This window comes from Cuculus canorus, chromosome 2 (assembly GCF_017976375.1).
Source record: "Cuculus canorus isolate bCucCan1 chromosome 2, bCucCan1.pri, whole genome shotgun sequence".
Lineage (NCBI taxonomy): Eukaryota > Metazoa > Chordata > Aves > Cuculiformes > Cuculidae > Cuculus > Cuculus canorus.
In genome coordinates, this window is record NC_071402.1 from 815,980 (window position 1) to 1,027,221 (window position 211,242).

The 211,242-nt window shown below is 56.6% G+C and overlaps 4 protein-coding genes across 9 annotated transcripts; all 4 read left to right on the forward strand.

The window, feature by feature from the left end:
* Window positions 1-1,658: 1,658 nt before the first annotated feature.
* Window positions 1,659-17,510, forward strand: LOC128851137 (protein HGH1 homolog). 5 transcript variants are annotated; one of them, XM_054057743.1, is made up of 8 exons: window positions 1,659-1,976; window positions 2,037-2,609; window positions 2,688-3,058; window positions 4,619-4,719; window positions 10,933-11,031; window positions 11,106-11,197; window positions 12,699-12,821; window positions 17,217-17,510. In XM_054057743.1, the coding sequence occupies exons 1-8, from the start codon at window positions 1,689-1,691 to the stop codon at window positions 17,472-17,474; spliced, it is 1,905 nt and encodes a 634-aa protein (XP_053913718.1). In that variant the 5' UTR covers window positions 1,659-1,688; the 3' UTR covers window positions 17,475-17,510. The 5 variants fall into 5 exon arrangements, with proteins under 5 accessions (XP_053913718.1, XP_053913719.1, XP_053913717.1 ...); XM_054057744.1 differs by having other exon boundaries at window positions 2,727-3,058; XM_054057742.1 differs by having other exon boundaries at window positions 2,037-3,058.
* Window positions 17,511-26,540: 9,030 nt separating this feature from the next.
* On the forward strand, window positions 26,541-45,551 carry LOC128851480 (uncharacterized PE-PGRS family protein PE_PGRS54-like). Its single transcript, XM_054060604.1, has 6 exons — window positions 26,541-28,321; window positions 31,224-31,324; window positions 37,948-38,046; window positions 38,121-38,212; window positions 39,641-39,763; window positions 45,250-45,551. The coding sequence occupies exons 1-6, from the start codon at window positions 26,541-26,543 to the stop codon at window positions 45,487-45,489; spliced, it is 2,436 nt and encodes an 811-aa protein (XP_053916579.1). The 3' UTR covers window positions 45,490-45,551.
* Window positions 45,552-46,350: 799 nt separating this feature from the next.
* Window positions 46,351-47,843, forward strand: LOC128851481 (uncharacterized). The gene is made up of 2 exons (XM_054060608.1): window positions 46,351-47,520; window positions 47,568-47,843. Exons 1-2 carry the CDS (start codon window positions 46,660-46,662, stop codon window positions 47,841-47,843), a joined length of 1,137 nt encoding a protein of 378 aa, XP_053916583.1. The 5' UTR covers window positions 46,351-46,659.
* A 910-nt stretch (window positions 47,844-48,753) lies between these two features.
* MROH1 (maestro heat like repeat family member 1) lies at window positions 48,754-208,867 on the forward strand. Of its 2 annotated transcripts, XM_054057729.1 has the most exons (43): window positions 48,754-48,861; window positions 51,734-52,095; window positions 62,089-62,234; window positions 63,952-64,083; window positions 64,409-64,571; window positions 65,063-65,161; window positions 71,273-71,424; window positions 71,891-72,031; window positions 75,061-75,153; window positions 77,142-77,220; window positions 80,135-80,248; window positions 84,460-84,533; window positions 90,426-90,545; window positions 92,051-92,158; window positions 92,971-93,115; window positions 93,214-93,254; window positions 94,020-94,161; window positions 106,974-107,026; window positions 109,003-109,110; window positions 112,385-112,504; window positions 121,375-121,497; window positions 124,185-124,331; window positions 127,032-127,058; window positions 131,022-131,144; window positions 133,250-133,329; window positions 134,656-134,791; window positions 150,447-150,542; window positions 151,742-151,846; window positions 152,016-152,151; window positions 161,048-161,160; window positions 161,966-162,118; window positions 169,145-169,299; window positions 170,908-171,073; window positions 172,623-172,819; window positions 182,020-182,157; window positions 183,483-183,597; window positions 190,095-190,241; window positions 190,793-190,981; window positions 192,953-193,099; window positions 193,181-193,315; window positions 195,398-195,500; window positions 196,992-197,057; window positions 208,261-208,867. In XM_054057729.1, exons 2-43 carry the CDS (start codon window positions 52,074-52,076, stop codon window positions 208,344-208,346), a joined length of 4,935 nt encoding a protein of 1,644 aa, XP_053913704.1. In that variant the 5' UTR covers window positions 48,754-48,861; window positions 51,734-52,073; the 3' UTR covers window positions 208,347-208,867. The 2 variants fall into 2 exon arrangements, with proteins under 2 accessions (XP_053913704.1, XP_053913705.1); XM_054057730.1 differs by lacking the exon at window positions 127,032-127,058.
* Window positions 208,868-211,242: the final 2,375 nt, after the last annotated feature.

Genomic DNA, 211,242 nt, shown 5'->3' on the forward strand with positions numbered 1-211,242 from the left:
ATGGGTTGGAAGGGTCTACAGAGGGATCTGAGCATGGATCCATGGGCTGGAAGGATCTACAGAGGGATCTGAGCATGGATCCATGGATGGAAGGGTCTACAGAGGGATCTGAGCATGGATCCATGGGCTGGAAGGGTCTACAGAGGGATCTGAGCATGGATCCATGGATGGAAGGGTCTCCAGAGGGATCTGAGCATGGATCCATGGGTTGGAAGGGTCTACAGAGGGATCTGAGCATGGATCCATGGGCTGGAAGGGTCTCCAGAGGGATCTGAGCATGGATCCATGGGCTGGAAGGATCTACAGAGGGATCTGAGCATGGATCCAAGGGCTGGAAGGCTCTGCAGAGGGATCTGAGCATGGATCCATGGGCTGGAAGGGTCTACAGAGGGATCTGAGCATGGATCCATGGGATGGAAGGGTCTCCAGAGGGATCTGAGCATGGATCCATGGGCTGGAAGGGTCTCCAGAGGGATCTGAGCATGGATCCATGGGCTGGAAGGGTCTCCAGAGGGATCTGAGCATGGATCCATGGGCTGGAAGGGTCTCCAGAGGGATCTGAGCATGGATCCATGGGCTGGAAGGGTCTCCAGAGGGATCTGAGCATGGATCCATGGGCTGGAAGGGTCTACAGAGGGATCTGAGCATGGATCCATGGGCTGGAAGGGTCTACAGAGGGATCTGAGCATGGATCCATGGGCTGGAAGGGTCTCCAGAGGGATCTGAGCATGGATCCATGGGCTGGAAGGATCTACAGAGGGATCTGAGCATGGATCCATGGGTTGGAAGGGTCTACAGAGGGATCTGAGCATGGATCCATGGGCTGGAAGGGTCTCCAGAGGGATCTGAGCATGGATCCATGGATGGAAGGGTCTACAGGGGGATCTGAGCATGGATCCATGGATGGAAGGGTCTACGGAGGGATCTGAGCATGGATCCATGGGCTGGAAGGGTCTCCAGAGGGATCTGAGCATGGATCCATGGATGGAGGGCAGGAAGGCTCTGCAGAGAGCCCCATCCAACCTGGCCTTGACCCCCTCCAGGGATGGAACAGCCACCACTTCTCTGGCCAACCTCTTCCAGGGCCTTCCCACCCTCCCAGGAGAACATTTCTCCCCAAGATCTCATCTCCATCTCCGTTCTTGGAGCTCAAACCCGTTCCCCTCATCGTCTCCGTGCACTCCCTGGTCAAGAGCATCTCCTCAGCTTTCCTGGAGCCCCTTTCCATCCTGGAAGCTGCTCGAAGGTCTCCTCAGAGCCTTCTCTTCTCCAGTCTGTCTTCATAGCAGAAGTTCTTCAGCTCTTGGATCATCTCCACGACCTCCTCCTCCCCAAAGCCCTTTCCACGGGGAGCTCCCTCCTCTCTACTACTCGCACTAGGACCCAGCGGCGCCGCAGCTCCCGACTCGCACTAGGACCCAGCGGCGCCGCAGCTCCTGACTCGCACTAGGACCCAGCGGCGCCGCAGCCCCCGACTCGCATTAGGACCCAGCGGCGCCGCAGCCGCAAGGCGGAGTGACCAAGCAACGAGGGGGGCGTGGCTTGACGGCCACGCCTCATTCATAGGCTCCTTCCTCGCTCGTCCCGCCCACTTCCGTCTCTGATTGGCTCTTCCGCTCTTTAGCCCCGCCCACTCGCGGCGATGATTGGTTCCCGGGTCCGCCCGTTCTCACGCGGCGGCTGCGAACATGGAGGAAGCGGCTGTGGCGGAGCTGGCGGAGCTGTTGGCGGTCCCGGCGGCGCGGGAGGCCGCGGCGGAGGTTGCCCTGGCGCTGTCGGGGAGCGCCGAGGGGCGGAAGCTGCTGCTGGAGGGGCCGCCCGGGGTTCTCGAGGCGTTGTTGGAGCTGGGGACGACACCCTGGCCACCTGCTGCCTGCTGTGCGGCGGGCGGCCACGTCAACCCCAGCGCGGGGAGGCAGGGCAGAGGCGGCCAGGTCAACCCAAGCACGGGCGGCCAGGGTGTGCTGGGAGGCCAGGTCAACCCAAGCACGGGCGGGCAGGGTGTGCTGGGAGGCCAGGGTGTGGTGGGAGGCCAGGTCAACCCAAGCACGGGCGGCCAGGGTATGCTGGGAGGCCAGGTCAACCCAAGCACGGGAGGCCAGGGTGTGGTGGGAGGCCAGGTCAACCCAAGCACGGGCGGCCAGGGTATGCTGGGAGGCCAGGTCAACCCAAGCACGGGCGGGCAGGGTGTGCTGGGAGGCCAGGGTGTGGTGGGAGGCCAGGTCAACCCAAGCACGGGCGGCCAGGGTATGCTGGGAGGCCAGGTCAACCCAAGCACGGGCGGGCAGGGTTTGGGGGGCCAGGTCAACCCAAGCACGGGCAGTCAGGGCGCAGGCGGTCAGATTAAACCCATTGCTGGTGGGTCGGGCTGTCAGGTCAACCCTAATACGGGGGGCAAGGGCGCGGGCGGTCAGGTCAACCCCAGCACGGGAAGCCACGGCGCGGGCCGTCAGGTCAACCCAAGCACGTGTAGTCATGGCGCGGGCTGTCAGGTCAACCCAAGCACGTGTAGTCATGGCGCGGGCTGTCAGGTCAACCCAAGTACGTGTAGTCATGGCGCGGGCTGTCAGGTCAACCCAAGCACGTGTAGTCATGGCGCGGGCTGCCAGGTCAACCCAAGCACGTGTAGTCATGGCGCGGGCTGTCAGGTCAACCCAAGCACGTGCAGTCATGGCGCGGGCTGTCAGGTCAACCCATGCACGTGTAGTCATGGCGCGGGCTGCCAGGTCAACCCCACGGTAGGCGGCCAGGTCAACCCTGCTTTGAGCTGCCTGGTCAACCTCTCCTCCGAGCCAGCCGCCCGTGAACGGCTGCTGGCGGCTCTGCCCGCCCTGCTACGGCTCCTACCGGCCGGCCCGGCTTGCGGGGTATTGGCCAACCTGTGCCGGGACCGCGAAGCGGCTCAGCGGGTGCTACAGGGGCTGGAAGAGAACGGATCCGGGTTGGAGTCGCTCCTCGGGGCGTTGAGGGAGCCTCGACCGCCTCCGGAACTCGGCTCCCTCCTTTGTAACCTCAGTCAAATCCCCGAGGGGCGCCGAGGGATCCTCGACCGCTCCCGGTACGGCGATTATGGGGGGGGAAGGGGGAGGTGGTCACGTGGTAAAGGGGGCGACTATGGGGGGGAGGTGGTCACGTGGTAAAGGGGGTGACTATGGGGGGGTGGTCACGTGGTAAAGGGGCGACTATGGGGGAGGTGGTCACGTGGTAAATGGGGGCGACTATGGGGGGAGGTGGTCACGTGGCAAAGGGGGCGACTATGGGGGGAGGTGGTCACGTGGTAAAAGGGGCGACTATGGGGGGAGGTGGTCACGTGGTAAAAGGGGCGACTATGGGGGGAGGTGGTCACGTGGTAAAGGGGGCGACTATGGGGGGAGGGAGGTGGTCACGTGGTAAAGGGGGCGACTATGGGGGGGAGGTGGTCACGTGGTAAAGGGGGCGAGTATGGGGGGGGGGGAGGTGGTCTAATGGCAAAGGGGGCGACTATGGGGGGGGGGAGGTGGTCCCGTGGCAAAGGGGGCGACTATGGGGGGGGGAGGTGGTCCCTATGGCAAAGGGGGCGACTATGGGGGGGGGGAGGTGGCCACATGGCAAAGGGGGCGACTATGGGGGGGGGAGGTGGTCCCGTGGCAAAGGGGGCGACTATGGGGGGGGGGGGAGGTGGTCCCGTGGCAAAGGGGGCGACTATGGGGGGGGGAGGTGGTCCCGTGGCAAAGGGGGCGACTATGGGGGGGGGAGGTGGTCACGTGGCAAAGGGGGCGACTATGGGGGGGGGGAGGTGGTCCCGTGGCAAAGGGGGCGACTATGGGGGGGGGGGAGGTGGTCCCGTGGCAGAGGGGGCGACTATGGGGGGGGGGGAGGTGGTCCTATGGCAAAGGGGGCGACTATGGGGGGGGGGAGGTGGTCCCGTGGCAAAGGGGGCGACTATGGGGGGGGGAGGTGGTCACGTGGCAAGGGGGGCGACTATGGGGGGGGGAGGTGGTCACGTGGCAAAGGGGGCGACTATGGGGGGGGGGAGGTGGTCACGTGGCAAAGGGGGCGATTATGGGGGGGGGAGGTGGTCACGTGGTAAAGGGGGCGATTATGGGGGGGGGGGAGGTGGTCCAATGGCAAAGGGGGTGACTATGGGGGGGGGTCCGGAAAACTGGGGGGGCTCTTTCCAGTCTGGTTTTGGGGTGATACTGGGATGGGGTTGGAGTGATACTGGGGGGACTCCTTCCAGTCTGGTTTTGGGGGTGATACTGGGGTGGGGTTGGGGTGATACTGGGATGGGGTTGGGGTGATACTGGGGGGGCTCCTTCCAGTCTGGTTTTGGGGGTGATACTGGGATGGGGGTTGGGGTGGTACTGGGATGGGGGTGGGGTGATACTGGGGGGGCTCCTTCCAGTCTGGTTTGGGGGTGATACTGGGATGGGGGGGTGGGGTGATACTGGGGGGGCTCCTTCCAGTCTGGTTTTGGGGTGATACTGGGATGGGGCTGGGGTGATACTGGGATGGGGTTGGGGTGATACTGGGGGGGGCGGTCCTTCCAGTCTGGTTTGGGGGTGATACTGGGATGGGGTTGGGGTGATACTGGGATGGGGTTGGGGTGATACTGGGGGGGTCCCCCCGTTTTCCGCAGGCGGTCGGTGCAGCGGTTACTCCCCCACACGCAGTTCCCGGCGGTGTTGGAGCTGCGTCGCGGCCTCATCGGAGCCCTCCGGAATTGCTGCTTCCAATACGGTGAGAGAACCTTCCGGAACCTCCGGAGCCGCTCCGACCGGTGGGAGAGATGGGGGATACTGGGATGGGAAAGGTGGGAGAGATGGGGGATACTGGGATGGGACTGGTGGGAGCGATGGGGGATACTGGGATGGGAAAGGTGGGAGAGATGGGGGATACTGGGATGGGACTGGTGGGAGCGATGGGGGATACTGGGAGGGGAAAGGTGGGAGCGATGGGGGATACTGGGATGGGACTGGTGGGAGCGATGGGGGATACTGGGATGGGACCGGTGGGAGAGATGGGGGATACTGGGATGGGAAAGGTGGGAGAGATGGGGGATACTGGGATGGGACTGGTGGGAGCGATGGGGGATACTGGGATGGGAAAGGTGGGAGCGATGGGGGATACTGGGATGGGAAAGGTGGGAGAGATGGGGGATACTGGGATGGGACTGGTGGGAGCGATGGGGGATACTGGGATGGGAAAGGTGGGAGCGATGGGGGATACTGGGATGGGAAAGGTGGGAGCGATGGGGGATACTGGGATGGGAAAGGTGGGAGAGATGGGGGATACTGGGATGGGACCGGTGGGAGCGATGGGGGATACTGGGATGGGAAAGGTGGGAGCGATGGGGGATACTGGGATGGGAAAGGTGGGAGCGATGGGGGATACTGGGATGGGACCGGTGGGAGAGATGGGGGATACTGGGATGGGAAAGGTGGGAGAGATGGGGGATACTGGGATGGGAAAGGTGGGAGAGATGGGGGATACTGGGATGGGACCGGTGGGAGCGATGGGGGATACTGGGATGGGAAAGGTGGGAGAGATGGGGGATACTGGGATGGGAAAGGTGGGAGAGATGGGGGATACTGGGATGGGACTGGTGGGAGCGATGGGGGATACTGGGATGGGACTGGTGGGAGAGATGGGGGATACTGGGATGGGAAAGGTGGGAGAGATGGGGGATACTGGGATGGGACTGGTGGGAGAGATGGGGGATACTGGGATGGGAAAGGTGGGAGCGATGGGGGATACTGGGATGGGAAAGGTGGGAGCGATGGGGGATACTGGGATGGGAAAGGTGGGAGAGATGGGGGATACTGGGATGGGACTGGTGGGAGCGATGGGGGATACTGGGATGGGAAAGGTGGGAGCGATGGGGGATACTGGGATGGGAAAGGTGGGAGAGATGGGGGATACTGGGATGGGACCGGTGGGAGCGATGGGGGATACTGGGATGGGAAAGGTGGGAGCGATGGGGGATACTGGGATGGGAAAGGTGGGAGAGATGGGGGATACTGGGATGGGACTGGTGGGAGAGATGGGGGATACTGGGATGGGACTGGTGGGAGAGATGGGGGATACTGGGATGGGACTGGTGGGAGAGATGGGGGATACTGGGATGGGAAAGGTGGGAGAGATGGGGGATACTGGGATGGGACTGGTGGGAGCGATGGGGGATACTGGGATGGGAAAGGTGGGAGCGATGGGGGATACTGGGATGGGAAAGGTGGGAGAGATGGGGGATACTGGGATGGGACCGGTGGGAGCGATGGGGGATACTGGGATGGGAAAGGTGGGAGCGATGGGGGATACTGGGATGGGAAAGGTGGGAGAGATGGGGGATACTGGGATGGGACTGGTGGGAGAGATGGGGGATACTGGGATGGGACTGGTGGGAGAGATGGGGGATACTGGGATGGGAAAGGTGGGAGAGATGGGGGATACTGGGATGGGACTGGTGGGAGCGATGGGGGATACTGGGATGGGAAAGGTGGGAGAGATGGGGGATACTGGGATGGGAAAGGTGGGAGCGATGGGGGATACTGGGATGGGACTGGTGGGAGAGATGGGGGATACTGGGATGGGAAAGGTGGGTGGGATGGGGGATACTGGGATGGGAAAGGTGGGAGCGATGGGGGATACTGGGATGGGAAAGGTGGGAGCGATGGGGGATACTGGGATGGGACTGGTGGGAGCGATGGGGGATACTGGGATGGGAAAGGTGGGAGCGATGGGGGATACTGGGATGGGAAAGGTGGGAGCGATGGGGGATACTGGGATGGGAAAGGTGGGAGCCCCTTCTTCATGGGCTTTGAGATCTTCTCCGTGGGCTTTTGGGTCTTCTTCTTCATGGGCTTTTGGGTCTTCTTCTCTGTGGCCCTTTTGGATCTTCTTCATGGCCTTTTGGGTCTTCTCGGTGGCCTTTTGGGTCTTCTTCTCGGTGGCCTTTTGGGTCTTCTTTGTGGGCTTTTGGAATCTTCTTTGTGGGCTTTTGGTTCTTCTTCTCCATGAGCTTTTGTATCTTCTCTGTGGCCTTTTGGATCTTCTCCGTGGGCTTTTGGGTCTTCTTCTCCGTGGGCTTTTGGATCTTCTCCGTGGGCTTTTGGGTCTTCTTCTCCGTGGGCTTTTGGGATCTTCTCCGTGGGCTTTTGGGTCTTTCTCTGTGGGCTTTTGGGATCTTCTCTGTGGGCTTTTGGGTCTTCTTTGTGGGCTTTTGGGTCTTCTTCTTTGTGGGTTTTGGGTCTTCTCCGTGGGCTTTTGTGTCTTCTCCGTCGGCTTTTGTGTCTTCTCCGTGGGCTTTTGGGTCTTCTCCGTGGGCTTTTGGTTCTTCTCTGTGGGCTTTTGGGTCTTCTTCTCGGTGGCCTTTTGGGTCTTCTTCTCTGTGGCCTTTTGGGTCTTCTTCTCGGTGGCCTTTTGGGTCTTCTTCATGGGCTTTTGGATCTTCTTCATGGCCTTTTGGATCTTCTCTGTGGGCTTTTGGATCTTCTCTGTGGGCTTTTGGATCTTCTCTGTGGGCTTTTGGGTCATCTCCATGGGCATTTGGATCTTCTTCATGGGCTTTGGGATCTTCTCCGTGGGCTTTTGGGTCATCTCCGTGGGCTTTTGGATCTTCTCTGTGGGCTTTTGGATCTTCTTCATGGGCTTTTGGATCTTCTCTGTGGGCTTTTGGATCTCCTCCGTGGGCTTTTGGATCTCCTCCATGGGCTTTTGGATCTCCTCCATGGGCTTTTGGATCTTCTCTGTGGGCTTTTGGTTCTTCTTCTCCGTGGGCTTTTGGGTCTTCTTCTCCATGAGCTTTGGGATCTTCTCCATGGGCTTTTGGGATCTTCTCCGTGGGCTTTTGGGTCTTCTTTGTGGGCTTTGGGTCTTCTCTGTGGGCTTTTGGGTCTTCTTCTCTGTGGCCTTTTTGTTGTTCTTCTCCGTGGCCTTTTGGGTCTTCTCCGTGGCCTTTCGGGTCTTCTTCATGGGCTTTTGGATCTTCTCCGTGGGCTTTTGGGTCATCTCCATGGGCTTTTGGGTCTTCTCAGCGGGCTTTTGGGTCTTCTTCTCTGTGGCCTTTTGGTTCTTCTCCGTGGGCTTCTGGGTCTTCTTCTCCATGAGCTTTGGGATCTTCTCCATGGGCTTTTGGGATCTTCTCCGTGGGCTTTTGGGTCTTCTTTGTGGGCTTTGGGTCTTCTCTGTGGGCTTTTGGGTCTTCTTCTCTGTGGCCTTTTTGTTGTTCTTCTCCGTGGCCTTTTGGGTCTTCTTCTCGGTGGCCTTTTGGGTCTTCTTCATGGGCTTTTGGATCTTCTTCATGGCCTTTTGGATCTTCTCTGTGGGCTTTTGGATCTTCTCTGTGGGCTTTTGGATCTTCTCTGTGGGCTTTTGGGTCATCTCCATGGGCATTTGGATCTTCTTCATGGGCTTTGGGATCTTCTCCGTGGGCTTTTGGGTCATCTCCGTGGGCTTTTGGATCTTCTCTGTGGGCTTTTGGATCTTCTTCATGGGCTTTTGGATCTTCTCTGTGGGCTTTTGGATCTCCTCCGTGGGCTTTTGGATCTCCTCCATGGGCTTTTGGATCTCCTCCATGGGCTTTTGGATCTTCTCTGTGGGCTTTTGGTTCTTCTTCTCCGTGGGCTTTTGGGTCTTCTTCTCCATGAGCTTTGGGATCTTCTCCATGGGCTTTTGGGATCTTCTCCGTGGGCTTTTGGGTCTTCTTTGTGGGCTTTGGGTCTTCTCTGTGGGCTTTTGGGTCTTCTTCTCTGTGGCCTTTTTGTTGTTCTTCTCCGTGGCCTTTTGGGTCTTCTCCGTGGCCTTTCGGGTCTTCTTCATGGGCTTTTGGATCTTCTCCGTGGGCTTTTGGGTCATCTCCATGGGCTTTTGGGTCTTCTCAGCGGGCTTTTGGGTCTTCTTCTCTGTGGCCTTTTGGTTCTTCTCCGTGGGCTTCTGGGTCTTCTTCTCCATGGGCTTTTGGATCTCCTCCGTGGGCTTTTGGATCTCCTCCGTGGGCTTTTGGATCTCCTCCGTGGGCTTTTGGATCTTCTCTGTGGGCTTTCAGGTCTTCTTCTCCATGAGGTTTTGGACCTTCTCTGTGGGCTTTTGGACCTTCTCTGTGGGCTTTTGGACCTTCCCTGTGGGCCTTTGGATCTTCTCTGTGGGCTTTTGGATCTTCTCTGTGGGCTTTGGGATCTTCTCTGTGGGCTTTGGGATCTTCTCTGTGGGCTTTGGGAACTTCTCTGTGGGCTTTTGGATCTTTGTGGGCTTTTGGATCTTCTTTGTGGGCTTTTGGGTCTTCTTCTCCATGGGCTTTTGGATCTTCTCCGTGGGCTTTTGGGTCTTCTCAATGGGCTTTGGGTCTTTTCCATGGGCTTTTGGGTCATCTCCGTGAGCTTTGGGATCTTCTCTGTGGCCTTTTGGGTCTTCTTTGTGGGCTTTTGGAATCTTCTTTGTGGGCTTTTGGGTCTTCTCGGTGGGCTTTTGGTTTTTCTCCGTGGGCTTTTGGTTCTTCTTCTCGGTGGGCTTTTGGATCTTCTTCTCTGTGGCCTTTTGGTTCTTCTTCTCTGTGGCCTTTTGGTTCTTCTTCTCTGTGGGCTTTTGGGATCTTCTCCATGGGCTTTTTGGGTCTTCTTCTTCATAAGGTTTTGGATCTTCTCTGTGGGCTTTTGGATCTTCTCTGTGGGCTTCTGGGTCTTCTTCTCTGTGGCCTTTTGGTTCTTCTTCTCCATGGGCTTTTGGTTCTTCTTCTCCATGGGCTTTTGGTTCTTCTTCTCAATGGGCTTTTGGGATCTTCTCCATGGGCTTTTGGTTCTTCTTCTCCATGAGCTTTTGGATCTTCTCTGTGGGCTTTTGGGTCACCTCCGTGGGCTTTTGGATCTCCTCTGTGGCCTTTTGGATCTCCTCTGTGGCCTTTTGGATCTCCTCTGTGGCCTTTTGGATCTTCTCCGTGGACTTTTGGGTCTTCTTCTCTGTGGCCTTTTGGGTCTTCTTCATGGGCTTTTGGATCTTCTCTGTGGGCTTTGGATCTCCTCCGTGGGCTTTTGGATCTTCTCTGTGGGGTTTCGGGTCTTCTTCTCCATGAGGTTTTGGATCTTCTCTGTGGGCTTTTGGATCTTCTCTGTGGCCTTTTGGATCTCCTCCGTGGGCTTTTGGATCTTCTCTGTGGGCTTTTGGGTCTTCTTCTCCGTGAGCTTTTGGGTCTTCTTCTCCGTGGGCTTTTGGGTCTTCTTCTCGGTGGCCTTTTGGGTCTTCTCTGTGGCCTTTTGGGTCTTCTTCTCGGTGGCCTTTTGGGTCTTCTCTGTGGCCTTTTGGGTCTTCTTCATGGGCTTTTGGATCTTCTTCATGGCCTTTTGGATCTTCTCTGTGGGCTTTTGGATCTTCTCTGTGGGCTTTTGGGTCATCTCCATGGGCATTTGGATCTTCTTCATGGGCTTTGGGATCTTCTCCGTGGGCTTTTGGGTCATCTCCGTGGGCTTTTGAGTCATCTCCGTGGGTTTTTGGGTCATCTCCGTGGGCTTTTGGGTCTTCTCTGTGGGCTTTTGGATCTTCTTTGTGGGCTTTTGGGTCTTCTTCTCCATGAGCTTTTGGATCTTCTTCTTGGCATTTTGGATCTTCTCTGTGAGCTTTTGGATCTTCTCTGTGGGCTTTTGGATCTTCTTTGTGGGCTTTGAGATCTTCTCCATGGCCTTTTGGGTCTTCTCCATGGGCTTTTGGATCTTCTCTGTGGGCTTTTGGATCTTCTCCGTGGGCTTTCGGGTCTTCTTCTCCGTGGGCTTTTGGTTCTTCTTCTCCGTGGGCTTTTGGTTCTTCTTCTCCGTGGGCTTTTGGTTCTTCTTCTCCGTGGGCTTTTGGTTCTTCTTCTCCGTGGGCTTTTGGATCTTCTCTGTGGACTTTTGGGTCATCTCCATGGGTTTTTGGGATCTTCTCCGTGGGCTTTTGGATCTTCTCCGTTGACTCCCACGTTCTTCCCAGAGGCCCACGAGTGGCTGTTGAGTGAAGAGGTCGACGTTCTCCCCTTTCTCCTCCTCCCTCTCGCCGGTCCCGAGGAATTCCCTGAGGACGAGATGGAACGTGAGTGGAATTTTGGGATGGGCGGAGGTGACCGTTGGTGCCGTTCCCACCTCTCACCTTCCTTCTCCCACCAGAACTTCCGGTGGACCTTCAATACCTTCCGCCGGAGAAGCAACGCGAGGAAGAACCGGATATCCGGAAGATGTTGTTGGAGACCATCATGCTGGTGGGTCCCCAAACGGACGTCTCCAAGTGGAGGGATTTGGTTGGGATTCGGGAGATGTTGGGAAGGTGGAATCTTCTGGAGAACCTCCAGGAGAACCTCCAAGCGAGGTTGGGAACCTCTGGCATCGTTCTGGATCTGAATGGTGGGATGGAAGGTGTCCTCCTTGGCCATGGATGGGGCTTCAGAGGGTCATGGAAAGGGGACCTCCAAGAAGATCCCATTCCGACACCTTTGGATGGACACCTCCCGTGGGATCGGGTGGATCCGAACGCCATCCGATGTGGTCTTCAAGATCTTCTGGGAATGGGATGGGGGGGTTCGGGGTTGATGGAGGGTGGGAATGGTGGAACCGGGAGATGGGTTGGGTTGGAAGGGGACCTCCAAGGTTGTCCCGATCCGATGGACACGGACATCTCCCGCTGGATGGGGTCGATCCAAGACAACACTTGGCCTCGGTGAACCTCATCCCGTCGGCCTCAGCCCATGGATCCCTCTGGAGATCCCTCTGGAGGTCCTCCCCCGATAGATCCCTCTGGAAGTCCCTCTGGAGGTCCCTCTGGAGATCCCTCTCGAGTTCCTCCCCTCATGGATCCCTCTGGAGATCCCTCTGGAGATCCTCCCCCGATAGATCCCTCTGGAGATCCCTCTGGAGTTCCTCCCCCCATGGATCCCTCTGGAGATCCCTCTGGAGGTCCTCCATCGATGGATCCCTCTGGAGGTCCCTCTGGAGATCCTCCCTCCATGGATCCCTCTGGAGGTCCCTCTGGAGGTCCTCCATCGATGGTTCCCTCTGGAGATCCTCCCTCCATGGATCCCTCTGGAGATCCCTCTGGAGGTCCTCCCCCGATAGATCCCTCTGGAGGTCCCTCTGGAGATCCCCCCCAATAGATCCCTCTGGAGATCCCTCTGGAGATCCTTCTGGAGATCCTCCATCCATGGGTCCCTCTGGAGGTCCCTCTGGAGATCCTCCATCCATGGATCCCTCTGGAGGTCCCTCTGGAGGTCCCTCTGGAGATCCCTCTGGAGTTCCTCCCCCTGTGGATCCCTCTGGAGGTCCCTCTGGAGATCCTCCATCCATGGATCCCTCTGGAGATCCCTCTGGAGGTCCCTCTGGAGATCCTCCCCCCATGGATCCCTCTGGAGGTCCCTCTGGAGATCCCTCTGGAGATCCTCCCCCATGGAACCCTCTGGAGGTCCCTCTGGAGGTCCCTCTGGAGATCCTCCCCCCATGGATCCCTCTGGAGATCCCTCTGGAGATCCTCCCCCCGTGGATCCCTTTGGAGATCCCTCTGGAGGTCCCTCTGGAGATCCCTCTGGAGATCCTCCCCCCATGGATCCTTCTGGAGGTCCCTCTGGAGGTCCCTCTGGAGTTCCTCCCCCCATGGATCCCTCTGGAGGTCCCTCTGGAGGTCCCTCTGGAGATCATCCATCCATGGATCCCTCTGTGGATCCCTCTGTGGATCCCTCCGGAGGTCCCTGTGGAGCTGCTCTGTCCCCGCAGCTCTCGGCCACGGCCGTCGGTCGCGGTGTCCTTCGGGCCAAGGGGACATTCCCGGTGCTGCGGGAGCTTCACCGCTCGGAGCAGGAGCCCCGCGTGCTGGCGGCGTGCCAAAAGCTCATCCAGGTAAACCCCGGGATCCCCTTGGCCCCATCCCAAAGGGATCCCCTTGGCCCCATCTCCAAAGGGATCCCCTTGGCCCCATCTCCAAAGGGATCCCCTTGGCCCCATTCCCAAAGGGATCCCCTCGGCCCCATCTCCAAAGGGATCCCTCGGCCCCATTCCCAAAGGGATCCCCTCAGCCCCATTCCCAAAGGGATCCCCTCGGCCCCATCCCAAAGGGATCCCTTTGGCCCCATCTCCAAAGGGATCCCCTCGGCCCCATTCCCAAAGGGATCCCCTTGGCCCCATCTCCAAAGGGATCCCCTTGGCCCCATTCCCAAAGGGATCCCCTTGGCCCCATCTCCAAAGGGATCCCTTTGGCCCCATCTCCAAAGGGATCCCCTTGGCCCCATTCCCAAAGGGATCCCCTTGGCCCCATTCCCAAAGGGATCCCTTCGGCCCCATCCCCAAAGGGATCCCCTTGGCCCCATTCCCAAAGGGATCCCCTCGGCCCCATTCCCAAAGGGATCCCCTCGGCCCCATCTCCAAAGGGATCCCTTTGGCCCCATCTGTAAAGTGATCCCTTGGCCCCATCTCCAAAGGGATCCCTCGGCCCCATTCCCAAAGGGATCCCTTTGGCCCCATCCCCTAAGGGATCCCCTCGGCCCCATCTCCAAAGGGATCCCTTGGCCCCACCTCCAAAGGGGTCCCTTTGGCCCCATTCCCAAAGGGATCCCCTTGGCCCCATTCCCAAAGGGATCCCCTCGGCCCCATCTCCAAAGGGATCCCTCGGCCCCATCTCCAAAGGGATCCCTTTGGCCCCAATCCCTAAGGGATCCCTTTGGCCCCATCTCCAAAGGGATCCCTCGGCCCCAATCTCCAAAGGGATCCCTTTGGCCCCATCCCAAAGGGATCCCTCGGCCCCATCCCAAAGGGATCCCTTGGCCCCATCCCAAAGGGATCCCTCGGCCCCATCTCCAAAGGGATCCCTTTGGCCCCAATCCCTAAGGGATCCCTTTGGCCCCAATCTCCAAAGGGATCCCTCGGCCCCATCCCAAAGGGATCCCTTTGGCCCCCATTCCCAAAGGGATCCCTTGGCCCCATCTCCAAAGGGATCCCTTTGGCCCCCATTCCCAAAGGGATCCCTCGGCCCAATCCCTAAGGGATCCCTTGGCCCTGATCCCTGAGGTGATCCCTTGACCCCTATCTCTGAGGTGATCCCTTGGCCCTGACCTCTGAGCAGATCCTTTGGCCCCAATCCCCGATGTGATCCTTTGGCCCTGATCCCCAAGGTTCTCCCTTGGCCCCAATCCCTGAGACAACCTTTTGGCCCTGATCCCCGAGGTGATCCTTTGGCCCCAATCCCCAGGGTGATCTCTTGGCCCCGATCCCCAACGCCACCTCTTGGCCCCAATCCCTGAGGTGATCCCTTGGCCCCATTCTCCAGACTGATCCTTTGGCCCTAAAGTGATCCCTTGGCCCCGATCCCCGAGCTGATCCCTTGGCCCCGTCCCACATCTGATCCCTGGATCGTGAGCAGATTGCTTGGCCCCATTCCTGATCCAAGGTGATAACTACTCCTGTCCATGATCCCTTGGCCCCGAACTCTAACCCCATCCTTGGCCCCTTCCCATGGTTGATCCATGGATCTCCAGTGGATCCCTTGGCCCCATTCCTGATCCTTCGCCCCATTCCTGATCCAAGCTGATCCCCGGTCCTGTCCATGATCCCTTGGCCCCATCCCACATCTGATCCCTGGATCTCGATTGGTCTCTTGGCCCCATTCCTGATCCACGCTGATCCCTGGTCATATCCATGACCCCTTTGGCCCCGATCCCTGAGCCGATCCTTGGCCCCATCCCACATCTGATCCACACATCTCCAGCGGATCCCTTGGCCCCATTCCTGATCCTTCGCCCCATTCCCGATCCAAGCTGATCCCCGGTCCTCTTCATGATCCCTTGGCCCCGATCCCTGAGCCCATCCTTGGCCCCTTCCCCCGGCCCATCCACACATCTCCAGTGGATCCCTTGGCCCCATTCCTGATCTTTGGCCCCTTTCCCGATCCACGCTGATCCCCGCTCCTGTCCATGATCCTTTGGCCCCGATCTCTGAGCTGATCCTTGGCCCCATCCCACATCTGATCCGTGGATCTCAAGTGGATCCCTTGGCCCCTATCCCCGAGCCGATCCCTTGGCCCCAATCCATGAGCCAATTTTTGGCACAATTGCCAACCAGATCCTTGGTCACCAATCCCTTGATCTGATCCAGGGATCTCAAGAGGATCCCTTGGCCCCATTTCTGATCCAAGCTGATCCCTGCTCGTGTCCGCGATCCCTTGGCCCCGATCCCTGAGCCCATCCTTGGCCCCATCCCATGGCTGATCCACGCATCTCCAGTGGATCCCTTGGCCCCATTCCCGATCCACACTGATCCCCGGTCCTGTCCGCGATCCCTTGGCCCTGATCTCTGAGCTGATCCCTGGCCCCATCCCACATCCGATCCGTGGATCTCAAGTGGATCCCTTGGCCCCTATCCCTGAGCCAATCTGATCCCTGCTCGTGTCCGCGATCCCTTGGCCTCGATCCCTGAGCCCATCCTTGGCCCCATCCCTCATCTGATCCACACATCTCCAGCGGATCCCTTGGCCCCATTCCTGACCCTTCACCCCATTCCTGATCCCCTCTGCTCCGTGATCCCTTTGGCCCCGATCCCTGAGCCCATCCTTGGCCCTATCCCACAGCTGATCCACACATCTCCAGCGGATCCCTTGGCCCCATTCCTGATCCTTCACCCCATTCCGTATCCACTCTGCTCCGTGATCCCTTGGCCCCAATCCCTGAGCCCATCCTTGGCCCCATCCCATGGCCCATCCACGCATCTCCAGCGGATCCCTTGGCCCCATTCCTGACCCTTCGCCCCATTCCCGATCCCTTTGGCCCCGATCTCTGAGCCCATCCTTGGCCCCATCCCACATCTGATCCGTGGATCTCCAGCGGATCCCTTGGCCCCATTCCTGATCCTTCACCCCATTCCCAATCCCCTCTGCTCCGCGATCCCTTGGCCCCGATCCCCGAGCCCATCCTTGGTCCCATCCCACGGCCGATCCACACATCTCCAGCGGATCCCTTGGCCCCATTCCTGACCCTTCACCCCATTCCTGATCCCTTTGGCCCCGATCCCTGAGCCCATCCTTGGCCCCATCCCACTGCCGATCCACACATCTCCAGCGGATCCCTTGGCCCCATTCCTGATCCCTTTGGCCCCGATCCCTGAGCCCATCCTTGGCCCCATCCACACATCTCCAGCGGATCCCTTGGCCCCATTCCTGATCCTTCGCCCCATTCCCGATCCCTTTGGCCCCGATCCCTGAGCCCATCCTTGGCCCCATCCACACATCTCCAGCGGATCCCTTGGCCCCATTCCTGATCCTTCACCCCATTCCCAATCCAAGCTGATCCCCGGTCCTCTTCATGATCCCTTGGCCCCGATCCCTGAGCTGATCCTTGGCCCCATCCCCCATCTGATCCCTGGATCTCGACTGGATCCCTTGGCCCCGTTTCTGATCTAAGCTGATCCCCACTCCTGTCCATGATCCCTTGGCCCTGATCCCTGAGCCGATCCTTGGCCCCTTCCCACAGCCGATCCACACAACTCCAGTGGATCCCTTGGCTCCATTCCTGATCCAAGCTGATCTCCGGTCCTGTCCGAGATCCCTTGGCCCCGATCCCCGAGATGATCCTTGGCCCCATCCCACATCTGATCCATGGATCTCAAGTGGATCCCTTGGCCCCATTCCCAATCCAAGCTGATCCCTGCTCCTGTCCGCAATCCTTTGGCCCCGATCCCTGAGCCCATCCTTGGCCCCATCCCACGGCCCATCCACACATCTCCAGTGGATCCCTTGGCCCCATTCCTGACCCTTCACCCCATTCCCCATCCCTTTGGCCCCGATCCCTGAGCCCATCCTTGGCCCCATCCCACAGCCCATCCACACATCTCCAGCGGATCCCTTGGCCCCATTCCTGATCCCTTTGGCCCCGATCCCTGAGCCCATCCTTGGCCCCATCCCACATCCGATCCACACATCTCCAGCGGATCCCTTGGCCCCATTCCCGATCCCTTTGGCCCCGATCCCTGAGCCCATCCTTGGCCCCATCCACACATCTCCAGCGGATCCCTTGACCCCATTCCCGATCCCTTTGGCCCCGATCCCTGAGCCCATCCTTGGCCCCTTCCCACGGCCAATCCACACATCTCCAGCGGATCCCTTCGCCCCATTCCCGATCCCTTTGGCCCCGATCCCTGAGCCCATCCTTGGCCCCATTCCTGATCCCTTGACCCCATTCCTGATCCCTTTGGCCCCGATCCCCGAGCCCATCCTTGGCCCTTCCATGGTTTTTCCCCCTCCGGCTGAAGGTGCTCATCGGGGACGATCCCCCCCCGGGAATGGAGAACCTTCTGACCGTGGAGGTCCCCGCAGAGGTGGAGCTGCAGCTTCAACGCTTGGACCGAGAGGAGGAGGAGGAGGAAGAGCGACGGTGGGAAGAGGCACAGAGGGGCGACGGTGCCCACGGAGAAGACCTCGGACCTCCTCGCGGTGGAATGAGCTCCACATCTCCCCAACGTCTCAACATCTCCAGCGATGGAGACTCCACCACCTCCAGCACGAGCTGAGAAGGCTTTGAGGGGCCAAATCCTTCCTGCTTGGCCCCATCTGAGCCTCCTCTTGTCCTCTCACCGAGGAGAAGAGGCAGAAGCCACCGCACCACCAACGTGGCTTGGAACGCCTCCAGGGATGGAGAAGACACCACTTCTCTCTTTGGACAACCTGATCCAGGACCTCTCCACCCTCCCAGGAGAACGTTTCTCCCCAAGATCTCATCTCCATCTCCACGCTCGCAGCTCCCACCTCCTGCCATGGGCAGGGACACCTCCCACTGGATCAGGGGCTCCAAGCCCCATCCAACGTGGCCTTCAACATCTCCAGGGATGGGATCTGGGGGTTCTGGTTGATGCCAAGTGAGAATCATGGAATCGTGAGATGGTTTGGCTTGGATGGGACCTCCAAGCCCATCCAGATCCATGGTTGAGGGACATCTCCCACTGGATCAGGGGCTCCAAAGCCCATCCAACGTGGCCTGGAAGCCCTCCAGGGATGGGATCTGGGGGTTCTGGTGGACATCAGGTGGGAATCATGGAACCAGGAGATGGTTTGGGTTGGAAGGGACCTCCAAGATCATCCAGATCCATGGGCAGGGACACTTCCCATTGGATCAGGTTCCTCCAAGCTCCATCCAAGGTGGCCTTCAACACCTCCAGGGATGGGATCTGGGGGTTCTGGTTGATGCCAAGTGAGAATCATGGAACCAGGAGATGGTTTGGGTTGGAAGGGACCTCAAAGCCCATCCAGATCCATGGTTGAGGGACATCTCCCACTGGATCAGGGGCTCCAAAGCCCATCCAACGTGGCCTGGAAGCCCTCCAGGGATGGGATCTGGGGGTTCTGGTGGACACCAAGTGAGAATCATGGAACCATGAGATGGTTTGGGTTGGAAGGGATCTCCAAGATCATCCAGATTCATGGTTGAGGGACACCTCCCACTGGATGAGGGGCTCCAAACCTCATCCAACCTGGCCTGGAACCCCTCCAAGGATGGGATCTGGAGGTTCTGGTGGACATTAAGTTGGAATCATGGAACCAGGAGATGGTTTGGGTTGGAAGGGACCTCAAAGCCCATCCAATTCCAACCCCTCTGCCATGAGAAGGGACACCTCCCACTGGATCAGGGGCTCCAAACCTCATCCAACCTGGCCTGGAACCCCTCCAGGGATGGAGAAGCCACCACTTCTCTGGCCAACCTCTTCCAGGACCTCCCCACTCTCCCAGGAGAGCGTTTCTCCCCAAGATCTCATCTCCATCTCCCCTCCTGCAGCTCCAAAGTCTTCTCCTCATCCCATCCCATCACTCCCAGAGCATCTCCTCAGCTTTCCTGGAGGTCCTTTCCATGCTGGAAGCTGCTCGAAGGTCTCCATGGAGCCTTCTCCAGGTTGGCCAACCCCAACTCTCTCAGCCTGGCCTCATAGCAGAGGTTCTCCAGCCCTCGGATCATCTCCGTGGGCTCCTCTGGACTCGCTCCAACAGCTCCGTGTCCTCCCTGTGCTGAGGACCCAACACTTGGTCCTGGGGAACCTCATCCCGTTGGTGTCAGCCCATGGATCCGGCCTGGCTCCATCCCTCTGGAGATCCTCTAGCCCATGTATCCATGCCCAGATCCCTCTGGAGATCCTCCCCTTGTGGATCCCTGTGGAGATCTTCCTCCCATGGATCCCTCTGGAGATCCTTCTGGAGATCCTCCCCTTGTGGATCCCTTTGGAGATCTCTGTGGAGATCCTCCCCACGTGGATCCCTTTGGAGATCCCTCTGGAGATCCTCCCCACGTGGATCCCTTTGGAGATCCCTCTGGAGATCCTCCCCACGTGGATCCCTTTGGAGATCCCTGTGGAGATCTTCCTCTCATGGATCCCTCTGGAGTTCCTCCCCACATGGAGCCCTCTGGAGATCCCTCTGGAGATTTCCCCCCCGTGGATCCCTCTGGAGATCCTTCTGGAGATCCTCCATCCATGGATCCCTCTGGAGATCCTTCTGGAGATCTTCCCCCCATGGATCCCTCTGGAGATCCCTCTGGAGATCCCTCTGGAGTTCCTCCCCCCATGGATCCCTCTGTAGGTCCCTCTGGAGATCCTTCCCTTGTGAATACCTCTGGAGATCCTTCTGGAGATCTGCCCCCATGGATCCCTCTGGAGATCCCTCTGGAGATCCCTCTGGAGTTCCTCCCCCCATGGATCCCTCTGTAGGTCCCTCTGGAGATCCTCCCCCCATGGATCCCTGTGGAGATGTCCCCCCATGGATCCCTCTGGAGGTCCCTCTGGAGATCTCCCCCCATGGATCCCTCTGGAGGTCCCTCTGGAGGTCCCTCTGGACGCGTTCTCCCACAGTGCCTTCAAAAATAAAGGGATTTCAGTCCAAATCCACTGTGGATTGGGGGGAGCGGGAGGGGGCGTGGCCAGGCGAGGGGGCGTGGCCAGGCGAGGGGGCGTGGTCAGGCCGAGCGGGCATCATAGGGTAAGGACAGCTGAGGGGGCGGGGCCAGACGAAGGAGTGTGGTCACTGCGAGGATAGGAAAGGGGGCGTGGCCATGCGAGGTGGGCGTGGTCACTAAGGAACGCCAGGAGGAGGGGGCGTGGCCACGGGGTAAGGACAGGTGGAGAGGCGTGGTCTGATAGCATAGGCATTGTCAACAGGAGGGGGCGTGGTTAGGATGGGGGCGTGGCTACGCCGCAAGGGCTGTCATAGGGGTGTGGTCATACGGAGTGGGCGTGGTCACGGGGTAAGCACAGACTGGGAGTATGTTCACGTGAGGGGGCGTGGCCTTCCGTGTCACGGGGTAAATCCAGGGGGCATGGGCAGACGAAGGACTTGGTCACGTGAGAGGGCGTGGTCAGACGCGGGAGGCGTGGTCAAGAGGTGAAGACACGCATCAGGGGCGGAGCCAAACGGAGGGGTGGGCCCGCGAAAGGGGGCGTGGCCAGACCTGGAGGGCGTGGTCATCTAATAAGGCCAAGTGGAGAGGGGCTCTGCCAGGCGGAGGAGGTGTGGCCAGAGGGAGGCGTGGCCAAAAGGGGGCGTGGCCACACGATAGAGCCAGACAAAGGGCGTGGCCAAGCAGAGAGGGCGTGGCCACAGCGTGAGGTCAGATGTAGGGGGCGTGGCCACGAAGGGGTACGGCCAGAGGGAGGGGGCGTGGTCGCGTGGTAAGGGCGGCGTGGGGTGGGCGTGGCCAGACGAAAGAGGAAGCGTGGCCAAACTGAGGGGGCGTGGTCATCTAATTAGGCCAAGCGGGGAGAGGCACTGCCGGGGGAAGAGGCGTGCCCAGAGGGGGCGTGGCCAGCAGGGGGCGGAGCCACATGATAAGGCCAGACCGGGGCGTGGCCAAGTTGAGAGGGCGTGGCCACAGCGTGAGGTCAGATGGAGGGGGCGTGGTCAGACGGGGTGAGAGGCGTGGGTACGGCAAGACGAAGGGGGCGTGGTCACGCGATAAGACCGGTGCGGGGTGGGCGTGGCCAGACGCGAGAATGGGGCGTGGCCAGACGAGGGGGCGCGGCCGCCGCACCCGGAAGCGGCGCCGAACGGGTCCCGATCCGGTGAGGATTCGGCCGGGAGGGAGCGGGGACAGCCGGGATAGGGGGGGGACACCCGGGATAGGGAGGGACACCCGGGACAGGGGATAAGGGGACACCCGGGGCCGTGGGGAGCACACCCCCCCCCCCCCTGCGGCCTGGATGCGGATCCGTGAGGGGATGGGGGGGGGGGGGGGCTGAGAGGGGCCTTTCCAACCCTATTTCCCTGGAATTTGGCTCTTGGAAGGGAGTGGAGAAGGGTGGTGCCCCGGGAGGAGGGCTCCCAGGGCTCCTTCCAAGGTGATTTCCCTGGAATTCCGCCTTTGGAATGGCTCAGGGGAAAGGTTGAGGGCTCGCAGGGCTCCTTCCAAGCTGATTTCCATGGAATTCCGCCTTTGGAATGGCTCAGGGAAAGGTTCAGGGCTCCCAGGGCTCCTTCCAGTCTGATTTCCCTGGAATTCAGGCCTTGAATATGGGTCAGGGAACGGAGCACAGTCTGGTTCAGGGCTCCCAGGGCTCCTTCCAACCTTATTTCCCTGGAATTCAGCCCTTGGAATGACTCAGGGAAAGGTTCAGGTCTCCCATGGCTCTTTCCAAGCTGATTTCCCTGGAATTCCAGCCCTTGGAATGGCTGCGGGAAGGGAGTAGAGCCCAGTGCTGCCCAGTTCAGGATTCCCAGGGCTCCCTGGAACCTTATTTCCCTGGAATTCCGCCTTTGGAATGGCTCAGGAAAAGGTTCAGGTCTCCCAGCTCTCCTTCCAAGCTGATTTCCGTGGAATTCCAGCCCTTGGAATGGCTGCGGGAAAGGAGCAGAGCCCAGTGCTGCCCAGTTCAGGGCTCCCAGCTCTCCTTCCAACTTTATTTCCCTGGAATTCCGCCTTTGGAATGGCTCAGGGAAAGGTTCAGGGCTCCAAGGGCTCCTTCCAAGCTGATTTCCATGGAATTCCAGCCCTTGGAATGGCTGCGGGAAGGGAGCAGAGCCCAGTGCTGCCCAGTTCAGGGCTCCCTGCAACCTGATTTCCCTGGAATTCCACCTTTGGAATGGCTCAGGAAAAGGTTCAGGGCTCCCAGCTCTCCTTCCAAGCTGATTTCCATGGAATTCAGCCTTTGGAATTGCTCAGGGAAAGGTTCAGGGCTCCCAGCTCTCCTTCCAAGCTGATTTCTCTGGAATTCAGCCCTTGGAATGGCTCAGGGAAAGATTGAGGGCTCCCAGGGCTCCATCCAGTCTGATTTCCCTGGAATTCAGGCCTTGAATATGGGTCAGGGAACGGAGCACAGTCTGGTTCAGGGCTCCCAGGGCTCCTTCCAACCTTATTTCCCTGGAATTCAGCCTTTGGAATGGCTCAGGGAAAGGTTCAGGGCTCCCAGGGCTCCTTCCAAGCTGATTTCCCTGGAATTCCAGCCCTTGGAATGGCTCCAGGAAGGGAGCAGAGCCCAGTGCTGCCCAGTTCAGGGCTCCCTGCAACCTGATTTCCCTGGAATTCCGCCTTTGGAATGGCTCAGGGGAAAGGTTGAGGGCTCGCAGGGCTCCTTCCAAGCTGATTTCCATGGAATTCAGCCCTTGGAATGGCTCAGGGAAAGGTTGAGGGCTCCCAGGGCTCCTTCCAACCTTATTTCCCTGGAATTCAGGCCTTGAATATGGGTCAGGGAACGGAGCAGAGTCTGGTTCAGGGCTCCCAGGGCTCCTTCCAACCTTATTTCCATGGAATTCAGCCTTTGGAATGGCTCAGGGAAAGTTTCAAGTCTCCCAGGGCTCCTTCCAAGCTGATTTCCATGGAATTCCAGCCCTTGGAATGGCTCCAGGAAGGGAGCAGAGCCCAGTGCTGCCCAGTTCAGGGCTCCCAGCTCTCCTTCCAACCTCGTTTCCCTGGAATTCAGCCTTTGGAATGGCTCAGGGAAAGGTTCAGGGTTCTCAGCTCTCCTTCAAAGCTGATTTCCCTGGAATTCAGCCCTTGGAAAGGGTCTGGGAAGGGAACAGGGCCCTTTCCAACCGTATTTCCCTGGAATTTAGCCCTTGGAAAGGGTCAGGGAAAGGTTCAGGGCTCCCAGGGCTCCTTCCAAGCTGATTTCCATGGAATTCCAGCCCTTGGAATGGCTGCGGGAAGGGAGCAGAGCCCAGTGCTGCCCAGTTCAGGGCTCCCGGCTCTCCTTCCAACCTTTTTTCCCTGGAATTCAGCCTTTGGAAAGGGTCTGGGAAAGGTTCAGGTCTCCCAGGGCTCCTTCCAAGCTGATTTCCATGGAATTCCAGCCCTTGGAATGGCTGTGGGAAAGGAGCAGAGCCCAGTGCTGCCCAGTTCAGGGCTCCCTGCAACCTGATTTCCCTGGAATTCCACCTTTGGAATGGCTCAGGAAAAGGTTCAGGGCTCCCAGCTCTCCTTCCAAGCTGATTTCCATGGAATTCAGCCTTTGGAATTGCTCAGGGAAAGGTTCAGGGCTCCCAGCTCTCCTTCCAAGCTGATTTCTCTGGAATTCAGCCTTTGGAATGGCTCAGGGAAAGATTGAGGGCTCCCAGGGCTCCATCCAGTCTGATTTCCCTGGATTTCAGGCCTTGGATATGGGTCAGGGAACGTAGCAGAGTCTGGTTCAGGGCTCCCAAGGCTCCTTCCAACCTTATTTCCCTGGAATTCCGCCCTTGGAATGGCTCCAGGAAGGGAGCAGAGCCCAGTGCTGCCCAGTTCAGGGCTCCCAGCTCTCCTTCCAACCTTATTTCCCTGGAATTCAGCCCTTGGAATGGCTCAGGGAAAGGTTCAGGGCTCCCAGGGCTCCTTTCAAGCTGATTTCCCTGGAATTCAGGCCTTGAAAATGGGTCAGGGAACGGAGCACAGTCTGGTTCAGGGCTCCCAGGGCTCCTTCCAACCTTATTTCCCTGGAATTCAGCCCTTGGAATGCCTCTGGGAAAGGTTCAGGGCTCCCAGGGCTCCTTCCAAGCTGATTTCCATGGAATTCCAGCCCTTGGAATGGCTGCGGGAAGGGAGCAGAGCCCAGTGCTGCCCAGTTCAGGGCTCCCTGCAACCTGATTTCCCTGGAATTCCGCCTTTGGAATGGCTCAGGAAAAGGTTCAGGTCTCCCAGCTCTCCTTCCAAGCTGATTTCCCTGGAATTCAGCCCTTGGAATGTCTCAGGGAAAGGTTCAGGGCTCCCAAGGCTCCTTCCAAGCTGATTTCCCTGGATTTCAGCCCTTGAATATGGGTCAGCAAAGTCTGGTTCAGGGCTCCCAGCTCTCCTTCCAAGCTGATTTCCCTGGAATTCAGCCCTTGGAATGCCTCCGGGAAAGTTTCAAGTCTCCCAGGGCTCCTTCCAAGCTGATTTCCATGGAATTCCAGCCCTTGGAATGGCTCCAGGAAGGGAGCAGAGCCCAGTGCTGCCCAGTTCAGGGCTCCCAACTCTCCTTCCACCTTTATTTCCCTGGAATTCCGCCTTTGGAATGGCTCAGGGAAAGGTTCAGGGCTCCAAGGGCTCCTTCCAAGCTGATTTCCATGGAATTCCAGCCCTTGGAATGGCTGCGGGAAAGGGAGCAGAGCCCAGTGCTGCCCAGTTCAGGGCTCCCAGCTCTCCTTCCACCTTTATTTCCCTGGAATTCCACCTTTGGAAAGGGATTGGGACAGGAGCAGAGCCTTTTGCAGAGCTTTCGACCTTCCCAGGGCTGGAATTTTTCCCACCTTTTCTCTTCTTCCGGGATTCGAGGCCGAGGATTTGGAGCAGAGTGGTACCCAGTGGCTGACGAACATCCAGGAGCTTCGGAATCCTTGGGAATGAGGAGGGATGGTTTCGTTTTTCCGAGCCTGAGCTGAAATCCTTTCCCATCGGCAGATCCCGAAGGACAACGCGGAGGAGAGCAGAAGGTGAAGATGTTCTCCTGCCGTCTCCGAGCTTTTTAGGGAAGCCACGGAAGCAGAAAAAGTGGGATGAAGAGCTCGGGCAGGGAATCACCTTCCTGCCAAGAGCCGGGATTCCGCCTTCCCTACGGTCGCTGTAGGATATCTCCGTTGTATCCGACGTTGTTTTTCCCACCCGGATCGGGACTACGAAGTCTTTCTCGCTTGGAATTAAAGGCAGAAGAGTAAAAATAGGTTCCTCGGAGGTTTCCGGGTTGGAAAGACGGGAATTTGCCAACTGCCTTCTCCTGGTGGGGAAGTTGAGGACACGGAGCATGACGGAATCCCGGATCAAACGTGAGTACCGGAGCGTGGTGGGAATGAGTGAGGGGCTTCCAGGCTTCTCTTGGGGGCTCTCCATCCCTCTGCTCATCCCGCGCTGCCGAGGATTCCGTAGTAAAAGTCATGGATGACACCCGGTTGGGTGGGAATGGGGATCTGCTGGAGGGCAGGAGGATCTCCAGAGGGATCTGAGCATGGATCCATGGGCTGGAAGGGTCTCCAGAGGGATCTGAGCATGGATCCATGGGCTGGAAGGGTCTCCAGAGGGATCTGGGCATGGATCCATGGGCTGGAAGGGTCTCCAGAGGGATCTGAGCATGGAATCATGGGCTGGAAGGGTCTACAGAGGGATGTGGGCATGGATCCATGGGCTGGAAGGGTCTCCAGAGGGATCTGAGCATGGATCCATGGGCTGGAAGGGTCTCCAGAGGGATCTGAGCATGGATCCATGGGCTGGAAGGGTCTCCAGAGGGATCTGGGCATGGATCCATGGGCTGGAAGGATCTACAAAGGGATCTGAGCATGGATCCATGGGCTGGAAGGGTCTCCAGAGGGATCTGAGCATGGATCCATGGGCTGGAAGGGTCTCCAGAGGGATCTGAGCATGGATCCATGGGCTGGAAGGGTCTCCAGAGGGATCTGAGCATGGATCCATGGGCTGGAAGGGTCTACGGAGGGATCTGAGCATGGATCCATGGATGGAAGGGTCTACAGAGGGATCTGAGCATGGATCCATGGATGGAGGGCAGGAAGGCTCTGCAGAGAGCCCCATCCAACCTGGCCTTGAACCCCTCCAGGGATGGAACAGCCACCACTTCTCTGGCCAAGCTGTTCCAGGGTCTCCCCACCCTCCCAGGAGAACATTTCTCCCCAAGATCTCATCTCCATCTCCATTCTTGGAGCTCAAACCCGTTCCCCTCATCGTCTCCGTGCACTCCCTGGTCAAGAGCATCTCCTCAGCTTTCCTGGAGCCCCTTTCCATCCTGGAAGCTGCTCGAAGGTCTCCTCAGAGCCTTCTCTTCTCCAGTCTGTCCTCATAGCAGAGGTTCTCCAGCTCTTGGATCATCTCCACGACCTCCTCTTCCCCAAACCCCTTTCCACGGGGAGCTTCCCCCTCTCCACTACTCGCACTAGGACCCAGCGGCGCCGCAGCTCCTGACTCGCACTAGGACCCAGCGGCGCCGCAGCCCCCGACTCGCATTAGGACCCAGCGGCGCCGCAGCCGCAAGGGGAGTGACCAAGCAACGAGGGGGGCGTGGCTTGAAGGCGCCGCCTCATTCATAGGCTCCTTCCTCGCTCGTCCCGCCCACTTCCGTCTCTGATTGGCTCTTCCGCTCTTTAGCCCCGCCCACTCGCGGCGATGATTGGTTCCCGGGTCCGCCCGTTCTCACGCGGCGGCTGCGAACATGGAGGAAGCGGCTGTGGCGGAGCTGGCGGAGCTGCTGGCGGTCCCGGCGGCGCGGGAGGCCGCGGCGGAGGTTGCCCTGGCGCTGTCGGGGAGCGCCGAGGGGCGGAAGCTGCTGCTGGAGGGGCCGCCCGGGGTTCTCGAGGCGTTGTTGGAGCTGGGGACGACACCCTGGCCACCCGCTGCCTGCTGTGCGGCGGGCGGCCACGTCAACCCAAGTACGGGAGGACAGGGTGTGCTGGGAGGCCAGGTCAACCCAAGCACGGGCGGGCAGGGTGTGGTGGGAGGCCAGGTCAACCCAAGCACGGGCGGACAGGGTATGCTGGGAGGCCAGGTCAACCCAAGCACGGGCGGCCAGGGTGTGCTGGGAGGCCAGGTCAACCCAAGCACGGGCGGCCAGGGTGTGGTGGGAGGCCAGGTCAACCCAAGCACGGGCGGCCAGGGTGTGCTGGGAGGCCAGGTCAACCCAAGCACGGGCGGGCAGGGTGTGCTGGGAGGCCAGGGTGTGGTGGGAGGCCAGGTCAACCCAAGCACGGGCGGCCAGGGTGTGGTGGGAGGCCAGGTCAACCCAAGCACGGGCGGACAGGGTGTGGTGGGAGGCCAGGTCAACCCAAGCACGGGCGGCCAGGGTGTGGTGGGAGGCCAGGTCAACCCAAGCATGGGCGGACAGGGTGTGGTGGGAGGCCAGGTCAACCCAAGCACGGGCGGCCAGGGTGTGCTGGGAGGCCAGGTCAACCCAAGCACGGGCGGGCAGGGTGTGCTGGGAGGCCAGGGTGTGGTGGGAGGCCAGGTCAACCCAAGCACGGGCGGCCAGGGTATGCTGGGAGGCCAGGTCAACCCAAGCACGGGCGGGCAGGGTTTGGGGGGCCAGGTCAACCCAAGCACGGGCAGTCAGGGCGCAGGCGGTCAGATTAAACCCATTGCTGGTGGGTCGGGCTGTCAGGTCAACCCTAATACGGGGGGCAAGGGCGCGGGCGGTCAGGTCAACCCCAGCACGGGAAGCCAAGGCGGGGGCCGTCAGGTCAACCCAAGCACGTGTAGTCATGGTGGGGGCCGTCAGGTCAACCCCAGCACGGGAAGCCAGGGCGCGGGCCATCAGGTCAACCCAAGTACGTGTAGTCATGGCGCGGGCTGTCAGGTCAACCCAAGCATGTGTAGTCATGGTGCGGACCGTCAGGTCAACCCCAGCACGGGAAGCCAAGGTGCGGGCTGTCAGGTCAACCCAAGCACGTGTAGTCATGGCGCGGGCCGTCAGGTCAACCCAAGCACGTGTAGTCATGGCGCGGGCTGTCAGGTCAACCCAAGCACGTGTAGTCATAGCGCGGGCTGTCAGGTCAACCCAAGCACGTGTAGTCATGGCGCGGGCCGTCAGGTCAACCCCAGCACGTGTAGTCATGGCGCGGGCTGCCAGGTCAACCCAAGCACATGTAGTCATGGCGCGGGCTGCCAGGTCAACCCCACGGTAGGCGGCCAGGTCAACCCTGCTTTGAGCTGCCTGGTCAACCTCTCCTCCGAGCCAGCCGCCCGTGAACGGCTGCTGGCGGCTCTGCCCGCCCTGCTGCGGCTCCTACCGGCCGGCCCGGCTTGCGGGGTATTGGCCAACCTGTGCCGGGACCGCGAAGCGGCTCAGCGGGTGCTACAGGGGCTGGAAGAGAACGGATCCGGGTTGGAGTCGCTCCTCGGGGCGTTGAGGGAGCCTCGACCGCCTCCGGAACTCGGCTCCCTCCTTTGTAACCTCAGTCAAATCCCCGAGGGGCGCCGAGGGATCCTCGACCGCTCCCGGTACGGCCACTATGGGGGAGGTGGTCACGTGGTAAAGGGGGCGACTATGGGGGGGGAGGTGGTCACGTGGTAAAGGGGGCGACTATGGGGGGGAGGTGGTCACGTGGTAAAGGGGGCGACTATGGGGGGGGGGAGGTGGCCCCGTGGCAAAGGGGGCGACTATGGGGGGGGGGGGGAGGTGGTCACGTGGTAAAGGGGGCGACTATGGGGGGGGGGGAGGTGGTCCCTATGGCAAAGGGGGCGACTATGGGGGGGGGAGGTGGTCACGTGGTAAAGGGGGCGACTATGGGGGGGCGGAGGTGGTCCCGTGGCAAAGGGGGCGACTATGGGGGGAGGTGGTCCCTATGGCAAAGGGGGCGACTATGGGGGGGGGGAGGTGGTCCCGTGGCAAAGGGGGCGACTATGGGGGGGGAGGTGGTCACGTGGTAAAGGGGGCGACTATGGGGGAGGTGGTCACGTGGTAAAGGGGGCGACTATTGGGGGGAGGTGGTCACGTGGTAAAGGGGGCGACTATGGGGGGAGGTGGTCACGTGGTAAAGGGGGCGAGTATGGGGGGGGGGAGGTGGTCTAATGGCAAAGGGGGGCGACTATGGGGGGGGGGGAGGTGGCCCCGTGGCAAAGGGGGCGACTATGGGGGGGGGGGGAGGTGGTCACGTGGTAAAGGGGGCGACTATGGGGGGGGGGGAGGTGGTCCCTATGGCAAAGGGGGCGACTATGGGGGGGGGAGGTGGTCACGTGGTAAAGGGGGCGACTATGGGGGGGGCGGAGGTGGTCCCGTGGCAAAGGGGGCGACTATGGGGGGAGGTGGTCCCTATGGCAAAGGGGGCGACTATGGGGGGGGGGGAGGTGGTCCCGTGGCAAAGGGGGCGACTATGGGGGGGGGGAGGTGGTCCCGTGGCAAAGGGGGCGACTATGGGGGGGGGGGGAGGTGGTCCAATGGCAAAGGGGGCGACTATGGGGGGGGGGGGTCCGGAAAACTGGGGGGGGCTCCTTCCAGTCTGGTTTGGGGGTGATACTGGGATGGGGGTTGGGGTGATACTGGGATGGGGGTGGAGTGATACTGGGGGGGCTCCTTCCAGTCTGGTTTTGGGGTGATACTGGGATGGGGGTTGGGGTGATACTGGGAGGGCTCCTTCCAGTCTGGTTTGGGGGTGATACTGGGATGGGGTTGGGGTGATACTGGGATGAGGTTGGGGTGATACTGGGGGGGGGCTCCTTCCAGTCTGGTTTGGGGGTGATACTGGGATGGGGGTGGGGTGATACTGGGGGGGTCCTTCCAGTCTGGTTTTGGGGGTGATACTGGGATGGGGGTGGGGTGATACTGGGGGGGCTCCTTCCAGTCTGGTTTGAGGGTGATACTGGGATGGGGGGGTGGGGTGATACTGGGGGGGCTCCTTCCAGTCTGGTTTTTGGGGTGATGCTGGGATGGGGGTGGGGTGATTCTGGGGGGGCTCCTTCCGGTCTGGTTTGGGGGTGATACTGGGATGGGGGTTGGGGTGATACTGGGATGGGGTTGGGGTGGTACTGGGTTGGGGGGATACTGGGGGGGGCTCCGTCCAGTCTGGTTTTGGGGTGATACTGGGATGGGGGTTGGGGTGATACTGGGATGGGGGTTGGGGTGATACTGGGAGGGGGCTCCTTCCAGTCTGGTTTTGGGGCGATACTGGGATGGGGTTGGGGTGATACTGGGGGGACTCCTTCCAGTCTGGTTTTGGGGTGATACTGGGATGGGGTTGGGGTGATACTGGGATGGGGTTGGGGTGATACTGGGATGGGGGCTCCTTCCAGTCTGGTTTGGGGGTGATACTGGGATGGGGTTGGAGTGATACTGGGGGGACTCCTTCCAGTCTGGTTTTGGGGGTGATACTGGGATGGGGGTGGGGTGATACTGGGGGGGTCCTTCCAGTCTGGTTTTGGGGGTGATACTGGGATGGGGGTGGGGTGATACTGGGGGGGCTCCTTCCAGTCTGGTTTGGGGGTGATACTGGGATGGGGGTTGGGGTGATACTGGGATGGGATGGGGTGATACTGGGCGGGGGGCTCCTTCCAGTCTGGTTTGGGGGTGATACTGGGATGGGGTTGGGGCGATACTGGGATGGGGGTTGGGGTGATACTGGGATGGGGTTGGGGTGATACTGGGGGGACTCCTTCCAGTCTGGTTTGGGGGTGATACTGGAATGGGGTTGGGGTGATACTGGGGGGACTCCTTCCAGTCTGGTTTTGGGGTGATACTGGGATGGGGTTGGGGTGATACTGGGGGGGCTCCTTCCAGTCTGGTTTTGGGGGTGATACTGGGATGGGGTTGGGGTGATACTGGGGGGCTCCTTCCAGTCTGGTTTTGGGGTGATACTGGGATGGGGTTGGGGTGATACTGGGGGGCTCCTTCCAGTCTGGTTTTGGGGTGATACTGGGATGGGGTTGGGGTGATACTGGGAGGGGGATCCTTCCAGTCTGGTTTTGGGGGTGATACTGGGATGGGGTTGGGGGGATACTGGGGGGGCTCCTTCCAGTCTGGTTTTGGGGGTGATACTGGGATGGGATGGGGTGATACTGGGGGGGGAGCTCCTTCCAGTCTGGTTTTGGGGTGATACTGGGATGGGATGGGGTGATACTGGGGGGGGGGGCTCCTTCCAGTCTGGTTTTGGGGTGATACTGGGATGGGGGTGGAGTGATACTGGGGGGGCTCCTTCCAGTCTGGTTTTGGGGGTGATACTGGGATGGGGGTTGGGGTGGTACTGGGATGGGGGTGGGGTGATACTGGGGGGGCTCCTTCCAGTCTGGTTTGGGGGTGATACTGGGATGGGGGTTGGGGTGATACTGGGGGGGTCCTTCCAGTCTGGTTTTGGGGTGATACTGGGATGGGGTTGGGGTGATACTGGGGGGGTCCCCCCGTTTTCCGCAGGCGGTCGGTGCAGCGGTTACTCCCCCACACGCAGTTCCCGGCGGTGTCGGAGCTGCGTCGCGGCCTCATCGGAGCCCTCCGGAATTGCTGCTTCCAATACGGTGAGAGAACCTTCCGGAACCTCCGGAGCCGCTCCGACTGGTGGGAGAGATGGGGGATACTGGGATGGGACTGGTGGGAGAGATGGGGGATACTGGGATGGGACTGGTGGGAGGGATGGGGGATACTGGGATGGGACCGGTGGGAGAGATGGGGGATACTGGGATGGGACTGGTGGGAGTGATGGGGGATACTGGGATGGGAAAGGTGGGAGCGATGGGGGATACTGGGATGGGAAAGGTGGGAGAGATGGGGGATACTGGGATGGGACTGGTGGGAGCAATGGGGGATACTGGGATGGGACTGGTGGGAGCGATGGGGGATACTGGGATGGGACTGGTGGGAGAGATGGGGGATACTGGGATGGGACTGGTGGGAGCGATGGGGGATACTGGGATGGGACTGGTGGGAGAGATGGGGGATACTGGGATGGGACTGGTGGGGGCGATGGGGGATACTGGGATGGGAAAGGTGGGAGCGATGGGGGATACTGGGATGGGAAAGGTGGGAGCGATGGGGGATACTGGGATGGGAAAGGTGGGAGAGATGGGGGATACTGGGATGGGAAAGGTGGGAGAGATGGGGGATACTGGGATGGGAAAGGTGGGAGCGATGGGGGATACTGGGATGGGAAAGGTGGGAGAGATGGGGGATACTGGGATGGGAAAGGTGGGAGAGATGGGGGATACTGGGATGGGAAAGGTGGGAGCGATGGGGGATACTGGGATGGGACTGGTGGGAGAGATGGGGGATACTGGGATGGGAAAGGTGGGAGCGATGGGGGATACTGGGATGGGAAAGGTGGGAGCGATGGGGGATACTGGGATGGGAAAGGTGGGAGCGATGGGGGATACTGGGATGGGAAAGGTGGGAGAGATGGGGGATACTGGGATGGGACTGGTGGGAGAGATGGGGGATACTGGGATGGGAAAGGTGGGAGTGATGGGGGATACTGGGATGGGACCGGTGGGAGAGATGGGGGATACTGGGATGGGAAAGGTGGGAGAGATGGGGGATACTGGGATGGAAAAGGTGGGAGAGATGGGGGATACTGGGATGGGACTGGTGGGAGCGATGGGGGATACTGGGATGGGAAAGGTGGGAGCGATGGGGGATACTGGGATGGGAAAGGTGGGAGAGATGGGGGATACTGGGATGGGACTGGTGGGAGAGATGGGGGATACTGGGATGGGAAAGGTGGGAGCGATGGGGGATACTGGGATGGGACCGGTGGGAGCGATGGGGGATACTGGGATGGGAAAGGTGGGAGCGATGGGGGATACTGGGATGGGAAAGGTGGGAGCGATGGGGGATACTGGGATGGGAAAGGTGGGAGAGATGGGGGATACTGGGATGGGACTGGTGGGAGCGATGGGGGATACTGGGATGGGAAAGGTGGGAGCGATGGGGGATACTGGGATGGGAAAGGTGGGAGCGATGGGGGATACTGGGATGGGAAAGGTGGGAGCGATGGGGGATACTGGGATGGGAAAGGTGGGAGAGATGGGGGATACTGGGATGGGACTGGTGGGAGAGATGGGGGATACTGGGATGGGACTGGTGGGAGAGATGGGGGATACTGGGATGGGAAAGGTGGGAGCGATGGGGGATACTGGGATGGGAAAGGTGGGAGCGATGGGGGATACTGGGATGGGACTGGTGGGAGAGATGGGGGATACTGGGATGGGAAAGGTGGGAGCGATGGGGGATACTGGGATGGGAAAGGTGGGAGCGATGGGGGATACTGGGATGGGACCGGTGGGAGCGATGGGGGATACTGGGATGGGACCGGTGGGAGCGATGGGGGATACTGGGATGGGAAAGGTGGGAGCGATGGGGGATACTGGGATGGGAAAGGTGGGAGAGATGGGGGATACTGGGATGGGACTGGTGGGAGAGATGGGGGATACTGGGATGGGACTGGTGGGAGCGATGGGGGATACTGGGATGGGACTGGTGGGAGAGATGGGGGATACTGGGATGGGACCGGTGGGGGCGATGGGGGATACTGGGATGGGACCGGTGGGAGCGATGGGGGATACTGGGATGGGACCGGTGGGAGCGATGGGGGATACTGGGATGGGACTGGTGGGAGCGATGGGGGATACTGGGATGGGACTGGTGGGAGAGATGGGGGATACTGGGATGGGACCGGTGGGGGCGATGGGGGATACTGGGATGGGACTGGTGGGAACGATGGGGGATACTGGGATGGGACTGGTGGGAGCGATGGGGGATACTGGGATGGGAAAGGTGGGAGCGATGGGGGATACTGGGATGGGACCGGTGGGAGCGATGGGGGATACTGGGATGGGAAAGGTGGGAGCGATGGGGGATACTGGGATGGGAAAGGTGGGAGCGATGGGGGATACTGGGATGGGACTGGTGGGAGAGATGGGGGATACTGGGATGGGACTGGTGGGAGAGATGGGGGATACTGGGATGGGACTGGTGGGAGCGATGGGGGATACTGGGATGGGAAAGGTGGGAGCGATGGGGGATACTGGGATGGGACCGGTGGGAGCGATGGGGGATACTGGGATGGGACCGGTGGGAGCGATGGGGGATACTGGGATGGGACCGGTGGGAGCGATGGGGGATACTGGGATGGGAAAGGTGGGAGAGATGGGGGATACTGGGATGGGACCGGTGGGAGCGATGGGGGATACTGGGATGGGACTGGTGGGAGAGATGGGGGATACTGGGATGGGACTGGTGGGAGAGATGGGGGATACTGGGATGGGACTGGTGGGAGCGATGGGGGATACTGGGATGGGACTGGTGGGAGAGATGGGGTATACTGGGATGGGACTGGTGGGAGAGATGGGGGATACTGGGATGGGAAAGGTGGGAGCGATGGGGGATACTGGGATGGGAAAGGTGGGAGCGATGGGGGATACTGGGATGGGAAATGTGGGAGAGATGGGGGATACTGGGATGGGACTGGTGGGAGAGATGGGGGATACTGGGATGGGAAAGGTGGGAGAGATGGGGGATACTGGGATGGGAAAGGTGGGAGCGATGGGGGATACTGGGATGGGACTGGTGGGAGCGATGGGGGATACTGGGATGGGACTGGTGGGAGCGATGGGGGATACTGGGATGGGAAAGGTGGGAGCGATGGGGGATACTGGGATGGGAAAGGTGGGAGAGATGGGGGATACTGGGATGGGAAAGGTGGGTGCGATGGGGGATACTGGGATGGGAAAGGTGGGAGCGATGGGGGATACTGGGATGGAACTGGTGGGAGCCATGGGGGATACTGGGATGGGAAAGGTGGGAGCGATGGGGGATACTGGGATGGGAAAGGTGGGAGCGATGGGGGATACTGGGATGGGAAAGGTGGGAGCGATGGGGGATACTGGGATGGGACTGGTGGGAGCGATGTGGGATATTGGGATGGGAAAGGTGGGAGCGATGGGGGATACTGGGATGGGAAAGGTGGGAGAGATGGGGGATACTGGGATGGGACTGGTGGGAGCGATGTGGGATACTGGGATGGGACTGGTGGGAGCGATGGGGGATACTGGGATGGGACTGGTGGGAGAGATGGGGGATACTGGGATGGGAGTGGTGGGAGCGATGGGGGATACTGGGATGGGAGTGGTGGGAGCGATGGGGGATACTGGGATGGGACCGGTGGGAGAGATGGGGGATACTGGGATGGGAAAGGTGGGAGCGATGGGGGATACTGGGATGGGACTGGTGGGAGAGATGGGGGATACTGGGATGGGACCGGTGGGAGAGATGGGGGATACTGGGATGGGAAAGGTGGGAGCGATGGGGGATACTGGGATGGGACTGGTGGGAGAGATGGGGGATACTGGGATGGGACTGGTGGGAGCGATGGGGGATACTGGGATGGGAAAGGTGGGAGCGATGGGGGATACTGGGATGGGACTGGTGGGAGAGATGGGGGATACTGGGATGGGACTGGTGGGAGAGATGGGGGATACTGGGATGGGACTGGTGGGAGCGATGGGGGATACTGGGATGGGACTGGTGGGAGCGATGGGGGATACTGGGATGGGAAAGGTGGGAGCGATGGGGGATACTGGGATGGGACTGGTGGGAGAGATGGGGGAAACTGGGATGGGAAAGGTGGGAGAGATGGGGGATACTGGGATGGGACCGGTGGGAGCGATGGGGGATACTGGGATGGGAAAGGTGGGAGCGATGGGGGATACTGGGATGGGACTGGTGGGAGAGATGGGGGATACTGGGATGGGAAAGGTGGGAGCGATGGGGGATACTGGGATGGGACTGGTGGGAGCGATGGGGGATACTGGGATGGGAAAGGTGGGAGCGATGGGGGATACTGGGATGGGAAAGGTGGGAGCGATGGGGGATACTGGGATGGGACTGGTGGGAGAGATGGGGGATACTGGGATGGGAAAGGTGGGAGCGATGGGGGATACTGGGATGGGACTGGTGGGAGCGATGGGGGATACTGGGATGGGAAAGGTGGGAGCGATGGGGGATACTGGGATGGGAAAGGTGGGAGCGATGGGGGATACTGGGATGGGAAAGGTGGGAGCGATGGGGGATACTGGGATGGGACTGGTGGGAGAGATGGGGGATACTGGGATGGGAAAGGTGGGAGCGATGGGGGATACTGGGATGGGACTGGTGGGAGCGATGGGGGATACTGGGATGGGAAAGGTGGGAGCGATGGGGGATACTGGGATGGGAAAGGTGGGAGCGATGGGGGATACTGGGATGGGAAAGGTGGGAGCGATGGGGGATACTGGGAGGGGAAAGGTGGGAGCGATGGGGGATACTGGGATGGGACTGGTGGGAGCGATGGGGGATACTGGGATGGGAAAGGTGGGAGAGATGGGGATACTGGGATGGGACTGGTGGGAGCGATGGGGGATACTGGGAGGGGAAAGGTGGGAGCGATGGGGGATACTGGGATGGGAAAGGTGGGAGCGATGGGGGATACTGGGATGGGAAAGGTGGGAGCGATGGGGGATACTGGGATGGGAAAGGTGGGAGAGATGGGGGATACTGGGATGGGACTGGTGGGAGCGATGGGGGATACTGGGATGGGACTGGTGGGAGGGATGGGGGATACTGGGATGGGACTGGTGGGAGCGATGGGGGATACTGGGATGGGAAAGGTGGGAGCGATGGGGGATACTGGGATGGGAAAGGTGGGAGCGATGGGGGATACTGGGATGGGACTGGTGGGAGCGATGGGGGATACTGGGATGGGAAAGGTGGGAGCGATGGGGGATACTGGGATGGGACTGGTGGGAGCGATGGGGGATACTGGGATGGGACTGGTGGGAGAGATGGGGGATACTGGGATGGGACTGGTGGGAGAGATGGGGGATACTGGGATGGGACTGGTGGGAGCGATGGGGGATACTGGGATGGGACCGGTGGGAGCGATGGGGGATACTGGGATGGGACCGGTGGGAGCGATGGGGGATACTGGGATGGGAAAGGTGGGAGAGATGGGGGATACTGGGATGGGAAAGGTGGGAGAGATGGGGTATACTGGGATGGGACTGGTGGGAGCGATGGGGGATACTGGGATGGGACTGGTGGGAGCGATGGGGGATACTGGGATGGGAAAGGTGGGAGCGATGGGTCTTCTTCTCCGTGGGCTTTTGGGTCTTCTCTGTGGGCTTTTGGGTCTTCTCAATGGGCTTTGGGTCTTCTCCATGGCCTTTTGGGTCATCTCCATAGGCTTTTGGATCTCCTCCGTGGGCTTTTGGTTCTTCTCTGTGGGCTTTTGGGTCTTCTTCTCTGTGGCCTTTTTGTTGTTCTTCTCCGTGGCCTTTTGGGTCTTCTCCGTGGCCTTTCGGGTCTTCTTCATGGGCTTTTGGATCTTCTCTGTGGGCTTTTGCATCTTCTCCGTGGGCTTTCGGGTCTTCTTCTCAATGGGCTTTTGGGTCTTCTTCTTCGTGGGCTTTTGGATCTTCTCTGTGGGCTTTTGGATCTTCTTTGTGGGCTTTTGGATCTTCTCCATGGGCTTTTGGGTCTTCTTCTCTGTGGCATTTTGGGTCTTCTTTGTGGGCTTTGGGATCTCCTCCATGGGCTTTGGGATCTTCTCCGTGGGCTTTGAGATCTTCTCCATGGCCTTTTGGGTCTTCTCCGTGGGCTTTTGTATCTTCTCTGTGGGCTTTTGGGTCTTCTTCTCCGTGGGCTTTTGGGTCTTCTTCTCCATGGGCTTTTGGGTCTTCTTCTCCATGAGCTTTTGGGTCTTCTTCATGGCCTTTTGGATCTTCTCTGTGGGCTTTTGGATCTTCTTCTCTGTGGCCTTTTGGTTCTTCTTCTCCATGAGCTTTTGGATCTTCTTCTCTGTGGCCTTTTGGATCTTCTCCTTCGTGGGCTTTTGGGTCTTCTTCTCAATGGGTCTTTGGTTCTTCTTCTCGGTGGCCTTTTGGGTCTTCTCCGTGGCCTTTTGGATCTTCTCTGTGGGCTTTTGGATCTTCTTTGTGGGCTTTTGGGTCATCTCCGTGGGCTTTTGGTTCTTCTTCTCCATGAGCTTTGGGATCTTCTTTGTGGGCTTTTGGTTCTTCTTCTCCATGAGCTTTGGGATCTTCTCCGTGAGCTTTTGGGTCATCTCCGTGGGCTTTTGGACCTTCTCCGTTGACTCCCACGTTCTTCCCAGAGGCCCACGAGTGGCTGTTGAGTGAAGAGGTCGACGTTCTCCCCTTTCTCCTCCTCCCTCTCGCCGGTCCCGAGGAATTCCCTGAGGACGAGATGGAACGTGAGTGGAATTTTGGGATGGGCGGAGGTGACCGTTGGTGCCGTTCCCACCTCTCACCTTCCTTCTCCCACCAGAACTTCCGGTGGACCTTCAATACCTTCCGCCGGAGAAGCAACGCGAGGAAGAACCGGATATCCGGAAGATGTTGTTGGAGACCATCATGCTGGTGGGTCCCCAAACGGACGTCTCCAAGTGGAGGGATTTGGTTGGGATTCGGGAGATGTTGGGAAGGTGGAATCTTCTGGAGAACCTCCAGGAGAACCTCCAAGCAAGATCCTCCCCCAATAGATCCCTCTGGAGATCCTTCTGGAGTTCCTCCTCCCATGGATCCCTCTGGAGATCCCTCTGGAGTTCCTCCCCCCATGGATCCCTCTGGAGATCCCTCTGGAGGTCCTCCATCGATGGATCCCTCTGGAGGTCCCTCTGGAGGTCCTCCATCGATGGATCCCTCTGGAGGTCCCTCTGGAGGTCCTCCATCGATGGATCCCTCTGGAGATCCCTCTGGAGATCCTCCCCTGATAGATCCCTCTGGAGGTCCCTCTGGAGATCCCCCCCAATAGATCCCTCTGGAGATCCCTCTGGAGATCCTTCTGGAGATCCTCCATCCATGGATCCCTCTGGAGGTCCCTCTGGAGATCCTCCATCGATGGATCCCTCTGGAGGTCCCTCTGGAGGTCCTCCATCGATGGTTCCCTCTGGAGGTCCCTCTGGAGATCCTCCCTCCATGGATCCCTCTGGAGATCCCTCTGGAGGTCCTCCCCCGATAGATCCCTCTGGAGGTCCCTCTGGAGGTCCTCCATCGATGGATCCCTCTGGAGGTCCCTCTGGAGGTCCTCCATCGATGGATCCCTCTGGAGATCCCTCTGGAGATCCTCCCCTGATAGATCCCTCTGGAGGTCCCTCTGGAGATCCTCCCCCCATGGATCCCTCTGGAGATCCCTCTGGAGGTCCTCCATCGATGGATCCCTCTGGAGGTCCCTCTGGAGGTCCCTCTGGAGGTCCTCCATCGATGGATCCCTCTGGAGGTCCCTCTGGAGATCCTCCCTCCATGGATCCCTCTGGAGATCCCTCTGGAGGTCCTCCCCCGATAGATCCCTCTGGAGGTCCCTCTGGAGATCCCCCCCAATAGATCCCTCTGGAGATCCCTCGAGATCCCTCTGGAGATCCCTCTGGAGATCCTTCTGGAGATCCTCCATCCATGGATCCCTCTGGAGGTCCCTCTGGAGATCCTCCCCTGATAGATCCCTCTGGAGGTCCCTCTGGAGATCCTCCATCCATGGATCCCTCTGGAGATCCCTCTGGAGATCCTCCCCCGATAGATCCCTCTGGAGGTCCCTCTGGAGTTCCTCCTCCCATGGATCCCTCTGGAGATACCTCTGGAGTTCCTCCCCCCATGGATCCCTCTGGAGATCCCTCTGGAGGTCCTCCCCTGATAGATCCCTCTGGAGGTCCCTCTGGAGATCCTCCCCCCATGGATCCCTCTGGAGATCCCTCTGGAGTTCCTTCCCCCATGGGTCCCCCTGGAGTTCCTCCCCCCGTGGATCCCTCTGGAGGTCCCTCTGTGGATCCCTCCGGAGCTGCTCTGTCCCCGCAGCTCTCGGCCACGGCCGTCGGTCGCAGTGTCCTTCGGGCCAAGGGGACATTCCCGGTGCTGCGGGAGCTTCACCGCTCGGAGCAGGAGCCCCGCGTGCTGGCGGCGTGCCAAAAGCTCATCCAGGTAAACCCCGGGATCCCCTTGGCCCCATCCCAAAGGGATCCCTTTGGCCCCATCTCCAAAGGGATCCCCTTGGCCCCATCTCCAAAGGGATCCCCTTGGCCCCATCTTAAAGGGATCCCCTTGGCCCCATCCCCAAAGGGATCCCCTTGGCCCCATCTCCAAAGGGATCCCCTTGGCCCCATTCCCAAAGGGATCCCTCGGCCCCATCTCCAAAGGGATCCCTCGGCCCCACCTCCAAAGGGATCCCTTGGCCCCATTCCCAAAGGGATCCCCTTGGCCCCATCCCCAAAGGGATCCATTGGCCCCAATCCCTAAGGGATCCCTTTGGCCCCATCCCCAAAGGGATCCCCTTGGCCCCATTCCCAAAGGGATCCCCTTGGCCCCATCCCCAAAGGGATCCCTCGGCCCCATCCCAAAGGGATCCCTCGGCCCCATTCCCAAAGGGATCCCCTCGGCCCCATCCCCAAAGGGATCCCTCGGCCCCATCTCCAAAGGGATCCCTCGGCCCCATTCCCAAAGGGATCCCTCGGCCCCATCTCCAAAGGGATCCCCTTGGCCCCATTCCCAAAGGGATCCCTCGGCCCCATCTCCAAAGGGATCCCTCGGCCCCATCTCCAAAGGGATCCCCTTGGCCCCATCCCCAAAGGGATCCCTCGGCCCCATCTCCAAAGGGATCCCCTTGGCCCCATTCCCAAAGGGATCCCTTGGCCCCATCTCCAAAGGGATCCCTCGGCCCCATCTCCAAAGGGATCCCCTTGGCCCCATCCCAAAGGGATCCCTCGGCCCCATCTCCAAAGGGATCCCCTCGGCCCCATCCCCAAAGGGATCCCTCGGCCCCATCTCCAAAGGGATCCCTCGGCCCCATTCCCAAAGGGATCCCTCGGCCCCATCTCCAAAGGGATCCCCTTGGCCCCATTCCCAAAGGGATCCCCTTGGCCCCATCCCCAAAGGGATCCCTTTGGCCCCATCCCAAAGGGATCCCTTTGGCCCCATTCCCAAAGGGATCCCCTCGGCCCCATCTCCAAAGGGATCCTTTGGCCCCATCTCCAAAGGGATCCCTCGGCCCCATCTCCAAAGGGATCCCCTTGGCCCCATTCCCAAAGGGATCCCCTTGGCCCCATCCCCAAAGGGATCCCTCGGCCCCATCTCCAAAGGGATCCCTCGGCCCCATCTCCAAAGGGATCCCCTTGGCCCCATCCCAAAGGGATCCCTCGGCCCCATCGCCCAAGGGATCCCCTCGGCCCCATCCCCAAAGGGATCCCTCGGCCCCATCTCCAAAGGGATCCCTCGGCCCCATTCCCAAAGGGATCCCTCGGCCCCATCTCCAAAGGGATCCCCTTGGCCCCATTCCCAAAGGGATCCCTCGGCCCCATCTCCAAAGGGATCCCTCGGCCCCATCTCCAAAGGGATCCCCTTGGCCCCATCCCCAAAGGGATCCCTCGGCCCCATCTCCAAAGGGATCCCCTTGGCCCCATTCCCAAAGGGATCCCTTGGCCCCATCTCCAAAGGGATCCCTCGGCCCCATCTCCAAAGGGATCCCCTTGGCCCCATCCCAAAGGGATCCCTCGGCCCCATCTCCAAAGGGATCCCCTCGGCCCCATCCCCAAAGGGATCCCTCGGCCCCATCTCCAAAGGGATCCCTCGGCCCCATTCCCAAAGGGATCCCTCGGCCCCATCTCCAAAGGGATCCCCTTGGCCCCATTCCCAAAGGGATCCCCTTGGCCCCATCCCCAAAGGGATCCCTCGGCCCCATCTCCAAAGGGATCCCTCGGCCCCATCTCCAAAGGGATCCCCTTGGCCCCATCCCAAAGGGATCCCTCGGCCCCATCTCCAAAGGGATCCCCTCGGCCCCATCCCCAAAGGGATCCCTCGGCCCCATCTCCAAAGGGATCCCTCGGCCCCATTCCCAAAGGGATCCCTCGGCCCCATCTCCAAAGGGATCCCCTTGGCCCCATTCCCAAAGGGATCCCCTTGGCCCCATCCCCAAAGGGATCCCTTTGGCCCCATCCCAAAGGGATCCCTTTGGCCCCATTCCCAAAGGGATCCCCTCGGCCCCATCTCCAAAGGGATCCTTTGGCCCCATCTCCAAAGGGATCCCTCGGCCCCATCTCCAAAGGGATCCCCTTGGCCCCATTCCCAAAGGGATCCCCTTGGCCCCATCCCCAAAGGGATCCCTCGGCCCCATCTCCAAAGGGATCCCTCGGCCCCATCCCCATAGGGATCCCCTTGGCCCCATCCCAAAGGAATCCCTTGGCCCCATCCCCAAAGGGATCCCCTTGGCCCCATCCCAAAGGGATCCCTTGGCCCCATCCCCAAAGGGATCCCCTTGGCCCCATCCCAAAGGGATCCCCTTGGCCCCATCCCAAAGGGATCCCCTTGGCCCCATCCCCAAAGGGATCCCCTTGGCCCCATCCCAAAGGGATCCCCTTGGCCCCATCCCAAAGGGATCCCTCGGCCCCATCCCCAAAGGGATCCCCTCGGCCCCATCTCCAAAGGGATCCCCTCGGCCCCATCTCCAAAGGGATCCCCTCGGCCCCACCTCCAAAGGGATCCCTTGGCCCCATCTCCAAAGGGATCCCCTTGGCCCCATCTCCAAAGGGATCCCCTTGGCCCCATCTCCAAAGGGATCCCCTTGGCCCCATCCCAAAGGAATCCCTTGGCCCCATCCCCAAAGGGATCCCCTTGGCCCCATCCCAAAGGGATCCCTTGGCCCCATCCCCAAAGGGATCCCTTGGCCCCGATCCCTGAGATGATCCCTTGGCCCCAATCACTGAAGTGATCCCTTGGCCCCATTCTCCAAACTGATCCCTTGGCCCTGTCCCATGGCTGATCCACGGATCCCTTGGCCCCATTCCTGATCTTTGGCCCCTTTCCTGATCCTGATTTTCCAGATCCCTTGGCCCCAATCCCCGAGGGGAGCCTTTGGCCCCATTCTCCAGGCTGAGCCTTTGGCCCCAGTCTCTGAAGTGATCCCTTGGCCCCGATCCCTGAGCTGATCCCTTGGCCCCATGCTCCCAGCTGCTCCCCCGGCCCCAAGATCTGATCCCATCCCTTGGCCCCGATCCCTGAGGCGATCCCTTGGCCCCGAGACAACCCTTGGCCCCGTTTCCAACCTGATCCCTGCCCAGAGCAGATCCGTGGCACCACCCCATACCCTTGGCCCCTCTCCAAAGTGATCCCTTGGCCCACATCCCCGAGGTTCTCCCTTGAGCGCATTCTCCAAAGGGATCCCTTGGCCCCATTCTCCAGGCTGATCCTTTGGCCCCGATCCCCGAGGTTCTCCCTTGGTCCCAATCCCTGAGACAACCTTTTGGCCCCAATCCCACAGTGACCCCTTTGGCCCCACTCTCCCAGTTGATCTTTAGGCCCCAATCTCTGTAGTGATCCCTTGGCCCCAATCCCTGAGCTGATCTGTGGAATTCAATCGGATCCCTTGGCCCCTTTCCTGATCCAAGCTGATCCCTGCTCGTATCCATGATCCCTTGGCCCCGATCCCTGAGCCAATCCTTGGCCCTGTCCCACATCTGATCCCTGGATTTAAGTCGATCCCTTGGCCATGATCCCTTTGGCCCCACGCTGATCCCTGGTGCTGCTCACGATCCCTTTGGCCCCATCCCACCCCTGGTCCATGGATCTCGAGCGGATCCCTTGGCCCCTTTCCCAAGCTGATCCCTGGTTCCATCCCCGATCCTTTGGCCCTGACCCCCTTCTCTGAGCTGATCCCTTTACCCCAATCTCTGAATCGATCCCTTGGCCCCATCCTTGGCCCTGATCCCCGACCCAATCCCTTGGCCCCGTTCTCAAGCCAATCCGTGGCCCCATCCCCGACCCTTTGGCCCCTTTCCCAGCAATTCATGGCCCCATTCCCTGAGCCGATCCTTGGCCCCATCCCATAATGAATCTCGAGCGAATCCCTTGACCCCAATCCCCAACGCAACCTCTTGGCCCCGATCCCTGAGCTGATCCCTTGGCCCCATCCTCCCAGCTGCTCCCCCGGCCCCATTCTGATCCCATCTGATCCCATCCCTTGGCCCCATTCCTGAGACGATCCCTTGGCCCCAATCCCCGAGGTGATCCCTTGGCCCTGATCCCTGAGCTGATCCCTTGGCCCCGATCCCCGAGGTGATCCCTTGAGCCCATTCTCCAAAGTGACCCCTTGGCCCCAATCCCTGAAGTGATCCCTTGGCCCCATTCTCCAGGCTGATCCTTTGGCCCCGATCCCCGCGATGTCCCCTTGGCCCCGATCCCTGAGCCCATCCTTGGCCCCATCCCACATCTGATCCACACATCTCCAGCGGATCCCTTGGCCCCATTCCTGATCCTTCACCCCATTCCCAATCCAAGCTGATCCCCGGTCCTCTTCATGATCCCTTGGCCCCGATCCCTGAGCCCATCCTTGGCCCCATCCCACGGCCGATCCACACATCTCCAGCGGATCCCTTGGCCCCATTCCTGACCCTTCACCACATTCCCAGTCCACGCTGCTCCGCGATCCCTTGGCCCCGATCCCTGAGCCAATCCTTGGCCCCATCCCACATCTGATCCCTGGATCTCAAGTGGATCCCTTGGCCCCATTTCTGATCCAAGCTGATCCCTGGTCCTGTCCATGATCCCTTTGGCCCCGATCTCTGAGCCCATCCTTGGCCCCATCCCACAGCTGATCCACACATCTCCAGCGGATCCCTTTGGCCCCAATCCCTGAGCCCATCCTTGGCCCCATCCTTGGCCCATCCACACATCTCCAGCGGATCCCTTGGCCCCACTCCTGATCCTTCGCCCCATTCCTGATCCCCTCTGCTCCACGATCCCTTTGGCCCCGATCCCTGAGCCCATCCTTGGCCCTATCCCACATCTGATCCACACATCTCCAGCGGATCCCTTGGCCCCATTCCTGACCCTTCGCCCCATTCCCGATCCCTTTGGCCCCGATCCCTGAGCCCATCCTTGGCCCCATCCCATATCTGATCCACACATCTCCAGCGGATCCCTTGGCCCCATTCCTGATCCTTCACCCCATTCCCGATCCCTTTGGCCCCGATCTCTCAGCCCATCCTTGGCCCCATCCCACATCTGATCCACACATCTCCAGCGGATCCCTTGGCCCCATTCCCGATCCCTTTGGCCCCGATCCCTGAGCCCATCCTTGGCCCCATCCCACAGCCCATCCACACATCTCCAGCGGATCCCTTGGCCCCATTCCTGATCCTTCACCCTTTTCCCGATCCCTTGGCCCCGATCCCTGAGCCCATCCTTGGCCCCATCCCACAGCCCATCCACACATCTCCAGTGGATCCCTTGGCCCCATTCCTGACCCTTCACCCCATTCCTGATCCCTTGGCCCCGATCCCCGATCCCATCCTTGGCCCCATCCCACAGCCCATCCACACATCTCCAGTGGATCCCTTGGCCCCATTCCTGATCCCTTTGGCCCCGATCCCTGAGCCCATCCTTGGCCCTTCCATGGTTTTTTCCCCCCTCGGCTGAAGGTGCTCATCGGGGACGATCCCCCCCCGGGAATGGAGAACCTTCTGACCGTGGAGGTCCCCGCGGAGGTGGAGCTGCAGCTTCAACGCTTGGACCGAGAGGAGGAGGAGGAGGAGGCACAGAGGGGCGACGGTGCCCTCGGAGAAGACCTCGGACCTCCTCGTGGTGGAATGAGCTCCACATCTCCCCAACGTCTCAACATCTCCAGCGATGGAGACTCCACCACCTCCAGCGCGAGCTGAGAAGGCTTTGAAGGGGCCAAATCCTTCCTGCTTGGCCCCATCTCCACTCTCGCAGCTCCCACCTCCTGATCCATGGTTGAGGGACATCTCCCACTGGATCAGGAGCTCCAAGCTCCATCCAAGGTGGCCTTCAACACCTCCAGGGATGGGATCTGGGGGTTCTGGTTGATGGGAAGTGAGAATCATGGAACCAGGAGATGGTTTGGGTTGGAAGGGACCTCAAAACCCATCCAGATCCATGGTTGAGGGACATCTCCCACTGGATCAGGGGCTCCAAACCTCATCCAACCTGGCCTGGAACTCCTCCAGGGATGGGATCTGGGGGTTCTGGTGGACATCAGGTGGGAATCATGGAACCAGGAGATGGTTTGGGTTGGAAGGGACCTCAAAGCCCATCCAGTTCCATGGTTGAGGGACACCTCCCACTGGATCAGGGGCTCCAAGCTCCATCCAACGTGGCCTTCAACACCTCCAGGGATGGGATCTGGGGGTTCTGGTGGACGTTAAGTTGGAATCATGGAACCAGGAGATGGTTTGGGTTGGAAGGGACCTCAAAGCCCATCCAGATCCATGGTTGAGGGACACCTCCCACTGGATCAGGGGCTCCAAGCCCCATCCAACGTGGCCTTCAACACCTCCAGGGATGGGATCTGGGGGTTCTGGGGGACATCAGGTGGGAATCATGGAACCAGGAGATGGTTTGGGTTGGAAGGCACCTCCAAACTCATCCAGTTCCAACCCCTCCATGGGCAGGGACACCTCCCATTGGATCAGGTTCCTCCAAGCTCCATCCAATGTGGCCTTCAACACCTCCAGGGATGGGATCTGGGGGTTCTGGTGGACGTTAAGTTGGAATCATGGAACCAGGAGATGGTTTGGGTTGGAAGGGACCTCAAAGCCCATCCAATTCCAACCCCTCTGCCATGGGCAGGGACACCTCCCACTGGATGAGGGGCTCCAAACCCCATCCAACCTGGCCTGGAACCCCTCCAGGGATGGAGCAGCCACCACTTCTCTGGCCAACCTCTTCCAGGACCTCCCCACCCTCCCAGGAGAACATTTCTCCTCAAGATCTCATCTCCATCTCCCCTCCTGCAGCTCCAAACTCTTCTCCTCATCCCATCCCATCACTCCCAGAGCATCTCCTCAGCTTTCCTGGAGCTCCTTTCCATGCTGGAAGCTGCTCGAAGGTCTCCATGGAGCCTTCTCCAGGTTGGCCAACCCCAACTCTCTCAGCCTGGCCTCACACGGGAGGTTCTCCAGCCCTTGGATCATCTCCATGGGTTCCTCTGGACTCGCTCCAACAGCTCTCTGTGTCCTCCCTGTGCTGAGGACCCAACACTTGGTCCTGGGGAACCTCATCCCGTTGGTGTCAGCCCATGGATCCGGCCTGGTTCCATCCCTCTGGAGATCCTCCAGCCCATGGATCCATGCCCAGATCCCTCTGGAGATCTTCCCCTTGTGGATCCCTTTGGAGATCCCTCTGGAGATCCTCCCCTTGTGGATCCCTTTGGAGATCCCTCTGGAGATCTTCCTCTCATGGATCCCTCTGGAGTTCCTCCCCACATGGATCCCTCTGGAGGTCCCTCTGGAGATCCTTCCCTTGTGAATACCTCTGGAGATCCTTCTGGAGATCTCCCCCCATGGATCCCTCTGGAGGTCCCTCTGGAGTTCCTCCCCCCATGGATCCCTCTGGAGGTCCCTCTGGAGATCCCTCCCCCCATGGATCCCTCTGGAGATCCCTCTGGAGGTCCCTCTGGAGATCCCCCATGGATCCCTCTGGAGGTCCCTCTGGAGTTCCTCCCCCCATGGATCCCTCTGGAGGTCCCTCTGGAGTTCCTCCCCCCATGGATCCCTCTGGAGGTCCCTCTGGAGTTCCTCCCCCCATGGATCCCTCTGGAGGTCCCTCTGGAGTTCCTCCCCCCATGGATCCCTCTGGAGGTCCCTCTGGAGTTCCTCCCCCCATGGATCCCTCTGGAGGTCCCTCTGGAGATCCTTCTGGAGTTCCTCCCCCCATGGATCCCTCTGGAGGTCCCTCTGGAGATCCCCCATGGATCCCTCTGGAGGTCCCTCTGGAGGTCCCTCTGGAGTTCCTCCCCCCATGGATCCCTCTGGAGGTCCCTCTGGAGATCCTTCTGGAGTTCCTCCCCCCATGGATCCCTCTGGAGGTCCCTCTGGAGATCCCCCATGGATCCCTCTGGAGGTCCCTCTGGAGGTCCCTCTGGACGCGTTCTCCCACAGTGCCTTCAAAAATAAAGGGATTTCAGTCCAAATCCACTGTGGATTGCGGGGATCGGGAGGGGGCGTGGCCAGCCGAGGGGGCGTGGTCAGGCCGAGCGGGCATCATAGAGTAAGGACAGCAGAGGGGGCGGGGCCATACGAAGGGGGTGTGGTCACAGGGCGAGGATAGGAAAGGGGGCGTGGCCGTGCGCGGTGGGCGTGGTCAGTCGGAAACGCCAAGAGGAAGGGGCGTGGCCACGGGGTAAGGGCAGGTGGAGGGGTGTGGTCTGATAGAATAGGCATTGCCAACAGGAGGGGCGTGGTTAGGATGGGGGCGTGGCTACGCCGTAAGGGCTGTCACAGGGGGCGTGGTCAATACGGAGTGGGCGTGATCACGGGGTAAGCGCAGACTGGGAGTATGTTCACGTGAGGGGGCGTGGCCTTCCGTGTCACGGGGTAAATCCAGGGGGCATGGGCAGGCGAAAGGCTTGGTCACGTGAGAGGGCGTGGTCAAGAGGTGAAGACACGCATCAGGGGCGGAGCCAAACAGAGGGTTGGGTCCGCGCAAGGGGGCGTGGCCAGACCTTGAGGGCGTGGTCATCTAATAAGGCCAAGCAGAGAGGGGCTCTGCCAGGCGGAGGAGGTGTGGCCAGAGGGAGGCGTGGCCAAAAGGGGGCGTGGCCGCATGACGCCGGGCAAGGGCGTCGCCACAGCGTGAGGTCAGATGGAGGGGGCGTGGCCACGAAGGGGTACGGCCAGAGGGAGGGGGCGTGGTCACGTGGTAAGGCCGGCGTGGGGTGGGCGTGGCCAGACGAAAGAGGAAGCGTGGCCAAACTGAGGGGGCGTGGTCACCTGACAAGGCCAAGCGGAGAGGAGCTCTGCCGGGCGGAGGGCGCGTGGCCAGAGGGGGGCGTGGCCAAGATGAGAGGGCGTGGCCACAGCCTGAGGTCAGACGGTGGGGGGCGTGGTCAGACCGGGTGAGAGGCGTGGGTACGGCAAGACGAAGGGGGCGTGGTCACGCGATAAGACCGGTGAGTGGTGGGCGTGGCCGGACGGAAGAGGTGGGCGTGACCAGACGCGAGAAGGGGGCGTGGCCAGACGAGGGGGCGCGGCCGCCGCACCCGGAAGCGGCGCCGAACGGGTCCCGATCCGGTGAGGATTCGGCCGGGAGGGAGCGGGGACAGCCGGGATAGAGGGGGGACAACCGGGATAGAGGGGGACACCCGGGATGGGGGGGGACACCCGGGACACGGGGACACCCGGGACAGGGGATAAGGGGACACCCGGGGCCGTGGGGAGCCCCCCCCCCCCCCCCCCCCGCGGCCTGGGTGCGGATCCGTGAGGGGATGGGGGGGGGAGGGGGCTGAGAGGGGCCTTTCCAACCCTATTTCCCTGGAATTCGGCTCTTGGAAGGGAGTGGAGAAGGGTGGTGCCCCGGGGGGAGGGCTCCCAGGGCTCCTTCCAAGGTGATTTCCCTGGAATTCCGCCTTTGGAATGGCTCAGGGGAAAGGTTGAGGGCTCCCAGGGCTCCTTCCAACCTGATTTCCCTGGAATTCAGGCCTTGAATATGGGTCAGGGAACGGAGCACAGTCTGGTTCCGGGCTCCCAGGGCTCCTTCCAACCTTATTTCCATGGAATTCAGCCTTTGGAATGGCTCAGGGGAAAGGTTCAGGTCTCCCAGGGCTCCTTCCAAGCTGATTTCCATGGAATTCCAGCCCTTGGAATGGCTCCAGGAAGGGAGCAGAGCCCAGTGCTGCCCAGTTCAGGGCTCCCAGCTCTCCTTCCAACTTTATCTCCTTGGAATTCAGCCCTTGGAATGGCTCAGGGAAAGGTTGAGGGCTCCCAGGGCTCCTTCCAACCTTATTTCCCTGGAATTCAGGCCTTGAATATGGGTCAGGGAACGGAGCACAGTCTGGTTCAGGGCTCCCAGGGCTCCTTCCAACCTTATTTCCATGGAATTCAGCCCTTGGAATGGCTCAGGGGAAAGGTTGAGGGCTCGCAGGGCTCCTTCCAAGCTGATTTCCCTGGAATTCCTGCCCTTGGAATGGCCCCGGGAAGGGAGCAGAGCCCAGTGCTGCCCAGTTCAGGGCTCCCAGCTCTCCTTCCAACTTTATTTCCCTGGAATTCCGCCTTGGAATGGCTCAGGGAAAGGTTCAGGGTTCTCAGCTCTCCTTCAAAGCTGATTTCCCTGGAATTCAGCCCTTGGAAAGGGTCTGGGAAGGGAACAGGGCCCTTTCCAACCGTATTTCCCTGGAATTCAGCCCTTGGAATGGCTCATGGAAAGGTTCAGGTCTCCCAGGGCTCCTTCCAAGCTGATTTTACTGGAATTCCAGCCCTTGGAATGGCTCCGGGAAGGGAGCAGAGCCGAGTGCTGCCCAGTTCAGGGCTCCCAGGGCTCCCTGCAACCTTATTTCCCTGGAATTCAGCCCTTGGAATGGCTCAGGAAAAGGTTCAGGGCTCCCAGCTCTCCTTCCAAGCTGATTTCCGTGGAATTCCAGCCCTTGGAATGGCTGCGGGAAAGGAGCAGAGCCCAGTGCTGCCCAGTTCAGGGCTCCCAGCTCTCCTTCCAACTTTATTTCCCTGGAATTCCGCCTTTGGAATGGCTCAGGGAAAGGTTCAGGGCTCCAAGGGCTCCTTCCAAGCTGATTTCCATGGAATTCCAGCCCTTGGAATGGCTGCGGGAAGGGAGCAGAGCCCAGTGCTGCCCAGTTCAGGGCTCCCTGCAACCTGATTTCCCTGGAATTCCACCTTTGGAATGGCTCAGGAAAAGGTTCAGGGCTCCCAGGGCTCCTTCCAAGCTGATTTCCATGGAATTCAGCCCTTGGAATGGCTCAGGGAAAGGTTCAGGGCTCCCAAGGCTCCTTCCAAGCTGATTTCCATGGAATTCAGCCCTTGGAATGGCTCAGGGAAAGGTTCAGGGCTCTTTCCAAGCTGATTTCCCTGGATTCCACCCCTTGGAATGGCTCAGGGAAAGGTTCAGGTCTCCCAGGGCTCCTTCCAACCTTATTTCCCTGGAATTCAGCCCTTGGAATGGCTCAGGGAAAGGTTCAGGGCTCCAAGGGCTCCTTCCAAGCTGATTTCCCTGGAATTCCAGCCCTTGGAGTGGCTGCGGGAAGGGAACAGAGCCCAGTGCTGCCCAGTTCAGGGCTCCCAGCTCTCCTTCCAACTTTATCTCCTTGGAATTCAGCCCTTGGAATGGCTCAGGGAAAGGGTCAGGGCTCCATCCAGTCTGATTTCCCTGGAATTCAGGCCTTGAATATGGGTCAGGGAACGGAGCACAGTCTGGTTCAGGGCTCCCAAGGCTCCTTCCAACCTTATTTCCCTGGAATTCAGCCCTTGGAATGGCTCAGGGAAAGGTTCAGGGCTCCCAAGGCTCCTTCCAACCTTATTTCCCTGGAATTCCTGCCCTTGGAATGGCTCCAGGAAGGGAGCAGAGCCCAGTGCTGCCCAGTTCAGGGCTCCCAGCTCTCCTTCCAACCTCGTTTCCCTGGAATTCAGCCTTTGGAATGGCTCAGGGAAAGGTTCAGGGTTCTCAGCTCTCCTTCAAAGCTGATTTCCCTGGAATTCAGCCCTTGGAAAGGGTCTGGGAAGGGAACAGGGCCCTTTCCAACCGTATTTCCCTGGAATTTAGCCCTTGGAAAGGGTCAGGGAAAGGTTCAGGGCTCCCAGGGCTCCTTCCAAGCTGATTTCCCTGGAATTCCAGCCCTTGGAATGGCTGCGGGAAGGGAGCAGAGCCCAGTGCTGCCCAGTTCAGGGCTCCCAGCTCTCCTTCCACCTTTATTTCCCTGGAATTCCACCTTTGGAAAGGGATTGGGACAGGAGCAGAGCCTTTTGCAGAGCTTTCGACCTTCCCAGGGCTGGAATTTTTCCCACCTTTTCTCTTCTTCCGGGATTCGAGGCCGAGGTTTTGGAGCAGAGTGGTACCCAGTGGCTGACGAACATCCAGGAGCTTCGGAATCCTTGGGAATGAGGAGGGATGGTTTCGTTTTTCCGAGCCTGAGCTGAAATCCTTTCCCATCGGCAGATCCCGAAGGACAACGCGGAGGAGAGCAGAAGGTGAAGATGTTCTCCTGCCGTCTCCGAGCTTTTTAGGGAATCCACGGAAGCAGAAAAAGTGGGATGAAGAGCTCGGGCAGGGAATCACCTTCCTGCCAAGAGCCGGGATTCCGCCTTCCCTACGGTCGCTGTAGGATATCTCCGTTGTATCCGACGTTGTTTTTCCCACCCGGATCGGGACTACGAAGTCTTTCTCGCTTGGAATTAAAGGCAGAAGCGTAAAAATAGGTTCCTCGGAGGTCTCCGGGTTGGAAAGACGGGAATTTGCCAACTGCCTTCTCCTGGTGGGGAAGTTGAGGACACGGAGCATGACGGAATCCCGGATCAAACGTGAGTACCGGAGCGTGGTGGGAATGAGTGAGGGGCTTCCAGGCTTCTCTTGGGGGGGTCTCCATCCCTCTGCTCATCCCGCGCTGCCGAGGATTCCGTAGTAAAAGTCATGGATGACACCCGGTTGGGTGGGAATGGGGATCTGCTGGAGGGCAGGAGGATCTCCAGAGGGATCTGAGCATGGATCCATGGGTGGAAGGGTCTCCAGAGGGATCTGAGCATGGATCCATGGGCTGGAAGGGTCTCCAGAGGGATCTGAGCATGGATCCATGGGCTGGAAGGGTCTACAGAAGGATCTGAGCGTGGATCCATGGGCTGGAAGGGTCTCCAGAGGGATCTGAGCATGGATCCATGGGCTGGAAGGGTCTGCAGAGGGATCTGAGCATGGATCCATGGGCTGGAAGGGTCTCCAGAGGGATCTGAGCATGGATCCATGGGCTGGAAGGGTCTCCAGAGGGATCTGAGCATGGATCCATGGGCTGGAAGGGTCTCCAGAGGGATCTGAGCATGGATCCATGGGCTGGAAGGATCTACAGAAGGATCTGGGCATGGATCCATGGGCTGGAAGGGTCTCCAGAGGGATCTGAGCATGGATCCATGGATGGAAGGGTCTACAGAGGGATCTGAGCATGGATCCATGGGCTGGAAGGGTCTCCAGAGGGATCTGGGCATGGATCCATGGGCTGGAAGGGTCTCCAGAGGGATCTGAGCATGGATCCATGGGCTGGAAGGGTCTCCAGAGGGATCTGAGCATGGATCCATGGGCTGGAAGGGTCTAAAGGGGGATTTGAGCATGGATCCATGGATGGAAGGGTCTACAAGGGGATCTGAGCATGGATCCATGGATGGAAGGGTCTCCAGAGGGATCTGAGCGTGGATCCATAGGCTGGAAGGGTCTCCAGAGGGATCTGAGCATGGATCCATGGGCTGGAAGGATCTACAGAAGGATCTGAGCATGGATCCATGGGCTGGAAGGATCTACAGAGGGATCTGAGCATGGATCCATGGGCTGGAAGGGTCTCCAGAGGGATCTGAGCATGGATCCATGGGCTGGAAGGGTCTCCAGAGGGATCTTGAGGGGATGGAGGGTGTCCGGAGAAGGGAATGGAGCTGGAGAAGAGGCTGGAGAACAAGGGTTGTGAGGGACATCTGAGGGACCTGCGGTGGTTCAGCCTTGAGGAGGATGAGGGGAGACCTTATTGCTCTCCACAACTGCCTGAAAGGAGGTTGTGGTGCGGTGGGTTCTGCCTCTTCTCCTCGGTGAGAGGACGAGAGGAGATGTCCTCACGCTGCACCAGAGGAGGGTCAGATGGGGCCATCAGGAGAAACTTCTCCACCGAGAGGTTCCTCAGGCGCCGCCAGAGGCTGCTCAGAAGGTGGTGGAGTCCCCATCGCTGGAGGGGTTGAGGAGATGAGTGGATGAGGTCCTCAGGGATGTGGTTTAGTGGTAGGAACGGTTGGACTCGAGGATCTCAGAGGGCTTTTCCAACCTGGGGATCCTCCAAACATGATCCAGCGGTGGCCCAAAGGGCCGAGAAGGCCAACGGCTTCAAGAGGGAACGGCTTCGGATGGGAAAGGGGAAGATTGAGATGAGCTTTTAGGAGGAACGTCTTCACGATGAGGGTGGGAAGGTCTTGGCCCAAGTTGTCCACAGGGACTGCTCCATCCCTGGAGGGGTTCCAGGCCAGGTTGGATGGGGCTTGGAGCAACCTGATCCAGTGGGAGGTGTCCATGGCCATGGCAGAGGGGTGGAATTGGATGATCTTGGAGGTCCCTCCAACCCAAACCATCTCCTGGTTCCATGATTCTCACTTCCCATCAACCAGAACCCCCAGATCCCATCCCTGGAGGGGTTCCAGGCCAGGTTGGATGGGGCTTGGAGCAACCTGATCCAGTGGGAGATGTCCCTCAACCATGGATCTGGATGATCTTTGAGGTCCCTTCCAACCTAAACCATCTCATGGTTCCATGATTCTATCTTGACATCCATCAGATCCCCCAGATCCCATCCCTGGAGGGGTTGAAGGCCACACTGGATGGGGCTTGGAGCAACCTGATCCAGTGGGAAGTGTCCATGGCCATGGCAGGAGGTGGATCTGGATGATCTTGGAGGTCCCTTCCAACCCAACCCATCTCCTGGTTCCATGATTCTCACTTCCCATCAACCAGAACCCCCAGATCCCATCCCTGGAGGTGTTCCAGGCCAGGTTGGATGGGGCTTGGAGGAACCTCATCCAGTGGGAGGTGTCCCTCAACCATGGATCTGGATGATCTTTGAGGTCCCTTCCAACCCGAACCATCTCCTGGTTCCATGATTCTTAGTTCCCATCAACCAGAACCTCCAGATCCCATCCCTGGAGATGCTGAAGGTCACATTGGATGGGGCTTGGAGCAACCTGATCCAGTAGGAAGTGTCCCTGGCCGTGGCAGAAGGGTGGAACTGGATGATCTTGGAGGTCCCTTCCCACCCAAAGCATCTGATGGTTCCATGATTCTATCTTGACATCCATCAGAACCCCCAGATCCCATCCCTGGAGGGGTTCCAGGCCAGGTTGGATGGGGCTTGGAGCCCCTGATCCAGTGGGAAGTGTCCATGGCCATGGCAGGAGTTGGAACTGGATAATCTTGGAGGTCTCTTCCCACCCAACCATCTCCTGGTTCCATGATTCTCACTCCCCATCAACCAGAACCCCCAGATCCCATCCCTGGAGGTGTTCCAGGCCAGGTTGGATGGGGCTTGGAGCCCCTCATCCAGTGGGAAGTGTCCATGGCTGTGGCAGAGGGGTGGAATTGGATGATCTTGGAGGTCCCTTCCCACCCAAACCACTCCATGGTTCCATGGTTCTCACTTCCCATCAACCAGAACCCCCAGATCCCATCCCTGGAGATGTTCCAGGCCAGGTTGGATGGGGCTTGGAGGAACCTGATCCAGTGGGAAGTGTCCCTGCCCATGGCAGGGGGTGGAACTGGATGATCTTTGAGGTCCCTTCCCACCCAAACCATCTCCTGGTTCCATGATTCTCACTCCCCATCCCTCAGATCCCTCAGATCCCATCCCTGGATCCACACTGGATGGAGATTGGAGGAATCGGATCCAGTGGGAGGTGTCCATGGCCGAGGGTGGAACTGGATGGGCTTGGAGGTCCTTTCCAAGCCCAACCCATTCCATGATCCCATGATCCGTGTTGTCCCACTGGAGCTCCTCAGGCTCTTTGCCAACTGCTTCCGAGCGTTGGGCGTGAAACTAATTAACCTCATTAGCATAAAGGACTTAATGAGAGATCGGCGGATCCGTAACGAGGCTCCGATGTCGGATATTCCCAAGGGTTCCAATGTCCTCGTCCAAAAGGTTCTCCTCTGTCCTCGTCCCCAAGAGCTCCTCCAGGAAGGAGGAATGGAGGAGGGATGGAAGGAATGGAGAAGGGATGGAAGGAATGGAGAAGGGATGGAAGGAGGAATGGAGAAGGGATGGAAGGAGGAATGGAGAAGGGATGGAAGGAATGGAGAAGGGATGGAAGGAGGAATGGAGAAGGGATGGGAGGAATGGAGAAGGGATGGAAGGAATGGAGAAGGGATGGAAGGAATGGAGAAGGGATGGAGGAATGGAGAAGGGATGGAAGGAATGGAGAAGGGAAGGAGGAATGGAGAAGGGATGGAAGGAGGAATGGAGAAGGGAAGGAAGGAATGGAGAAGGGAAGGAGGAATGGAGAAGGGATGGAAGGAATGGAGAAGGGATGGAAGGAATGGAGAAGGGATGGAAGGAGGAATGGAGAAGGGATGGAAGGAATGGAGAAGGGATGGAAGGAATGGAGAAGGGATGGAGGAATGGAGAAGGGATGGAAGGAGGAATGGAGAAGGGATGGAAGGAGTGGAGAAGGGAAGGAAGGAGGAATGGAGAAGGGATGGAAGGAATGGAGAAGGGATGGAAGGAATGGAGAAGGGATGGAGGAATGGAGAAGGGATGGAAGGAGGAATGGAGAAGGGATGGAAGGAGTGGAGAAGGGAAGGAAGGAGGAATGGAGAAGGGAAGGAAGGAGGAATGGAGAAGGGAAGGAGGAATGGAGAAGGGATGGAAGGAATGGAGAAGGGATGGAAGGAGGAATGGAGAAGGGATGGAAGGAATGGAGAAGGGATGGAAGGAATGGAGAAGGGATGGAAGGAATGGAGAAGGGATGGAAGGAGGAATGGAGAAGGGATGGAAGGAATGGAGAAGGGATGGAAGGAATGGAGAAGGGATGGAGGAATGGAGAAGGGATGGAAGGAGGAATGGAGAAGGGATGGAAGGAGTGGAGAAGGGATGGAAGGAATGGAGAAGGGATGGAGGAATGGAGAAGGGATGGAAGGAGTGGAGAAGGGAAGGAAGGAGGAATGGAGAAGGGAAGGAAGGAGGAATGGAGAAGGGAAGGAGGAATGGAGAAGGGATGGAAGGAATGGAGAAGGGATGGAAGGAGGAATGGAGAAGGGATGGAAGGAATGGAGAAGGGAAGGAAGGAATGGAGAAGGGATGGAAGGAATGGAGAAGGGAAGGAAGGAATGGAGAAGGGATGGAAGGAGGAATGGAGAAGGGATGGAAGGAGGAATGGAGAAGGGAAGGAAGGAATGGAGAAGGGATGGAAGGAATGGAGAAGGGAAGGAGGAATGGAGAAGGGATGGAAGGAATGGAGAAGGGATGGAAGGAGGAATGGAGAAGGGATGGAAGGAGGAATGGAGAAGGGAAGGAAGGAGGAATGGAGAAGGGATGGAAGGAGGAATGGAGAAGGGATGGAAGGAATGGAGAAGGGATGGAAGGAATGGAGAAGGGAAGGAGGAATGGAGAAGGGATGGAAGGAATGGAGAAGGGATGGAAGGAGGAATGGAGAAGGGATGGAAGGAGGAATGGAGAAGGGAAGGAAGGAGGAATGGAGAAGGGATGGAAGGAGGAATGGAGAAGGGATGGAAGGAATGGAGAAGGGAAGGAAGGAGGAAGGGAGAAGGGATGGAAGGAGGAATGGAGAAGGGATGGAAGGAATGGAGAAGGGATGGAAGGAGGAATGGAGAAGGGATGGAAGGAATGGAGAAGTGATGGAAGGAATGGAGAAGGGAAGGAGGAATGGAGAAGGGATGGAAGGAATGGAGAAGGGATGGAAGGAATGGAGAAGGGATGGAAGGAATGGAGAAGGGAAGGAGGAATGGAAAAGGGAAGGAGGAATGGAGAAGGGAAGGAGGAATGGAGAAGGGATGGAAGGAGGAATGGAGAAGGGATGGAAGAATGGAAAAGGGAAGGAGGAATGGAGAAGGGATGGAAGGAATGGAGAAGGGAAGGAGGAATGGAGAAGGGAAGGAAGGAAGGAATGGAGAAAGGATGGAAGGAATGGAGAAGGGATGGAAGGAATGGAGAAGGGATGGAAGGAGGAATGGAGAAGGGAAGGAAGGAGGAATGGAGAAGGGATGGAAGGAGGAATGGAGAAGGGATGGAAGGAATGGAGAAGGGATGGAAGGAGGAATGGAGAAGGGATGGAAGGAATGGAGAAGGGAAGAAGGAATGGAGAAGGGAAGGAAGGAATGGAGAAGGGATGGAAGGAGGAATGGAGAAGGGATGGAAGGAATGGAGAAGGGAAGGAGGAATGGAGAAGGGAAGGAAGGAGGAATGGAGAAGGGATGGAAGGAGGAATGGAGAAGGGAAGGAAGGAGGAATGGAGAAGGGAAGGAGGAATGGAGAAGGGATGGAAGGAATGGAGAAGGGAAGGAAGGAATGGAGAAGGGAAGGAAGGAGGAATGGAGAAGGGATGGAAGGAGGAATGGAGAAGGGATGGAAGGAGGAATGGAGAAGGGATGGAAGAGGAATGGAGAAGGGATGGAAGGAGGAATGGAGAAGGGATGGAAGGAATGGAGAAGGGATGGAAGGAGGAATGGAGAAGGGATGGAAGGAATGGAGAAGGGAAGGAAGGAGGAATGGAGAAGGGATGGAAGAATGGAGAAGGGATGGAAGGAATGGAGAAGGGATGGAAGGAATGGAGAAGGGATGGAAGGAGGAATGGAGAAGGGATGGAAGGAATGGAGAAGGGATGGAAGGAGGAATGGAGAAGGGATGGAAGGAATGGAGAAGGGATGGAAGGAATGGAGAAGGGATGGAAGGAGGAATGGAGAAGGGATGGAAAGAGGAATGGAGAAGGGACAGAAGGAATGGAGAAGGGATGGAAGGAGGAATGGAGAAGGGATGGAAGGAGGAATGGAGAAGGGACGGAAGGAATGGAGAAGGGATGGAAGGAGGAAGGGAGAAGGGATGGAAGGAATGGAGAAGGGATGGAAGGAATGGAGAAGGGATGGAAGGAGGAATGGAGAAGGGACGGAAGGAATGGAGAAGGGATGGAAGGAATGGAGAAGGGATGGAAGGAGGAATGGAGAAGGGATGGAAGGAATGGAGAAGGGATGGAAGAATGGAGAAGGGATGGAAGAGGAATGGAGAAGGGATGGAAGGAATGGAGAAGGGATGGAAGGAGGAATGGAGAAGGGAAGGAAGGAGGAATGGAGAAGGGATGGAAGGAATGGAGAAGGGATGGAAGGAGGAATGGAGAAGGGATGGAAGGAATGGAGAAGGGATGGAAGGAATGGAGAAGGGAAGGAGGAATGGAGAAGGGATGGAAGGAATGGAGAAGGGATGGAAGGAATGGAGAAGGGATGGAAGGAATGGAGAAGGGAAGGAGGAATGGAAAAGGGAAGGAGGAATGGAGAAGGGAAGGAGGAATGGAGAAGGGATGGAAGGAGGAATGGAGAAGGGATGGAAGAATGGAAAAGGGAAGGAGGAATGGAGAAGGGATGGAAGGAATGGAGAAGGGATGGAAGGAGGAATGGAGAAGGGAAGGAAGGAAGGAATGGAGAAAGGATGGAAGGAATGGAGAAGGGATGGAAGGAATGGAGAAGGGATGGAAGGAGGAATGGAGAAGGGAAGGAAGGAGGAATGGAGAAGGGATGGAAGGAGGAATGGAGAAGGGATGGAAGGAGGAATGGAGAAGGGATGGAAGAATGGAGGAGGGATGGAAGGAATGGAGAAGGGAAGAAGGAATGGAGAAGGGAAGGAGGAATGGAGAAGGGATGGAAGGAATGGAGAAGGGAAGGAGGAATGGAGAAGGGAAGGAAGGAGGAATGGAGAAGGGATGGAAGGAGGAATGGAGAAGGGAAGGAAGGAGGAATGGAGAAGGGAAGGAAGGAGGAATGGAGAAGGGAAGGAAGGAGGAATGGAGAAGGGATGGAAGAATGGAAAAGGGAAGGAGGAATGGAGAAGGGATGGAAGGAATGGAGAAGGGAAGGAGGAATGGAGAAGGGAAGGAAGGAAGGAATGGAGAAAGGATGGAAGGAATGGAGAAGGGATGGAAGGAATGGAGAAGGGATGGAAGGAGGAATGGAGAAGGGAAGGAAGGAGGAATGGAGAAGGGATGGAAGGAATGGAGAAGGGATGGAAGGAGGAATGGAGAAGGGATGGAAGGAGGAATGGAGAAGGGAAGGAAGGAGGAATGGAGAAGGGAAGGAGGAATGGAGAAGGGATGGAAGGAATGGAGAAGGGAAGGAAGGAATGGAGAAGGGAAGGAAGGAGGAATGGAGAAGGGATGGAAGGAGGAATGGAGAAGGGATGGAAGGAGGAATGGAGAAGGGATGGAAGAGGAATGGAGAAGGGATGGAAGGAGGAATGGAGAAGGGATGGAAGGAATGGAGAAGGGATGGAAGGAGGAATGGAGAAGGGATGGAAGGAATGGAGAAGGGAAGGAAGGAGGAATGGAGAAGGGATGGAAGGAGGAATGGAGAAGGGACAGAAGGAATGGAGAAGGGATGGAAGGAGGAATGGAGAAGGGATGGAAGGAGGAATGGAGAAGGGACGGAAGGAATGGAGAAGGGATGGAAGGAGGAAGGGAGAAGGGATGGAAGGAATGGAGAAGGGATGGAAGGAATGGAGAAGGGATGGAAGGAATGGAGAAGGGATGGAAGGAGGAATGGAGAAGGGACGGAAGGAATGGAGAAGGGATGGAAGGAATGGAGAAGGGATGGAAGGAGGAATGGAGAAGGGATGGAAGGAATGGAGAAGGGATGGAAGAATGGAGAAGGGATGGAAGAGGAATGGAGAAGGGATGGAAGGAATGGAGAAGGGATGGAAGGAGGAATGGAGAAGGGAAGGAAGGAGGAATGGAGAAGGGATGGAAGGAATGGAGAAGGGATGGAAGGAATGGAGAAGGGAAGGAAGGAGGAAGGGAGAAGGGATGGAAGGAATGGAGAAGGGATGGAAGGAATGGAGAAGGGATGGAAGGAATGGAGAAGGGAAGGAGGAATGGAGAAGGGATGGAAGGAATGGAGAAGGGATGGAAGGAATGGAGAAGGGATGGAAGGAATGGAGAAGGGAAGGAGGAATGGAAAAGGGAAGGAGGAATGGAGAAGGGAAGGAGGAATGGAAAAGGGAAGGAGGAATGGAGAAGGGATGGAAGGAATGGAGAAGGGAAGGAAGGAATGGAGAAGGGATGGAAGGAGGAATGGAGAAGGGATGGAAGGAATGGAGAAGGGATGGAAGGAATGGAGAAGGGAAGGAGGAATGGAGAAGGGATGGAAGGAATGGAGAAGGGATGGAAGGAATGGAGAAGGGATGGAAGGAATGGAGAAGGGAAGGAGGAATGGAAAAGGGAAGGAGGAATGGAGAAGGGAAGGAGGAATGGAAAAGGGAAGGAGGAATGGAGAAGGGATGGAAGGAATGGAGAAGGGAAGGAGGAATGGAGAAGGGAAGGAAGGAATGGAGAAGGGATGGAAGGAAGGAATGGAGAAAGGATGGAAGGAATGGAGAAGGGATGGAAGGAATGGAGAAGGGATGGAAGGAGGAATGGAGAAGGGAAGGAAGGAGGAATGGAGAAGGGATGGAAGGAGGAATGGAGAAGGGATGGAAGGAATGGAGAAGGGATGGAAGGAGGAATGGAGAAGGGATGGAAGGAGGAATGGAGAAGGGATGGAAGAATGGAGGAGGGATGGAAGGAATGGAGAAGGGAAGAAGGAATGGAGAAGGGAAGGAAGGAATGGAGAAGGGATGGAAGGAATGGAGAAGGGAAGGAGGAATGGAGAAGGGAAGGAAGGAGGAATGGAGAAGGGATGGAAGGAGGAATGGAGAAGGGAAGGAAGGAGGAATGGAGAAGGGAAGGAAGGAGGAATGGAGAAGGGAAGGAAGGAGGAATGGAGAAGGGATGGAAGGAATGGAGAAGGGATGGAAGGAGTGGAGAAGGGAAGGAGGAATGGAGAAGGGATGGAAGGAGGAATGGAGAAGGGAAGGAGGAATGGAGAAGGGATGGAAGGAATGGAGAAGGGATGGAAGGAGGAATGGAGAAGGGAAGGAGGAATGGAGAAGGGATGGAAGGAATGGAGAAGGGATGGAAGGAGGAATGGAGAAGGGATGGAACAGGTGGGAAAGGAACAGGATGGGGAGAAGGAGGGATGGGGACAAGGACGGAGGAGAAGGTTGGGATGAGGATGGAGGAGAAGGTTGGGATGAGGATGGAGGAGAACGTTGGGATGAGGATGGAGGAGAAGGTTGGGATGAGGATGGAGGAGAAGGTTGGGATGAGGATGGAGGAGAAGGTTGGGATGAGGATGGAGGAGAAGGTTGGGATGAGGATGGAGGAGAACGTTGGGATGAGGATGGAGGAGAAGGTTGGGATGAGGATGGAGGAGAAGGTTGGGATGAGGATGGAGGAGAAGGTTGGGATGAGGATGGAGAAGAACATTGGGACAAGGATGGAGGAGAAGGTTGGGATGAGGATGGAGGAGAAGGTTGGGATGAGGACGGAGGAGAACGTTGGGATGAGGATGGAGGAGAAGGTTGGGATGAGGACGGAGGAGAACGTTGGGATGAGGACGGAGGAGAACATTGGGACGAGGACGGAGGAGAACGTTGGGATGAGGATGGAGGAGAACGTTGGGATGAGGACGGAGAAGAAGGTTGGGATGAGGGAATGGGCGAATGTCCCCAACTCAGTTGTGTCCCTCAGGCCTTGCGACCACCTTGATGGACGCCACGACGGATAAGGACCCTCTGGTCCAGGAGCAGATCTACAACGCTCTGTGCCACCTCGGGGAATCGGAGCCGGAGGAGATCCTCAACGCCTGCGATGAGTACCTCCGGCAGCACGACAAGGTGGGAGGAGGTCCTCATCCCAACGTTCTCCTCCATCCTCATCCCAACGTTCTCCTCCATCCTCACCCCAACCTTCTCCTCATCCTCGTCCCAATGTTCTCCTCCATCCTCATCCCAACCTTCTCCTCCATCCTCATCCCAATGTTCTCCTCCATCCTCATCCCAATGTTCTCCTCCATCCTCATCCCAACGTTCTCCTCCGTCCTCATCCCAACGTTCTCCTCCATCCTCATCCCAACGTTCTCCTCCATCCTCATCCCAATGTTCTCCTCCATCCTCATCCCAACCTTCTCCTCCATCCTCATCCCAATGTTCTCCTCCGTCCTCATCCCAACGTTCTCCTCCATCCTCATCCCAATGTTCTCCTCCATCCTCATCCCAACGTTCTCCTCCACCCTCATCCCAACGTTCTCCTCCATCCTCATCCCAACCTTCTCCTCCATCCTCATCCCAACCTTCTCCTCCGTCCTCATCCCAATGTTCTCCTCCGTCCTCCTCCCAACCTTCTCCTCCATCCTCATCCCAATGTTCTCCTCCATCCTCCTCCCAACGTTCTCCTCCGTCCTCATCCCAACCTTCTCCTCCATCCTCATCCCAACCTTCTCCTCCATCCTCATCCCAACCTTCTCCTCCATCCTCATCCCAACGTTCTCCTCCATCCTCATCCCAACGTTCTCCTCCATCCTCATCCCAACCTTCTCCTCCATCCTCATCCCAACGTTCCCCTCCATCCTCATCCCAACGTTCTCCTCCATCCTCATCCCAATGTTCTCCTCCATCCTCATCCCAACGTTCTCCTCCATCCTCATCCCAATGTTCTCCTCCATCCTCATCCCAACGTTCTCCTCCATCCTCATCCCAATGTTCTCCTCCATCCTCATCCCAATGTTCTCCTCCATCCTCATCCCAACCTTCTCCTCCATCCTCATCCCAACGTTCTCCTCCATCCTCATCCCAACCTTCTCCTCCATCCTCATCCCAACGTTCTCCTCCATCCTCATCCCAATGTTCTCCTCCATTCTCATCCCAACGTTCTCCTCCATCCTCATCCCAACGTTCTCCTCCATCCTCATCCCAATGTTCTCCTCCATCCTCATCCCAATGTTCTCCTCCGTCCTCATCCCAATGTTCTCCTCCGTCCTCATCCCAACGTTCTCCTCCGTCCTCATCCCAACCTTCTCCTCCATCCTCATCCCAACCTTCTCCTCCATCCTCATCCCAATGTTCTCCTCCATCCTCATCCCAATGTTCTCCTCCGTCCTCATCCCAATGTTCTCCTCCATCCTCATCCCAACGTTCTCCTCCGTCCTCATCCCAATGTTCTCCTCCATCCTCATCCCAACGTTCTCCTCCATCCTCATCCCAACGTTCTCCTCCGTCCTCATCCCAACGTTCTCCTCCATTCTCATCCCAACGTTCTCCTCCATCCTCATCCCAACCTTCTCCTCCGTCCTCATCCCAATGTTCTCCTCCGTCCTCATCCCAATGTTCTCCTCCATCCTCATCCCAATGTTCTCCTCCATCCTCATCCCAATGTTCTCCTCCATCCTCATCCCAACCTTCTCCTCCATCCTCATCCCAACCTTCTCCTCCACCCTCTCCCCAATCTTCTCCCCCCCTCCCTCCTTCTCTCATGGCCTCTCCTGGTGGACCTCCTCCATCTCCTTCTCCCGGCGCTTCTCCGTCGGTGACCTCGCGGTGGCCTTTGCCGTTGCAGTTGGCGTTCCCTCATCGCGTCATCATCCTGAAGGCCATGGAGACCATCGTTCGCAACAACATCTCCCACCTGGACAAAAGTATGGCCAAAGTGGTCATCTTTTTGGCTTCTCAGGAGATGACCAAATCCAAGGTAGGACCTCCAAAAATACCTTCTGGGGATCTTCTCAACGGTCTTCTCGGGGGTTTTCACCACTCCCATTCCATCCTCGGGAGTGCGATGAACGTTGGATGGTGGTGGGACCAACGTTTGGACCACGTTCTTCTCAGCTGGAACGGGTTCCTTCTTTTGGTTGGAATCCATATCCTTCCTGGAAGAGGTTGGAACCCTTCGCTCTTCCCAACCGATGATTCCCGGATGGAATTCGGAGCCGCGGGGAGGGAAAAAGACGGAGAAAAGAAGTTCTCCAGAAGTTCTGGTGGTCCTCGTTCTGACGTGGTTTCTTCTTCTATCCCAGGAGGTGATCCGGGATTGGCAACAAGCGGCCAGCAACGTCCTGGTGGCCGTTGGCCAACGTTTCATCAACAAAGTGATGGAAGAAGTCCTCACCAAATTCCAACCGGGAATTCTACCCCATTATTTCGTCCTGGAGACCTTCGCCAACCTCTCCGTGGCCAACGGTGAGTTGAAGAAACCAAGGTGGGAAGAGGTGGGACGAGCGGTGGGTGGTGAGGTTGAGGTGGAACCCATACGGTTCTTCCCTTGGGAATCACCAGAAGGTCATAACACCACCGCTTTGGGTTCTTCTCCATGGAGAAGTTGTCCAACTGCTCTTCTCCAAAGCTGGAGGTGCTCAGGGCTTTGGTGGCACTCAAAGAGGAGGACCTCAAGGTCTTGATGGTCCTCATCCCATCGCTCTCCGCGTCTTCGCGTCCCTTTGGGAGAACCTCAAAGTCCTTCAAGAAGATCAACGCTTCCTTCCAGTTTGGTGGGAAGCGGTTAAGTTGTCCTCTCCAGGTCTTCATCCCGAGGAGGGATGAAGGTGTGGAACCACCACGGAGCCTCTGAGGACATCGCTTGGAGATCTCCGGGTCTCCTCGAGGCGCCCGTGGGACCTTCTGAGGTGGCTTCGTGGTGGCTTCGAGTTGAGGTTCTCCCGATTCCTTCGTAGTGTTTGGAATGGTTCCTTTCCTCAACTCCATCCTGGGAACGATGCTGCCCATGCTGGGAATGGCCAAACAGGACCACCTGAAGGTTGTCTTCTGCTACGGTGAGAACCGTCGGACACCGGAGGGATTACGGATGGGAGGAGGGAGGTTCTACCTGGAGGAGGTGGGACGGGGGGTGGAGCTGGAGGACGGCTTTGGGTGGAATTTTCCTCATCCCAATGTTCTCCTCCGTCCTCGTCCCAATGTTCTCCTCCATCCTCATCCCAATGTTCTCCTCCGTCCTCATCCCAACGTTCTCCTCCATCCTCATCCCAATGTTCTCCTCCGTCTTCATCCTAACGTTCTCCTCCATCCTCATCCCAACGTTCTCCTCCATCCTCATCCCAATGTTCTCCTCCGTCCTCATCCCAATGTTCTCCTCCATCCTCATCCCAATGTTCTCCTCTGTCTTCATCCCAACGTTCTCCTCCATCCTCATCCCAACGTTCTCCTCCATCCTCATCCCAACCTTCTCCTCCATCCTCATCCCAACGTTCTCCTCCATCCTCATCCCAACGTTCTCCTCCATCCTCATCCCAACGTTCTCCTCCATCCTCATCCCAACGTTCTCCTCCATCCTCATCCCAACGTTCTCCTCCATCCTCATCCCAATGTTCTCCTCCATCCTCATCCCAACGTTCTCCTCCATCCTCATCCCAACGTTCTCCTCCATCCTCATCCCAATGTTCTCCTCCATCCTCATCCCAACGTTCTCCTCCATCCTCATCCCAACGTTCTCCTCCATCCTCATCCCAATGTTCTCCTCCATCCTCATCCCAACGTTCTCCTCCATCCTCATCCCAACGTTCTCCTCCATCCTCATCCCAACGTTCTCCTCCATCCTCATCCCAATGTTCTCCTCATCCTCATCCCAACCTTCTCCTCCATCCTCATCCCAACGTTCTCCTCCATCCTCATCCCAACCTTCTCCTCCATCCTCATCCCAACGTTCTCCTCCATCCTCATCCCAATGTTCTCCTCCATCCTCGTCCCAATGTTCTCCTCCATCCTCATCCCAACGTTCTCCTCCATCCTCATCCCAATGTTCTCCTCCATCCTCGTCCCAATGTTCTCCTCCATCCTCATCCCAACCTTCTCCTCCGTCCTCATCCCAATGTTCTCCTCCATCCTCATCCCAACGTTCTCCTCCATCCTCATCCCAACGTTCTCCTCCATCCTCATCCCAATGTTCTCCTCCATCCTCATCCCAACGTTCTCCTCCATCCTCATCCCAATGTTCTCCTCCATCCTCATCCCAACGTTCTCCTCCATCCTCATCCCAACGTTCTCCTCCATCCTCATCCCAACCTTCTCCTCCATCCTCATCCCAACGTTCTCCTCCATCCTCATCCCAACGTTCTCCTCCGTCCTCATCCCAACGTTCTCCTCCATCCTCATCCCAACGTTCTCCTCCGTCCTCATCCCAACGTTCTCCTCCGTCCTCATCCCAACGTTCTCCTCCATCCTCATCCCAATGTTCTCCTCCATCCTCATCCCAATGTTCTCCTCCATCCTCATCCCAACGTTCTCCTCCATCCTCATCCCAACGTTCTCCTCCATCCTCATCCCAACGTTCTCCTCCGTCCTCATCCCAACATTCTCCTCCGTCCTCATCCCAACGTTCTCCTCCGTCCTCGTCCCAACATTCTCCTCCGTCCTCATCCCAACGTTCTCCTCCGTCCTCGTCCCAACGTTCTCCTCCGTCCTCATCCCAACGTTCTCCTCCATCCTCATCCCAACGTTCTCCTCCGTCCTCATCCCAACGTTCTCCTCCATCCTCATCCCAACCTTCTCCTCCATCCTCATCCCAACGTTCTCCTCCATCCTCATCCCAACCTTCTCCTCCATCCTCATCCCAACGTTCTCCTCCATCCTCATCCCAACGTTCTCTTCCATCCTCATCCCAACGTTCTCTTCCATCCTCATCCCAACGTTCTCCTCCGTCCTCATCCCAACGTTCTCCTCCATCCTCATCCCAACATTCTCCTCCGTCCTCATCCCAACGTTCTCCTCCGTCCTCGTCCCAACGTTCTCCTCCGTCCTCATCCCAACGTTCTCCTCCATCCTCATCCCAACGTTCTCCTCCATCCTCATCCCAACGTTCTCCTCCGTCCTCATCCCAACGTTCTCCTCCATCCTCATCCCAACCTTCTCCTCCATCCTCATCCCAACGTTCTCCTCCATCCTCATCCCAACGTTCTCTTCCATCCTCATCCCAACGTTCTCCTCCATCCTCATCCCAACGTTCTCCTCCATCCAATCCCCAATCTTGGTGGAACTTTTCCAAGAGGGACGTTGGGGAGAGAGGGAGGGAATGACGTTGGTCGGAAGGAAGGAGGAATGGAGAAGGGATGGAAGGAGGAATGGAGAAGGGATGGAAGGAGGAATGGAGAAGGGATGGAAGGAGGAATGGAGAAGGGATGGAAGGAGGAATGGAGATCCCTTCTTCTCCCCATCCCCATCCCAGACCTGGATGTAGACCTCCAAGTGGGGTCTCACCAGAGGGAAAGACCTCCTCTGGAGGATTGGGTCCAGGTCTGGAATCCTCAGCAGAAGAAGGAGATGGAGCTGTTGGAACGAGTCCAGAGGAGCCCACGGAGATGATCCAAGGGTTGGAGAACCTCCATCCGAGGACAGCTGAGAGAGTTGGGGTTGTCCACCCTGGAGAAGGTTCCATGGAGACCTTCGAGTGACCTTCCAGCATGGAAAGGATCTCCAGGAACGCTGGAGAAGGGCTCTTCTCAGGGAGTGATGGGATGGGATGAGGGGAACGGTTCTGAGCTGCGAGAGAGGAGATGGAGATGAGATCCTGGGGTGAAATGTTCTCCTGGGAAGTTGGGGAGACCTTGGAAGAGGTTGGCCAAGAGCAGCGGTGTCTTCTCCATCCCTGGAGGGGTTCCAGGCCAGGTTGGATGGACCTTGGAGCCCCTCAGCCGGGGGGAGGTCTCTCTTCTCCTGGAATTGGATGGGCTTTGAGGGCCCTTCCGACCCATTCCCTGAGTCCTTCTCTTCGGACAACAGTGGAGACCCTTCAGTGTTCCTCCAACTCCATCTCAAAGCCTGAGGAGCAATTTGGGGGGTTCTGGATCCCCATTAGGAGCAATTTGGGGGGTTCTGGACCCCCATTAGGAGCAATTTGGGGGGTTCTGGACCCTCATTAGGAGCAATTTGGGGGGTTCTGGACCCTCATTAGGAGGAGCAATTTGGGGAGTTCTGGACCCCCATTAGGAGGAGCAATTTGGGGGGTTCTGGACCCCCATTAGGAGGAGCAATTTGGGGGGTTCTGGACCCCCATTAGGAGGAGCAATTTGGGGGGTTCTGGACCCCCATTAGGAGCAATTTGGGGGGTTCTGGACCCTCATTAGGAGCAATTTGGGGGGTTCTGGGCCCTCATTAGGGGGAGCAATTTGGGGGGTTCTGGACCCTCATTAGGAGCAATTTGGGGGGTTCTGGACCCCCATTAGGAGGAGCAATTTGGGGGGTTCTGGACCCTCATTAGGAGCAATTTGGGGGGTTCTGGACCCTCATTAGGAGGAGCAATTTGGGGGGTTCTGGACCCCCATTAGGAGGAGCAATTTGGGGGGTTCTGGACCCCCATTAGGAGGAGCAATTTGGGGGGTTCTGGACCCTCATTAGGAGGAGCAATTTGGGGGGTTCTGGACCCCCATTAGGAGCAATTTGGGGGGTTCTGGACCCCCATTAGGAGCGATTTGGGGGGTTCTGGACCCTCATTAGGAGCAATTTGAGGGGTTCTGGACCCCCATTAAGAGGAGCAATTTGGGGGGTTCTGGACCCCCATTAGGAGTAATTTGGGGGGTTCTGGACCCTCATTAGGAGCAATTTGGGGGGTTCTGGACCCCCATTAGGAGGAGCAGTTTGGGGGGTTCTGGACCCCCATTAGGAGGAGCAATTTGGGGGGTTCTGGACCCCCATTAGGAGGAGCAATTTGGGGGTTCTGGACCCCCATTAGGAGCAATTTGGGGGGTTCTGGACCCTCATTAGGAGCAATTTGGGGGGTTCTGGACCCCCATTAGGAGGAGCAATTTGGGGGGTTCTGGACCCTCATTAGGAGCAATTTGGGGGGTTCTGGACCCTCATTAGGAGGAGCAATTTGGGGGGTTCTGGACCCCCATTAGGAGCAATTTGGGGGGTTCTGGACCCTCATTAGGAGGAGCAATTTGGGGGGTTCTGGACCCCCATTAGGAGCAATTTGGGGGGTTCTGAAGGCTCTGTAGACCCTTCCATCCATGGATCCATGCTCAGATCCCTCTGGAGACCCTTCCAGCCCATGGATCCATGCTCAGATCCCTCTGGAGACCCTTCCAGCCCATGGATCCATGCTCAGATCCCTCTGGAGACCCTTCCTGCCCTCCATCCATGGATCCACTCTCCCTCCCATCCCGGTGTCATCTCCAAACCAACCAAAGGACCGCTCGTTCCTCTCATTGAGATCATCGTTGGAGGAATCCCATTGAGGTGAAGGTTTCCACCATGGGTTGAGGAGGTGGAACGTCCGTAGTCCCGGAGGTCACTTCTCTCCTCTTATCACCATTCCAACTCGGAGCGGAACAACGATGACTTCCAACACGCAACGATTGGTGGCCCAGAAACCACATGGACCTTCTAATGAGCAGCTGTCCTCGCTGCTAACGAAGGGACCTCCAAAGCCATCCATGTTCCACCTCCTGCCATGGGCAGGGACATCTCCCACGGGATCAGGGGCTCCAAGGCCTATCCAAGGTGGCCTTCAACATCTCCAGGGATGGGATCTGGGGGTTCTGGTTGATGGGAAGTGAGAATCATGGAACCAGGAGATGGTTTGGGTTGGAAGGGACCTCAAAACCCATCCAGTTCCATGGTTGAGGGACATCTCCCACTGGATCAGGGGCTCCAAACCCCATCCGATGTGGCCTTGAACCCCTCCAGGGATGGGATCTGGGGGTTCTGGGGGACGTCAAGTTGGAATCATGGAACCAGGAGATGGTTTGGGTTGGAAGGGACCTCCAAACCCATCCAGTTCCATGGTTGAGGGACATCTCCCACTGGATCAGGGGCTCCAAACCTCATCCAACGTGGCCTTCAACACCTGCAGGGATGGGATCTGGGGGTTCTGGTGGACATCAAGTGAGAATCATGGAACCAGGAGATGGTTTGGGTTGGAAGGGACCTCCAAGCCCATCCAATTCCATGGTTGAGGGACACCTCCCACTGGATCAGGGGCTCCAAACATCATCCAACCTGGCCTGGAACCCCTCCAGGGATGGGATCTGGGGGTTCTGGGGGACGTCAAGTTGGAATCATGGAACCAGGAGATGGTTTGGGTTGGAAGGGACCTCCAAGATCATCCAGATCCATGGTTGAGGGACACCTCCCACGGGATCAGGAGCTCCAAACCTCATCCAACCTGGCCTGGAACCCCTCCAGGGATGGGATCTGAGGGTTCTGGTTGACAGTGAGTGACAGTCATGGAACCAGGAGATGGTTTGGGTTGGAAGGGACCTCAAAGATCATCCAGATCCATGGTTGAGGGACACCTCCCACTGGATCAGGGGCTCCAAACCTCATCCAACCTGGCCTGGAACCCCTCCAGGGATGGGATCTGGGGGTTCTGGTGGACATCAAGTTGGAATCATGGAAGCAGGAGATGGTTTGGGTTGGAAGGGACCTCAAAGATCATCCAGATCCATGGTTGAGGGACACCTCCCACTGGATCAGGGGCTCCAAACCCCATCCAACCTGGCCTGGAACCCCTCCAGTGATGGAGAAGCCACCACTTCTTCTCTGGACAACCTCTTCCAGGCCCTCCCCACCCTCCCGGGAGAAGGTTTCTCCCCACGATCTCATCCCCACCTCCCCTCCTGCAGCTCCAAACCATTCCCCTCATGGTGTCCCATCACTCTTTGCCCATGAACTCCTCCTCAACTTTCCTCTGGAGCTTCGTTCCATCCTGGAAGGTCACTCTGAGGTCTCCTCAGAGCCTTCTCCAAGGTGGACAACTTCAAGTCTCTCAGCTTGTCCTTGGATGAGAGGTTCTCCAGCGCTTGGAATCATCTCCGTGTGGACCTCTGGTCTCGCTCCAACATCTCCGTGTCCTTCTGGAGTTGAGGACTCCAGAGGTGGACGTAGGACTCCAGGTGGGATCTGGTTGTCATCCACCTCTTCTTCTCTCGTAGCTCTTCAACACTTCAGCGAGAGCATCCAGGAGTATTTGGCCAACTTGGACAAAGCTCCAGACCCGACGGTCAGGAAGGACACCTTCTCCAATGACATCTTCAGCGCTTACGAAGTGCTCTTCAACTCTTGGTTACAACACCGAGAAACCAAGGTGAGAACTTCCCCGTCACGGTGGGACCTTCTTGAGAGTCCAAAGATTGACTTTTGGAGGTCCCAACGCCAACTTGGCGACGTCCATCCTTAAGGGTGGACCTCCAAGAAGAAGAAGCTCCATCTCTACTTGAGCTTTGGAGCTTCTTCTCCTCATATCCCACCACTCTGCTCACCTCCACGCGTCCCCCCACGTTCCTGACGGGTTCTCCGTGAAGGACAGGAGAACTTGAGATGCTTCCACCAACCCTTTACGGACCATTCCGCTCATCTCCATGACCACATTGAGACCTTTTCACTCATAGGTGACCTCTTCAGGTCTCACCTTCTCCGCTGAGAACCCTTTGGAGATCCTCCAACTCCAAAAATGGTCTCCGTAATTCTTCTTGGAAGCTTCTAGAAGGTTAAGGAGCTCCAAACCCCACCATAATTGGGTGATGGTCACCACTTTGGTTGTCTTCTCGCAGTTGAGGTTGGCCGTGGTGGAGGCTTTGGGTCCCATGACCCACCTGATGCCGGCGGAGAAGCTGGAGGAGCAACTTCCCAAACTCATTCCGGGCATCCTCGGGCTCTACAAGAAACACACGGAGACCTTCTACATCTCCAAGGTGAGCGCTGGCAGAGGACCGGGAGACCTCAGGGGACCTCGTGGTGGCCAACGGGGAGTTCTTGGTGGTCAGTTGGACCTCTCGGTGGCCATTTGGACCTCTCTGTGGTCATTTGGACCTCTCTATGACCTCTCTGTGGCCATTTGGACCTCTCAGTGGTCATTTGGACCTCTCTGTGACCTCTTTGTGGTCATTTGGACCTCTCTGTGACCTCTCTGTGGTCATTTGGACCTCTCAGTGGTCATTTGGACCTCTCTATGACCTCTCTGTGGTCATTTGGACCTCTCAGTGGCCATTTGGACCTCTCAATGGCCATTTGGACCTCTCTGTGGCCATTTGGACCTCTCAGTGGTCATTTGGACCTCTCTTTGGTCATTTGGACCTCTCTATGACCTCTCTGTGGTCATTTGGACCTCTCAGTGGTCATTTGGACCTCTCTGTGGTCATTTGGACCTCTCTATGACCTCTCAGTGGTCATTTGGACCTCTTTGTGGTCATTTGGACCTCTCTATGACCTCTCAGTGGTCATTTGGACCTCTCTGTGGTCATTTGGACCTCTCTATGACCTCTCTGTGGCCATTTGGACCTCTCTTTGGTCATTTGGACCTCTCTATGACCTCTCTGTGGTCATTTGGACCTCTCTGTGGTCATTTGGACCTCTCTATGACCTCTCAGTGGCCCATTTGGACCTCTCAGTGGCCCATTTGGACCTCTCGGTGGCCATTTGGACCTCTCTGTGGTCATTTGGACCTCTCTATGACCTCTCTGTGGCCATTTGGACCTCTCAGTGGCCCATTTGGACCTCTCGGTGGTCATTTGGACCTCTCTATGACCTCTCTGTGGCCATTTGGACCTCTCAGTGGTCATTTGGACCTCTCGGTGGCCATTTGGACCTCTCAAAGGTCATTTGGACCATTTGGATCCCAAGGTGGTCACCCTGAGGTGATCATCCCAAGGTGGTCACCACAAGGTGGTCACTCCAAGGTGGTCACCCTGGGGTGGTCACAACAAGGTGGTCATCCCAAGGTGGTCACCATAATTTGGTCATCCCAAGGTGGTCACCCTGAGATGGTCATCCCAAGGTGGTCACCACAAGGTGATCATCCCAAGGTGCTCATCCCAAGGTGGTCATCCTGAGGTGGTCATCCCAAGGTGGTTACCCCAAGGTGGTCATCCCAAGGTGGTCATCTCAAGGTGGTCATCCCAAGGTGGTCATCTCAGGGTGGTCACAACAAGGTGGTCATCCCAAGGTGGTCACCATAATTTGGTCATCCCAAGGTGGTCACCCTGAGATGGTCATCCCAAGGTGGTCACCACAAGGTGATCATCCCAAGGTGCTCATCCCAAGGTGGTCATCCTGAGGTGGTCATCCCAAGGTGGTTACCCCAAGGTGGTCATCCCAAGGTGGTCATCTCAAGGTGGTCATCCCAAGGTGGTCATCTCAAGGTGGTCATACCAAGGTGGTCATCAGAGGTGGTGACCCCAAGGTGGTCACCCTGAGGTGGTCATCCCAAAATGGTCACCAGTTTGGTGATCCAAAGGTGGTCACCACAAGGTGATCATCCCAAGGTGGTCATCACAAAGTGATCATCCCAAGGTGGTCACCCCAAGGTGGTGACCCCAAAGTGGTCATCCTGAGGTGGTCACCCCAAGGTGGTCACCACAGTTTGGTCATCCAAAGGTGGTGACCACGAAATGATCATCCCAAGGTGATCATCCCAAGGTGGTCATCCTGAGGTGATCATCCCAAGGTTGTCACCTCAAGGTGGTGACCCCAAGGTGGTCATCCCATGGTGGTCATCCCAAGGTGGTCACCCTGAGGTGGTCACCACAATTTGGTCATCCCAAGGTGGTCACCACAAGGTGATCATCCCAAGGTGGTGACCCCAAAGTGGTCACCCTGAGGTGGTCACCACAATTTGGTCATCCCAAGGTGGTCATCCCAAGGTGGTCATCCCAAGGTGGTGACCTCAAGGTGGTCACCCTGAGGTGGTCACCACAAAGTGATGATCCCAAGGTGATGATCCCAAGGTGGTCACCACAAGGTGGTCACCCTGAGGTGGTCATCCCACAATGGTCATTCCAAGGTGCTCATCCCAAGGTGGTCACCACAGTTTGGTCATCCAAAGGTGGTCATCACAAAGTGATCATCCCAAGATGGTCACCCCAATGTGGTCATCCCAAGGTGGTCACTCCACAGTGGTCATCCCAAGGTGGTCATCCCAAGGTGGTCACCACAAGGTGGTCACCATAATTTGGTCACCCCAAGGTGGTCACCCCAAGGTGATCATCCCAAGGTGATCATCCCAAGGTGGTCACCCCAAGGTGGTCACCCCAAAGTGGTCACCCTGAGGTGGTCATCCCAAGGTGGTGACCCCAAGGTGGTCACCACAAGGTGATCATCCCAGGGTGGTCACCACAGTTTGGTCATCCAAAGGGGTCACCACAAAGTGGTCATCCCAAGGTGGTCATCCCAAGGTGGTCATCCCAAGGTGGTCACCACAATTTGGTCATCCAAAGGTGGTCATCACAAAGTGATCATCCCAAGGTGGTCATCCCAAGGTGGTGACCCCAAAGTGGTCATCCCAAGATGGTCACCCTGAGGTGGTCACTCCACGGTGCTCATCCCAAGGTGGTCACCCTGAGGTGGTCATCCCAAAATGGTCACCACAGTTTGGTGATCCCAAGGTGGTCACCACAAGGTGATCATCCCAAGGTGGTCATCCCAAGGTGGTCACCCCAAGGTGGTCATCCCAAGGTGGTGACCCCAAAGTGGTCATCCTGAGGTGGTCACCCTAAGGTGGTCACCACAAGGTGATCATCCCAAGGTGGTGACCCCAAGGTGGTCACCACAATTTGGTCATCCAAAGGTGGTCACCACAAAGTGATCATCTCAAGATGGTCATCCTGAGGTGGTCATCACAAGGTGGTCATCCATAGGTGGTCACCACAAGGTGATGACCCCAAGGTGGTGACCCCAAGGTGGTGACCCCACGGTGGTGACCCCACGGTGGTTTCTCGCCGAGCAGAGCCTCTGTCAGATCCTGGAAGCGTCCGTCAACATCGGAAGTCGCAGCCTGGACGTCCACTTGGATTCTCTGATGGCCACTTTGCACCCCCAGGTAAGAGCCGAGAAGATACGGACGGGAGAGCACTGTCATGGCCGAAACCTCCATCTCCATCCGTGGATCCATGTCCACATCCCTCTGGAGATCCTCCATCCATGGATCCACACTCAGATCCCTCTGGAGATCCTCCATCCATGGATCCCCACTCGGATCCCTCTGGAGATCCTCCATCCATGGATCCACACTCAGATCCCTCTGGAGATCCTCCATCCATGGATCCACACTCGGATCCCTCTGGAGATCCTCCATCCATGGATCCACACTGAGATCCCTCTGGAGATCCTCCATCCATGGATCCATGTCCACATCCCTCTGGAGATCCTCCATCCATGGATCCACGCTCAGATCCCTCTGGAGATCCTCCATCCATGGATCCACGCTCAGATCCCTCTGGAGATCCTCCGTCCATGGATCCCCACTCAGATCCCTCTGGAGATCCTCCATCCATGGATCCACACTCGGATCCCTCTGGAGATCCTCCATCCATGGATCCATGTCCACATCCCTCTGGAGATCCTCCATCCATGGATCCACACTCAGATCCCTCTGGAGATCCTCCATCCATGGATCCATGTCCACATCCCTCTGGAGATCCTCCATCCATGGATCCCCACTCGGATCCCTCTGGAGATCCTCCATCCATGGATCCCTCTGGAGATCCCTCTGGAGATCCTCCATCCATGGATCCACACTGAGATCCCTCTGGAGATCCTCCATCCATGGATCCCCACTCAGATCCCTCTGGAGATCCTCCATCCATGGATCCCCACTCGGATCCCTCTGGAGATCCTCCATCCATGGATCCACACTCGGATCCCTCTGGAGATCCTCCATCCATGGATCCCCACTCGGATCCCTCTGGAGATCCTCCATCCATGGATCCCCACTCAGATCCCTCTGGAGATCCTCCATCCATGGATCCACACTCAGATCCCTCTGGAGATCCTCCATCCATGGATCCACACTCGGATCCCTCTGGAGATCCTCCATCCATGGATCCCCACTCGGATCCCTCTGGAGATCCTCCATCCATGGATCCCCACTCGGATCCCTCTGGAGATCCTCCATCCATGGATCCCCACTCGGATCCCTCTGGAGATCCTCCATCCATGGATCCCCACTCAGATCCCTCTGGAGATCCTCCATCCATGGATCCACACTCGGATCCCTCTGGAGATCCTCCATCCATGGATCCCCACTCAGATCCCTCTGGAGATCCTCCATCCATGGATCCCCACTCGGATCCCTCTGGAGATCCTCCATCCATGGATCCCCACTCGGATCCCTCTGGAGATCCTCCATCCATGGATCCCCACTCGGATCCCTCTGGAGATCCTCCATCCATGGATCCCCACTCGGATCCCTCTGGAGATCCTCCATCCATGGATCCACACTCAGATCCCTCTGGAGATCCTCCATCCATGGATCCCCACTTGGATCCCTCTGGAGATCCTCCATCCATGGATCCCCACTCGGATCCCTCTGGAGATCCTCCATCCATGGATCCACACTCAGATCCCTCTGGAGATCCTCCATCCATGGATCCACACTCAGATCCCTCTGGAGATCCTCCATCCATGGATCCCCACTCGGATCCCTCTGGAGATCCTCCATCCATGGATCCCCACTCGGATCCCTCTGGAGATCCTCCATCCATGGATCCCCACTCGGATCCCTCTGGAGATCCTCCATCCATGGATCCACACTCGGATCCCTCTGGAGATCCTCCATCCATGGATCCCCACTTGGATCCCTCTGGAGATCCTCCATCCATGGATCCCCACTCGGATCCCTCTGGAGATCCTCCATCCATGGATCCCCACTCGGATCCCTCTGGAGATCCTCCATCCATGGATCCCCACTCAGATCCCTCTGGAGATCCTCCATCCATGGATCCCCACTCGGATCCCTCTGGAGATCCTCCATCCATGGTTCCTCCTGGTGAGGACCATTGATGGCCACCACCGCTCTTCTCTCCACAGATCTGTGTTCCCACCGATCCGTCGGTTCCTCTGTCCGTCAAAAACCACACGGAAGTTCTCCGCTGCTTCACCGTTCTCGGTAAGAGGTGGATCCACCACTCGGAACCCTCCGGAGAAGGGAAGAGGGGGGTGGGAGGTGGACTTCCCACCGTTCCTTGGTCCTCTCCGAGGTGTTGTGTGTGGTGGATGGAAGGGTTTGGTCCTTCGGGTCTCACCATGGTTTGGAGGATGTGGTGGACATCTCCAGGTGGGAAGATGGGAGAAGCTCTGCGTGGGCCAAGAGAGCTCCTGATGGGCCAAGAGAAGCTCTCCATGGGGTGGGAGAAGCTCTTCATGGGTCAGGAGAAGCTCTTCATGGAGCAGGAGAAGCTCTTCATGGGCCAAGAGAGCTCCTCATGGGCCAAGAGAAGCTCTCCATGGGTCAGGAGAAGCTCTTCATGGGCCAAGAGAAGCTCTTCATGGGCCAAGAGAGCTCTTCATGGGCCAAGAGAAGCTCTCCATGGGTCAGGAGAAGCTCTTCATGGGCCAAGAGAAGCTCTTCATGGGGTGGGAGAAGCTCTTCATGGGCCAAGAGAAGCTCTCCATGGGTCAGGAGAAGCTCTTCATGGGCCAAGAGAAGCTCTTCATGGGGTGGGAGAAGCTCTTCATGGGCCAAGAGAGCTCCTGATGGGCCAAGAGAAGCTCCTCATGGGCCAAGAGAAGCTCTTCATGGGCCACGAGAAGCTCTTCATGGGCCACGAGAAGCTCTTCATGGACCAAGAGAAGCTCTTCATGGGCCAGGAGAAGCTCTCCATGGGCCAAGAGAGCTCCTGATGGGCCAAGAGAAGCTCTCCATGGGCCAAGAGAGCTCCTCACGGGCCAAGAGAAGCTCTCCATGGGGTGGGAGAAGCTCTTCATGGGCCAGGAGAGCTCTCCATGGGGTGGGAGAAGCTCTTCGTGGTCCAAGAGAGCTCCTCATGGGCCAAGAGAAGCTCTCCATGGGGTGGGAGAAGCTCTTCATGGGCCAAGGGAGCTCTCCATGGGCCAAGAGAGCTCCTGATGGGCCAAGAGAAGCTCCTCATGGGCCAAGAGAAGCTCTCCATGGGTCAGGAGAAGCTCTTGATGGGCCATGAGAAGCTCTTCATGGGCCACGAGAAGCTCTTCATGGACCAAGAGAAGCTCTTCATGGGCCAGGAGAAGCTCTCCATGGGCCAAGAGAGCTCCTGATGGGCCAAGAGAAGCTCTCCATGGGCCAAGAGAGCTCCTCACGGGCCAAGAGAAGCTCTCCATGGGGCGGGAGAAGCTCTTCGTGGTCCAAGAGAGCTCCTGATGGGCCAAGAGAAGCTCTCCATGGGGCGGGAGAAGCTCCTCATGGGCCGGCAGAAGCTCTCCATGGGCCAAGAAAGCTCCTGATGGGCCAAGAGAAGCTCTTCATGGGGTGGGAGAAGCTCTCCATGGGGCGGGAGAAGCTCTCCATGGGCCAAGAGAGCTCCTGATGGGTCAGGAGAAGCTCTTCATGGGGTGGGAGAAGCTCTTCATGGGGCGGGAGAAGCTCTCCATGGGCCAAGAGAGCTCCTGATGGGTCAGGAGAAGCTCTCCATGGGTCAGGAGAAGCTCTTCATGGTCCAAGAGAGCTCCTCATGGGCCAAGAGAAGCTCTTCATGGGGCGGGAGAAGCTCTCCATGGGCCAAGAGAGCTCCTGATGGGTCAGGAGAAGCTCTTCATGGGGTGGGAGAAGCTCTTCATGGGGCGGGAGAAGCTCTCCATGGGCCAAGAGAGCTCCTCATGGGCCAAGAGAAGCTCTTCATGGGGTGGGAGAAGCTCTTCATGGGGTGGGAGAAGCTCTCCATGGGCCAAGAGAGCTCCTGATGGGCCAAGAGAAGCTCTCCATGGACCAGGAGAAGGTCTTCATGGACCAGGAGAAGGTCTTCATGGTCCAGGAGAGCTCCTGATGGGTCAGGAGAAGCTCTTCATGGGCCTGGAGAAGCTCTCCATGGACCAGGAGAAGGTCTTCATGGTCCAGGAGAGCTCCTGATGGGTCAGGAGAAGCTCTCCATGGACCAGGAGAAGCTCTCCATGGACCAGGAGAAGGTCTTCATGGTCCAGGAGAGCTCCTGATGGGTCAGGAGAAGCTCTTCATGGGCCTGGAGAAGCTCTTCATGGGGTGGGAGAAGCTCTCCATGGGCCAAGAGGAGCTCTTCATGGGCCAAGAGGAGCTCTTCATGGGCCAAGAGAGCTCCTGATGGGCCAAGAGAAGCTCTCCATGGGCCAAGAGAGCTCCGCATGGGCCAGGAGAGCTCTTCATGGGCCAAGAGAAGCTCTCCATGGGGTGGGAGAAGCTCTCCATGGGCCAAGAGAAGCTCTCCATGGGCCAAGAGAAGCTCTTCATGGGCCAAGAGAAGCTCTCCATGGGGCGGGAGAAGCTCTTCATGGGCCAAGAGAAGCTCTTCATGGGGCGGGAGAAGCTCCTCATGGGCCAAGAGAAGCTCCTCATGGGCCAAGAGAAGCTCTTCATGGGGCAGGAGAAGCTCTCCATGGGCCAAGAGAGCTCCTGATGGGCCAGGAGAGCTCCCAATGGGTCAGGAGAAGCTCCTCATGGGCCAAGAGAAGCTCTTCATGGGTCGGGAGAAGCTCTCCATGGGCCAAGAGAGCTCTTCATGGGCCAGGAGAGCTCCTGATGGGCCAGGAGAAGCTCTCCATGGGTCAGGAGAAGCTCCTCATGGGCCAGGAGAAGCTCTCCATGGGTCAGGAGAAGCTCTCCATGGGTCAGGAGAAGCTCTCCATGGGCCAAGAGAAGCTCTCCATGGGCCAAGAGAGCTCCTGATGGGCCAGGAGAAGCTCTCCATGGGTCAGGAGAAGCTCTTCATGGGCCAGGAGAAGCTCTCCATGGGCCAAGAGAAGCTCTTCATGGAACCCAAGAGCCGTCCTCCCCGGGACATCTCCACGTAGGAGCTGCTTTGCCTCCCTCCCCGCGTGGACGCCTGTCCTTAACGGTGGGATTTGGTTGTCCTCAGCCTCTTCCTTCCCCGACCGCGTCTTGGCCTTCCTCCTCCCGAAGTTGGAGAGCAGCAACGAGAGGACACGAGTGGGGACCCTCCTCATCGTGAGACAAATCATCAACAGTGCCCGTGAGTACCGCGCTGGAATCCATCCCGCATGGAATCTCCGAGCAGGAGACACGGAGGGTCCATGTCCATGGGTCTCCTCGTGGTCCTGGTGGGACCTGGGATGAGGAGAAGAGCCCATGATTGATGGTGGAGAGAAGGAAACCACTGTGGTGGCCCAGAAAGGAAAGGGCTGAGGGACAAAGCTCTCCATGTCCAAAGCTCTCTCTGTCCATGGGTCTCCTCGTGGTCCTCCTCAGATCTGGGATGAGGAGAAGAGTCCATGATTGATGGTGGAGAGAAGGAAACCACTGTGGTGGCCCAGAAAGGAAAGGGCTGAGGGACAAAGCTCTCTCTGTCCATGGGTCTTCTCGTGGTCCTCCTCAGATCTGGGGTGAGGAGAAGAGTCCATGATGGATGGTGGAGAAGGAAACCACTGTGGTGGCCCAGAGAGGAAAGGGCTGAAGGACAAAGCTCTCCATGTCCATGGGTCTTCTCGGTGTCCTCCTCAGATCTGGGGTGAGGAGAAGAGTCCATGATTGATGGTGGAGAAGGAAACCACTGTGGTGGTCCAGAAAGGAAAGGGCTGAGGGACAAAGCTCTCCGTGTCCATGGGTCTTCTCGTGGTCCTCCTCAGATCTGGGATGAGGAGAAGAGTCCATGATTGATGGTGGAGAAGGAAACCACTGTGGTGGCCCAGAAAGGAAAGGTTTGAGGGACAAAGGTCTCTCTGTCCATGGGTCTTCTCGTGGTCCTCCTCAGATCTGGGGTGAGGAGAAGAGTCCATGATTGATGGTGGAGAAGGAAACCACTGTGGTGGCCCAGAAGGGAAAGGGGTGAAGGACAAAGCTCTCCATGTCCAAAGCTCTCTGTGTCCATGGGTCTTCTCGTGGTCCTCCTCAGATCTGGGATGAGGAGAAGAGTCCATGATTGATGGTGGAGAAGGAAACCACTGTGGTGGCCCAGAAAGGAAAGGGCTGAGGGACAAAGCTCTCTCTGTCCATGGGTCTTCTCGTGGTCCTCCTCAGATCTGGGATGAGGAGAAGAGTCCATGATTGATGGTGGAGAGAAGGAAACCACTGTGGTGGCCCAGAAAGGAAAGGGCTGAGGGACAAAGGTCTCTCTGTCTTCTCGTTGTCCTCCTCAGATCTGGGATGAGGAGAAGAGTCCATGATTGATGGTGAGAAGGAAACCACTGTGGTGGTCCAGTAAGGGAAGGTTTGAGGGACAAAGCTCTCCATGTCCAAAGCTCTCTCTGTCCATGGGTCTTCTCGTGGTCCTCCTCAGATCTGGGATGAGGAGAAGAGTCCATGATTGATGGTGGAGAAGGAAACCACTGTGGTGGCCCAGAAAGGAAAGGTTTGAGGGACAAAGCTCTCTCCGTCCATGGGTCTTCTCGTGGTCCTCCTCAGATCTGGGATGAGGAGAAGAGTCCATGATTGATGGTGGAGAAGGAAACCACTGTGGTGGCCCAGAAAGGAAAGGGCTGAGGGACAAAGGTCTCTCTGTCCATGGGTCTTCTCGTGGTCCTCCTCAGATCTGGGATGAGGAGAAGAGTCCACGATTGATGGTGGAGAAGGAAACCACTGTGGTGGCCCAGAGAGGAAAGGGCTGAGGGACAAAGGTCTCCATGTCCAAAGCTCTCTCTGTCCATGGGTCTTCTCATGGTCCTCCTCAGATCTGGGATGAGGAGAAGAGTCCATGATTGATGGTGGAGAAGGAAACCACCGTGGTGGCCCAGAAAGGGAAGGGGTGAAGGACAAAGCTCTCCATGTCCATGGGTCTTCTCGTGGTCCTCCTCAGATCTGGGATGAGGAGAAGAGTCCATGATTGATGGTGGAGAAGGAAACCACTGTGGTGGCCCAGAAAGGAAAGGGCTGAAGGACAAAGCTCTCCATGTTCAAAGCTCTCTCTGTCCATGGGTCTCCTCGTGGTCCTCCTCAGATCTGAGATGAGGAGAAGAGTCCATGAGTGATGGTGGAGAAGGAAACCACCGTGGTGGCCCAGAAAGGGAAGGGGTGAAGGACAAAGCTCTCCATGTCCATGGGTCTTCTCGTGGTCCTCCTCAGATCTGGGATGAGGAGAAGAGTCCATGATTGATGGTGGAGAAGGAAACCACTGTGGTGGCCCAGAAAGGAAAGGGCTGAGGGACAAAGCTCTCTCTGTCCATGGGTCTCCTCGTGGTCCTCCTCAGATCTGGGATGAGGAGAAGAGTCCATGATTGATGGTGGAGAAGGAAACCACTGTGGTGGCCCAGAAAGGAAAGGGCTGAGGGACAAAGCTCTCTCTGTCCATGGGTCTTCTCGTGGTCCTCCTCAGATCTGGGATGAGGAGAAGAGTCCATGATTGATGGTGGAGAAGGAAACCACTGTGGTGGCCCAGAAAGGAAAGGGCTGAGGGACAAAGGTCTCTGTGTCCATGGGTCTTCTCGTGGTCCTCCTCAGATCTGGGATGAGGAGAAGAGTCCATGATTGATGGTGGAGAGAAGGAAACCACTGTGGTGGCCCAGAAAGGAAAGGGCTGAAGGACAAAGCTCTCCATGTCCAAAGCTCTCTGTGTCCATGGGTCTTCTCGTGGTCCTCCTCAGATCTGGGATGAGGAGAAGAGTCCATGGTTGATGGTGGAGAAGGAAACCACTGTGGTGGCCCAGAAAGGGAAGGGCTGAGGGACAAAGCTCTCTCTGTCCATGGATCTTCTCGTGGTCCTCCTCAGATCTGGGATGAGGAGAAGAGTCCATGATTGATGGTGGAGAGAAGGAAACCACTGTGGTGGCCCAGAAAGGAAAGGGGTGAAGGACAAAGCTCTCCATGTCCAAAGCTCTCTGTGTCCATGGGTCTTCTCGTGGTCCTCCTCAGATCTGGGATGAGGAGAAGAGTCCATGATTGATGGTGGAGAGAAGGAAACCACTGTGGTGGCCCAGAAAGGAAAGGGGTGAAGGACAAAGCTCTCCATGTCCAAAGCTCTCTCTGTCCATGGGTCTTCTCGTGGTCCTCCTCAGATCTGGGATGAGGAGAAGAGTCCATGATTGATGGTGGAGAGAAGGAAACCACTGTGGTGGCCCAGAAAGGAAAGGGCTGAGGGACAAAGCTCTCCATGTCCAAAGCTCTCTCTGTCCATGGGTCTCCTCGTGGTCCTCCTCAGATCTGGGATGAGGAGAAGAGTCCATGATTGATGGTGGAGAAGGAAACCTCTGTGGTGGCCCAGAAAGGAAAGGGCTGAGGGACAAAGGTCTCTCTGTCCATGGGTCTTCTCGTGGTCCTCCTCAGATCTGGGATGAGGAGAAGAGTCCATGATTGATGGTGGAGAAGGAAACCACTGTGGTGGCCCAGAAAGGAAAGGGCTGAGGGACAAAGCTCTCTCTGTCCATGGGTCTTCTCGTGGTCCTCCTCAGATCTGGGATGAGGAGAAGAGTCCATGATGGATGGTGGAGAAGGAAACCACTGTGGTGGCCCAGAAGGGAAAGGGTTGAGGGACAAAGCTCTCCATGTCCAAAGCTCTCTCTGTCCATGGGTCTTCTCGTGGTCCTCCTCAGATCTGGGGTGAGGAGAAGAGTCCATGGTTGATGGTGGAGAAGGAAACCACTGTGGTGGCCCAGAAAGGAAAGGGCTGAGGGACAAAGCTCTCTCTGTCCATGGGTCTTCTCGTGGTCCTCCTCAGATCTGGGATGAGGAGAAGAGTCCATGATTGATGGTGGAGAAGGAAACCACTGTGGTGGCCCAGAAAGGAAAGGGCTGAGGGACAAAGCTCTCTCTGTCCATGGGTCTCCTCGTGGTCCTCCTCAGATCTGGGATGAGGAGAAGAGTCCATGATTGATGGTGGAGAAGGAAACCACTGTGGTGGCCCAGAAAGGAAAGGGCTGAAGGACAAAGCTCTCCATGTCCAAAGCTCTCTCTGTCCATGGGTCTTCTCATTGTCCTCCTCAGATCTGGGATGAGGAGAAGAGTCCACGATTGATGGTGGAGAAGGAAACCACTGTGGTGGCCCAGAAAGGAAAGGGCTGAGGGACAAAGCTCTCTCTGTCCATGGGTCTCCTCGGTGTCCTCCTCAGATCTGGGATGAGGAGAAGAGTCCATGATTGATGGTGGAGAGAAGGAATCCCATGTGGTGGCCCCATCCAGGTGGGAAAGAGCTGAAGGACAAAGCCCTCTCTGGTTTGAAGATGGATTTTTGAGGTCAGCAGCTCTGTCTTTAGAACCTCAATGGCATCACTGAGCTTTGGACCTTCTCTTCTTCAGCTTCTCAGATGGAGATAAAGAAGCCCTTCATCCTTTCCGCTATGAAGTTACCTCTTCAGGACAACAACAATAAGGTACACCACGATCCAGGAGGGTCTTCCAAGGGGTTTGGTGGTAATTCCATGGACACAACACGTCTGTACCCACCACCAATGTCCTCGTCCACCACCTCCTGGTCCTCATCCTTCTTCTGGATGGGGTTTGGAGAAGTCCATGGGAGCCATCAGCGCTGGGAGCAAAGCTCATGGTGATACCACCAAGGAGAAGAACTTGGTTGGTGGTGGAGAAGGAATGGGATGGGATGGTCCTATCCAGAGCCCAAATGCTGAGCTTCTGCTCCTCCAAAAGGGGGTCCAGAACCCCCCAAATTGCTCCTCCTAATGGGGGTCCAGAACCCCCCAAATTGCTCCTCCTAATGAGGGTCCAGAACCCCCCAAATTGCTCCTAATGGGGGTCCAGAACCCCCCAAATTTCTCCTCCTAATGGGGGTCCAGAACCCCCCAAATTGCTCCTAATGGGGGTCCAGAACCCCCCAAATTTCTCCTCCTAATGAGGGTCCAGAACCCCCCAAATTGCTCCTAATGGGGGTCCAGAACCCCCCAAATTGCTCCTCCTAATGAGGGTCCAGAACCCCCCAAATTGCTCCTCCAAATGGGGGTCCAGAACCCCCCAAATTGCTCCTAATGGGGGTCCAGAACCCCCAAATTGCTCCTCCTAATGAGGGTCCAGAACCCCCCAAATCGCTCCTAATGGGGGTCCAGAACCCCCCAAATTGCTCCTAATGGGGGTCCAGAACCCCCCAAATTGCTCCTCCTAATGGGGGTCCAGAACCCCCCAAATTGCTGCTCCTAATGAGGGTCCAGAACCCCCCAAACTGCTCCTAATGGGGGTCCAGAACCCCCCAAACTGCTCCTAATGAGGGTCCAGAACCCCCCAAATTGCTCCTAATGGGGGTCCAGAACCCCCCAAATTGCTCCTCCTAATGGGGGTTCAGAACCCCCCAAATTGCTCCTCCTAATGAGGGTCCAGAACCCCCCAAATTGCTCCTAATGGGGGTCCAGAACCCCCCAAATTGCTCCTCCTAATGAGGGTCCAGAACCCCCCAAATTGCTCCTCCTAATGGGGGTCCAGAACCCCCCAAATCGCTCCTCCTAATGAGGGTCCAGAACCCCCCAAATTGCTCCTCCTAATGGGGGTCCAGAACCCCCCAAATTGCTCCTAATGAGGGTCCAGAACCCCCCAAATCGCTCCTCCTAATGGGGGTCCAGAACCCCCCAAATTGCTCCTCCTAATGGGGGTCCAGAACCCCCCAAATTGCTCCTCCTAATGAGGGTCCGGAACCCCCCAAATTGCTCCTAATGGGAGTCCTGAACCCCCCAAATTGCTCCTCCTAATGGGGGTCCAGAACCCCCCAAATTGCTCCTCCTAATGGGGGTCCAGAACCCCCCAAACTGCTCCTAATGAGGGTCCAGAACCCCCCAAATTTCTCCAAATGGGGGTTCAGAACCCCCCAAATTGCTCCTCCTAATGGGGGTCCTGAACCCCCCAAATTGCTCCTCCTAATGAGGGTCCAGAACCCCCCAAATTGCTCCTCCTAATGAGGGTCCAGAACCCCCCAAATTGCTCCTAATGAGGATCCAGAACCCCCCAAATTGCTCCTCCTATTGGGGGTTCAGAACCCCCCAAATTGCTCCTAATGAGGGTCCAGAACCCCCCAAATTGCTCCTCCTAATGGGGGTCCAGAACCCCCCAAATTGCTCCTCCTAATGGGGGTCCAGAACCCCCCAAACTGCTCCTAATGAGGGTCCAGAACCCCCCAAATTGCTCCTCCTAATGAGGGTCCAGAACCCCCCAAACTGCTCCTAATGGGGGTCCAGAACCCCCCAAATTGCTCCTAATGGGGGTCCAAAACCCCCCAAATTGCTCCTCCTAATGGGGGTCCAGAACCCCCCAAATTGCTCCTAATGGGGGTCCAGAACCCCCCAAATTGCTCGTCCTAATGGGGGTCCAGAACCCCCCAAATTGCTCCTAATGGGGGTTCAGAACCCCCCAAATTGCTCCTCCTAATGAGGGTCCAGAACCCCCCAAATTGCTCCTAATGGGGGTCCAGAACCCCCCAAATTGCTCCTCCTAATGGGGGTCCAGAACCCCCCAAATTGCTCCTAATGAGGGTCCAGAACCCCCCAAATTGCTCCTCCTAATGGGGGTCCAGAACCCCCCAAATTGCTCCTAATGGGGGTCCAGAACCCCCCAAATCGCTCCTCCTAATGGGGGTCCAGAACCCCCCAGATTGCTCCTCCTAATGAGGGTCCAGAACCCCCCAAATTGCTCCTCCTAATGGGGGTCCAGAACCCCCCAAATTGCTCCTAATGAGGGTCCAGAACCCCCCAAATTGCTCCTAATGGGGGTCCAGAACCCCCCAAATTGCTCCTCCTAATGGGGGTCCAGAACCCCCCAAACTGCTCCTAATGAGGGTCCAGAACCCCCCAAATTTCTCCAAATGGGGGTTCAGAACCCCCCAAATTGCTCCTCCTAATGGGGGTCCTGAACCCCCCAAATTGCTCCTCCTAATGAGGGTCCAGAACCCCCCAAATTGCTCCTCCTAATGAGGGTCCAGAACCCCCCAAATTGCTCCTAATGAGGATCCAGAACCCCCCAAATTGCTCCTCCTATTGGGGGTTCAGAACCCCCCAAATTGCTCCTAATGAGGGTCCAGAACCCCCCAAATTGCTCCTCCTAATGGGGGTCCAGAACCCCCCAAATTGCTCCTCCTAATGGGGGTCCAGAACCCCCCAAACTGCTCCTAATGAGGGTCCAGAACCCCCCAAATTGCTCCTCCTAATGAGGGTCCAGAACCCCCCAAACTGCTCCTAATGGGGGTCCAGAACCCCCCAAATTGCTCCTAATGGGGGTCCAAAACCCCCCAAATTGCTCCTCCTAATGGGGGTCCAGAACCCCCCAAATTGCTCCTAATGGGGGTCCAGAACCCCCCAAATTGCTCGTCCTAATGGGGGTCCAGAACCCCCCAAATTGCTCCTAATGGGGGTTCAGAACCCCCCAAATTGCTCCTCCTAATGAGGGTCCAGAACCCCCCAAATTGCTCCTAATGGGGGTCCAGAACCCCCCAAATTGCTCCTCCTAATGGGGGTCCAGAACCCCCCAAATTGCTCCTAATGAGGGTCCAGAACCCCCCAAATTGCTCCTCCTAATGGGGGTCCAGAACCCCCCAAATTGCTCCTAATGGGGGTCCAGAACCCCCCAAATCGCTCCTCCTAATGGGGGTCCAGAACCCCCCAAATTGCTCCTCCTAATGGGGGTCCAGAACCCCCCAAATTGCTCCAAATGGGGGTCCAGAACCCCCCAAATGCTCCTCCTAATGGGGGTCCAGAACCCCCCAAATTGCTCCTCAGGCTTTGAGATGGAGTTGGAGGAACACTGAAGGGTCTCCACTGTTGTCCGAAGAGAAGGACTCACGGAATGGGTCGGAAGGGCCCTCAAAGCCCATCCAATTCCAGGAGAAGAGAGACCTCCCCCCGGCTGAGGGGCTCCAAGGTCCATCCAACCTGGCCTGGAACCCCTCCAGGGCTGGAGAAGGAGGGATCTCCATTCCTCCATCCCTTCTCCATTCCTTCCTTCCCTTCTCCATTCCTTCCATCCCTTCTCCATTCCTCCTTCCATCCCTTCTCCATTCCTTCCATCCCTTCTCCATTCCTCCTTCCCTTCTCCATTCCTTCCATCCCTTCTCCATTCCTCCTTCCCTTCTCCATTCCTCCTTCCATCCTTTCTCCATTCCTCCTTCCATCCCTTCTCCATTCCTTCCATCCCTTCTCCATTCCTCCTTCCCTTCTCCATTCCTTCCATCCCTTCTCCATTCCTCTTCCATCCCTTCTCCATTCCTCCTTCCCTTCTCCATTCCTCCTTCCATCCCTTCTCCATTCCTCCTTCCATCCCTTCTCCATTCCTTCCATCCCTTCTCCATTCCTCCTTCCCTTCTCCATTCCTCCTTCCATCCCTTCTCCATTCCTCCTTCCATCCCTTCTCCATTCCTTCCATCCCTTCTCCATTCCTCCTTCCATCCCTTCTCCATTCCTTCCATCCCTTCTCCATTCCTCCTTCCATCCCTTCTCCACTCCTTCCTTCCCTTCTCCATTCCTCCTTCCATCCCTTCTCCATTCCTCTTCCATCCCTTCTCCATTCCTTCCATCCCTTCTCCATTCCTCCTTCCATCCCTTCTCCATTCCTCCATCCCTTCTCCATTCCTTCCATCCCTTCTCCATTCCTCCTTCCATCCCTTCTCCATTCCTTCCATCCCATCTCCATTCCTTCCATCCCTTCTCCATTCCTCCTTCCATCCCTTCTCCATTCCTTCCATCCCTTCTCCATTCCTTCCTTCCCTTCTCCATTCCTCCTTCCATCCCTTCTCCATTCCTCCTTCCATCCCTTCTCCATTCCTCCTTCCATCCTTTCTCCATTCCTCCTTCCCTTCTCCATTCCTTCCATCCCTTCTCCATTCCTTCCTTCCCTTCTCCATTCCTTCCATCCCTTCTCCATTCCTCCTTCCTTCCCTTCTCCATTCCTCTTTCCATCCCTTCTCCATTCCTCCTTCCATCCCTTCTCCATTCCTTCCATCCCTTCTCCATTCCTCCTTCCATCCCTTCTCCATTCCTCTTTCCATCCCTTCTCCATTCCTCCTTCCATCCCTTCTCCATTCCTTCCATCCCTTCTCCATTCCTCCTTCCATCCCTTCTCCATTCCTCTTCCATCCCTTCTCCATTCCTCCTTCCATCCCTTCTCCATTCCTCCTTCCTTCCCTTCTCCATTCCTTCCATCCCTTCTCCATTCCTCCTTCCTTCCCTTCTCCATTCCTCCTTCCATCCCTTCTCCATTCCTTCCATCCCTTCTCCATTCCTCCTTCCATCCCTTCTCCATTCCTCCTTCCCTTCTCCATTCCTTCCATCCCTTCTCCATTCCTCCATCCCTTCTCCATTCCTCCTTCCATCCCTTCTCCATTCCTCCTTCCCTTCTCCATTCCTCCTTCCATCCCTTCTCCATTCCTTCCATCCCTTCTCCATTCCTCCTTCCATCCCTTCTCCATTCCTCCTTCCATCCCTTCTCCATTCCTCCTTCCCTTCTCCATTCCTCCTTCCATCCCTTCTCCATTCCTCCTTCCATCCCTTCTCCATTCCTTCCATCCCTTCTCCATTCCTCCTTCCATCCCTTCTCCATTCCTCCTTCCATCCCTTCTCCATTCCTCCTTCCCTTCTCCACTCCTTCCATCCCTTCTCCATTCCTTCCATCCCTTCTCCATTCCTTCCATCCCTTCTCCACTCCTCCTTCCATCCCTTCTCCATTCCTCCTTCCATCCCTTCTCCAGAAGAGGTTCTCCAGCGAAGCTGTGGCTGCCCCATCCCTGGAGGTCTTCCAGGCCAGGTTGGATGGACCTTGGAGCCCCTGATCCCATGGGAGGTGTCCCTGCCCATGGCATTGGGGTTGGAACTGGATGGGCTTTGAGGTCCCTTCCCACCCAAACCATCTCCTGGTTCCATGATTCCCACCTGATGTCCCCCAGAACCCTCAGATCCCATCCCTGGAGGTCTTCCAGGCCACGTTGGATGGGATTTGGAGCTCCTGATCCAGTGGGAGGTGTCCCTCAACCATGGATCTGGATGATCTTGGAGGTCCCTTCCAACCCAAACCATCTCCTGCTTCCATGATTCCCACCTGATGTCCACCAGAACCCCCAGATCCCATCCCTGGAGGTCTTCCAGACCACCTTGGATGAACCTTGAAGCCCCTCATCCATTGGGATATCCCTTCTCATGACAGAAGAGTTGGACCTCGATGACCTTTGAGGTCCCTTCCAACCCAAAGAACGTTCCTTGAGGAGGTGGAGGTGGTGAAGGACCACCTTGAGGTGCATCTCTGACGGCTTTCCAACGGTGGTGATGGTCGTTGTCCTCGTGCAGGTGAAGCGGGCGGTGGTGCAGGTGATCAGCGCCATGGCTCATCACGGTTACCTGGAGCAACCTGGAGGTGAAGCCCTCCTGGAGTTCCTCATCCGTCAGTGCGCTCTCTCCTCGGATACGGTGAGAACATTCCCCAAGGAGGTCAACCTCCCAAGGGGAGAAGGAACTCGGTGGGATTGGGTCCATCCTGAGCTGCGGACGCTGGAGAAGGGGTTGGAGAACATGGGTTGAGAGGGACATCTGAGGGACCTTTGGTGGTTCAGCCTTGAGGAGGATGAGGGGAGACCTTATTGTGGTCCACAACTGCCTGAAAGGAGGTTGTGGTGAGGTGGGTTCTGCCTCTTCTCCTCGGTGAGAGGACGAGAGGAGATGTCCTCACGCTGCACCAGGGGAGGTTCAGATGGGGCCATCAGGAGAACCTTCTCCACCGAGAGGTTCCTCAGGCGCCGCCAGAGGCTGCTCAGGAGGTGGTGGAGTCCCCATCGCTGGAGGGGTTGAGAAGATGAGTGGATGAGGTCCTCAGGGATGTGGTTTAGTGGTAGATGGAACGGTTGGACTCGAGGATCTCCAAAGTCCTCTCTCAACCCGGTGCTCCTCTGACTCTCCGATCTGGAGCTCTGCAGGTGGACCTTCTCCCCCTCAACGTAGAGCCCTTATTGCTCTCTCCAATTGCCTCAAAGAAGCTGGAGGTGGACATGAAACCCATCCTGAGATGTCCTCAAAGAGCATCTGGAGGGGATGGGTTGGGCTGAAGGACCTCGAGATGACCAAACCCATCCTGAGATGCCCTCAAAGAGCATCTGGAGGGGATGGTTTTGGGCTGAAGGACCTCGACATGACCAAACCCATCCTGAGATGCCCTCAAAGAGCATCTGGAGGGGATGGGTTGGGCTGAAGGACCTCGAGATGACCAAACCCATCCTGAGATGCCCTCAAAGAGCATCTGGAGGGGATGGTTTAGGGCTGAAGGACCTCGAGATGACCAAACCCATCCTGAGATGTCCTCAAAGAGCATCTGGAGGGGATGGTTTTGGGCTGAAGGACCTCGAGATGACCAAACCCATCCTGAGATGCCCTCAAAGAGCATCTGGAGGTGATGGGTTGGGCTGAAGGACCTCGAGATGACCAAACCCATCCTGAGATGCCCTCAAAGAGCATCTGGAGGGGATGGTTTTGGGCTGAAGGGCCTCGAGATGACCAAACCCATCCTGAGATGCCCTCAAGGAGCATCTGGAGGGGATGGTTTTGGGCTGAAGGACCTCGACATGACCAAACCCATCCTGAGATGTCCTCCAAGAGCATCTGGAGGTGATGGTTTTGGGCTGAAGGACCTCGACATGACCAAACCCATCCTGAGATGTCCTCCAAGAGCATCTGGAGGTGATGGTTTTGGGCTGAAGGACCTCGACATGACCAAACCCATCCTGAGATGTCCTCCAAGAGCATCTGGAGGGGATGGTTTTGGGCTGAAGGACCTCGAGATGACCAAACCCATCCTGAGATGCCCTCAAAGAGCATCTGGAGGGGATGGGTTGGGCTGAAGGACCTCGAGATGACCAAACCCATCCTGAGATGTCCTCAAGCAGCTTCCGGTGTTGACCTGAGCTTTCCTTCTCCTCCAACAGCCCAAGAAGCCACCACCGGATGCCGATGATCTCAGCAGCGATGGTGTCCGGAGGATCAGCGTCAATACGCTCTTTCTTCTTAGCACGACGGTCGAGAGGATGAACCACGTGAGTCTCCACCGTCCTTTCCACCTCGGGAACGTTTTTGGTTCTGAGGATGGAGCTACCGGAACGCTTGGGCTTCCAACCCAAACCATCTCCTGGTTCCATGATTCTCACTTGGTGTCCACCAGAACCCCCAGATCCCATCCCTGGAGGTCTTCCAGGCCAGGTTGGATGGGGTTTGGAGCCCCTGATCCAGTGGGAGGTGTCCCTGCCCATGGCATTGGGGTTGGAACTGGATGGGCTTTGAGGTCCCTTCCAACCCAAACCATCTCCTGGTTCCATGATTCCCACCTGATGTCCACCAGAACCCCCAGATCCCATTCCTGGAGATGCTGAAGGTCTCATTGGATGGGACTTGGAGGAAGCTGATCCAGTGGGAGGTGTCCCTGCCCATCCAGGGGTTGGAACTGGATGACCTTTGAGGTCCCTTCCAACCCAAACCATCTCCTGGTTCCGTGATTCCCACCTGATGTCCACCGGAACCCCCAGATCCCATCCCTGGAGGGCTTCAAGACCAGGTTGGATGGGGCTTGGAGAAACCTGATCCCATGGGAGGTGTCCCTGCCCATGGCAGAGGGGTGGAACTGGATGAGCTTTGAGGTCCCTTCCAACCCAAACCATCTCCTGGTTCCATGATTCCCACCTGATGTCCACCAGAACCCCCAGATCCCATCCCTGGAGGGGTTCCCGGCCAGGTTGGATGGGGTTTGGAGCTCCTGATCCAGTGGGAGGTGTCCCTGCCCATCTCAGGAGTTGGACCTGGATGATCTTGAAGGTTCCTTCCAACCCCTTCTATGATTCCTCCTCTCCCGCAGATCCTTTGGCCGTTTCTCCTGGAATTTCTCCTTCCGATGCCCTTCACCAACGCTTTGACCCCACTCTGTAAGAGCCTCATCTGTTTGGCCACGAAGAAACGAGAAGAGGACCAAAACGCGTCCCTCATCCGTTACGACCTCAACGGTCAGTGGTGGCATCTCCAGAGCCTGAGAATCATCTCCAGAGGTTTCCGAATGGATGATGGGAACGTTCTCACATCCGTTCTTCTCTTCTCGTTGTAGGAAATCTTCCTTCTCCGTACGCGATAACCACGAGATTGCTGGTGAGTGACCTGGAGGCAACGTTCTCCCTATCTCCATGGCCAGGAGAAGGTCCTGTCCCACCGTTCCAGGTGGAATACGAGGGCGGAGCAGCGGGAACGCTGCTTTCTTGGACCTCTTGGAGGAGGGCCACCTCCATCGCTTCCAAATGGAGGTGGTTGGGAAAGCTCAGAAGCCCTCGGTGACACCGGAGTCACCTCAGAAGGGGGCGAGAAGGTGGTCCTCAACATGGAGAGATGTTCTCCATAGGAGGAGGAGAGACGTTCTCCATAGGAAAAGGAGAGACGTTCTCCATAGGAGAAGGAGAGACGTTCTCCATAGGAGAAGGAGAGACGTTCTCCATAGAGAAGGAGAGACGTTCTCCATAGAGAAGGAGAGACGTTCTCCATGGGAGAAGGAGAGACGTTCTCCATAGGAGAAGGAGAGACGTTCTCCATAGGAGAAGGAGAGACGTTCTCCATAGAGAAGGAGAGACGTTCTCCATAGGAGAAGGAGAGACGTTCTCCATAGGAGAAGGAGAGACGTTCTCCATAGAGAAGGAGAGACGTTCTCCATGGGAGAAGGAGAGACGTTCTCCATGGGAGAAGGAGAGACGTTCTCCATAGGAGAAGGAGAGACGTTCTCCATTGGAGAAGGAGAGACGTTCTCCATAGAGAAGGAGAGACGTTCTCCATGGGAGAAGGAGAGACGTTCTCCATAGGAGAAGGAGGAGTTTTCCCTCTCTCCCCGTGGTTTCCTTCTCCTTCATCCCATCTCCATCCTTCCAGGTGGTGTCCTCCGATCCGTACCTCGGAGACTGCCGAGGAACCTCTGCCCTCCGCCTTCTCAACGTCGTGTCCTGCAGTGTCCACCCAACGCTGGAGAAGCTTTGGAACGAGAAGATTCCTCTCCTGGTGGAGCACCTGGAAGGTAGAAAAGGTCTTCTTCTCGTTGGTCCATCACCTCCAGAGGGCCCTTCCAACCCCTTCATCCCGGAGTTCCATCACCTCCAGAGAGCCCTTCCAACCCCTTCATCCCGGAGTTCCATCACCTCCAGAGGGCCCTTCCAACCCCTTCATCCCGGAGTTCCATCACCTCCAGAGGGCCCTTCCAACCCCTTCATCCCGGAGTTCCGTCACCTCCAGAGAGCCCTTCCAACCCCTTCATCCCGGAGTTCCATCACCTCCAGAGGGCCCTTCCAACCCCTTCATCCCGGAGTTCCGTCACCTCCAGAGGGCCCTTCCAACCCCTTCATCCCGGAGTTCCATCACCTCCAGAGGGCCCTTCCAACCCCTTCATCCCGGAGTTCCATCACCTCCATAGAGCCCTTCCAACCCCTTCATCCCGGAGTTCCGTCACCTCCAGAGAGCCCTTCCAACCCCTTCATCCCGGAGTTCCATCACCTCCATAGAGCCCTTCCAACCCCTTCATCCCAGAGTTCCATCACCTCCAGAGAGCCCTTCCAACCCCTTCATCCCGGAGTTCCATCACCTCCAGAGAGCCCTTCCAACCCCTTCATCCCGGAGTTCCATCACCTCCAGAGGGCCCTTCCAACCCCTTCATCCCGGAGTTCCATCACCTCCATAGAGCCCTTCCAACCCCTTCATCCCGGAGTTCCATCACCTCCAGAGGGCCCTTCCAACCCCTTCATCCCGGAGTTCCATCACCTCCAGAGAGCCCTTCCAACCCCTTCATCCCGGAGTTCCATCACCTCCAGAGGGCCCTTCCAACCCCTTCATCCCGGAGTTCCATCACCTCCAGAGGGCCCTTCCAACCCCTTCATCCCGGAGTTCCATCACCTCCAGAGGGCCCTTCCAACCCCTTCATCCCGGAGTTCCATCACCTCCAGAGAGCCCTTCCAACCCCTTCATCCCGGAGTTCCATCACCTCCAGAGAGCCCTTCCAACCCCTTCATCCCGGAGTTCCATCACCTCCAGAGGGTCCTTCCAACCCCTTCATCCCGGAGTTCCATCACCTCCAGAGGGCCCTTCCAACCCCTTCATCCCGGAGTTCCATCACCTCCATAGAGCCCTTCCAACCCCTTCATCCCGGAGTTCCATCACCTCCAGAGAGCCCTTCCAACCCCATCATCCCGGAGTTCCATCACCTCCAGAGAGCCCTTCCAACCCCTTCATCCCGGAGTTCCATCACCTCCAGAGAGCCCTTCCAACCCCTTCATCCCGGAGTTCCATCACCTCCAGAGAGCCCTTCCAACCCCTTCATCCCGGAGTTCCATCACCTCCAGAGGGCCCTTCCAACCCCTTCATCCCGGAGTTCCATCACCTCCAGAGAGCCCTTCCAACCCCTTCATCCCGGAGTTCCATCACCTCCATAGAGCCCTTCCAACCCCTTCATCCCGGAGTTCCATCACCTCCAGAGGGCCCTTCCAACCCCTTCATCCCGGAGTTCCATCACCTCCAGAGAGCCCTTCCAACCCCTTCATCCCGGAGTTCCATCACCTCCAGAGAGCCCTTCCAACCCCTTCATCCCGGAGTTCCATCACCTCCAGAGGGCCCTTCCAACCCCATCATCCCGGAGTTCCATCACCTCCAGAGAGCCCTTCCAACCCCTTCATCCCGGAGTTCCATCACCTCCAGAGAGCCCTTCCAAACCCTTCATCCCGGAGTTCCATCACCTCCAGAGGGCCCTTCCAACCCCATCATCCCGGAGTTCCATCACCTCCAGAGGGCCCTTCCAACCCCTTCATCCCGGAGTTCCATCACCTCCAGAGGGCCCTTCCAACCCCTTCATCCCGGAGTTCCATCACCTCCAGAGAGCCCTTCCAACCCCATCATCCCGGAGTTCCATCACCTCCATAGAGCCCTTCCAACCCCTTCATCCCGGAGTTCCATCACCTCCAGAGGGCCCTTCCAACCCCATCATCCCGGAGTTCCATCACCTCCATAGAGCCCTTCCAACCCCATCATCCCGGAGTTCCATCACCTCCAGAGAGCCCTTCCAACCCCTTCATCCCGGAGTTCCATCACCTCCATAAAGCCCTTCCAACCCCTTCATCCCGGAGTTCCATCACCTCCAGAGGGCCCTTCCAACCCCTTCATCCCGGAGTTCCATCACCTCCATAGAGCCCTTCCAACCCCTTCATCCCGGAGTTCCATCACCTCCAGAGGGCCCTTCCAACCCCTTCATCCCGGAGTTCCATCACCTCCAGAGAGCCCTTCCAACCCCATCATCCCGGAGTTCCATCACCTCCAGAGAGCCCTTCCAACCCCTTCATCCCGGAGTTCCATCACCTCCAGAGGGCCCTTCCAACCCCATCATCCCGGAGTTCCATCACCTCCATAGAGCCCTTCCAACCCCATCATCCCGGAGTTCCATCACCTCCAGAGAGCCCTTCCAACCCCTTCATCCCGGAGTTCCATCACCTCCATAAAGCCCTTCCAACCCCTTCATCCCGGAGTTCCATCACCTCCAGAGGGCCCTTCCAACCCCTTCATCCCGGAGTTCCATCACCTCCATAGAGCCCTTCCAACCCCTTCATCCCGGAGTTCCATCACCTCCAGAGGGCCCTTCCAACCCCTTCATCCCGGAGTTCCATCACCTCCAGAGAGCCCTTCCAACCCCATCATCCCGGAGTTCCATCACCTCCAGAGAGCCCTTCCAACCCCATCATCCTGGAGTTCCATCACCTCCAGAGGGCCCTTCCAACCCCTTCATCCCGGAGTTCCATCACCTCCAGAGGGCCCTTCCAACCCCTTCATCCCGGAGTTCCATCACCTCCAGAGAGCCCTTCCAACCCCTTCATCCCAGAGTTCCATCACCTCCGTAGAGCCCTTCCAACCCCTTCATCCCAGAGTTCCATCACCTCCGTAGAGCCCTTCCAACCCCTTCATCCCGGAGTTCCATCACCTCCAGAGGGCCCTTCCAACCCCATCATCCCGGAGTTCCATCACCTCCAGAGGGCCCTTCCAACCCCTTCATCCCGGAGTTCCATCACCTCCATAGAGCCCTTCCAACCCCTTCATCCCGGAGTTCCATCACCTCCAGAGGGCCCTTCCAACCCCTTCATCCCGGAGTTCCATCACCTCCAGAGAGCCCTTCCAACCCCTTCATCCCGGAGTTCCATCACCTCCAGAGAGCCCTTCCAACCCCTTCATCCCGGAGTTCCATCACCTCCATAGAGCCCTTCCAACCCCTTCATCCCGGAGTTCCATCACCTCCAGAGAGCCCTTCCAACCCCTTCATCCCGGAGTTCCATCACCTCCAGAGGGCCCTTCCAACCCCTTCATCCCGGAGTTCCATCACCTCCAGAGAGCCCTTCCAACCCCTTCATCCCGGAGTTCCATCACCTCCAGAGAGCCCTTCCAACCCCATCATCCCGGAGTTCCATCACCTCCAGAGGGCCCTTCCAACCCCTTCATCCCGGAGTTCCATCACCTCCAGAGGGCCCTTCCAACCCCTTCATCCCGGAGTTCCATCACCTCCAGAGAGCCCTTCCAACCCCTTCATCCCGGAGTTCCATCACCTCCAGAGAGCCCTTCCAACCCCTTCATCCCGGAGTTCCATCACCTCCAGAGAGCCCTTCCAACCCCTTCATCCCGGAGTTCCATCACCTCCAGAGAGCCCTTCCAACCCCTTCATCCCGGAGTTCCATCACCTCCAGAGAGCCCTTCCAACCCCTTCATCCCGGAGTTCCATCACCTCCAGAGGGCCCTTCCAACCCCTTCATCCCGGAGTTCCATCACCTCCAGAGGGCCCTTCCAACCCCTTCATCCCGGAGTTCCATCACCTCCAGAGGGCCCTTCCAACCCCTTCATCCCGGAGTTCCATCACCTCCAGAGAGCCCTTCCAACCCCATCATCCCGGAGTTCCATCACCTCCAGAGAGCCCTTCCAACCCCTTCATCCCGGAGTTCCATCACCTCCAGAGGGCTTTTCCAACCCCATCATCCCGGAGTTCCATCACCTCCAGAGGGCCCTTCCAACCCCTTCATCCCGGAGTTCCATCACCTCCAGAGAGCCCTTCCAACCCCTTCATCCCGGAGTTCCATCACCTCCATAGAGCCCTTCCAACCCCATCATCCCGGAGTTCCATCACCTCCAGAGGGCCCTTCCAACCCCTTCATCCCGGAGTTCCATCACCTCCATAGAGCCCTTCCAACCCCTTCATCCCGGAGTTCCATCACCTCCAGAGAGCCCTTCCAACCCCTTCATCCCGGAGTTCCATCACCTCCATAGAGCCCTTCCAACCCCTTCATCCCGGAGTTCCATCACCTCCAGAGGGCCCTTCCAACCCCTTCATCCCGGAGTTCCATCACCTCCATAAAGCCCTTCCAACCCCTTCATCCCGGAGTTCCATCACCTCCAGAGAGCCCTTCCAACCCCTTCATCCCGGAGTTCCATCACCTCCAGAGAGCCCTTCCAACCCCATCATCCCGGAGTTCCATCACCTCCATAGAGCCCTTCCAACCCCATCATCCCGGAGTTCCATCACCTCCAGAGAGCCCTTCCAACCCCTTCATCCCGGAGTTCCATCACCTCCAGAGGGCCCTTCCAACCCCATCATCCCGGAGTTCCATCACCTCCAGAGAGCCCTTCCAACCCCTTCATCCCGGAGTTCCATCACCTCCAGAGGGCCCTTCCAACCCCCTCATCCCAGAGTTCCATCACCTCCAGAGGGCCCTTCCAACCCCTTCATCCCGGAGTTCCATCACCTCCATAGAGCCCTTCCAACCCCTTCATCCCGGAGTTCCATCACCTCCAGAGGGCCCTTCCAACCCCATCATCCCGGAGTTCCATCACCTCCATAGAGCCCTTCCAACCCCTTCATCCCGGAGTTCCATCACCTCCAGAGGGCCCTTCCAACCCCTTCATCCCGGAGTTCCATCACCTCCAGAGAGCCCTTCCAACCCCTTCATCCCGGAGTTCCATCACCTCCAGAGGGCCCTTCCAAGTCCTTCATCCCGGAGTTCCATCACCTCCAGAGGGCCCTTCCAACCCCTTCATCCCGGAGTTCCATCACCTCCATAGAGCCCTTCCAACCCCTTCATCCCGGAGTTCCATCACCTCCAGAGGGCCCTTCCAACCCCATCATCCCGGAGTTCCATCACCTCCAGAGAGCCCTTCCAACCCCTTCATCCCGGAGTTCCATCACCTCCAGAGGGCCCTTCCAACCCCTTCATCCCGGAGTTCCATCACCTCCAGAGAGCCCTTCCAACCCCTTCATCCCGGAGTTCCATCACCTCCAGAGAGCCCTTCCAACCCCTTCATCCCGGAGTTCCATCACCTCCAGAGAGCCCTTCCAACCCCTTCATCCCGGAGTTCCATCACCTCCAGAGGGCCCTTCCAACCCCATCATCCCGGAGTTCCATCACCTCCAGAGAGCCCTTCCAACCCCTTCATCCCGGAGTTCCATCACCTCCAGAGGGCCCTTCCAACCCCTTCATCCCGGAGTTCCATCACCTCCAGAGGGCCCTTCCAACCCCTTCATCCCGGAGTTCCATCACCTCCATAGAGCCCTTCCAACCCCTTCATCCCGGAGTTCCATCACCTCCAGAGAGCCCTTCCAACCCCATCATCCCGGAGTTCCATCACCTCCATAGAGCCCTTCCAACCCCATCATCCCGGAGTTCCATCACCTCCATAGAGCCCTTCCAACCCCTTCATCCCGGAGTTCCATCACCTCCAGAGGGCCCTTCCAACCCCTTCATCCCGGAGTTCCATCACCTCCAGAGAGCCCTTCCAACCCCATCATCCCGGAGTTCCATCACCTCCAGAGGGCCCTTCCAACCCCTTCATCCCGGAGTTCCATCACCTCCAGAGGGCCCTTCCAACCCCTTCATCCCGGAGTTCCATCACCTCCAGAGAGCCCTTCCAACCCCTTCATCCCGGAGTTCCATCACCTCCAGAGAGCCCTTCCAACCCCTTCATCCCGGAGTTCCATCACCTCCAGAGGGCCCTTCCAACCCCTTCATCCCAGAGTTCCATCACCTCCAGAGAGCCCTTCCAACCCCTTCATCCCGGAGTTCCATCACCTCCAGAGAGCCCTTCCAACCCCTTCATCCCGGAGTTCCATCACCTCCATAGAGCCCTTCCAACCCCATCATCCCGGAGTTCCATCACCTCCAGAGGGCCCTTCCAACCCCTTCATCCCGGAGTTCCATCACCTCCAGAGAGCCCTTCCAACCCCTTCATCCCGGAGTTCCATCACCTCCATAGAGCCCTTCCAACCCCTTCATCCCGGAGTTCCATCACCTCCAGAGGGCCCTTCCAACCCCTTCATCCCGGAGTTCCATCACCTCCAGAGGGCCCTTCCAACCCCTTCATCCCGGAGTTCCATCACCTCCAGAGGGCCCTTCCAACCCCTTCATCCCGGAGTTCCATCACCTCCAGAGAGCCCTTCCAACCCCTTCATCCCGGAGTTCCATCACCTCCAGAGGGCCCTTCCAACCCCTTCATCCCAGAGTTCCATCACCTCCAGAGGGCCCTTCCAACCCCATCATCCCGGAGTTCCATCACCTCCAGAGAGCCCTTCCAACCCCATCATCCCGGAGTTCCATCACCTCCAGAGAGCCCTTCCAACCCCTTCATCCCGGAGTTCCATCACCTCCAGAGAGCCCTTCCAACCCCTTCATCCCGGAGTTCCATCACCTCCAGAGGGCCCTTCCAACCCCATCATCCCGGAGTTCCATCACCTCCAGAGGGCCCTTCCAACCCCTTCATCCCGGAGTTCCATCACCTCCAGAGGGCCCTTCCAACCCCATCATCCCGGAGTTCCATCACCTCCAGAGGGCCCTTCCAACCCCATCATCCCGGAGTTCCATCACCTCCAGAGAGCTCTTCCAACCCCATCATCCCGGAGTTCCATCACCTCCAGAGGGCCCTTCCAACCCCTTCATCCCGGAGTTCCATCACCTCCATAGAGCCCTTCCAACCCCTTCATCCCGGAGTTCCATCACCTCCAGAGGGCCCTTCCAACCCCTTCATCCCGGAGTTCCATCACCTCCAGAGAGCCCTTCCAACCCCTTCATCCCAGAGTTCCATCACCTCCAGAGGGCCCTTCCAACCCCTTCATCCCGGAGTTCCATCACCTCCAGAGAGCCCTTCCAACCCCTTCATCCCGGAGTTCCATCACCTCCAGAGGGCCCTTCCAACCCCTTCATCCCGGAGTTCCATCACCTCCAGAGAGCCCTTCCAACCCCTTCATCCCGGAGTTCCATCACCTCCAGAGAGCCCTTCCAACCCCTTCATCCCGGAGTTCCATCACCTCCAGAGTGCCCTTCCAACCCCTTCATCCCGGAGTTCCATCACCTCCAGAGAGCCCTTCCAACCCCTTCATCCCGGAGTTCCATCACCTCCAGAGAGCCCTTCCAACCCCTTCATCCCGGAGTTCCATCACCTCCATAGAGCCCTTCCAACCCCTTCATCCCGGAGTTCCATCACCTCCATAGAGCCCTTCCAACCCCTTCATCCCGGAGTTCCATCACCTCCAGAGGGCCCTTCCAACCCCTTCATCCCGGAGTTCCATCACCTCCAGAGAGCCCTTCCAACCCCATCATCCCGGAGTTCCATCACCTCCAGAGAGCCCTTCCAACCCCTTCATCCCGGAGTTCCATCACCTCCAGAGGGCCCTTCCAACCCCTTCATCCCGGAGTTCCATCACCTCCAGAGAGCCCTTCCAACCCCTTCATCCCGGAGTTCCATCACCTCCATAGAGCCCTTCCAACCCCTTCATCCCGGAGTTCCATCACCTCCAGAGAGCCCTTCCAACCCCTTCATCCCGGAGTTCCATCACCTCCAGAGGGCCCTTCCAACCCCTTCATCCCGGAGTTCCATCACCTCCAGAGAGCCCTTCCAACCCCTTCATCCCGGAGTTCCATCACCTCCAGAGAGCCCTTCCAACCCCATCATCCCGGAGTTCCATCACCTCCAGAGGGCCCTTCCAACCCCTTCATCCCGGAGTTCCATCACCTCCAGAGGGCCCTTCCAACCCCTTCATCCCGGAGTTCCATCACCTCCAGAGAGCCCTTCCAACCCCTTCATCCCGGAGTTCCATCACCTCCAGAGAGCCCTTCCAACCCCTTCATCCCGGAGTTCCATCACCTCCAGAGTGCCCTTCCAACCCCTTCATCCCGGAGTTCCATCACCTCCAGAGAGCCCTTCCAACCCCTTCATCCCGGAGTTCCATCACCTCCAGAGAGCCCTTCCAACCCCTTCATCCCGGAGTTCCATCACCTCCAGAGGGCCCTTCCAACCCCTTCATCCCGGAGTTCCATCACCTCCAGAGGGCCCTTCCAACCCCTTCATCCCGGAGTTCCATCACCTCCAGAGGGCCCTTCCAACCCCTTCATCCCGGAGTTCCATCACCTCCAGAGAGCCCTTCCAACCCCATCATCCCGGAGTTCCATCACCTCCAGAGAGCCCTTCCAACCCCTTCATCCCGGAGTTCCATCACCTCCAGAGGGCTTTTCCAACCCCATCATCCCGGAGTTCCATCACCTCCAGAGGGCCCTTCCAACCCCTTCATCCCGGAGTTCCATCACCTCCAGAGAGCCCTTCCAACCCCTTCATCCCGGAGTTCCATCACCTCCATAGAGCCCTTCCAACCCCATCATCCCGGAGTTCCATCACCTCCAGAGGGCCCTTCCAACCCCTTCATCCCGGAGTTCCATCACCTCCATAGAGCCCTTCCAACCCCTTCATCCCGGAGTTCCATCACCTCCAGAGAGCCCTTCCAACCCCTTCATCCCGGAGTTCCATCACCTCCATAGAGCCCTTCCAACCCCTTCATCCCGGAGTTCCATCACCTCCAGAGGGCCCTTCCAACCCCTTCATCCCGGAGTTCCATCACCTCCATAAAGCCCTTCCAACCCCTTCATCCCGGAGTTCCATCACCTCCAGAGAGCCCTTCCAACCCCTTCATCCCGGAGTTCCATCACCTCCAGAGAGCCCTTCCAACCCCATCATCCCGGAGTTCCATCACCTCCATAGAGCCCTTCCAACCCCATCATCCCGGAGTTCCATCACCTCCAGAGAGCCCTTCCAACCCCTTCATCCCGGAGTTCCATCACCTCCAGAGGGCCCTTCCAACCCCATCATCCCGGAGTTCCATCACCTCCAGAGAGCCCTTCCAACCCCTTCATCCCGGAGTTCCATCACCTCCAGAGGGCCCTTCCAACCCCCTCATCCCAGAGTTCCATCACCTCCAGAGGGCCCTTCCAACCCCTTCATCCCGGAGTTCCATCACCTCCATAGAGCCCTTCCAACCCCTTCATCCCGGAGTTCCATCACCTCCAGAGGGCCCTTCCAACCCCATCATCCCGGAGTTCCATCACCTCCATAGAGCCCTTCCAACCCCTTCATCCCGGAGTTCCATCACCTCCAGAGGGCCCTTCCAACCCCTTCATCCCGGAGTTCCATCACCTCCAGAGAGCCCTTCCAACCCCTTCATCCCGGAGTTCCATCACCTCCAGAGGGCCCTTCCAAGTCCTTCATCCCGGAGTTCCATCACCTCCAGAGGGCCCTTCCAACCCCTTCATCCCGGAGTTCCATCACCTCCATAGAGCCCTTCCAACCCCTTCATCCCGGAGTTCCATCACCTCCAGAGGGCCCTTCCAACCCCATCATCCCGGAGTTCCATCACCTCCAGAGAGCCCTTCCAACCCCTTCATCCCGGAGTTCCATCACCTCCAGAGGGCCCTTCCAACCCCTTCATCCCGGAGTTCCATCACCTCCAGAGAGCCCTTCCAACCCCTTCATCCCGGAGTTCCATCACCTCCAGAGAGCCCTTCCAACCCCTTCATCCCGGAGTTCCATCACCTCCAGAGAGCCCTTCCAACCCCTTCATCCCGGAGTTCCATCACCTCCAGAGGGCCCTTCCAACCCCATCATCCCGGAGTTCCATCACCTCCAGAGAGCCCTTCCAACCCCTTCATCCCGGAGTTCCATCACCTCCAGAGGGCCCTTCCAACCCCTTCATCCCGGAGTTCCATCACCTCCAGAGGGCCCTTCCAACCCCTTCATCCCGGAGTTCCATCACCTCCATAGAGCCCTTCCAACCCCTTCATCCCGGAGTTCCATCACCTCCAGAGAGCCCTTCCAACCCCATCATCCCGGAGTTCCATCACCTCCATAGAGCCCTTCCAACCCCATCATCCCGGAGTTCCATCACCTCCATAGAGCCCTTCCAACCCCTTCATCCCGGAGTTCCATCACCTCCAGAGGGCCCTTCCAACCCCTTCATCCCGGAGTTCCATCACCTCCAGAGAGCCCTTCCAACCCCATCATCCCGGAGTTCCATCACCTCCAGAGGGCCCTTCCAACCCCTTCATCCCGGAGTTCCATCACCTCCAGAGGGCCCTTCCAACCCCTTCATCCCGGAGTTCCATCACCTCCAGAGAGCCCTTCCAACCCCTTCATCCCGGAGTTCCATCACCTCCAGAGAGCCCTTCCAACCCCTTCATCCCGGAGTTCCATCACCTCCAGAGGGCCCTTCCAACCCCTTCATCCCAGAGTTCCATCACCTCCAGAGAGCCCTTCCAACCCCTTCATCCCGGAGTTCCATCACCTCCAGAGAGCCCTTCCAACCCCTTCATCCCGGAGTTCCATCACCTCCATAGAGCCCTTCCAACCCCATCATCCCGGAGTTCCATCACCTCCAGAGGGCCCTTCCAACCCCTTCATCCCGGAGTTCCATCACCTCCAGAGAGCCCTTCCAACCCCTTCATCCCGGAGTTCCATCACCTCCATAGAGCCCTTCCAACCCCTTCATCCCGGAGTTCCATCACCTCCAGAGGGCCCTTCCAACCCCTTCATCCCGGAGTTCCATCACCTCCAGAGGGCCCTTCCAACCCCTTCATCCCGGAGTTCCATCACCTCCAGAGGGCCCTTCCAACCCCTTCATCCCGGAGTTCCATCACCTCCAGAGAGCCCTTCCAACCCCTTCATCCCGGAGTTCCATCACCTCCAGAGGGCCCTTCCAACCCCTTCATCCCAGAGTTCCATCACCTCCAGAGGGCCCTTCCAACCCCATCATCCCGGAGTTCCATCACCTCCAGAGAGCCCTTCCAACCCCTTCATCCCGGAGTTCCATCACCTCCAGAGAGCCCTTCCAACCCCTTCATCCCGGAGTTCCATCACCTCCAGAGGGCCCTTCCAACCCCATCATCCCGGAGTTCCATCACCTCCAGAGGGCCCTTCCAACCCCTTCATCCCGGAGTTCCATCACCTCCAGAGGGCCCTTCCAACCCCATCATCCCGGAGTTCCATCACCTCCAGAGGGCCCTTCCAACCCCATCATCCCGGAGTTCCATCACCTCCAGAGAGCTCTTCCAACCCCATCATCCCGGAGTTCCATCACCTCCAGAGGGCCCTTCCAACCCCTTCATCCCGGAGTTCCATCACCTCCATAGAGCCCTTCCAACCCCTTCATCCCGGAGTTCCATCACCTCCAGAGGGCCCTTCCAACCCCTTCATCCCGGAGTTCCATCACCTCCAGAGAGCCCTTCCAACCCCTTCATCCCAGAGTTCCATCACCTCCAGAGGGCCCTTCCAACCCCTTCATCCCGGAGTTCCATCACCTCCAGAGAGCCCTTCCAACCCCTTCATCCCGGAGTTCCATCACCTCCAGAGGGCCCTTCCAACCCCTTCATCCCGGAGTTCCATCACCTCCAGAGAGCCCTTCCAACCCCTTCATCCCGGAGTTCCATCACCTCCAGAGAGCCCTTCCAACCCCTTCATCCCGGAGTTCCATCACCTCCAGAGGGCCCTTCCAACCCCTTCATCCCGGAGTTCCATCACCTCCAGAGAGCCCTTCCAACCCCTTCATCCCGGAGTTCCATCACCTCCAGAGAGCCCTTCCAACCCCTTCATCCCGGAGTTCCATCACCTCCATAGAGCCCTTCCAACCCCTTCATCCCGGAGTTCCATCACCTCCATAGAGCCCTTCCAACCCCTTCATCCCGGAGTTCCATCACCTCCAGAGGGCCCTTCCAACCCCTTCATCCCGGAGTTCCATCACCTCCAGAGAGCCCTTCCAACCCCATCATCCCGGAGTTCCATCACCTCCAGAGAGCCCTTCCAACCCCATCATCCCGGAGTTCCATCACCTCCAGAGAGCCCTTCCAACCCCTTCATCCCGGAGTTCCATCACCTCCAGAGGGCCCTTCCAACCCCTTCATCCCGGAGTTCCATCACCTCCATAGAGCCCTTCCAACCCCTTCATCCCGGAGTTCCATCACCTCCAGAGAGCCCTTCCAACCCCTTCATCCCGGAGTTCCATCACCTCCAGAGAGCCCTTCCAACCCCATCATCCCGGAGTTCCATCACCTCCAGAGGGCCCTTCCAACCCCTTCATCCCGGAGTTCCATCACCTCCAGAGGGCCCTTCCAACCCCTTCATCCCGGAGTTCCATCACCTCCAGAGGGCCCTTCCAACCCCTTCATCCCGGAGTTCCATCACCTCCAGAGAGCCCTTCCAACCCCTTCATCCCGGAGTTCCATCACCTCCAGAGGGCCCTTCCAACCCCTTCATCCCGGAGTTCCGTCACCTCCAGAGAGCCCTTCCAACCCCTTCATCCCGGAGTTCCATCACCTCCAGAGGGCCCTTCCAACCCCTTCATCCCGGAGTTCCATCACCTCCAGAGGGCCCTTCCAACCCCACCAATTCCTACCGGGAATGCCTTTTAGGTCTTCACTGGTGAAGGACACACAACATCCGTGTCTCTTCCGGTGGTGGAACGTGGGGTTGGGATGAGAAACCGATGTCCCCATTGTCCCTTTCTCCTAGAAAACACGGAGAATTCCCTGATCCAGAAGGAATGGGAGGAGAAGCTGCTCCTGGTAAGGCTCCTGGTGGGAATTCAAGTGGTTCCTGAGGTCCTCTTGGATGGGTTTGAGGTGTAGAGGACAACGTGGGTTGGTCAACCTGAGTTGGATGTTGGAGAACATGGGAGGACCACTTCCCATCCTTTGTTCCCGTCATTCCGGGAGTGTGGATAGAGCTCATTCCGGATGGTTCCTCATGGGTTCCTCCAGGGATTCAGAGGTTTTTCAGGCTCAGTTGGAGAAGAGAGGTCCAAGAAGTGCCTTTGGATCAATGGAAGAGCCTTCAAGTAGAGGATCGTTCCATCATCCGGGTCTTCTCCGGCTTTTCCGGTGGTGTTTGGGTGGAGGTTGTCTTGGAAGAGACAATGGATGGAGGGTCTCCAGAGGGATCCGAGTGTGGATCCATGGATGGAGGATCTCCAGAGGGATCCGAGTGGGGATCCATGGATGGAGGATCTCCAGAGGGATCTGAGAGTGGATCCATGGATGGAGGATCTCCAGAGGGATCTGAGTGTGGATCCATGGATGGAGGATCTCCAGAGGGATCTGAGTGTGGATTCATGGATGGAGGATCTCCAGAGGGATCTGAGTGTGGATCCATGGATGGAGGGTCTCCAGAGGGATCTGAGTGTGGATCCATGGATGGAGGATCTCCAGAGGGATCTGAGTGGGGATCCATGGATGGAGGATCTCCAGAGGGATCCGAGTGTGGATCCATGGATGGAGGATCTCCAGAGGGATCTGAGTGTGGATCCATGGATGGAGGATCTCCAGAGGGATCTGAGTGGGGATCCATGGATGGAGGATCTCCAGAGGGATCCGAGTGTGGGTCCATGGATGGAGGATCTCCAGAGGGATCCGAGTGTGGATCCATGGATGGAGGATCTCCAGAGGGATCTGAGTGGGGATCCATGGATGGAGGATCTCCAGAGGGATTCCCAGGGTGGTGGTGGAGTCTCCATCCCTGGAGCCACACTCAGATCCCTCTGGAGATCCTCCATCCATGGATCCACACTCAGATCCCTCTGGAGATCAAAGCCACCGCGAGGAGGTCCTCCGGGATGTGGTTCCGGAATGGTCGGGAACGGTTGGACTCAATGACTTCATGGACTTCACCATCTCAAAGGGCTTTTCCTCCAACCAAGAGATTCCATAACCCTTTGAAGGCCCAAATGTTGGGTCCTCCTCTTGGGTCCTCCCAACCCTGAGCAGCTCCAGGCTTGGAGGAGAGCGCCTGGAGAGCTGCTCCATGGAGAAAGACATGGAGTGATGGTCCATGGTGGTCGGATATGATCCAGCGGTGGTCCAGGGGGCCAAGAAGGCCACCGGCATCGTGGCTTTTGGATGGGCCACCAGGAGCAGGGAGGGGATTCTGCCCCTGGTGAGGCCACACCTCCAATCCTGGGTTCAATTCTGGGCTCCTCACTCCAAGAAGGACCTTGAGGGGATGGAGAGTGTCCAGAGAAGAGCAACGAAGGTGGTGAAGAGGTTCTGAGGGACATCTGAGGGACCTGCGGTGGTTCAGCCTTGAGGAGGATGAGGGGAGACCTCATTGCTCTCCACAACTGCCTGAAAGGAGGTTGTGGTGCGGTGGGTTCTGCCTCTTCTCCTCGGTGAGAGGACGAGAGGAGATGTCCTCACGCTGCACCAGAGGAGGGTCAGATGGGCCATCAGGAGAACCTTCTCCACCGAGAGGTTCCTCAGGCGCCGCCAGAGGCTGCTCAGGAGGTGGTGGAGTCCCCATCGCTGGAGGGGTTGAGAAGATGAGTGGATGAGGTCCTCAGGGCTGTGGTTTAGTGGTAGGAACGGTTGGACTCGATGTTCTCCGCGATCTTTTCCACCCAAGAGGTTCTCCACAGAGGGTCCCCTCCACCACTCGGCCCCGGGGTTGGATTTCTCGCACCGTCTTCGTCCACGTGAGCTTCGAACTCCACCACGAGTGGGTTTGGTGGAGACCCCTTTCGGGCTGATGAATGTTCTTTCTCCCACAGTTCCTCCAGGAGACACTGAAGACCGTTTGGGACAACGCTTGGATTTGTCCTTTGGTCCTGGAGATGTGCAGGCAGCTCAACAGCTACAACGGGGCCCCAACGGAGAAGGTGACGGTGGTGGGAATGGGGGCAACTGTGTCCATCCCACCAGGGAATGTGGGCAGACGGAGGGACAATCCAACCTTTGAGGGCTTCTTGGAAGCGTCGTTCCATCACCGCTTTGGGAAAAGGGGTGGTGGGAAGGGAGAAGAAAGAGCGGGAGGTGGGTGGGTGGTCTTCAAAGGAAGGTCCTGAAGATGATGGGTCCAAGTTCAGGAGGTGCTTCTGGATGCTCTCCTGAGGAGCTTTGAGATAGAGCACAGTTGGACCATGAGGAGAACCCACCTGGAGTTCTACATCGAGTTCTGGAGTCCTCAGCACAGGGAGGACATGGAGGTGGTGGAGTGAGTCCAGAGGAACCCACGGAGATGATCTGAGGGGTGGAGAACCTCTGCTGTGAGGCCAGGCTGAGAGAGTTGGGGTTGGCCAACCTGGAGAAGGCTCCATGGAGACCTTCGAGCAGCTTCCAGCAGGGAAAGGAGCTCCAGGAAAGCTGAGGAGATGCTCTGGGAGTGATGGGATGGGATGAGGAGAAGAGTTTGGAGCTGCAGGAGGGGAGATGGAGATGAGATCTTGGGGAGAAATGTTCTCCTGGGAGGGTGGGGAGGGCCTGGAAGAGGTTGGCCAGAGAAGTGGTGGCTTCTCCATCCCTGGAGGGGTTCAAAGCCAGGTGGGATGGGGCTTTGGAGGCCCTCATCCAGTGGGAGGTGTCCCTGCCCATGGCAGGAGGTGGAACTGGATGGGCTTTGAGGTTCCTTCCAACCCAAATCATCTCCTGGTTCCATGATTCCCACCTGATGTCCCCCAGAACCCCCAGATCCCATCCCTGGAGGGGTTGAAGGCCACGTTGAATGAGGTTTGGAGCCCCTGATCCAGTGGGAGGTGTCCCTCAACCATGGAACTGGATGATCTTGGAGGTCCCTTCCAACCCAAACCATCTCCTGGTTCCATGATTCTCAGTTGCCATCAACCAGAACCCCCAGATCCCATCCCTGGAGGGGTTCCAGGCCAGGTTGGATGAGGTTTGGAGCCCCTGATCCAGTGGGAGGTGTCCCTTCTCATGGCAGAGGGATTGGAATTGGATGGGTTTGGAGGTCCCTTCCAACCCAAACCATCTCCTGGTTCCATGATTCCCACCTGATGTCCACCAGAACCCCCAGATCCCATCCCTGGAGGGGTTCCAGGCCAGGTTGGATGAACCTTGGAGGCCCTCATCCAGTGGGAGGTGTCCCTGCCCATCCAGGGGGTGGACCTGGATGAGCTTTGAGGTCCCTTCCAACCCAACCCATTCCATGATTCCATGAAAATGAGATCCAAATCCATCCGCAGGCGAATCGCTGGTGGGAGTGGTCCTGGTTGGCTCTGTGTTGTCCTCCCTGTGGTGCTCAGATCCCACTCGTGGGTTCTCTCCACTTCCCATTGTCTCTTCCATAACGAAGCAGAGTGAGAAGGAAGGAAAAGAGGACCCAGAAGATCCGTTTCTGTCCCCACCGATGGGACGCAGAGCAGAAGACGGGGATGGTCTTGATCTTCTGGGTCTGGAAGGAAGAGCTCTTCCATGTCCAGGTGGCTCCTCAAGGCCTTGAGGGTTCCATAATGATCTCAAATTGTGGAGTCATGGAATGGGTTGGGTTGGAAGGGACCTCAAAGCCCATCCAGATCCACCTCTTGGATGGGCAGGGACACCTCCCACTGGATCAGGGGCTCCAAGGTCCATCCAACGTGGCCTTCAAAACCTCCAGGGATGGGATCTGGAGGTTGTGGTGGACATCAGGTGGGAATCATGGAAGCAGGAGATGGTTTGGGTTGGAAGGGACCTCCAAGATCATCCAGATTTATGGGCAGGGACACCTCCCACTGGATCAGGGGCTCCAAGCTCCATCCAACCTGGCCTGGAACATCTCCAGGGATGGGATCTGGGGGTTCTGGTTGATGAGAAGTGAGAATCATGGAACCAAGAGATGGTTTGGGTTGGAAGGGACCTCCAAGATCATCCAGATCCATGGTTGAGGGACACCTCCCACTGGATCAGGGGCTCCAAACCCCATCCAACCTGGCCTTCAAAACCTCCAGGGATGGGATCTGGGGGTTCTGGTTGATGGGAAGTGAGAATCATGGAACCAGGAGATGGGTTGGGTTGGAAGGGACCTCCAAGATCATCCAGATTTATGGGCAGGGACACCTCCCATTGGATCAGGTTCCTCCAAGCTCCATCCAACCTGGCCTCCAGGGATGGGATCTGGGGGTTCTGGTTGATGGGAAGTGAGAATCATGGAACCATGAGATGGTTTGGGTTGGAAGGGACCTCCAAGATCATCCAGATCCATGGTTGAGGGACACCTCCCACTGGATCAGGGGCTCCAAGCTCCATCCAACCTGGCCTGGAACCCCTCCAGGGATGGGATCTGGGGGTTCTGGTGGACATCAGGTGGGAATCATGGAACCAGGAGATGGTTTGGGTTGGAAGGGACCTCCAAGATCATCCAGATTCATGGACAGAGACACTTCCCACTGGATCAGGTTCCTCCAAGGCCCATCCAATGTGGCCTGGAACCCCTCCAGGGATGGGATCTGGGGGTTCTGGTTGATGGGAAGTGAGAATCATGGAACCAGGAGATGGTTTGGGTGGGAAGGGACCTCCAAACCCATCCAGTTCCATGGTTGAGGGACACCTCCCACTGGATCAGGGGCTCCAAACCTCATCCAACCTGGCCTGGAACCCCTCCAGGGATGGGATCTGGAGGTTCTGGTGGACATCAGGTGGGAATCATGGAACCAGGAGATGGTTTGGGTTGGAAGGGACCTCCAAGATCATCCAGATCCATGGTTGAGGGACACCTCCCACTGGATCAGGGGCTCCAAACCCCATCCAACGTGGCCTGGAACATCTCCAGGGATGGGATCTGGGGGTTCTGGTGGATGTCAAGTTGGAATCATGGAACCAGGAGATGGTTTGGGTTGGAAAGGACCTCCAAACCCATCCAGTTCCACCTCCTGCCATGGTTGAGGGACACCTCCCACTGGATCAGGGGCTCCAAACCCCATCCAACGTGGCCTGGAACCCCTCCAGGGATGGTGGACACTCTTTGTTGGATCAAAGGCTTTCTTGGTGGTAGAACTTCAGTCCTATGACATCTTTGTCCTCCAGATTGTCCCACCTGTGTCCTCCACCTTTGCTTTTGGGCTCTTCGAGGAGCCGCAAAGAGTGATCCAGGTGGGACCTGAAGTTCTCAGTAGGGTTTTTTTTTGCCGTGTGGTGATAACGTTCTTCTGGGTCTTCCAGAATTTCCTCTATAAATGCATCGGAACAACTCTTGGGGCGTGTGGCACCAAAGACCTCGTCCAGAAACAGCTCCAGGAGCTTCTGGAGACCGCCAGGTACCACGAGGAGGCCGAGAGAGAGGTGAGGAGATGATCCAAAGGTGCTGAGGAACATCTTGAAGGACCAGGAGAGAGGTTCTCCCATGCTGAGAGCTCTCCTTTGGGTCCCACCACACCTGATATGGGCTTTGTCCTCTCAGAGAGTGGACAAAGGGTGAGGAGATGTTCCAAACGTGCTGAGTAGATGTTCCAAACGTGGTGAGGAACATCTTGAAGGACCAGGAGAGAGGTTCTGCCATGCTGAGAGCTCTCCTTTCTGGTCCCACCACACCTGATATGGGCTTTGTCCTCTCAGAGAGTGGCCCTGAAGGGTGAGGAGATGTTCCAAACGTGGTGAGGAGATGTTCCAAAGGTGCTGAGGGACGTCTTGAAGGACCAGGAGAGAGGTTCTCCCATGCTGAGAGCTCTCCTTTGGGTCCCACCACACCTCGTATGGGCTTTGTCCTCCCAGAGAGTGGCCCTGAAGGGTGAGGAGATGTTCCAAAGGTGCTGAGGAGCATCTTGAAGGACCAGGAGAGAGGTTCTGCTATGCTGAGAGCTCTCCTTTGGGTCCCACCACACCTGATATGGGCTTTGTCCTCCCAGAGAGTGGCCCTGAAGGTGAGGAGATGTTCCAAACGTGGTGAGGAGATGTTCCAAAGGTGCTGAGGAACATCTTGAAGGACCAGGAGAGAGGTTCTCCCATGCTGAGAGCTCTCCTTTGGGTCCCACCACACCTGATATGGGCTTTGTCCTCTCAGAGAGTGGCCCTGAAGGGGAGGAGATGTTCCAAACGTGGTGAGGAGCATCTTGAAGGACCAGGAGAGAGGTTCTCCCATGCTGAGAGCTCTCCTTTGGGTCCCACCACACCTCATATGGGCTTTGTCCTCCCAGAAAGTGGCCCTGAAGGTGAGGAGATGTTCCAAACGTGCTGAGGGACGTCTTGAAGGACCAGGAGAGAGGTTCTGCCATGCTGAGAGCTCTCCTTTGGGTCCCACCACACCTGATATGGGCTTTGTCCTCTCGGAGAGTGGCCCTGAAGGGTGAGGAGATGTTCCAAAGGTGCTGAGGAACATCATGAAGGACCAGGAGAGAGGTTCTCCCATGCTGAGAGCTCTCCTTTGGGTCCCACCACACCTCGTATGGGCTTTGTCCTCTCAGAGAGTGGCCCTGAAGGGTGAGGAGATGTTCCAAACGTGCTGAGGAGATGTTCCAAAGGTGCTGAGGAGCATCTTGAAGGACCAGGAGAGAGGTTCTCCCATGCTGAGAGCTCTCCTTTGGGTCCCACCACACCTCATATGGGCTTTGTCCTCCCAGAGAGTGGCCCTGAAGGTGAGGAGATGTTCCAAACGTGGTGAGGAGATGTTCCAAAGGTGCTGAGGAACATCATGAAGGACCAGGAGAGAGGTTCTCCCATGCTGAGAGCTCTCCTTTGGGTCCCACCATACCTCATATGGGCTTTGTCCTCTCAGAGAGTGGCCCTGAAGGCTGAGGAGATGTTCCAAACGTGGTGAGGGATGTCTTGAAGGACCAGGAGAGAGGTTCTCCCATGCTGAGAGCTCTCCTTTGGGTCCCACCACACCTCGTATGGGCTTTGTCCTCTCAGAGAGTGGCCCTGAAGGTGAGGAGATGTTCCAAACGTGGTGAGGAGATGTTCCAAAGGTGCTGAGGAACATCTTGAAGGACCAGGAGAGAGGTTCTCCCATGCTGAGAGCTCTCCTTTGGGTCCCACCACACCTGATATGGGCTTTGTCCTCTCAGAGAGTGGCTCTGAAGGGTGAGGAGATGTTCCAAAGGTGCTGAGGAGCATCTTGAAGGACCAGGAGAGAGGTTCTACCATGCTGAGAGCTCTCCTTTGGGTCCCACCACATCTCGTATGGGCTTTGTCCTCTCAGAGAGTGGCCCTGAAGGTGAGGAGATGTTCCAAACGTGCTGAGGAGATGTTCCAAAGGTGCTGAGGAGCATCTTGAAGGACCAGGAGAGAGGTTCTCCCATGCTGAGAGCTCTCCTTTGGGTCCCACCACACCTCATATGGGCTTTGTCCTCTCAGAGAGTGGCCCTGAAGGGTGAGGAGATGTTCCAAAGGTGCTGAGGAGCATCTTGAAGGACCAGGAGAGAGGTTCTCCCATGCTGAGAGCTCTCCTTTGGGTCCCACCACACCTGATATGGGCTTTGTCTTCTCAGAGAGTGGCCCTGAAGGGTGAGGAGATGTTCCAAACGGACTTTGAAGGCCTTTGGTGGAGCTTTGAAGGCCTTTGGTGGAGCTTTGAAGGCCTTTGGTGGAGCTTTGAGGCCTTTGGTGGAGCTTTGAGGCCTTTGGTGGAGCTTTGAAGGCTTTTGGTGGAGCTTTGAGGCCTTTGGTGGAGCTTTGAAGGCCTTTGGTGAAGCTTTGAAGGACTTTGGTGGAGCTTTGAAGGCCTTTGGTGGAGCTTTGAGGCCTTTGGTGAAGCTTTGAAGGACTTTGGTGGAGCTTTGAAGGACTTTGGTGGAGCTTTGAAGGACTTTGGTGGAGCTTTGAAGGACTTTGGTGGAGCTTTGAAGGCTTTTGGTGGAGCTTTGAAGGCCTTTGGTGGAGCTTTGAAGGCTTTTGGTGGAGCTTTGAAGGCCTTTGGTGGAGCTTTGAAGGCTTTTGGTGGAGCTTTGAGGCCTTTGGTGGAGCTTTGAAGGCCTTTGGTGGAGCTTTGAAGGCCTTTGGTGGAGCTTTGAAGGATTTTGGTGGAGCTTTGAAGGCCTTTGGTGGAGCTTTGAAGGACTTTGGTGGAGCTTTGAAGGCTTTTGGTGGAGCTTTGAAGGCCTTTGGTGGAGCTTTGAAGGCCTTTGGTGGAGCTTTGAGGCCTTTGGTGGAGCTTTGAAGGCTTTTGGTGGAGCTTTGAGGCCTTTGGTGGAGCTTTGAAGGCTTTTGGTGGAGCTTTGAGGCCTTTGGTGGAGCTTTGAGGCCTTTGGTGGAGCTTTGAGGCCTTTGGTGGAGCTTTGAAGGCCTTTGGTGGAGCTTTGAGGCCTTTGGTGGAGCTTTGGAGGCCTTTGGTGGAGCTTTGGAGGCCTTTGGTGGGACTTCAAGGCCTTTGGTGGAGCTTTGAAGGCCTTTGGTGGAGCTTTGAGGCCTTTGGTGGAGCTTTGAAGGCCTTTGGTCAAGCTTTGAAGGACTTTGGTGGAGCTTTGAAGGCCTTTGGTGGAGCTTTGAGGCCTTTGGTGGAGCTTTGAGGCCTTTGGTGAAGCTTTGAAGGACTTTGGTGGAGCTTTGAAGGACTTTGGTGGAGCTTTGAGGCCTTTGGTGGAGCTTTGAGGCCTTTGGTGGAGCTTTGAAGGCCTTTGGTGGGACTTTGAAGGCCTTTGATGGTACTTTGAGGCCTTTGGTGGAGCTTTGAGGCCTTTGGTGGAGCTTTGAAGGCCTTTGGTGGAGCTTTGAAGGCCTTTGGTGGAGCTTTGAGGCCTTTGGTGGAGCTTTGAAGGCCTTTGGTGGAGCTTTGAAGGACTTTGGTGGAGCTTTGAAGGCCTTTGGTGGAGCTTTGAGGCCTTTGGTGGAGCTTTGAGGCCTTTGGTGAAGCTTTGAAGGACTTTGGTGGAGCTTTGAAGGCCTTTGGTGGAGCTTTGAGGCCTTTGGTGGAGCTTTGAGGCCTTTGGTGGAGCTTTGAAGGCCTTTGGTGGGACTTTGAAGGCCTTTGTTGGTACTTTGAGGCCTTTGGTGGAGCTTTGAGGCCTTTGGTGGAGCTTTGAAGGCCTTTGGTGGAGCTTTGAAGGCCTTTGGTGGAGCTTTGAGGCCTTTGGTGGAGCTTTGAGGCCTTTGGTGGAGCTTTGAAGGCCTTTGGTGGAGCTTTGAGGCCTTTGGTGGAGCTTTGAAGGCCTTTGGTGGAGCTTTGGGCCTTTGGTGGAGCTTTGTGGACTTTGGTGGAGCTTTGAAGGCCTTTGGTGGAGCTTTGAGGCCTTTGGTGGAGCTTTGAGGCCTTTGGTGGAGCTTTGAGTCCTTTGGTGGAGCTTTGAAGCCTTTGGTGGAGCTTTGAAGGCGTTTGGTGGAGCTTTGAGGCCTTTGGTGGAGGTTTGAAGGCCTTTGGTGGAGCTTTGAGGGCCTTTGGTGGAGGTTTGAAGGCCTTTGGTGGAGCTTTGAGGCCTTTGGTGGAGCTTTGAGGCCTTTGGTGGAGCTTTGAGGGCCTTTGGTGGAGGTTTGAAGGCCTTTGGTGGAGCTTTGAGGCCTTTGGTGGAGCTTTGAAGGCCTTTGGTGGAGCTTTGAGGCCTTTGGTGGAGCTTTGAGGCCTTTGGTGAAGCTTTGAAGGACTTTGGTGGAGCTTTGAAGGACTTTGGTGGAGCTTTGAGGCCTTTGGTGGAGCTTTGAGGCCTTTGGTGGAGCTTTGAAGGCCTTTGGTGGGACTTTGAAGGCCTTTGATGGTACTTTGAGGCCTTTGGTGGAGCTTTGAGGCCTTTGGTGGAGCTTTGAAGGCCTTTGGTGGAGCTTTGAAGGCCTTTGGTGGAGCTTTGAGGCCTTTGGTGGAGCTTTGAAGGCCTTTGGTGGAGCTTTGAAGGACTTTGGTGGAGCTTTGAAGGCCTTTGGTGGAGCTTTGAGGCCTTTGGTGGAGCTTTGAGGCCTTTGGTGAAGCTTTGAAGGACTTTGGTGGAGCTTTGAAGGCCTTTGGTGGAGCTTTGAGGCCTTTGGTGGAGCTTTGAAGGCCTTTGGTGGAGCTTTGAAGGACTTTGGTGGAGCTTTGAAGGCCTTTGGTGGAGCTTTGAGGCCTTTGGTGGAGCTTTGAGGCCTTTGGTGAAGCTTTGAAGGACTTTGGTGGAGCTTTGAAGGCCTTTGGTGGAGCTTTGAGGCCTTTGGTGGAGCTTTGAGGCCTTTGGTGGAGCTTTGAAGGCCTTTGGTGGGACTTTGAAGGCCTTTGATGGTACTTTGAGGCCTTTGGTGGAGCTTTGAGGCCTTTGGTGGAGCTTTGAAGGCCTTTGGTGGAGCTTTGAAGGCCTTTGGTGGAGCTTTGAGGCCTTTGGTGGAGCTTTGAGGCCTTTGGTGGAGCTTTGAAGGCCTTTGGTGGAGCTTTGAGGCCTTTGGTGGAGCTTTGAAGGCCTTTGGTGGAGCTTTGGGGCCTTTGGTGGAGCTTTGGGGCCTTTGGTGGAGCTTTGAAGGCCTTTGGTGGAGCTTTGAGGCCTTTGGTGGAGCTTTGAGGCCTTTGGTGGAGCTTTGAGTCCTTTGGTGGAGCTTTGAAGCCTTTGGTGGAGCTTTGAAGGCGTTTGGTGGAGCTTTGAGGCCTTTGGTGGAGGTTTGAAGGCCTTTGGTGGAGCTTTGAGGGCCTTTGGTGGAGGTTTGAAGGCCTTTGGTGGAGCTTTGAGGCCTTTGGTGGAGCTTTGAGGCCTTTGGTGGAGCTTTGAGGGCCTTTGGTGGAGGTTTGAAGGCCTTTGGTGGAGCTTTGAGGCCTTTGGTGGAGCTTTGAAGGCCTTTGGTGGAGCTTTGAGGCCTTTGGTGGAGCTTTGAGGCCTTTGGTGAAGCTTTGAAGGACTTTGGTGGAGCTTTGAAGGACTTTGGTGGAGCTTTGAGGCCTTTGGTGGAGCTTTGAGGCCTTTGGTGGAGCTTTGAAGGCCTTTGGTGGGACTTTGAAGGCCTTTGATGGTACTTTGAGGCCTTTGGTGGAGCTTTGAGGCCTTTGGTGGAGCTTTGAAGGCCTTTGGTGGAGCTTTGAAGGCCTTTGGTGGAGCTTTGAGGCCTTTGGTGGAGCTTTGAAGGCCTTTGGTGGAGCTTTGAAGGACTTTGGTGGAGCTTTGAAGGCCTTTGGTGGAGCTTTGAGGCCTTTGGTGGAGCTTTGAGGCCTTTGGTGAAGCTTTGAAGGACTTTGGTGGAGCTTTGAAGGCCTTTGGTGGAGCTTTGAGGCCTTTGGTGGAGCTTTGAGGCCTTTGGTGGAGCTTTGAAGGCCTTTGGTGGGACTTTGAAGGCCTTTGATGGTACTTTGAGGCCTTTGGTGGAGCTTTGAGGCCTTTGGTGGAGCTTTGAAGGCCTTTGGTGGAGCTTTGAAGGCCTTTGGTGGAGCTTTGAGGCCTTTGGTGGAGCTTTGAGGCCTTTGGTGGAGCTTTGAAGGCCTTTGGTGGAGCTTTGAGGCCTTTGGTGGAGCTTTGAAGGCCTTTGGTGGAGCTTTGGGGCCTTTGGTGGAGCTTTGGGGCCTTTGGTGGAGCTTTGAAGGCCTTTGGTGGAGCTTTGAGGCCTTTGGTGGAGCTTTGAGGCCTTTGGTGGAGCTTTGAGTCCTTTGGTGGAGCTTTGAAGCCTTTGGTGGAGCTTTGAAGGCGTTTGGTGGAGCTTTGAGGCCTTTGGTGGAGGTTTGAAGGCCTTTGGTGGAGCTTTGAGGGCCTTTGGTGGAGGTTTGAAGGCCTTTGGTGGAGCTTTGAGGCCTTTGGTGGAGCTTTGAGGCCTTTGGTGGAGCTTTGAGGGCCTTTGGTGGAGGTTTGAAGGCCTTTGGTGGAGCTTTGAGGCCTTTGGTGGAGCTTTGAAGGCGTTTGGTGGAGCTTTGAGGCCTTTGGTGGAGCTTTGAGGCCTTTGGTGGAGCTTTGAGGCCTTTGGTGGAGCTTTGAGGCCTTTGGTGGAGCTTTGAAGGCCTTTGGTGGAGCTTTGAAGGCCTTTGGTGGAGCTTTGAGGCCTTTGGTGGAGCTTTGAGGCCTTTGGTGGAGCTTTGAAGTGTCCCATCACCCTCTCTGTGACCAAATCCTTCTCTCCCGGTGGGATCTCTCCAAGAGATCTCTCTCCAAGTGGAGATTTCTCTTCCGGTTTCAACCCTTTCCCCCCCCCTCTCCTTGAAGTGGTCCTCCAGGTCCTCCTCCAACATCATCTCCTCAACACTCTACAGCCTTTTCTTCACCACCAGCTCCGATCTGGAGGTGATTTTGAGGTCTTCTCCTCCATCCGGAGCTCCATCTAAAGACGTGTGGCCACCAGGTCAAGGGAGGGCATTTTGGTCCTTCTGGTGGGACCCATCGGAAGTCCTCCATGAAGTTCTGGAATCCTCAGCTCAGGAAGAACATGGAGGTGTTGGAGTGAAGCCCGAGGAGGTCACGGAGATGATCCGAGGGCTGAAGAACCTCCTGTAGGAGGACATGGGGGTTCTTCAACCTGGAGAAGCCTCCAAGGAGACCTTCGAGAAGCTTCCAGCATGGAAAGGAGCTCCAGGAAAGGTGGAGAGGGACTTTTTAGGTGGGTCGGGAGGGATGGGATGAGAGGGAACGGCTTTAAAGTGGAGGAGGAAAGACTGAGGTGAGATCTTAGGAAGAAGATCTTCACGAGGAGGGTGGGGAGGCCCTGGAAGAGGTTGTCCAGAGAAGTGGTGGCTGCTCCATCCCTGGAGGTGTTCAAGGCCAGGTTGGATGGGGCTTGGAGGAACCTAATCCAGTGGGAGATGTCCCTCAACCATGGAACTGGATGGGCTTGGAGGTCCCTTCCAACCCAAACCATCTCCTGGTTCCATGATTCTCACTTCCCATCAACCAGAACCCCCAGATCCCATCCCTGGAGGGGTTGAAGGTCACATTGGATGGGGCTTGGAGGAACCTGATCCAGTGGGAGGTGTCCCTGCCCATCCAGGGGGTGGAATTGAATGGGTTTGGAGGTCCCTTCCAACCCAAACCATCTCCTGGTTCCATGATTCCCACCTGATGTCCACCAGAACCCCCAGATCCCATCCCTGGAGGGGTTCCAGGCCACGTTGGATGGACCTTAGAGCCCCTGATCCAGTGGGAGGTGTCCCTGCCCATGGCATTGGGGTGGAACTCAATAGGCTTTGAGGTCCCTTCCAACCCAAACCATTCCAACCCTGGTGCAGCTCCTAAATTGGAATCATAGAATGGTTTGGGTTGGAAAGGACCTCAAAGCCCATCCAGTTCCACCTCCTCTGCCATGGGAAGGGACACCTCCCACTGGAGGAGGGCCTCCAAGTCCCATCCAATGTGACCTTCAACCCCTCCAGGGATGGGATCTGGAGGTTCTGGTTGATGGGAAGTGAGAATCATAGAACCAGGAGATGGTTTGGGTTGGAAGGGACCTCAAAGATCATCGAAATCCATGGGCAGGGACACCTCCCACGGGATCAGGGGCTCCAAGCCCCATCCAACGTGGCCTGGAACTCCTCCAGGGATGGGATCTGGGGGTTCTGGTGGACATCAGGTGGAAATCATAGAACCAGGAGATGGTTTGGGTTGGGAGGGACCTCAAAACCCATCCAGTTCCACCCCCTGCCTTGGGCAGGGACACCTCCCACGGGATGAGGTTCCTCCAAGGTCCATCCAACCTGGCCTGGAACATCTCCAGGGATGGGACAGCCACAACTTCTCAAGACAACATCTTCCAGGTCCTCACCACCCTCATGGTGAAGAAGTTCCTCCTCATGTCCAGTCTAAATCTGCCCCTCTCCAGTTTATCCCCATTGTCCTTCATCCCATCACTCTGTTCCCATGGAAAAGTCCTTCTCCACCTTTCCTGGAGCCCCTTCAGGTACTGGAAGGTCCCTCTAAGGTCTCCTCAGAGCCTTCTCTTCTCCACAACCCCAACTCTCTCAGCCTGTCCTCGGATGGGAGGTGCTCCAACCCTCCCATCATCCTTGGAGCCACCTCTGAACCCCTTCCAACACCTCCATCTCCTTCTTCTTCCACCTGGAGCTCTCCCATCTCCCACCGAGTGGTTGACCTCTACCCCTTGGAGAACATTCACCATGTGGTTGACCTCTGCCCCTTGGAGAACATCCCATGGCTTTCCCACCCCGCGTGGCTCCTCCTGAGCTGTATCACCGGGATGAGGACCACCTCATTGTGTCCTCTTTGTTCCTTGGGAGGTAATTCCTGGATTCCTCCTGGTGGGACACAACTGAGGTGGTGGGAATGAAACCAATAAGGGGTTTCTCCTCAAGGGTCGGAGAATGAGTTGTCTTCTCCTGATGGATTCGCTCTCCTTCCTCCCAGGGTCTCGCTTCCTGCTTTGGGCTCTGTGCCATCCATCACCTGGAGGACACCTTGGCCAAACTGGAGGATTTCGTGAGGTCGGATGTCTTCAAGAAGTCCGTGGGGCTCTTCAGTATCTTCAAGGTAAGAACCAAAGAGGGTCTTCAGGTTCTTTTGGATTGGAGAAATCCGCTGGAAAAGGAGGAACGTTCCTACCTTGGAGCGTTGGGTTCTGATCTTGGGTACCTTCAACCACTCTGGAGAGCGTCGTGGTGGTTGAACCCTGCTTGGAATGAGGTCCACGATGTCCTCTCCATGGGGTTCTGTAGGACTGTAGAATCCCCAGGTTGGAAAAGCCCTCGGAGATCCTCCGGTCCAACCGTTCCTACCAATGAAGCACAGCCCTGAGGACCTCATCCACTCATCTTCTCAACCCCTCCAGCGATGGGGACTCCACCACCTCCTGAGCAGCCTCTGGCGGCGCCTGAGGAACCTCTCAGTGGAGAAGGTTCTCCTGATGGCCCATCTGACCCTCCTCTGGTGCAGCGTGAGGACATCTCCTCTCGTCCTCTCACCGAGGAGAAGAGGCAGAACCCACCTCACCACAACCTCCTTTCAGGCAGTTGTGGAGAGCAATAAGGTCTCCCCTCATCCTCCTCAAGGCTGAACCACCGAAGGTCCCTCAGATGTCCCTCACAACCCGTGTTCTCCAACCCCTTCTCCAGCTCCGTTCCCTTCTGGAATCAACCAGAACCTATCATCAACTTGAGAGCAAGGGAGAATCATGGAACCAGGAGATGGTTTGGGTTGGAAGGGACCTCAAAGCCCATCCAGGTCCACCTCCTGCCATGGGCAGGGACACCTCCCACTGGATCAGGAGCTCCAAGGTCCATCCAACCTGGCCTGGAACACCTCCAGGGATGGGATCTGGGGGTTCTGGGGGAGAAGGTGCTGTGGAGAAGGTGGTGGTGGAGAAGGTGGTGGAGGAGAAGGTGGTGGAGGAGAAGGTGGTGGTAAAGGTGGTGATGAAAAGGTGGTGGTGGAGAAGGTGCTGTGGAGAAAGTGGTGGTGGAAAAGGTGGTGGTGGAGAAGGTGGTGGTGGAGAAGGAGGTGGTGGAGGAGGAGGTGGTGGAGGAGGAGGTGGTGGTAGAGAAAGTGGTGGTGGAGAAAGTGGTGGTGGAGGAGAAGGTGGTGGAAAAGGTGGTGGAGGAGAAGGTGGTGGTGGAAAAGGTGGTGATGAAAAGGTGGCGGAGGAGAAGGTGGTGGTGGAAGAGGTGGTGGTGGAGAAAGTGGTGACGGAGAAGGTGGTGACGGAGAAGGTGGTGACGGAGAAGGTGCTGTGGAGAAGGTGGTGGTGGAAAAGGTGGTGGTGGAGGAGGTGGTGGTGGAGAAGGAGGTGATGGAGAAGGAGGTGATGGAGAAGGAGGTGGTGGAGGAGAAGGTGGTGATGAAAAGGTGGTAGTGGAGAAGGTGGTGATGAAAAGGTGGTGGAGGAGAAGGTGGTGGAGGAGAAGGTGGTGGAGAAGGAGGTGGTGGAGAAGGAGGTGGTGGAGGAGAAAGTGGTGGAGAAGGTGGTGGTGGAAAAGGAGGTGGAGGAGAAGGAGGTGGTGGAGAAGGTGGTGGTGGAGAAGGTGGTGGAGGAGAAGGTGGTGGAGGAGAAGGTGGTGATGAAAAGGTGGTGGTGGAGAAGGTGGTGGTGGAGAAGGAGGTGGAGGAGAAGGAGGTGGAGGAGAAGGTGGTGGAGGAAAAGGTGGTGGTGGAGAAGGAGGTGGTGGAGAAGGTGGTGGTGGAAAGGTGGTGGTGGAGAAGGTGGTGGTGGAGAAGGTGGTGGTGGAAAAGGTGCTGTGGAGAAGGTGGTGGAGAAGGTGGTGGTGGAGAAGGTGGTGGTGGAGAAGGTGGTGGTGGAAAAGGTGCTGTGGAGAAGGTGGTGGAGAAGGTGGTGGTGGAGAAGGAGGTGGTGGAGAAGGTGATGATGAAAAGGTGGTGGTGGAGAAGGTGCTGTGGAGAAGGTGGTGGAGGAGAAGGTGGTGGAGGAGAAGGTGGTGGAGGAGAAGGTGGTGATGAAAAGGTGGTGGTGGAGAAGGTGGTGGTGGAAAAGGTGGTGGTGGAGAAGGAGGTGGTGGAGAAGGTGGTGGAAAAGGTTCTGTGGAGAAGGAGGTGGTGGAGAAGGTGGTGATGAAAAGGAGGTGGTGGAGAAGGTGGTGATGAAAAGGTGGTGGTGGAGAAGGTGGTGCAAAAGTTGTGGTGGAAAAGGTGCTGTGGAGAAGGTGGTGGTGGAGAAAGTGGTGGTGGAAAAGGTGGTGCTGGAGAAGGTGGTGGTGGAGTCCTCAGCACATGAAGGCCATGAAGGTGGTGGAACAGAGCCCAGAGAAGCCCATGGAGATGATCTGAGGGCTGAAGAACCTCCAGTAGGAGGCACCGTTGAGGTGGTTCCACTCCCATGGTCGTGTGTGTCTATGACAATGGGCTTCGGTTGGAGCTCTTGGTGCTCCTCCAGCGTCTGAGGTCCCATCAGGACTTGGCCGGGAAGTGCCACCACGGAAAGATCGGGAGAACGAAGATCTCAAAGCTCCTCAGAAGGGGCTTTTCTTCTTGAGATGGAGATCCCTTCAGCTGAGAAGAACCACCACCGTGGTTTCTCCATCATCAACTTCATCATCTCCAAAGATCTCCTGGAAGCCCTGGAGATGACATCAGATGAGGCTTTGAGCACCTGAGGTGGATGAAGAGATCGTTGTCCATCATGGAGGGGTGGAACCGGGATGACCTTTGTGGTTCTTGGAGATCCAAACGATGATTCCACGGTGATGGATCTCCGTTTGCTCTTCCAGGACCGTAACGAGAACGAAGTGGAGAAGGTGAAGAGCACTTTGATCCTCTGCTACGGTTACGTCGCTGCCAACGCCCCCAAAGAGTTGGTGCTGTCCCGCATCGAGGAGGACATCCTGAAGAACATCTTCCAGTACTTTAACACTAAGGTAAGAGGGGGAGAGGTCCACCAGGGAGATGGTGGTGGAGAAGGTGGTGGTGGAGAAGGTGGTGGTGGAGAAGGTGGTGGTGGAGAAGGTGGTGGTGGAAAAGGAGGTGGTGGAGAAGGTGGTGGTGGAGGAGGTGGTGGTGATGAAAAGGTGGTGGTGGAAAAGGAGGTGGTGGAGAAGGTGGTGGTGGAGAAGGTGGTGGTGGAAAACGTGGAGGAGAAGGAGGTGGTGGAGAAGGTGGCGGTGGAGAAGGTGCAGTGGAGAAGGTGGTGGTGGAGAAGGTGGTGGTGGAGAAGGTGGAGGAGGAGAAGGTGGTGGTGGAGAAGGTGCAGTGGAGAAGGTGGTGGTGGAGGAGAAGGTGGTGGAAAAGGTGGTGGTGGAGAAAGTGCTGATAGAGAAGGTGGTGGTGGAGAAGGTGGTGGAGAAGGTGGTGGTGGAGGAGGTGGTGGTGGAAAAAGTGGTGGAGAAGGTGGTGGTGGCGAAGGTTCCGTTGCGAAGGTGGTGGTGGAAAAGGTGGTGGTGGAAAAGGTGGTGGTGGAGAAGGTGGTGGTGGAGAAGGAGGTGGTGGAGAAGGTGGTGGTGGAGAAGGTGGTGATGGAGAAGGTGCTGTGGAGAAGGTGGTGGTGGAGAAGGTGGTGGTGGAGAAAGTGGTGGTGGAGAAGGTGGTGTTGGAGAAGGTGGTGGTGGAGAAAGTGGTGGTGGAAAAGGTGGTGGAGAAGGTGGTGGTGGAAAAGGTGGTGGTGAAGAAGGTGGTGGTGGAGAAGGTGGTGGTGGAGAAGGAGGTGGTGGAGAAGGTGGTGGTGGAGAAGGTGGTGGTGGAGAAGTGGTGGTGGAGAAGGTGGAGGAGAAGGTGGTGGTGGAGAAGGTGGTGGTGGAGAAGGAGGTGGTGGAGAAGGTGGTGGAGAAGGTGGTGGTGAAAAAGGTGGTGGAGAAGGTGCAGTGGAGAAGGTGGTGGTGGAGAAGGAGGTGGTGGAGAAGGTGCTGTGGAGAAGGTGGTGGTGGAGAAGGTGGTGGTGGAGAAAGTGGTGGTGGAAAAGGTGGTGGAGAAGGTGGTGGTGGAAAAGGTGGTGGTGAAGAAGGTGGTGGTGGAGAAGGTGGAGGAGAAGGTGGTGGACGAAAAGGTGGTGGAGAAGGTGGTGGAGAAGGTGGTGGAGGAGAAGGTGGTGGAGAAAAGGTGGTGGAGAAGATGGTGGAGAAAGTGGTGGTGGAGAAGGTGGTGGAGAAGTGGTGGTGGAGAAGGTGGTGGTGGAGAAGGTGGTTGTGGAGAAAGTGCAGTGGAGAAGGTGGTGGTGGAGAAAGTGGTGGTGGAAAAGGTGGTGGTGGTAAAGGTGCAGTGGAGAAGGTGGTGGAAAAGGTGGTGGAGAAGGTTCTGTGGTGAAGGTGGTGGTGGAGAAGGTGGTGGTGGAGAAAGTGCTGATAGAGAAGGTGTTGTGGAGAAGGAGGTGGTGGAGAAGGTGCTGATAGAGAAGGTGGTGGTGGAGAATGCGGTGGTGGAGGAGAAGGAGGTGGTGGCGAAGGTTCTGTGGCGAAGGTGGTGGTGGAGAAGGTGGTGGTGGAGAAGTGGTGGAGAAGGTGGTGGAAAAAGTGGTGGTGGAAAAGGTGGTGGTGGAGAAGGTGGCGGTGGAGAAGGTGGTGGTGGAGAAGGTGGTGGAAAAGGTGGTGGAGGAGAAGGTGGTGGAGGAGGTGGTTGTGGAGAAGGTGGTGGTGGAAAAGGTTCTGTGGAGAAGGTGGTGGTGGAGAAGGTGCAGTGGAGAAGGTGGTGGAGAAGGTGGTGGTGGAGAAGCAGGTGGTGGAGAAGGTGGTGGAGAAGGTTCTGTGGAGAAGGTGGTGGTGGAAAAGGTGGTGGAGAAGGTGGTGGTGGAAAAAGTGATGGTGGAAAAAGTGGTGGTGGAAAAGGTGGTGGAGGAGAAGGTGGTGGTGGAGAAGGTGGTGGTGGTAAAGGAGGTGGTGAAAAAAGTGGTGGTGGAGAAGGTGGTGGCGAAAAGGTGGTGGTGGAGAAGGTGATGGTGGAGGAGGTGGTGGTGGAAAAGTGGTGGTGGAGAAGGTGGTGGTGGAAAAAGTGGTGGTGGAAAAAGTGGTGGTGGAAAAGGTGGTGGTGGAGAAGGTGGTGGTGGAGAAGGTTCTGTGGCGAAGGTGGTGGTGGAGAAGGTGGTGGAGAAGGTGCTGTGGAGAAGGTGGTGGTGGAGAAGATGGTGGTAAAGGTGGTTGTGGAGAAGGTGGTGGTGGAAACGGTAGTGGAGAAGGTGTTGTGGAGAAGTTGGTGGAGATAGTGGTGGTGGAGAAGGTGGTGGTGGAGAAGGTGGTGGTGGAAAAGGTGGTGGAGGAGAAGGTGGTGATGAAAAGGTGGTGATGAAAAGGTGGTGGTGGAGAAGGTGGTGGAATAGGTGGTGGAGAAGGTTTTATGGAGAAGGTGGTGGTGGAGAAGGTGGTGGTGGAGAAAGTGCTGTGGAGAAAGTGGTGGTGGAAAAGGTGGTGGAGGAGAAGGTGGTGGTGGTGAAGGTGGTGGTGGAGAAGGTGGTGGCGAAGGTGGTGGTGGAGAAGGTGGTGGTGGAGAAGGTGGTGGTGGAAAAGGTTCTGTGGAGAAGGTTGTGGTGGAGAATGCGGTGGTGGAGAATGTGGTGGTGGTGAAGGTGGTGGTGGGAGGAGGTCCGTTCCCTCTGGAGATGTTCCCTTCGTCGCTGACGCCTTTTCTCCTTTCAGGTTCTGGGGATAAAGGTAGAACCGAAGGTACCGTGTGAGGCGTTTCCCCCTCAACTCTCTGCTCTTTCCTCTCCCTTTTCCTCTTCCCTTTGACTTCTCCTCACGACGGAGATCTTGGAGAGCTGCAGGAGCTGCTGCTCCTCCTCCAAACCTCTCCGGTTGGTGTCCTCCAAACCTCTCCGGTTGGTGTCCTCCAAACCTCTCCGGTTGGTGTCCTCCAAGCTGAGAGGTCCAAAACTCAACGGAGAGGAACACCGGAGAGGGAAAAAAATATTGGGTGGAAAGATGAAGGTTTGATGAACCCTTTGAGTGGAGCAAAGGCTTCGTTGGTCTCCTCCGAGTGTCTACGGCCACGTTTGCTCCACATGAGGTCACCTGAGCTTCTCCTCTTCCACCCATTCCACCAACGTTGAGCGTCTCCTATGGGCTCTGCTTGTTTAGACCTCCCAGAGCCGTTCCAGGTGGGAACGAACCCCCTTTGGATTTGAGTTCCCGGTGGGATTCCTTCACCGCAGCCACGTTGAGGGCTTCGGGAACGATGTGGACTTCCACCACGTTGGACCTCGGAGCAGCATCTCCTCCACCTTCTCACCCCGCGCTTTGCTGGGGAAGAGTTCGGTGCCTTCCAAACTGCTTTTCCTGCTTTTCCTCTGGAATAACCGTTCACGGAGAAGATATTAACCCCTCCGGCATTGTCCCGGGGACACTCGGGGGCTCTATTTTTCCTCTTTCTTTCAAAGGGTGACCAAGAGGAATGGTCTTTGTGGAGCTCTCGGGCCGAGGTCTTCTTCTCACGGCTCTTCTAATTCCTTCTGGGCTCCCACCGGCACTGACGGCTTCTGCAGAGCACCTCCGGCTTCTGGGTTGGGGTTCTTCCTGCTCACAACCTTCTCTGGCTCGCTTGCTCTCCTGAAGGACCTCCTTGCCCTCCTGAAGGACCTCCTTGCTCTCCTGAAGGACCTCCTTGCCCTCCCAAAGGTGTTTCTTGACCTCCCAAGGACCTTCTTGCCCCCCTGAAGGACCTCCTTGCTCTCCTGAAGGACCTCCTTGCCCTCCCAAGGGGCTCCTTGCCCTCCTGAAGGACCTTCTTACCCTCCCAAAGGGGTTTCTTGCCCTCCTGAGAGGCTCCTTGTCCTCTTGAAGGACCTCCTTGCCCTCCTGAGAAGTTCTTTGTCCTCTTGAAGGACCTCCTTGCTCTCCTGAGAAGTTCTTTGCCCTCCCGAAGGGGTTCCTTGCCCTCCTGAAGGACCTTCTTGCCCTCCCAAAGGGGTTTCTTGCCCTCCTGAGAGGCTCCTTGCCCTCCTGAAGGACCTCCTTGCCCTCCTGAGAAGTTCTTTGCCCTCCCAAGGGGCTCCTTGCCCCCCTGAAGGACCTTCTTGTTCTCCTGAAGGACCTTCTTGCCCTCCTGAAGGACCTTCTGGCCCTCCTGAAGGACCTTCTTGCCCTCCCAAGAGGCTCCTTGCCCCCTGAAGGACCTCCTTGTCCTCCTGAAGGACCTTCTTGCCCTCCTGAAGGAACTTCTTGCCCTCCCAAAGGTGTTTCCTGACCTCCCAAGGTGCTCCTTGCCCTCCTGAAGGACCTCCTTGCCCCCTGAAGGACCTTCTTGCCCTCCTGAAGGACCTTCTTGCCCTCCCAGAGGGGCTCTTTGCCCTCCCAAAGGTGTTTCTTGCCCTCCTGAGAAGTTCTTTGCCCTCCTAAAGGGGCTCCTTGCCCTCCTGAAGGACCTCCTTGGCTCTCCCAAGGGGCTCCTTGCCTCCCTGAAGAACCTTTTTGCCCTCCTGAAGGACCTTCTTGCCCTCCTGAAGGACCTTCTTGACCTCCCAAGGGGCTCCTTGCCCCCCTGAAGGACCTCCTTGCCCTCCTGAAGGACCTCCTTGCCCCCCTGAAGGACCTTCTTGCCCTCCTGAAGGGGTTCCTTGCCCTCCTGAAGGACCTTCTTGCCCTCCCAAGGGGCTCCTTGCCCTCCCTAGGACCTCCTTGCCCCCCTGAAGGATCTCCTTGCCCTTCCAAGGGGCTCCTTGCCCCCTGAAGGACCTCCTTGCCCTCCTGAAGGACCTTCTTGCCCTCACAAGGGGATATTTGCCCTCCTGAAGGACTTCCTTGCCCTCCTGAAGGACCTTCTTGCCCTCCCAAAGTTGTTTCTTGCCCTCCCGAGGGGCTCCTTGCCCTCCTGAAGGACCTCCTTGTTCTACTGAAGGACCTCCTTGCCCTCCCAAGGGACTCCTTGCCCTCCTGAAGGACCTTCTTGTTCTACTGAAGGACCTTCTTACCCTCCCAAAATGGTTTCTTGCCCTCCTGAGCAGTTCTTTGCTCTCCTGAAGGACCTTCTTGCCGTCCCAAAGGGGTTTCTTGCCCTCCTGAGAGGCTCCTTTTCCTGCTAAAGGACCTCCTTGCCCTCCTGAGAAGTTCTTTGCCCTCCTGAAGGGTCTCCATGCCCTCCCAAAAGTGTTTCTTGCCCTCCTGAAGGACCTTCTTGCCCTCCTGAGAGGCTCCTTGTCCTCTTGAAGGACCTCCTTGCCCTCCCGAAGGGGTTCCTTGCCCTCCTGAAGGACCTCCTTGCCCTCCCAAAGGGGTTTCTTGCCCTCTCGAGAGGCTTCTTGCCCTCCTGAAGGACCTCCTTGCCCTCACGAGAAGTTCTTTGCCCTCCTGAAAGGGCTTCTTGCCCTCCTGAGGGGGCTTCTTGCCCTCCTGAAGGACCTCCTTGCCCTCTCAAGAAGTTCTTTGTCCTCTTGAAAGAACTCCTTGCCCTCCCGAAGGACCTTCTTGCCCTCCTGAAGGGGTTTCTTGCCCTCCTGAGAGGTTCCTTGTCCTCTTGAAGGACCTCCTTGCCCTCCTGAGAAGTTCTTTGTACTCTTGAAGGACCTCCTTGCCCTCCTGAAGGGGTTTCTTGCCCTTCTGAAGGACCTTCTCGCCCTCCCAAAGGGGTTTCTAGCCCTCTCTCGAGGCTTCTTGTCCTCCTGAAGGACCTTCTTGCCCTTCTGAAGGACCTCCTTGCCCTCCCAAGGGGCTCCTTGTCCTACTGAAGAACCTTCTTGCCCACCCGAGGGGCTCCTTGCCCTCCTGAAGGACCTCCTTGCCCTCCCAAAAGGGTTTCTTGCCCTCCTGAGAAGTTCTTTGCCCTCCTGAAGGGGCTTCTTGCCCTCCTGAAAGGACTTCTTGCCCTCCTGAGAGGCTCCTTGTCCTCTTGAAGGACCTCCTTGCCCTCCGGAGAAGTTCTTTGTCCTCTTGAAGGACCTCCTTGCCCTCCGGAGAAGTTCTTTGTCCTCTTGAAGGACCTCCTTGCCCTTCCGAAGGGGTTTCTTGCCCTCCTGAAGGACCTCCTTGCCCTCACGAGAAGTTCTTTGCCCTCCCGAGGGGCTCCTTGCCCTCCTGAAGGACCTTCTTGTTCTCCTGAAGGAACTTCTTACCCTCCCAAAGGGGTTTCTTGCCCTCCTGAGGGGCTCCTTCCCCTCCTAAAGGACCTCTATGCCCTCCTGAAGGATCTTCTTGCCCTCCCAAGAAGTTCTTTGTCCTCTTGAAGGACCTCTATGCCCTCCTGAAGGATCTTCTTGCCCTCCCAAGAAGTTCTTTGTCCTCTTGAAGGACCTCTATGCCCTCCTGAAGGATCTTCTTGCCCTCCCAAGAAGTTCTTTGTCCTCTTGAAGGACCTCCTTGTCCTCCTGAAGGACCTTCTTGCCCTCCCAAAGGGGTTTCTTGCTCTCCAAAGAGGCTCCTTATCCTTCTGAAGGAGCCGTCCCCATCCCATCCCATGAGCTCCTGGTGTCCACCTGGTCCGGGACACATTGACCAGTTGGGATGAGGTCCCCTTCTGCTCTCTGGAGCCCATAGAGGTGGAGAAAGAGCGGAGAGCTGAGCCCGCGCGTTCCTAACAGCTCACACCGAACCATCTACGATTTCTCCTGGAAGAGGAGATGAATGTTGGGTGGGATGAAGAGTTAGGGTTGGGTTGGAAGCCTGGTGGCCACCTTCTCACCCTGGTTCTGTCTTTAGGACCTGACCCTGAAGCTGTGCCTCATCCGGAGCATCTGCATGATCAGCCAAGCCATCTGCAACGGGATGAAGTGCGGGGACTTTGTCTTCTCCCGCAAAGCCGAGCTCGTGGCCCAGATGGTGGTAAGAACGAAGCCTGGAAGGGTGACACCGCTTCGGGTTGGGCAGGAGGACACCGGGAGAGGTTCTCAACCTTCAGCATTGTGGGTTGAGAACCTTCATCTCTGGATGCTGTGGGGGTGGGAAGGGCAAATGGGAGTTTGTCCCACTGAGCCGAGTCCCCGGGGCTCTGGTGGAGGAGCATCCTGACCTCCAAGGACCCACAGAGACCTTATCAGCCTCTGCAGAGACCTTAATGAGCTCTGCAGAGACCTTATCAACCTCTGCAGAGACCTTATTGAGCTCTGCAGAGACCTTATCAACCTCCGCAGAGACCTCATTGAGCTCTGCAGAGACCTTATCAACCTCTGCAGAGACCTTATCAACCTCTGCAGAGACCTTATTGAGCTCTGCAGAGACCTTATTGAGCTCTACAGAGACCTTATCAACCTCTGCAGAGACCTTATTGAGCTCTACAGAGACCTTATTGAGCTCTGCAGAGACCTTATCAACCTCTACAGAGACCTTATTGAGCTCTGCAGAGACCTTATCAACCTCCGCAGAGACCTTATCAACCTCTGTAGAGACCTTATCAACCTCCGCAGAGACCTTATCAACCTCTGCAGAGACCTTATTGAGCTCTACAGAGACCTTATTGAGCTCTGAGAGACCTTATCAACCTCTACAGAGGCCTTATCAACCTCTACAGAGACCTTATTGAGCTCTGCAGAGACCTTATCAACCTCTGTAGAGACCTTAATGAGCTCTGCAGAGACCTTATCAACCTCTACAGAGACCTTAATGAGCTCTACAGAGACCTTATCAACCTCTACAGAGACCTTATCAACCTCTACAGAGACCTTATCGAGCTCTACAGAGACCTTATCGAGCTCTGCAGAGACCTTAATGAGCTCTGCAGAGACCTTAATGAGCTTTGCAGAGACCTTATCAACCTCTGCAGAGACCTTATCAACCTCTGCAGAGACCTTAATGAGCTCTGTAGAGACCTTATTGAGCTCTGTAGAGACCTTATCAACCTCTGCAGAGACCTTATCAAGATGGAATCATCCTAAAGGATGGAGATGGACTCCTCCTAAAGGATGGAGATGGACTCCTCCTAAAGGATGGAGAGGGACTCCTCCTAAAGGATGGAGACGGAATCGTCCTAAAGGATGGAGATGGACTCCTCCTAAAGGATGGAGATGGACTCCTCCTAAAGGATGGAGATGGACTCGTCCTAAAGGATGGAGATGGACTCCTCCTAAAGGATGGAGATGGTCTCATCCTAAAGGACGGAGATGGACTCCTCCTGAAGGATGGAGATGGACTCCTCCTAAAGGACGGAGATGGACTCCTCCTAAAGGATGGAGACGGACTCGTCCTAAAGGATGGAGATGGACTCGTCCTGAAGGATGGAGATGGACTCATCCTAAAGGATGGAGATGGACTCATCCTAAAGGACGGAGATGGACTCATCCTAAAGGGTGGAGATGGACTCCTCCTAAAGGATGGAGATGGACTCCTCCTAAAGGATGGAGATGGACTCCTCCCAAAGGGTGGAGATGGACTCCTCCTAAAGGATGGAGATGGACTCCTCCTAAAGGACGGAGACGGACTCCTCCCAAAGGGTGGAGATGGACTCCTCCTAAAGGATGGAGATGGACTCCTCCTAAAGGATGGAGATGGACTCCTCCTAAAGGATGGAGATGGACTCCTCCTAAAGGACGGAGACGGACTCCTCCTAAAGGATGGAGATGGACTCCTCCTAAAGGATGGAGATGGACTCCTCCTAAAGGACGGAGATGGACTCATCCTAAAGGATGGAGATGGACTCCTCCTAAAGGATGGAGATGGATTTGTCCTAAAGGATGGAGATGGACTCATCCTAAAGGATGGAGATGGACTCCTCCTAAAGGATGGAGATGGACTCATCCTAAAGGATGGAGATGGTCTCATCCTAAAGGATGGAGATGGACTCCTCCTAAAGGATGGAGATGGTCTCATCCTGAAGGATGGAGATGGTCTCATCCTAAAGGATGGAGATGGACTCCTCCTAAAGGATGGAGACGGAATCCTCCTGAAGGATAGAGGTGGAATGACTGTAACCCTCCCCTTTTTCTGCCTTCCAGGAGTTCATCAAAGCAGAACCGCTGGAGGTGATGCGGACGCCGATTCGCCAACGGGCGATGATCACCTGCACTTACCTGGTGTATCCTTCCCGTTGGGCCCATCCTGAGAGGGACCTGGAAAGGCTGGAGAAGTGGGGCTGGAGAACCTCAGGAGGTTCAACAAGGCCAAGAGGGACCTGGAAAGGCTGGAGAAGTGGGGCTGGAGAACCTCAGGAGGTTCAACAAGGCCAAGAGGGACCTGGAAAGGCTGGAGAAGTGGGGCTGGAGAACCTCAGGAGGTTCAACAAGGCCAAGAGGGACCTGGAGAGGCTGGAAAAGTGGGGCTGGAGAACCTCAGGAGGTTCAACAAAGCCAAGAGGGACCTGGAAAGGCGGGAGAAGTGGGGCTGGAGAACCTCAGGAGGATCAACAAGGCCAAGAGGGACCTGGAAAGGCTGGAGAAGTGGGGTTGGAGAATCTCAGGAGGTTCAACAAGGCCAAGAGGGACATGGACAGGCGGGAGAAGTGGGGCTGGAGAACCTCAGGAGGTTCAACCAGGCCAAGGGCAAGGTCCTACACCTGGGTTGGGGCAATCCGTGGTTTCAGTCCAGGATGGGGGATGATGTGATGGAGAGCAGCGCTGAGGAGAAGGACTTGGGGTGGTGGGGATGAGAAGCTCAACGTGAGCCACAACGTGCGCTCACAGCCCAGAAGGCCAACCGTGTCCTGGGCTGCATCCAAAGCAGCGTGGCCAGCAGGGACAGAGGGGATTCTGCCCCTCTGTTCCTCTCTTGGGAGACCTCCTCTGGAGGATTGGGTCCAGGTCTGGAATCCTCAACAGAAGAAGGAGATGGAGCTGTTGGAACGGGTCCAGAGGAGGCTCCAAGGATTGATGGGAGGGTTGGAGCACCTCCCATCCAAGGACAGGCTGAGAGAGTTGGGGTTGTTCCACCTGGAGAAGAGAAGGCTCTGAGGAGACCTTAGAGTGACCTTCCAGTACCTGAAGGGGCTCCAAGAAAGCTGAGGAGGGCCTTTTTCCAAGGTCATGGAGTGATAGGATGAGGGGGAATGGGGATAAACTGGAGAGGGGCAGATTTAGACTGGACATGAGGAGGAACTTCTTCACCATGAGGGTGAGGAGGCTCTGGAAGAGGTTCTCCAGAGACGTTGTAGCTGCCCCATCCCTGGAGGTGTTCCAGGCCAGGTTGGATGGACCTTGGAGCTCCTAATCCAGCGGTATGTCCCTTCCCATGGCAGTAGGTTGGACCTGGATGAGCTTTGAGGTCCCTTTCCCCACTCAAACCATTCCACCCTTCCATAATTCTATTTTCAACCACTTTTTTTTCTGTCTCCCTCAGTTTCCTCCTGGGAAAAGTTCTCCCCTTTAGCTCTCAATCCATCCGTGTTTCTTCCTCAACTTCAGCCCAGCATCCTGGAGCCCCATCTCAGCGACCCCGACCGCACCGAGTTGATGGACACCTGTCTCGCCAGCGTTCTCGCTCTCCCACCACCGGAAGCGGCCAAGGAACGGGAGGAGAACGGAGGCGAAGCCTTATATAAGGAGGTATGAAACCCAAATCCCAGGAGACCAAGAGCTCCTCAGGCTTCTTGGACCTCTTCCTTGAGGTGGTCCTTGGAGCTCAAAGCTGATACGGAGCTGCCGTCACGTTGTTTGGGTGGTGCTCTTGGAGGTCTTCTCCGTTCTTAGTGATTCAAGGAGTCGTTATTCCATGTCTGCTCCGAGGAAGGTGGTGCTCTTGGAGGTCTTCTCCATCCTTAGTGATTCAAGGAGTCGTTATTCCATGTCTGCTCCGAGTGAGGTGGTGCTCTTGGAGGTCTTCTCCATCCTTAGTGATTCAAGGAGTCGTTATTCCATGTCTGCTCCGAGGAAGGTGGTGCTCTTGGAGGTCTTCTCCATCCTTAGTGGTTCAAGGAGTCGTTATTCCATGTCTGCTCCGAGGAAGGTGGTGCTCTCGGAGGTCTTCTCCATCCTTAGTGATTCAAGGAGTCGTTATTCCATGTCTGCTCCGAGGAAGGTGGTGCTCTTGGAGGTCTTCTCCGTTCTTAGTGATTCAAGGAGTCATTATTCCATGTCTGCTCCGAGGAAGGTGGTGCTCTTGGAGGTCTTCTCCATCCTTAGTGATTCAAGGAGTCGTTATTCCATGTCTGCTCCGAGGAAGGCGGTGCTCTGGAGGTCTTCTCCGTTCTTAGTGATTCAAGGAGTCGTTATTCCATGTCTGCTCCGAGGAAGGTGGTGCTCTTGGAGGTCTTCTCCATCCTTAGTGATTCAAGGAGTCGTTATTCCATGTCTGCTCCGAGGAAGGTGGTGCTCTTGGAGGTCTTCTCCATTCTTAGTGATTCAAGGAGTCGTTATTCCATGTCTGCTCCGAGTGAGGTGGTGCTCTTGGAGGTCTTCTCCGTTCTTAGTGATTCAAGGAGTCGTTATTCCATGTCTGCTCCGAGGAAGGTGGTGCTCTTGGAGGTCTTCTCCATCCTTAGTGATTCAAGGAGTCGTTATTCCATGTCTGCTCCGAGGAAGGTGGTGCTCTTGGAGGTCTTCTCCATCCTTAGTGATTCAAGGAGTCGTTATTCCATGTCTGCTCCGAGTGAGGTGGTGCTCTTGGAGGTCTTCTCCATTCTTAGTGGTTCAAGGAGTCGTTATTCCATGTCTGCTCCGAGGAAGGTGGTGCTCTCGGAGGTCTTCTCCATCCTTAGTGATTCAAGGAGTCGTTATTCCATGTCTGCTCCGAGGAAGGTGGTGCTCTCGGAGGTCTTCTCCATTCTTAGTGATTCAAGGAGTCGTTATTCCATGTCTGCTCCGAGGAAGGTGGTGCTCTTGGAGGTCTTCTCCGTTCTTAGTGATTCAAGGAGTCGTTATTCCGTGTCTGCTCCGAGGAAGGTGGTGCTCTTGGAGGTCTTCTCCATCCTTAGTGATTCAAGGAGTCGTTATTCCATGTCTGCTCCGAGGAAGGTGGTGCTCCTGGAGGTCTTCTCCATCCTTAGTGATTCAAGGAGTCGTTATTCCATGTCTGCTCCGAGGAAGGTGGTGCTCTTGGAGGTCTTCTCCGTTCTCAGTGATTCAAGGAGTCGTTATTCCATGTCTGCTCCGAGGAAGGCGGTGCTCTTAGAGTTCTTCTCCGTTCTCAGTGATTCAAGGAGTCGTTATTCCATGTCTGCTCCGAGGAAGGTGGTGCTCTTGGAGGTCTTCTCCGTTCTTAGTGTTCAAGGAGTCGTTATTCCATGTCTGCTCCGAGTGAGGTGGTGCTCTTGGAGGTCTTCTCCATCCTTAGTGATTCAAGGAGTTGTTATTCCATGTCTGCTCCGAGTGAGGTGGTGCTCTTGGAGGTCTTCTCCATTCTCAGTGATTCAAGGAGTCGTTATTCCATGTCTGCTCCGAGGAAGGTGGTGCTCTTGGAGGTCTTCTCCGTTCTTAGTGATTCAAGGAGTCGTTATTCCATGTCTGCTCCGAGTGAGGTGGCGCTCTTGGAGGTCTTCTCCATCCTTAGTGATTCAAGGAGTCGTTATTCCATGTCTGCTCCGAGGAAGGTGGTGCTCTTGGAGGTCTTCTCCGTTCTTAGTGATTCAAGGAGTCGTTATTCCGTGTCTGCTCCGAGGAAGGTGGTGCTCTTGGAGGTCTTCTCCATCCTTAGTGATTCAAGGAGTCGTTATTCCATGTCTGCTCCGAGGAAGGTGGTGCTCCTGGAGGTCTTCTCCATCCTTAGTGATTCAAGGAGTCGTTATTCCATGTCTGCTCCGAGGAAGGTGGTGCTCTTGGAGGTCTTCTCCGTTCTCAGTGATTCAAGGAGTCGTTATTCCATGTCTGCTCCGAGGAAGGCGGTGCTCTTAGAGTTCTTCTCCGTTCTCAGTGATTCAAGGAGTCGTTATTCCATGTCTGCTCCGAGGAAGGTGGTGCTCTTGGAGGTCTTCTCCGTTCTTAGTGTTCAAGGAGTCGTTATTCCATGTCTGCTCCGAGTGAGGTGGTGCTCTTGGAGGTCTTCTCCATCCTTAGTGATTCAAGGAGTTGTTATTCCATGTCTGCTCCGAGTGAGGTGGTGCTCTTGGAGGTCTTCTCCATTCTCAGTGATTCAAGGAGTCGTTATTCCATGTCTGCTCCGAGGAAGGTGGTGCTCTTGGAGGTCTTCTCCGTTCTTAGTGATTCAAGGAGTCGTTATTCCATGTCTGCTCCGAGTGAGGTGGCGCTCTTGGAGGTCTTCTCCATCCTTAGTGATTCAAGGAGTCATTATTCCGTGTCTGCTCCGAGGAAGGTGGTGCTCCTGGAGGTCTTCTCCGTTCTTAGTGATTCAAGGAGTCGTTATTCCATGTCTGCTCCGAGGAAGGTGGTGCTCTTGGAGGTCTTCTCCGTTCTCAGTGATTCAAGGAGTCGTTATTCCATGTCTGCTCCGAGTGAGGTGGTGCTCTTGGAGGTCTTCTCCGTCCTTAGTGATTCAAGGAGTCGTTATTCCATGTCTGCTCCGAGGAAGGTGGTGCTCTTGGAGGTCTTCTCCGTTCTTAGTGATTCAAGGAGTCGTTATTCCATGTCTGCTCCGAGGAAGGTGGTGCTCTTGGAGGTCTTCTCCGTCCTTAGTGATTCAAGGAGTCGTTATTCCATGTCTGCTCCGAGGGAGGCGGTGCTCTTGGAGGTCTTCTCCATCCTTAGTGATTCAAGGAGTCGTTATTCCATGTCTGCTCCGAGGAAGGTGGTGCTCTTGGAGTTCTTCTCCGTTCTCAGTGATTCAAGGAGTCGTTATTCCATGTCTGCTCCGAGGAAGGTGGTGCTCTTGGAGGTCTTCTCCATCCTTAGTGATTCAAGGAGTCGTTATTCCATGTCTGCTCCGAGGAAGGTGGTGCTCTTGGAGGTCTTCTCCATCCTTAGTGGTTCAAGGAGTCGTTATTCCATGTCTGCTCCGAGGAAGGTGGTGCTCTTGGAGGTCTTCTCCATCCTTAGTGATTCAAGGAGTCCTTATTCCATGTCTGCTCCGAGGAAGGTGGTGCTCTTGGAGGTCTTCTCCATCCTTAGTGATTCAAGGAGTCGTTATTCCATGTCTGCTCCGAGGAAGGTGGCGCTCTTGGAGGTCTTCTCCATCCTTAGTGATTCAAGGAGTCCTTATTCCATGTCTGCTCCGAGGAAGGTGGTGCTCTCGGAGGTCTTCTCCATCCTTAGTGATTCAAGGAGTCCTTATTCCATGTCTGCTCCGAGGAAGGTGGTGCTCTTGGAGGTCTTCTCCATTCTCAGTGATTCAAGGAGTCGTTATTCCATGTCTGCTCCGAGGAAGGTGGTGCTCTTGGAGGTCTTCTCCATCCTTAGTGATTCAAGGAGTCGTTATTCCATGTCTGCTCCGAGTGAGGTGGCGCTCTTGGAGGTCTTCTCCATCCTTAGTGATTCAAGGAGTCGTTATTCCATGTCTGCTCCGAGTGAGGTGGTGCTCTCGGAGGTCTTCTCCATCCTTAGTGATTCAAGGAGTCGTTATTCCATGTCTGCTCCGAGTGAGGTGGTGCTCCTGGAGGTCTTCTCCGTTCTTAGTGATTCAAGGAGTCGTTATTCCATGTCTGCTCCGAGTGAGGTGGTGCTCTCGGAGGTCTTCTCCATCCTTAGTGATTCAAGGAGTCGTTATTCCATGTCTGCTCCGAGGAAGGCGGTGCTCTTGGAGGTCTTCTCCGTTCTCAGTGATTCAAGGAGTCGTTATTCCATGTCTGCTCCGAGGAAGGCGGTGCTCTTGGAGGTCTTCTCCGTTCTTAGTGATTCAAGGAGTCGTTATTCCATGTCTGCTCCGAGGAAGGTGGTGCTCTTGGAGGTCTTCTCCGTTCTCAGTGATTCAAGGAGTCGTTATTCCATGTCTGCTCCGAGGAAGGTGGTGCTCTCGGAGGTCTTCTCCATCCTTAGTGATTCAAGGAGTCGTTATTCCATGTCTGCTCCGAGGAAGGTGGTGCTCCTGGAGGTCTTCTCCATCCTTAGTGATTCAAGGAGTCGTTATTCCATGTCTGCTCCGAGTGAGGTGGCGCTCTTGGAGGTCTTCTCCATCCTTAGTGATTCAAGGAGTCATTATTCCGTGTCTGCTCCGAGGAAGGTGGTGCTCTTGGAGGTCTTCTCCATCCTTAGTGATTCAAGGAGTCATTATTCCGTGTCTGCTCCGAGGAAGGTGGTGCTCTTGGAGGTCTTCTCCATCCTTAGTGATTCAAGGAGTCATTATTCCGTGTCTGCTCCGAGGAAGGTGGTGCTCTTGGAGGTCTTCTCCGTTCTCAGTGATTCAAGGAGTCGTTATTCCATGTCTGCTCCGAGGAAGGTGGTGCTCTTGGAGGTCTTCTCCATCCTTAGTGGTTCAAGGAGTCGTTATTCCATGTCTGCTCCGAGTGAGGTGGTGCTCTTGGAGGTCTTCTCCATCCTTAGTGATTCAAGGAGTCGTTATTCCATGTCTGCTCCGAGGAAGGTGGTGCTCTTGGAGGTCTTCTCCATCCTTAGTGATTCAAGGAGTCGTCATTCCATGTCTGCTCCGAGGAAGGTGGTGCTCTTGGAGGTCTTCTCCATCCTTAGTGATTCAAGGAGTCGTTATTCCATGTCTGCTCCGAGGAAGGTGGTGCTCTTGGAGGTCTTCTCCGTTCTCAGTGATTCAAGGAGTCGTTATTCCATGTCTGCTCCGAGGAAGGCGGTGCTCTTGGAGGTCTTCTCCATCCTTAGTGATTCAAGGAGTCGTTATTCCATGTCTGCTCCGAGGAAGGTGGTGCTCTTGGAGGTCTTCTCCATCCTTAGTGATTCATGGAGTCGTTATTCCATGTCTGCTCCGAGGAAGGTGGTGCTCTTGGAGGTCTTCTCCGTTCTTAGTGATTCAAGGAGTCGTTATTCCATGTCTGCTCCGAGGAAGGTGGTGCTCTTGGAGGTCTTCTCCATTCTTAGTGATTCAAGGAGTCGTTATTCCATGTCTGCTCCGAGTGAGGTGGTGCTCTTGGAGGTCTTCTCCGTTCTCAGTGGTTCAAGGAGTCGTTATTCCATGTCTGCTCCGAGGAAGGTGGTGCTCTTGGAGGTCTTCTCCATCCTTAGTGATTCAAGGAGTCGTCATTCCATGTCTGCTCCGAGGAAGGTGGTGCTCTTGGAGGTCTTCTCCGTTCTTAGTGATTCAAGGAGTCGTTATTCCATGTCTGCTCCGAGTAAGGTGGTGCTCTTGGAGGTCTTCTCCATCCTTAGTGATTCAAGGAGTCGTTATTCCATGTCTGCTCCGAGGAAGGTGGTGCTCTTGGAGGTCTTCTCCGTTCTTAGTGATTCAAGGAGTCGTTATTCCATGTCTGCTCCGAGTGAGGTGGTGCTCTTGGAGGTCTTCTCCGTCCTTAGTGATTCAAGGAGTCGTTATTCCATGTCTGCTCCGAGGAAGGTGGTGCTCTTGGAGGTCTTCTCCGTTCTTAGTGGTTCAAGGAGTCGTTATTCCATGTCTGCTCCGAGGAAGGTGGTGCTCTCGGAGGTCTTCTCCATTCTTAGTGATTCAAGGAGTCGTTATTCCATGTCTGCTCCGAGGAAGGTGGTGCTCTTGGAGGTCTTCTCCGTTCTCAGTGATTCAAGGAGTCGTTATTCCATGTCTGCTCCGAGTGAGGTGGTGCTCTTGGAGGTCTTCTCCATCCTTAGTGATTCAAGGGGTGTTTATTCCATGTCTGCTCCGAGGAAGGTGGTGCTCTTGGAGGTCTTCTCCATCCTTAGTGATTCAAGGAGTCGTTATTCCATGTCTGCTCCGAGGAAGGTGGTGCTCTTGGAGGTCTTCTCCGTTCTTAGTGATTCAAGGAGTCGTTATTCCATGTCTGCTCCGAGTGAGGTGGTGCTCTCGGAGGTCTTCTCCGTTCTTAGTGATTCAAGGAGTCGTTATTCCATGTCTGCTCCGAGTGAGGTGGTGCTCTTGGAGGTCTTCTCCGTCCTTAGTGATTCATGGAGTCGTTATTCCATGTCTGCTCCGAGTGAGGTGGTGCTCTTGGAGGTCTTCTCCATTCTTAGTGGTTCAAGGAGTCGTTATTCCATGTCTGCTCCGAGGAAGGTGGTGCTCTTGGAGGTCTTCTCCGTTCTTAGTGATTCAAGGAGTCGTTATTCCATGTCTGCTCCGAGGAAGGTGGTGCTCTTGGAGGTCTTCTCCGTTCTTAGTGATTCAAGGAGTCGTTATTCCATGTCTGCTCCGAGGAAGGTGGTGCTCTTGGAGGTCTTCTCCATCCTTAGTGATTCAAGGAGTCGTTATTCCATGTCTGCTCCGAGGAAGGTGGTGCTCTTGGAGGTCTTCTCCGTTCTTAGTGATTCAAGGAGTCGTTATTCCGTGTCTGCTCCGAGGAAGGTGGTGCTCTTGGAGGTCTTCTCCGTTCTCAGTGATTCAAGGAGTCGTTATTCCATGTCTGCTCCGAGGAAGGTGGTGCTCTTGGAGGTCTTCTCCATTCTTAGTGATTCAAGGAGTCGTTATTCCATGTCTGCTCCGAGTGAGGTGGTGCTCTTGGAGGTCTTCTCCGTCCTTAGTGATTCAAGGAGTCGTTATTCCATGTCTGCTCCGAGGAAGGTGGTGCTCTTGGAGGTCTTCTCCATTCTTAGTGATTCAAGGAGTCGTTATTCCATGTCTGCTCCGAGGAAGGTGGTGCTCTTGGAGGTCTTCTCCGTTCTTAGTGATTCAAGGAGTCGTTATTCCATGTCTGCTCCGAGGAAGGTGGTGCTCTTGGAGGTCTTCTCCATCCTTAGTGATTCAAGGAGTCGTTATTCCGTGTCTGCTCCGAGGAAGGTGGTGCTCTTGGAGGTCTTCTCCGTTCTCAGTGATTCAAGGAGTCGTTATTCCATGTCTGCTCCGAGGAAGGTGGTGCTCTCGGAGGTCTTCTCCATCCTTAGTGATTCAAGGAGTCGTTATTCCATGTCTGCTCCGAGGAAGGTGGTGCTCCTGGAGGTCTTCTCCATCCTTAGTGATTCAAGGAGTCGTTATTCCATGTCTGCTCCGAGTGAGGTGGCGCTCTTGGAGGTCTTCTCCATCCTTAGTGATTCAAGGAGTCATTATTCCGTGTCTGCTCCGAGGAAGGTGGTGCTCTTGGAGGTCTTCTCCATCCTTAGTGATTCAAGGAGTCATTATTCCGTGTCTGCTCCGAGGAAGGTGGTGCTCTTGGAGGTCTTCTCCATCCTTAGTGATTCAAGGAGTCATTATTCCGTGTCTGCTCCGAGGAAGGTGGTGCTCTTGGAGGTCTTCTCCGTTCTCAGTGATTCAAGGAGTCGTTATTCCATGTCTGCTCCGAGGAAGGTGGTGCTCTTGGAGGTCTTCTCCATCCTTAGTGGTTCAAGGAGTCGTTATTCCATGTCTGCTCCGAGTGAGGTGGTGCTCTTGGAGGTCTTCTCCATCCTTAGTGATTCAAGGAGTCGTTATTCCATGTCTGCTCCGAGGAAGGTGGTGCTCTTGGAGGTCTTCTCCGTTCTCAGTGATTCAAGGAGTCGTTATTCCATGTCTGCTCCGAGTGAGGTGGTGCTCTTGGAGGTCTTCTCCATCCTTAGTGATTCAAGGAGTCATTATTCCGTGTCTGCTCCGAGGAAGGTGGTGCTCTTGGAGGTCTTCTCCATCCTTAGTGATTCAAGGAGTCGTTATTCCATGTCTGCTCCGAGGAAGGTGGTGCTCTTGGAGGTCTTCTCCATCCTTAGTGGTTCAAGGAGTCGTTATTCCATGTCTGCTCCGAGGAAGGTGGTGCTCTTGGAGGTCTTCTCCATCCTTAGTGATTCAAGGAGTCGTTATTCCATGTCTGCTCCGAGTGAGGTGGTGCTCTTGGAGGTCTTCTCCATCCTTAGTGATTCAAGGAGTCGTTATTCCATGTCTGCTCTGAGGAAGGTGGTGCTCTTGGAGGTCTTCTCCGTTCTTAGTGATTCAAGGAGTCGTTATTCCGTGTCTGCTCCGAGGAAGGTGGTGCTCTTGGAGGTCTTCTCCATCCTTAGTGATTCAAGGAGTCGTTATTCCATATCTGCTCCGAGTGAGGTGGTGCTCTTGGAGGTCTTCTCCATCCTTAGTGATTCAAGGAGTCGTTATTCCATGTCTGCTCCGAGGAAGGTGGTGCTCCTGGAGGTCTTCTCCATCCTTAGTGATTCAAGGAGTCGTTATTCCATGTCTGCTCCGAGTGAGGTGGTGCTCTTGGAGGTCTTCTCCGTCCTTAGTGATTCAAGGAGTCGTTATTCCATGTCTGCTCCGAGGAAGGTGGTGCTCTTGGAGGTCTTCTCCGTTCTTAGTGATTCAAGGAGTCGTTATTCCATGTCTGCTCCGAGGAAGGTGGCGCTCTTGGAGGTCTTCTCCATCCTTAGTGATTCAAGGAGTCGTTATTCCATGTCTGCTCCGAGGAAGGTGGTGCTCTTGGAGGTCTTCTCCATCCTTAGTGATTCAAGGAGTCGTTATTCCATGTCTGCTCCGAGGAAGGTGGTGCTCTTGGAGGTCTTCTCCATCCTTAGTGATTCAAGGAGTCGTTATTCCATGTCTGCTCCGAGTGAGGTGGTGCTCTTGGAGGTCTTCTCCATTCTTAGTGGTTCAAGGAGTCGTTATTCCATGTCTGCTCCGAGGAAGGTGGTGCTCTTGGAGGTCTTCTCCGTTCTTAGTGATTCAAGGAGTCGTCATTCCATGTCTGCTCCGAGGAAGGTGGTGCTCTTGGAGGTCTTCTCCATCCTTAGTGATTCAAGGAGTCGTTATTCCATGTCTGCTCCGAGGAAGGTGGTGCTCTTGGAGGTCTTCTCCATCCTTAGTGATTCAAGGAGTCGTTATTCCATGTCTGCTCCGAGTGAGGTGGTGCTCTTGGAGGTCTTCTCCATTCTTAGTGGTTCAAGGAGTCGTTATTCCATGTCTGCTCCGAGGAAGGTGGTGCTCTTGGAGGTCTTCTCCGTTCTTAGTGATTCAAGGAGTCGTCATTCCATGTCTGCTCCGAGGAAGGTGGTGCTCTTGGAGGTCTTCTCCATCCTTAGTGATTCAAGGAGTCGTTATTCCATGTCTGCTCCGAGGAAGGTGGTGCTCTTGGAGGTCTTCTCCATCCTTAGTGATTCAAGGAGTCGTTATTCCATGTCTGCTCCGAGGAAGGTGGTGCTCTTGGAGGTCTTCTCCGTTCTCAGTGATTCAAGGAGTCGTTATTCCATGTCTGCTCCGAGTGAGGTGGTGCTCTTGGAGGTCTTCTCCATTCTTAGTGGTTCAAGGAGTCGTTATTCCATGTCTGCTCCGAGGAAGGTGGTGCTCTTGGAGGTCTTCTCCGTCCTTAGTGATTCAAGGAGTCGTTATTCCATGTCTGCTCCGAGTGAGGTGGTGCTCTTGGAGGTCTTCTCCATCCTTAGTGATTCAAGGAGTCGTTATTCCGTGTCTGCTCCGAGGAAGGTGGTGCTCTTGGAGGTCTTCTCCGTTCTCAGTGATTCAAGGAGTCGTTATTCCATGTCTGCTCCGAGTGAGGTGGTGCTCTTGGAGGTCTTCTCCATCCTTAGTGATTCAAGGAGTCGTTATTCCATGTCTGCTCCGAGGAAGGTGGTGCTCTTGGAGGTCTTCTCCGTTCTCAGTGATTCAAGGAGTCGTTATTCCATGTCTGCTCCGAGTGAGGTGGCGCTCTTGGAGGTCTTCTCCGTCCTTAGTGATTCAAGGAGTCGTTATTCCATGTCTGCTCCGAGGAAGGTGGTGCTCTTGGAGGTCTTCTCCATTCTCAGTGATTCAAGGAGTCGTTATTCCATGTCTGCTCCGAGGAAGGTGGTGCTCTTGGAGGTCTTCTCCATCCTTAGTGATTCAAGGAGTCGTTATTCCATGTCTGCTCCGAGTGAGGTGGTGCTCTTGGAGGTCTTCTCCATCCTTAGTGATTCAAGGAGTCGTTATTCCATGTCTGCTCCGAGGAAGGTGGTGCTCTTGGAGGTCTTCTCCGTTCTTAGTGATTCATGGAGTCGTTATTCCATGTCTGCTCCGAGTGAGGTGGTGCTCTTGGAGGTCTTCTCCATCCTTAGTGATTCAAGGAGTCGTTATTCCATGTCTGCTCCGAGGAAGGTGGTGCTCTTGGAGGTCTTCTCCGTTCTTAGTGATTCAAGGAGTCGTTATTCCATGTCTGCTCCGAGTGAGGTGGTGCTCTTGGAGGTCTTCTCCATTCTCAGTGATTCAAGGAGTCGTTATTCCATGTCTGCTCCGAGGAAGGTGGTGCTCTTGGAGGTCTTCTCCATCCTTAGTGATTCAAGGAGTCGTTATTCCATGTCTGCTCCGAGGAAGGTGGTGCTCTTGGAGGTCTTCTCCATTCTCAGTGATTCATGGAGTCGTTATTCCATGTCTGCTCCGAGTGAGGTGGTGCTCTTGGAGGTCTTCTCCATTCTTAGTGATTCAAGGAGTCGTTATTCCATGTCTGCTCCGAGGAAGGTGGTGCTCTTGGAGGTCTTCTCCATCCTTAGTGATTCAAGGAGTCGTTATTCCATGTCTGCTCCGAGTGAGGTGGTGCTCTTGGAGGTCTTCTCCATCCTTAGTGGTTCAAGGAGTCGTTATTCCATGTCTGCTCCGAGGAAGGTGGTGCTCTTGGAGGTCTTCTCCATCCTTAGTGGTTCAAGGAGTCGTTATTCCATGTCTGCTCCGAGGAAGGTGGTGCTCTTGGAGGTCTTCTCCGTTCTAAGTGGTTCAAGGAGTCGTTATTCCATGTCTGCTCCGAGGAAGGCGGTGGATTTGAGCAGAGGGCTCCTCAGAGGTCACCAGCGCCAACGGGTGGTGGATGATCTTTCATCCTGAACTCAAAGAAACCCACCGGGAGGTTGGATAGGCAGAGCCACCCCCACCTACCATGGTTCAGTGGTGGCCGTGGACTTCGTGGTTGGACACAATGAAGAGTTCTGGAGTCCTCAGTACAGGACGGACACGGAGGTGTTGGAACGAGGGCCAGAGAAGGCCACGGAGATGATCCAAGAGCTGGAGAACCTCCCATCCAAGGACAGGCTGAGAGAGTTGGGGTTGTCCAGCCTGGAGAAGAGAAGGCTCTGAGGAGACCTTAGAGTGACCTTCCAGAAAGGAGCTCCAGGAAGGCTGAGGAGGTCAAGGAGTGATGGGAGAGGACAAAGGGAATGGTTTTGAGCTGCAAGAGGGGACATTGAGGTGAGATCTTAGGGAGAAATGTTCTCCTGTGAGAGTGGGGAGGCCCTGGAAGAGGTCACCCAGGGAAGTTGTGGCTGCCCCATCCCTGGAGGGGTTCCAGGCCAGGTTGGATGGGGCTTGGAGCTGCTGATCCAGTGGGAGGTGTCCCTGCCCATGGCAGAGGGGTTGGAACTGGATGGGCTTTGAGGTCTCTTGAACCCAAACCATCTCCTGGTTCCATGATTCTCGCTTCTCATCAACCAGAACCCCCAGATCCCATCCCTGGAGGTGTCCCAGGCCACGTTGGATGGGGCTTGGAGCCCCTGATCCAGTGGGAGGTGTCCCTGCCCATGGCAGAGGGGTTGAAACTGGATGGGCTTTAAGGTCCCTTCCAACCCAAACCATCTCCTGGTTCCATGATTCTCACTTGCCATCAACCAGAACCCCCAGATCCCATCCCTGGAGAGGTTCCAGGCCAGGTTGGATAAGGTTTGGAGCTCCGGATGCAGTGGGAGGTGTCCGTCAACCATGGAACTGGATGGGCTTGGAGGTCCCTTCCAACCCAAACCATCTCCTGGTTCCATGATTCTCAGTTCCCATCAACCAGAACCCCCAGATCCCATCCCTGGAGGTCTTCACGGCCAGGTTGGATGGACCTTGGAGCCCCTGATCCAGTGGGAGATGTCCCTGCCCATGGCAGGGGGTTGGAACTGGATGGACTTTGAGGTCCCTTCCAACCCAAACCATCTCCTGGTTCCATGATTCCCACCTGATGTCCACCAGAACCCCCAGATCCCATCCCTGGAGGGGTTCCAGGCCAGGTTGGATGGGGCTTGGAGCCCCGGATGCAGTGGGAGGTGTCCATCAACCATGGATCTGGATGATCTTGGAGGTCTCTCCCATCCAAAACCATCTCCTGGTTCCATGATTCTCCCTTGCCATCAACCAGAACCCCCAGATCCCATCCCTGGAGGTCTTCACGGCCACGTTGGATGGACCTTAGAGCCCCTGATCCAGTGGGAGGTGTCCCTGCCCATGGCAGAGGGGTTGGAACTGGATGGGCTTTGATGTCCCTTCCACCCCAACCCAACCCCTAATTCCATCTTAAAGGTCTTTTCCAACCTAAGTAACTCTTTGGATTCCACGGCCCAAGAGTTGTCCTCACAACTCCTCCAGAACTTTGCTTCCAAAGTGGTGCTCCGATGCATTTTTGAGGTCTCGTAGCTCCATCCTCTCCTTGACCAGCGTGGGAAAACACTCTGTTTGGAATTCCACCAGGACAAAACACCGCCTCTTTTCCTCCTCCCTTATCTCTTGGAAGAGCTTTGACCTTCCGGGTGCTGATAAGGAAGGAGAAAATGAGTTTATCAATCAAACGCTGTGGAGAAGACCGTGAACTCCCTCCAGGGAGACCATCAACCGATGTTGGAAAACGCCGTAGGGTGGAAGGGACCTTTCCATCAGCTTCTGAAGAGCTGCAGCTGCTTCTCCAGTGCTTAATTAATTAAGCTCGGGTGCTTAATGAGTGCTAATGAAGTCGTTGCAGCTGCTGAGCAGTTGCAAAGCAACTCTATCGCGTGTCCTCCTGTAGCTCTTGCAGGTGAGCTCCAAAGCCGGAGGTTCTGATGGATCCTTGGTTGGCGTCGGTCGGTACCTGGATGGAAAATTCCAGTTAATCATCTCTTTCTCCTTCTCTCTGAAGCTTTGGAGTTGTGATTTCTTCTCCAGTTGACTCCAAAGTCCTCTGGAAGGAAACTGTGAGCGTCTTCCAAAGGGTTCTTCCTACGCTGGGCTGTCCCATCCCTGGAGGTCAGGACCAGGTTGGAGGGGGCTGATCCAGTGGGAGGTGTCCCTGCCCATGGCAGAGGGGTTGGAACTGGATGGGCTTTGAGGTCCATTCCAACCCAAATCATCTCCTGGTTCCATGATTCCCACCTGATGTCCACCAGAACCCTCAGATCCCATCCCTGGAGATGTTCCAGGCCACGTTGGATGGGGCTCGGAGCCCCTGATCCAGTGGGAGGTGTCCCTGCCCATGGCAGAGGGGTTGGAACTGGATGGGCTTTGAGGTCCCTTCCAACCCAAATTGTTCTATGATTTTATGACCTGGGTCGGAGCAATCCATGGTTTCAATCCAGGATGGGGGATGATGGGATGGAGAACCTCAGGAGGTTCAACAATGCCAAGAGGGACCTGGACAGGCTGGAGAAGTGGGGCTGGAGAACCTCAGGAGGTTCAACCAGGCCAAGGGCAAGGTCCTACACCAGGGTTGGGGCAATCTGCCGTTTCAGTCCAGGATGGGGGATGATGGGATGGAGAGCAGCGCTGAGGAGAAGGACTTGTGGTTATGGGGAGGAGAAGCTCAACGTGAGCCACAACGTGTGCTCACAGCCCAGAAGGTCAATGGTGTCCTGGGCTGCATCCAAAGCAGCGTGGCCAGCAGGGATGGAGGGGATTCTGCTCCTCTGTTCCTCTCCTGGGAGACCTCCTCTGGAGGATTGGGTCCAGTTCTGGAATCCTCAACAGAAGAAGGAGATGGAGCTGTTGGAATGGGTCCAGAGGAGGCTCCAAGGATGATGGGAGGGTTGGAGCACCTCCCATCCGAGGACAGGCTGAGAGAGTTGGGGTTGTTCATCCTGGAGAAGAGAAGGCTCCGAGGAGACCTTAGAGTGACCTTCCAGTACCTGAAGGGGCTCCAGGAAAACTGGAGAGGGCCTTTTTCCAAGGTCATGGAGTGATAGGATGAGGGGCAATGGGTATAAACTGGAGAGGGGCAGATTTAGACTGGACATGAGGAGGAACTTCTTCCCCATGAGGGTGGTGAGGCCCTGGAAGAGGTTGCCCAGAGAAGTGGTGGCTGCCCCATCCCTGGAGGTCTTGAAGGCCACGTTGGATGGGTCTTGGGCAGCCTGATCCAGGGGACAAGGGCAGAAGAAGAGTTGAACTCTTCCCAGGAGTCCTCACGGTGAAGATGGGGACAAGGGCAGAAGAAGAGCTCAGCTCTTCCCAGGAGTCCTCACGGTGAGGATGAGGACAAGGAGCACAACTGAAAGGCGGTGGGATTCCGTAGGAACACCGGGAAACACTCGTTGAGTGCGAATGACCGAGCGTTGGCCCAGGGAGGTGTTGGATCCCCATCCTTGGTGTTACCCAAACCCAACTGGATGTGCTCCTGGGCACCACCACCTCCTCCTGGAGGCTCTGCATGAGCAGGGGTTGAGCTGGAAGAGCTCTGGAGGCTTCTTCTCCTCCAAGGCAATGGAATGGTCTTGAGGGAACCTGTGGATGGGCCGATTCCTGGTGCTCCGGGTGGTCCAGGGGGTGGGAGAACCGTCACCTTGCCTGAAGGACACGACTCATCCAGAGGATGACTCGAGCAAACTGGAGGATTGAGAACATCACGAGGTTCACCACGGCCAAGTTGGAGGTCCTGCGTGAGGAACGAGGGAGTCCTCGGTTTCGATCCGGGCTGAGGAGGAAGGGGATGGAGAACAGCCCTGAGGAGGAGGACTTGAGGAGCTTCTCATGGTTCAAAAACATGGATGTGTGTTGGAAATATCTACTGACAGCCCCAAAAAAGCCACCCGTGTCCTCGGCTGCGTCCAAAGCTGTGGGACCAGCGGGGAGGGAGAAGATTCTGTCCCTCTGCTCTGCTCTGGTGGGACCCAACTTGGAGTCCTGCGTCCAGTTCTGGAGTCTTCAGCTCAGGAAGGACATGGAGGTGTTGGAGTGAGGGCAGAGGAGACCACGGAGATGGGTTCTCCAAGGGATGGAGAACGTCCTGTATGAGGCCAGGCTGAGAGAGATGGGGTTGTCCAGCCTGGAGAAGACAAGGATCTAAGGAGACTTTAGAGCAGCTTCCAGTAGGGAAAGGAGCTCCAGGAAAGCTGAGGAGATGCTCTTGGTCAAGGAGTGATGGGAGAGGACTTGGGGGGAATGGTTTTGAGCTGAAAGAGAGGAGATTGAGATGAGATCTTGAGGGAGAAATGTTCTCCTGGGAGAGTGGAGAGACCCCTGGAAGAGGTTGTCCAGAGCAGTGGTGGCTCCTCAATCCCTGAAGGTGTTCCAGGCCAGGTTGGATGGAGCTCCTGATCCAGTAGAAGGTGTCCCTTCCCCCATGGCAGGAACTGGATGGGCTTTGAGGTCCCTTCCAACCCAAACCATCTCCTGGTTCCATGATTCTCTCTTTAGGTGCTGTATGGTGACACCATCAATGCCCTCAAAGACCTCCTGAAGAGTCTCCTGCAGAGGAACCTGACCCCTCACGGCCTGCAGGACATGTTTGCGGTAGGTGCAGTTTGGCTTTGGTGGGATCTTCACCGAGGTCCCTATCTGCCAACCTCAAGTCAAGAGGCAGAGGTGGCTTTGGACCTCCGGTTGGAGTTCTCCACCTCTCCCAATGCCATGAGGTCCAGCGTGACCCCCATTCCACCTCCTGAAGAAGCCACACACGTGGCATGGCTCACGCTGCCCGGTTGGGTCAAGGTCCATAGGGAAGGACACTCATGGTTGACCTTTGGGCATGGCCGTTGTTGCCCATGAAGGGCACCAAGGAAGGCCACCATGAAGGATGGCCAACGTGTGGCTCACAAAGAGTTCTGGAGTCCTTCAAACCGGCAGCTCTTGGTTGGAACTGGATGGGCTTTGAGGTCCCTTCCAACCCAAACCATCTCCTGCTTCCGTGATTCTCACTTGCCATCAACCAGAACCCCCAGATCCCATCCCTGGAGATGTTGAAGACCACATTGGATGGGCTTTGGAGCCCCTGATCCAGTGGGAGGTGTCCCTGCCCATCCAGGGGTTGGAACTCAATGGGCTTGGAGGTCCCTTCCAACCCAAACCATCTCCTGCTTCCATGATTCTCACTTCCCATCAACCAGAACCCCCAGATCCCATCCCTGGAGGTGTTGAAGACCACATTGGATGGGCCTTGGAGCCCCTCATCCAGTGAGAGGTGTCCCTGCCCCTCCAGGGGGTGGAACTCAATGGGTTTTGAGGTCCCTTCCAATCCAAACCATCTCCTGGTTCCACGATTCGCACTTCCCATCAACCAGAACCCCCAGATCCCATCCCTGGAGGGGTTCAAGGCCACGTTGGATGAACCTTGGAGGCCTTCATCCAGTGGGAGGTGTCCCTGCCCATCCAGGGGTTGGAACTCAATGGGCTTTGAGGTCCCTTCCAACCCAAACCATCTCCTGGTTCCATGATTCTCACTTCCCATCAACCAGAACCCCCAGATCCCATCCCTGGAGGGGTTGAAGACCACATTGGATGGGCTTTGGAGCCCCTCATCCAGTGGGAGATGTCCCTACCCATGACAGGAGCTGGAGTTGGATGGACTTTGAGGTCCCATCCAACCCATTCCTTGATTCCAAGGGCTATCCAAGGTGCCACCTCGGGGGTTGGACCTGAATGGGCTTTGACGCCCCAACCCGTTCCGTTCTTCGCTGATTCCACGTTGTCCTTTCTGCTCTTTTCTCCTCCAGCACTTGGGGCCGTGGATCAAATCGAGCAAAGCCCACGAGCGCGAGCGAGCGGTGGAGGTCAGCGCTTCCTTGCTGGACTTCTACCTGACCAAACTCAACGTCAGCGTAAGGAAACCTTCTCCTCCATCATCTTTCTGCTTCTTCTTCTCCTTCTCCTCCCACCGCACTTGGGTTGAACATCCATCCTGGGTTGGGGGGAAGAAAAAGAAACCCCCCAGGAGAACGTGGTGGTGGCCACCACTTATGGTCCTGTATCTTCTGACCGTCCTTACAGACCGTCATCCCCTTCTACAACCTCGGTGTCCTCATGGCGCTCTTCTCGCCGCGCTGCTCGGACGCGTTGGCCGCCGTCCGCCAACGCGCCGTGGACTGCGTCTACACTTTGCTCTCCATCCAACTCTGCTACGAAGGTGAGGGCGGAGGAGAGCGCTCGGTGGTGGCGGCGGCGGTGGGAACCGTGATGGCTTCTCCGCTGATGGGTTGAGGGGTGTCCATCTCTGTCCGTCCTCCGCGTCTGTCTCCGTCCTCTGCGTCTCCATCCTCCCTGTCCCCATCTCCATCTCCATCCCTATCTCTATCTCCATCTCCACCTCCATCATCTCCTCGTCCTCCTCCATCCCCGTCTCCATCCCCATCTCCATCCCCATCCCCATCCCCATCTCCATCCCCATCCCCATCTCCATCTCCATCTCCATCCCATGCTCATCTCCATCTCCATCTCCATCCCTATCTCCATCTCCATCATCTCCTCATCCTCATCCTCCTCCATCTCCATCCCCATCTCCATCTCCATCATCTCCTCATCCTCCTCCATCTCCATCTCCATCTCCATCTCCATCTCCATCTCCATCCCCATCCCCATCTCCATCTCCATCATCTCCTCATCCTCCTCCATCTCCATCTCCATCTCCATCTCCATCTCCATCTCCATCTCCATCTCCATCTCCATCTCCATCATCTCCTCGTCCTCCACATCTCCATCCTCCGTGTCTCCATCCTCCGCGTCTCCATCCCCATCTCCATCTCCATCTCCATGATCTCCCCCTCCATCCCCGTCCCCATCCCCATCTCCATCCTGTCCCATCCCATCCTCATCTCCATCTCCATCATCTCCTCATCCTCTGCGTCTCCATCCTCCGCATCTCCATCCTCCACATCTCCATCCTCCCCGTCTCCATCCCCGTCTCCATCCCCGTCTCCATCTCCATCATCTCCTCGTCCTCCTCCATCCCCATCTCCATCTCCATCCCCATCTCCATTCTGTCCCATCCCATCCCCATCTTCATCTCCATCATCTCCTCATCCTCCTCCGTCTCCATCATCCTGTCTCCATCCCCGTCTCCATCTCCATCTCCATCATTTCCTCGTCCTCCTCCATCCCCATCTCCATCCTCCCTGTCTTCATCCTCCATATCTCCATCTCCGTCTCCATCTCCATCCCCATCCCCATCTCCATCTCCGTCTCCCTCTCCATCTCCATCTCCATCATCTCCTCATCCTCCTCCATCCCCGTCCCCATCCCCATCTCCATCCTGTGCCATCCCATCCCAACCCCATCTTCATCTCCATCATTTCCTCGTCCTCCTCCTCCTCCATCTCCATCTCCATCTCCATCCCCGTCCCCATCTCCATCCCCGTCCCCATCTCCATCCCCGTCTCCATCTCCATCTCCATCATCATCTCGTCCTCCTCCATCCCTGTCCCCGTCTCCATCCTCTCCCATCCCATCCCCATCTCCATCATCTCCTCATCCTCTGTGTCTCCATCCTCCACATCTCCATCATCCCATCTCCATCTCCATCTCCATCCCCATCTCCATCTCCATCCTCCTTGTCTGTCTCCATCCTCTGTGTCTCCATCCTCCACATCTCCATCCCCATCCCCATCTCCATCCCCGTCTCCATCTCCATCTCCATCATCTCCTCATCCTCCTCCATCCCCGTTCCCATCTCCATCCCCATCTCCATCCTGTCCCATCCCATCCCCATCTTCATCTCCATCATCTCCTCATCCTCCTCCGTCTCCATCTCCATCTCCATCATCTCCTCATCCTCCTCCATCTCCACCTCCTCCTCCATCTCCTCCTCCATCTCCATCTCTGTCTCCATCCCCGTCTCCATCTCCATCTCCATCATCTCCTCATCCTCCTCCATCCCCATCCCCATCCCCATCCCCATCTCCATCCTGTCCCATCCCATCCTCATCTTCATCTCCATCATCTCCTCCTCCATCTCCTCCTCCATCTCCGTCTCCATCTCCATCTCCATCATCTCCTCGTCCTCTGCGTCTCCATCCTCCGCATCTCCATCATCCCCGTCTCCATCCCCATCTCCATCTCCATCTCCATCTCCATCATCTCCTCGTCCTCCTCCATCCCCATCCCCATCCCCATCTCCATCCTGTCCCATCCCATCCTCATCTCCTCCTCCATCTCCTCCTCCATCTCCTCCTCCATCTCCTCCTCCATCTCCATCTCCATCATCTCCTCGTCCTCCTCCATCCCCGTCCCCATCTCCATCTCCATCCTGTCCCATCCCATCCCCATCTTCATCTCCATCATCTCCTCGTCCTCCTCCATCTCCATCTCCATCTCCATCTCCATCATCTCCTCATACTCTGTGTCTCCATCCTCCGCATCTCCATCATCTCCATCTCCATCTCCATCATCTCCATCCTCCCCGTGTCCATCCTCCACATCTCCATCCCCGTCTCCATCCTCCGTCTCCATCATCTCCTCGTCGTCCTCCTCCATCCCCATCTCCATCCCCATCCCCATCCTGTCCCATCCCATCCCCACCTCCATCCCCACCTCCATCCCCACCTCCATCCCCACCTCCATCCCCACCTCCATCCCATCCCATCCCATCCCATCCCATCCCATCCCATCCCATCCCATCCCTCCACGTACATTCTCATCATGGAATCATTTCACTTGGAAGAACCCCTCAACATCCTCGAGATGAACCCTTCTCCCGGCTCCACCAACCCCACCCCAGAACCGTATCCCTGAGCACCACATCCCCATGGATTCCAACCCCCTCCAGCGCTGGAGACTCCCTCCTTTCTGGGCGCTGCGCAGAGACATGAGGTCTCCGCTCTTCCACCTCTTCTCCAGGCTAAGGAGGTCCCTCAACAGCTCCCAGAACATCTCCACACCCTTCCCAGCTCCAATCCCTTCTCCACACGCACCTCAACCCCTCCAGGTCTTTCTTGGAGTGAGGAGCCCAGAACTGAGCCCAGAAGTCGAGGTGTCACCTCAGGAGTTCAGAGGGACAATCCCTACGTGGCTCCTGGTGGCCACCCAAGGGCTGATCCAAGCCCGGATGCCACTTGGCCACCATGGCCACCGCTGACTCATGGTTTGGCCGCTGCCAAACACCATCCGGAGGTTCTTCTCTTCTTCTCCGCAGCTGCTCTTCTCCAAACCTGGAGTGTTGATTGGGCGCTGCGCAGAGACATGAGGTCTCCACTGTTCCACCTCTTCTCCAGGCTAAGGAGGTCCCTCAGCAGCTCCCAGAACCTGGTCCCTCAGCAGCATCCCCGTCTCCATCTCCACCTCCATCTCCATCTCCATCTCCATCTCCATCTCCATCTCCATCTCCATCTCCATCTCCATCTCCATTTCCATCTCCATCTCCATCTCCATCTCCATCTCCATCTCCATCTCCATCTCCATCATCTCCTCGTCCTCCTCCATCCCCATCCCCATCTCCTCCACCTCCATCCCCACCTCCATCCCACCCCATCCCATCCCATCCCATCCCATCCCATCCCATCCCATCCCACCCCATCCCATCCCATCCCACCCCATCCCATCCCATCCCACCCCATCCCATCCCATCCCACCCCATCCCATCCCATCCCATCCCTCCACGTACGTCATCATGGAATCATTTCACTTGGAAGAACCCCTCAACATCCTCGAGATGAACCCTTCTCCCGGCACCGCCAACCCCACCCCAGAACCGTATCCCTGAGCACCACATCCCCATGGATTCCAACCCCCTCCAGCGCTGGAGACTCCCTCCTTTCTGGGCGCTGCGCAGAGACATGAGGTCTCCGCTCTTCCACCTCTTCTCCAGGCTAAGGAGGTCCCTCAGCAGCTCCCAGAACATCTCCAGACCCTTCCCAGCTCCAATCCCTTCTCCACACACACCTCAACCCCTCCAGGTCTTTCTTGGAGTGAGGACCTCAGAACTGAGCGCAGAAGTCGAGGTGTCACCTCAGGAGTGCAGAGGGACAATCCCTGCGTGGCTCCTGGTGGCCACCCCAGGGCTGATCCAAGCCCGGATGCCACTTGGCCACCATGGCCACCGCTGACTCATGGTTTGGCCACTGCCAAACACCATCCGGAGGTTCTTCTCTTCTTCTCCGCAACTGCTCTTCTCCAAACCTGGAGTGTTGATTGGGCGCTGCGCAGAGACATGAGGTCTCCACTGTTCCACCTCTTCTCCAGGCTAAGGAGGTCCCTCAGCAGCTCCCAGAACCTGGTCCCTCAGCAGCATCCCCGTCTCCATCTCCATCTCCATTTCCATCTCCATCTCCATCTCCATCTCCATCTCCATCTCCATCTCCATCTCCATCTCCATCTCCATCTCCATCTCCATTTCCATCTCCATCTCCATCTCCATCTCCATCTCCATCTCCATCTCCATCTCATCTCCATCTCCATCTCCATCTCCATCATCTCCTCGTCCTCCTCCATCCCCATCCCCATCCCCATCTCCCCACCTCCATCCCCACCTCCATCCCATCCCATCCCATCCCACCCCATCCCATCCCACCCCATCCCATCCCATCCCATCCCACCCCATCCCATCCCATCCCTCCACGTACATTCTCATCATGGAATCATTTCACTTGGAAGAACCCCTCAACATCCTCGAGATGAACCCTTCTCCCGGCACCACCAACCCCACCCCAGAACCGTATCCCTGAGCACCACATCCCCATGGATTCCAACCCCCTCCAGCGCTGGAGACTCCCTCCTTTCTGGGCGCTATCGCAGAGACATGAGGTCTCCGCTCTTCCACCTCTTCTCCAGGCTAAGGAGGTCCCTCAACAGCTCCCAGAACATCTCCACACCCTTCCCAGCTCCAATCCCTTCTCCACACGCACCTCAACCCCTCCAGGTCTTTCTTGGAGTGAGGACCTCAGAACTGAGTGCAGAAGTCGAGGTGTCACCTCAGGAGTGCAGAGGGACAATCCCTATGTGGCTCCTGGTGGCCACCCCAGGGCTGATCCAAGCCCGGATGCCACTTGGCCACCATGGCCACCGCTGACTCACGTTTGGCCACTGCCAAACACCATCCGGAGGTTCTTCTCTTCTTCTCCACAACTGCTCTTCTCCAAACCTGGAGTGTTGATTGGGAGCTGCGCAGAGACATGAGGTCTCCGCTCTTCCACCTCTTCTCCAGGCTAAGGAGGTCCCTCAGCAGCTCCCAGGACCTGGTCCCTCAGCAGCATCCCTGTCTCCATCTCCATCTCCATCTCCATTTCCATCTCCATCTCCATCTCCATCTCCATCTCCATCTCCATCTCCATTTCCATCTCCATCTCCATCTCCATCTCCATCATCTCCTCGTCCTCCTCCATCCCCATCCCCATCCCCATCTCCTCCACCTCCATCCCCACCTCCATCCCCACCTCCATCCCACCCCATCCCATCCCATCCCATCCCATCCCATCCCATCCCATCCCATCCCATCCCATCCCTCCACGTACGTCATCATGGAATCATTTCACTTGGAAGAACCCCTCAACATCCTCGAGATGAACCCTTCTCCCGGCACCGCCAACCCCACCCCAGAACCGTATCCCTGAGCACCACATCCCCATGGATTCCCAACCCCTCCAGCGCTGGAGACTCCCTCCTTTCTGGGCGCTGCGCAGAGACATGAGGTCTCCGCTCTTCCACCTCTTCTCCAGGCTAAGGAGGTCCCTCAGCAGCTCCCAGAACATCTCCACACCCTTCCCAGCTCCAATCCCTTCTCCACACACACCTCAACCCCTCCAGGTCTTTCTTGGAGTGAGGACCTCAGAACTGAGTGCAGAAGTCGAGGTGTCACCTCAGGAGTGCAGAGGGACAATCCCTACGTGGCTCCTGGTGGCCACCCCAGGGCTGATCCAAGCCCGGATGCCACTTGGCCACCATGGCCACCGCTGACTCACGGTTTGGCCACTGCCAAACACCATCCGGAGGTTCTCCTCTTCTTCTCCGCAGCTGCTCTTCTCCAAACCTGGAGTGTTGATTGGGCGCTGCACAGAGACATGAGGTCTCCACTGTTCCACCTCTTCTCCAGGCTAAGGAGGTCCCTCAGCAGCTCCCAGAACCTGGTCCCTCAGCAGCATCCCCGTCTCCATCTCCGTCTCCATCTCCATTTCCATCTCCATCTCCATCTCCATCTCCATCTCCATCATCTCCTCGTCCTCCTCCATCCCCATCCCCATCCCCATCCCCATCCCCATCTCCCCACCTCCATCCCCACCTCCATCCCATCCCATCCCCACCTCCATCCCATCCCATCCCACCCCATCCCATCCCATCCCATCCCATCCCATCCCTCCACGTACATTCTCACCATGGAATCATTTCACTTGGAAGAACCCCTCAACATCCTCGAGATGAACCCTTCTCCCGGCACCGCCAACCCCACCCCAGAACCGTATCCCTGAGCACCACATCCCCATGGCCTCCATGCTTGGCCACCGTGACCACCGCTGACTCATGGTTTGGCCGCTGTCAAACACCATCCGGAGGTTCTCCTCTTCTTCTCCGCAACTGCTCTTCTCCAAACCTGGAGCGTTGATGGGGTTGGTGTGACCCAAGTGTAGGACCCAACGCTTGACTTTGGGGTCTACTGGAGAAAGACCAAGACTTGGCTCTCCAGATTCCATTGTGGTGAGGTTGAGAAGAAACCCTTCTCCAACCCCATCCCACCAACCCTCAACCTTCCAAACACCACCACCACTGCTCCGTGAGGACCACGGAGAACGGTTTGGGTTGGAAGGGACCTTAAAGATCATCCACTTCCAACCTCGTTATGATGGACGAGGACTTCCCACCGGATCAGGTTGCCCAACGCCCCATCCGATGTGACCTTCAACACCTTCAGGGATGGAGGCTTTGAGACCAAAGTCTCCGTTCTTCCACGGAAACGCCGTTTTCCGCTCACCAGGAGGTGGTTTTGAACCCATTTTTCCCCTTCGACGCAGTTTTCCGGTCGCAAAATGATGGTTTTTTCCCAAGTTTTGCCCCCAAATTGTATTTTCCGATGGTTTTTTCCCAAGTTTTGCCCCCAAATTGTATTTTCCGATGGTTTTTTACCGACGTTTTGCCCCCAAATTATATTTTCCGATGTTTTTTTTCCAAGTTTTGCCCCTAAATTGTATTTTCCGATGGTTTTTTACCAAATTTTGCCCCCAAATTGGATTTTCCAATGGTTTTTTCCCAAGTTTTGCCCCCAAATTGTATTTTCCGATGGTTTTTTTCCCAAGTTTTGCCCCCAAATTGTATTTTCCAATGGTTTTTTCCCAAGTTTTGCCCCCAAATTGTATTTTCCGATGGTTTTTTTCCCAAGTTTTGCCCCCAAATTGTATTTTCCGATGGTTTTTTAACGACGTTTTGACCCCAAATTGTATTTTCCGATTGTTTTTTCCCAAATTTTGCCCCCAAATTGTATTTTCCGATGGTTTTTTCCCAAGTTTTGCCCCCAAATTGTATTTTCCGATGTTTTTTTCCCAAGTTTTGCCCCCAAATTGTATTTTCCGGTGGTTTTTTCCCAAGTTTTGCCCCCAAATTGTATTTTCCGATGGTTTTTTTCCCAAGTTTTGCCCCCAAATTGTATTTTCCGATGTTTTTTTCCCAAGTTTTGCCCCCAAATTGTATTTTCCGATGGTTTTTTCCCAAGTTTTGCCCCCAAATTGTATTTTCCGGTGGTTTTTTCCCAAGTTTTGCCCCAAATTGTATTTTCCGATGGTTTTTTCCCAAGTTTTGCCCCCAAATTGTATTTTCTGATGTTTTTTTACCAAATTTTGCCCCCAAATTGGATTTTCCAATGGTTTTTTTCCCAAGTTTTGCCCCCAAATTGTATTTTCCGATGGTTTTTTCCCAAGTTTTGCCCCCAAATTGTATTTTCCGATGGTTTTTTAATGACGTTTTGCCCCCAAATTGTATTTTCCGATGGTTTTTTAACGACGTTTTGCCCCAAATTGTATTTTCCGATGTTTTTTTTACCAACTTTTGCCCCCAAATTGTATTTTCTGATGTTTTTTTCCCAAGTTTTGCCTCCAAATTGTATTTTCCAATGGTTTTTTACCAAGTTTTGCCCCCAAATTGTATTTTCCGATGTTTTTTTACCGACGTTTTGCCCCCAAATTGTATTTTCCGATGATTTTTTAACGACGTTTTGCCCCCAAATTGTATTTTCCGATGGTTTTTTCCCAAGTTTTGCCCCCAAATTGTATTTTCCGATGGTTTTTTACGCAGTTTTGCCCCCAAATTGTATTTTCTGATGGTTTTTTACCGAAGTTTTGCCCCCAAATTGTATTTTCCGATGTTTTTTTACCACGTTTTGCCCCCAAATTGTATTTTCCGATGGTTTTTTTCCCAACTTTTGCCCCCAAATTGTATTTTCCGATGGTTTTTTCCCAATTTTCGCTCCTAAAATTCATCGTTTTGCCGGAAAATGAGGGATTTCGCCTCTAAATCCCTGTGGCTTTTGCTCCGTTTTGGGGATTTTCCCTCCTAAAATCACCTCCAGGAGTTTGGGCTCCACCACCGCTTTGGGCAACCGGATCCGATCCGGAAGGAACGCCCCACAACTGCGCTTTGGGATGATCCGATGGAGACCACGAGTGCTTGGTGTGTGGAATCATGGAGGAATTTGGGTTGGAAGGGACCTCCAAGCTCATCCGCGGCCGCGTTTTGGTGGAGGAGAAGCGCTGGTGGCCACCACCACCACCACCACCACGTTTGAGTTTTGGAGGCTCTCTCCCAACGCTTGAGCGGAGAATTCCGAGCCCGTTGTTCATCCCGGCGTTCCCGTTCTCCTCCAGGAGAGGTCAGTCCTCTCCTTCCTTTGAGCTGAGTGGAATCCCATGGAATAGCGGAGCTCCTCTATGACCAGAAGAGGACTTTGTGTCCCACTTTTCCCACCTCCTTGCAGGGCAAACTCTTCGGAGCTTTGGTTTCTTGGCTTCTTCTTGAACGCTATGGGTCGGCTCGGGAGTAAATCCCAGCTCTGTCGGCACCTGGATGTAAAAAGAGAAGGAATTTCATTCATGGAATGTTTCTTCTGAATCCAGGTTTTGCCCGGGATCACAAGGATGAGATGGTGGAAGGACTGAAAGCTCTGAAGAAAGGGCTGGAAGAGCCGGACTTCACTGTTCTCTTCCATACCTGCAACAACATCGCCATGGTAAGGAGGACAGCAAACCCAGCGTGGTCTTTGTGGGGTGGTGGAGCTGTGGAGCAGGAGATGCAGAGGACTCGATGTCTATTCTGACCATCTTGGAGCTGCTGGAGCCACTGTGGTCATCTCCAGCTGGAGGATTCCCCAGGGGATGCTCCCGAGCGTCTTTATCACATTGAGAAGCTTCTGGTTGCCTCGTTGGGTTTGAGGACCATCCAGATGGTCAGGCTGGAGAGGTGGACCTCAGGAACTTCAGGAGGTTCAACAAGGTCAAGCGCAGTGGCCGTTGTTCCATGTCGAGAGCCATCAGAGAAGCTGGTGGGCTCTTTCTGTCCTGGAAAATCATAGACCATAGAATCATTAGGTTGCAGAAGACCTCTTGGATCATCGAATCCAACCGTTCCTCAAAGGTTGTGGACATCATTGTCCCTACTCGCTTCTCTACTGAGCAGCTCTCTCAGGTCTGGAGACCACCATGGGATTTGGAGGAGCGTCTTCCAGCCGTTGAGTGGTCACCGGCATGGAGTTGGTGGCTTGGTTGTGTTGTCCCAACTCATTCCAAGAGAGACCTAGGTTCTCTTGGCCAACATGGTGGGGCCAAAAGCTTCTTCAAGGCTACGGTCTGGTCTTTGCTCCACTCCATTCTTGGTGATGTGGTCTCCTGGTTGATGTTCTGACAGGACACTCAGTTGAGGACTTGTGCTGCCGGGAAGCTGTGGAGGGAGACCTTCATCCAAAGCTCTGTTGGTATCATTGAAGGAGAAGTTCTCCTCAAAACCACCTTCTTTAACTCTACTCGTCCTCCTTCCAGGTGATCGGGAAGCGCGTCCCTCCGGACCAACTGATGAGCCTCCTCCTCGCCATGTTCGAGGGGTTGGCGGATCCTGATAAGAACTGTTCTCGAGCGGCCACCGTCATGATCAACTCCCTCCTCAAGGAGCGTGGAGGTGTCTTGCAGGAGAAGGTAAGCGCTCACTGCTTCTCCTCTTCATCACCGTGGTCCAACTGCAGCTCCAGGCAGGTCGTGCTGCTTCCCCGTCTGGATAACTTCCTCCCGGCATCTCCTGCTCCCAGAAGACCAACGGACATCTCTGGTAGAGGCAGAGATGCTCCAGTTGAAGGCCAAACCCTTGGCCAAAGTGTGGTGCCCAATGGAGGGAGGAATCCGGCCCCGATGGAAGGAAGGAGAGATGTTAAACCCATCTTTATCACAGAATCATGGAATGCTTTGGGTTGGAAGGGACCTAAAAGCCCATCCAATTCCAACCCCTGCCTTGGGGAGGGACACTTCCCACTGGATCAGGTTGCTCCAAGCCCCATCCAACCTGGCCTGGAACATCTCCAGGGATGGAGCAGCCAATCTTCTCCAGGTTGAACAACCCCAGCTCTCCCAGATGGTCCTCATACAGGAGGTTCTCCAGCCCTCAGATCATCTCCGTGGCCTCCTCTGGACCCACTCCACCAGATCCATGTCCTTCCTGAAGCTTCTCCTGGAGTGACTCCTCTTGAGTGGTCCAAGGACCGCGGTAGACTCTATTCGTAGAATCATGGAATGGGTTGGGTTGGAAGGGACCTCAAAGCCCATCCTGTTCCACTCCTGAGATAGGCAGGGACACCCCCCACTGGATCAGGGGCTGCGAAGGACCATCCAACCTGGCCTGGAAGCCCTCCAGGGATGGGGCAGCCACCACTGCTCTGGACAACCTCTTCCAGGGCCTCACCACCCTCATCGTGAAGAAATTCTTCATGATGTCCAGTCTAAATCTGCCCCTCTCCAGTTTATCCCTGTTCCCCCTCGTCCTATCACTCCATGACCTTGGAAAAGTCCCTCCTCAGCTTTTCTGGAGCCCCTTCAGGTACTGGAAGGTCGCTCTAAGGTCTCCTCGGAGCCTTCTCTTCTCCAGGTGGAACAACCCCAACTCTCTCATCCTGTCCTCGGATGGGAGGTGCTCCAACCCTCCCATCATCCTTGGAGCCTCCTCTGGACCCGTTCCAACAGCTCCATCTCCTCCTTCTGTTGAGGATTCCAGACCTGGACCCAATCCTCCAGAGGAGGTCTCCCAAGAGAGGAACAGAGGGGCAGAATCCCCTCCGTCCCTGCTGGCCACGCTGCTTTGGATGCAGCCCAGGACACCGTTGGCCTTCTGGGCTGTGAGCGCACGTTGTGGCTCACGTTGAGCTTCTCCTCCCCACCACCCCAAGTCCTTCTCCTCAGGGCTGCTCTCCATCCCATCATCCCCCATCCTGTATGGAAACCATGGATTGCCCCCACCCAGGTGTAGGACCTTGGCCTGATTGAACCTCCTGAGGTTCTTCCAGCCCCACTTCTCCATCCAGATCCCTCTGGATGACATCTCATCCTTCCGCTCTGACAACTCGATCGCCCATTGCGGTTCTGCCCAGAGGACCACTTGCCCCAAAGCTTTTAGAGGGACCGTTGCTCTTCACTTTCCTCCTTTTCCCACTCGGCTTTCTCCTGCTCCATCCTGGCAGTCGGGGAAGGAGATGAGGCCACCTCCGGTCTGGCTTTCGCTCGGGTTGAGGAGTTCAGAGCAGCTCAATTTACCAGGAGGGGCTCCAACTCCCTCAACAACCTTTGCGAGCTTAGAGGGAACCCGGCGTTCCTGGCTTGGAAGCGCTCGGAATGCTCGTAGGGCTTAGAGGTCGTGGACGCAGAAGGCTTTTTTGGTCTAATCTCCTCCCTTTAGGACTCAGCTCCCCCTTTCTCCGTCCATAATTGGAAACACCAGGTCTCCAAGCTCCTCCGGGGGCTTTCTTGTTCCCTCAAGCTCCTGCTGAAGCCCTCGTCGCTACCGAAGAACCTCCGTCCTCCACGGGATTGCTCCAGCTTCCATGCCTCACCTTTTTGTCCCATCCCGTCCAACGCAGATCCTGAAACCCGAGCTGATGTTAAGCTCCGGAGTTTGTGGAGCTCAGCTTAAGCTCGGGATTTTCCTGCCAGACCTTCTCTGCTCGTGAACTTCCTTTTGGTCTTAACGGGTGTTTTATAGCCTGAAGCCAATGCCGAGGTGTCTCGTGGCATTCAGCTTGAGTTCCTCCTGGCGTTCAGCTTGAGTTCCTCCTGGGAACTCGCTCGTTGAGCTCCTTGGCTGGAGATCCTCCTGGGAACTCGCTCGTTGAGGTCCTCAGCTGGAGTTCCTCCTGGGAACTCACTCGTTGAGATCCTCAGCATGAGTTCCTCCTGGGAACTCACTCGTTGAGGTCCTCAGCTTGAGTTCCTCCTGGGAACTCGCTCGTCGAGCTCCTCAGCACGAGTTCCTCCTGGGAACTTGCTCGTTGAGGTCCTCAGCTCCAGTTCCTCCTGGGAACTCGCTCATCGAGCTCCTCAGCTTGAGTTCCTCCTGGGAACTCGCTCGTTGAGCTCCTCAGCTTGAGTTCCTCCTGGGAACTCGCTCGTTGAGCTCCTCAGCTGGAGTTCCTCCTGGGAACTCGCTCGTTGAGCTCCTTGGCTGGAGATCCTCCTGGGAACTCGCTCGTTGAGGTCCTCAGCTTGAGTTCCTCCTGGGAACTCGCTCGTCGAGCTCCTCAGCACGAGTTCCTCCTGGGAACTTGCTCGTTGAGGTCCTCAGCTCCAGTTCCTCCTGGGAACTCGCTCATCGAGCTCCTCAGCTTGAGTTCCTCCTGGGAACTCACTCGTTGAGCTCCTCAGCTTGAGTTCCTCCTGGGAACTCGCTCGTTGAGCTCCTCAGCTGGAGTTCCTCCTGGGAACTCGCTCGTTGAGCTCCTTGGCTGGAGTTCCTCCTGGGGACTCGCTCGTTGAGCTCCTCGGCTGGAGATCCTCCTGGGAACTCGCTCGTTGAGCTCCTCAGCTTGAGTTCCTCCTGGGAACTCACTCGTTGAGCTCCTCAGCTTGAGTTCCTCCTGGGAACTCGCTCGTCGAGCTCCTCGGCTTGAGTTCCTCCTGGGAACTCGCTCGTTGAGCTCTTCAGCTTGAGTTCCTCAGCTTGAGTTCCTCCTAGGAACTCGCTCGTTGAGCTCCTCAGCTTGAGTTCCTCCTGGGAACTCGCTCGTTGAGCTCCTCAGCTTGAGTTCCTCCTGGGAACTCACTCGTTGAGCTCCTCAGCCCGAGTTCTTCCAAGGAACTCGCTCGTTGAGCTCCTCAGCTTGAGTTCCTCAGCTGGAGTTCCTCCTGGGAACTCGCTCGTTGAGCTCCTCAGCACGAGTTCCTCCTGGGGACTCGCTCGTTGAGGTCCTCAGCTTGAGTTCCTCCTGGGAACTCACTCGTTGAGCTCCTCGGCTTGAGTTCCTCAGCACGAGTTCCTCCTGGGGACTCGCTCGTCGAGCTCCTCAGCTTGAGTTCTCAGCTTGAGTTCCTCAGCTGGAGTTCCTCCTGGGAACTCACTCGTTGAGCTCCTCGGCTTGAGTTCCTCCCGGGAACTCGCTCTTGAGCTCCTCAGCTTGAGTTCCTCCTGGGAACTCGCTCTTGAGCTCCTCAGCTTGAGTTCCTCAGCTGGAGTTCCTCCTGGGAACTCACTCGTTGAGCTCCTCAGCACGAGTTCCTCCTGGGAACTCACTCGTTGAGCTCCTCAGCTTGAGTTCCTCCTGGGAAGTCGCTCGTTGAGCTCCTCAGCTTGAGTTCCTCCTGGGAACTCGCTCGTTGAGCTCCTCAGCTGGAGTTCCTCCTGGGAACTCGCTCGTTGAGCTCCTCAGCTGGAGTTCCTCCTGGGAACTCGCTCGTTGAGCTCCTCAGCTTGAGTTCCTCCTGGGAACTCGCTCGTCGAGCTCTTCAGCTTGAGTTCCTCCTGGGAACTCGCTCGTTGAGCTCCTCAGCTTGAGTTCCTCCTGGGAACTCGCTCGTTGAGCTCCTCAGCTGGAGTTCCTCCAAGGAACTCGCTCGTCGAGCTCTTCAGCTCAAGTTCCTCCTGGGAACTCGCTCGTCGAGCTCCTCAGCTCGAGTTCCTCCTGGGAAGTCGCTCATTGAGCTCCTCAGCTTGAGTTCCTCCTGGGAAGTCGCTCATCGAGCTCCTCAGCTTGAGTTCCTCCTGGGAACTCACTCGTTGAGGTCCTCAGCTTGAGTTCCTCCTGGGAACTCGCTCGTCGAGCTCCTCGGCTTGAGTTCCTCCTGGGAACTCGCTCGTTGAGCTCTTCAGCTTGAGTTCCTCCTGGGGACTCGCTCGTTGAGGTCCTCAGCTTGAGTTCCTCAGCTTGAGTTCCTCCTGGGAACTCGCTCGTTGAGCTTCTCAGCTCGAGTTCCTCCCGGGAACTCACTCGTTGAGCTCCTCGGCTTGAGTTCCTCCTGGGAACTCGCTCCTTGAGCTCCTCAGCTGGAGTTCCTCAGCTTGAGTTCCTCCTGGGAACTCGCTCGTTGAGCTCCTCAGCTGGAGTTCCTCCTGGGGACTCGCTTGTTGAGCTCCTCAGCTTGAGTTCCTCAGCTTGAGTTCCTCCTCGGAACTCGCTCGTCGAGCTCCTCGGCTTGAGTTCCTCCTGAGGTTCTTCCAACCTCACTTCTCCAGCCTCTCCAGGTCCCTCTTGGCTTTGTTGATCCTCCTGAGGTTCTCCAGCCCCACTTCTCAGCCTTTCCAGGTCCCTCTTGGCCTTGTTGAACCTCCTGAGGTTCTCCAGCCCCACTTCTCCACCTCCTCCAGGTCCCTCTCGGCCTTATTGATCCTCCTGAGGTTCTCCAGCCCCACTTCTCCACCTCCTCCAGGTCCCTCTCGGCCTTATTGATCCTCCTGAGGTTCTCCAGCCCCACTTCTCCACCTCCTCCAGGTCCCTCTCGGCCTTATTGATCCTCCTGAAGTTCTTCCAACCCCACTTATCCAGCCTTTCCAGGTCCCTCTTGGCCTTGTTGATCCTTCTGAGGTTCTTCCAACCCCAGTTCTCCAGCCTGTCCATGTCCCTCTTGGCCTTGTTGATCCTCCTGAGGTTCTTCCATCTACACTTCTCCAGCCTTTCCAGGTCCCTCCTGGCTTATTGATCCTCCTGAGGTTCTTCCCACCCCTCTTCTCCAGCCTTTCCAGGTCCCTCTTGGCCTTATTGATCCTCCTGAGGTTCTTCCAGCCCCACTTCTCCAGCCTTTCCATGTCCCTCTTGGCCTTATTGATCCTCCTGAGGTTTTTCCAACCCCACTTCTCCAGCCTTTCCAAGTCCCTCTTGGCCTTATTGATCCTCCTGAGGTTCTTCCAGCCCCACTTCTCCAGCCTTTCCAAGTCCCTCTTGGCCTTATTGATCCTCCTGAGGTTCTCCAGCCCCACTTCTCCACCTCCTGCAGGTCCCTCTTGGCCTTGTTGATCCTCCTGAGGTTCTCCAACCCCACTTCTCCAGCCTTTCCAGGTCCCTCTTGGCCTTGTTGATCCTCCTGAGGTTCTTCCAACCCCACTTCTCCATCCTTTCCAAGTCCCTCTTGGCCTTATTGATCCTCCTGAGGTTCTTCCAGCCCCACTTCTCCAGCCTTTCCAGGTCCCTCTTGGCCTTATTGATCCTCCTGAGGTTCTTCCAGCCCCACTTCTCCAGCCTTTCCAGGTCCCTCTTAGCCTTTTTGAACCTCCTGAGGTTCTCCAACCCCACTTCTCCAGCCTTTCCAGGTCCCTCTTGGCCTTGTTGATCCTCCTGAGGTTCTCCAGCCCCACTTCTCCAGCCTTTCCAGGTCCCTCTTAGCCTTTTTGAACCTCCTGAGGTTCTCCAACCCCACTTCTCCAGCCTTTCCAGGTCCCTCTTGGCCTTATTGATCCTCCTGAGGTTCTTCCAACCCCACTTCTCCAGCCTTTCCAGGTCCCTCTTAGCCTTTTTGAACCTCCTGAGGTTCTCCAGCCCCACTTCTCCAGCCTTTCCAGGTCCCTCTTAGCCTTGTTGATCCTCCTGAGGTTCTTCCAACCCCACTTCTCCAGCCTTTCCAGGTCCCTCTTGGCCTTGTTGATCCTCCTGAGGTTCTCCAGCCCCACTTCTCCAGCCTTTCCAGGTCCCTCTTAGCCTTTTTGAACCTCCTGAGGTTCTCCAACCCCACTTCTCCAGCCTTTCCAGGTCCCTCTTGTCCTTATTGATCCTCCTGAGGTTCTCCAGCCCCACTTCTCCAGCCTTTCCAGGTCCCTCTTGGCCTTGTTGAACCTCCTGAGGTTCTCCAGCCCCACTTCTCCACCTCCTCCAGGTCCCTCTCGGCCTTGTTGATCCTCCTGAGGTTCTCCAGCCCCACTTCTCCACCTCCTCCAGGTCCCTCTCGGCCTTACTGATCCTCCTGAAGTTCTTCCAACCCCACTTCTCCAGCCTTTCCAGGTCCCTCTTGGCTTTGTTGATCCTCCTGAGGTTCTTCCAACCCCACTTCTCCAGCCTTTCCAGGTCCCTCTTGGCCTTGTTGATCCTTCTGAGGTTCTTCCAACCCCAGTTCTCCAGCCTGTCCATGTCCCTCTTGGCCTTGTTGATCCTCCTGAGGTTCTTCCATCTACACTTCTCCAGCCTTTCCAGGTCCCTCCTGGCTTATTGATCCTCCTGAGGTTCTTCCAGCCCCACTTCTCCATCCTTTCCAGGTCGCTTTTGGCCTTGTTGATCCTCCTGAGGTTCTCCAGCCCCACTTCTCCAGCCTTTCCAGGTCCCTCTTGGCCTTGTTGATCCTCCTGAGGTTCTTCCAACCCCACTTCTCCATCCTTTCCAAGTCCCTCTTGGCCTTATTGATCCTCCTGAGGTTCTTCCAGCCCCACTTCTCCATCCTTTCCAGGTCCCTTTTGGCCTTGTTGATCCACCTGAGGTTCTCCAACCCCACTTCTCCAGCCTTTCCAGGTCCCTCTTGGCCTTGTTGTACCTCCTGAGGTTCTCCAGCCCCACTTCTCCAGCCTTTCCAGGTCCCTCTTAGCCTTTTTGAACCTCCTGAGGTTCTCCAGCCCCACTTCTCCAGCCTTTCCAGGTCCCTCTTGGCCTTGTTGTACCTCCTGAGGTTCTCCAGCCCCACTTCTCCATCCTTTCCACGTCCCTCTTGACCTTGTTGGACCTCCTGAGATCCACTTCTGCTCCTCAACCCCTCCATCTCCTCTTCCCGCAGGTTCCTGACATCATGAGCATCATCCACAGCAAGTTGGAGGAGGTGGACGAGGAACACCTCCGTAAGGCGGCCCAGCAGACCGTTTACATCTTGGCTTCCCAACACAAGAGCGTGGTGGTCTCCAGCCTGTTGAGCAGCTCGCTACCCTTTGACAGGTCCTTCCTGGCTCTGCTGTGGTGACCATCACCCATGTTCTCGCCGGTTTTGGCCTTCAGAGCAGCTCGCGTCTAAGCTCTGGATGATCTTTTGGCTCCATACGGCGGTAATCGGACCCCGCTGGAATGTCCTCAAGGATCAGCACGGCCGTTTGCTGCTGGAGTTTGGGTTTTTCAGGAGGAAGGTTTGGTGGGTTGTGAGTTATGAGGTGGTTTCACGTTGTCCAGCGTGGATGAGGTGCTGCTGGACCAGCTTCGCCGACCCCAAGGCTGCAAGAGGAGCTTGGAATCATTCCCAAATGGAGCCTGGAGGGTGGAATCGAGGAGTGGGTTGGGGTGGGAGAGACCTTAAATCCTTAGGTTGGAAGGGACCTCAATGCCCACCCAGTTCCACCCTCCATGGCACGTTGGAGAGCTCTTGGAACCAAGGAATGGGTTGGGTTGGAAGGGAGCTCCAAAGCCTTCAACACCTCCAGGGATGGGATCTGGGGGTTCTGGTTGATGGGAACTGAGAATCATGGAATCATGAGATGGTTTGGGTTGGAAGGGACCTCCAAGCCCATCCAGTTCCATGGTTGAGGGACACTTCCCACTGGATCAGGGGCTCCAAACCCCATCCAACCTGGCCTGGAACCCCTCCAGGGATGGGATCTGAGGGTTCTGGTGGACATCAGGTGGGAATCATAGAATTATGAGATGGTTTGAGTTGGAAGGGACCTCTGAGATCATCCAGATCCACCCCCTGCCATGGGTAGGGACACCTCCCACTGGATCAGGGGCTCCAAGCCCCATCCAACCTGGCCTGGAACCCCTCCAGGGATGGGATCTGGGGGTTCTGGTTGATGGCAAGTGAGAATCATGGAACCAGGAGATGGTTTGGATTGGAAGGGACCTCAAAGTCCATCCACTTCCAACCCTCTGCCATGGGCAGGGACACCTCCCACTGGATCAGGTTCCTCCAAGCCCCATCCAACCTGGCCTTCAACACCTCCAGGGATGGGATTTGGGGGTTCTGGTTGATGGGAAGTGAGAATCATGGAACCAGGAGATGGTTTGGGTTGGAGGGGACCTCAAAGCCCATCCAGTTCCACCCCTTTACCATGGGCAGGGACACCTCCCATGGGATCAGGTTGCTCCAAGCCCCATCCAACCTGGCCTGGAACACCTCCAGGGATGGGAGTAGATGTTCTCCTCCTCCTTGTGCTGCAGCCACTGCTCCTGTCCCACCAGGCACTCTGAGCAGAAGGTCTTTGGATGCTGATTTTTGAGGAGCTATGGGGTTTCGTGGCTGCAGGGCAAACTCCGGAGGTTGTCCATGAGCCACCAGGTGGTGAGGATTGCACAGCACCGCCTCTCCTGTCATGAGGGGTGATGTTCCTCAGCCCCATGAGCCACCCATGGATGGCTCCCACCAGGATTTGGTGTTGTGGACACCTGCTCTCCATGCTGGTGGCTCCTATCTGGTGGTGACACACTCTTGGCCCACGTTTCCACGTGGTGGGTGACCACCATCCAGGTGTTCCCGAGCTTCTGGAGGTGACCGAAACGAGGAGCGAGCGAGTCGCCGGTGCCAAAGAAGTCTTTCCTTTCCCTCTTTCTCCTCCACAGCCACACGTGCGCCATGTGGAGGTCCCTGGCCACCGACCCCGCGCTCGCCTCGCAGATCCTGGAGCAACTTCTGGAGAAGATAAACCGGGATGTGCCGTACAAAGAGAGCAAATGTTTCCTGCTGGGCAGCGGATCGGAACGCATCGCCACCCCTCTGCCTCTGGCTGTAAGTGTCCTCCTACCGGAGAATCGTAGGGCAGTTTGGGTTGGAAGGGACCTTAATGTCCATCCAGTTCCACCCCTTTGCCATGGGAAGGGACATCCCACTGGATCAGACTGCCCAAGGACCATCCAACGTGGCCTTCAACACCTCCAGGGATGGGGCAACAACCACCCTGGGCAACCTCTTCCAGGGTCTCACCACCCTCTCATGGTGAAGAAGTTCTTCCTTATATTGAGTCTAAATCTGCCCCTCTCCAGTTTATACCCATTCCCCCTCGTCCGATCTCTCCATGACCTTGGAAAAAGTCCCTCCTCAGCTTTCTTGGAGCCCCTTCAGGTACTGGAAGGTCACTCTAAGGTCTCCTTGGAGCCTTCTCTTCTCCAGGATGAACAACCCCAACTCTCTCAGCCCGTCCTCGGATGGGAGGTGCTCCAACCCTCCCATCATCCTTGGAGCCTCCTCTGGACCCATTCCAACAGCTCCATCTCCTTCTTCTGTTGAGGATTCCAGAACTGGACCCAATCCTCCAGAGGAGGTCTCCCAAGAGAGGAACAGAGGGGCAGAATCCCCTCCGTCCCTGCTGGCCACGCTGCTTTGGATGCAGCCCAGGACACCGTTGGCCTTCTGGGCTGTGAGCGCACGTTGTGGCTCACGTTGAGCTTCTCCTCCCCATCACCCCAAATCCTTCTCCTCAGCGCTGTTTTCCATCCCATCATCCCCCATCCTGGATCGAAACCATGGATTGCCCCCTCCCAGCTGTAGCACCTTGGCTTTGTTGAACCTCTTGAGGTTCTCCACCCCTACTTCTCCAGCCTTTCCAGGTCCCTTTAGATGCCACCCCATCCTTAACCATCCCTTCAGAGGTTCCCGCGTCCCCACACCAACACCTGGAACGCTTTTAATTCCTCATTCCCCGGCGGATTAATGCCAGGCGCGAGAGCTCTTGGAAACAACGTCTCTCCGGCGGAACGCTTTATGAGATCGAATCCACCGGCTCGTAACAATAAAATGCCGCTCAGGTGTCCGTCCTCCGGGGGAAAACCGCTTTACATTTTATCCACCAAAGGCCCTTTGGCAGCTTTCGGAGCAGGAAAGCAGCTGTGCAAATTCCCTCCTCCTTTTCCGAAGGACCAAACGCAGCTGTTGACGGACTCAGCCGCGTTGGAAAGAACCCCTCCTCCCCTCCACACTCGGCTTTTGGTTTTTTTTACGCCTCCCTCTCCTTTTTGCCGTGTAATTACGCCGTTTCCAATTAGCCGGAATAGGATTCCGTATATATTTATCTTCCTATCCATAAAACCCTTGGATCTGTTCGCCTTCCCCGGGTAGACCTTCAAAACCCCCCTCTGGTGGGATCCACCCAACGTTCTTGAGGAGCAAAGCTTTAAGAAGGGCTTCGGCTCCGCCGGGGTGGGAGCGGTGCCGATGCTTTATTCCGCTCGGCGCCGCAGGAAGGAGACGAAACCCTCCGGCTGAGTTCTTTACTAACAGATCTGGGAGATTCCCTTTCTTAATCCTCTTCTCGCTCGTTCTTCTCTCTCTCTCTCTCCAGGCCACATGTGCTTTGTATGAGATCATGTCTGCTCCGGAGTCTGGAACGGCGGTGGTGGGACTTTATCCGCCGTTGTTTGTGACTCTCCTGCTGCGCATCAGCAGCACCGTGGGTGTTCAGCTCCCCAAGAACCTCCAGAGCAAAGAAAGGAGGAGCAACAACCACAACGCGACCTCCCGGAGTCTCCATCCTTGCAGGTACGGAAGGCAAAAACGACGCTTCCAAACCATGTGGAACTCATTTGGCCTTGGCCAAACTCAACGGCGCGTACGGCGTCTGGGTAATAACAGCCGTCCTCGGGGACGGCGGTTCGACCGCTGCTGGGGGGTTTTTTTTGGGGGTGGTGGTGGTGGTGGTGGATTTTCTTCTTTCCCTTAAATTGGGAAGCGTTAAATCAAGAGGGGTGGAAGACGCCGAAGCCCTTTGGGTTGGGATGGTGTCTTGCATCTTGCGCTGGGAGGTTGATCTTGGAAGCAATTCCAGGGCTTTTTGGGTGTGTTGGGAGCAAATGAGCGTTTCCGGAGGAAGGGAGGATGGCTTCCTCTTCCAGGAAGGATGAGGAGGAGAAGTTGGAAAGAGGTAATTGGCTTCGGGGCATCGATGGCTGCAGCGTCTCGGTGGCGTGAAGTCGATGGCGTAGAATCAGGGAAGAGTTGGGGTTGGAAGGGACCTCAAAGCCCATCCGGTTCCAACCCCTTTGTCATGGGCAGGGATGTCCCACTGGATCAGGCTGCTCCAAGGACCATCCAACCTGGCCTGGAACATCTCCAGGGATGGGGCAGCCACAACTTCTCTGGGCAACCTCTTGAGAGCCTCATCACTCTCATCGTGAAGAAATTCCTCCTCATGTCCCGTCTAAATCTGCCCCTCTCCAGTTTAAAGCCATTGCCCCTCATCCCATCACTCCATGCCCTTGGAAAAAGTCTCTCCCCAGCTTTCTTGGAGCCCCTTCAGGTACTGGAAGGTCACTCTAAGGTCTCCTCGGAGCCTTCTCTGCTCCAGGTTGAACAACCCCATCTTTCTTGGAGCCCCTTCAGGTGCTGGAAGGTCACTCTAAGGTCTCCTCGGAGCCTTCTCTTCTCCAGGTAGAACAACCCCAGGTTTCCTGGAGCCCCTTCAGGTACTGGAAGGTCTCTCTAAGGTCTCCTCGGAGCCTTCTCTTCTCCACGTAGAACAACCTCAGGTTTCTTGGAGCCCCTTCAGGTACTGGAAGGTCACTCTAAGGTCTCCTTGGAGCCTTCTCTTCTCCACGTAGAACAACCCCAGCTTTCTTGGAGCCCCTTCAGGTGCTGTGAGGTCGCTCTAAGTTCTTCTTGGAGCCTTCTCTTCTCCAGGATGAACAACCCCAGGTTTCCTGGAGCCCCTTCAGGTGCTGTAAGGTCACTCTAAGGTCTCCTCGGAGCCTTCTCTTCTCCAGGTAGAACAACCCCACCTCTCTCACCCTGTCCTTCTATGGAAGGTGCTCCAACCCTCCCATCATCTTCGTAGCCCTCCTGCTGAGCTTTGACATCTGCCTTGTCCTCCAGCTGGTGGTGTCCATCACCGCTTGGAAGAACCTGATCCAGTGGGATCAAAGAGGTCCCCAACGGCCACTCTGGAGCTGCTGTTGCCCCCCCCCCCCCCAAGTCCGGCTACGGTGACCGCTTTCAAGTCGTTCGTTAGGAGCGGAGACCCACCTCACCACAAGCACCGTTGTAGACAGCGATGAGGTCTCCCCTCAGCCTCCTTTTCTCCGGGCTAAACAGTTCCCGCAGCTGCTCCTCGTAAAACGTGTTCTCCAGAACCTTCACCACCTTAAAGGTCTTCTGGATTTTACAAGGGTTGTATTCAAAAAAGGATTTCTCTGTTGTGAGAAACCCCAACGGATCAATCGCTTGAACCCAGGTGAGAGTCACCACCACAGCTGCTCAATAAATCCCCGTGGTGGAGTCAAACACCAGATGGTGTTGGTTGGTGTGGAGCACCACCTGCTTTGGTCCTCAGCATCTGCCATCCAGAAGGGCCTGGAGAGGTGGGACCACCCCAACCTCATGGAGTTTAATGACTTCTGCTCCATCCGTGGATGTGGGGTTGGAACTGTGCCGCCGGTCAGGGCTCCTATCTGGAAGAACTCATCCATCCCGGAGTGGACCATCAGGATCAAAAGAGCTCCAAGATCCTCGCTGTGAGGAGAGCAGATGAACCAACCAGAAGATTGGATGGAAGCAGCAGCTCTTCCACCCTCATGGGGTTCAATGACCTCTGCTCCATCCGTGGATGTGGGGTTGGAACTGTGCCGCCGGTCAGGGCTCCTATCTGGAAGAACTCATCCATCCCGGAGTGGACCATCAGGATTTGAGAGCTCCAAGGTCCTCGCTGTGAGGAGAGCAGATGAACCAACCAGAAGATTGGATGGAAGCAGCAGCTCTTCCAACCTCATGGAGTTCAATGACCTCTGCTCCATCCGTGGATGTTGGAACTGTGCCGCCGGTAAGAGCTCCTATCTGGAAGAACTCATCCATCCCGGAGTGGACCATCAGGATCACGAGAGCTCCAAGATCCTCGCTGTGAGGAGAGCAGATGAACCAACCAGAAGATCGGATGGAACCAGCAGCTCTTCCAACCTCATGGAGTTCAATGACTTCTGCTCCATCCGTGGATGTGGGGTTGGAACTGTGCCGCCGGTCAGGGTTCCTATCTGGAAGAACTCATCCATCCCGGAGTGGACCATCAGGATCAAAAGAGCTCCAAGATCCTCGCTGTGAGGAGAGCAGATGCACCAACCAGAAGATTGGATGGAAGCAGCAGCTCTTCCACCCTCATGGGGTTCAATGACCTCTGCTCCATCCGTGGATGTGGGGTTGGAACTGTGCCGCCGGTCAGGGCTCCTATCTGGAAGAACTCATCCATCCCGGAGTGGACCATCAGGATTATGAGAGCTCCAAGATCCTCGCTGTGAGGAGAGCAGATGAACCAACCAGAAGATTGGATGGAAGCAGCAGCTCTTCCACCCTCATGGGGTTCAATGACCTCTGCTCCATCCGTGGATCTTGGGTTGGAACTGTGCCGCCGGTCAGGGCTCCTATCTGGAAGAACTCATCCATCCCGGAGTGGACCATCAGGATTTGAGAGCTCCAAGGTCCTCGCTGTGAGGAGAGCAGATGAACCAACCAGAAGATTGGATGGAAGCAGCAGCTCTTCCAACCTCATGGAGTTCAATGACCTCTGCTCCATCCGTGGATGTTGGAACTGTGCCGCCGGTAAGAGCTCCTATCTGGAAGAACTCATCCATCCCGGAGTGGACCATCAGGATCACGAGAGCTCCAAGATCCTCGCTGTGAGGAGAGCAGATGAACCAACCAGAAGATCGGATGGAACCAGCAGCTCTTCCAACCTCATGGAGTTCAATGACTTCTGCTCCATCCGTGGATGTGGGGTTGGAACTGTGCCGCCGGTCAGGGTTCCTATCTGGAAGAACTCATCCATCCCGGAGTGGACCATCAGGATCAAAAGAGCTCCAAGATCCTCGCTGTGAGGAGAGCAGATGCACCAACCAGAAGATTGGATGGAAGCAGCAGCTCTTCCACCCTCATGGGGTTCAATGACCTCTGCTCCATCCGTGGATGTGGGGTTGGAACTGTGCCGCCGGTCAGGGCTCCTATCTGGAAGAACTCATCCATCCCGGAGTGGACCATCAGGATCAAAAGAGCTCCAAGATCCTCGCTGTGAGGAGAGCAGATGATCCAACCAGAAGATTGGATGGAACCAGCAGCTCTTCCCACCTCATGGGGTTCAATGACCTCTGCTCCATCCGTGGATCTCGGGTTGGAACTGTGCCGCCGGTCAGGGCTCCTATCTGGAAGAACTCATCCATCCTGGAGTGGACCACCAGGATTTGAGAGCTCCAAGATCCTCGCTGTGAGGAGAGCAGATGAACCAACCAGAAGATTGGATGGAAGCAGCAGCTCTTCCACCCTCATGGAGTTCAATGACCTCTGCTCCATCCGTGGATGTGGGGTTGGAACTGTGCCGCCGGTCAGGGCTCCTATCTGGAAGAACTCATCCATCCCAGAGTGGACCATCAGGATCAAAAGAGCTCCAAGATCCTCGCTGTGAGGAGAGCAGATGCACCAACCAGAAGATTGGATGGAAGCAGCATCTCTTCCACCCTCATGGAGTTCAATGACCTCTGCTCCATCCGTGGATGTGGGGTTGGAACTGTGCCGCCAGTAAGAGCTCCTATCTGGAAGAACTCATCCATCCCGGAGTGGACCATCAGGATCAAGAGAGCTCCAAGATCCTCGCTGTGAGGAGAGCAGATGAACCAACCAGAAGATTGGATGGAAGCAGCAGCTCTTCCACCCTCATGGGGTTCAATGTCTTCTGCTCCATCCGTGGATGTGGGGTTGGAACTGTGCCGCCGGTCAGGGCTCCTATCTGGAAGAACTCATCCATCCCGGAGTGGACCACCAGGATTTGAGACCTCCAAGATCCTCGCTGTGAGGAGAGCAGATGATCCAACCAGAAGATTGGATGGAAGCAGCAGCTCTTCCACTCTTTCATCTCAGGTGTGGGATGGCGAAGCCTTCTCCTGCAGAGCCGATGGAAGTGGGCACCTCAATCCCAGGCTTTCCTGGGTGATGCCAGGTGGGATTGGACTGGAGGAGCTTTCTCATGGGTCCATCATGGTTGGTATCATCAGGGCTGGTCCAACTTTGGGATGTGCTTGAGATGCTCTGCTTTGCTCCGTTGGGACCAGAGTGGTGGAAAACACACGGCGTCTGCATCCTGAGAAGGAAAAAAAGGCTCCGTTGTCGCTGCTCCTGAACATTCCCGGTGTAAATCATAGAGAAGTTTGGGTTGGAAGGGACCTTAAAGCCCAGCCAGGTCCAACCCCGCTGCCATGGGCAGGGACACCTCCCACTGGATCAGGGGCTCCAAGGACCATCCAACCTGGCCTGGAACCCCTCCAGGGATGGGGCAGCCACCACTGCTCTGGGCAACCTCTTCCAGGGCCTCACCACTCTCATGGTGAAGAAGTTCCTCCTCATGTCCAGTCTAAATCTGCCCCTCTCCAGTTTATCCCCATTCCCCATCGTCCTATCACTCCATGACCTTGGAAAAAGTCCCTCCCCAGCTTTCCTGGAGCCCCTTCAGGTACTGGAAGGTCGCTCTAAGGTCTCCTCGGATCCTTCTCCAGGTGGAACAACCCCAACTCTCTCAGCCTGTCCTCGTATGGGAGGTGCTCCAGCCCTCACATCATCCTTGGAGCCTCCTCTGGACCCGTTCCAACAGCTCCATCTCCTTCTTCTGGTGAGGATTCCAGACCTGGACCCAATCCTCCAGAAGAGGTCTCCCAAGAGAGGAATAGAGGGGCAGAATCCCCTCCGTCCCTGCTGGCCACGCTGCTTTGGATGCAGCCCAGGACACCGTTGGTCTTCTGGGCTGTGAGCCCACGTTGTGGCTCCTGTGGAGCTTCTCCTCCCCATCACCCCAAGTCCTTCTCCTCAGGGCTGCTCTCCATCCCATCGTCCCCCCTCCTGGATTGAAACCATGGATTGTCCCCACCCAGGTGTAGGACCTTGCCCTTGGCCTTGTTGAACCTCCTGAGGTTCTCCCAGCCCCACTTCTCCAGCCTGTCCAGGTCCCTCTTGGCTTTGTTGAACCTCCTGAGGTTCTCCAGCCCCACTTCTCCTGCCTGTCCAGGTCCCTCTTGGCTTTGTTGAACCTCTTGAGGTTCTCCAGCCCCACTTCTCCAGCCTCTCCAGGTCCCTCTTGGCTTTGTTGAACCTCCTGAGGTTCTCCAACCCCACTTCTCCAACCTGTCCAGGTCCCTCTTGGCTTTGTTGAACATCCTGAGGTTCTCCAACCCCACTTCTCCAGCCTCTCCAGGTCCCTCTTGGCTTTGTTGAACCTCCTGAGGTTCTCCAACCCCACTTCTCCAACCTGTCCAGGTCCCTCTTGGCTTTGTTGAACATCCTGAGGTTCTCCAACCCCACTTCTCCAGCCTGTCCAGGTCCCTCTTGGCCTTGTTGAACCTCATGAGGTTCTCCAGCCCCACCTCTCCAGCCTGTCCAGGTCCCTCTTGGCTTTGTTGAACCTCCTGAGGTTCTCCAGCCCCACTTCTCCAGCCTCTCCAGGTCCCTCTTGGCTTTGTTGAACCTCCTGAGGTTCTTCCAGCCCCACATCTCCAGCCTGTCCAGGTCCCTCTGGATGACATCCCACCCTTCCAGTGTGGCAACTGCCCCACTCAGCTCGGTGTCATCTCCAAACTCGCTGAGGTTGCCCTCAATCTCACTGTTGATGTCATTGATGAAGATATTAACCATCATTGGTCCCATTACGGACCCCTGAGGGCCACCACTTCTCATGGATCTCCATCTGGACCTCAAGCCATTGGCCACTACTTTCTGGATGGAGCAGCCTTGTCCTGGTGGACCATCCCTGGTGGCATCTTCTGCTTTGGAGAAGCAGGGGGAGGACTTGCATCCTGCCAGGAGTCACCGGGGATTCCCTGGAGCATCGCATGGTTCTCCTCGGAGCCGTTTCTCCTCCATCTACGCTGTGTAGGTAGTGGTTCTCGTGCATCCATGAAGTCATCGCTGATCGATGGAGGGGGAGGAACTTTTTGTCCGCCACGGTGGAAAAACCGCAGGGATGTGAAATTCCAACCGCGTCCCAAGAGGTGGTTACGATATCAAAGTCATTTCCTCTCCGCGTTTTGAATCCGTGAGATTTAAATGCCGAAGGGAGACGGTAAAGGGGAATCCGATAGCTTGGCAGGAAAAAAAAAGAGCCTGGAGGACGCGGGGCTTTTGTTGGAACGGAAGGAAGTGTCTGTGGGACACGGTGGAAAAAGCAAATCCCGGGAAGGAGAAGGTTTATCCGTCTTCCACGAGCGGCGTCTGTTTGCGTGAGGACTCTGCCCTTCGCTCCGGGCTTTTTTAGCTCTTGTGGATCATAGAGTCATGGAATGCGTTGGGTTGAAAGGGATCTCAAAGTCCATCCAATTCCATCCCTCTGCCGTGGGTAAGGACAACTCCCGCTGGACCAAGTTGCTCCAGGTCCCATCCACACGTCCAACCTGCTCTGCTCGCTCCGAGCAATCCAAGAATCCCAGAATGGTTTTTGACCTCCAAGCCCATCCAGCTCCATCCCCTGCCCTGGGCAGGGACACCTCCCACTGGATCAGGTTGCTCCAAGGTCCATCCAACCTGGCTTTGAACCCTTCCAGGGATGGAGAAGACACCACTGCTCTGGGCAACCTGGGCCAGGGCCACCCCACCTTCCCAGGAGAACATTTCTTCCCAAGATCTCATCTCCGTCCAAAAGAGCCATAGATGCTCCATCCCTGGAGATCATAGATCGTGGCCCAAAGGAGCCATAGATGCTCCATCCCTGGAGATCATAGATCGTGGCCCAAAGGAGCCATAGATGCTCCATCCCTGGAGATAATAGATCGTGGCCCAAAGGAGCCATAGATGCTCCATCCCTGGAGATCATAGATCGTGGCCCATAGGAGCCATAGATGCTCCATCCCTGGAGATCATAGATCATGGCCCAAAGGAGCCATAGATGCTCCATCCATGGAGATCATAGATCGTGGCTCAAAGGAGCCATAGATGCTCCATCCGTGGAGATCATAGATCGTGGCCCAAAGGAGCCATAGATGCTCCATCCCTGGAGATCATAGATCATGGCTCAAAGGAGCCATAGATGCTCCATCCCTGGAGATCATAGATCGTGGCCCAAAGGAGCCATAGATACTCCATCCCTGGAGATCATAGATTGTGGCCCAGAGGAGCCATAGATGCTCCATCCCTGGAGATCATAGATCGTGGCTCAAAGGAGCCATAGATGCTCCATCCCTGGAGATCATAGATCGTGGCCCAAAGGAGCCATAGATGCTCCATCCCTGGAGATCATAGGTCGTGGCCCAAAGGAGCCATAGATGCTCCATCCCTGGAGATCATAGATCGTGGCCCAAAGGAGCCATAGATGCTCCATCCCTGGAGATCATAGATCGTGGCCCAAAGGAGCCATAGATGCTCCATCCCTGGAGATCATAGATCGTGGCCCATAGGAGCCATAGATGCTCCATCCCTGGAGATCATAGATCGTGGCTCAAAGGAGCCATAGATACTCCATCCCTGGAGATCATAGATCATGGCCCAAAGGAGCCATAGATACTCCATCCCTGGAGATCATAGGTCGTGGCCCAAAGGAGCCATAGATGCTCCATCCCTGGAGATCATAGATCGTGGCTCAAAGGAGCCATAGATGCTCCATCCCTGGAGATCATAGATCATGGCCCAAAGGAGCCATAGATGCTCCATCCCTGGAGATCATAGATGGTGGCCCAAAGGAGCCGTAGATGCTCCATCCCTGGAGATCATAGATCATGGCCCAAAGGAGCCATAGATGCTCCATCCATGGAGATCATAGATCGTGGCTCAAAGGAGCCATAGATGCTCCATCCGTGGAGATCATAGATCGTGGCCCAAAGGAGCCATAGATGCTCCATCCCTGGAGATCATAGATCGTGGCTCAAAGGAGCCATAGATGCTCCATCCCTGGAGATCATAGATAGTGTCTCAAAGGAGCCATAGATGCTCCATCCCTGGAGATCATAGATCGTGGCCCAGAGGAGCCATAGATGCTCCATCCCTGGAGATCATAGATCGTGGCCCAAAGGAGCCGTAGATGCTCCATCCCTGGAGATCATAGATCGTGGCCCAGAGGAGCCATAGATGCTCCATCCCTGGAGATCATAGATCGTGGCCCAGAGGAGCCATAGATGCTCCATCCCTGGTGATCATAGATCATGGCTCAAAGGAGCCATAGATGCTCCATCCCTGGAGATCATAGATCGTGGCCCAAAGGAGCCATAGATGCTCCATCCCTGGAGATCAGAGATCGTGGCCCAAAGGAGCCATAGATACTCCATCCCTGGAGATCATAGATCATGGCCCAAAGGAGCCATAGATGCTCCATCCCTGGAGATCATAGATCGTGGCCCAAAGGAGCCGTAGATGCTCCATCCCTGGAGATCATAGATCGTGGCCCAAAGGACCCATAGATGCTCCATCCCTGGAGATCATAGATCATGGCCCAAAGGAGCCGTAGATGCTCCATCCCTGGAGATCATAAAGTAGTCCTGGACTTTGTTATTTTGCCGTCGCTTCTCTTGGATCGCTTTAACGGCCAACGTCGTGGTGGAAGTGGAAGTAGCGGTGAATTATGGGCTCCTCTCACTCCACCTAAAGCTCTCACATAACTCCTCCCATCCTTAAGCAGCTGAAGACGTTCCGCATCTCCCAACACTTCCCAATTCCTTGAGTTGGAGGCCTGGGAGCTGCCAACGCTCCTCCGGGGCAGGAATCCAACCTTGACCCATCCATTGGGATTCTCTTTCCAGTTGGGCCGTGGAAACGCTGAAGGTGATGCTGATCCGGGGAGGCAGCGAGGAGGTGGCCAAGGTTGTCGGAAGCACCGGTGGTTGGGAGCTGATGGCAAGTCCGGAGAGGCACCACGATGGCATTGCTTTGCTCGCTGGGTAAGACGGTGGCATCGCTTCTCCGGTATCTCTTCCATAGAATCATCAACAGGTTGGAAAAGACCTCTTGGATCATTGGGTCCAACCATTCCCGTTCCTTTAAGCTGAAAGAATGGGGAATTGAGATGAGATCTTGGGAAGAAATTGTTTCCTTGGAGGGTGGTGGCGTTGCCCAAAGGAGCCATAGGTGCTCCATCCCTGGAGATCATAGATCGTGGCCCAAAGGAGCCGTAGATGCTCCATCCCTGGAGATCATAGATCAGGCCCATAGGAGCCATAGGTGCTCCATCCCTGGAGATCATAGATCGTGGCCCAAAGGAGCTGTAGATGCTCCATCCCTGGAGATCATAGATCATGGCTCAAAGGAACCATAGATGCTCCATCCCTGGAGATCATAGATCGTGGCCCAAAGGAGCCATAGATGCTCCATCCCAGGAGATCATAGATCGTGGCCCAAAGGAGCCATAGATGCTCCATCCCTGGAGATCATAGATCGTGGCTCAAAGGAGCCATAGATGCTCCATCCCTGGAGATCATAGATCATGGCTCAAAGGAGCCGTAGATGCTCCATCCCTGGAGATCATAGATCGTGGCCCAAAGGAGCCATAGATGCTCCATCCCTGGAGATCATAGATCATGGTCCAAAGGAACCATAGATGCTCCATCCCTGGAGATCATAGATCGTGGCCCAGAGAAGCCATAGATGCTCCACCCCTGGAGATCATAGATCGTGGCCCAAAGGAGCCATAGATGCTCCATCCCTGGAGGTCATAGATCGTGGCGCAAAGGAGCCATAGATGCTCCATCCCTGGAGATCATAGATCGTGGCGCAAAGGAGCCATAGATGCTCCATCCCTGGAGATCATAGATCGTGGCGCAAAGGAGCCATAGATGCTCCATCCCTGGAGATCATAGATCGTGGCGCAAAGGAGCCATAGATGCTCCATCCCTGGAGATCATAGATCGTGGCCCAAAGGAGCCACTCCTGGAAGTGTTGTTGGACTTCCTCACCCCTCGGCTGAACCTTTGTGGCTCTCAGCTGCTTTGTGGTTCTTCTGTAGAGGATCAGACTCTTTGTTCGCCACTCATGGAAGTCTGATGGGTACCAGAAGGTCTTGGATTGAAGCGGAGCCATGGGAGCTCCATGGAATCCACCAGGATGTCCACCAGGCAGCTCCGTTGCTCCACACGTGCAAACGAAGCCATGGGAGCACCAGGGTTGGGTTCTTGGTGGTTCCCAGAGCCCTGGATGTGCTCCAAACCCCTGTGGTTCAACCCCGGTGTGGCCAAGGAGCCCAAGTGACATCTGCTTCTCCTGTTGGCAGGGCGATGGCGCGCCACGCTGGACCTCGGCTCCCTCTGATTGTGAAGAACCTCATCCCAACACTGAGCAGCGTCTTTGACAGCCAGAGGATCACCACCACCGCCTTCTTCGCTGAGGTGAGCAGAGGGTGGTGTCGGGTGGCCGAGCATCTCCTAGACCTCCATCCTTCTTTCCCAGCCAGCAGCCGGGATGAGGGTTAACCCACAGCACATTCTACCCCATCTTCTACTCCATCTTCTTCTCCACTTCTTCTGGGCTGGTGCTGTTTAATATCTTTATTAATGATATTGATGTCATTATCAATGATATTCGTATCTTTATCAATGATATTGACGGCGAGATGAGTGTATCCTCAGTCTGCAGATGACACTGAGCTGAGTGGTGTGGTTGCCACACTGGAAGGACGGGATGTCATCCAGAGGGACCTGGAGAGGCTGGAGAAGTGGGGCTGGAGAACCTCAGGAGGTTCAACAAGGCCAAGGTCCTACACATGAGTGGGGGCAATCCTCAATTTCAGTCCAGGATGGGGGATGATGGGATGGAGAGCAGCCTTGAGGAGGACTTGGGGTGGTGGGGAGGAGAAGCTCAACATGAGCCACAACGTGCGCTCACAGCCCAGAAGGTCAACGGTGTCCTGGGCTGCATCCAAAGCAGCGTGGCCAGCAGGGACGGAGGGGATTCTGCTCCTCTGTTCCTCTCTTGGGAGACCTCCTCTGGAGGATTGGGTCCAGGTCTGGAATCCTCAACAGAAGAAGGAGATGGAGCTGTTGGAACGGGTCCAGAGGAGGCTCCAAGGATGATGGGAGGGCTGGAGCACCTCCCATCCGAGGACAGGCTGAGAGAGTTGGAGTTCTTCAGCCTGGAGAAGAGAAGGTTCTGAGGAGACCTTAGAGTGACCTTCCAGTACCTGAAGGGGCTCCAAGAAAGGTGGGGAGGGACTGTTAGTAAAGTCTTGGAGAGACCGGACGAGGGGAACAGGGATAAACTGGAGAGGGGCAGATTTAGGCTCAATATAAAGAAGAATTTCTTCACGATGAGAGTGGTGAGGCCCTGGAAGAGGTTTCCCAGGGAAGTGGTGGCTGTCCCATCCCTGGAGGTGTTGAAGGCCAGGTTGGATGGAGCTTGGAGCAGCCTGATCCAGTGGGATGTCCCTGCCCATGGCAGAGGGTTGGAACTGGATGGGCTTTAAGGTCCCTTCCAACCCAAACCATTCAACGATTCTATGATTCTGTGATTCTATGATTCTATGATTCTACAATTCTGCGATTATACGACTCTGAGATACTATGATTATACGATTCTACGATTCTGAGATTCTATGACTCTACAATTCTACGATTCTGTGATTCTATGATTCTGCGATTCTACGATTCTACAATTCTGTGATTCTATGATTCTACAATTCTATGATTCTGTGATTCTACGATTCTCTGATTCTGCGATTCTACAATTCTATAATTCTATGATTCTACGATTCTATGTTTCTATGATTCTACGATTCTACAATTCTGTGATTCTGTGATTCTGTGTTTCTACAATTCTATGTTTCTATGTTTCTACAATTCTATGATTCTACGATTCTACAATTCTACGATTCTCTGATTCTATGATTCTACGATTCTGTGATTCTCTGATTCTATGATTCTACAATTCTATAGTTCTACGATTCTACAATTCTACGATTCTATGATTCTATGTTTCTACGATTCTATGTTTCTATGTTTCTACAATTCTATGTTTCTACGATTCTATGATTCTCTGATTCTACGATTCTGAGATTCTGTGACACTACAATTCTACGATTCTATGATTCTACGATTCTGTGATTCTATGATTCTCTGATTCTATGATTCTACGATTCTACAATTCTATGGTTCTATGATTCTATGATTCTACAATTCTATGATTCTGTGATTCTGTTATTCTACGATTCTGTGATTCTACGATTCTATGATTCTCTGATTCTACGATTCTACAATTCTATAATTCTATTATTCTACGATTCTATGATTCTGTGATTCTATGTTTCTATGATTCTATGATTCTACAATTCTGTGATTCTATGATTCTCTGATTCTATGATTCTATGACTCTACAATTCTATGATTCTATGGTTCTACAGTTCTGTGATTCTGTGATTCTACGATTCTCTGATTCTCTGATTTTACGATCCTACAATTCTATAATTCTATGATTCTACAATTCTACAATTCTATGGTTCTACGATTCTATGATTCTACAATTCTACGATTCTGAGATTCTATGATTCTGTGATTCTACGATTCTGTGATTCTACGATTCTGAGATTCTACGATTCTACGATTCTATGATTCTGAGATTCTATGATTCTACAATTCTGAGATTCTATGACACTACAATTCTACGATTCTATGATTCTACAATTCTGCGATTCTATGATTCTATGATTCTATGGTTCTACGATTCTGTGATTCTACGATTCTACAATTCTACGATTCTCTGATTCTCTGATTTTACGATTCTACAATTCTATAATTCTATGATTCTACGATTCTATGTTTCTATGTTTCTACAATTCTATGGTTCTACGATTCCATGATTCTACAATTCTACGATTCTGAGATTCTATGAATCTGTGATTCTGTGGTTCTACGATTCTATGATTCTACGATTCTGAGATTCTATGATTCTATGATACTACAATTCTACTATTCTACAATTCTATGATTCTACGATTCTACAGTTCTATGATTCTATGATTCTGTGATTCTGTTATTCTGTTATTCTACTATTCTGTGATTCTACGATTCTGTAATTCTGTGATTCTGTGATTCTACGATTCTGTGATTCTGTAGTTCTACGATTCTATTATTCTACAATTCTACGATTCTGAGATTCTATGATTCTATGATTCTACGATTCTGTGATTCTATGATTCTACAAAATTATATGATTCTACAATTCTATGATTCTATGATTCTGAGATTCTATGATTCTGTGATTCTCTGATTCTACGATTCTATGATTCTATGATTCTGTGATTCTGTGATTCTACAATTCTATGATTCTACGATTCTATGTTTCTATGATTCTACAATTCTATTATTCTACGATTCTACGATTCTATGATTCTACAATTCTATGATTCTACGATTCTGTGATTCTACGATTCTACAATTCTATGATTCTATGATTTTACGATTCTGTGATTCTACAATTCTGTGATTCTATGATTCTATTATTCTACAATTCTACGATTCTACGATTCTATGATTCTACGATTCTACAGTTCTATGATTCTGAGAGTCTATGATTCTACAGTTCTGCAATTCTGAGTTTCTATGATTCTACGATTCTGTGATTCTATGATTCTGTGATTCTGTTATTCTACGATTCTACAATTCTATGATTCTACGATTCTATTATTCTACAATTCTGTGATTCTGTGATTCTATGATTATCTGATTCTATGATTCTATGATTCAATGATTCCATGATTCTACGATTCTGTGATTCTACAATTCTATGATTCTATGATTCTATGATTCTATGATTCTACAATTCTGAGATTCTATGATTCTACGATTCTGAGATTCTATGATTCTATGATTCTATTATTCTACAATTCTACGATTCTATGATTCTACGATTCTATGATTCTATAATTCTATGATTCTATGATTCTACAATTCTACGACTCTACGACCCTACGATTCTCTGATTGACCCCCGACCCTCCGATCGCCGCGATGACAGCGAATCGCTTCGTCTCATCGAAACCATTAGAACATTTGGGCCTTGGAAAGACCCTTCAAACCTCCTCCAACTCCACCTCTTCACACATCCCCGCTCCGAGCCAGAATTCTCGGATTCTTACATACCGCTCCGAGGAATGAAGTGACTCAAGTCCTCTCCCCTCTCTGCCTGTAACTCTACCCCTCCATCCACACCACCTTCAATCCTTGGAGCCACTCCAGGAGCTTTTCTTACATAAAGGACCTCCTTTCTGCCAACACCGCAGAACCGTATCCCCCCTCTTCTAAACCACCTTCTAAATCCTCGGCTGCTTAAGCAGCCTGGGATTAAGGCACCGCTTTTATTTGCTCTTTGGCTGCCGGAGCTGCCGCTTCGGCTCTTGGAATCCATCCCAGAATCTGCTTTGGGTTTTGGAGTGGGGTTGAGGGTTTTTTTTTGTAGCCTTCGAGGGTTTAAAATAGGAGCTTTGCCTCACCGGGAAGTTGGAAAGGGGAAGGAAACGAATGCCTGCGTCTCCCCACGCTCCGAAGTGATGAGGTGAGAGCTCAGTCCCTTCGCGCTCCGACGGTGACGGAGATGACAGAGGGGAAATGAGGAGGGGAGAGGTTCTTGGGATGCCGAAGAGGGAGAACGGGCAATAAAGGGTTGGTGGGGAGGAGCTTCTGCTCTCCTGGCCAACCACGAGGTCTTGGGACATCATCTGCTGGTCCAGGATGGTTGTTACTGCCTCATCCCGGTGGGATTGGGATCAGGTTCTGGGGTGCTGAGTATCCCGGCATCTCCAGGATGGACCATTTGGAGAGCCACCAGCAGTGATGGAACCGGGAAGTACCCCACTGACCCCCTGGAGAAGGAGGAAGATGGACAACAAGAGGCTGCTGGGCAGCATCTTCTGCTCTCCTGGCCTCCACGAGGTCTTGGGACATCATCCGCTGCTCCAGGATGGTTGTTACTGCCTCATCCCGGTGGGATGAGGTCTCCATGCTGGCCTGAGGGACCTTGTGGTGGCCACTCTCACCACCCATGGATGTCCATCCCAAGCTCTGTGCCCACACCTGGATCAGGTTCTGGGGTGCTGCGTCTCCCGGCATCTCCAGGATGGACCATTTGGAGAGCCACCAGCATTGATGGAACCTGGAAGTACCCCACTGACCCCCTGGAGAAGGAGGAAGATGGGCAACACGGGGCTGCTGGGCAGGAGCTTCTGCTCTCCTGGCCAACCACGAGGTCTTGGGACATCATCTGCTGGTCCAGGATGGTTGTTACTGCCTCATCCCGGTGGGATTAGGATGAGGTTGTGGGGTGCTGGGTCTCTCGGCATCTCCAGGATGGACCATTTGGAGAGCCACCAGCATTGATGGAACCTGGAAGTACCCCACTGACCCCCTGGAGAAGGAGGAAGATGGGCAACACGGGGCTGCTGGGTAGGAGCTTCTGCTCTCCTGGCCTCCACGAGGTCTTGGGACATCATCTGCTGGTCCAGGATGGTTGTGACTGCCTCATCCCGGTGGGATTGGGATCAGGTTCTGGGGTGCTGAGTATCCCGGCATCTCCAGGATGGACCATTTGGAGAGCCACCACCACTGATGGAACCTGGAAGTACCCCACTGACCCCCTGGAGAAGGAGGAAGATGGACAACACGGGGCTGCTGGGCAGGAGCTTCTGCTCTCCTGGCCTCCACGAGGTCTCTAGATGTCACCCACTGCTCCAGGATGGTTGTCACTGCCTCATCCTGGTGGGATGGGTTCTCCATGCTGGCTTCAGGGACCTTGTGGTGGCCACTCTCACCACCCATGGATGTCCATCCTAAGGCTCCGTTAGGAGGGTCAGCGGGAGAGCAGCCTTGCCGCCTCCCTCGGCCAGGTCTTCTCCGTTGTTCTCTTTGAGCTTCTCCTTGGCCAACGTCTTCCACTTGGAGCACTCCAAGAAGAAAGAGCTCTCGGTTCTGCTGCTCCGCAGCCGCTGGAGACGCTCCCAGTGGGCTCCGAGTTCCTTTCCACTGCTTTGGAATCACATTTGGTGGAGCTGGTGGACACTCCAGGGATGAGCTTTGACCATGCATCCCTCTAAATCTCCGTAGGCCGTGTCCTTCAGCTCAGGAAAGACATGGAGATGTTGGAATGAGTCCAGAGGAGGCCACGGAGATGATCCGAGAGCTGGAGAACCTCCCGTATGAGGACAGGCTGAGAGAGTTGGGGTTGTTCATCCTGGAGAAGGCTCCAGGGAGACCTTCGAGCAGCTTCCAGTAGGGAAAGGAATCTCCAGGAACGCTGGGAAGGGGCTCTTGATAGGATAGGATGAGGGGGAATGGGTTTGAGGTGCGAGAGAGGAGATTGAGATGAGATCTTAGGAAGGAATTCTTCCCCGTGAGGGTGAGGAGGTCCTGGAAGAGGTTGTCCAGAGAAGTGGTGGCTCCTCCATCCCTGAAGGAGTTCAAGGCCAGGTTGGATGGGGCTCGGAGGAACCGGATCCAGTGGGAGGTGTCCCTGCCTAGGGTGGAACCGGAAGGGCTTTGAGGTCTCTTCCCACCCAAACATTCCATGTTTTTATGATCTCACCTGGCAGGAAGATCTTGGAGGTGAGGATTTAGCTTTTGTGGAGGCTTCGTGGGCAGCTGTTGGAGCTTCTCCCTTCTTCTCAAGTTGGGATCCGTGGTTTTCTCCATTTACAAATCATCACAGGTTCCCCAAATCCAAGTCCCAACCAAGGGATGGAGAAGCTGAAGACTCCCTTGGCCCTACCTTGGGATGACCTGGTTATGGAATGAAGATCCAAGGAGAGCCAGGGGTCAAATCAGGGATGCAGGACCTGCTGGGAATAAGAGGTTTGTTGGAATAAGAGGTTTGTTGGAATGCTGAGGGCTTCTCTCCTCCTTTAGCTCCTCAACAACAACGTGGTGAATGACCTGATCCTGCTGGAAACCATGATGGACAACATGACGGGGAGGCAGAAGGACACGTGCTTGTTGGTGCGGATGCTGGCTCTCCGCGGACTGGGCAACATTGCCTCGGGATCGCCGGATAAGGTGAGAGCGACCGCCGCGCTGCTTGGACCAAAGGTCCTGCTTGGGGCTGGGTGGGAGAAGGGAGCCACCAGGATGCTGGTGGGACCCTCCTGCCCTCCATCCATGGATCCATGCCCAGATCCCTCCACAGACCCTTCCTGCCCTCCAGCCCATGGATCCATGCCCAGATCCCTCTGTAGACCCTCCAACCCATGGATCCATGTCCAGATCCCTCTGTAGACCCTTCCTGCCCTCCAGCCCATGGATCCATGCCCAGATCCCTCTGCAGAGCCTTCCTGCCCTCCAGCCCATGGATCCATGCTCAGATCCCTCTGCAGACCCTTCCTGCCCTCCAGCCCATGGATCCATGCTCAGATCCCCCTGCAGACCCTTCCTGCCCTCCAGCCCATGGATCCATGCTCAGATCCCTCTGCAGACCCTTCCTGCCCTTCAGCCCATGGATCCATGCTCAGATCCCTCTGTAGACCCTTCCTGCCCTCCATCCATGGATCCATGCCCAGATCCCTCTGGAGACCCTCCAGCCTGACCTCTCCTCTGGGGTTGCGTTGCAGGTGAGGAAACACGGCGCCAAGCTCCTGGCGTCCATGGTCAACGGCATGGATGACAAAGACGACCCTCACAACCTGATTGCGCTGGAGGCCATGTCCGGTCTCTCCAAGCTCCTGGATCACCTGGAGGAAAGAGACATCCAGTCCATGCTCCTTCACATCGCCATCAGGATCCGGCCCTTCTTCGACAGCGTAAGGCAGCTCTTACTTTTGTCCGGATGTCCAATATGGACCATTTACTGAGGTGGACCTCATGTGTCGGAGATGCAGGAGTCTGTTTGGGTGGTGTGGGCACATCGAACCATAGAATGGTTTGGGTTGGAAGGGAACTCAAAGCCCATCGAGTTCCACCCTCTCTGCCATGGGCAGGGACATCCCACTGGATCAGGAGCTCCAAGCTCCATCCAACCTGGCCTTGAACACCTCCAGAGATGGGGCAGCCACAACGTCCCTGGGAAACCTCTTCCAGGGCCTCACCACTCTCATGGTGAAGAAGTTCCTCCTCATGTCCAGTCTAAATCTGCCCCTCTCCGGTTTATATCCATTGTCCCTCATCCTATCACTCTATGCCCATGGCCGAAGTTCTTCCCCAGCTTTCCTGGAGCCCCTTCAGGTACTGGAAGGTCACTCTAAGGTCTCCTCGGAGCCTTCTCTTCTCCAGGGTGAACAACCCCAACTCTCTCATCCTGTCCTCGTATGGGAGGTGCTCCAACCCTCCCATCATCCTTGGAGCCTCCTCTGGACCCGTTCCAACACTTCCATCTCCTTCTTCTGTTGAGGATTCCAGACCTGGACCCAATCCTCCAGAGGAGGTCTCCCAAGAGAGGAATAGAGGGGCAGAATCCCCTCCGTCCCTGCTGGCCACGCTGCTTTGGATGCAGCCCAGGACACCGTTGGCCTTCTGGGCTGTGAGCGCACGTTGTGGCTCACATTGAGCTTCTCCTCCCCATCACCCCAAGTCCTTCTCCTCAGCGCTGCTCTCCATCCCATCATCCCCCATCCTGGATCAAAACCATGGATTGCCCCAACCCAGGTGTAGGACCTTGGCCTTGTTGAACCTCATGAGGTTCTCCCAGCCCCACTTCTCCAGCCTGTCCAGGTCCTTCTGGATGACACCCTGTCCTTCCGGTGTGGCAACTGCCCCACTTAGCTCGGTGTCATCTGCAAACTTGCTGTCATCTTCTCTGCTGGTCCCACCAGGAGCATCATCCCTCATCCAGGCTCTTGCTATGCTCCCAACTTCAGGGCTGTCATCTTCTCTGCTGGTCCCACCAGGAGCTTTCCCCCTTGGCCATGCCTTTATTTCACCCCACACTTCGCCTTCGGCACCATCATCTTCTCCGTTGCTCCATCTCAGAGGAGCAGAGCTGCAGCCAGGAGTTGTCCACCTTCTTCTCCTCCTTCTTATGGTGGGAACTGGCTGAGATGTGAAGCCCTTGGTCCTCAGGTGCTCCTTGCTGGCTCAGGTGGGATCTGGACCAGCAGGAGCCAGCGGGGATGGTGGTGGTCCAAATGAAGACCATGAAGCTGTGCTTTTGAGGAGTCATTGGGTGGAAGGGTCTACAGAGGGATCTGAGCATGGATCCATGGATGGAGGGCAGGAAGGGTCTACAGAGGGATCTGGACATGGATCCATGGGCTGGAGGGCAGGAAGGGTCTGCAGAGGGATCTGGGCATGGATCCATGGATGGAGGGCAGGAAGGGTCTGCAGAGGGATCTGGGCATGGATCCATGGATGGAGGGCAGGAAGGGTCTCCAGAGGGATCTGGGCATGGATCCATGGATGGAGAGTAGGAGGGTCTACAGAGGGATCTGGACATGGATCCATGGATGGAGGACAGGAAGGGTCTACAGAGGGATCTGAGCATGGATCCATGGATGGAGGGTAGGAGGGTCTCCAGAGGGATCTGAGCATGGATCCAAACAGAGGTTGTCCTCAGCCCATGGAAACCTTGGCTGAAGAATCATCTCCTATCATCTAAGCAACCATGGAAGGTGGTGGTGCTGAGGGATCAGGGCAGCTGCTAACACTTCTCCTGCTGCTCCAACGTCTTCCAGCCTGAAGAAGCGTGGCGCTGGGTGGTGGGAGGAGCTGTGCTTGGAGCAGGAGATGCTCCTCACAGGTCACTTCCCGCTGATCCGGCTTCTCCTACCTCCTTGCAGGAGCAACCTGAGCTTCGCCAGTCGTCCATCGTTCTCTTCGGCAACTTGACCAAATTCAGCGAAGGCGAAGCCTTCTTCGAGCAGATCTTCAACGGGTTGGTGACGCTGCTGCTGCACCTCCAGGATCCCAAACCGGAGGTGGTCAAGGTGAGTTCTCAGCTGTTCCTCTTGAGGTTCCTCCACCATGACGTGGACATCCCGTGGGACGCTGAGCTCTCTGTGTCGTAGGCCTGCAAGTTCGCTCTGCGCATGTGTGGTCCCAACATGGGCTGCGAAGGGCTTTGTGACATGTTCCTCAACCACCTGCGGGAAGAACGGAGTCTTCACTACGGAGAGTTCATGAACAACGTCTGCAAACACCTGGTGAGCAGCTACGGAACCACCGACACCACAGTCGACGTTGCCCGCGGGGAGCGGTGCAGCCCGAGATGGCTTTGAGGAGATCAGGTGGTCCCTCAGAGAGTTTGGAGGTGAAACCAGGTTGGGTGGATGAAAGCAGTGTGGACCTCCGGAGGGCAGGAAGGGTCTGCAGAGGGATCTGAGCATGGATCCATGGATGGAGGGCAGGAAGGGTCTACAGAGGGATCTGGGCATGGATCCATGGGCTGGAGGGCAGGAAGGGTCTGCAGAGGGATCTGGGCATGGATCCATGGATGGAGGGCAGGAAGGGTCTACAGAGGTATCTGGGCATGGATCCATGGGCTGGAGGGCAGGAAGGGTCTGCAGAGGGATCTGGGCATGGATCCATGGATGGAGGGCAGGAAGGGTCTACAGAGGGATCTGGGCATGGATCCATGGGCTGGAGGGCAGGAAGGGTCTGCAGAGGGATCTGGGCATGGATCCATGGATGGAGGGCAGGAAGGGTCTGCAGAGGGATCTGAGCATGGATCCATGGGCTGGAGGGCAGGAAGGGTCTACAGAGGGATCTGAGCATGGATCCATGGATGGAGGGCAGGAAGGGTCTACAGAGGGATCTGGGCATGGATCCATGGGCTGGAGGGCAGGAAGGGTCTGCAGAGGGATCTGAGCATGGATCCATGGGCTGGAGGGCAGGAAGGGTCTGCAGAGGGATCTGAGCATGGATCCATGGATGGAGGGCAGGAAGGGTCTGCAGAGGGATCTGAGCATGGATCCATGGATGGAGGGCAGGAAGGGTCTGCAGAGGGATCTGGACATGGATCCATGGATGGAGGGCAGGAAGGGTCTACGGAGGGATCTGGGCATGGATCCATGGATGGAGGGCAGGAAGGGTCTACAGAGGGATCTGAGCATGGATCCATGGATGGAGGGCAGGAAGGCTCTGCAGAGGGATCTGGGCATGGATCCATGGATGGAGGGCAGGAAGGGTCTACAGAGGGATCTGAGCATGGATCCATGGATGGAGGGCAGGAAGGGTCTACAGAGGGATCTGGGCATGGATCCATGGGCTGGAGGGCAGGAAGGGTCTGCAGAGGGATCTGGGCATGGATCCATGGATGGAGGGCAGGAAGGGTCTGCAGAGGGATCTGAGCATGGATCCATGGGCTGGAGGGCAGGAAGGGTCTACAGAGGGATCTGAGCATGGATCCATGGATGGAGGGCAGGAAGGGTCTACAGAGGGATCTGGGCATGGATCCATGGGCTGGAGGGCAGGAAGGGTCTGCAGAGGGATCTGGACATGGATCCATGGATGGAGGGCAGGAAGGGTCTGCAGAGGGATCTGAGCATGGATCCATGGATGGAGGGCAGGAAGGGTCTGCAGAGGGATCTGGACATGGATCCATGGATGGAGGGCAGGAAGGGTCTACGGAGGGATCTGGGCATGGATCCATGGATGGAGGGCAGGAAGGGTCTACGGAGGGATCTGAGGGTGGATCCATGGATGGAGGGCAGGAAGGGTCTGCAGAGGCATCTGAGCATGGATCCATGGGCTGGAGGGCAGGAAGGCTCTGCAGAGGGATCTGGACATGGATCCATGGGCTGGAGGGCAGGAAGGGTCTACAGAGGCCTCTGGACATGGATCCATGGATGGAGGGCAGGAAGGCTCTCCTTGGGTCACACCAACCCCACCAACACTCCAGCCTTGGGGTAGAACACCTCGAAGCTCTCTCATGGAGATGTCCCTGGAGCGCAGGTCACCAGCAGCTGACCACGAGCCGTGCCCACGTGGCCCAGAAGGCTCAGGGTTGAGACACCTCAACTGGATGAGCTTCGAGGTCTTCTCTAACCTCACTGCTTCCATGATTCTATGATTCATTGGCTCCTGCGCTGCTGCTGCTGCTCCATGAGGTCCTCTCGGTCCTTCCCACGTGGTCTTCAGAGGGCGTTTCCTCCACCCTAAGTGTCTTCTCGGGCTTCCCTCAGCTCCACCACCAGGATCTCAGGGCTTCCAGGGGATGGTGTCAATGCTTGAGGCCACCGGTCCCATGGCCGCTGTGACCTCCTCGTTGGCTCCTTCTCTTCCAGATGCAGACGTACCCCGAGATGCTGAACCGCCTCATCTCAACCAACCTCTTCTACTTCAAGAGCAGTTGGGTGGACATCCGAGCGGCTGCGCCCATGTTCATCGGTAAGGATGAGTGTGTCCTCCTCCTCCAGCTTCTCCTGAGTGTCCTCTTCTTCTAAGGGGCTCTGTGTCCATCCCTGTGGTCCTGGGAATCCTTCTGGTCCCTGCTGGGAGGCCACCATGGATGGATGAGGATGGTGGAAACACCGAGGTCCTCTGGAAGCACTGAGGTCTTCTGGAAGCACTGAGGTCTTCTGGAAGCACTGAGGTCTTCTGGAAGCACTCAGGTCTTCTGGAAGCACTGAGGTCTTCTGGAAGCACCCAGGTCTTCTGGAAGCACTCAGGTCTTCTGGAAGCACCCAGGTCTTCTGGAAGCACCCAGGTCTTCTGGAAGCACTGAGATCTTCTGGAAGCACTGAGGTCTTCTGGAAGCACTGAGATCTTCTGGAAGCACTGAGGTCTTCTGGAAGCACTCAGATCTTCTGGAAACACTGAAGTCTTCTGGAAGCATTGAGGTCTTCTGGAAGCACCCAGGTCTTCTGGAAGCACTGAGGTCTTCTGGAAGCATTCAGGTCTTCTGGAAGCACCCAGTTCTTCTGGAAGCACTCAGGTCTTCTGGAAGCACTGAGGTCTTCTGGAAGCATTCAGGTCTTCTGGAAGCATTCAGGTCTTCTGGAAGCACTGAGGTCTTCTGGAAGCATTCAGGTCTTCTGGAAGCACCCAGTTCTTCTGGAAGCATTCAGGTCTTCTGGAAGCACTGAGGTCTTCTGGAAGCATTCAGGTCTTCTGGAAGCATTCAGGTCTTCTGGAAGCACTGAGGTCTTCTGGAAGCATTCAGGTCTTCTGGAAGCACCCAGTTCTTCTGGAAGCATTCAGGTCTTCTGGAAGCCCTGAGGTCTTCTGGAAACACTGAGGTCTTCTGGAAGCATTGAGGTCTTCTGGAAGCACCCAGGTCTTCTGGAAGCACCCAGGTCTTCTGGAAGCCCTGAGGTCTTCTGGAAGCACTGAGGTCTTCTGGAAGCACTGAGGTCTTCTGGAAGCACTTCTGGAGCTGTTGGAATGTATCTAGAGGAGACCACGGAGATGATCTGAGGGCTGGAGAACCTTCTGTATGAGGACAGGCTGAGAGAGTTGGGGGTTGTCCAGCCTGGAGAAGACCTTAGAGCAGCTTCCAGTAGGGAAAGGGTCTCCAGGAAAGCTGAGGAGCACCTTTTGATCAGGAATAGGATGAGGGGGAACGGTTTTGAGGTCCAAGAGGGGACATTGAGGTGAGATCTTGGGGAGAAATGTTCTCCTGGAAGGGTGAGGAGGCCCTGGTGGCCCAGGGAAGTGGTGGACACCCCATCCCTGGAGGTGTTGAAGGCCAGGTTGGATGGGGTTTGGAGCTTCTTCATCCATCCTTGCCCATGGTGGAGGGTTGGAGCTGGATGGGCTTTGAGTTCCCTTCCAACCCAACCCATTCCATGATTCTATGATGTGATCCCATCCCTTGGGATGTGGACCTTCTCGGTGGGATCCAGACCAAGCCCTGACTCTGAAATCCTTCTTCTCCAGGCTTCCTCGTGCTTCACGTGGATGAAGATCACTGCCAGCAAGTGGACTTGGACCAACTCCTATCGGGTGAGCAGGTGGTGCCGACGGTGGCTTTGGTTGACAGGAGGTGACCTCCTGGAGCTGGAGGACAATGGCTTCCTGCTCCTTCTGGGATGCGGTGGGATCCATCTCCATTGTCACCTTGGATGTGGTGTGGGACACCAGGGATGTCCTCCTGGTCAGCCGGTGAAGCGAGAGGTTGAGGGCTGGGATGAGGAGCAGGGATGGAAGTCCAAGCTGGAATGGCGAAGGGGTTGAGATGTCGGAATGGGAATGATGAGGTGGCATCTGGGGGGGGAATCGTGGGGCCAAGGTGGTGGCCACCTCGGCAGAAGGATCTACTGGTGGGCGTCAAGTGAACCTCACGCCCTGCAGCCTTGCAAGGCTCCGTGGTCCTCAACCAGCAGCTCTGACCCCATGGTCACATCCATGGAGACTCAAGACCACAGTGAGCTCCTCCCCAACCTCCAACTCCTCAGCTGGTGGCTCCAACCCCAACATCGCACCCATGGGCACTCAGGACCCCACCAGGTTCCTCCCCAACCTCCATCTCCTCCGTTGGTGGCTCCAACCCCAACATTGCACCATGGGGACTCAGGACCCCACCAAGCTTCTCCCCAACCTCCATCTCCTCCGTTGGTGGCTCCAACCCCAATGTCGCACCCATGGGTACTCAGGACCCCACCAATCTCCTCCAGAACCTCCATCTCCTCCGTTGGTGGCTCCAACCCCAACATCGCACCATGGGGACTCAGGACCCCACGAAGCTCCTCCCCATCCTCCATCTCCTCCGTTGGTGGCTCCAACCCCAACGTCGCACCCATGGGGACTCTGGACCCCGCCAATCTCCTCCAGAACCTCCATCTCCTCCGTTGGTGGCCCCAACCCCAACATCTCACCCATGGGCACTCAGGACCCCACCGAGCTTCTCCCCAACCTCCATCTCCTCCGTTGGTGGCTCCAACCCCAACGTTGCACCCATGGGGACTCAGGACCCCACCGAGCTCCTCCAGAACCTCCATCTCCTCCGTTGGTGGCTCCAACTCCAGCATTGCACCCATGGGGACTTAGGACCCCACCGAGCTCCTCCCCAACCTCCATCTCCTCTGTTGGTGGCTCCAACCCCAACGTCGCACCCATGGGCACTCAGGACCCCACCGAGCTTCTCCCCAACCTCCATCTCCTCCGTTGGTGGCTCCAATCCCAACATCGCACCCATGGGGACTCAGGACCCCACCGAGCTTCTCCCCAACCTCCATCTCCTCCGTTGGTGGCTCCAACCCCAACGTCGCACCCATGGGGACTCAGGACCCCACAGGTTCCTCCCCAACCTCCAACTCCTCCATTGGTGGCTCCAACCCCAACATCGCACCCATGGGGACTCAGGACCCCACCAAGCTCCTCCCCAACCTCCATCTCCTCCGTTGGTGGCTCCAACCCCAACATCGCACCCATGGGGACTCAGGACCCCACCGAGCTTCTCCCCAACCTCCATCTCCTCCGTTGGTGGCTCCAACCCCAACCCCACCTCCCTGGAGTCCCGCAGGGCATTTGCAAGAGCTCAATCCGAGCAGGAGAGGACTCTCCGAGCGCATTTCACCTCCACCGATCCGAGTTCGGAGGAGCTCCTCAACCCCCACGTTGAAGCTGGTGGCATTTTTTGGACCGTGGCGAAGTCATTTTCCTGGATTTCAGGGAATTTTTTCCCCCTGTCAACGGTGACCTCATAGCGTGGAGTAACGCATGGAAACTTTCCGCTCCTTCCAAGAGAGCTTCAAAAAAGCACTAAAAAAGGAAAAACGCTCTTTCCGTTGAGCTCCCGGAACCCTTCCAGAAGAACTTTGGTCTCTTTGAAAGAAGTGAAAGAGAATCCGTGAGTAATCGCCGGAGCGAGAACGTCGGGATTGGGTTCCACCGCGCTTCCCGTGTGGAGCAGCTCAACCTGGTGGCATCTAAAGGGGGTTCGGGTGATGCCGCCCACCCCTGGAGAAGCTTTGGAGTTGGGGGGTTCCACCAGGAGGAGGAACCGGGCGGAGAAATCCATGGAGAAAGATCTCAAGAGCTTCCTTGGAGGTGGGATGAGGGCTTGGGAAGCGGCCAAGGTTCCTGCGACGGATAAAGAAGCTCCTGGAAAAAATATTATTGGATTTTTACTGTTAGGAAAAACTACCTGGGGTGGGATTTGGCTCAGGAATGGGAAGTGAGCCAGGAGTTAGGACATCGGGGGGATCCGAGATGGTTTGGCCTCGGCAAACGTCGGCGCCGGTCCCCCCCGGGGGAATTCAGCTCCATCCGTGGCCGTTGAGCTCACGGGGGCGGGGAAGGAGGAACCCTTGGGATTCACCAGGAGCCTTCGCAGTCCCACCACCCTTCGGGAGCCCTTTGGAAGCCACCAACCCCAGGAGCTCTCCCAGTCCCACCAATCCCAGGAGCCCTCCCAGTTCCACCAACCCCAGGAGCTCTCCCAGTCCCACCATACCTGGGGGCATTCACAGTCCCACCACCCTCGGGAGCCCTCTCAAAGCCACCAACCCCAGGAGCCCTCCCAGTCCCACCAACCCCAGGAGCTCTCCCAGTCCCACCAATCCCAGGAGCTCTCCCAGACCCACCATTCCTGGGAGCCCTCTGGAAGCCACAAACCCCAGGAGCTCTTCCAGTCCCACCAACCCCAGGAGCTCTCCCAGTCCCACCAACCCCAGGAGCTCTCCCAGTCCCACCAACCCCAGGAGCTCTCCCAGTCCCACCAACCCCAGGAGCTTTCCCAGTCCCACCAACCCCAGGAGCCCTCCCAGTCCCACCAATCCCAGGAGCCCTCCCAGTCCCATCAACCCCAGGAGCCCTCCCAGTCCCACCAACCCCAGGAGCTCTCCCAGTCCCACCAACCCCAGGAGCTTTCCCAGTCCCACCAACCCCAGGAGCCCTCCCAGTCCCACCAACCCCAGGAGCCCTCCCAGTCCCACCAACCCCAGGAGCTTTCCCAGTCCCACCAATCCCAGGAGCTCTTCCAGTCCCACCAACCCCAGGAGCTCTCCCAGTCCCACCGACCCCAGGAGCTCTCCCAGTCCCACCAACCCCAGGAGCTCTCCCAGTCCCACCAACCCCAGGAGCCCTCCCAGTCCCACCAACCTCAGGAGCCCTCCCAGTCCCACCAACCCCAGGAGCTCTCCCAGTCCCACCAACCTCAGGAGCTTTCCCAGTCCCACCAACCCCAGGAGCTCTCCCAGTCCCACCAACCCCAGGAGCTCTTCCAGTCCCACCAACCCCAGGAGCTCTTCCAGTCCCACCAACCCCAGGAGCTCTCCCAGTCCCACCAACCCCAGGAGCTCTTCCAGTCCCACCAACCCCAGGAGCTCTTCCCAGTCCCACCAACCCCAGGAGCTCTTCCAGTCCCACCAACCCCAGGAGCTCTCCCAGTCCCACCAACCCCAGGAGCCCTCCCAGTCCCACCAACCCCAGGAGCCCTCCCAGTCCCACCAACCCCAGGAGCTCTCCCAGTCCCACCACCCCAGGAGCTTTCCCAGTCCCACCAACCCCAGGAGCTCTTCCAGTCCCACCAACCCCAGGAGCTCTCCCAGTCCCACCACCCCAGGAGCTTTCCCAGTCCCACCAACCCCAGGAGCTTTCCCAGTCCCACCAACCCCAGGAGCTCTCCCAGTCCCACCAACCCCAGGAGCTCTTCCAGTCCCACCAACCCCAGGAGCTCTCCCAGTCCCACCAATCCCAGGAGCTCTCCCAGTCCCACCAACCCCAGGAGCCCTCCCAGTCCCACCAACCCCAGGAGCTCTCCCAGTCCCACCAATCCCAGGAGCCCTCCCAGTCCCACCAACCCCAGGAGCTTTCCCAGTCCCACCAACCCCAGGAGCTCTCCCAGTCCCACCAACCCCAGGAGCTCTTCCAGTCCCACCAACCCCAGGAGCTCTTCCAGTCCCACCAACCCCAGGAGCTTTCCCAGTCCCACCAACCCCAGGAGCTCTTCCAGTCCCACCAACCCCAGGAGCCCTCCCAGTCCCACCAACCCCAAGAGCTTTCCCAGTCCCATCAACCCCAGCAGCTCTCCCAGTCCCACCAACCCCAGGAGATCTCCCAGTCCCACCAACCCCAGGAGCTCTCCCAGTCCCACCAACCCCAGGAGCCCTCCCAGTCCCACCAACCCCAGGAGCTCTCCCAGTCCCACCAACCCCAGGAGCTCTCCCAGTCCCACCAACCTCAGGAGCTTTCCCAGTCCCACCAACCCCAGGAGCTCTCCCAGTCCCACCAACCCCAGGAGCTCTTCCAGTCCCACCAACCCCAGGAGCTCTTCCAGTCCCACCAACCCCAGGAGCTCTCCCAGTCCCACCAACCCCAGGAGCTCTTCCAGTCCCACCAACCCCAGGAGCTCTTCCAGTCCCACCAACCCCAGGAGCTCTTCCAGTCCCACCAACCCCAGGAGCTCTTCCAGTCCCACCAACCCCAGGAGCTCTCCCAGTCCCACCAACCCCAGGAGCCCTCCCAGTCCCACCAACCCCAGGAGCCCTCCCAGTCCCACCAACCCCAGGAGCTCTCCCAGTCCCACCACCCCAGGAGCTTTCCCAGTCCCACCAACCCCAGGAGCTCTTCCAGTCCCACCAACCCCAGGAGCTCTTCCAGTCCCACCAACCCCAGGAGCTTTCCCAGTCCCACCAACCCCAGGAGCTCTCTCAGTCCCACCAACCCCAGGAGCCGTCCCAGTCCCACCAACCCCAGGAGCTTTCCCAGTCCCACCAACCCCAGGAGCTCTCCCAGTCCCACCAACCCCAGGAGCTCTCCCAGTCCCACCAATCCCAGGAGCCCTCCCAGTCCCACCAACCCCAGGAGCTTTCCCAGTCCCACCAACCCCAGGAGCTCTCCCAGTCCCACCAACCCCAGGAGCTCTCCCAGTCCCACCAACCCCAGGAGCCCTCTCCGTCCCACCAACCCCAGGAGCTCTTCCAGTCCCACCAACCCCAGGAGCTTTCCCAGTCCCACCAATCCCAGGAGCTCTTCCAGTCCCACCAACCCCAAGAGCTCTCCCAGTCCCACCAACCCCAGGAGCTCTCCCAGTGCCACCAACCCCAGGAGCTCTCCCAGTCCCACCAACCCCAGGAGCTCTCCCAGTCCCACCAACCCCAGGAGCCCTCCCAGTGCCACCAACCCCAGGAGCTCTCCCAGTCCCACCAACCCCAAGAGCTCTCCCAGTCCCACCAACCCCAGGAGCCCTCCCAGTCCCACCAACCCCAGGAACTCTCCCAGTCCCACCAACCCCAGGAGCTCTTCCAGTGCCACCAATCCCAGGAGCTCTCCCAGTCCCACCAACCCCAGGAGCTCTCCCAGTCCCACCAACCCCAGGAGCTCTTCCAGTCCCACCAACCCCAGGAGCTCTCCCAGTCCCATCAATCCCAGGAGCTCTCCCAGTCCCACCAACCCCAGGAGCTCTTCCAGTCCCACCAACCCCAGGAGCTTTCCCAGTCCCACCAACCCCAGGAGCTCTCCCAGTCCCACCAACCCCAGGAGCTCTTCCAGTCCCACCAACCCCAGGAGCTCTCCCAGTCCCACCAACCCCAGGAGCCCTCCCAGTCCCACCAACCCCAGGAGCTCTCCCAGTCCCACCAATCCCAGGAGCTCTTCCAGTCCCACCAACCCCAGGAGCTCTCCCAGTCCCACCAATCCCAGGAGCTCTCCCAGTCCCACCAACCCCAGGAGCCCTCCCAGTCCCACCAACCCCAGGAGCTCTCCCAGTCCCACCAATCCCAGGAGCCCTCCCAGTCCCACCAACCCCAGGAGCTTTCCCAGTCCCACCAACCCCAGGAGCTCTCCCAGTCCCACCAACCCCAGGAGCTCTTCCAGTCCCACCAACCCCAGGAGCTCTTCCAGTCCCACCAACCCCAGGAGCTCTTCCAGTCCCACCAACCCCAGGAGCTCTTCCAGTCCCACCAACCCCAGGAGCTTTCCCAGTCCCACCAACCCCAGGAGCTCTTCCAGTCCCACCAACCCCAGGAGCCCTCCCAGTCCCACCAACCCCAAGAGCTTTCCCAGTCCCATCAACCCCAGCAGCTCTCCCAGTCCCACCAACCCCAGGAGATCTCCCAGTCCCACCAACCCCAGGAGCTCTCCCAGTCCCACCAACCCCAGGAGCCCTCCCAGTCCCACCAACCCCAGGAGCTCTCCCAGTCCCACCAATCCCAGGAGCTCTTCCAGTCCCACCAACCCCAGGAGATCTCCCAGTCCCACCAACCCCAGGAGCTCTTCCAGTCCCACCAACCCCAGGAGCTTTCCCAGTCCCACCAACCCCAGGAGCTCTCTCAGTCCCACCAACCCCAGGAGCCGTCCCAGTCCCACCAACCCCAGGAGCTTTCCCAGTCCCACCAACCCCAGGAGCTCTCCCAGTCCCACCAACCCCAGGAGCTCTCCCAGTCCCACCAATCCCAGGAGCCCTCCCAGTCCCACCAACCCCAGGAGCTTTCCCAGTCCCACCAACCCCAGGAGCTCTCCCAGTCCCACCAACCCCAGGAGCTCTCCCAGTCCCACCAACCCCAGGAGCCCTCTCCGTCCCACCAACCCCAGGAGCTCTTCCAGTCCCACCAACCCCAGGAGCTTTCCCAGTCCCACCAATCCCAGGAGCTCTTCCAGTCCCACCAACCCCAAGAGCTCTCCCAGTCCCACCAACCCCAGGAGCTCTCCCAGTGCCACCAACCCCAGGAGCTCTCCCAGTCCCACCAACCCCAGGAGCTCTCCCAGTCCCACCAACCCCAGGAGCCCTCCCAGTGCCACCAACCCCAGGAGCTCTCCCAGTCCCACCAACCCCAAGAGCTCTCCCAGTCCCACCAACCCCAGGAGCCCTCCCAGTCCCACCAACCCCAGGAACTCTCCCAGTCCCACCAACCCCAGGAGCTCTTCCAGTGCCACCAATCCCAGGAGCTCTCCCAGTGCCACCAACCCCAGGAGCTCTCCCAGTGCCACCAACCCCAGGAGCTTTCCCAGTCCCACCAATCCCAGGAGCTCTTCCAGTCCCACCAACCCCAAGAGCTCTCCCAGTCCCACCAACCCCAGGAGCTCTCCCAGTGCCACCAACCCCAGGAGCTCTCCCAGTCCCACCAACCCCAGGAGCTCTCCCAGTCCCACCAACCCCAGGAGCTCTCCCAGTCCCACCAACCCCAGGAGCCCTCCCAGTGCCACCAACCCCAGGAGCTCTCCCAGTCCCACCAACCCCAAGAGCTCTCCCAGTCCCACCAACCCCAGGAGCCCTCCCAGTCCCACCAACCCCAGGAGCCCTCCCAGTCCCACCAACCCCAGGAGCTCTCCCAGTCCCACCACCCCAGGAGCTTTCCCAGTCCCACCAACCCCAGGAGCTCTTCCAGTCCCACCAACCCCAGGAGCTCTCCCAGTCCCACCACCCCAGGAGCTTTCCCAGTCCCACCAACCCCAGGAGCTTTCCCAGTCCCACCAACCCCAGGAGCTCTCCCAGTCCCACCAACCCCAGGAGCTCTTCCAGTCCCACCAACCCCAGGAGCTCTCCCAGTCCCACCAATCCCAGGAGCTCTCCCAGTCCCACCAACCCCAGGAGCCCTCCCAGTCCCACCAACCCCAGGAGCTCTCCCAGTCCCACCAACCCCAGGAGCCCTCCCAGTCCCACCAACCCCAGGAGCTTTCCCAGTCCCACCAACCCCAGGAGCTCTCCCAGTCCCACCAACCCCAGGAGCTCTTCCAGTCCCACCAACCCCAGGAGCTCTTCCAGTCCCACCAACCCCAGGAGCTCTTCCAGTCCCACCAACCCCAGGAGCTCTTCCAGTCCCACCAACCCCAGGAGCTTTCCCAGTCCCACCAACCCCAGGAGCTCTTCCAGTCCCACCAACCCCAGGAGCCCTCCCAGTCCCACCAACCCCAAGAGCTTTCCCAGTCCCATCAACCCCAGCAGCTCTCCCAGTCCCACCAACCCCAGGAGATCTCCCAGTCCCACCAACCCCAGGAGCTCTCCCAGTCCCACCAACCCCAGGAGCTCTCCCAGTCCCACCAACCCCAGGAGCTCTCCCAGTCCCACCAATCCCAGGAGCTCTTCCAGTCCCACCAACCCCAGGAGATCTCCCAGTCCCACCAACCCCAGGAGCTCTTCCAGTCCCACCAACCCCAGGAGCTTTCCCAGTCCCACCAACCCCAGGAGCTCTCTCAGTCCCACCAACCCCAGGAGCCGTCCCAGTCCCACCAACCCCAGGAGCTTTCCCAGTCCCACCAACCCCAGGAGCTCTCCCAGTCCCACCAACCCCAGGAGCTCTCCCAGTCCCACCAATCCCAGGAGCCCTCCCAGTCCCACCAACCCCAGGAGCTTTCCCAGTCCCACCAACCCCAGGAGCTCTCCCAGTCCCACCAACCCCAGGAGCTCTCCCAGTCCCACCAACCCCAGGAGCCCTCTCCGTCCCACCAACCCCAGGAGCTCTTCCAGTCCCACCAACCCCAGGAGCTTTCCCAGTCCCACCAATCCCAGGAGCTCTTCCAGTCCCACCAACCCCAAGAGCTCTCCCAGTCCCACCAACCCCAGGAGCTCTCCCAGTGCCACCAACCCCAGGAGCTCTCCCAGTCCCACCAACCCCAGGAGCTCTCCCAGTCCCACCAACCCCAGGAGCCCTCCCAGTGCCACCAACCCCAGGAGCTCTCCCAGTCCCACCAACCCCAAGAGCTCTCCCAGTCCCACCAATCCCAGGAGCTCTTCCAGTCCCACCAACCCCAGGAGCTCTCCCAGTCCCATCAATCCCAGGAGCTCTCCCAGTCCCACCAACCCCAGGAGCTCTTCCAGTCCCACCAACCCCAGGAGCTCTCCCAGTCCCATCAATCCCAGGAGCTCTCCCAGTCCCACCAACCCCAGGAGCTCTTCCAGTCCCACCAACCCCAGGAGCCCTCCCAGTCCCACCAACCCCAGGAGCCCTCCCAGTCCCACCAACCCCAGGAGCTCTCCCAGTCCCACCAACCCCAGGAGCTCTCCCAGTCCCACCAACCCCAGGAGCTCTCCCAGTCCCACCAACCCCAGGAGCTCTCCCAGTCCCACCAACCCCAGGAGCTTTTCCAGTCCCACCAACCCCAGGAGCTCTCCCAGTCCCACCAACCCCAGGAGCCCTCCCAGTCCCACCAACCCCAGGAGCCCTCCCAGTCCCACCAACCCCAGGAGCCCTCCCAGTCCCACCAACCCCAGGAGCCCTCCCAGTCCCACCAACCCCAGGAGCTCTCCCAGTCCCACCAACCCCAGGAGCTCTTCCAGTCCCACCAACCCCAGAAGCCCTCCCAGTCCCACCAACCCCAGGAGCTCTCCCAGTCCCACCAATCCCAGGAGCTCTCCCAGTCCCACCAACCCCAGGAGCTCTCCCAGTCCCACCAATCCCAGGAGCCCTCCCAGTCCCACCAACCCCAGGAGCTTTCCCAGTCCCACCAACCCCAGGAGCTCTCCCAGTCCCACCAACCCCAGGAGCTCTCCCAGTCCCACCAACCCCAAGAGCCCTCCCAGTCCCACCAACCCCAGGAACTCTCCCAGTCCCACCAACCCCAGGAGCTCTTCCAGTGCCACCAATCCCAGGAGCTCTCCCAGTCCCACCAACCCCAAGAGCTCTCCCAGTCCCACCAACCCCAGGAGCCCTCCCAGTCCCACCAACCCCAGGAACTCTCCCAGTCCCACCAACCCCAGGAGCTCTTCCAGTGCCACCAACCCCAGGAGCTCTCCCAGTCCCACCAACCTCAGGAGCTCTTCCAGTCCCACCAACCCCAGGAGCTCTTCCAGTGCCACCAACCCCAGGAGCTCTCCCAGTCCCACCAACCCCAGGAGCTCTTCCAGTCCCACCAACCCCAGGAGCTCTCCCAGTCCCACCAACCCCAGGAGCTCTCCCAGTCCCACCAATCCCAGGAGCTCTTCCAGTCCCACCAGCCTCAGGAGCTCTTCCAGTCCCACCAACCCCAGGAGCTCTCCCAGTCCCACCAACCCCAGGAGCCCTCCCAGTCCCACCAACCCCAGGAGCTTTCCCAGTCCCACCAACCCCAGGAGCTCTCCCAGTCCCACCAACCCCAGGAGCATTCTCAGTCCCACCAACCCCAGGAGCTCTCCCAGTCCCACCAATCCCAGGAGCCCTCCCAGTCCCATCAATCCCAGGAGCTTTCCCAGTCCCATCAACCCCAGGAGCTTTCCCAGTCCCACCAACCCCAGGAGCCCTACCAGTCCCACCAACCCCAGGAGCTCTCCCAGTCCCACCAATCCCAGGAGCCCTCTCCGTCCCACCAACCCCAGGAGCTCTCCCAGTCCCACCAACCCCAAGAGCTCTCCCAGTCCCACCAACCCCAGGAGCTCTCCCAGTCCCACCATACCTGGGGGCCTTCCCAGTCCCACCACCCTCGGGAGCCCTCTCAAAGCCACCAACCCCAGGAGCTCTCCCAGTCCCACCAACCCCAGGAGCCTTCTCCGTCCCACCAACCCCAGGAGCCCTCCCAGTCCCACCAACCCCAGGAGCCCTCCCAGTCCCACCAACCCCAGGAGCTTTCCCAGTCCCACCAACCCCAGGAGCTCTTCCAGTCCCACCAACCCCAGGAGCCCTCCCAGTCCCACCAACCCCAGGAGCTCTCCCAGTCCCACCAACCCCAGGAGCTCTCCCAGTCCCACCAATCCCAGGAGCTCTCCAAGTCCCATCAACCCCAGGAGCTCTTCCAGTCCCACCAATCCCAGGAGCTCTCCCAGTCCCACCAACCCCAGGAGCTCTCCCAGTCCCACCAACCCCAGGAGCTCTCCCAGTCCCACCAACCCCAGGAGCTCTTCCAGTCCCACCAACCCCAGGAGCTCTCCCAGTCCCACCAACCCCAGGAGCTCTCCCAGTCCCACCAACCCCAGGAGCTCTCCCAGTCCCACCGACCCCAGGAGCCCTCCCAGTCCCACCAACCTCAGGAACTTTCCCAGTCCCACCAACCCCAGGAGCCCTCTCCGTTCCACCAACCCCAGGAGCTCTCCCAGTCCCACCAACCCCAACGTTGGTTGCTGAGGACCAGCAGCCTCCCCCAAAGCATCCTCCTTCCATGGCCTCTGTCTCCTTGGCTGCAGAGCTGAGGACCTCTTGGGGGACAGAAGATGGCCTTGAGGTGCCCGTCCTTCGCTTGGAGGGTGCTGGGCCGAACATCCTTGGAACTGGAGTTTCTCCTTCCATGTGGGATGGAGCAAAGCCAAGATGGGTCTTGGGATGGGTGACCTGACCCCTCCATGCTCTTCTCCTTCCAGCTCTGAACCTTCTCCTGAAGGACCCCATCCCTGCCGTCCGTGTGAAGGTGGCCGAGACCCTGGGCCGCCTCGTCCGGATCCTGTGATTCCCGGCGCGTCCCAACTCCATCGCAGCAATACTTGGGTGAGCTCTGATGGCCACCACCTCCGTAGCCGGGGGAGATCCCTCAGCCACGACCACGTCTTCCTCCCTCCATCACCTTCTGCAGCAGCTCCAACGTCTTCCTCTACGGAAGCCCAGCGCCTTCACCGACCCCTCCAGGACCATTCCAGCCTGGCCGTGGCACCGCGGTGGCTGAAGGACACGAGTCCTGGATGATTTTTGGGATGAGGGTGGTGGACACCAGTGGCAGCGTGGAGAAGGAAGGGTTGGAAGGAAGGGTTGGCTCCAAGGTTGGCTTGGAGCCGCACGTTGGCAGCATCTCTTGGCTTCCACTCAGCCCCGAGCAGGATGAGTCCTCCTGGCTGTCTCCAGCCCCTCATCCCACCCTGCTGCTCCCCTCGCTGCTCACCGTGGGGTTCCTCTCCCACGTGACGAATGTGACCGTCTCCACCACCACCACCACATGTACAGAAAAGGTCTTTTTAAATAAAGCTCTTTGCTCCTCAAGCTTCGGTGCAAGGAGACGGTGACACTGGGGGAAAGCCACCGCTGTGCTGGGATCCTCTGGGTTGGGATCTGGAGGGGTTGAAGGACACGTTGGATGGGCCTTGGGGGTAGCCTGGTCTGGTGGGATATCCCTGCCCGTGGTAGAGGGGTTGGAACGGGAGGATCTTGAAGGGATGGAACTGGATGGTCTTGAAGGTCCCTTCCAACCCAAACTATTCTATGATCTCCTTCCAAAGGAAGATGCTGGGACCTCTTGAAATGGTCCTGCTCCAAATGAGTGGCACTGGTGGAGCCCATCTGCTCCAGGGTCTTCACCCTGGACTGGACTGGGAGGGCTCCTGGGGGCCTTGGAACTGGGAGGGTTCCTTGGAACTGGGAGGGCTCCTTGGGACTGGGAGGGCTCCTTGGGATTGGGAGGTCTCCTTGGAACTGGGAGGGCTCCTGGGGGTCTTGGAACTGGGAGGGTTCCTTGGAACTGGGAGGGATCCTTGGAACTGGGAGGGCTCCTTGGGAGTGGGAGGGATCCTTGGGACTGGGAGGGCTCCTTGGGGGTCTTGGAACTGGGAGGGCTCCTTGGGGGTCTTGGAACTGGGAGGGCTCCTTGGGGGTCTTGGAACTGGGAGGGCTCCCGGGGGCCTTGGAACTGGGAAGGCTCCTTGGGACTGGGAGTGTCCTTGGAACTGGGAGGGCTCCTGGGAGCCTTGGAACTGGGAGGGCTCCTTGGGACTGGGAGTGTCCTTGGAACTGGGAGGTCTCCTGGGGTACTGGGACTGGGAGGGGTCCTTGGAACTGGGAGGCTCCTTGGGACTGGGAGGGCTCCTGGGAGCCTTGGAACTGGGAGGGATCCTTGGAACTGGGAGGGCTCCTTGGGGCTGGGAGGGATCCTTGGGATTGGGAGGGCTCCTTGGGACTGGGAAGGCTCCTTGGAACTGGGAGGGCTCCTGGGGGCCTTGGAACTGGGAGAGCTCCTTGGGACTGGGAGGGGTCCTGGGAGCCTGGGAACTGGGAAGGCTCCTTGGGACTGGGAGGGTCCTTGGAACTGGGAGGGCTCCTTGGGACTGGGAGGGCTCCTGGAATGCTGAGACTGGGAAGGCTCCTTGGGACTGGGAGGGCTCCTTGGAACTGGGAGGGCTCCTGGGAGCCTTGGAGCTGGGAATGCTCCTTGGAACTGGCAGGGCTCCTTGGGACTGGGAGTGTCCTTGGAACTGGGAGGTCTCCTGGGGTACTGGGACTGGGAGGGCTCCTTTGAACTGGGAGGGCTCCTTGGGATTGGGAGGGCTCCTGGGGGCCTTGGAACTGGGAGGGGTCCTTAGGACTGGGAGGGCTCCTTGGGGCTGGGAGGGATCCTTGGGATTGGGAGGGCTCCTGGGGGCCTTGGAACTGGGAGGGGTCCTTGGGACTGGGAGGGCTCCTTGAGACTGGGAGGGCTCCTGGGGGCCTTGGAACTGGGAGAGCTCCTTGGGACTGGGAGGGCTCCTTGGAACTGGGAAGGCTCCTTGGGACTGGGAGGGCTCCTGGAGCTCTGGGATTAGAAGGGCTCCCTGGAGGGGTGGGACTGGGAGGGCTCTTGGGGTAGTGGGCTTGGAAGGGTTGTTCTGGGGGATTCCTGGGATGGATGCTCCAAGCTCCAGCTCTGCAGCCCAGTTCCAGCCCTTCATCCCAGCTTCAGCTCTTCAGCCCAATTCCATCTCCCCAGTCCGACTCCAACTCTCCTCCCGACTCCAGCTCTCCATCCCAGCTCCAACTCTCCATCCCAACTCCAGTTCTCCAGCCCAGCTCCAGCCCAACTCATCCCAATTCTCCACCTCAGCTCCAACTCTCCATCTCCAACTCTCAATCCCAACTCCAGTTCTCCAGCCCAGCTCCAGCCCAACTCTCCATCTCAGATCCAACTCTCCACCTCAGCTCCAACTCTCCATCCCAACTCCAGTTCTCCAGCCCAGCTCCAGCCCAACTCTCCATCTCAGCTCCAACTCTCCACCTCAGCTCCAATTCTCCATCCCAACTCCAGTTCTCCAGCCCAGCTCCAGCCCAACTCTCCACCTCAGCTCCAACTCTCCATCACAGCTCCCAACTCCAGTTCTCCAGCCCAGCTCCAGCCCAACTCATTCCAACTCTCCACCTCAGCTCCAACTCTCCATCTCAGCTCCAACTCTCCATCCCAACTCCAGTTCTCCAGCCCAGCTCCAGCCCAACTCATTCCAACTCTCCATCTCAGCTCCAACTCTCCACCTCAGCTCCAACTCTCCATCCCAACTCCAGTTCTCCAGCCCAGCTCCAGCCCAACTCTCCATCTCAGCTCCAACTCTCCACCTCAGCTCCAATTCTCCATCCCAACTCCAGTTCTCCAGCCCAGCTCCAGCCCAACTCAT

Coding starts and splice junctions, on each gene's coding strand:
- LOC128851137 (XM_054057742.1), top strand. CDS start 1,689: ATGGAGGAAGCGGCTGTGGCGGAGCTGGCGGAGCTGTTGGCGGTCCCG. Junction 4,720..10,932: donor GAATTGCTGCTTCCAATACG/GTGAGAGAACCT, acceptor CGTTCTTCCCAG/AGGCCCACGAGTGGCTGTTG. Junction 11,032..11,105: donor CCCTGAGGACGAGATGGAAC/GTGAGTGGAATT, acceptor TTCTCCCACCAG/AACTTCCGGTGGACCTTCAA.
- LOC128851480 (XM_054060604.1), top strand. CDS start 26,541: ATGGAGGAAGCGGCTGTGGCGGAGCTGGCGGAGCTGCTGGCGGTCCCG. Junction 31,325..37,947: donor GAATTGCTGCTTCCAATACG/GTGAGAGAACCT, acceptor CGTTCTTCCCAG/AGGCCCACGAGTGGCTGTTG. Junction 38,047..38,120: donor CCCTGAGGACGAGATGGAAC/GTGAGTGGAATT, acceptor TTCTCCCACCAG/AACTTCCGGTGGACCTTCAA.
- LOC128851481 (XM_054060608.1), top strand. CDS start 46,660: ATGCTGGAAGCTGCTCGAAGGTCTCCATGGAGCCTTCTCCAGGTTGGC. Junction 47,521..47,567: donor CCCCATGGATCCCTCTGGAG/GTCCCTCTGGAG, acceptor GTCCCTCTGGAG/GTCCCTCTGGAGTTCCTCCC.
- MROH1 (XM_054057729.1), top strand. CDS start 52,074: ATGACGGAATCCCGGATCAAAC. Junction 92,159..92,970: donor CGGTCGAGAGGATGAACCAC/GTGAGTCTCCAC, acceptor CCTCTCCCGCAG/ATCCTTTGGCCGTTTCTCCT. Junction 161,161..161,965: donor CCTGCAACAACATCGCCATG/GTAAGGAGGACA, acceptor TCCTCCTTCCAG/GTGATCGGGAAGCGCGTCCC.